General features: G+C 41.6%; 3 protein-coding genes across 9 annotated transcripts; 1 reads left to right on the top strand and 2 right to left on the bottom strand.

The window, feature by feature from the left end:
- Nucleotides 1-71,435: 71,435 nt before the first annotated feature.
- TFB1M (transcription factor B1, mitochondrial) lies at nucleotides 71,436-137,251 on the top strand. Of its 3 annotated transcripts, none has more exons than XM_054556915.2 (7): nucleotides 71,436-71,666; nucleotides 74,623-74,774; nucleotides 87,188-87,296; nucleotides 88,671-88,822; nucleotides 100,329-100,448; nucleotides 131,539-131,678; nucleotides 131,978-137,251. In XM_054556915.2, the coding sequence occupies exons 1-7, from the start codon at nucleotides 71,534-71,536 to the stop codon at nucleotides 132,003-132,005; spliced, it is 834 nt and encodes a 277-aa protein (XP_054412890.2). In that variant the 5' UTR covers nucleotides 71,436-71,533; the 3' UTR covers nucleotides 132,006-137,251.
- CLDN20 (claudin 20) lies at nucleotides 109,070-110,003 on the bottom strand. The gene has a single exon (XM_024248034.3). The coding sequence runs from the start codon at nucleotides 109,897-109,899 to the stop codon at nucleotides 109,240-109,242; it is 660 nt and encodes a 219-aa protein (XP_024103802.1). The 5' UTR covers nucleotides 109,900-110,003; the 3' UTR covers nucleotides 109,070-109,239.
- TIAM2 (TIAM Rac1 associated GEF 2) lies at nucleotides 127,473-258,795 on the bottom strand. Of its 5 annotated transcripts, XM_054558358.2 has the most exons (26): nucleotides 258,697-258,795; nucleotides 255,877-257,076; nucleotides 248,709-249,144; nucleotides 241,046-241,218; nucleotides 237,484-237,708; nucleotides 220,433-220,618; nucleotides 219,606-219,752; nucleotides 216,125-216,196; nucleotides 208,218-208,379; nucleotides 206,019-206,123; nucleotides 205,706-205,784; nucleotides 202,751-202,843; nucleotides 201,577-201,840; nucleotides 173,773-173,876; nucleotides 144,549-144,728; nucleotides 141,189-141,257; nucleotides 140,473-140,598; nucleotides 139,536-139,644; nucleotides 137,113-137,292; nucleotides 135,340-135,458; nucleotides 134,293-134,401; nucleotides 133,307-133,365; nucleotides 132,252-132,357; nucleotides 131,243-131,330; nucleotides 130,724-130,878; nucleotides 127,473-128,706 (listed from the first exon to the last, which is right to left on the bottom strand). In XM_054558358.2, exons 2-26 carry the CDS (start codon nucleotides 257,068-257,070, stop codon nucleotides 128,069-128,071), a joined length of 5,178 nt encoding a protein of 1,725 aa, XP_054414333.2. In that variant the 5' UTR covers nucleotides 257,071-257,076; nucleotides 258,697-258,795; the 3' UTR covers nucleotides 127,473-128,068. The 5 variants fall into 5 exon arrangements, with proteins under 5 accessions (XP_054414333.2, XP_054414327.2, XP_054414330.2 ...); XM_054558352.2 differs by lacking the exon at nucleotides 208,218-208,379; XM_054558355.2 differs by lacking the exons at nucleotides 208,218-208,379; nucleotides 216,125-216,196.
- Between the last annotated feature and the right edge of the window lie 29,563 nt (nucleotides 258,796-288,358).

Raw genomic sequence — 288,358 nt, 5'->3', positions numbered from 1 at the left:
TTGTATTACATAAGATGTAATTCTGTATACACCTGATATATCTCATAATAATTAAAATATTCTTGGTAGATTTTTGCTCTGTTAGGCAAGGGATGATTCCCCAAATTATTGGGACATGGGTTTTCTTCAGTAGATGGTGTTTCCCAAGCTCATCCTTGCTAAGGCTCTGTACTCCTGTTTTACAAATTAAAGGTGAAAGTTTGGACATTTGGTTTTCAAGAACCAAGGAGAGCATGTCCAATTCATCATTTTATCTGTGACAAGGAAACCTGGCTTTTCTCTCAACAGCAGATGTCTAGAAACTTCCTAGAAACCTGTAGGGAAAGAGACCTGGGCTCTCTTAGCCTCTCCCACAGCACACACACACACTTGTCTCAATCGTTTGAGGATTCAGATTTTTAGGACTTTGCACCAAGATACTCCAATCCACTAAAATGTCCTTCGAGTGCCAGTTGTCTTTGCCACAGTCCCACTGTCTTGAGTTCCTGGAACCTCCACTCCACTTCTCCTCATTTATTTCCTTCCAACTTGAGAGTGAAGGTCAGAGGACGACAGAAACAGAGTCAGAAAACACGGGAAGCAGTCTGCCACAAATCTCCCAAACTATAGCAGAATGGGGCAGGGAGGCAGGCCCATTCTGGGGTGCAAAAGCAGCTGGGCGTGCAGCAAGAGTGTCGTGCCCAAGGAAGAGTCATGGGCCAGGCCACAGTGGACACTAAGACTTCCTGGAGGAGCTAGGCCCTTCCCAGGAAAGGGAAGGGCAGGATAGTGGATACCCCATGCGGACAGCACGTTGGAAAATGGCTAGTGTCATTATCAGGAAGATGAAACACAGGAGACAGGGCGCTAGTCACAGGCCTGGGTGTCAGGAGTAGAGATTCCTAAACTCACAGGAGAACAACAAGGTAGTCAGAACCAAAGCAGGGCTCAGTTCTCAGAAGCAGAAGCCCAGGGACATCACCCAGGTCATCAAAGGTGACCCAGGATCTGGGGAAGATGACAAGAGGAGAAAGGAGAAGGCAGCCATGGCCCCTCTTCTGCCCACACTTGTCTGTTTCCTCATGCTTCTCCCTCCCGTCCCCCACCCGGGCATTAATTATTTGTACTAACATCTGCAGCACATTTTACAGATTCACTGCTGGTACAAAGAAAGAATCACAAAATAAAGTTATGTTATTGTATTTGTAAAATGGTGCATCTTTGTTTTAAAATTGCTTAAGTTTTTGAAACGTCTGCCCATCCAGCATGATTAATGCGATACATACAGTGGAGCAGCAGAGTGAGTGGAGAATTAGAGTCGGTGCCAGTTCACCTAGAGGCATTTATCTTTTCTTTTTTCCCTGGTGCCTGCGCTGAGCCTGAGGGTAAGCTGACACTTTTTTTTTTTTAATAAATTAAGCTTCATTTTCTGTTTTGTGCTGTGTGCTAAGAACCTTGAAGGGAATGAGCAATGTCTGCAGCCTCCAATACCAGCTGCCATGGCAGGAAAGAAAGAGGTGACAATTTCCCGCAGATTCAGAATGATTGTTTTAATGCGGCTGTGGCAGAGGCAACGAGCACAAAGATATTGTGCTGCCAGGAAAAAGCAGGCTCTCTCTTCCCCAGCCTCGCACTACATGATGTAACATTTAGCTTCTGGGTTAACGTGGCATCTCTTCCCTGCATTGATTTATTCCCACTTTTGCAAATCACAGAGGTATGTTACAGGAGATGCATTTACAGCCGTTGTTATAGTTCATTGAGGAGCAAGGCTGTTATCCCCACTAGAGGACAATCTCATGCGTATCAGGGTGAGTGACCTAGAATAAAAGGAAAGAATTTTTTTGAAAAAAAGAGAGAGAGAGCAGGAATATAGATGTTATGCTAGGACGAAATTGTATTTACCTTGATTGAAAACTCTTTTATTATGAACATAATTTAGATCAGAATGGAAAAGAGAACTATTGGGCTCCCTGCCTGGCTGTAAGTGTTGCTGAGCACACAGCCGCTACAATAATGTAAGTGCATATGTAATGACTGTGTTATTGTGTTTATATACGAAAGCATTATGCTCCATCAAACGAAATGAAAAATATCTTCATGAGTTTGCTCAGTCAGCTTCTTTAGCAGAAAATGCTTGGAGGTGTAGAATAGTAACGGGTGACCAAAATACAGAGTAATGAAAGAACTACGCAGGCTTAATCTTATGTGGAAGTCAGATACCATCTGAAACAGTAAAATGCTGACCAGACTCTGGCATCCTCAGAATAGTTAATGTGGGGCCTTTGTTGTGATTCTGGCCTAAGTGTTCCTTGAGCACAGATTATGCCCGCAGTATTGTGTTGAGTAAAATGTATAAAACAACAGGGCCGTCTGCAAGGAGCTTACAGTCCAAACTGGACAGACAAAACAAATACACATAGAGAGATCATTAGAAATACAAAGAGGAAATTTCAAATGAGTTGATGTAATTAATCAAATTCTAATGATAATATTCTGAAAATTTAGTTACTCTCTCAAGAATGTGTGTGTCTGTGTGTTTACAAATACATTATATATATACATATATATATATTTTTTTTTTTCTGAGAGACAGGTCTCACTCTATCACTCAGGCTGGAGTACAGTGGCAGGATCACAGCCCACTGCAGCCTCCAACTCCTGGGCTCAAGCAGTCCTCCTGCATCTGCCTCCCAAAGCACTGGGATTACAGGCGGGAGCCATAGCACCCAGCCTATACACACACACTTAGATATAAGAATTTTTATTTTTATACATGTTTTTACATTTCTAACATGTTTAATTAAGAAGTTCCTCTTTCCAGCTGGGCACAGTGGCTCATGCCTGTAATCCCAGCACTTTGGGAGGCTGAGGCGGGCGGATCATGAGGTCAGGAGATCGAGACCATCCTGGCTAACACGGTGAAACCCTGTCTCTACTAAAAATACAAAAATTAGCCAGGCATGGTGGTGGGTGTCTATAGTCCCAGCTACTCGGGAGGCTGAGGCAGGAGAACGGAGTGAACCCGGGAGGCGGAGCTTGCAGTGAGCTGAGATCGTGCCACTGCACTCCAGCCTGGGCAACAGAGCGAGACTTTATCTCAAAAAAAAAAAAAAAAAAAAGTTCCTGTGTCCTTGTTTCTAAGACTTTCTCCATGTCAAATCTACTCTAAGAACCAAGAACCAAGACAGAGCAAAAGTATTTGTTTTGTGTTCTACTCATAGCCCATGTATATGAGCCTGCAGGCATTTTTGCTGTCAGTTCAAGTTGTTACTGACTTTCCACCACACAGTGCAGACCAGTGCTGAACACTAACTGAGGAGCAAAGAGCTCAAAGATTGACTCCTTGGCTCATGGTCACGTGACAAATATAATCAATTTCCCCTAAGTAGTCTTCAATAGGGGTAATTGTATATATTTATCTTCCCACATAAACATTGTTTCTAAAAGACAAAAACCAAGCCCGCCTTCATAGGGTTTACAGTCATGTAGGGAAATAACACTGGGTATACCAAAAAAAAACAAAAAACAAAACAAAACAAAACAAAAAAACAAGAACGAATGGTCCAAGGCAGTATATATATGATTAAGAGAAAAAAGAATGTGCACAGTGGGTGTGTTGACATCTGGTTTTTCTGACCCACCTGACACTTTCCAAGTCTTTCACCGGCAGCAGCTACTCACTCCCACATCTACCTCACTAGGGTAGGAACGTGGCTACTAACCTGCTTGGTTTTGTGTAACCATATTTTTGCAGGCCAAAATAGCCCAAGAGTGAAAATGTAAACAGAGAACATTTTTACTTATAATACCAGTTTACCAAAAAAATAAAAAAATCTGACTCTGTCCTCATAAATTTGTAGCTAGTGATTCTGAGAATACCCAGAACAGTTCTCTGTCATTCTCCTCTTTTCTTGTACCGGCTCATGGTGGTGAAATGTATCACTCATCAAAGGTCAGCCATGGTTCTGACATGGATTGAGGACACGGCTAACAGGGGTCAGGAGAAGGAAGTGTCTAAGAATCTGGGGTCAGATGCTGCAGTTCTAATCCCAGTCAAATGTGATGATAGCCACAGCACTGAGGCTTGGATGATCTAATGCCACAGTGGGGGGTCAGGCTGTCACCACCTTAAGATCATGATCAATTTCAGTGTCATTAATGGTGAGACAACCAGAAAATAGATACTTCTCCCAACGTGATGCTACTTAACACATACAGCAACATGTATGAAAGATTCTTGCTAAAATGTTTTACTTGAATCTAATTGAGCCTTTAAATACAAGAGATAGAGGAATGGGTTAAATGACACCACAAGGAAACAATGAGACCAATACAGAAGGAGGAACATTACAAAGGACAACAGTTCTGGTCCCTTCAAAGGCCAATGTGATGATTCTTTCTTTGAAAAAAAAATAGGCTATATTGTACTATTTTAAAAAGAAAGGAAGGAGGACTTTTCTATATTAAAAGATAGTTAAGAGACATCATAATCAAATGCGACATTTAATTTGATTCTGGTTAAAGCAAATGAGCTATAAAAGACATTCGTGGTGGGGAATTGGGGAGATTTGAATACAGCTGAATATTAGATGATATTGGAGAGCTGTTGTTAATTTTGACAAGGGTGATAATGATGGTATGATTATGTAGTAAGTGTCCTTATTTTTCAGAGATGTATATTGAAATATTTAGGAGTGAACTGTCATCCTATCTGTAACTTAGTTTAAAATACTTCCACCAAAAACCTCCTCAAATACAGCAAAATGTATATAATTATTGGATGTGGATGATGAACCCATCGGTAATTCTTATTCAGACACTTCACTTTTCAATATGTAAATTTTCATAATAAGAAAATTTAAAGGGATGATGTAATGCATGTGAATTGTTTAACAGAATTCCTGGCACACAATAAATGCTTATTAATATTGGCTTTTATCATTATTGTTGTTTTTGTTATTTCCAAGCTGTCAGTGCTGCTGCTGATGCCTGCTGACGTTACCATGAAGGCTGCTGCCACCCAAAGGTGAGAGCATAGATGTAGATTCGGAGCATCATCTCCAGTTCCTGCCTAAGCTGCAAAAGCCAATGCTGGTGAGGCCTTGTGCTCTCAATAACCCAGCATTTTTCTTTTTCCTCTTTTAGCTTTTCATCACTCTTAATGTAGTCTGTTCCACAGAAACTGGACAGAATGGTAGCACTGGGCTCCACTCAGGAACACATCTCCTAAGATATTGACGAGCAAGCTGTGCCGCAGTGGGGTGAGGGTTGGAAGAGGGAAGGCTCCAGAGCCTGGGCTTCATCCTCTCACGCGAAGAAACAACAGGGAGAGGACACTCTTGGAAACTCTCCACCTCCCTCACTCTTCTCTAAGAAAGAGAGTTGCTTTATCTCGTTGACAAATTTGGAAACAAATACTGGGCATAAGCAGCTCAGCTCCTGCCCATACAGGACTCAAACTCTGGTGTATTCTCCACATGCCAAAGCTCAATGGCACAGACTCTGTCCTTGCAGCAGGAGCCTATGGCACTGCCTGTGATTGGGGGTGAGGTTGTCTATTCTGAGATTCAAGATGGAAGCCTCCACTGCCCCTCCTAAGCCATGCTTTCCAGCATTGTAATAAAACTGGATTTTTTTCCCTCTATCTCCTTTATTCCACCTTATCATTTGGGTTAGCATTCAGATGGGGGGAAAGAGGCTATCATGTGTCAACCTTCTCAAACCCCAACATCCTGGACCAAACATGTGAGCCTGTAATTTTTCTACTGAGATAAATTCTTTTCCAGGTCCTTCATATAAATAGATACACATTCTGCTTTGTGAGTCCTGTAGAAATGCCCAAATATGCCTGCATTTTAGAAAAACACAGTTGACTTGCAATTTCTGTTCTGTGTGTGTGTGTTGTTGTTGTTTTCATAGAGATGGAGTCTCGCCGTGTTGCCCAGTTTGGTCTTGAAGTCCTGGGCTTAAGCAATTCTCCCGCCTTGGCCTCCTAAAGTGCTGGGATTATAGGCATGAGCCACCACGCCCAGCCTGTTCTCTGTGTTTTTAAAAAGCTCAATAAACTAGCTATCTACATACCAAACTCTTAGAACTGGGAAAATGGGTTGTATATCCATCTTATATTTAGGAAATGTTCAAGTTGAACATTCTGAGTGAAGCTGAGCGAAGTATGAAATTGCCACCATCTCTCCAGCTATTCTAATTTTTCAAATTAAAAATAGGAAAAGAACAAAGCTCTATGTGCTGCATGTATGGAATTAGTTAGTAATCAATTTTTGCTATGGCTTGGGGGAATGCTAAAGTAAATCTTGGAGCTGAAATGGATGCCCTCCCAGTAACCATCTTGACCTCTTCCTTCCCTAATAATTTCAACTATCGGAAGATATATTTCCTATGAGGGTATGTCACCAAATTAATAATGCAAATCAACTAATGCCTTGGATTTTGATGAGTGCAGAAAACACCAACACATGAACCAAATAAACTAAAGACAATTATTTTCACATATTTTTACATTGTGGTAAAATACACATAACATAAAATTTACCATCTTAATAATTTTAAAGGTACAATTGAGTGCCATTAAGCACATTCACATTATTGTACAATGATCACTACCATCCAAATCCAGAACTCTTTTCATCTTACAAAATGAAATTTCATACCCATTAAACAACAGCTCCTCATTCTCCTGCCCCTAGACCCTTGTGGGTACCACCCTTTCTGTCTTTATGAATCTGACTAATCTAGGTTCCTCATACAAATGGAATCATACAGTATTTAACTTTTGTTAACTAAAGACAATTATTTTTAGGTGGCTTCTCTATATCCTCTGCATGTCACTTATATATGCCTTGCCGTAGATTTATCTGCCTGATAATCCACCCAGGAATTGCACCAAAACATAAGCCAGGCTAGTTGACATTCAGAAGATCATCTTTCTACTTGATTTTTGTATCTAGAAGTCACCATGTCAACAAAAGCCACCAAGTCATAGACTGTTTTCTTTGTTTGAAGTTAAATTCACAAAGTCAGAACACTCCCAAATTTGCCTTGTGCAAAAAGCCCCTTCTACACCAATTTCTGGAAGCCTCCTACATGCAGTATTACCCTAGGCTACAGGCAGCAGACACCAAGAAGAGAGGCCAAAAGCTAGACTCAGAGAGCCAAAATAAGCAGCCAGAAGTCTAGAGGGAAGGCTACCAAAAGAAGGTGAATATCAACAGGCAACATCACAGACAAAGTAGTCAAAACTGAAGTAACGTTCACTGTGAATGTTCAATAGTGCCACTGGAGTACAACTTACCACGTGGGACAGATGCTGACCCCCACCAGCAAAATGTATCTAATATAGGAAAAACACAGGAGGAAAATACTCTGTTATCCATTTTTATTATTTAATATTGAAATGAATTACTTTAATTCTATCTCTCAATTTAGTCATCTCATTTCTACCTGCAGAGATACCAAATCCAAAATCTGAATGATGTCTCACCATTTAATTCAGTTCCTTCTACATAAATAGCTTGCTTTATTTAAAAATGAAAAAAAAAAAAAAAGGCTTGGTCTGAGGACCCAGAGGAAAGAGAGATCTTTTGCCTTGGATAGTCATTACTCTTACAAATAGTCCTTTTGAGAATAAAAAATCAAAACTAGTTTGAACTTTTGACCTGAAAGAGCATACACTAAATATCATGAAACTATGATTAGAAATAGTTTTGAGGAACCAGTGATAATGTTTTGCTCTAACTGAAACTGCTACAGGTTGAGTATCACTTATCCAAAATGCTTGGGACCAAAAGTGTTTGGATTTCAGGTTTTTTTTTAATATTTTCATTTTACTTACTGGTTTAGCATCCCGAATCAAAAAATTTGAAATTCTAAATGCTCCAATGAACCTTTCCTTTGATCATCATTTCTGTTCTCAAAAAGCTTCAGATTTTGGAGCATTTCAGATTTTCAGATTAGGGACACTCAACCGGTATTTATAAAACTTGGTAACTAATTCTGAGACCTGGTACTTTTTTCTCATTTTGAGCAAATTCTACCTCTCTGTGTGCCTTCAATTCTTCATATGCATAGTCAAGATAGTAATTTTCAAAGTTCTTTGAGGTCCTGACAAACAGGTATTTTTGTCATCACTGAAACATATTAAAGAAATAAGCAATTAAAACTTAAGACTTGCCTTAGTCCATTTTGAGCTACTATAACAAAATACCACAGATTGGATAATTTATAATAAAGAGACATTTATTGGCTCATAGCTCTGGAGTCTGGGAAGTCTGAGATCAAGGGGCTGGCCTCTGGCAAGGGCCGTCTTGCTGTGTCAGAGGCAGAGAGCAAAAGGAAAAGAGAACAAGAGCAGGATGAATTTGCCCTTTTGTAATGGCACCAATCCCACACATTTGGGTGATGTCCTCCTGGGCCTAATCACCTCTTAAACTTTCTGCCTCTTAATACTGTTACAATGGCAATTAAATTTCAAAATGGGTCTTGGAGGAGACAAGCATTCAAACTATAGCAAGACTTTAATTCACATGAAAGTGTCATGGTCCTAGAAATGACATCTCCATATGCCAAATATCAGACCACTTGGGCATATCATTGCTCCTAACATACAATCTACTATATAGTCTTAGACTGTTAGAGGTAGAGTCTGGGAAGCCAACTACAGAAAATTTCTTTGTTTTTCAGTAGAGGAAAGTTAGGTCTAGACTGGTTTAACTTATTTGGTTAAATCTTGTAACCAGAATAAAAATTCAAACCTCTTGAATCTAATTTCAATGCTATCTTCATTACACCAAAGAAAAATACCTAAATAGTGAATAAAGTAATGAATCTTAGTTTGGAATCCACCTCCTAGGAGATTCTCTGAGTCATCTCATCCTAACCAAATATCTCCAAGACAAGGGATGCTACTGAACAGAAAAAAGCTGGGTCCATGAGGTTAGATAAACTGGCTCATAAATAGACTGTGTTGGCCATGATCCGTGTGTGTAATGGCCTGCAGTAACACCCACAGCAACCTTCATAAAACAGGCTGCTAATGTTGGGGAAAACAAATGGTTAACAATTGTAGGGGCTCAGTTTGAATCACTCCTGGGCCAAATTTAAGTTATAAGTGACTTCAGTCCAAGCTCCAAGTAAAGTATATTCTATGAAGAATTTTAAAGATAAGCAGATTTCCAGTGTCTGAATATGTAGACGAGATAATGATATAAGGAAGAGAATTGTAGAACCAGCATATCTTTTGGGATAAGTGGAACCTATATAGAAAAAGTAGGCTGCCATCTGAGGTAAAATAGCACAAGGCTGTTAAGGTATTTTGCAAGTTTCAGAAAGTTTAAAAGTAAGGAATGGGGAGGAAAATGGATGGAAACATAATATCTGAGTCATCTAAGATTCAAATACAGCAATCAAGGAGAAGGTTGAGGGTATATCTGAAAAAAAAAAAATAAGGATAATAAAATAAAGATGCCCTAATCTAAGAACTAATGGATGAAAGAGGTAGTGAAAGACCAATTCAGTATGCAAAACTGCTTCAAATAAACATTAAAGACTTACCAGACCAAATGGCCATATGGGAACACTTGGCAACAAATGAGGACTATGATATAATTAGCAGGTATGGAACCAGCTAGTCTCTTGCTGCCAAACAAAAACTCTGTATAGGAAGGATATGGTGTAGGCACAAAGGAGAAGATGTGACTTTGTATTTTAAGACACTGTAAACCAGGGATGTCCAAACTTTTGGCTTCCCTGGGCCACATTGAAAGAAGAATAATTGTCTTTGGCCACACATAAAATACACTAACACCAATGATTGATGAGCTAAAAAAAAAAATCACAAAAATATCTCACAGTGTTTTAAGAAAGTTTACGAATTTGTATTGGGCTGCATTCAAAGCCATCCTGGGCCACAGGCAGACCACAGGCTGCGAGTTGGACAAACTTGTCTTCAACAAAAACAAGTTGCAAAACTGTATAAGAAAAGGAAATATGATAGAATCACTGTGGATAGAAATGCTATACTTAAATATCTAGATTAGGGGTTGGCAAACTACAGCCTACAGGTCAAATCTGGCCCCACTGCTTATTTCTCTATAATTTTCAAGTTCTCATTTTTAAATTGTTGAAACAATCAAAAGAAGAATAACACTTCATGACACCTCGAAATGGTGGGAAATTCTAATTTCAGTCCATAAACAAAGTTTTATTGGAACACAGCCATGCTCATTTGTTTACATAGTGTCTATGGGGGTGTCTACACTACATCTGCAGATCTGAGTTGCTGCGACAGAGACCATATGGCCCACAGAGCCTAAAATTTTATGATCTGGCCTTGTATAGAAAAGTTTGCCAGGCCCAATCTAAATAATACAACAGAGCCTGAAATACTAGAGGGTAGTAAAGTTGCAAAATTATCTCTAGTAGTCATAAGTGAGGAACTTCAGTTACCTACACATTAATTTGTGGAAATGTAAAGTTAAGGTTTTGATTAAGACAACTACTTCCTATGACAGGCCATTTTAAAACTTACAGGGAAAGGACCCTCTATCCAAGGCTCCATGTAATGGATATGAGCTGGATAGAAAGTCCCTGTCGGAAACATCCATATAAGCATGATTCCAGACTGACTGAGTCTGCCTAAAAAAAAATCAATGACATGGAGCCCTAGTTTGAGAAGGAAATTATTTTTTAAAAGTGATGTTAGTAAGAAAAGTTTAAAAGGTGAGATAACAACCTAAAGAAAATTTGAAAATTACTTTAAAATCTATTTTGAAAGGCCATGAAAAATGTAAGCCATAGAGCAAAAGATGAGAATTTCAACAGTAAAAACAATAATAACAGAACTCCATATACTTTATCAGTGAAGTTTAGGAAGAAAAGATACTGTTGAAAAATTCATCATATTAAAAATTAATGTGCCCAAGTGGAAAAAAACATAAGGAATATCAAATATAGAAGAATATATACAAAAAAATTTTAAAAGCTAAAAAATAATTAGCCAACATTTCTGAGGGACCAACCTCAGTAATAAAATCTTTGTTAGAAACATGGGTGGCAGAAATCGATGAAACCAATTGATTGATGACCACGATATGAAAAGTCCATTCAGGTCTGAAAAGGAGATAGCAGAATGAATAAGTGTATAAAGGAAGGCATTAGTGACATTCTCGCTCCTAAATTAACTTTTGAAGCAGATCAGTCACAGGTACAAAAATCAAACAGCAATAAATAAACTAGATGTTCTTGGCTGAATCAATAATGCATTTGGTCACAATTTTCTCTCCTGAAATTGAGTAATCACTGGAACTAAACGGGCTCCACCCAAGAGTTTAGAAGAAACTCAAGGGTGAAATTTTGGATCCATTGAAACTTGTGTAGACAAATCAATTTAATGGAGGACTGGCAAACTAGTAATGTGACAGGTATTCATGAGTAAAGACCAAAGAATATGGCTCCCTGTACACTTAAGTGTGACATAATCTACAGCTAGAAAGGCAAAAGGTTTCTGAAGGGGAGGTTATACCTCCTCAATATTTCTTTTTTTTTTTTTTTATGAAGTATTTATTGATCATTCTTGGGTATTTCTCAGAGAGGGGGATGTGGCAGGGTCATAGGATAATAGTGGAGAGAAGGTCAGCAGATAAACACATGAACAAAGGTCTCTGGTTTTCCTAGGCAGAGGTCCCTGCGGCCTTCTGCAGTGTTTGTGCCCCTGGGTACTTGAGATTAGGGAGTGGTGATGACTCTTAAAGAGCATGCTGCCTTCAAGCATCTGTTTAACAAAGCACATCTTGCACCGCCCTTAATCCATTTAACCCTGAGTTGACCCAGCACATGTTTCAGAGAGCACGGGGCTGGGGGAAAGGCCATAGATCAACAGCATCCCAAGGCAGAAGAATTTCTCCTAGTCAGAACAAAATGGAGTCTCCTATGCCCACCTCTATCTACACAGACACAGCAACAATCTGATCTCTCCTTCCTTTCCTCACACTTCCCCCCCTTCTTTTCAACAAAACCGCCATCGTCCTCATGGCCCGCTCCCGATGGTCGCTGTCTCTTTGGAGCTGTTGGGTACACCTCCCAGACAGGGCGGCCGGGCAGAGGCGCTCCTCACCTCCCAGACGAGGCGGCCGGGCAGAGGCGCTCCTCACCTCCCAGACGGGGCGGCCGGGCAGAGGCGCTCCTCACTTCCCAGACGGGGCCGCGGGGCAGAGGCGCTCCTCACTTCCTCCCAGACGGGGTGGCGGCCAGGCAGAGGCGCTCCTCACCTCCTAGACAGGGCGGCCGGGCAGAGGTGCTCCTCACCTCCCAGACGGGGCGGCCGGGCATTGGTGCTCCTCACCTCCCAGACGGGGCGGCCGGGCATTGGTGCTCCTCATCTCCCAGAGGGGGCGGCCGGGCAGAGGCGCTCCTCACTTCCTCCCAGACAGGGTGGCGGCCGGGCAGAGGCGCTCCTCACTTCCCCCCAGACGGGGTGGCGGCCGGGCAGAGGTGCTCCTCACTTCCCAGATGGGGCGGCCGGGCAGAGGCGCTCCTCACTTCCCATAGGGGGTGGCAGCCGGGCAGAGGCGCTCCTCACTTCCTCCCAGATGGGGTTGCGGCCGGGCAGAGGCACTCCTCACCTCCCAGACGGGGCGGCCGGGCAGAGGGGCTCCTCACATCCCAGACGATGGGCGGCCAGGCAGAGACGCTCCTCACTTCCTAGACGGGGTGGCGGCGGGGCAGAGGCTGTAATCTTAGCACTTTAAGAGGCCAAGGCAGGAGGCTGGTAGGTGGAGGTTGTAGCCAGCCGAGATCACGCCACTGCATTCCAGCCTGAGCACCATTGAGCATTGAGTTAGCGAGACTCCGTCTGCAATCCCAGCACCTCGGGAGGCCGAGGCAGGCAGATCACTGGAGGCCAGGAGCTGGAGACCAGCCCAGTCAACACGGCGAAACCCCGTCTCCACCAAAAATACAAAAACCATTCAGGCGCGGCGGCGCGGGCCTGCAATCCCAGGCACCCGGCAGGCCGAGGCAGGAGAGTCACAGGAGCCTGAGGCAGGGAGGTTGCAGCAAGCCAAGATCACGGCAGTACAGTCCAGCTTCGGCAACAGAGGGAGACCGAAAAAAGGAGAGGGAGACCGAAGAAAGGGGAGGGGGGAGGGGAGGGGGAGGGGGAGAGGGAGACGGAGAGGGAGCTATTTCTAAGGAAGCATATGAAAAAAAGAATCCAGTAGGTGTCTTCTATTTAAATACTTAGTAAAACTTCGATAAAAGTCCATGAAAAATCATATGGATTTAATAATATGCCTTATTACAAAAGTAATATATGTTCTTTGTAAATGTAGAAAGTACAGAGATGCAAAGAGAATAAAATTAAAATCATTCATAATCTGGCTAACCAGAGACGTCCACTGCTAATGCTTTGCCATACATTATTTGGGAGCAAACGTGGAATTTCATTAACTGTTTTATCTTGGAAGATAGCTGACGATGGCTCCAAAAAATGAGAGAAGGGCAAGAAAAAATATTTTTTTAAATTGTTCCAATTCACAAATGGATGATATGACATAACAAGAGATTATTTCCAATGAAATTCTCATATTTGCACATGACTCTAAGTTATTTTTAATAGTGAAATATTATGCCGTTTATACAGAGGAAACTGAAAACTTCACAATACTGCATATGGGCGCAGAAAACTGGCAGATGAAATTCCTTATAGGCAAGGGTAAGAGAATACGTTCAGGGGAGTATAATGCCAATTATCCTGGAAAATGATAGATTCCCATCTACAATACTATGCAGCATGCCATCATTACAAACTATACCCTAAAGGTAATATACCGATTTCACTAAAAGATCAAAACTGATGCAGAAACCAATATTCTACTCTCAAAAATAATGGTATATCCACAGCTAGAATACTCTGTGCATTTAAAGTTCTTCTACCTTAACAAGGGCCAAGATGTTTCAAAGAAATGATCAAAGAGATCAAAGAAGTGAAAACGCTTGCCTATGAGAATCAGTGTTAATAATTGGCATTCTCCAATCTATAAAATATAAATGTGATAGCTGAAATATAAATGAAGTAAAGGATATAAAACAGTGATATTTCTAGAGTAGGTGATGCCCCTTAACCCAGGGCCCGTGGACTTTAGGTTTACAAACTTATTTAAAGGGCATGCACTTTTTTTTCATATTTATATGTGAGTGTGTATACATAAATATATACTTATATTACCTATATATATTTCTCCTGTTCAGTGGATGTATAGTGATCATCAGATTCTTAATGAGGTTCATTAAAAAATCTCAAGAACTAGTGGTCTAGATGGTAGGTGTGTGGCTTCGGAGAATAATTCCTGGCAGCACATCTTGAGGCTTGAATGAGAAAGCTTTAGTACCAATTTATTCCATGAAAAATAAACATATGGAACTCATTTCCCTGACGATTGCTATAGACTAAGAAGGCAAGAGTGTCTCGGAATGTTTGAGGGAGGTGTTTGAGGTGGATCTCTAAGCTTCTGATGTTGGAGCTCCATGAGGACAGAGACTGAGGTCTGCTTTGTTCACCACTCTATCCCTAGTGCTTAGAACAGGGCCTGGCACATAATAGACACTCAATAAATAAATACTTGTTGAATGGATTAATTTATGTGCTGACGATAGCCGTACCCCCACTTCCAAAAGAGAGAGAGAAAGAGAGAGAAGAAAGACAGAGAGAGTGGGGGAGAAAAGGAGGAAGGATGGATACACTGGAGTGGAAGGGGAAGCATGGCTGTTCTTCAGCACATTAATTTATCAATTTAACAAGTATTTACTAAGTGCCTGATATGCACCAGGCACTGTGTTCTAAGGTTCTGCTTTTAAACACTCAATCTTGGTGGCATGTCAGAGGCAGTTCCTGCATGAGCTCCAGGTCTGCCTCTGTGTGGCATTTCTGATACAAGGATGAGGCTGTTTCCTTCCTGCCCTCCTTCCCGTGTCCTCATCTCATTTTTTTGTTTGAGCATCTACCACATTGAAGACACCTAGATTGTGGAGGCAGGAGTGGCATCACGTCAGCAAAGAATTATGTGAATTTGGCCTACAGGGAAGAAATCAGAAATGAAATATCAAAGCAATAAAGAGTTTATAATAGTTTATGAACATAAAACGTGCACAACTGTTAAATGGAACACTGTCAAGCAGATTAATTAGTTAACATTTGGAAAGTGCATTAAAGATGAAAATTGCCAAATAAGGGCTTCATCTTGACCTAATTTCTCATCCATTATAACTTGGTGGCATAAGAAACAAACCTACTAACAGGTGAGACAATTATTGTGCCCAAGATGGGAAATAGAGGGTCTGTTGCCCTCAGGAGGCTGAGCCCAGCATAGCCCTCCTCTAGGATTTGGGGTGAAGCATGTTTTCCCAGGCATCCGTATTTACAGTGGTGGAGTTCCACTTCCTCAAGGTTCTCCACTTTTGTCGGCCAGTTCCCCCACACTCTAGGTCCTGAAGATGGCTAGAGAGCCCTTGTGGGATACCTCTTAGTTCCAAGTGAAGACATTATAAACAAGCCTTGTTAGAATCTTCCAACCCTAATTTAGACTTTGTTAAAATGGGTATTTTAGCTAACATTCCCTGGATAGAATGGTATTCCATTCCTTAACAGCATTGAAATATTAGGCTATCCAGACATTCTTGAAATACAGCATGACAAGACCCACAGCTACCTCCAGCGCAGCCAGAACAGAGATGCTCTCCCTGGAAGCAGCAGTCAACGATGAGAGAATTCTGAATCAGAAACCATCCAAACACCCAAAATGCAAAGCCAGCATTTTTATTTTAACCAATATTTGTTTTGATTTCCAAGTTTTATGATCTCTTCTACCTCCGAAAGAAACTGAAGCAACTTATAGATTAAAACAAAGTATAAAGAACTGAAGCATTTAGAGATAAAATAGGACAAATAATGTATCCCTGTGTTGGAATTTATAAGACACAGTATGCTTTAGTAGAAAAAGTGTTAGAATTGAAGCACAAAAAATCCTGGGTTCTAGCCTTAAGTCTCTCTAACTATGTGGTCTTGTGTAATCTTTATTCCATTGGCAAAACGAAGTCTCTAAAACTTTTTCAATGTGATTTTTTAATATATTTAAAAATAATATGCTAGCATTAGTATGTCAGGCAAAATGCAGTGGTTGAGGTTGTAGAGGAACCAGTAAAGACATTAAAGAGCGATTAGGTACAGAGGATTAACAGTAGGAATAGAAAGAAAAGGAGGGGGGAATCTTTTAAGGAAATGTTTGACAGAACTTGGAAGTTGATTGGAAATGAGAATGAGCAAGATGAGTCTGAGATGACTTTGAGTCTGTGTGGTGGGGAGCATGTTATCACTACAAACAGAAACAGGGAAATGTTTCTAGGAGAGGACACTAAGCTAGGACGGAGCAGAGTGAGCTCAGCCTTGCCAGGTGGAGTTTGTCCTGATGGGAAAACATCCAAGTGAAAATATGGCACAGGTTTCTCTGCTATGAGCTGAACCTGAGGCAAGAAAATAAAGCGGGAGATAAAAGCACAGAAGTCATTGGTATTTCAGTAAATGAGCAGAGGTGGACACATAGAAACACAGGAAGGGTAAGGAGGAAGGGAACTGAGGGCTCAGTCTTGAGTTAACCAGGACCAGGTGGCCAAAAATAGCCCCTGAGACCAGGTTGTTCAGTACCAAGCATTTGTTTCTGTAATTACATAGTCTTCACTTCTGCTCTTCTCAGTTGTCTCTAGTCCCATTCAAGCATCTCAAAGAGAATGCCTGCTGGAGAAGACCAGCACGCGGGTGAGAGGCAGAGTTTTTGATGGGGGTACAGCTGAGCCTGTGGACTCCATTGCGTCTTTCTACTATTCATTCTCTTCATTGGATGGTCCCACTTAGTTGCATATCCTCTGCTGAATGTATGTTGATCACAGAGAACCTGGGATTTCCAGAACAAATTCGTTTGACTCAGTGTGTCTCATCCAACTGAGTTTTATTTATATTTCCCCAAACCTGTCCCTGTTCCTTCTAAGTTTCCCACTTCTAAAGATCATCTTCCTCGCCATGCTCACTGCAAACCTTCTCCAGAAACCTTGAACAAGTTAGTCATGAGTTTGCTAAGGTCTCTTTCCTACTCTTCACCAAGAACAGTGGCACAGATCCTGTGTTCAACTCCATGAATCCTCCTGATCCCTTTCCCTAGAATTGAACCCAACTTTGTTAACCCTCAGATGCAGGTAAATAGACCTAGGGTTTCCCACTGTGTCATAATTGCTACTTGCCACATAATTAATTATGGACTGATATACTAAACTACCAAAATACTTATTTAAAAAGAAAAGCATTTTTCTTCTTGTTTTTGTCTTTCCCCTTCTAATCTCAGAAACAAAGATTCATTAGTTGGTAAAATAGAGGTTAATGTGACTTAAGGAGAGAATTAGCTTCTATGAAATATGAATTTGGATATCTTTTAGTATGACACATACATATATATTACATTACACAGCATAATATATTATAACTAAGAACATCCTATGATTGAGTACTTTCTAGTGGGGTGTGTTGCAACACATAAGTCTTAGCAATTATAAGACTGTATGTCACTCAAACCTAAAACATCTTTTCCATAACAGAGTTATAAATGATATTAGCAATGTAGTTTATGGCAAATCAGCTTTTCTAATGATATTCATTTATGGCACAAATACAGCAATAATAAGACCAGGTGCAGGAAGAAATGAGATATGAAAGATAAAGGACAGGGGAAACAAAAGCTGTAAATTTTGATTCTGGCTTCCTTGGAGAACTATTGATGGAGAACATCACTCCCTGGTAGCCCTGGTGCTCTGTGAGAAGAAGATTCTCTCTTCCCTTCCCCTCTATGGCTCCTGGCTACACTGAACTTAAGTCAGTCTCAGATTGAACCAAGGAAGCCCTCAGGCACAAATGAAGTACAGAACAGCAAAATAGTTCTTCCCTCTGCACACAAAGAGGCCAAAATCAGATGTATGAGTCTAGGGACAGAAGGGGATGGTTGGAACGCCACTGGCAAGGTAAAAGTAAAAGATAGAAAGTATGTGTTTGAGAAGAGAAAAGAACAGTTGTAGAGGTGTCCCAGAGGCGAAGTGCTAATCTGAGGAAGAATGAGATGCCTGTATTCCCCACTGCTAGAAATTATTTACACCACCTCTGCCCTGAGATATCACTAAATATGTATTTGGAAGGTAAGTGGAGAGGTCTGAAGGCATAATAGGAAAACTCCCAGAATTATAACCAAAGGGTTGTATTATCACTATGCCACTTCTTAGCTGTGTGGCATTAAACAAGTAATTTGACCTCTCTGAGCTTTTTTTTTAATCATTAAAATGGGAATGGTAATAATAATGTATTCCTCATAAAGCTGTTGTAGGGATTAATAAGAAAATGTAGCTAAAAAGAGTTTTGTGAAATTTTAGTGCTGTTCAAATGACAGTTATTAGCAATTCTCTAGGACCAATGTCATATATTTAACTATCTATTTTTTATGATTGAAATTGAGTTCAGTTCACTTAGAGGTGAGCAAGCTCAGAGGGCACTCTGGCAGATGTGGAGGTGATTTAAAAAGAGCTGTCCCAGAGTTTGAGAAGACAGAGTGTATGGAAAGTAGCAACGTACTTGCAGGGGCCACCATGAGGGGGTCTCCTCCACAGAGACCAGCAGACCCTGGGCGCCACTGGCCTTCCTTCTCAGGGCCTTTTTGCCCTTCTGTGTTTCTACTTACTACAAGCTCTCTTCTTGCCTTTCTACTTCCCTCCTTCTTTCACCCTTTTATATCATCCTTTTCATTTTCCCTTTAAATGGTCATAATATCATTTAAGTGAAAAAAATAACATTTTGGATTTTCTACTCCTAAAAACACATATACTAAAATAATTTACAAGTCTTATCTTAGAAAAACAACAACGAAAATAAAATTAGGTTAGTTTATTTAATGTAATGGTAAATTTTATGCTTTTCTTTCTCAGAGACCTTTGATAGAAATTTGAATTTGAAGTAGTCTTAAGTGTAGGTTTCGATAGAAATTTGAATTTGAAGTAGTCTTAAGTGTAGGTAGTCCACAATTGTTGCAACAATGAGTTCTTGAGAAACTCCATCATAAAATATATCATTGTAAAGCAGATTGTATTTTCCCATAAGAACCAGTTCATAGTTAGGGGTTGTGTTCTTGATCAAGGACTCAGAATCCAATAAATCATACTTATCACCAACAATATGTCACAAAGGAAAAGAAACAACTATAAAATTTTATAGTCATTTAAAACGGTAAAATTAGGCCCCAGGTCTTAAAAAATGAGCAAAAACAGAACATGTACAGTAATTATGTAAGGGCCCTAACCTACTGTTAAATACATTGATCATATAAAAATACAACTCTACCTTATTGTAAGTTTGACTAAAAATTAATATATTATCTATAATGAATATTAAAAATTTAATTAACATAACTTTATTTGCTGTCCTTGACTTTAGAAAAACTTTCTAGGGAGGCTTTGGGTGAGTTTAGCCTCCTTACAAATTCATCTGCTGAGCAGGGACCATAGCAGAGAGCCATGGTTAGCACTGGACTGAGTTCTATTCAACATTTTTTATTAGCTACTTAGATACATGAACTGGAAACATGCTAAATAAACAGTGGTCCACAACTTTAAGTTCTTGGTTAAAATCAATAAGGATCACAAGTTGGAAAAGTGGGCAGACCTAAACACAGCAAAACTTGATAGGGATTTATGATAAGAACACACAGCACCTGGATGGAAAAACTGTATATCATTCTCATCAAGGCACACTCACACACACACACACACACACACACACTCACACACACACACACACACACATTTACTGAGTACCTGCCCAGCTAGGGGAGGTGTAACTGTGGTTTAAGAGGTCTAAAAGTGGAAGAAGGGCTGATCATCATAGAGAAATACAAGCTAAATTTAATACCTTAGGTTAAAAGCAAACAAGATACCCATAAATAGACATAAAATAGGCACATTTTGTAAATATAGCAGATAGACGTAAAACAAAGAGTCAATAAAAGCAGAAACTGTAAAGTTTATGGGTTCCCATAACCCCTCTGCCCACTGTAGCAGGATGCATGGCACCCGTTATGGCACTCTCTGTCAAGTGATTTTGCCATCTTCCTACTTGGCTGTGCGTTTCTTGTATCATCATCCCGTTTTCCATCTATCTGACCCATAATAGGCAACCGATAAATGTTTGTTGAATGAAAGAATAAATTAATATTCTGTTTTCTAATGGGAAGCACTCAAGTAGGAGTCAAAAGTCCTGAGTTCTGGTCCCACATCAACCACTCCCTGCATTTGGATCTGGAGTGTGTCCTGATGAGGAGTCCCTTACCTTTTGAACATAAAGGGCAACATTTATTACTTCTCCCCCATGTTGAGCCCATCTCATCTTGGGAAAATTTTGGACTGCCAAATCACCTTCATTAGGCAATAATTTTTTTAAATTTTTCCCTTAAGACAACACCACTGCTAATGTATAACTACGTTGATATAATTATTGCTAGGAGCTGGAAAGTTACATTTTTATAATCTGTCACTTGTAAGCATTCTCCTTTTTAAAATGAAAATAGACCATTGCTACCCTTATATTTCTACTTTCAGAGTCTGGCCTTCAACTTGAAAGCAAGTCTTGATAGCATCTATGAGGGCTTTTTGTTCTAACACCCTTGAAATCTACATTATTTCAGGTTAAGACCTAGCAAAGAAAAGGCTGACACTTCCTAACAGCCTATATTCAAATATGTGTGATTATGGATAGTTATTTGTGAAGTACAGGAAAAGTAAAAACAGGGCCAGAAAATATGAAATGAATTATCTATTAAAAAAATTTTTTTTAGAGATAGTGTCTTGCTCTGTCACTCAGGCTGGAGTGCAGTAGCTTGATCTTAGTTCACTGCAGCCTCCAACTCTTGGCCTCAAATGATCCTCCTGCCTCAGTCTCCCAAAGCGCTGGAATTACAGGCATGAGTCACCATGCCCAACCTGGAATTATCTATTTAAATAGAAGCAGGAGGAATGGAAGTTTTTCTTTTTGAAAACAACAAGCATTTCCATGTGCACCACAGATTTACCAGAGAGATATTGGTAATTCACATGGTGCTCTAGAAAAGGCTTCAAAAAGGAATGGTCCTTCCTCACTAGCCTGAGCCAGGAATCCATTTCTCAGCATGCCTAACTGGGGAGTTAAGCAGGTGAGTGAGAAAAACCTAGTACAATGCCTCTCAAACCAAACACTGTACAGATGGCAAAGCTAGAGGACTTCTTAACCATGTTGCCAGAGAATGAAGGGCAAAGGGGATGAGGAGGGGAAGAGGAGGGGAGAAGAGCTGAGAGGAGCAGAGTGGAAACACTGCCTCCCTGGGAGAGAGAAAAGAGCCATCCTGAGAATGCCCCTCTGACTCTGGAGGGAAAGGCCCAGGACAATGGTTTAAAAAAGAAAAAAAAAAAAAGAGTTTCCAAATCCTTCCTCCACGTAAAGAGAATAAGAAGAGAATAAGAAGGAGAGAAAGGAAAAGATTAAGAGAAAGAAAAGATTTATTGAGAAGAAGAAAAAAGAGAGAAACCAAGTGCTGATACAGGCCAACTTGAAAAGAAATGGTGGAATGTGTAAAAAAAGAAAAACTGACTTCAATGAGCATAAGAATAAAAAAGAATGCCAAATAAAAGGCAAAAGAAAAAAGCACTAAAGTGAAAGCACTTCCAGAAAAGACAGAATGTCATGTAGAGATAAACAAGATTTTTTTAAATGGGGGAAAATGTCCTCCAAGCATTTTTATTTAGTTAGCCAAGGAACAATATGAATTCAAGAGGAAAGAGGTGATTAAAAAACGAAAGACACTCTGTTTTTTATTTATTTATAAAAATTAAATGTTACTAAAGAAAATAACAAAGAACAAAGGAGAAAAATGATTTTGGAAAAGGAAAAATACTCTTATATAGGAAATTTTCAGCAGCTAAATTAGGTTAAAAGTCTTGTTATAAACATCATTCTCAATAAAAAACATGCATTGAACTTACCCTGAGCCTGGAAAAACACAGGTAAGGGAGAACACAGAGCCGCTAGAAAGAGGAACCGAGACACACCAGAAAGCAGAGCTAGTTAACCTGGAGTAAAAGCTCCAGGGCACACGAATGTCTTTCATCCTGCCACCCGACACAGAGGAGGCATTCTGAAAATACAAATATTCTGAAAAATATTTGTGGAATGAATGAACGAATGAATGAATGAACAATTAAGTCCATGGAGTTTCAGTGGCCTCCGATATACCTTCAGCTCCTAATGACACATAAATCTTCTCTATTCCCCAACACCTGCTCCTACCCCATTGTGGAGCTGCCTCTTCCTTCTCCTGTTCTGCCAGCAGAAATGACAAAATCCCTGTGGTCCTCGGTCTACTCACTAGGGAGTCATCCCAGCCCTATTTCTCATTAGCAAGAAAGAAGGAGAATGGTGAAAATTTTCAATTTTTCAAAGCATTTATTTAAAAAAAATGAACACTTGTTTTACCCCTGGCAAGTTAAATAAGAGCATAATTATCTTCAAGTAAAATCAACATTGAGAAGTTCAGTGGTCATCTGAAGGACCCCAAAAAAGGTGAACAATACAGGTCATGAGGAAGGATAACACAATACTAAGATCCCTGACACCTGATTAACAGAGATTATGGAACTACTGTGGATGGAGACAATTTAGCTTCCTTCATCCAGGATTTCTTTGAAGAAGTGAGACATTAGCTAGGTTTTAAAATTCGAAAATATAAGACTTGAGGAAATTAAACTAGGAAATGGGACACACAAACACACACACACACACGTACGCACTACACTTAAAGCAGTCAAAATCAACATTGAGAATTCTAAGGGTCACTTAAGTGGCCCTGAAGGAGGAACCAAAAACTCTTATTTCTTTCAATTATTTTTACAATAAAACCTACTTCTTATCTACCAAAGCCTATTGCTAAATTTAAGACATTTTTCCCTAAAGGGGTACCCCTTTTTTAAGGTAAATATTGTGACAAACCTAAGGAGACACTGGGCAATAATTTTAAAAGATTAAATGTGTATTAGTCTCAGGCTTGAAAGTATGCAACTACAAAGGATGGCCTCAGAATACAGTTTGAATTACAGAAAGTGATCTTAAGACCTCAGAAATTTTTCAGCAGTTCCCTGAGAGCCAGAGAATCAAGACTAAGAAGTATGGCCAGGCTTCAGAAGAGCAAATCAGAGATAGACAAATATGTTTTCATGTCAGTCCCAAAATTTCAAGTATCTTATTAATTATGGCACATTTAAGTAAATACATTTTAAATCATGGCATAGTAAGCCGTGCTTAATATCAAGTTGTCAAGAAACCCAGTATATAAATAACATACATTTGTCCTTTAAAAACATATAGTTAGCTGGAAAACATATTTGAGCTAGGATTTTGAAGAGTCACTCAAATTAATGGAATTCTTAAAAGTCGCCATGTGTAGTATCAAGTTTCATCTCTATTTGATAATAACCAGATTTTCTTTCATGTCTTCTGTCTTTAGCTCTGAGGTAAGTAATTCAAGTGTTAAAAGAGCTAGTGAGATATTATTACTACCTTTAACTTTAAAAAATCAAAATATTAATCTGTTTCTAAAGTGAATACAATTATTTAATTTACTTAATATGATTCATTGTTTTCTTAGCTTGTGCTACCAGAAATGGATATTACTATTCTCTTCAATTGAGCAGAGTTTAAACTCAGACTCAAATATAAATCGGGGTCACAGAATCAGAAATTAAGATGGTTTATATATGAAGAGAATAATGAAATTTTCTCAAAATTAGAGGGAACCTTGGCAATCATTATAGTCATTTAATAAATATGTGTCAATTTGAAAATCTTACCAATAATGAAATAACTGGATCTTGAAAAGCAGTGTCAGTTATATATGAATCCTAATAAGTGACTATTTTCAGCAATTTCTATTTAAATAGGAACATCTTTGTTTGCAGTAGAAGATAAAGAGGAATTGAATGATAACAATCATGAGCCAGAATTAATTTTTGCTGTTGAATTCATTGCCAGAAATCACTCTTTTGTTATTATATATTGACAAATTATAGTTGTATATATTTATGGGATACAGAGTGGATTGTGGTTTTTTAATACAACGTGGAATAATTAAATTAAGCTAATTAACATATATATCACCTTAAATATTTAACATTTTTGTGATGAGAACAGTAGAAATTTACTCTCAGTGATACTGAAATGTACAGTGCTCGATTATTATCTATATTCAGCATGCTGTGCTATTGATCTCAAGAAAAAAAGCTATCAAACTTATTTCTCCTATGTGAGGCTTTTTACCCACCATCTCCCCATGCTCCTAACCCTCCAGTCTCTGGTAATCACCAATCAGTCTACTTTGCTTCTGAGTTCAATTGCTTTAGATTCCACATAAAAGTGAGAACATATAGTATTTGCCTTTCAGTATTTGGCTTATTTCACTTAGCATAAGGTTGTCCAATTTTATCCATGTTGTCACAAACATGTTGTCCATGGTGTCACAAATGAAAAAATTTCATCTTTTTAAGGCTGAATAGTATTCCATCATATACATATATCACATTTTCTTTATCCATTTATCCCTTGATAGAGATTTAGGTTGATTCCACAACTTGGATATTGTGAATAGTATACTTCATTGAACAAGGGAGTACAGACATCTCTTTCATATACTGATTTCATATCATTCAGGTACTATCCAGAAGTGGAATTGCTAGATCTTATGTTAATTCTACTTCTAATTTTTCGAGGAACTTCCATACTTTTTTTCCATAGTGGTTGTACTAATTTACATTCCCATCAACAGCATAAAGAGTTCTCTTTTCTCTATATCCTTGCCAACACTTCTCTTTTGTCTTTTTTATAATAGCCATTCTAACAGGTATGCGGTGATATTGCATAGTAGTTTTAATTTATATCACTTAAATGATTACCAATGTTGGACATTGTTTTCATTTATCTGTTAGCCATTTGTATGTCTTCAGTTGAGGAATATCTATTCAGGTCCCTTTCCCATTTCTTAACCAGATTATTTGTTTTGTTTCTATAGAGAGGAGTTCCTTATGTATTTTGCATATTAATCCCTGATCAGATATATGGCTTGCAAATATTTTCTTCTAATCCATAGGTTGTCTCTTCACCCTATTGTTTCCTTTGATATGCAGAAGATTTTTATTTTGAGGTAATCCCACTTGTCTGTCTTTGCTTTTGTTGACTGCACTTTCAAGGTCAAATCTAAAAAATTATTGCCCAGACCAATGTTGTATAGTTTTTCCTTTATGTTTTTTTCTAGTAGTTTTAAAGTTTTAAGTCCTTATGTTTAAGTCTTTAACCCGTTTTGAGTTGATTTTTTGTATATGGTGTGAGATAAGGGTCCAATTTCAGTCTTTTGCATATAGATATCCAATTTTCCCAACACCGTTTATTGAAAAGACTGTGCTTTTCACATTGTACATTGTGAATTGGAAGATCAATGAACAAGAGATTTGTGGATTCTTTTCTGAGTTCTTTATTCTATTCTATTGGTTGTTGTGTCTATTTTTATGCCAGTGACATGCTGTTTTCATTACTATCACTTCATAGTATAGTTTGAAATCTGGTAGTGTGCTGCCTCTTGCTTTGTTCTTTTTGTTCATGATTGCCTTGGCTATTCAGAGATTTTTGTGGTTCCATATGAATGTTAGGATTTTCTTATATCTGTAAGAAATGACATTGGAATTTTTATAGGTATTGCATTGAATCTTGAGATACCTTTGGATAGTACAGAATTTTTAATAATATTAATTTTTCCAATCCATGAGCATGAAATACCTTTCCATTTATTTGTGTCTTCTTCAATTTATTACTGTTCTATAGCTTTTAGTGTATAAATCTTTTATTAGTGTTCTATAGCTTTTAGTGTATAGATCTTTTGCCTCCTTGGTTAAATGTAGCTGTAAGAGTTTTTTTTATTTGTTTTTGTTTTTTTTGTTTTTTTTGTTTGTTTGTTTGTTGTTTTAGCTATTGTAAATGGGATGGTACTCAATTTCTTTTTTGGAAAGTTTATTGTTAGTGTACAGAAACAATACTAATTTTTGCATGTTGATTTTGTACCCTGCAAATTTACCAAATTTATCAATTCTAACAGGTTTTTCTTGGAAATTTTAGGGTTATCTGTATATAAGATCATGTTGTCTGCATAGAGAGACAATTTAAATTCTTCCTTCCCAATTTGGATTCCCTGTATTTATTTTTCCTGCCTAATTGCTCTGGCTAAGATCTCCAGTACTATATTGAACAGAAGTGGCAAGAGTAAACATCTTTGTCTTGTCCCAGATCTTGGAGAAAAAGCTTTCAACTTTTCCCCATTCAGTATGATATTAGCTGTGGGTTTGTCATATATAGCCTTTATTGTGTTGAGGTACATTCCTTCTACACAGAATTTATTTAGAGTTTTTATCACAAGGGGATATTGGATTTTGTCAAGTGTATTTTCTGCAACTATCAAGATGATCATATGAACCTTATTCTTCATTCTGTTAATGTGGTGTATTACATTTATTGATTTCCTTGTGTTAAACTATCTTTGGATCCCAGGTATAAATCCCACTCGACTGTGGTAAATGATACTTTTAACGTGTTGTTGAATTCAGTTTGTTAGTATTTTGTTGAGGATTTTTGCATCCATGTTCATCAAGGATATTGGTCTGTAGTTTGTTTTTTTCTTGTGATGTTCTTGTCGGGCTTTGGTATTAGGGTAATGCTAGCTTTGTAAAAAGAGGTTGGAAGTATTCCTTCCTGTTTGATTTTTTTGAATAGTTTGTAAAGAATTGGTATTCGTGTTTCTTTAAATGTTTGGAAGAATTCAGCAGTGAATTCTTCAGGTCCTGGGATTTTCTTTGATGGTAGATATTTTATTATTCTTTTGATCTCCTCTCCCCTTATTGGTCTGTTCAGATTTTCTATTTCTTCCACGTTTAGTCTTGGTAGGTTGTATATGTCTAGGATTTTGTTAATTTCTTCTAGAGTATCCAATTTGTTGATATATAATTATTCATAATGTTCTCTTATGATCCTTTGTATTTCTCTGATGTCATTGTGATGTCTTCTCTTTCATTTCTGATTTTATTTATTGGAATCTTTTCTCTTTTCTTAGTCTAGCTAAAGGTCTATCAATGTTGTTTATCACTTTAAAAAACCAACTTTTAATTTTCTTGATCTTTTATATTTCATTTATTTCTACTCTGATCTTTGTTATTTATTTCCTTTTGCTAACATTGGGCTTAGTTTCTTCTTTTTCTATTTTCTTAAGGTGCAACATTAAGTTGTTTATTTGTGACTTTTCTTCTTTTTTGATTTGGCATTTATTGCTATAAACTTTCCTCTTAGAACTGTTTTTTCAGCATCCTATACATTTTGATTTATGTTTCCAATTGCATTTGTCTCGAGATATTTTTAAATTTCCTTCTTTATTGATGCATAATAGATGTACATATTTTTAGGGTCTCTGTGCCCATGTAATACATTCATATAACTTGTAAAGATCAAATCAGTGTACTTGGGATATACGTCACCTTAAATGTTTGTCCTTTCTTTATGCTAGGAACATTGAATTATCCTCTTGGTACTATTTTGAAATATATAATAAATTACTGTAAACTATAGTCACCCTGTTGATCTATCTAACACTAGGTCTTATTAACTCTCACTACATAGATGTATGAGACAGGGTATCACTCTGTTGCATAGGCTGGAGAGCAGTAGCATAATCATAGCTCACTGCATCCTCAATCTCCCAGGCTCAAGCAATTCTCCTACCTAAGCCTCCCAAGTAGCTAGGACTATAGGCACCTCCCACCATGCCTGGCTAATTTTTTTTTTTCAGAGACAAAGTCTTAATGTATTGCCCAGGCTTGTCTTCAACTCCAGAGCTCAAGGAATCCTCCTGCCTTGGCCTTTCAAAGTGCTAGAATTACAGGTTGCCCACACCTGGCCCAAGCCACATATTTGTATCCAATAATGAACTTCTCTTCATGCCTCTTCCCCACTTACCTTCCTGGCCTCTGGTAACCAGTAATCTACTCTATCTTCATGACATCCACAATTCACTTTTTTAGCTCTCACATGAATGAGAACATGCAATATTTGTCTTTCTGTGCTTGAATTCTTTTACTTAACCTCCAGCTCCATCTGTGTTGCTGCAAATGATACAATTTCATTCTTTTTTATGGCTGAATAATATTCCATTGTGTGTATTTGCCACATTTTCTTTATCCATTTATCTGTTGATGAGAAATTAGGTTGATTCCATATTTCGACTATTGTGAATGGTGCTGCAGTAAACATGATGTACACATGTCTTTTCAATATATTGATATCCTTTCTTGTAGATATATATATAAGAGTGGAATTGTTGGATCATATTGTGGTTCTATTCTTAGTTTTGTGAGGAGCCTCTATACTACTTTCCATAGTAGCTGTACTTATAGTCTCATCAATGGTATACAAGGCTTTCCCTTTTTCCACATCCTTGCCAGCATCCATTATTGCCTATCCTTTAGATGAAAGCCATTTTAACTGGGGTGAGATTATATTTCATTGTAGTTTTGACTTGCATTTCTCTAATGATTAGTGACGTTGGTCATTTTTTCATATACCTGTTTGCCCTTTGTTTATGTTCTTTTGAGAAATGTCTATTCAGGTCTTTTGCCCATTATTAATCATATTATTTAGTGTTTTGCTATTGAGTTGAGCATTATATATAGACTAGTTATTAATCCCTTGTCACATGTGTAGTTTTCAAATATTTTCTCCCATTCTGTGGGTTGTCTTTTCACTTTGTTGATTGTTTCCTTTGCTGTGCAGAAGCTTTTTAACTTGATGTAATCGTGCAGAAGCTTTTTAACTTGATGTAATCCCATTTGCCCATTTTTGCTATGATTACCTGTGCTTTTGAGGTCTTACACAAAATATCTTTGCCATACCAGTGTCCTGGAGAATTTCCCCCAGGTTTTCTTTCTGTAGTTTCAAGTATTAAAGTCTTTAATCCATTTTTATTTGATTTTTGTGTATTGTGAGAGAGAGAGTTCTAGTTTCACTCTCTATATAGTTATCAAGTTTCCCAGCACCATTTATTGAAGAGACTGTTCTTTCCCCTGTTGTATGTTCTTGGCACCTTTGTCCAAGATGAGTTGGCTGTAAATATGTGAATTTATGTTTGGGTTCTCTATTTTGTTTTCATTGGTCTGTGTGCCTGTTTTTCTGCCAGTACAATGCTGATTTGGTTACTCTAGCTTTGTAGTAAACTTTGAAGTCAGGTAGTGTGAAGTCTTCAGCTTTGTTCTTTATCCTTGGCATTGCTTTGGCTCTTTGGGGTCTTTTGTGGTTCCATATAAATTTTAGGATTGTTTTTCCTCTTTCTGTGAAGAGCGTCATTTGTATTTTGATAGGGATTGAAGTGAACCTCTAAATAACAGGTTGGGGTAATACTGTCATTTTAACAATATTAATTCTTCTAATCCATGAACATAAAATATCCATCTTTGTTTCCTATTCAATTTCTTTCATAAGTCTTTTACCATTTTCCTTATATAAATCTTTCATTTCTTTGATTAAATTGATTCCTAGGTATTTTATTTTTTTTTAATTATACTTTAAGTTTTAGGGTACATGTGCACAACATGCAGGTTTGTTACATATGTATACATGTGCCATGTTGGTGTGCTGCACCCATTAACTCGTCATTTAGCATTAGGTATATCTCCTAAAGCTATCCCTCCCCCCTACCCCCACCCCACAACAGGCCCCATTGTGTGATGTTCCCATTCCTGTGTCCATGTGTTCTCGTTGTTCAATTCCCACCTATGAGTGAAACATGCGGTGTTTGGCTTTTTGTCCTTGAGATAGTTTGCTAAGAATGACGGTTTCCATCTTCATCCATGTCCCTACAAAGGACATGAACTCATCATTTTTTTATGGCTGCATAGTATTCCATGGTGTATATGTGCCATATTTTCTTAATCCAGTCTATCGTTGCTGGACATTTGGGTTGGTTCCAAGTCTTTGCTATTGTGAATAGTGCCGCAATAAACATACGTGTGCATGTGTCTTTATAGCAGCATGATTTATAATCCTTTGGATATATACCCAGTAATGAGATGGCTGGGTCAAATGGTATTTCTAGTTCTAGATCTCTGAGGATCGCCACACTGTCTTCCACAATGGTTGAACTAGTTTACAGTCCTACCAACAGTGTAAAAGTGTTCCTATTTCTCCACATCCTCTCCATCACCTGTTGTTTCCTGACTTTTTAATGATCGCCATTCTAACTGGTGTGAGATGGTATCTCATTGTGGTTTCGATTTGCATTTATCTGATGGTCAGTGATGATGAGCATTTTTTCATGTGCCTTTTGGCTGCATAAATGTCTTCTTTTGAGAAGTGTCTGTTCATGTCTTTCGCCCACTTTTTGATGGGGTTGTTTGTTTTCTTCTTGTAAATTTTTTTTGAGTTCCTTGTAGATTCTAGATATTAGCCCTTTGTCAGATGACTAGATTGCAAAAATTTTCTCCCATTCTGTAGGTTGCCTGTTCACTCTGATGGTAGTTCCTTTTGCTGTGCAGAAGCTCTTTAGTTTAGGATTGACTTGGCAATGCAGGCTTTTTTTTTTTTGGTTCATATGGACTTTAGTTTTTTCCAATTCTGTGAAGAAAGTCATTGGTAGCTTGATGGGGATGACATTGAATCTATAAATTACCTTGGGCAGTATGGCCATTTTCACAATATTGATTCTTCCTATCCACGAGCATGGAATGTTCTTCCATTTGTTTGTGTCCTCTTTTATTTCGTTGAGCAGTGGTTTTCTAACTATTGAGGGAATTATCTCTGGTTATATGATTAGTGTTTGTACCAATCATATAACCATCATTTCCTCAATCAAAGAAAGCTTTTGAATGAAAGGAAATGAAACTTCTAACATGCATTGGTCAACTTTTGTTCATTGTTATGCAAGACTTCCAATGATAGAATGATTCCAAATTAATATCTGATAACAACTTAACTTTAATTGCATACAACTGTATAAACTTACTCCCCCTACCCCCACACATTTTATATTTTTGATGTCTGAATCTATATCATTTTGTAATATGTATCCCTTGACAGTTTACTTTAGCTATAGTTGTTGTTAATAATTTTGTCCTTTAACCCTAGTACTAGGAATAAAATTACTTTACACATTACCATTACAGTCCTAGAGTATTTTAAACATAACTCAATATTATTTATACCATTGGGTTTTGTGCTTTTATAAGTTTTATGTTATTAACAGCCTTTTGTTTCAATTTAAAGAAATCTCTTTAGCAATTCCTGTAAGGCCAGCCTAACGGTGAGGAAATTCCTCAGCTTTTGTTCATCTGGGAAAGTTTTTATTTATTCCTCATTTCTGAAAGACAGCTTTGCTAGGTAAAGTGTTCTTGGTTGCAATTTTTTTCTTTAACACTTTGAATATATTATCCCACTTCCTCCTGGCCTACAAGATTTATTCTGAGAAGTATGCTGATCATTGCATTTGGACTCCTTCATATGTCACGTATTTCTTATCTCATGCTGCTCCCAGAATTTTTCTTTGTCTTTGATTTTTGATAGTTTAATTGCTATGTGTCATAGTGACCTCTTCTTTGGGTTGAATATGTTTCAAGATCTCTTTTTTCCTGTACCTGGATGTTGGCCTCTTTCTTCAAATAAGGGGGGTTTTCATCAATTATTTCTTTAAATACATTTTCTGGCCCTTTTTTTCCTTCTTCTCCTTTAATTCCTATATGCATAGCTTAGGTCTCTCAACAGCATCACATAATCTCCATAGGCTTTCTTAGTTCTTTTTTTTCTTTTTGCTCCTCTGATTCAATAATTTCAAATATTCTGCCTTGAGCTCACTAATTCTTTTTTTCAGCTTGATCCAGTGGGCTGCTGAAGCTTTCTATTACATTTTTCAGTTCAGTCATTGTGTTGTTCATTTCTAGGATTTCTATTTGGGATTTCAAAAACTATTTGTATTTCTTTGTCAAACTTCTTAATTTGTTCATGTATTGTTTTTCAATTTTTTAAAATTTTTATCCATATATTCTTAGAATTTATGAACTTTTTAACATAATTACTCTGAATTCTTTTTCTGTCATTTCATGGATCTCCGTTTCTTTAGGGTCCATTGTTGGAGCTCTGTTTCTTTTGGAGACATGATGATTTTCTGAGTCTTTGTAATATTTGTATCCTTGCATTGGTGTTTATGTATTTGTGGAGACTGCCACCTTTTCCAGCTTTCACAAGTGTTCTTTGGCAGGAATAGACCTTCACTGTTTATTCTAGCCTATATTTCTAAATTGGCCAGCTGGTAATGACTCTGGGCAGGCAGAGCTTGCTCTCAGGTTCTCTAGATGACTGGGCTGCTACCTTTGCTCTGAATTTGTGTGGGGCAACTGGCTTGGTTCTCCTATCCAAAAAGACCACTGGCTTAATTCTGAAGTCAGGCTGAGCTGTGGAATCAGAATTGCAATTGCCTGTGATCTGGTTGAAACAGGAGTATTCTCTGATCAGGTGGTATCACTCTTTGAATTCAGCAGTTGAACAGGGCTGCAGGAGGAGTCTTGAGGTAATGTGGATTGGGACAGATGAACCAACTGCTGTACTCAGTACAAACGTACAGTTGAGATTTGCCTCTCTCTCTGAGAAGGGTGTGAGGTGGGCTTTAAACTCCCTGATGTAGCAGAACTAGTGACTGCTTGTTGTCAAAATTCACTCAGGATCTGCTGTGGAACAGAGGCTGGTAAGACTGTCCTGGTGGTTCAGACTGGCTAGTAGTTCTGTGTAGACAGAATTACTCCCAGGCTGTGGCAGAGAGGGGCTGGAGCCAAGACAGGGTCCCTTCAGGAGGTGTTGTGCAACAGAGGCTGGCAAGCCTGTCCAAGTGGCTCAGATAGGTGTGTCTCCCAGCAGTTCCATGCAAAGGCAGGATCATTTCCCTACTGCAGTGAGAGGAACTGGAACTGAGACTGAGCCCCTTCATGATTTTCTGTGGGACAGAGACTTAAAAACCTATCACAAAGGCCTGGACAGGTAAATCTCCCAACAGTTCCCTGTGTGGAAAGAATATCTCCCAGGCTGGGGCAGAGAAGTACTAGCACCAAGACTGGGCCCCTTCAAAATCTGTGAAGACAGAAGCCAGTAAGTCTGTCTCCGTAACTCAGATGGGTGAGTCTCCCTCTGCATCCTGTGTGAGCGGCACTAAGCTGGGAACACAGCTGAAAGGAACTAAAGCCAAGTTGCAGGATAACTTTCAAGTCTACTACTGAAACTGATGTCAGCAAGCAGATGAGCCTTTCTGCTGAGGCAATAGTGTGCATGATTCCTCCTGGACCCCTTGGAAAATTGTTTTGTTTGTAGGTTCAAGGCCAAATGGAACTGTAGGCAAGCCTTTAGGGAATGGGGCTGGTTTGAGGTTTGAACTCAGAAGCACAGTCAGCCAGTCTGACACCTAGCTGCAGGTCTGCACTCTCAAAACCACTATCCTAGGTCTTGGGCTCCACCAGGTTTCACAGCCTCCTACCTGAATCTCAGGGTCCCAGAAGGAGACTTTTTTCTGTGGATGGGATTCTAACTGGGGGAAGATAAGAGCAAGTGACCCCCAATCCTCCAACTGGCTAACATCACTCCATCCAGAAATAACTTTTTAGTGATCAGGGTCCCTTTGAGGTGAAGGCCTTTAAGCTTAATGAGACCTAAAAGAAAAAGTGATCAGGAGATGACCATTTAAAAAACTACTTCAAATAGAATGCAGTTAGGCTGAAATGAACGAGAAACACTGATTCACTGACCTTCCTGAAATGTAAAACACCTTCTGGAACCAAGTGGATCTTTCTCATTGATTTTTTTAAAGCTCCTTAGGGCATCTTTAGTGCCACATAAAAAATATTTGCCAAAGGAACCATGTAGTTTGTACTAGAAGCTCTTAAGTGAAGAGTTAATTCTCAAAATAGATTTTGGTTGTATCAGATCGCCACAGGATAAAGTGAAGAATCGCACAGATCTGGCTGGATGCGGTGGCTCATGCCTATAATACCAGCACTCTGGGAGGCCGAGGCAGGCGGATAACCTGAGGTCGGGAGTTCAAGACCAGCCTGACCAACATGGAGAAACCCCATCTCTATTAAAAATACAAAATTAGCCGGGCGTGGTGGTGCATGACTGTAATCCCAGCTACTCAGGAGGCTGAGGCAGAAGAATGACTTGAGCCCAGGAGGTGGAGGTTGTGGTGAGCCAAGATCACACCATTGCACTCCAGCCTGGGCAACAAGAGTGAAACTCCATCTCAAAAGAAAAAAAAAAAAAGAAAAGAAAAAGAAAAGGAAAGGAAAGGAAAGGATCCCACAGATCTCACAATCTTTTTTCTGTCAAATTTTAGTCATTCACTCATTCATTCAGCTAATGTAGCACATATTAATTGAGGCTCCAATTAACTTGTGAGGCAATACTTATGCCTTCATGAGTGTTCTATCACTTTTTTAAATTGAAACAGAAATAAGTAGATATAAGTAGATTAGAACATGTATCCATTCATCCACATTATCCATGCTGAGATACTTTAAAGCCAAAATTGGGGTTTTTTAATTTTATTATTTATTTATTTATTTTGCCTACGTGGTCATGTCTGATACCTGTTCGGGTAATGATTGGAACATAGTGACAGATGTAGAAATATGACTCAAAACTAAACTGGGGCAGCTTTCCCAAAAAAGTAACTGAAGACTGTGTTCAAGCCTTGCATATACATAGACACCTGCTATATTTGCATAGCCCAGGCTTGCAGGAAACTCTAATCAATCATTTTCTGTGTGTAGAATTATTCAACCAGAAAACCATTACTTATTTCACCAGAAAAATTTTGTTTTTCATTGCTGCTAGATTAGTTACATCCCATCTCCCCACTTCCCTCTCTTCATCAGCAAACAAAGTTTATACCAAATTATATGGATCAATGTCTCAGCCTATAAGCAATTTGGGTTTATTTTTAAATCTTCAAAAAGGTGGATTCTTTCATTTCTTTCGTTAATGTGCAATAAAAATTCTATCTTCTCTTACATATTTCTTTAATTATATTTATTGAGTGTTCTTCACTGGGCCAGGTGCTAGGAAATTTGTAAACAAAAGGAGAGAAATATTGATTAAATAATCATTAAAAAGTAAGCAATTACAAATCATGATGACTGATAAGAAGAAAAAGTAGAAGTTGCTACCTGGAAAGATAAAAAGGGGGAACCTGATAGAGTTGTGGGATTGGGGGGGGTGTGGGTCAATAAAGAAGCAATGATTGAGCTGAGATTTTAATAAATAGACATTAACTTAGAGGAAGTTCAGAGAGGGGGATCAAGAGAGAGATGAGAACGTTACAGGCAAGGAAAAATAAAGCATGTGCCAAAGCCCTGAGGCAGGAGGGAGACTGCGCGTTGAAGGACTGAAAGGTTTAAGAGAATATAGGAAATACCTGAGAAAATGGCCAACTAGAAGTAGCTAGTGTGCACTGCTCTCACAGAAAGGAATGGAAGGGGTGCATAAATACAGCATTTTCAACTGATACATCCAGGTAAATGCATTGGGTCTAATCAAAGAAACAATTCAACCCACAGAGAATCAAGAAAAGCAAGGCAGGTTGATAGCCCACCCAGGAGTAACACAGAGCCAGGGGCACCTCCCCTACCCAGGGAGGTGGTGAGTGAATGTGTGACCCCAGGAACCCATGCTTCCCTCATGGATCTTTGCAACTCTTAGGTCAGGAGATCCCCTTGTGAACCCATGCCACCAGGCCTTCAGTCTGACACAGAGCTATGCAGTCTTGGCAGAGCAGCCACTCAGGCACATGCAGAGACCTGGGAGCCTTAGATACCCAGGCTTTCTGGGCTTCCCAAAAAAAGCAGCTGCAACTCCAATGAAGTGGGAGGTTAGACCCCTGAATATATCCCTAGGAAGGGGACTGAATCAAGAGGGCTGAGCAGCAACAGCCTGCAGACCCCACTTCTATGGCACCTCACGGGATAAGACCCACTGGCTTGGAACTGCAGCCGGCCACCGGTAACAGTGTTACGCCTCCCTGAGATGGAGCTCCCAGGAGGGGCATGCCACCACCTTTGCTGTTCGGCCAACTGAGACATTCCAGGTTTCTAGCTTTGGAGAGTCTGAGGTAACCAGGGGCTGAAGTGGGTCCTCAGCACAGCACAGCAGCTCTATGAAAACATGGCCAGACTGTTTTTTTAAAGTGGGTCCCCGATCTCATTCCTCCTCACTGGGCAGGACCTCCCAACCACCGTCCCTAGCTATCCCCACCAGTGTTCTCCAGCTGACAAGAGGTTTCAAACCTCCCTGGGACAGAACTCCTAGAGGGAGGAGCAGGCCACCATCTTTGCTGTTTGGCCAACTTAGCCGTTCTGGCCTTTGGGCTTTGGAGAGTTTGAGGCAACTAGGGGCTGAAGCAGACCCCCAGCATAGCACAGCTGCTCTGGAAAAATGTGGCCAGACTGCTTCTTAAAGTGGGCCCCCGATCTTATTCCTCCTCACTGGGCAGGACCTTCCAACCAGGGCCTTCGGCTACCCCTACCAGTGTTCCCCAGCCAACTGAGGTTTTAAACTTCCCTGGAATGGAGCACTCAGAGGGAGGCACAAGCTGCCATCGTTGCTATTTGGATGACTTAACCATTCTGACCTTTGAGCTCTGAAAGTCCAAGGTGACCAGGGGCTAAAGCAGACCCCCAGCACATCACAGCTGCTCTACAATTGTGTAGCCAGACTGCTTTAAGCAGGTCCCCAATCCCATTCTTTCTCACTGGGCAGGACTTCCCAACTGGGGTCTTCAGCTATGCCAAGCACTGTTCTCCAGCTGACAGCGGTTTCAAACCTCCCTAGCACAGAGCTCCCAGCGGGAGGAGCAGGTGACCATCTCTGCCATTCGGGTGACTCAGCCATTCCAGGCTTCGGGCTTTAGAGAATCCAAGGCAATAAGTAGCTGGAGCAGATTCCCAGCACAGCACAGCTGCTCTATGAAAATGCGACCAGACTGTCTTTTAAAGGATATCCCCAATCCCATTTCTCCTCACTGGGCAGAACCTCCCAACTGGGGTCTCCAGGTACCTCCTACAGGTGCATTCAGGCTGGCAACAGATCTCTCCCTGGGACACAGCTCCCAGAGGGAGAGGCAGGCCACCACCTTTGCTGTTTCACAGCCTTTACTGTTTATACCTCCAAATTTGAGAAAATTTGAGGTGTCTAGAAAGTGGAGCAGAGCCCCAGCATACCACAGCAGCCCTATGCAAAAGTGGCCAGACTGTCACATGAGTGCCTGTTCCCATATCTCCTTACTAGGCAGGTCCTCCAGGCCTGGGCCTCCAGCCACCCCCTTCTAAGGCTACTGAGCCAGTAGCAGCTCTGCAACTCAACTCCCTGAACAGATCCCCCAGTAACAACTAAAAGCCTCTCTGCCACTGCCACTGCAGTGGGACTGCCTTTGCTACCCTCAGACTAACGAAGGAGCAAAGACCCTAAGGTCTTTGTAGGTAAGGATAAAGACCCTTATCCACACCTCCAACAAGCTATGTCAACCCAAGGAGAAGAGGCCAATCTCCTGTGGGTCTCGTGCCTCCTGCTCATCATCAGACAGGAAACCCTGGGCTTGGGTCCGTAGCACAGACCCTCCATCCTGGGCTGATTGCATTGAGCAATTGCTGACCTTCATCTGAGGTGGAGCCCCCAAGAAACAAGCAGAAGACCCTTGGCCACAACCACTACTAAGTTCCCTTCCTCTGCTGCCTCCAGGTTGGAGAAGGAACATAAACCCTGAGATCATCCCGGAGCTGCAGTGGGCATCCCAGGAGTGCCAAGCTGTGATCTGTAGCCAGCACTCAAGGGGAAGAGGAGCCCACACTTTCAGGGCATTGAGAGGGAACATGGCTGCAACTGTGAGGAAATATAGGGAGGCCACACAACCTACCAACTGACCAATACATCTAAGCACCACCTACTGGATCCCACCCCAAAGCTTCAACACCAAAATTACCTTGCTAACATACCCTCCTATGAAACCAAAGACAGGAAGTCAGCTTCAAATAAAAACTCTGTACTCTGCACTCTGTACAAATCCTTGGCTCTGTGAAAACATCCAGAAACGAAATCTATTCACTGTACTCAATTGACACTGCAGTTAAAGGAACACCCACACACAGAGATGAGAAAGAATCAACACAAAAACTTTGGTGACTCAAATGGCCAGGGTATCTCCTGTCCTCCAAATGACACAACAGTTCTCCAACAGTTCTTAACCAGGCTGAGATGCTTGAAATGATAGAAATAGAATTTAAGAATAAGAATAGGAATGAAGACTGTTGAAATTCAGGAGAATGGAAAAACCCAATCCAAGGGAACTAAGAATCACAATAAAATGAGGTAGGAGCTGAAGGACACAATAGCCGGTACAAAAAGGAACATAACAGATCTGACAGAATTAAAAAACACAATATAAGAATTTCACAATGCAAACACAAGAATTGACAGCAGAATAGACCAAGCTAAGGAAAGAATTTCAGAACTTGAAGAATGGCTCCTTCAACTAAGACAGTCAGAAAAAAAAGTCATGAACAAACCTTCTGTGAAGTATGGGATTATGTAAAGAGGCCAGATCTACAAATTCCTGGCATCCTGAATGGGAGGGGAAGAAAGAAAACAACTTGGAAAACATATTTCAGGATATCATTCATGAAAACTTCCCCAACCTTGCTAGAGAGGCCAACAGTCAAATTCAGGAAATACAGGGAATCCCTGCAAGAGTCTACACAAGAAGATCACCCCCAAGACACACAATCATCAGATTTTCCAAGGTTGAAATGAAAGAAAGAATGTTAAGGGCAGCTAAAGAGAAAGGGCAGGTAACTTACCAAGGGAATCCCATCAGGCTAACAGTGGATCTCTCAGCTAAAACCCTACAAGCCAGAAGAGAGTATGAGGCATATATTCAACAATCTTAAAGAAAAAAACTTCAACGAAGAATTTCATATCCAGCCAAACTAAGCTTCTTAAGCAAAGGAGAAAAAAGATCCTTTTCAGATAAGCAAATGTTGACAGAGTTTGTTACCACTAGACCTGCCTTACAAGAGATCTTGAAAGGAGCACTAAATAAAGGAAAGACTGCTACCAGCTAATAGAAAAACACATTTAAATATACAGACCAGTGACACTACAAAGCAACCACAAAAACAAGCCGGCACAATAACCAGCTAACAACACAATGACAAGATGAAATCCACACATATCAACGCTAACATTAAATGTAAATGGGCTAAATGCCCCCACTTAAAAGGCACAGAGTGGCAAGCTGGGAAAAAAAAAAAAAAGCAAGACCCACTCAATCATGCTGTCTTCAAGAGACTCGTCTCATATGTGATGACACCTATAGGCTCAAAATAAAGGATGGAGAAAAAATCTACCAAACAAATGAAAAACAGAAAAAGCAGGAGTTGCAAGCTTAATTTCAGACAAAAGAGACTTTAAGCCAACAAAGATCAAAAAAGACAGGCCAGTCGTGGTGGCTCATGCCTGTAATCCTAACACTTTGGGAGGCTGAGGCAGGCAGATCACTTGAGGTCAGGAGTTTGAGACCAGCCTGGCCAACATGATGAAACCCCATCTCTACTAAAAATGCAAAAATTAGCCAGGCATGGTGATGCACACCTGTAATCCCAGCTACTCAGGAGGCTGAGGCAGGAAAATCGCTTCGACCCAGGAGGCAGAGGTTGCAATGAGCCAAAATCACACCACTGCATTCCAGCCTAGGGGACAAGAGCAAAACTCCATCTCAAAAAAAAAAAAGAAAAGATGACATGATTCTATATCTAGAAAACCCCACAGTCTCTAGGCGCAAAAGTTCCTTCAGCTGATAAACAACTTCAGCAAAGTTTCAGGATACAAAATCAATGTACAAAAATCACTAGCATTCCTATACACCAGCAACAGCCAAGCTAAGCGACAAATCAGGGAGGCAATCCCATTCACAACTGCCACAAAAATAAGAAAATACCTAAGAATACAGCTAACCAGAGAGGTTAACGATCTCTACAATGAGAATTACAAAACACTGCTCAAGGAAATCAGAGGAAACACAAACAAATAGAAAAACATCCCATGCTCATGGATAGGAAGAATCAATATCATTAAAATGGCCACACTGCCCAAAGCAATTTACAGATTCAATGCTATTCCTATCAAACTACCAATGACATTTTCCACAGAACTTGAAAAAAACTATTTTAAAATTTATATGGCACCAAAAAAGAGCATGAATAACCAAGGCAATCTTAAGCAAAAAGAACAAAGCTGGAGGCATAACATTACCTGACTTCAAACTATACTACAAAGCTGCAGTAACCAAAATAGCATGATACTGGTACAAAAACAGACACATAGGCCAATGGAACAGAAGAGAGAGCCCAGAAACAGACCAACACACTATGACCATCTGATCTTTGACAAAGTTGACAAAAAACAAGAAATGGGGAGAAGACTCCCTATTCAATAAATGGTGCTGGGATACCTGGCTAGTTATATGCAGAAGATTGATGCTGGACCCACTCCTTACACCATATATAAAAATTAACTCAATATGGATTAAAGATTTAAATGTAAAACCCAAAACTACAAAAACCCTCAAAGACAACCTATGCAATACCATCCTGGACACAGGAACAGGTAAAGATTTCATGACAAAGACACCAAAAGCAATCACGACAAAAGCAAAAATTGACAAATGGGATCTAATTAAACTTAAAAGCTTCTGCACCACAAAAGAAACTATCAACAGAGTAAACAGACAACCTACAGAATGAGAGAAAATATTTGCAAACTATGCATATGACAAAGGTCTAATATCCAACATCTATAAGAAACTTAAACAAAGTTACAAGAGAAAAACAAACAACCCCATTAAAAAGTGGTCAAAAGACACGAACAGACACTTTTCAAAAGAAAACGTACTTGTAGCCAACAAGCACATTGAAAAAAAAGCTTAATATCATGGATCATTAGAGAAATGCAAATCAAAACCACAGTGAGATACCATTTCACAGCAGTCAGAATGTCTATTATAAAAAGTCAAAAAATAACAGATGCTGGTGAGGCTGCAGAGAAAAGGGAAAACTTACATACTGTTGGTGGGAATGTAAATCAGTTCAACCATTGTGGAAAGCAGTATGGCGATTCTTCAAAGATCTAAAGATCTACCATTCAACCCAGCAGTCCCATTGCTGTGTATATACCCAGAGGAATATAAATTATTCGACCATAAAGACACATGCATGAGAATGTTCACTGCAGCACTATTCACAATAGCAAAGACATAGAATCAACCTAAATGTCCATCAATGACAGATTGGATAAAGAAAATGTGGTACATATATACCGAGGAGTACTATGTAGCCATAAAAAGAATGAGATCATGTCTTTTGTGGGAATATGGATGGAGCTGGAGGCAAACTAACACAGAAACTAACATAGATTCTTATCAAACTTACACAGAAATCCAAATACTGCATGTTCTCACTTAAGTGGGAGCTAAATGATGAGAACTCATGAACAAAAAGAAGGGAACAACAGACACTGAGGTCTACTTGAGAGTGGAGGAAATAACTATTGGGTGCTAGGTTTAATACCTGGGTGATGAAATAATCTGAACAACAAACAGCTGCGACAGAAGTTTACTTATATAACAAATCTTCACATGAACCCTGAACCTAAAATAACAGTTTTTTTTTTAATTAGATGAGGCTGGAGACAGAGCTGGCCCAGATCACATGAGGCTTTGCAGATATCATAAGGAGTTTGGTCTTTAAGAGCAATTGGAAGCCATTCCAAGCTTTCAAGAAACATGATCAGATTTTCGTTTTTTAAAGTTCATCTGGATACAGTGTAAGAAATGTATTACAGTTGGGAGGTGCTTCAGTCAACCTGAGATAGATGACAGTAGTGCCACTATAGGGAGCCAGTGAGTTAGAGAGGAGGGTATGCATACTAGGGATATTTACAAGGTAAAATCCACAGGACTTGGCCGTGTTAAAGAAATACACGAATATATTAGTGAATCAGTCTTCAAAACAGTCCATATTTACTTAATCTTCCCACTTGCCATAATGACTAAATTTTAGAAAATTTCTTTATGCAAATGGTAATTTTTTAAAAACAGAAAATATAAAGCTCCATCTAATATTAGTCTTTTACAGAAAAAGGCATATGAGCTTTTATACCTTATGGGCCTTATTCCAGATAGAAGATGAAGAGTCTTGAATTCAGTTATTTTTTCCCTGTGAATATATTTGTATGAGACTCTTCTAGGTCTCTGATTCATTTCCTATATTTATTAATATGTAAATGTTAATAGCCTCCTTTAATTTACAGCCAAGCTAAAGATCACCATTTCTCAAAGTGTGTTCCCCAGAACCAGCCCTTTTTTTCTTCAATAATGGTTAAATATATAACAATTTCATTACTGGAGGCTTTCAAAGCCTTTAATATGCTAACATGCATTGTGAATTTCCAAAGCAGAAATCTGGAGCACATCTCAACTCGTGTGTCACGGAATGCATTCCACTGAACATATCAGTGGTCTGGTATTCCATAAGATCCCTTAAGTAACAGGCCATGCGCATCTTGGCTTAGCTCCATGAGCAAAGTTTTGCATATAACATGTCTGTATAATTTGTTAAATGAATGACAATATGGATTAAGAGTTGCAAACTTTAAGACCAAGTCTGTTAGCTAAGTGACATGACAAAGGACTGACAAATGCCCTATGCCTCTAATGAGGGCATCAACAGAAGGACAGCCAGCTAACTTGTTGATATGTAAAAAATTTTTAAAGGGAAGTCAAAAATCCATATTTCTATATGAAATTTCATACTATTTCTTAGTGCCTCAGGCCAAACAGAACATATAGGCTACAAGTTTGAACTTCTAAGACATTCTAACACACATTACATTTCACTACCTAAAAAAAAAAAAAATGAACAGTCAGGCCAAGTTGCTTAGTGGAGTAACCAAGAATCCTCCTGTGGGATCCGTAAAAGCTTTTCTTCCTTTTAAGGAACTCACACTTTTAATTTTCCATTATGAAAATTTCCATTTCTACTTTTTAATTTTCTTCTTGAGGAAAAGTAACTCCTTCATTGCCTGGAGGCATCATTAGAGACCCTAAAAGAGATAACTTAGCAAATAATAGTGTTAAATCTTGAAAGAAATCATTATTTCATTATAAAGCACATTTTCTCCCTGGTTCAGGAAAGACCAGGTCATTCAGGAATAAAGAGCAATAGAAAAGCAATCCTATTTGAGAAAGCACATTATTACACCAGAGGAAAACACTTAGATATAGCAATGCAATCAGACCAGAGTTTAATTACAGATGTGATCATTTATCTGTTTTGCTAAAAAGAAGTAATGTGACTGCTTAAACTACAGTAAACTCTCAGTTATTTAGGACCTTATTTATCAACTTATTGGTTACCCACCCCAATTTCTTTCCTTTCTTGCTAAGCATATTTGTCTATTTCAATACTAACAGGTACAGGAAAATGCACACTTAGTAAGTTTGCATTTCTTAAATTTCATTAAAACTACCCACAAACATACACACACCATACATACAGGGTTAGGTAGTCTATGTTTTGTTTCTTATTTATGCTGTTTCTATAATGGGTGCTTTATTGTTTACCATGTGATTAAAATTCTATTTATATATCTTTTTCCTTTTTTATCATTTAGAAGTCCAGCATGAATAGTGGGGAAAAAAAATATAGTAGTAGTATGGTTCTATTTCGTAAAAATCAATTGTATTTTTAAATGAAGTGTTTACTTGAAAAAATGAGATTTTTTACTGCTGATGAAACTGTATATGTAATAACACCTCTCGAATCTGAAGATAACTTGTTTCCTGACCTCAACAGTCTAAAAAATATCCAATAACCAAGAAAATGGAATTTGAACTAATACGTCTGCATGAGCCAAAATAGATAATAACAACAACAAATAATGCCATCACCTCATGCAGCCAGGGCAGGCTGTCTTCCAATCCCTTTAAAAGACTTTCATAAACATAATCTCATTTGATCTGCTAAATAGCATTATAGTAGTTTCCCCTTATCCATGGGGGACATGTTCCAGAGCCCCAGTGTGTGTCTGAAACCATAAATAGTATAAAATCCTATATATATTACTTTTTCCATACATACATATGATAAAGTTTAATTTATATATTAGGCACAGTAAGGGATTAACATTATCAAATAATAAAATAGAACAATTACAAAAATATACTATTAAAAGTTATGTGGATGTGCTTGCTCTCTTTATCTCTCTCTCTCAAAATATCTTATTGCACTGTACTCATTGTTCTTCTGATAATTTGAGATGATACATGCCTACATGATACATGAAATGAGGTGAATGAAGTAGGCATTGTGATGCAGCATTAGGCTACTATTTGATTTTCTGATGACACTTCAGAAGGAAGAGTGTCTGCTTTGGGTGATCCTAGATCATCAAGCCATGACTATGTCAATGGTTGGATGTCAGGAACACATGATGTCAGTGGCTAACCAGGTAGGTAGTGTAATGGGCAGGTGGATACACAGGACAAAGGGATGATTAAGGACCTGGGTGGGACAGAGCAGGATGGCATGACAGTTCATTGTGCTTCTCAAAATGGCATTTGATTTAAAATTTATGACTCATTTATTTCTGAAATTTTCCATTTACTGTTTTTGGACCGCAGTTGACCATGAGTTAACTGAAATCACAGAAAGCAAAACCACAGATAAGGAGGAACTACTGTGTAATTTTTAAAAGGGTTGGCAATCTTATTCCCATTATTCAGATGAAAATTGTAGGGTTACCGTATTTCATCCAAATGAGGACAATGACTGGAGCACTATTAATAATTATGCCTGGACAACAAACATAAACTTGAGATGGTCACAGGCAAACCAGAACATACAGTCACCCTAGAAATACTATGTCATAAAGTCATGCTTTTGCTTAGGCAAGCTCCTCAGGCCATCTCTAAGAGCTTATTTGCTCCTGCTAATAGGTGATGTACCTCCCCTATGAGGCAAGATGTTATTTGTGTCTGAGGGGAGCAAAGTCAATCTAGAAGGGTAGGGTTGACCTGGGAGTCTAAAACGGATGAATTAGGCTAATGGTACAAATCACAATGACCAGAGCACTTAGTGAACTTGTGGCTAACAACAGATCCCAAAGGGACCCAGCCTCAGCTCCAGCCCATACTGTTGTAACAAGGAAGAACGTTGCTTTTTAAAGACCTGCTGTGTGATGCATGCCTGAGTCAATGAGACAGGCCCGCCAGTCTCCTTCTCACAGCAGATCCCAAGGGGACCCAGTCTCAAATCCAGCCCCTTTAGCTGCAGTCAGGGACCTGTGCAGAGACCTGCTGGGAGGCGTACCCATCTAAGCCATCAGGATAGTCTTCTGGACTTGCTGGCCAGTATTCCCACTCAGCCCCAGTACCCTCCTTGGGTCTTCACCAGGCTCATCTGAGCCAGAAGGCCACACGAACTTTGGAATCCTCACAAGACCTGGAGTAAGCCTGTTATAGTGTCCTCTAGTGCTGAGACAGCTACAGTGGTCACAGGCTCAGGAAAACCAAGACAGTCTGCTTAAAATCCCTAGAAGGCCCTCTGACAGGGACAGGCACAGACAAGGCCAATTTGTGAAGGCTAAAATGAATACCTAATCCCTCAATGCTCAGACGTGGTCACATATCACAAGTGTCAAGAACATTCAAGGAAATATGACCTCACCAAACAGACAAAATAAGGTGCCAGAAGCTGACACTAAAAGTGATGGAAATGTGTAATCTCTTGGACAAAGAATTTTAAATAGCTATTTTAAGGAAGCTCAAAAGCTTCAAGAAAACAGAGAGAATCAATTCAGAAATTTATCAGAGAAATTTAAGGGAGAGATTGAAATAACTTTTTTTTAATTATTATTATACTTTAAGTTTTAAGGTACATGTGCACAATGTGCAGGTTAGTTACATATGTATACATGTGCCATGGTGGTGTGCTGCACCCATTAACTTGTCATTTAGCATTAGCTATATCTCCTAATGCTATCCCTCCCCCCTCCCCCCACCACACAACAGTCCCCAGAGTGTGATGTTCACCTTCCTGTGTCCATGTGTTCTCATTGTTCAATTCCCATCTATGAGTGAGACCATGCAGTGTTTGGTTTTTTGTCTTTGCGATAGTTTACTGAGAATGATGATTTCCAATTTCATCCATGTCCCTACAAAGGACATGAACTCATCATTTTTTATGGCTGCATAGTATTCCATGGTGTATATGTGCCACATTTTCTTAATCAAGTCTATCATTGTTGGACATTTGGGTTGGTTCCAAGTCTTTGCTATTGTGAATAGTGCCGCAATAAACATATGTGTGCATGTGTCTTTATAGCAGCATGATTTACAGTCCTTTGGGTATATACCCAGTAATGAGATGGCTGGGTCAAATGGAAATAACTTTTTAAAAATCAAACAGAAATCCTGGAGGTAAAAAATACAATTAATGAGATTTAAAAATGCAATGGAGAGCATCAACAGCAGAATTGGTCAATTGGAAGAAAGAAATAGTAAGCTCAAGGACAGACTATTTGAAAGTACAGTCAGAGGGCTCACGCTTGTAATCCCAGCACTTTGGGAGGCCGAGGTGGGTGGATCACCTGAGATTGGGAGTTTGAGACCAGCCTGACCAACATGGAGAAACCCCATCTCTATTAAAAATACAAAATTAGCTGGGTGTGGTGGCACATGCCTGTAATCCCAACCACTTGGGAGGCTGAGGCAGAAGAATCGCTTGAACCCAGGAGGCAGAGGTTGCGGTGAGCCAAGATCGCACCATTGCACTCCAGCCTGGGCAACAAAAGGGAAACTCTGTTTAAAAAAAAAAAAAATCTTTGCCTAGACATATTGTCATTAGGTTATCCGAAATTAAGACAAAGGAAAGAATTTTAAGAGCTGTGAGACAGAAGCACCAAGTAGCCTATAAAGGAAAACCTATCAGATTAATAGATTTCTCAGCAGATACCCTATAAGCTAGAAGGGACTATCTTCAGCCTCCTCAAACAAAACAATTATCAGCCAAGAATTTTGTATCCAAGCAAAACTAAGCATCATATCTGAAGGAAAGATAAAGTCATTTTCAGACAAACAAATGCTGAGAGAATTTGCCATTACCAAGCCAACCACTATAAGAACTGCCAAAAGGAGCTCTAAATCTTGAAACAAATCCTGGAAACACACCAAAACAGAATCTCTTTAAACCATAAATCACACAGGACCTATAAAACAAAAATACAAGTTAAAAAGCAAAAACAAAAACCAAAAAACCCAAGTACACAAGCAACAAAGAGCATGATGAATGCAACGGTACCTTCAATACTAATATTAAATGTAAATGGCCTAAATGCTCCACTTAAAAGGTACAGAACTGCAGAAGGGATAAGAACTCACCAACCAACTATCTGCTGCCTTCAGGAGACTCACCTAAGTATTCACATAAACTTAAAGGGGTGGAAAAAGGCATTTCATGCAAATGGAAACCAAAAGCAAGCAGGTGTAGCTATTCTTATATCACAGAAAACAAACTTTAAAGCAACAGTGGTTAAAACAGACAAAGAGGGACATTATGTAATGGTAAAAGGCCTTGTTCAACAGGAAAATATCACAATCCTAAACATATATGCACCTAACACTGGAGCTCCCAAATTTAGAAAACAATTACTAACAGACCTAACAAACGAGAGAGACAGCAACACAATAACAGTGGGGACTCCAATACTCCACTGACAGCACTAGACAAGTCATCAAGACAGAAAGTCAACAAAGAAACAATAGACTTAAACTATACCTTAAAACAAATGGACTTCACAGACTTCCATCCAACAACCACAAAAGACACATTCTATTCAACAGCACATAGAACTTTCTCCAAGATAGACCGTATGATAGGCAATAAAACAAAGCTTAATAAATTTAAGAAAATTGAAATTATATCAAGCACTGTCTCAGACTACAGTGGAATAAAACTGGAAATCAACTCCAAAAGGAACCTTCAAAACAATGCAAATACATGGATATTAAATAATCTGTTCCTGAATGAGCACTGGGTCAAAAGCGAAATCAAGATGGAAATTTAAAAATTATTTGAACTTAATGATAATAATGACATCACCTATCAAAACCTCTGGGATATAGCTAAGGTGATGCTAAGACGAAAGATCATAGCCCTAAATGCCTAAATCAAGAAGTCTGAAAGAGGACAAACAGATAATCTAAGGTCACACCTCAAGGAACTAGAACTAGAGAAACAAGATCAAACCAAACCCAAACCCAGCAGAAGAAAGGAAGTAACCAAGATCAGAGCAGAACTAAATGAAATTGAAACAAAAAAAAAACACAAAAGATAAATGAAACAAAAAGCTGGTTCTTTGAAAAGACAAATAAAATTGATAGACCATTAGCAAGATTAACCAAGAAGAGAGAAGATCTAAATAACCTCACATTATTACAACTGATACCACCGAAAAGAAAAAGATCATTCAAGGCTACTATGAACACCCTTACACACATAAACTAGAAAAGCTAGAAGAGATGGATAAATTCCTGGAAAAATACAACCCTCCTAGCTTAAATTGGAAGAATTAGACACCCTGAACAGACTGAAATGGTAATTTAAAAGTTAGCAACAAAAAAATGTCCAGGATCAGATGGAGTCACAGCAGAATTCTACCAGACATTCAAAGAAAAATTGGTACTAATCTTTTTTTTTTTTTTTTTTTTTTTTTGGTTTGAGATGGAGTCTCACTGTGTCACCCAGGCTGGAGTGTACTGGCGCAATCTTGGCTCACTGCAAGCTCCGCCTTCCAGGTTCATGCCATTCTGCTGCCTCAGCCTCCCAAGTAGCTGGGACTACATGCGCCCACCACCATGCCCAGCTAATTTTTTGTATTTTTAGTAGAGACGGGGTTTCACCATGTTAGCCAGGATGGTCTCGATCTCCTGACCTTGTGATCTGCCTGCCTCGGACTCCCAAAGTGCTGGGATTACAGGCGTGAGCAACCACACCCGGCCGGTACCAATCCTTTTGACAGAGATCCTTTTCACAAGATAGAGAAAGAAGCAACCCTCCCTAATTCGTTCTATGAAGCCAGCATCACCCTAATACCAAAATCAGGAAAGGACATAACCAAAAAAGAAAACTACAGACCTGTATCCTTGATGAACATGGATGCTAAAATCCTTAAAATACTAGCTAACTGAATCCAACAACATATCAAAAAGATAGTCCATCATGATCAACTGGGTTTCATACCAGGGATGCAGGGATAGTTTAACACACACAAGTCAATAAATGTGATACACCACATAAACAGAATTAAAAACAAAAATCACATGATCATCTCAATAGATGCAGAAAAGGCATTTGAAAAAATCCAGCATCGCTTTATGATTAAAACTCTCAGCAAAATCAGTATATAAGAGACATACTTTAATGCAATAAAAGCCATCTATGACAAACCCACAGCCAACATAATACTGAATGGGGAAAAGTTGAAAGCATTCCCTCTGAGAGCTGGAACAAGACAAGGATGCCCACTCTTACCACTTCTCTTCAACATAGTACTGGAAATCCTAGCTAGAGCAATCAGACAAGAGAAAGAAATAAAGAGCATCCAAATTGGTAAAGAGGAAGTCAAACTGTCACTGTTTGCTGATGATATGATCGTTTACCTTGAAAACCCTAAGGATTCCTCCAGAAAGCTCCTAGAACTGATAAGAGAATTCAGCAAAGTTTTCAGATACAAGATTAACGTACACAAATCAGTAGCTCTTCCGTACATCAGCAGCAACCAAGTGGAGAATCAAATCAAAACCTCAACCCCTTTTACAACAGCTGCAAAAAAATAAAATAAAATACTTTGGAATATATCTAACAAAAGAGTCGAACTACCTCTACAAGGAAAACTACAAAACACTGCTGAAAGAAATCACAGACAACACAAACAAATGGAAACACATCCCATGTTCATGGATGGGTAGAATCGATATTGTAAAAATGACCATACTGCCAAAAGCAATCTACAAATTCAATGCAATCCCCATCAAAATACCACCATCATTCTTCACAGAATTAGAAAAAACAATTCTAAAATCCATATGGAAGCAAAAAAAAGCCCACATAGTCAAAGCAAGACTAAGCAAAAAGAACAAATCTGAAGGCATCACACTATCTGATTTCAAACTATACTATAAGGCCATAGTCATCACCAAAACAGCATGGTACTGGTATAAAAATAGGCACATAGACCAATGGAACAGAATAGAGAACCCAGAAATAAACCCAAATACTTACAGCTAACTGATCTTTGGCAAAGCAAACAAAAACACAGAGTGGGGAAAGGATACCCTTTTCAACAAATGGTGTTGGGATAATTGGCTACCCATCTGCAGGAGAATGAAACTGGATCCTCATCTCTCACCTTATATAAAAATCAACTCAAGATGGATTAAGGACTTAAACCTAAGACATGAAACTATAAAAATTCTAGAAGATAACATTGGAAAAACCCTTCTTAGGCAACGATTTCATGACCAAGAACCCAAAAGCAAATGCAATAAAAACAAAGATAAATAGCTGGGACCTAATTAAAGAGCATTTGCATGGCAAAAGGCACAGTCAGCAGAGTAAACAGACAACCCACAGAGTGGGAGAAAATCTTCACAATCTATACATCTGACGAAGGACTAATATCCAGAATCTACAACGAACTCAAACACATCAGTAAGAAAAAAACAAACAATCCCATCAAAAAGTGGGCTATGAATAGACAATTCTCAAAAGAAGATATACAAAGGGCCAACAAACATATGAAAAAATGCTCAACATCACTAATGATTGGGGAAATGCAAATCAAAACCACAATGCAATACCACCTTACTCCTGCAAGAATGGCCATAATCAAAAAATCAAAAAACAGTAGATGCTGGCATGGATGCGGCGAACAGGGAACACTTCTACACTGCTGATGGGAATGTAAACTAGTACAGTCACTATGGAAAACAGTGTGAAGATTCCTTAAAGAACTAAAAGTAGAACTACTATTTGATCCAGCAATCTCACTACTGGGTATCTACCCAGAGGAAGAGAAGTCATTATTCGAAAGAGATACTTGCACATGCATGTTTATAGCAGCACAATTGCAAAATCATGGAACCAATCCAAAAGTCCATCAATCAATGAGCAAATAAAGAAACTGTGGTATATATATACAATGCAATACTATACAGCCATAAAAAGGAATGAACTAACAGCATTTGCAGTGATCTGGATGAGATTGGAGACTATTATTCTAAGTCAAGTAACTCAGAAATGGAAAAACAAACATCACATGTTCTCATTGATATGTGAGAGCTAAGCTATGAGGATGCAAAGGCATAAGAATGATACGATGGACTCTGGGGACCTGGGGGGAGTGTGGGAGGGGGGCGAGGCATAAAAGACTACAAATAGGGTGCAGTGTGTACTGCTTAGGTTTGGGTGCACCAAAATCTTACAAATCACCACTAAAGAACTTACTCATGTAACCAAATACCACCTGTACCCCAATAACTTATGGAAAAATAAAATAAATGTTATTAAATAAATGCCAAAAAAAAATAAAAGGCATGACCATATGTAATAGATCTTAGAAAGATGACCCATCCAAAATAATTGACGTGGATGGCTTGGTTGCTTCATGAATAAGCCCCCTAAGCTACTCAGAAGCCTTGATTATCTAGAGTGAAGCATTCAGAAGGTGTCTGAGAGCACAAATTACAGTTGATGTTATTTTGCTTAAAAAGATCTGTATCTCTCCAAGTGCAGAATGTATAACTAAACACATCTTATTCTCCAACTTTTGCTTCCCACTACTGAGTTGTGAGGCTCTGGATAGCTTAATGAAATACTCTGGAACTCATATTTTCATCTGGAAATGAGAAGATTAAATGCCTTAGATCAGGGGTCAGCAAACTTTTAACCCACAGGCCTGCATCTGTTTTTGTAAATAAAGTTTGATTGAAGCACAGCTACCCTAATTCCTTTATACATTGTCCATGGCTGCTCTCACTGAACAATGGAAGAACTGAATCCTTGTGTCAAAGATAATCTAGACTTCAGGGCCTAAAATATTTACTACTTTTCAGGACAAGTTTGCTGATATGTGACTTAGATTATTTTTTATTTTTTAAGTGGAGAGAGATATAAAAGAATGGAAATCCATATATATTGGCCGGGCACAGTGACTCACGCCTGTAATCTCAGCACTTTAGGAGGCCGAGGCAGGCAAATCACCTGAGGTCAGAAGTTTGAGACCAGCTTGGCCAGCATGGTGAAACCCCATCCTTACTAAAAATACAAAAATTAGCCAGGTGTCATGACACGCCCCTGTAATCCCAGCTACTAGGGAGGCTGAGGCAGGCTGAACCCTTGAGGTGAAGGTTGCAGTGAGGTGAGATCCAGCCACAGCACTCCGGCCTGGGCGACAGAGCAAGACTCCGTAAATCCATATATATATATATGGATTATATGTATATGTAATGGGAAAACATTCTGATCAGTGATTTCCCTTCCTCAGAGCTTAGACATCTTTTTTTTGCCCTGTCTCCGCTTCTCACTGGTAGTTTTCTTACTCATCACAGAACCACCCTTCTCCTTCCTTTCAAGGTTTTCCCTATTGCTTTGTTTTGTGTCTATACTCTCTCTGTGTGTCTATTTCCTTATGTTCATCTTTCTTAGAAACATTTGTCCAGAATTAACCCCAGATAACTAACAATACTTTGAATGCATATGGTATTTTTCTTTACGAAGGCCTTTGAAAATATTGTGGCATGATCTTAAAAACAAAATGACTTTCTAAAAATAAAACAACAAATACGAAATTAAGGAACTTGGTCTCCCCTCAGCTAGGTATCTTTTGTTTTGACTTTTTCTGCAGAAAATTGCTAGTGGGCTCCTAGAGCTGTGCCGTACTCACCTCGGGGTATGGAAACGTCAGGCTTGGCTTCAGTGACTGAGCTGTTTCTCTGCTTTTGATCTCATTCTAATGCCTTCAACCTTAAATTTCAACTTTCAGTTTTCACCTTTCTCTGCATGCTGCTTACCAACCTTCCCCTGACCTTTTCCACATGGCTTCCCACTGCTTCCTTTTGCTCATGTTTTCTTAGTCTTCTGATCATTCTGCAAGCATTTTCACTAAATACTATCTTCTCATCTCTGAAAACCTCTCTCATCCTCTCTGACTCTTTTTCCTTCTAAATAACTTTTAACAGCACACAAACTTCTATTTTTACTTTTTCTTTAAATATGCTTACCTCTGAGCATTAAATTATTCTCATTTCTTTCCCATGAATATCCCACTACAGAATACACACTGGGCTACATTATTTGTATTTTAGCAAGCAGCCTTGGGGCTCCTTGCCCAGGCTGTTGTCATTAAAAGGACTAAAGCAAAACATTGAAACAAATGATGACACGGACTGTTCTCTATAGTGAATCTGAGAACAAGCAATCAATTTCAACTAGAAATGAGGTACTATACGTCCCATTATTACCTGCTGTAGTTTGGTTCTGGTGAAGAGAAGAGATGGAGTTAATTGAGAAAGTTTCTTTGCCATTTAGTGTAGAGCATCTCTATTTATTTATTTATTTATTTATTTATTTATTTATTTAGAGATGGGGTCTCACTCTGCCACCCAGGGTGGAGTGCAGTGGCATGATCTCAGCTCATTGCAACCTCTGCCTTCCAAGTTCAAGTGATCCTCCTGCCTCAGCCTCCTGAGTAGCTGAAATTACAGGTGCCTGCCATCACACCAGGCTAATTTTTGTGTTTTCAGTAGAGATGGGGTTTCACCATGTTGGCCAAGCTGGTCTCGAACTCCTGACCTCAAGTGACCCACCTGCCTCAGCCTCCCAAAGTGCTAGGATTACAGGCATGAGCCACTGCGCCCAGCCAAGCATCTCTCTTTAAACTACTTTATCCACACTGACAATTTACATTCAGTACTAATCAAAAAGGAAACTAGAGGCCAGACACAGTGGCTCACGCCTGTAAATCCAGCACTTTGGGAGGCCGAGGCGGGTAGATCACCTGAGGTCAGGAGTTTGAGACCAGCCTGGCCAACACGGTGAAACCCCATCTCTACCAAAAATACAAAAAATTAGCTGGTGTGGTGGCAGGCGACTGTAATCCCAGCTACTCAAGAGGCTGAGGTAGGAGAATCACTTGAACCCAGGAGGCAGAGGTTGCAGTGAGCTGAGATCGTGCCATTGCACTCCAGTTGGGGCAAGAAGAGCTAAATTTTGTCTCCAAAAAAAAAAGGAAACTAGGACTTGAGCTAGGGCATTTTAAAACACCACAATTACAACATAGGTTTAATAATAAAAAATAAAGCACTAACATCCAGTGATCACTCAGTGTATAATAGTCCTTACGCATATAAAGTACTTTATAGAATTATCTCTTGTAATCCTTCCCAGCACCAATGCATACAATGGTTTAGGTTGGACATTGCATGAGAGTAGCACAACTAAAAAGACTGTCACATCATAGCCCTCTTTATCATTTTGAAGATTGTTCATATTTTTATCATAACTTGGCTAACTTTAAAGATGACGGAGCTATATATTTATCAAGATAGTTTGCTGAGAGGTGGCAGTAAAATATCTTACTTAATAGGATTGATATATATTACATTTTGCTTGGACTTACAAAGGAAGAATATATTTGATTATTAAAAGATCTTGATGATCTAACAACATTCAAAATAACCTACATTTCTAAATAAGATTTTTTTCTCACTGAAGTACTAACTGATTAATATCTTAAATTTTTTTCAAATCTCTATAGTTCATATATTCTGGCACTTGTCTTCTGTACTCAAGTAAGATAGCAGAGCTCTATTTTAAGTATACAGGCATTTTTATTATGATACAAATAACTAGATAATAGCTAATATAATTTAGCATCAATAATATACAAAGTATGCATTAAATTGACATAAATTAGGGATTACTATGTAACAATCTGCTGATTATATTAGAGCACTTGTTTATTTGATGCTATGGAAATTTTATAATTAACTGCTGTTAAAATTTTTGACTTGTTATCTATAAATTTGATTTTCTAATTATTGTAATTAAAAATTCAAATTGAATATTATATTGTTTAATCATTTGATGGGTAATATTTATTCAGAATGATTTTATGTTTGTATAATTGTAATTAATGATAATATATAACATACTAACTTCAAAAGTTCTTTTTTCACTTGAGGAATGAGAACCTTTCTCTAATTCACACAAAAGTGTCCTGTGGGCTAGCAGCAGCCTTGATCTTTCAGCCAATTTCATGATGGAGAAGATACTGTTATTATCTCCTTTTTACAGAAAGGGAGGCTTAGAAATGTTAAACAATATGCCCGCATCACAGAGATAGCAAGTCTTGGGGCAAGATTCAAGCCCTAGCAGTTTGAGCCAGAGCTCAACGTAGGCAGCATAACTCTCACTGCTGAATAGCAAGGTTTGAGGAATTATAGGTATCACCTTCCAAAAAGGACCTCCCATACCTTCCTGTCTGGATGGACATTTCTCCCACTGATGTCACTCATTGATTATGCAACAAAAGTGAATGCATTTCTTCCAGAAGATCACAGTGGTGACAATAGAAGCTGATTAGAACTAGCAAGATGGAAGAGTCATTCAGTGTGGATTTCCAAAAATATGTGTATGTTTCAGGAATTGATGAGAAGCACATTTTGATGAAAAACAGACCTAGATCCAAATTATTCCTCTGCCACCTACTCAAGAACCCTTCCTCTCAAACTGCTGGTCCCCCTCCAGCATACAAAAGGACATCCTATATATATCTCCAACCATTCACCTGTCCAAGCCAGGAACCTGGGAATCAGCCTTGACAGCTTCCTTTCCCTCCCCACTCCACCTCTTCCCACCCATCGCCGAGAGCTGTCCATTTGACTTTGCAAATATCTCACACACACGTTTCTCACCATGTGTACCATTGCCACCCTGGCCTTACCATTATTTCACCCCAGAATTACTATAATACCCTCTTAATCACTTTCCCTTCTCACACTCTGACTCCTCTCCCATTTGCTCTCCCCACTGCACCCAGATTGACTATTCATCTCATCAAGGAATGCATTCCCTTAAAACCTGCAAATACAATGCCTATCATTTTTAAACATCAAGCTCTATCCTAGCCTACACAATCTTACAAGATGTGCCACCTCTCCTTCTCCACTCATCTCCTGTGTACAGCAGACCTGCTCGCTGATTCTCAGATACTCCCAGCTCCCTCCTACACCAGGGCCTTTGCACATGCTTTCTCTTTGGACTACCTAACACCCATGTATCTTTCATTACTCAGCCTCACCATCAGAACCTCCAGGTATGTGCTCCCTGACCTTGGCCTTTCCCTCACATCTCTCCTCACATCTACTAGTCCATGGTCAGATCTGGTCATCCTATGCTAGCTTCTCCTATACAGCATGTTTTGCTTTTTCCTTCAGAGACTTTATTACAGGTTGTAATTATACATTGATATATGGTTATTATTGGTTAATGTCTGTCTTCTGCCGTGGGGAGCGTCCACATTTGCTGTGCTCACCATTTGGATCTCAGTGCTTAGCACAAAGCACAGGTCACCAAATTCTTGTTCAATAGCACACAGAACTATGTAGCTGTGAGCAAATTGCTTAAACTTTCCCAAAAAACACACGGTGTGGGGGGAACAATACTGCCTCAAAGGTTTTTGGCGGGCTTAACTAGAATCAGCTATGTAAAGCACTAAACAGAATAGGCTCATTTACTCGATACATGGTAGCTATGCCTGCTATTATTCCCTGCAATATGCTGTGGGCCATCAGAATTTGTCCTCATTTTAAAATTGTTTCTAGTCCCGTAAAAAGGGAAAACATTCACACAAATAATTTAAACACTATAGGATAAGAGTCTCTCACATTAGCCAACAGGAGGCCTGACCTAACAGGCTTTGGCCTTCACAAATGTGAAGTCACCGACATTCAGGATACTTTCTATCATCTCTCCTTTAGGGACCGTCAGGATCCTGCTGCTCGGATCACAAGCATGGCATTATCAAGAGATTGGCTCAAACACCATCTCCTCAATGTAGACCTTCGTGATGCTGCCAAGAAGAATTAACACCTTTTTCATCCCATGTCCTCCAGCAGTGTGTGTCTCTGTGTGTGTGTGTGTGTGTGTGTGTGTGTGTATCCCTATTAAGAAATTAAAGTTCCTCAAAGGCAAGAATCATGTTTTTCATTTCTATATTCCTAACCAAATCAACTACAATAAATGCCCAAATAAGTTTCATTGAATGAATGAATGAATGAATGAATGAATGAAAAGGAAATTAGAATTACACACACAACAGTGGATATGTAGAAAAGACAAGCACAGCAAGAGCAACTAGGCTGCCCAGGGAAGCAGTATGCAAGTCCAGAACCTAGCTTATGTTCAGAGGGCTTTCAAAAGACAGATCAAAGGAAGTGGAGCCTGGGCAAGAGGCAGCCCTGGTCTGTTTACTTTTCAGTCACTTTGTAACTTACCTGCTGCCCCCACCCCAGGTCTGCTTTGACATGAGATCTTTAAATGTTGAGGTGGGAAGGGGGAAATCGCTTAACTGCTATCTGATTCTTTATCTGTAAAATAGAGCTACTGACACTGACCTTCCTCATAGAGCTATTGTGTGGGATAATTAATTAATAATTGCAGAATCCTTTGAGAGTATAAAGTGCAATATAAATGCTAAGCATAATTTCCACACAGTCTCTGCTGGCTCTTCTCAAGCACATTCCAGCTGGCCTTGGTGCCTTTGATCTGCTGTTATCACCTGCAATAGAGCAAACAATGCCTTTGTATCATTAAGCAAATGCATAATGAATGGTATTCATTGTTAAAGGTTACTTAGCAATATAATTTTTTTTTTTTTTTTTTTGCCTTTTGAATGGGAACATCCACTGGTGAGAGGACTATGTAAGCTAATAGCTAATGTATCAAAGGAAAGGAGAGAAAAGAAACAGCCATGGCAACCAGAGCAATAGGGCCCAGGCTTTGGCCTTCAGAAGAAACCTGTACCCACCTAGCAAAAGGAGGATAAGGACTAACTGGGAGAAAACCAGAGGAGATGGTGAACAGAAAAGTCAACAATGGGAAATGGCAGACCGTGGCCTAGACATCCTCTGGCTGTCAGATATCGGCTTATTGCACGAGACATAATCTGCCATCTTCGGGAGTGTGAACCTGGTCTGTCGTTGTCCTCTTCAAGACTCTGGGTTCTTCCCTGCATGCCCACTGGTGCTTTGGTGGGAAGATTGTGTTTTTCTTTGAATATAACCTTTTCTAGAGATAGAGGTGGGTGGCACTATGATCAGAGAAACTTTATCCTCCTCTGCATTCCTCCCGATCCTCGGTTCTTCCCAGAGAAATGGCCCTCAATCCAATGCAGGGGCAATCGCTAGCCCCAGGAACAATCATCCCAAGATTCTCAAGGTAAGTGAGACAGCCTGAGAAAGACCACCTCCTCCCATAAAATGCGAAAAAGCTCACAACTTGTTCATTGGCTCACTTGATTTAATATCAAAAGATTGGAACAGTGTTACAATTCCTTTAAGTGTTCCTTTGAGATTTAAACAAAAGAAATAACAAATGTTTACTGATTTGGTTTAGATTTTTCAAGTTTAGACTTCAGTACTCTAGCACAGTCTTGAGGTATTTGGTAATTCTACAAGTTTAATTTTTAAATGTTAGAGTTAACTTTTATGTCATGTTTTTCAAAAACTATATGAATTTACAATGTACTCCTCTCCCTATATTCCTTTAAATAATACCCAAAACACAACTCTCATATACCCCTCTATGTTTTACTGCCTTAGCTACAGGGATTTTATGTCTCTTATTTGGCATTGCTGTTTATTGTCACTTTCCCCATAATTCTGGTTTTTGCTGGCCTGTTTTTTTTATTTTATCCTTTTGAAAGTCTTTCTTCACTATGCTTAGTTAAGTCAAACTTTGAAACTCTTGGTAAATGCCATAAAATTTTTCTTAACATGGAACAAGATCACCACCCAGTGGCCATGCTGAGCTTCACTCTATGCATTTTTCCGGATTTTTCCCCTCACATTTTTATTTATCTGGACTGCAGAACAGAGGTGTCCTTAAAGAATAGCCCAGCCCCTTCATTTTTCTGAGGAGAAAACTGAAGGTCAGAAAGGTTAACATTTGGTCAAGTCCACAATATCACAATAAGACCCATGCCTTAGGCCAGGCTTCGGTCCTCATGTTTTCAACGACTACCTCAGAACTGGAGGTGACCTTCGGGATCAGCCAATCCAAGCCCTCTAACATACAAATGAGGACACTGAGGCACAGAGAAGAAAAATGGCTTCTCAAGATTTATGGAGCTGACTAAATGGGACAAAACCCAGCTTCATTAACACTTAGCCTGATGTTCATTCTCCTACTTAGACCAATTTCATTTTAAATATTTTATTTTCCCCCTTGGATTATCATAATTCCATTCTTTAATAGGTGACCATAGTAGATGAGCATAAAATGGTCAGCCCTTGCTTTCCTCAAAATGAATAAAGTTATGCAATGGGAACCCTCAGAAAGGTAAAATTCATTCTCGTTAATGAACTGTTCATTGTTGGTATATCCAAAAATATTTCACCACTTTTGTTTATACTTAGGAAGTGATAGATTTAATTAAAGGCAATTAGAAATTCTAACTATGCCTTCTTTCAGTTTAAAGAGAATACTCGGCCGGGCGTGGTGGCTCACGCCTCTAATCCCAGCACTTTGGGAGGCCGAGGCAGGCAGATCACGAGGTCAGGAGATCGAGACCATCCTGGATAACACGGTGAAACCCCGTCTCTACTGAAAATACAAAAAATTAGCCAGGCACGGTGGCGGGCGCCTGTAGTCCCAGCTACTCAGGAGGCTGAGGCAGGAGAATGGTGTGAACACGGGAGGCGGAGCTTGCAGTGAGCCGAGATTGGGCCACTGCACTCCAGCCTGGGCGACAGAGGGAGACTCCATCTCAAAAAAAAAAAAAGAGAATACTTATCTCTGGTTCAAAATGTCTTGATTCTAGAATTTCAATACTTGGATTTGAACACTTCCTCTGGCAAGTTAGGGATGACCACATTGTCCACTAACTTCAAAGTCCTCTTAATGACATGAGAAAGATCCACAACATTGAAGATTCCTTATCACTCTAAATAATTTTGAGTTACTAAACTCAGGTGAATAAGATTCACAGAGGATAGCGGATGCCGCCTGGCTTTGCCCCACCCCAGATCCGTATGGTCCTCCTGAGTTCATCTGCAGCTGTGATCCAGGCAAACTGACAGCTCCCTACCTCCCCTGCTGTCTTCCATGCCTGGGGGCTTTGGAGCCTCCCCAGCTTCTGGTGGGACAATGCTGAGTTGGGCTGCACACGGTTTTTCAAAAGATCCCCTGGGATTGAGCCCCAGTTGCCTGGAGCCCTAACATGAAACTACTCCCTAACCCCTGGAATTGGCCTTTCTCCTTTTCCCATGGCATTTTCTCCACTTCCTCACTTGTGCTTCCTGGGATTACCTCTCCAGGAGGGGCAATTAAACAAACAACCTGCATCCACACCCTTGCCTCAGGGCCTGATTTTCAGGGAATACAAACAACTGACTCTGCGTTGTAGAGAAGCCCTGTTTTGCCTTGATGACACAACTAGTCTCTAATAATGGTGTCCCAAGAGGTTGTTCAGTCTGGCCTTTCTCCCTGTATACAAGCAGATTAACTAGGAAGCATGAGAAGTTGAAATGTCAGGGCCTTTCATTTGAACAAGCCATTTTCAAGCCTTGGGAAGGGCTCTAGAAATCTACTAACATGGTATATGTTTCTGTAAAATTTACAAAAGCAAGACATTTTAACCCTAGTCAGTCAAGACCACTGTCTCTTTTCAGGTTGTATTCTGGTGATGGAGAGTACTTTGGGAATCTAGCTAAAGGGGAAATTGAGTTAGAAATACACATTTTAACCGAAATTTGGCAAGATGTTTCAGAACATTTCAGTAAAATAAATGTAAAATTACAGACTCCTGTTGGGAGAATATGGAGTTTTCTTTCTGCTATCTTTAAATCAAGTATTTAAAGAACTGAGAGAAAATGTCAATAAAAAAGTAATAGAGTAAGACACAAAAGCAACAGAGTGAGCAATAAAATCAATAGAAATTATTTCAATATCAAGAAGTAAATTGCAACAAAAACATTCAGCATATCAAATGCAGTCAGAAGAATAGAGTAAAAATAATGATAGGCTTATGGATTATTTGATAACCCAATTAATAAACACAAGTGAATAATATGAATACACTGGAAAAAATTAAATACCTCAACTTTTTGACACCAAATATTGATATCAATGAATAAAATATAAACTCACAATACATCACCACAATGAGTACACCTATGACAAATTGGTTAATGAGTGTCATTAATTCAAAGTACTCAACATAGGATAGTGCACTAGAAAGCTTGAAATGCCTTGAAAACAAACAGATCATATGTGCAAAAAACTTAATAGAGGTTTCCAAATTTGAGAACAATCCTAACAATTTATATGACATTGCCAACTATGAGTTGTGAAAGCTATAAGAAATGTTTCTAAATTATCAAAAATAAAAAACAAACTGTAATCAATCATGGTAGAAGAAAAACTAAATTATCTTTCTATTCTCTCTATGGAATGTATTCCTAAAACATTATCATATGAAGATGAAACTGAAGAGTTTGCTTTCAAAAATGGAAGGGAAAAATTATCAAAGAAGTCTGAAAGTAGGAAATTTGATTAAATATTAGGCTAAATAACATAAAATGTATTCGTTTACTTTTAAAATAAAAAATATTCTATTACTTTTCAGGATGTTGTTGTTTGTGCTCTTTGTCATTAAGTATCTGTCATTTCTTGTCAGTCCTTTTCTTAGTCCAAATAAATGGTTTTGATACTTAATTTTATATTTATAATGTGGTGTTCTTTTCTTAAAGAAAGCCTCCTAAATTATATAAGTTTCCCGGACCATTTCTTCCCAAAGCTTCCTCTAACAGTGAAGGGCCTTTTTCCTGTTACAAAAAAAATGCAAAATGCTCTATGTTCCACTTAATACACAAGAAAAGGACATATACCACAAGACTCCCAAAAAGCCAATGCATATAAGAGAGCGGGAAAATAGTATACAACCTTTCTCACAGGACACGTATCATTATATTTTACAATAAATAAAGTTGAGAGTATATACATTTAAATTACATGCCTACCACATTTGTTAGTGACCTGCACTGCTAGTGGTTCCCAAACTTAAAAAGCAAACAAAAAAAGTCTGTCATCTGAGTTACAAAGATAGTCATGGCAAGTGAATGAAGGAAAACTGACAGAGATCAGTATCTAACAATCAGAGATTGTTAGATCAGTATACCATGTTACACTTTTTTGGCTTAGGGACTAATAAGAAAGTAAGACAGTGTTTTACAAACGGCAGGTCATAACGTATTATTGGGCAGTAATAATTATTATAATAAATTTTGTAACAATCACTTTTTTAAAGGCAAATAGTTTAGAAAATAGTTTGTAAAAGATTGCATCACACATATAGAATGTTTTATCAAACTTTTAAGTGTGTGGGTGGGTGCGTGTATATATAGGGTTACAATGTAAAAGACATTTCTTACTGTGGGTCATGGTCCAAAAAGTTTGAATAATACATATGAGAAATAAAGGGTTGGGGCCGGGTATGGTGGCTCACGCCTGTAATCCCAGCACTTTGGGAGGCCGAGATGGGTGGATCACTTGAGGTCAGGAGTTTTCAAGACCAGCCTGGCCAACAGGGTGAAACCCTATCTCTACTAAAAACACAAAAATTAGCTGGGCGTGGTGGCACATGCCTGTAATCTCAGCTACTGGGGAGGCTGAGGCAGGAGAATTGCTTGAACCTGGGAGGCAGAGATTGCACCATTGCACTCCAGACTGGGTGAAGAAGCGAGACTCTGTCTCAAAAACAAAAAACCAAAAAAACGGTTGGCTGCAGATTGAAGCACAAGAGAATAAGAATAACAGGGACAGTTACAAAAACTTGGTTTGGCAATCTGCAACAAATCATTCCTAAATTCATTGGAATTTGGTAGGCATTTTTCCTATAGAAATAGGAAGACATTAAAACATGCTTTTGTAGTTTCACCTAGGAATCCATCATGACTTAAACACAGTTTAAACTAAAAATAAACTAAACTTTAAACTAAAAACAGTTTAAGCCATAATTGGATTCCTAGGTGAAACTACAAAAGCCTATTTAACTCGTAAGTAATATATAAATTATAATACGATATGCTATGATAGGGTGTGATGTTAATATATTATGACATGATATAATAAAACATAATGCAAGATAAATGAACTATTGTAGCTATTATAGTCCTAAGCCAGCACTCTTCTTTCCTTCCCCATAGTCCCTACCATTTATAAGACTCTTAAGCAAACGGTTTTGAAGATAATCTAAAATTACAGAATTTCCATCACAACATAATGTATATAATTTCACAATACAATTTAACATTTTATTATGATAATTCAAGATTTTATATTTTGCACCTCCACTTGATTTGGTATAATTGTTACCTAAACCTTTCTGCTGAATTAGAACCACTGACCCTTCCTCACTCCCATCCCCAAAAAGAACAAGAAAGGTGCCGAATAGGCCTAAAATGAATAGTTTCAAAGTGGACAATGGTAAGATCAAATGATGCACTAGTGTTAAGGTATAACATTTGTAATTCTGTCCTGAAGGTAACCCTCCAGTGTTAAAATTGTCAACGCCTCTAAATAATGAAGCAAAAGAATAAAGAGTTAATATGCAACAGCCAAGCTCAATAAAAATCTGCAAAAGGAAAAATCATCTTTCATGAAAGCTACAGAATAATAAACGAGCAGTAATCTTCCGAGCTTACTTTGTCTTATGTTACAACAACAATAAGGGAACTATATCTTGACGGTTATTTCATTTCAATACCATAAGAACATTTATTTTAATACCATACAATTTGTATGTTGATTATATATAGCTAGATCTATGTCTACTAGATGAGCATGTTCACACAGGAAGAGGGAAGGAGAAGAGAATTAATGAATTTATGAAACAACTTCAGTGTTGTTCATAATTTCATAGGCACTATATTTGGTCCATTACATGCATTGTCTTATGAAGTATAATGAGACATAATACATATTTTGTAATGCTATAAGGCATCTGTTACTATTTTCATGTTACAGTCAAAGCAGCTACATTGGTTTTCTGTCGCTGACGTAACAAATTACCATAGACTTAGTGGCTCAAAACAACTTAAGTGTATTATCCTACAGTTCAGTCATTTAGAAGTCTGAAATGGCTCTCACTGAGCTCAAATCAAGATGTCAGCAGGGCTGCCTTCCTTTCTGGAGGCTCTAGGGGAGAATCAATTTCCTTGTATTTTCCAGCTTCCAGAGGATGCTCAACCTTCTTGCCTCTTGAACCTCCTCCACCTTCTTCCTCCATCTGCAAAGCCAGCAACATCAGGCCAAGTCCTTTTCACACTGTCATCTCTCTGGCTCTCTCTTCCAGTTCTCTTTTCCACTTTTAAGGACTCGTGATTGCAATGGGCTCACCTGCATAATCCAGGATCATTTCCCTGTCTTAAAGTTAGCTGACTGGCAACGTACACTCCATCTGCAACCTAAATTGCCCTTTGCCATGTAACCTCACATATTCACATTTTCCAGAGATTAGAATGTGAACATCTTTGGGGGCCATTTTTCTGCTTACCACAAAAACTAAGTTCCAAAAAGATTAGGTAGCTTGCCCAAGGTCACGTAAGTAAAACGAGGATGGAGCCTGGATTTTTACCCAAGTTTTCTTAACTCCAGCACCCCTGCTCTATTCAATACAGTTTGTTGTACAGTTTGTGTCTAAAACTGGCAACAATCTCCATGGTTTGGGTCTCATCAGGAAACATATCTTGGTGCCCCTTGTGTGCCAGGCACCCTGCTAATGCTGCATACACAAAGATGAATAAAATACACTGTTTTCTTTGAAGAGCTGAGAGTCTGACAAAGGAGGCCCTGAAATTATATTATATTACAGTGCAGTATATGATGATGCAAGTTACTATATTGCAAAATGCAACATGGATTCTGCTGGGTTTATAAATGTAGCACAGCAGGACCTCAGAGCGGAAGGGATCAGGACCAGACTGGAGAGCATGATAAGAAGGTGATCAATAAATATCAAAAAGTTTCTCACAAAGAGTCACACTTGTGTTGGGCCCAGAAAAATGAATAGGATTTTGCCCCACAAAGCGGATAAAGTTGCAGAGGCATTCTTGTGGTTCTTCTCTTGTTAGAATGTGTCAAGAAAAGCTCTAGCTGAAGAGGTCACCTTGAAGTTGAGACAGAAAAAGAAAAGGCGATAGCCAGCTGAAGAGTGGGAGGTGATCATCCCAGGCAGAGAAAACTGCATATGCAAGAAAGGAGAGGAAGCAAGCACTTGGCATGTTTGAGGAACTGAAAGAGGACCAACATGGCCACAGCTTATCTTCAGGAAGGTGGATCTAAATGAGGTTGGACATAGGTTTTTTAGCCCATAGCGAGCGATTAGATTTTTATTTTAAATGCAATGGGAGGCCCCTGAAGGGCTGTATGCAGATAAGTGAAGTGATCCAATTTCCACTTTTAAAGATCGTTTTGCTGCTGAATAGAAATGTATTGTAGAACAAGACTGAAAGCTGTTGCGGGAATGAACGTGAAAGATGCTGGCAGCAGAACTGGAGAGAAGCCAAGTGTGAGATCTGTTGTGGAGATAGGATTTTGGGAATCAATGATGGTATGGGATACAGGTGTTGAGGGGATGAAGAGATCATTGATGAATGTGGTGATATCAAATAATAGGTTTTCAATGTAGACAAAACAGCCTTATACTGGAAGAACATGCCATTTAGGACTTTCATAGCTAGAGAAGACAATTCGATGCCTGACTTTAAAGCTGCAAACAACAGGCTAACACTTATTAGGGGCTAATGAAGCTGGTGACTTTAAGTTGAAACCAATGCTTATTTATCATATTAAAAATTCTAGGGCAAGTAAGAATTATGCTAAATCTACTCTACTTGTGCTCTAGAAATGAAACAACAAAACCTGGATGACTGTACATCTGTTTACAGCACGGTCACTGAATATTTTAAGTCATTGTTGAGACCTACTGCTCAGGGAAAAAATAAAAAGATTCTTTAGATTCTTTAAAATATTACTGTTCGCTGATAACTCACCTGGCCATCCAAGAGCTCTGATGGAGAGATACAAGGAGATTCATATTGTTTTCATGCTTGCTAACATAACATCCATTCTGCAGCCCATGAATCAAAGAGTAATTTTTACTTTCAAGTCTTATTATGTAAGAAACACATTTTGTAATGGTATAGCTGCCCTAGATTGTAATTCCTTTGGTGGATCTGGGCAAAGTAAATTGAAAACCTTCTACAAAGGAGTCACCATTCTAGATGACATTAAGAACATTCATGATTCATGGAGGAGGCCAAAATATCAACATTAACAGAAGTTTGAAAGACGTGGTTTCTAACCCTCACGGATGACCTTGGGGGGGGTTCAAGACTTCAGTAGAAGAAGTAATGGCAGATGTGGTAGAAGTAGCAGGAGAAATGGAATTAGAAGTGAAGCCTAAAGATAAGACTGAATTTCTGCAATCTCATGTTAAAACTTGAACGAATGAGGAGTTGCTTCTTAGGAATTAACAAAGAAAATGGTTTCTTGAGATGGAATCTGCTCCTAGTGAAGATACTGTGAACACTGTTGAAATTCCAACAAAAGATTTAGAATATTACATAAACTTAGTCGATAAAGCAGTGGCAGAATTTGAAAGGACTCATTCCAATTTTGAAAGAAGTCCTACCATGGGTAAAATGCATTCTCTGCTACAGAGAAATCTTTCACAAAAAGAGTTAAAAGATGCAGCAAACTTCACTGTCTAATTTTAAGAAACCACCACCCTGATCAGTTAGCAACCATCAAGTCACGGCAAGACCCTCTACCAGCAAAAAGGTTAACATTCACTAAAGACTCAGATGACCGTTAGCATTTTTTAGCTATAAGGTATTTTAAATTAAGGTCTGTACATATTTTTTGTAGCCATAATGCTATTGCACACTGAATAGACAACAATAGAATGTAAATATCCCTTTCATATGCACTGGGAAACCAAAAACTTCATCTGTCTCACTTTATGGAGATATTCACTTTATTTTGGTGGTCTGGTACTGAATCCATAGTATCTCAAAGGTTTGCCTATATAATAAAGGCTAATTATTTTTTAATGCTGTTAGCATATTTTCTTCATTCACAAAAAGGTTTGCTTACTGTATAGGAAAAAGCCCTACCCATAGCTCCCTGAGTCGAACGAGTTGCCCATCCTCAACATCTCATTAGGATACTTGACAATAATTCACAGACCTTTGGGGACAATGAGCAGGCTTTCAACACTGCTTGAAATAGGGATAAACGCTGTATTTTCAAAAATAGTGTAAGTGTTCCATGGTTCCCTCAGGCAATTAGCTCGTGTTGTTGCCATAAGTTGCCCTACTTCTATCCCCACAGAATAAGCATTTGGTCCGTCTGCTCAGAGTTATCACGTTTTTCCTTCTTCCCTCTAGGTAGGTCACTAGATTCCTTTGTGAATGAACAGTGGGCATCAAAGAGCCATTAAGACAAAAAAAACCCTAAATATGTGTGAAATGCAGCTCTTAGTATTTCTCTGGAGCATTGAATCATATTAGATGTAATTATAAAATACTATCAGAAAAGGGCACTTTACATACCATAATAGTCATTTTATAAAGTTCAATTTGGCAATTCCAAGCCACATTTAATTTTCTCTGAAAATTCCCACATGGCAGGAAGATATTGCTCTCTGCAGCTTTCAAGTCTCTTTCAGGGAACAGTAAAATGACAACCTTTTAGAATTAGCACTTTTTCTATAAATAGACACTAAATCACTTATACCAAATAAAGTCACATATGCATTTTTATTAAAATAAATACTAAAATAATAAGTAATTTTCCTACATAATCATTTTGGGATTTTACGCAAATTAGAATACTGCAATATAGTTTAGCATGAATCATTTGTAGTTCTTCATCTTCACTGACAGGTGGGGCTAGTGATTTCTGTATTAATTATAATATTTTAGCATATTAAAATCTGTATCTAGATGAAGCAGACACTTCAAAGCTTCAAAACTGATGAAACTGCATACCTCTCTTTTAAGGGATAAAACCATTTGCATTAATATGTGAAATACACTACTAAAACACCCCCTCCTGATTTCTTAGGCTTTTGCAGGGAGTTATGCATAATTTTCTGAAAATTAAAGACCGAGGATTAGATATTTATGACAAAAATTGGATCTCAAGAACTACTAAAAACTTGGAAGATTCTCCTAAGCTAGAATTTTTAACTCAGTTAAAAAATTATTTAACACATATCAGAGGCTAATAAAAAGCACAGTGCTGCCAGAAGATCTAAACTCAGTTCCACCACCTACTAGCAAAGCACTGTGCTATGGTCTGAATGTCCCCCAAAATTCACGTGCTGAAACTAAATCACCAATGTGATAGCATATTGACAGGGAGGCCCTAAATGGGTGATTAATTGATTGAGTTAGAGCTCTCATAAATGGGATTGGCAACCTTATGAAGAGCTGGAGGGAATTAGCTAATCCCTTTTTGCCCTTCTGCCTTTGGACATGTGAGGACACGACATTCCTCTTTTCTGGGGGATGCAGTGACAAGATGCTATCTTGAGTTAGAGAGAGCAGCCTTCACAAGGCACCAAACTTGCCAGCTCCCTGATCTTGGACTTTCAGCCTCCAGAACTGTGAGAAATACATTTCTGTTCTTTATAAATTTCCCAGTCTCAGATATTTTGTTATAGCAGCAGGAATGAACTAAGACACATCTTTGTGAACCTACATCACAGAACTGAAATGAGAATTAAGTAACAAAGGAAGCTGCTTTATAAATAGGTCATAATCTAACAAATGTCAGTTATTGAAGATGGCATGGTATAAACCATCCATAAATTCATATTTAGATCTGGGGACAAATTATCAGGAATCTACAAATTCTCCATGCAAAGGTGTTTTACTCATTTAGATTTTAGTTTGTTTCTATGTTGATGTTAATCTTTTAAAAAGCTCATGTGATTATATTTGGGGTCATCTGAATATCCTCTTTATACCTGTTACACAACGTGTGTGTTCATGGTAGCATTAGTGCCAAATAATTCAAATTCACTTGTTTCCAAGCTACTGAAAACAGATGCAGGCGGACTTAATATGTAGCTTCCATGTTCTTCCAAAAGAAAGACACGCGACAATGGAAAAAAATTTGAACAAAGATTTGGTAACAGTTTGACTCCAGAAAACTAATGAGAACATTTAGTCATTACGTGGCACACTGTATCACTGGTAGGCTGAAACTTAAAAAAAAAAAAAAAAAAGGAATCCTGCCAGTTAGCACTAAGTGTAGTGATTTAACAGTGTTCATCATTGTCAATTAATAAGACCATTTGTATTGGTTTTGTATATATTTATTGCAATTGTTTTAAATAATCATATGAAAACTGTAAGCTTATGTTTACACCTAGATTCGTATTTCTATATATGTAAATGTTACAAAATTAACATATATTAACTTAAAAATAATAAGCTGATTCTTGAATGTGGCCAGTGAGATCAGGAAAAACACAACTCAGGTTGTCTTCTCTCTGTCCTTTGCTGTCTGACTCTGGGCATTGTCAAATGACCTCACCTCCCCTATTTCTTCACAGCAAACTAAGAATAATAACCTCATTCACATGGGACCATTGTGAGGAGTACGGGAAATAATGAATATAACCGTGAAATAATGCTTTATCAGGTATAGTGTGTTTTGGACAATAAGATATCTGAATCAAGAGTTTGTACTTTCAGTCTACATTTTGATGCCACGTTGGGCAAATCTCCTTACCTCTATGGCAGTCATCACTATTTTTTAAAGCTAGGAGATTATCTCAGTTCCTTTTAAAATAGCTTTTATAGAAGGTGGTTGAGTTTTCCACTAGAATTTCAAAGTACTCCTCAATTCTATATCCATACCCATAGTTATTTCGTTTTCCATTAGCTTTTTTAAAAACTTACTAATTGAGGACCAAAAACTTTAAGATTCATTTGTGATCAATGCAGCAATGTCCAAATATAAGCAGGGTTAAAACAGCAAAATTCTCCCACCTATCAGAGAAACTTTTTTTTTTTTTTTGCTTCGTTGTTTTATCTGGTATAACGGAAAGACAGAACTCATATTTCAGTCTTCTCTCTGTTCTTAGCTGTAATCCTAGCAAATCGAATGACCTCTTTACACTGGCCAATTATTCATCTGCCATATAATTATAACAGCCACCACTGATCACGTGTGGGCTTACCCAATGCCATGCGAGCACTATGTTTTGAATGTGCACACCAGGCGATCTCTCTCATTTAGTGCTCACAATTTTGAGGTGGACATTAGGTCCATTTAACTGATGAAAAAACTGAGGCTGAAAGAAGTTAAAAACCCGTCATGCAGCATCTGCAGAGCGGCGGTTCTAAAAACACCTGACTGTAAAAAAGAATTGCTAACAAACAATAGCTTTGCCTCTAAGCACCCGCTTTTCCTCTAATATTCACAGACGGGTATTTAGAACGTCAAAGGGCTGGAAGCCCTTGGGAACTTCAGGGTGGGAGTAAATCGGCTGCATCATAGCTCAGAGCAACTCCTCCGAAAAACCCCACCCTATCCAGGCCCCGCCTCGTCCCGCCCTCCTGGGCGCTCTCCCCACAGCCCGCCCCGGAGAAGCCTCGCCCACCCGGCTCCTCCCCCGCTGTCACAAGCGGAAGCCGCTGGGCACCCAGCCTGCCCTTCTCTCGGCGGGACGTAGCGCATGCGCTCTCAGCACGCCGGGATTTCCTGTCCGCGGTCATCGCTTCCGGTGAGGTAGGTCTGACCAATGGGGCTGGCTCTGAGGCGGGCCTTAGGTCTCGCAGGTTCCTCCCCTGCGCGTTTCTTTCGGAGCGGCGGTGAAGGGCCCGGGTGAAGCAGGGGTGGCTGGTGCTTGCCGCGTCTCATGGCTGCGTCCGGAAAACTCAGCACTTGCCGTCTCCCGCCGTTGCCCACGATTCGAGAAATCATTAAGTTGTTAAGACTGCAAGCAGCGAAGCAGCTATCACAGAATTTCCTCCTGGACTTGAGGCTGACAGGTGGATGGCTTAGCAGTGCTCCCCGGATGTCTCCCCAGTGTCCGTGGGGGCGTGGGCCGGGGGGTCTTGCACGTCCCCGCGGGCGGGTGTCCAGGCACTGGCGTGCGACGGGCTTTTGGTCAGGTCCTTCGACCTCTTTGTATCAGAAGAACTCCGGTCCCACCGCCCAGGAGACACGTGAAGTGCGTTGATTGCTCACAAAACTCCGCGTTCGGGGGGGTGTAGCCTGCCGGCAGGCTGCATAAATACCAAGCTCACTGGGGGAGGAAGGGTTCATGGGTCGTGAAAGGCGCTAGTGAATATTGGAATCTGGGTCACTGTGAAATCAATCACTCTGAAGTGGTACAGCACATGCTGAGTGCGCTTGCTTTACATGCAGTTTAAAGTTACCAGAATTTAAATTGATGCGAGGATTTTATCAATAACTTGGTGAAAAGAGTATCCCTCGTATGATTCGTTATTTAAACGTTTACCTGTTCAGTCTAAGAAAGCCTCGGGGGCACTAATATTCATTCATAAGTACATGTTACACAAGCAATATTGTGCTAGTGCCGGGGGTAGGATATGGGCGTGAACAAGACGGTGTTTCCTCGAGGAGCTTACTTTTAGCAAGTTTACATTCCCACACCTAATTGTTTAAAGTCACTTTTTATGAGATATAATTTATATGCAATAAAATTAATCAGTTTGAAGTGCTCAATTTGATGAGTTTTGACGAATGTATTAATATATATTCGTTTAACCACCATCACCATTGCTTAGTGGTGTTCTGTAAGATGAGGTTGCAAAAATATATTACAAATATGTCTACTAAGTCACGGCTGGAGTACTTAGGTTTTGAGATTTTCATATTTCATTCTATTTAGTCCCACTTCAGAAGTTGTAAAGAGCAGTAAATCACACCCAAAAAGTTCATTTTCACTTAAATGAAGCACACTCCAGAAAACATAAAATGTTTTATTTCTTGGACATGCAGTCTTTATTCTGCCTGTAGCAATATGACTTTGGATAAAATAACTCTTAAGTTTTCTCTTTTTTTTTTTTTTAAGATGGAGTTTCGCTCTTGTTGCCCAAGCTGGAGTGCAATAGCATGATCTCGGCTCACTGCAACCTCCGCCTCCCCAGTTCAAGTGATTCTCGTGTCTTAGCCTCCTAGGTAGCTAGGATTACAGGCGTGAGCCACCATGCCCAGCTAATTTTGTGTTTTTAGTAAAGACGGGGTTTCACTATGTTGGTCAGGCTGGTCTCGAACTCCTGATCTCAAGTGATCCACTCGCCTCGGCCTTCCAAAGTGTTGGGATTACAGGTGTGAGCCACCACGTCTAGTAGTTTCCTCATCTTTTAATTGGAAGAAGGGCCTACTACTTTAAAAGATTACCCACTCTAAAATTCTTTGGTTCTAGTAATAGCTAGTACCAGCCTTTTCTGCTTGTTATTAGCCACATTCTAAATATAAATCACCATTCTCAGGGCAGAAGTTATAGGTCTGTCTATATTTTTTAAAATCCTTCAAATACATTTTCTCATGAGCCTTTATCTTCAGGAGTAAGTTTCAAATTCTAGATATTAGCCACTCTTTCTATGGGAACCAGAGTTAAAGGAGATGAGGGTACTTACCTGAGGTTAGAAGCTCAGGCAGAAGAGAGCAAGATTGAAATCCAAGCTCATTGATTTGATAGTGCTTCTTTAATATTCATTTGTATTTCAATGTGCCTGAAAAGTTTGAGAGCAGAGACCTGCCTACTGTTGTAGCTCTCCATTTTAAAGAAGGAGAGTATTAAATTTATTCCATAATGTATCATTCCTGTTCCCTCTGAGAGGCATTGGCTTTAGGATTTACACCTATGTTGAAGTCCATGACCTTGTACAAATAAAACAATAGACAAGGAAACTGAAAAGTTAAGAGAAATGAAATTGGGATAGGAGTCCTTGGTTAACATGTAAGGATTAGGTGAGAATGTGTGTAAATCGATCATAATAGGTAAGATGGTCAGTGGATGCTAATTCCCTCCCTGTTAAAAGACTAAACCATTTTTGGATGGTTGAGAAACTAGTTTCCACATTTTAGCTGACAAAGGTAAGTTGTTGAAAACAAGCAAAAACAGGACTGTGAACACTTACAAGAAGTACTGGTGTGTTTTTAGTGACTAAATTTCCACTATCCTAGGAAGACCAGTTCCTTGGATTTCCATATCTCAAAGTCACTAAGACCAGCCCATTGCATGTTTTTCCAGATGTGATGACTGGTTGCACAGAGTCAATACTCTACTTTTTTATGATGTCTTAAGGGCTGTTAACTTGAATTTGATTAATTAAAAAATTAATTTTTCTGTATTGACATGCATGTGTGCAAAGCTTTAAAAACCCTCAACTGCTCAATTTAACTTTTTCCTGAAAATGACTAAGAATTCAAATTTCTGAAAATCTTATGATCTAAGAACTTATTGCCATTGCCATATTGACCACCACCAAGATGTCTCTAGATAAAAATGAGACTTCAGTACTTTTTGCTTTTGGATTTCACTAGCAGTACTGAAGATTCTGAATGTGAAACTAGTATTGCTTATTCAGATATTCAATGTTCAATAACTATAGAAAAGTGCTGCATTCTTATCCAGTCTGTTCTTAGGAGTCGGTTGGTTTCAAATCAGTTTGAAAGGAATTTGCATGGGACAGATAGAAACTACAATATTAGCTAAATTTAAGCTAAGAAACTTTGTCATGATAATCCTGTGTTTGTTAAGGGACTGGTACAGTTCAACGGTGATGTGGTAGCATATTCAGTTGCCACTTCATGTTAATTTAGGTAGAGAGTTAAATAGTCAAATAAATATTATACATAAAGGATCAATTGATTGGGTAATGACTGAATTTTTACAGAAGATTTTTCTCTCTAAATTTCATATGTTGAAATTTGCCAAGTTAATTGAGATAACTAAAACTCTTTTTCCTCTAGATAAAATTGTAAGGAAAGCTGGCAATCTGACAAATGCTTATGTTTACGAAGTGGGCCCTGGGCCAGGGGGAATCACAAGATCTATTCTTAATGCCGATGTCGCTGAACTTCTGGTGGTTGAAAAGGACACTCGATTTATTCCTGGATTACAGGTGAGATGCTTAAAGTGTCTTCTTTAGGAGGCAAAAGCTGAATTTAAATCTTTATGCCATGATGCTTAAACCCCAAGGTATCCAAAGATTATGTAGGTTTTTCCTCAACTATAGATCCCCAAGGCCCCATTCCAGAGATTTTGATTCCATAGTCTGGAGAAATCTGGAAATCTCCATTTTTAAAAAGCACTCTCAGATGGTCTGTTGACTACACCTTGAAAAACCCTGCTTTAAGCATTTATGCTAAACAAATTAATTGTTTTGTGTGTTTTTTTTTTAAGTCTGCTAATAGTTGTGCGTGTCGTGACCCATTCCTTCAAAAATAAATAAAAATAAATAATGGCCAGTAATGACTCATTGGTACGACTTTTGAGAACTTCATTTAGGTTCAAAAAGCATTTCCACAAACAAAAGATGAGTAAGACATATGCACGTTTTTCATCATGAGAGACTAATTATGAAGCTTAAGCATTCTTTTATAAGATAAATTTTTTAAGTGAAGGAAGGAAGTTGTACTTTTATAGATTTAGGATGAGGTTTAAATGAAATGATACATGCATCTTTAAAATACAGGCACTGTTATTGTATGAGAAATAAGAGTTGAAGGAACTGGGCACGTTTCAACTGGAGAAAAGAGGCCCTGGGTAAGAGTGTATATAGCTGCACATCCAAGGTTGGGGGTAGATAGGATAAGCTTGTTTTGATCTTTTCTAAGAAAGAACTAAAACAAATAGATGGAAATTGAGGGAGGCAGGATTGAGGATTCGAAATAAGTAGGAACTTACTTTTTTTAAAATGCTGGCAAACAGTGAAGTAGATTGTATCAGGGATCTTGTAAAGGGATTTCCTCATAGGGGAACACTTAATGTCTTAAAGGCCTTTGATTCCTCCATAATTCTAAAACTTTTAAAAGAGCCCTGAACCTTTGGCTCAGATGAGAAGCAATTTATCATGTGACTATAATAGAATAATGTAGTTATCTACATAATTACTTCCATACAAAAGGACAAATTGATTTTAAATGAGTACATTCTAATACTAACTTGTGTGTATATTAATGGAAAAATGTTAGTTTCTGTCAGAAGAGTTTGAGAAATTGTTTTCGAAAACCTAGAACTTTGTGTGCATGTATCTGATTTTTTTAAGAAAGCTAGCAGTTTTTCCCTAATTTTGCTTTATCTAGTTTTTATGCTTAAAAAAAATTACATAATATTTCCTTTTATCTAGTTTTACCAGTCTATACTAACAGAATTGGTTTCAGATACTAAACTTTATGTTGAGATAGTCACATGGCACATATTCCTTGATCAAATGTGGAATTTAATAGTAATTTTTGTTTTGAACTGTGTTCTTAAGAATTATGTATCAGTTGGAGGTGGACATGAGAATATTATTATTTTTGGTGAGATCATAAGATTATAAAAAGAAACTAAATAACTGTATAATCCCCTTCGGGCTTATTCGTGTAGCCCTTTTTGGACATAGGGAATACTCACCTGACTTTTTTGCTCTTAAAAAGACTTCTTGTCCCTCGTATCTCACCATTCATTGGGTTTATTCTTTCTTATTAGGCCAGGGGTTGAACCAGATTTTCGTTCATTCCCACATATTCTCCTCTTTGATATGAACAAAAGATCTTTGAAGGCAGACTGTTGAAAAGAGCGACTGCCACCCTTGTCTTCTCAGTTTCCCCCAAACCCATAAGTCACTGTGTTCCTAACTCCAGCCTTGTTTTATCTCATTCGATTTATCATCATCTGACATACTGTATATATGTTCTTCCCATTTGTTTGTTAACTGACTCACCTGTCTGGAATGTAAGTACCGTGAGGGTAGAAATGTGTGTCTGTTTTGTTCCCTGCTGTACGTCTATCTCACGTAACAGTGCCTGGCACATAGCAGGTGTTCAGTAAATGTCTCACATGAGAAACAAAAAGGTTGACCACTATTTCTGCATCTGTGTATATATATACACACATGTATATGTATCTCTCATATTAGATAATTAAATGTGTCATTAAATAGTGAAAGTAAATATTTGTGTAGCATTGATAATGAAAAAGTTTTATGCTCTTTTTTCTAAATGAAGGCTGATTTCAAGTTAAATTACTCTACAGGAAATGTATATTTGACTTCTCATTTGTTTTTAGTAGAAACAAAATTAATTCTTAGTATCTTATATGCAGGAAAGGAATTTGCCTTAAAAAGAAATGTTGGGTACTAAAATATCAAATAGGCCTTTTTTTTCCAGTAAGGAATGTTTCAATATGTAAAACTACTTTCTTTTAGAGGTACTAAATTAATCATAAAACTGAGTAAAAGTAGAAAGAAAGTGATCTATTTTAAGGATTCCTTTTTAGTGATTTCTAAGCTAATAGAATTACTTTTTGAAGAAATTGTAATAATTTATAAAATACCTTCTAGCTGAAAGCCTGTCATTTGTAGCTTAATTCAATTCTTACAGTATTTTCATGAGGCAGTTTAGGGGAAAGAAAAGCTGGTGCTAACATACAGGATTCATGCTCAGATTTATAAAGGTAAGAAAAACATGTCTAGTATGTTTAGTATAGTATAGTTTTGTGGTAAAGACACAGACTTCAGCATCAGACTGCCTGGGTTTAACTTCAGATTCTACTACCAGTTGGGTGACTTTGGGTAGGTAATTTTGTCCTCTGTGCCTCAGTTTGCTCGTAGGACTCGTATGAGGATTCAGTGTATGCCTGATACTTAGAAAGCACTGAATAATATCTTAGTTATAAGTAATCAATTAAATTATTATCCCTATGCCTTGATTACCTCTGGTGATTAGTAACTGATCAGGAGACTGCTAATCTGGAAAGAGGTATAGGAGGAAGTCGTGTTATTCCATTGGAGCACTGGAAAATTCTCCAGTGCTATGGAAACATTGGGGCGTTTTCCAACTCATCAAACTTGCATTGGACACCTAGGGTTTCTTTTCTTGATGTTGTCACATCCTGATTGTGCATTTCTAGGTTTTTAAGTTTTCGTTGTTTCTTGTTACGTTTTTATGACTGACTGGATTCTCTGTGCTGTGGAGAGGAGTGAGGAGATTTCCTGAATCTCAAGGAGCTTGAGGCCTTGATAGGTTTTTCCTCTTTCTGAACTGGAAATAACTTAGATTTCCTGACATCTCAGGGAATTTGAAGCTTTGATAGATTCTTCTCCATTTGTGAACTGGAGATAAATTCGTAAATCACTTGTATCCCTTCAGAGAAGTAGTACAGATTTCCCCTCATTTTTTTTTTTTCTGTTTATTTTAAAGCAAACCTGTGCAACACACGGCCCATGGGCTGCCTGCAGCCCAACACAAATTCTTAAACTTTCTTAAAACATTATGAGATTTGTTTTGCATTTTCTTTTTAAACTCATCTGCTATCATTAGTATATTTTATGTGTGGCCCAGGACAGTTCTTCTTTCAGTGTGGCTGAGGGAAGCCAAAAGATTGCACAGCAATCTTTTCATATATTAAAAATAATAATTAAATTTCAATAATTAAAAATAGTAATAGCTAATATTTATGGAGAGTTTATCACAGTAAATACTTTGTGATATGATTTGGCTCTGTGTCCTCACCCAAATCTCCTCTTGTAGCTCCCATAATTCCCATGTGTTGCGGGAGGGACTCAGTGGGAGATGATTGAATCATGGGGCTGGGTCTTTCCTGTGCTGTTCTCATGATAGTGGATGGGTCTCACAAGATCTGATGGTTTTATAAATGGGAGTTTACCTGCACAAGCTCTCTCTTTGCCTGTTGCCATCCACGTAGGGTGTGACTTGCTCCTCCTTGCCTTCCGTCATTGTGAGGCCCCCCCAGCCATGTGGAACTGTGAGTCTAAACCTGTTTTGTAAATTGCCTAGTCTTGGGAATGTCTTTATGAGCAGCATGAAAATGAACTAATACACTTTGTTTTACAGCTTTGTTGAGATACAATTGATGCTCAGTAAACTGCACATTTAAAGTGTACAAATTACTGAGGATTTGTGTGTGTGTGTGTGTGTGTGTGTGTGTTTGAGACATGGTCTCACTCTGTCACCCAGGCTGGAGTGCAGTGACACGAGCACAACTCAACAGCTCACTGCAGCCTTGACCTCCTGGGCTCAAGCAGTCCTCCCACCTCAGCCTCTTGAGTAGGTGGAACTACAGGTGCACACCACCGTGCCTGGCTGATTTTTGTATTTTTTTGTAGAAATGGGATTTCACCATTTCTACATGGTGGTCTCAAACTCCTGGGCTCAAGCAGTCTGCCCACCTCGGTCTCCCAAGATGCTGGGATTACAGGCAAGAGCCACTACACCCAGTTAACTGAGTTTTGACATATGTGTGATTGCATGAAACCATCATCACAATTAAGAAAATAAACACTCATCATCCTCAGGATTCCTCATGTTTCTTTGTAATCTGTCCCTTCCTTCCCCCTTTACCTATCTCAGACAACCACTAATCTGCTGTCACTATAGATTATTTTTTATTTTTCAGAATTTTATGTAAATGGAATCATACAATATGTACTTTTTTTTTTGGTCTGATGTCTTTTACTTAGCATAATTATTTTGCAATTCATCCATGTTGAGGTGTTTATCAGTAGTTTGCTCCTTTTTATTGCTGAATAGCATTCCATTTTATGAATATACCAAATTTGTGAATCTGTTCACCTGTTGATAGACTTTGGGTTTTTCCATTTTTTGGCTCTTATATTGTAATAAAGCTTTTATGAACATTCATATGCAAGTGTTTGTGTGGATACACACTTCCATTTCTCTTGAGTAAAGACTTAGGAGTAGAATATCCGGGTCCTGTGTAGAATATCCGGGTCCTGTGGTAGACGTATATTATACTTTTTACAGAAATACCAAATTGTTTTATAAGATGACTGTGCCATATTACATTCCCACCAGTTGTACATCAGAGTTCCCGTTGCTCCACATGCTTGCTCAGACTTGTCATGGTCAGTCTTTTTAATTTTAGCCATCCTTGTGAATATGTAATGGTATCCTCTTGTGGTTTTTATTTGCATATCCCTAATAGATAATAATACTGGACATATGATGTGCTTATTTGCCATCTTTGTATCTTCTTTGGGGAATTATTTGTTCAAATATTTTTAGTACTTTTACTTTTTTTGTCTTATTGAATTTTAAGAGATATTTATATAGTTCAGATGTGAGGCTTTGTCAGATACAGATTTTACAAATGTTTTCTCAGCTGTGGCTTACCTTTTTATTTTCTTAACAATGTCTTTGAAGAACAGAAATTTCATGTTTATGAAGTGTAATTTATCAGTTTTTTCTTCTAGACTTTATGCTTTTTATGTCTTATTTTTAAAATATTTGCCAAACCAAGATCACTAAAAATTTCTGTTTTATTTATATATAACTAAATATATAAATATATATTATATATAAATAATATAAAATTATTTTATAATTTTAGCTTTTATATTTAGGTCTTTGATACGTTTTGAGCTAATTCTTGCATATAGTGTGAGGTAAGGTTTAGGTTCTTTTTTAACACCATTTTTTGAAAATACTGTCTTTTCCTCATTGAATTGCCTCAGTACTATTGTCAAAAATCAGTTGATTTTATGTGTGTCAGTTTATTTCTGAACTTCCAATTCTGTTCTATTTATCTATAGGTCTATTGTTTCACCAACAGCCACCTGTATTTATTACTATGGACTGAAGATTGAAAAAGCCTTCATTTTGCCTTCATTTTTGGAAAATATTTTGGCAGTATTTTGTTTTATTACTCTAAAAAAGTTGCTCTGCCATTTTCTCACTTGCATTGTTTCTGACAAATCTTTTTTCATTCTTTGTTCTTTTTTCTCTGGCTGTTTTTGATACTTTCTACTGTTTTTGAGCAATTTCATCATGATGTGCTTACATTGGCTGTCTTCGTGTTCCTTGTGTGTAGAATTCATTGAGCTTCTTGGATCTGTAGGTTTTCCTGTGCTTTTTGTTGTCTAATGTCTGAAAATTGTTTCATCTGTTTTCTCTGTTTTTTAAATTGATTTAAGGCAGGAGAACATGCCTGCTCCCTTAGACTCCATCTTTGCTGGAGTAGGAAGTTTCAGGATTCTTCTTAACCATTAAATTATGTGGTTATTTTGAGGAATTTTTGGAGAGAGAAAGTAAGTCATTGTAGTGTTAGTATTGCCTTTGGTTTTTTGTTTGTTTGTTTTTTGAGACAGAGTTTCGCTCCTGTTGTCCAGGCTGGAGTGCAGTGGCGTGATCTCGGCTCACTGCAAGCTCCACCTCCAGGCTCAAGCGATTCTTCTTCCTCAGCCTCACGAGTAGCTGGAATTACAGGTGCCCACTACCACGCCCAGCTAATTTTTTGTATTTTTAATAGAAACTGGGTTTCATCATGTTGGCCAGGCTGATCTCGAACTCCTGAACTCAGGTGATTCACCTGCCTCGGCCTCCTAACCTTTGGATTTTCTTATAGGTAAACGCTGATTATTTCCACTTCATTGGCCTAGTGGAAAGTTCATGGGATTGAGCATCAAATAGTCTAGTGACCAAATCTCAGATATGCCACCTACTAGCTTTGTGACCTTAAGCTTGCTGTTAAACCTTTTTTAGCTTCAACTTTCTCATCTGCAGCATGGGAATAATAGTTCTCTTCTGTGGGTATTGCAAGGATGGATAGAAATGGATGTAAAGAGCCTGGCATAATCCCAGTAGCCAGTAATAGTTGCTATTTTAATTATTCCCCTTCCAGTCATCTTATTAACAGACATATGAGATAATTTCAGCATCCAGGCAGAAAGAGCTATTTTTAATTCGAGATAATGAAGTTTTGAAGTTCTTTAATCTCTAACAATTTTTTTAAAAAGGAAGATTGCCTTCCTTGCTATTGTGACATAACTATTTATTTTACACATGTAACTTACTTGATGTTACCATAGTTAATCGTAACATAGACAAAACTCAACAAATAAGCAAAAAGTGGCTTACAGCCAAAGTGACTTTTTAGTCCATACAAAGTAGAAGTACAGAGATCAGTGGTAGAAGCAGGCCCACTGACAACTGTAAGAAGTAACAGTTGTTACAGTGACAGAAAGCTATAAAAGACAAATATAAACAAAGAAGAAACAATAATAACAGTAGGGTAGCAAAAACACCTTCATAACTATTGAGGCCATTATTCTAAAGACAACAGTAACCCTAGGTCATCAAGAAAAGGGTGAAATTTGCTTCAGTGTTCTTGGCCTAAGGAAGAGGATTCTGCAATATAGTTTAGAAAGATTTTCTTCTATATGTTTCTTATTTAAAAATATTAACACTTAGGAATAAACATTTATTGAATAGAAAATTTACTAAATCAAACATCTAATTCCTTGAGGAGGCTGAGTAAATGAGTCTGTACTATACCTAGGTGTTCAAGTCCTGCTTAAAAAGCAAGCAAGGGAGGTGGGGATAGAGAGGTTGGTCAACAAGTACAAAGTTACCATCAGATGGGAGGATTAAGTTCCGCTGTGCAATACCATTCCATTGCATAGTAGGGTGACTAAGTTAATGACTATATTGTGTATTTCAAAATAGCTAGAAGAGAGAATTTTAAATGTTCTCACCACAAAGAAATGATAAAAGTTTGAAGTGGACATGGTAATTATCCTAATTTTATCATATCATTGTACACATGTGTACAAGCATATCATAGTTAGCATCTGTCATTATTCTAAAGGCAACAACGACCCCAGGTCGTTAAGAAAAGGGTGAAATTTGGTTTAGTGTTCTTGGCCTAAGGAAGAGGATTGTGCCACATAGCGTCCCTATACATTGGCCTAAGGAAGAAGGTTGTATATTTAGCATACCTGTACGTTGTGTACAATGTATAATGATAAAATTAGGATAATTAGCTTATCCACCTCAAACATTTATCATTTATTTGTGGTGAGAACACACAATTATTATGTGTCAATTAAAAATAAAACAAACAAATAGGATAAAATCCGATATGGTTTGGCTATGTCCCTACTCAAATCTCATCAGTGAGCTCTCACGAGATCTGATGGTTTTATAAGGGGCATTTCTCCCTTTTGCTCGGCACTTCTCCTTGCTGCCGCCATATGAAGAAGGACGTGTTTACTTCCCCTTCCACCATGATTGTAAGTTTCCTGAGGCCTCCCCAGCTATGCTGAACTGTGAGTCAATTAAACGTCTCTCCTTTATAAATTACCCAGTCTCAGGTATGTCTTTATTAGCAGCATGAGAACGGACTAATACAAATCTAATGTCAAATTTAAAAAAGAGAGTGAAAGATTTGATAATGACATTGAAATGTCCAACAGACTTAAAATTCCTATAAAAATAATTTTAGATATTTGTAGTATCATTTAAGATATCAGTGGTTATGTGATTTGTTTGTTTTTGCTCTGTTCATAAATTTAGAATACTGAGAAAGTCTGAAAATGTACATTTTTAATACAATTCAAGTTATTTTACATACTAAAAAAAATAAAGCAAGCTAATTGACATTTTGACATCATGCTGTAACCTTCCCTCTAAAAGTCTGAAAAGTCTGTTGTAACATCTTAATTTTTTAATGAATAAATAGCAGTAGTCTTATATGTGTTATATATGAGAATACAAATTTTATCTTTCACCTACTATATTTTATACTATAGATTCTTTCCTTCTCATACAGTTTGCTTAACAGTTTTGCCCAGCCCTGTTACAAATATTTATTTCAACAGCATTTGGGCCCTACTATGTGGCAAATCAGGAAGAAGATAATTAACGTAACTACAGTGTTGGCCGCCGTGAACCCCTTACATGAGAAGGTGACATAAAATATACAAAATAGCTATTCAATGTAGTATTTCTTCTTTCTTAAGGTATTGATAATTTTGTGTAAGTTCTAAGAATTGCATGAATTCTTTCCTCATCCAGTAAAATCAACAAAAGGCTGCCTAGCCAAACCACAATTACTTGCCCCCTGCAGAGGAGCTTTCACTAAGACTGGTTAGAGGAGAGATTTTTTTAAATGGCCACAGAAAGAATGCTTCTACGTTTGTGTTTTAACTTTTATTAAAGGCATTGTTTATTACATTGTTTCATGTACCCTTTACAAAGCATAATACCAGGAAAAAAAAAATTATCTCTTGGAGTCTTGGTACAACTACTATTGAAAAGCAAAAATTATATATTTCATTCTGTAAATCACGAGAGCTAGCTCTCATGATTGTTAGCTCTTGTGTTTTACATATATGCTTCCCCTCTTCACGGTTTGGTTTTCGGTTTTCTTTTATAGCCTTATGTAATGATGCCTTTTACTCTAAACTGGCATACCTCTCATTTTGGAAGAATATAGAATTGAACACTAAAATAAAAATGAAAGAACAGTTTGAGAGTGTCTGTAAAAATACTCATTTGGCTGTAATCTGGTTCCTGCATTTGATTGGCTGTGCCTTTAAGCACATTCTGTGATAACACCTCCAGGGTTTTGAAGTGTAATGCTCCATTGTTATTCTTGAATGCATATAATAGTGATTTTTCCCACCCCCTCGTCATAAGCCATGTATCATTATGGTAGTGAAAACATTTCTGCTACTGGTTGGCTAGAAGGTCTTCGTGTGTTATTGCCTAATATCATTTGAAGTGTTTAAAAGGGTACTGTCTGTAATCATAATATCAATTTAGTCTGTCTAGCACTTTTTCCCCATAATTGCTTTAAGGACTTCACATAAATCTGTTAACATCAGCATTCATTCTTTCTGCAGTGGGGAGTTGCAAAGTAGATCAGGCTACAAATTGTCAAGAAGGAAGTGCACCTTTTAAAGTGTGGGGAGGATTTGGTTTGTCATTGACTAAGATTGAAAAGTGAATGGGAATCCAAAAGAAATGTAGTTTTAAACCTAGGAAAGGAGCCGGGTATGGTGGCTAACAGCTGTAATCCCAGCACTTTGGGAGGCCAAGGCGGGCAGATCACTTGAGGTCAGGTGTTAGAGACCAGCCTGGCCAACATGGTGAAACCTCGTCTCTACTAAAAACACAAAAATTAGTCAGGCGTGGTAGCGCACACCTGTAATCCCAGCTCTTAGGGAGGCTGAGGCAAGAGAATTGCCTGAATCCCAGGAGGAGAGGTTGCAGTGAGCCAAGATTGTGCCACTGCACTCCAGCCTGGGCAACAGAGCGAGACTCCATCTCAAAAAACAAACAAAAAACAAAAAGGAAAACCTAGGAAAGGAAAGTAAATTTATTTATATTATATTAGCTTTTAGATATTCAGTTGTACCTGTCAGTGTGGGAAAAGTTAGCATTTCAAATGTGGTTATCAGAGCTCGTAAGTTAATGTCAAAGAGCCAAATTTATATTGTTTTGTTGTGTTTTAGTCCTAACTACTAATTATTAAATACTTTCTATATATTGACATCATGAGACATAAGCTTTTAGTCCTGCCTCTTTGTTTTTGGCGTGCTAATTTGCTTTGTTTTAACTTTGTGAAACATAATTATAGAAAAAGATTTAGCATTTTCCGTTGACGATAAGTGCTATGATTAAATATGTGGTTTTATACATTAAGAGCATGCCGCATAGAGAGCTGTCTCTTTTTAAATTTTTAGTATATTGAAATTGTTATATTTTCCAAGATTTATTGCCTGAAACTCACCAGATCAAGTTTTAGTAACTAGTGGTAATTTAAAATAATCCATAAGTACATTAATATCAGAGGTATGCGATTATTTTTGCTAAACTGCCATGGCTAAATATATCAAACCAGATGATTTCCAGACTTAAAGTATGTTTAGCCTCTTACCAATAGAGGCATTTTAGCTATTTATTTCTGAAAGACTATTTATATAAATCTGCCTGATTGGCTTGTGAAGTAAATCTTTGCAAGTTTTTAGACCCTACACATTTGGGAAACCAACATCTCCCAGGCTAAAAGAGAAAGTTTCCAGCTTTACAGAGACCTGAATGCCATTTGGTCATTCACTTATTCGTGCACTTCTTAAATATGTATTAAACACTCACCATGCATGGCTGTAGCTACAGGGGCTATAAAGGTAGATAGGAAATGGGTCCTGCCCTTAAGGAGCATATGTCGTTGCAGGGGAAATTGAGATACAGTTTGTAAGTGCTGTAAAGAGGCAGATGCACAGCACAGTGTTGACACAAAGGTGGACTAATCCACAAGCCATGTTTCTTGGCCCAGTGTCTCGTCTCTGGCTTCTGTGATCATCTTGTTTATCCTCCCTTTTGGTTGTATGAGTTGGGCAAGGAGAGGTGTTAGGAGAAAAAAAATCAGCTTTAATGGACCCAGAGAATTAGGACCAAGGTAGTCTCAGGGCAAATGTTCCCTTTGAGCCTGTTCACCGTCCCTATAAAGTGCTGGGCACATTCTAGAATCTTGGCAACTGAGTTGAAGCCAAGGTTCTCCGAGCTCTGACTTAATGTGGGAAGAGAGTCACTTCTTCCCTTGAAATCTACCTTAGCAGTGATGTTTCTTCTCATTGATACATTCACTCCTGCCTTTTAAGTAAATTTATAAGCTCAGAGACTTTTTAAATATTTAACTAAGGACTTCAAGAATCAGTTTTGTGTTGGGCATGGGGCACTTAACACAATATGAATTTATAGATGACTTAGCTATAAAGTTTTTTGAATTAAGTGCCAACTCTTCGGTACTGTGAGAGTGTGGTGGTAGAGTAGGTGGAATGAAGAAGAAAAAGGTTACAAAAGTGCTTTTTTTCCCCTTTTTGCTCACAAAGACAGAAGGAAAAGGAAAGAAAGCAAACGGTTAGTACGTGGAAATAGGTTGGGAAGTAGCTATTGTTAAACATCCAGGGTAATTCATTAGGTCGATAAGGGCTATGGATCAACAAATATTAAGATTAGGGATGCTCTGGTCAGGAGTATCTCGGAGTGCAAAGTGGAGACTGGCATCGACAGGTGACTTTCTACTTGGCTAAATCTACCCATATATTAAGTTAAAGATCTTGATGATATATAGAATCCTTTGTATATGTATTTAGGCTATAAAGATTTAGCTAAATTAAGCTTATCTTTCATATGGTTGACTCCTGATTAATTCTCTGTATTTCATAATAATGTCCTTAGTCTCTAATTTAAAAACTTATTGATAGGAGTGAGTTTATGCTAAATCTATACAGAAATAGAAGTCATCCTGAAGGTCAAAATTACACTATATATTTGTAAAATTGTAAGCTAGTGTTGTACTGTCTGTTACTATCCCTAATCATTCATATGTGTTAAAATGAAACTCCACCATTGTCTGTTGCAATAGACATGATGTAGTATTTGTTCATTAATGATCACCCCTAGTCTCTGACTTTTTTAACTGATTTTTTAAATGCACAGGTTTAAAAAGTTTAGTTTTGTTACTCTCATATGAGCTCATTTTACTGATCTTTTTATAAACTAGATGCTTTCTGATGCAGCACCTGGGAAACTGAGAATTGTTCATGGAGATGTCTTGACATTTAAGGTAGAAAAGGCTTTTTCAGAAAGTCTTAAAAGACCCTGGGAAGATGGTAAGTGCTTTTGGGTAGTTATAAAACATTTCTTTTATGATTATTTATATCACAAATGTTCATTTTATGATACATTTATTACAAATGTCTTATATGTTTATATTTTAAATTATCTGAACAGAATTAAATAATGTATATTATAATTTTCTCTTGCTACTTGCTTCCAAATTATAAAATCTAGTTACTTTTTTTAGTTCTAATTCATTTGTCTCATTTCCAAATGTTTTGTATTCTGTGCAAATAAACTGATCGTTTTTTGTGATACCGTATAAGGATAGGGTAAACTATGAATTGTTATTTGTTCCAAACAGTGGAAAAAAAAGAAGTGCTTTAGTAAACTAAGCCATGCTCAAGCCATTGTTTTAACTTTTTCTATTATTCTTCACATTCAGTGACCAACCAAGGCAGTCTTCATTCACAGACAGTGTTTATTGGGTACCTGCTGTGTGCAGCCCTTCAGAATGCATAGATAAATAGGGTATGTTTCTTCCTATAACAGACTCTCAGAACAAACGGAGGAGGGCTTAGGTGCCTCCACATCTGGCTGCCCCCATGTCTCTGGCCTCCCCCATGACCAGACTCCTTCAGATGGGCCGCACTTGCAGACTCCGCCAGCTGACAGGCCCTCCTGTTCTTAGCATGCAGCGTTCAGGTTTCTGCCCCAGCCCAGCCACACTGGAACCACAATGCCTTCCTCATTACCTGTTTCAAACCTTATCTGACTGAGTTCTCCCACATTCATTTGACTGTAATCCATAGTCTTCCGGAGGATTTCTCTTGCTCTTTTTCTCCCTGATACCAGCCCCTCCTGTTTTTCCTTTTACATTTGTGAACTTTTTCTAACTATTCTTAGCTGGTGGTTGTTTTTCTATCCACTTTGTACATACTGTTGTTTCTGGGGTTTTTCTTTTTGGGCAAATTTGCCAGATTACTCCATTCCTATGGTTTCACTTACCACGTAGGTATTGCAGACATTCACATCTTTATATGCTGCCTGTACCCCCTTCCTGGGCATCTGACCTCTGACAGCTTCATCTAGGTGTTCCATAGGCACTTTAACCTCATCATGTCCAAAATAAATTCTCTCTTTCCTCAAGCCAATTCTTTTTCCTGTATTTCCTAGGCCAGAAATTCAAGGACTTTCTCTGAGTAACTGAGCAGTAATTAAGTATAATTTTTTCCTCAATAATCCAAAGCAGATTGTGAGAAAACATTGCTTTTGAATAATAAGTGAAATGAAAAATATTTAGCCATATCTATTTATATGTTTTTCTTTGATGCTATTAATATCCAGTCTGATTTTACTCGTCACTGAAATTGTATTCAGACTATATTGATGGAATCATTTCAGATTGTTTTTTCCTCTGCCACCAGATCCTCCAGATGTACATATTATTGGAAATTTGCCTTTTAGTGTTTCAACTCCACTGATTATCAAGTGGCTTGAAAATATTTCCTGTAGAGATGGACCTTTTGTTTATGGCAGAACTCAGATGACTTTGACTTTTCAAAAGGAAGTGGCAGAGGTAAGTTTTAACATTTTGTGACTATTTTATCACGTGTTCAAATTCCAAAGCAAAATAATAATACTGCATTTTTACCACAGTCTTTGTTTTCTAAGTTAATATCTCATTACACACACAAAAACCCAGCAGCAGCTGAGCCAAAAGTTAAAACTTTGATGATGATGACAGATGTAACTGCTGGGAGCTTCTGGGAAAACATGAAGGATGTGTGTTAGCCCAGGAGGTAGTGTGGTAAACACAGGGATGCAACAGCCATCAGTGCCACTGGAGAAAGACAAAAGCGATGCCCTGTTGGCCATACCCAGGATTGGCACGTGATACCTTAAAATTGATCCTTTAGGCTTCATGGCATGGCAGTTAAAGAATATGATAATTGGCCGGGCATGGTGACTCATGCCTATAATTCCAGCACTTTGGGAGGCCGAGGCGGGCGGATCACGAGGTCAAGAGTTTGAAACCAGCCTGGCCAACATGGTGAAACCCCGTCTCTACTAAAACTACAAAAAAAAAAAAAAAAATTAGCTGGGCGTGGTGGGGGACGCCTGTAATCCCAGCTACTCAGGAGGCTGAGCCAGAAGAATTGCTTGAACCTGGGAGGCAGAGGTTGCAGTTAGCGAAGATCGTGCCACTGCACTCCAGCTTGGGTGACAGAGCAAGACTCTGTCTCGGCAGGTGGTGCGGGAAGAATGTGATAATCAATTTGGAGCTGAGAAAGAAAAGGGGATTGAAGATCTCATTATTCAGTATATAAATTGCACTTACTCCCTCACCTCAGCGAAGTCTGCTATGCCTGCATTCCCATGGCAGAAGTGTTCTGGGTTCATTCTAGAAAATAAACCCTCCAGGGTAAGCAGGGGTGGTGTTTGAGCTGCAAAGTTATCAGGAGGGATGTGCAGACTCTTAATTAGTTTTTTTTAAAAATTTTATTATGACATATAAGTACAAGAGTATACAGCCATCCCTTGGTATCCATAGGGGATTGATTCCAGAACCCCTGCAAATACCAAAATCTACAGGTGCTCAAGTCCCTGATGTCAAACAGTGTAGTATTTGCATATAACCTATGCATATCATCCCATATACTTTAAATCATCTCTACATTATTTGTAATACCTAAGACAGTATAAATGTTTTATAAATAGTTGTTACACTGTATTCTTTGAGGAATAATGATAAGGGAAAAATCTGTACATGTTCAGTACAGATGCAACCATCCTTTTTTTATTCCCTGAATATTTTTGATCTGGGATTGGTTGGATCCATGGATATGTAACCCACAGATACTGAGGGATGACTGTATAATGTACATGGATGACTTAATAAAGGGCACTCCTGAATCCCCATGTACATGGATGACTTAATAAAGGGAACTCCTGAATCCCCACCCCCCACATGGGTAATTGAATCACTGGTACTTTTGAGACCCCGTTGTATCCCTTACTCTGATTGCATCTCCTTTCCATCCCATGCTACTAAGGTGATCACTACTGTGAATTTTGGATTTATTCCCTTGCATAGTCTTATCACACAGATTTATATTCCTATGATGAATACACTTTAGTTTTGTCCTTTTTTTTTTTTTTGGACAGAGTCTCACTCTGTCACCCAGGCTGGAGTGCAGTGGCGCAATCTTGGCTCACTGCAAGCTCCGTCTCCCGGGTTCACGCCATTCTCCTGCCTCAGCCTCCCGAGTAGCTGGGACTACAGGCGCCCGCCACCATGCCCGGCTAATTTTTTGTATTTTTGGTAGAGACGGGGTTTCACCGTGTTAGCCAGGATGGTCTCGATCTCCCGACCTCATCATCCACCCACCTCAGCCTCCCAAAGTGCTGGGATTACAGGCATGAGCCACCGCGCCCAGCCCAGTTTTGTCCACTTTTGACAACTGGGTTCATATAATATGTATTCTGTATGTATTCATATAGTATGTATTGTTTTTATCCTGAACATTATTTGTAGGATTCACTGACATTGCTTATGACTGTAGTTTATTTAGGTAGCTATATATACTACCCACTGTTTGACTGTGTAAGATCCTTATCTATTCATTCTCATGTTCATGGACCATGAATTAGTTTCATTGTTCTGTTTTTACAAACAAAACTGTCGTAAACATTCCATACTATGTCAGTTGGGGCACATGGGCAACATTTCTGTGGGTATTTACCTGGGAGTGGAACTGCAAATCTTCACCCCTGCATAGATAATGCTAAGTTGATCTCTGAAATCATCACGCCTGTTTATATTCCCACCAGCAGTGTGTGTGAGTTCATTTTGCTCCATATTCTTGCCAGTACTCACTATTGCCAGACTTGTACATTTTTATTAATCTCAGGGTAATGGAATGTCATCGTGTTTTATTTTGTCCTTGCTGGTTTGTAGCAAAATTGGGCACTATTGTGTGTTTACTGGCCTTTTTGGGTTCCTTGTTTTTAGTGCTTGCTTTTTGCTCACCTTTCTTTTGGGTTGCTTATCTTTTTCTTACTGATTTGGAGGAGTTCTCACATACTCTTTAATACTCTTCATACTAGTCCTTAGTTAAATGTGTTGAGCATTTCTTCTACTCTATGGCATGTTATTTTCTTTTTATGGTGTCTTTTGAAGAGCAAGCATTCTTAATTTTAAATTTATGTCTAGTGCTTTTTGTGTTTTGTTAAGGAAACCCTTTTATATCTTGAGTTCATGAAGATATTCTTCTGTTATCTTCTAGAAGCTTTACGTTTACCTTTCACATTTATATCTATAGTCCACTCGGGGTTGATCTCTCTGTATAGTGAAGTAGAAGCCAATTTTACTATTTTTAATGTATGGGTCCCAATTAACCTAGCTCCATTTACTCACAAGTTAGCCCTCGTTGATCCCTGTCAGCACTTCTGTCAGCATTGGTCTGGTTAGAGACATCATATAAGCATTGGTCTGATTAGAGACATCAAGAAAAAAATGACATGAAATACAGGAAGCAGAGGGCCCCCTACAGGACAGGGAGAAAGGAGTCTTCAGGAAGAACAGCCAGTCCAGATTGGAGCCAATTAAAAGGCGAATTTGATAAAACTACTGTCGAGTTTGCAAAGTCAAAAAAAAGTTACAAAAACTCAGGAGAGTTTAAGATTGAATTCATGATAAATAAATAGAAAACTAAATATAACAGGGAGTGAATCAAGGGAAATATACCATTATTGGAATGAGAAGTACAAAAATATTATTTGGAGATAAATAATTATTTTGAAAACCTAAGAAAAAATGAGAGACGTATATAAAAATAACTACAAAACCTAACTGAGAATCTCAAGGTCACTGAGATAAATCCAGAGAAATATCATAGCCCCAGAAGGAAAAATGATTATTTTAAAGATGCTAATTTTTCCAAGAATTCTGTATATCTAATTATAATCCTCAAAGAATTTATATTGAAATACGCAGTTCTAAGGATCATCTGGAGGAATAGAACTGCAAGAATACATAAGAAGTGTTGAAAAGGGAGAGTGATGAGAGAAGACTTCCTTGTCATACGCTAAAATGTATGGTGAAGCTTTAATAATTAAAGCAGTATGAGAAGCAGCACGTGACAGAGCAATTACTAAACTAGAAAGCCCGATGCAGACACCTTAGCAGTATCTGATAATGGTCAGATCAAAAATCAGCAGAGAAGGAAAGAACTAAGTAAATGCATGGATATTTGGTTAACTATTATGAAAAAAATTGTCTCTGTAAGTTCTATTTGGGTCTTTGGATCTTCTCTTTCTGTTCTCGTTATGTTCATGCCTTCCTTGGCATTTTTGTATGTATGTATGATATTTAAAGTAGATGTTTTGGCCAGGCGTGCTGGCTCACACCTGTAATCTCAACACTTTGGGAGGCTAAGGTGGGAGGATTGCTTGAGCCCAGAGTTCGAGACCAGCCTGGGTAACATAGCTCCCTATGTTACCTTGTTTCTACAAAAAATAAATAAAAAATTAGCCAGGTCCAGTGCTGCATGCCTGTGGTCTCGGCTACTCAGGAGGCTGAGGTGGGAGGATCACCTGAGCCCAGGAGATCAAATTGCAGTGAGCCGTGATCATGTCACTGCACTCTAGCCTGGGTGACAGAGTAAGACCCTGTCTCAAAAAATTGAACAAATAAATAAAGTAGCTGTTTTAAGATCCTTGCCTGCTAATTTCATTACCTCTATCATTTCTGTACTCTTTTAGTGATTGATTTCCCCTTCCTTGCTATAGGTTGCATTTTTCTGTTTCTTTGAAAGCCTGGTAATTTCTGACAAAACATCAGGTATTGTGAGAGTTTTGTTTTTTTTAATGCTGATGAGGGCTGGATTTTGTGGTATTGGGTTGAGTGCTGGGTTTGTTGTGACACACAGATAAGATTGCTTGAGGCTTTTATTGTTCTGGTGGATCCAGGGTAGCTTTTAATTTGGGGCTAGTTGAGCCCCAGTACTATGTCATGACTTTTCTGAGGAAGGCACCTAACTAGGCCCTGCATGTTTCAGGGCCTCTTGAGCCATGTGAGCCCCAGTTGCTCCTGCCTTCCCCTGGTTCTAGTTGAGGCTTCCAAGCCTCAGGCAACTGCAGATCAGTGCTCAGCAGGGGACTTGGGGGGCCCTTTTGCTACCTCAGGAGCTCTGCCTCACATTCTGTCTCCCTCTCCTGTTCCTGTCTCCCCCACCCCCTGCTCCTGCACACGTGTGAGCACCGCGTGTGTGTGTTTTCCGTATTTCTGGTAGTCTGCCCCACAAATTCTGCCTGCTGAGGCCTCCCAGATCTCAAGCTCTGGCTCCCTGAGCCCAGGAGACCTCTAGGCTCAGTTTGAGCTGCCCCCTGCCTCTGCTGCAGCCTGAGAAGGGCCTCCAGTCCTCTGCAGGCCGGGCATCTAAGGCTCGTCTCCTTTCCATTTCAGTGATGACAGTCCTGCTCTGCCTGTTGTCCTGTTTATGCTAACTCTTGTTTCCTATGACTTATTCAGCTTTATAGTTGTTTCAGAACAAAACTTTTTAATGCCAGAATTTGTTTGAAATCGATAGACTCTACTACTACATAAGCTTAATTCTTTAAATGCCTTCCTCTCAGATAATTTGAGTGTATCATAAGAATTTCATTTCTTAGATCTATCCCTCTGTTTTTATCCTTGATTCTGTTTAGGGGAATCATTTCCAACAAGGGCGCTTTTGCCTTATCTGCTCCTCAGGGGCATTTGGCAATGTCTGACGTATGTTTGATTGTCACACCTGGGAGGGGGCTCTGGTCTCTAGTGGATAGAAGGTTAGGGATGCTGAGAAGCATTCTTCAGTGCACAGCAGAGCCTCCCACAGCGAAGAACCACCCAACATTAATTAGCCCAAGATGTCAGTCATGCCAAGGTTGAAAAATTTTCCTTTAGATGATTTGGCCATAAAATCTTTCTCTCAGGAGTCTTGGAACTTCCCATCATAAAAATGTAGGACCCTTTCGTGTTTGTTAGGAACCCTGAGATGATATCACCACTTTTCTTAAGGTCTTTGCCATTTCCTCTTCATGAACCTGCTAATTCTCTTGGGTTGGTTTGAATTGGGCCCATGCTGAGTTTTCTTTGTCGTTTTTCTCAACCTTTGGATATGTTGGTTCTGACAGAAACCATTCTTGTTTCCTCTGCACTTATACAGATTCTGACACCAGATGTGTGGGTTTTTTCCACACCAAGCAATCTCCAATTATCCAAACACCAGCTGAGTATCCTGCAGTTTCATTCAATTCCGACACTGTCCACATGTTTTTAGTGTTAGATCCCACAAGTTAAGGGCCAAGTCCCACAAGACTGCGCCTCACTTCAGATGACAGTCACAAATCTGGGCCTCTAGGAGTTCTGAGCGACCAGCTATAAAATAAATCAGAGGTTGTTTCCATGTCCCCCTCCTCAGATTGAATCATTTGTCAGAATGGCTCAAAAACTCAGGGAAACACTTTACCTGCGCTTGAGTAATGGGTAATCAATTGGTCTCAGTGACCAGCCCCATCTTGAGCTACCTAGAGGCTTCATCCTAAGTTATCTCATTACTGTAAACTCTGGGGGACTTGTGAATTTAAAGCAAGACATGCCTATCACTCAGGAAATTTCAAGGGCTTTAGGAACCAGGGACAAAGTCCAAATGTATTTCTTATTATACCACATCTGTGGATTTATTTTTCTCAGCCAACATGATTATTTTGGTATTTCTGCTCTTGAATAACACAATAGAGATACAAAATACTATGTACTCTATCTGTGTGGGGGGAAACACAAAGAAACAGAGGCTTGAGGTAGAGTAATATTTTCAGTGACTCAGCATGTCAGTTGTGGTTATTAATAATAGTGTTGCTTCGACTTCCCCATATGCAATTCTTTTTCTTTAACAAAAAAAAGTTGATTTTAGTTCAATTTTAGCCTGAATATTGAGAAGAGTTTATATGGAGTCTATAATTTATGGAATGCCTTAGAAGTCTAGGTAACACTGGTCCTCTGATTTTCACATTTTGCAAGTGAAAGTTTCAGTGGGAGAATATATACTATATTAGTCCATTCTTTTTTTTTTTTTTTTTTTGAGACCAAGTCTTGCCCTGTCACCCAGGCTGGAGTGCAGTGGCCCGATCTTGCTCACTGCAAGCCGCGCCTCCCGGGGTTCATGCCATTCAACTGCCTCAGCCTCCCGAGTAGCTGGGACTACAGGCGCCCGCCACCACGCCTGGCTAATTTTTTGTATTTTTTTAGTAGAGACGTGGTTTCACTGTGTTAGCCAGGATGGTCTAGATCTCCTGACCTCATGATCCACCCGCCTTGACCTCCCAAAGTGCTGGGATTATAGGCGTGAGCCACCACACCCGGCCCCTATATTAGTCCATTCTATGCACTGCTATAAAGAGATACCTGAGACTGGGAAATTTATTTTAAAAAAAAAGGTTTAATTGGCTCACGTTTCTACAGCTCTACAGGAAGCATGGCTGGGGAAGCCTCAGGAAACTTATAATCATGGCAGAAGGCGAAGGGGAAGCAGGCACGGTTTATGTGTCTGGAGCAGTAGGAAGAGAGAGAGAGGGGAGGTGCTACACACTTTACAACAACCAGTTCTCATGAGAACTCACTCACTGTCGTGCAAGAGGGAAATCTGCCCCCTTGATCCAATCACCTTTCACCAGGCCCCTCCTCCAACGTTGGGGATTACAATTTGACGAGATTTGGGCGGGGACACTAATTCGCACCATTTCATGTAGCAGCATTTTCTTCTATGCCATTTGCTCTTGACATGGCTGTCTATGTAATTTTGTATTTTAGCCACAGAAAGCTCTTTTTAACATTTACTTTGATTGGCTTTGTGAATTACGAAACAGAAATAAATGAGCACCGTCGTCTTATTCCTGTCTCTAGCACTATAGGATCTAAATGTAAGAATTCAGCTCATATGCATTAAGGGACATATAGACTATATAAAGTTCCAGCTCATAAAATATAATCAGACTGTTAAGCAGTAAGTGAGAACTAATCCCATCTAACCTCATTTTATTAATATAAATGATGAACTGAGGCTCAAAAGGGTTTAATGCCTTCCAGAAGGTCATGGAGTAGTTACAGGGAAGGCTGAACTTGAGTACAGGTAGTGTGTTTTCTGCTAAAGTCATGATGTGCAAGTTCTCTGTTGCTGGCCCTGTGTTCTTTTCTTTCTGGGTCCAGCATCAGCCTCTTTTTCTCCTACCATCTCCAGAAGACCCTGGCTGTTTATGGGCGCATCCCAAGCAGGGAGGGAGTCACCCTCTCCATTAATTACATTACATAGTCCTCATTGTCCCTGATATATGGCTGTGTAGCTTCTCAAGTGTAAGCCTAATTTTTCTCCTTGTACTTAAAATTATTTTAGATTAATAAGAAAAAAAAACCCCACTGTCCTTGTAAATTCTTTGACCCCTCGTTTTTCTCATACTCTATCAAAATGCTTTTTAAAAGCTCAAGGGCTAGAGGTTTCCTTTTAAAGAAAAATTAACTAGTTTGGTTTCCTGACCTTTTGTTGCTAAAATCATCTATCTTGTAATGGATGTTGAATTTTTATAGCTTTCCCAATAGTATATCTATCACAGAAACAGTAATGTATATTTGAAGTTGATAGACCATTTCAGTTTTATGCTAGCTTTGAATGAAATCTTTTGTAGAGCTTTCTGGTCTGTGATTTGAATTTTTCCTTAATGAGGTAGGGGCAGCTATGTGTGCTGCTTTTTCCTAAATTGAAATATATGATTCGCATGTTTTCTTCTCTACAGCCTGGGGATATATGCTACAAAGACTGAATTGAATGGGTCAGGTTAATGGATTGGGACACATATTCCCCTGACGTTTCTGGATGTGTTTTAAGTGAAATATACTTAAATATTTAAATAAGATCTTTTTTGAATTGTGCCAGTTGGATATTAAAATTTGCAATGCATTTTGAATTTTTGAATTTTCTGCCAGTAGTAAGATTAAGCTCCTTTTTTACTTTATGAAGAACTAGAAATATTTTTGACCACTTGATCCATAAGCTTATTCTTTAACTTAAATCTCTACTTCTGTCATTTTTTGTAGCTGTATGAGAGTATATGTGTCTTGGTTTTACATTTTAGTAAGAAAGATTATATTTTGTCTTACATGCTATAGTAACTCATCACTTATCTTGAGTACGGCATCCCAATAATTTCAACTCTCCAAACAGACAAGAGCCAGACAGTTTAAAATAAAAAGGTCAGCGGGAAGGGGTATGAGATGAAAGGTTGGCTTTGTGTACAATCTATAACTTTTTTGCCCATAGGAAGTTTCTTCCATATCTCACACAGAACCTATTTTTTTAATCTTCCTTAAGGCAAAGCTCTAATAAGGTAAATTATATGGTTTTCATGTCCACAGCAGGCTACAAGCAGCAAAGGAAAAGAAGTGATTAGACTATGTGTGTGCATTGCAGTGAAGCGGGAAAGAGCAAACCCAACAGCTGCAAACCAGCTCAGAAAGCACTGTGTCTTTTACTGTTGAGCAGTGGGGCCCCCTGCCTGCCTACCTAGCCCCAGGATCCAGTAATCATTGGTGTTTGTAATGTTGCCCCTGAATCATTCAGAAGAGGGTTAGAATGTCGTTTGAGGTCTTAAGAACACAGAGAAGCAAGACACATTTTAGAAACATAAGCATCCCTAAATTTTTTCGCCCGCCACTCAGCCCTGTTCAATTTTAATATATTGCCATATTTTTTATATCTTATTTAAAGAAATAAAATATTGTTGATATGTTTGGAGCCCTCTTCTATCCCCTTTGTTTCCCTCCTATGAGTTGTACTATCTTAAACTTCATCGTTATTTCCATACATATTTTATCCTTGCACTGCAGATAAATACACCACACACACACACACACACACACACTCACACTCAGAGAGAGAGAGAGTAAATGATAGGAGTAATCTTTTCAAGATTTTATACAAATAGCATTCTACTGTACAAATTTTCTGTGACTTGATTATTTTTTATTCCATTTTGGGATTCAATCTCATATTCCATTATCAAAATTATCACAGTTTATTTTTTCTTTCACCTGTTGATTTTTATTATTTTTTTCATTTCTTGACATTACACATAATACCATAATGAACATTTTTATACCTGTCGCCTGTGTAAGTATGTATGCTGTGCTCTAGGATATGTTCTTAGAGACCTAGAGGGTCATGAGGTTTTACACAGCTTCAGCTCTACTGTATATTGCCAAATTATGCTACAAATGCTTGTACAGATTTCCTCTCTCACTAGCAGTATCTGAAAGTTCCTGTAGCTGCAGATATTCTCCAATATCAGGTTCTGTTAGGTTTTTTTAAAAAATTGTTCATTTCATGTGTATGAAATTATATCTAAGGTTCTAATTTGCATATTCCTACTTTGTACTGTGGTGGAGCATAGTTTATATTATGGTTTATTTGGATTTCTCTTATGTGAGTTGCCTTATATATTCTATTAGCTATTTATCTTATGATTATTGATGTATAGGAATTTCATCTGTATTCTGAACACTATAAGTTTCAAATACTTTCTCTTAGTCTGTGACTTATAAACATTTATAATGTTTTATTATACAGAAATTAAAAATTTTAATAAAGTACAGTAGTTTTTGTTGTTGTTGTTGTTATTGAGGAGGGCGTCTTGCTGTGTTTCCCAGGCTGGTCTTGAACTTCTGGCCTCTGGCAGTCCTTGTGTTTTGGCTTCTCAAAGCGCTGGAATTACAGGCATGAGCCACTCTTCCAGCCAAGAGCAAAAAAAAAAAAAACACACACACACATATATATATATTTTGTCCCCAAAGCAGAGCTATATAAGAAAAGATATACATACATACACATACATATATTTTAGAAAGATGTATATACATATATATATGTCTGTGTGTGTGTGTGTGTGTGTGTGTGTGTGTGTGTGTGTCTGTCTTTTCTTATATAGCCCTGCTTTTGCATCTTTAGGAAATTCTTCCCTACCATGGAAGTCATAGATATTTACTTATAAAAATTTTAAAGTTTTGCTTTTCACTTATTGTTAATTTACTTAGAGTTTATTTTTGGTTATGGCATGAGATAAGGACCTACTGTTTTCTCCTATGGATATCTAATTATACCGGTGTCACTTATTGAATGATTCTTCCTTTTCTATTAGCAGTTGCTACATCGCATCTATCATGTGTTAAATATCTGCATGTGCTTGGGTCTGTTTCTAAGGCATTTGTTTTATTGATCTGTCTGGGCTTGCATCAATTTTGATGTCTGGTAGGGTGAGCTCCCCTATCATTGTTGGTATTCTTCAGGAGCGTCCTAGCCATTCTTGGCCTTATATAAATTTTACATGGAATTTAATTTTAAATATATATATAATACATATGGACATTAATTTTTAAAATCCTGTTGGACTTTTAATTGAAATTGCATTGCATTTATGAATTAATTTAAATATACCTAATTAATTTTAAAACAAAAATGTTTGAGTGCTTAAAAGAATAAATTACTAGGTTTTTACAAAAATTATTTGTCAAGAACAGCCAATTCCCCAAGGGTTCTGAATACTCAAGGTTTTATTAAGTGAATTTGAAAAGCATTTCACCATTTAAAATGTTCATTCATATATTGGGGTGATTCAGAAAATTAAGTGTTTAAGCATCTTTCATTTTTCATTATGCTTGCTAATTTCTTCATCAAGTATTTATCAATTGCTTGTTTTGTGTAGGATCTTCTGCTATAGAATATAACAGTGGTTCGAAAATCCCAACAGCCATTGGTGGAGCAAATGTTCTTATTTTTGTGGTGCATTATATATGACATAATTCACACTTCTTAGGTGTACCTCAGTTGATGTTGGAGGAAAATATTCCCCATGTTTGCTGTGTGTCATGTGTCAGCCCACCCTTTTCAAATTTGCCTCAAAAAGTCCACCTAGTGTTCAGAAATAATGGAATGTTGACTCTTTTTCATCTAATCAGGCTGGACTAATTATTTGCTAAAATTCATTTTTGTCTCTAGAGACTTGCAGCCAATACAGGAAGCAAACAGCGTAGTCGCCTCTCTGTTATGGCTCAGTACCTCTGCAATGTTCGACACATCTTTACAATTCCAGGACGAGCTTTTGTCCCCAAACCAGAGGTAAGTTTCGGCTTATTTGTTGTAGTATATCAGAATTAGGACGTTTGTTCCCCTGAGGATGTGTCATAGGAAATAACCTCTAGGATCTAACCTTTGTTTATGTGCAAACTGACACTGTACTTCTCCTGAATAAGAACCACAAAAATCATAATATGAATAGCTAGTTCTTACTATAATTGTTCTCCTTAGATAGGGTGACTAAATGTTTAGGTTCATGCATGTTACCCTGGTGGCAGTATCATTCATCATCTATGTCTTCATGATGTTACTCTTAAAGTATCCCTGTATGGAAGATAAGTTACACGGTCACCCAATATTTAAAAGAAATAAAATACTTTAGTGATTTCTGTTAGAGACCTCTAACTAAAGCTACATCAAACATTATTTACTTAACACTTTTTTGGGAGACCTTATTATGGTAGTGTTATTTGTGGTAAATCATCTGTGGAAAAAACAGTTGGATATTAAACTAGACTTTGACTATCATATGCTAGTTATGTGAGTAAGTGCTAGTTACAGAAACAGTTTCTCTGCCAAAAATTAAAATTAAAAAAACTGGTGTCTATTTTAGCAAAACCACTGCTTGGTGAGTTACTACAAGATGTGTACTATTAAAAACTCGTCTTTTTCTTCAGTGAATGTACATTGAGCATTTACTGCTTGAAAATGGGTTGGGTAGCAAGGGGAGTCAACAGGGATATGAACCTAATCTGATACAGAGTCTGCCTTCAGGGAGTTCACAGCCTCATGAGGAATAGAAATTTCTCACTGGTCCCTAAAACTCTCAAATATGAGGTCTTGCAGAGTTTCCCTTGCATCATGTATCCTTCATAAATAACAAGAGATAGCATGGAAAACAATGCATTATGTGACTATAGATTTAGATTTAGATTCTAGATTTAGAATGGAGACCCTAACCAAAAGTGTTAGATCTACTTGTCTGTCTTGAAGACGCCTAAGCGATCTCCATGCTCTTTGCTGCCACCTTCATACTTCTTTGCCATTTGGCCAGTTAGCTGAGCGTTCAGGTGACTAGGAAGTCAGGCCATCTTCCACTTATGTAACAGACATAATTGTCAGCTTTTTCAAAATCGAGCTCAGGGAGCTTGCTCTCGGTGCCACCTCCCTTCAGCATCTCAGACTTCAGAGACATTGCGAATGACTTCTCCCAGAATAATTAGATCCAAGACAGAATTTGATGACTGGAGATATCTTATAGGTTATCTTTAAATTTAAAACATTTGTGCTTTCAGGGACTTTCTCTCCTAGTACAGGTGGCCATTATAATGAAAAAAACAAAAAACAAAAAATAAAAAACCAGTGACCATGTAGCTTGCTTTCTTCTTGTCATGCACATGTGTGTTCATAGAACATTTTAAATAGCATAAGACTCATTATATCAGAAACCAAGATTCTTACTCATAGGCCTCTACAGTTACGGTTATGACCATTATCCAGAATCTCCAGGCTATTTAAGTTTTACTAACGGGTTCTTAGGGTAGATATTAGAATATTTTTAGTGGAAGCTTTCTAACTCTGTTTTAGTTACCTCGTTGAGATTATTTGATGGTGTTTCGAAGTTATTATCCACTTTATCTTTGATTTAGGGGTAAGGTACATATGTAGTTTATCAATTAAAATTTACCTTCTCTGGGATTAAGGCCACAAGAAAATATTTATTATTTGGAAAAAAGCTAGCTATGTCTTTGATTCCTTTTTTTATTGAGGGGTGTTTACATTTTGGCAAATTAAACATTTTCATAGCAATTTACTTCACATTTTTTATTATGTTGTAACTATTACATACAGGGGATTTATTTGTAATCCAGAAAAGCACTTATCAAGGACTTATAGGTGTGTACCACCGCACCGGCTAGTTTTTGTATTTTTTCGTAGAGACAGGATTTCGCCATATTGGCCAGGCCGGTCTTGAACTCATGGCCTCAAGTGACCTACCCGCTTCAGCCTCCCAAAGTGCCAGGATTACAGGCTAAATTTTAGTTGTAAAAGAATTCTCTGCTGCTCTGAAGTAGTTTTACCATATTAAGGCAAAGCAGAAATGTTCTGAAGAAAGCCAGAAAATATTTTGCTGATAGTTACATTGAGCAAATGTTTTAAAAATTCATTTTCTTGGGCCAGGCGTGGTGGCTCATGCCTGTAATCCCAGCACTTTGGGAGGCCGAGGCGGGTGGATCATGAGGTCAGGAGATCGAGACCATCCTGGCTAACATGGTGAAACCCCGTCTCTACTAAAAATACAAAAAATTAGCCGGGCATGGTGGCGGGCGCCTGTAGTCCCAGCTGCTCAGGAGGGTGAGGCAGGAGAATGTCATGAACCCGGGAGGCAGAGCTTGCAGTGAGCCGAGATCGCGCCACTGCACTCCAGCCTGGGTGACAGAGTGAGACTCCATCTCAAAAAAAAAAAAAAATTCATTTTCTCAAATAAGAAAGAGGAAGAGTTTTTACAGAGATGATAAACTAATTCAAGGCTAGTACTCTAACTAAACCTTCTGCATGCAAGAAGAGAAAGTCCTGGATGCACATAATTGCAACACAAGGTAAGATAAACTAAGTGCTAAAAGCAGAGATTGGGCAGATTCCTGGGTGGTTCAGAGAGGGAGATGAATGCTCAGAAGAAATTTACTAACATTCATTACTTATTCTCAATCAAAACTCCAAGAATCAGATATAGAGAATTTCTTTTGTGATACAGTGAGGGGCTTACTTACAACCACTTTTGGGATTTTTTCCTGTGAGAATCTGCTATCCCTTCTGTTTCTCCATCTTTTAACTAACTCAGTCAAGCTTTAATGGCAGAACTTTCACTACCATTGAACTATTACAGTCCTGTTCTGACTAGTTGAACTGAATTACTACTGAACTTTACTCTTACTAAGCTCTGTAGTGTAGTTCCCAAAATTTGAACCCAAAATACTTTGTCTGCAAAACAGACAACCTCTGAGGTTCTTAAAATTAGACTAATTAATTGGTCTACTTTAGTGTCTCTTAAACTATTAGAGTCTGTAGGATGTAGCTTTTAAGTTAGAATTTTTTTAATTTTGTGTTTTCATTTCACTGTTAATGAAATTATTTACATTTACAAGACAATGTCTTTTGCAATGCAAATTCAGAACTAAAATTGTTTTCATGACAGAATACAACCTGTTTCTTAAGTTTCTCAAGCTAGCTTTTCTCTATTAGCCTCTGTAGATCCCTGAGAATCCACATATTTCTGGGGTTCTGCGCTTAATCTTTTTTTCAGCTACTCTGCACATTTCTCAAGTTTGGGAAATACTGAGCTATTAGCTAGATCCTCAAAATTCTGTCTTTTTTTTTTTATGAATTATGGTGATAGGCTTCATAATCTAACATAGTTCGTAAGGAGTGGACAGGCTTTTTAGTTCTCAACACTTTTTTTTTTTTTTTTTTTTTTTTGAGACAGAGTCTCACTCTGTCACCCAGGGTGGAGTGCAATGGCACAATCTCGGCTCACTGCAACCTCCACCTTCTGGGTTCAAATGATTCTCCTGCCTCAGCCTTCCGAGTAGCTGGGATTACAGGCACCTGCCATCATGCCCGGCTAATTTTTGTATTTTTAGTAGAGACGAGGTTTCACCATGTTGGCCAAGCTGGTCTCGAACTCCTGACCTCAGGTGATCCATCCGCCTCGGCCTCCCAAAGTGCTGGGATTACAGGCGTCAGCCACCACGCCCAGCCAGTTCTCAACACTATTCTCTACACTGACTTAGTAGAAAAATCATTTAGTTATATTATGAGAGTTGTAACGGGTTCTTTTTTATTGACACTGGTAGAGGCAGTAGACTTCCAAGTAAGCTAGACCTACTGGAATTCCAGTACTGCTAGTTTTGAGAACTTGGTCAGGTTAATAGGCTGAGTTTACTACATCCAGATTTGGCCAATAATAACGCCCTTGAAAGACATTTGTGAGGAATAGAAATAATCAATGCAGAGTGCCTAATATGAGTATCTGGCAGTGAATGCTGCCAGTCAAAGTAGTTGTTGTTGTTATGATATAAACAAATATTTATGGACTAAGTTGTAGTATTCTGATATAAAAGTAAGGATTATAATTTTTAAGCTATATATAGAATTTATATTTAATTTTACCTATTTGGAAGTGTGGTATATAGAACAAGTTACCCTCAAACATGGTACAAATTTAAAGCATAAATAGTGTCCATTACATTGTAGATGAATTAATGATATATCCATGACATATAAAGAAAAGATTGGGACTTGAGGCACCCACTCTTGATCTTTGAAGAGCATTTTAGAGGCTTCCAACCCTGCTTGTTCACAGCTGTTGAGGCCTTGACCTCTGTGGGAGATAGTCTTGAGTTTGGTGGGTGGATGGGTCCACAGAAGAGACAACTGTTTTTCATGCTTTTGTGTTTTTTGAAATCTGACATCGAGGATGTTATTTCTGCTGTATATATTTACCTTGTATTCAAGAATCATTTTGATATAAGGTCAGAGCACTAGTATTTTCCTGCTTAACTAAGATTCTTCTGTCTTTGGTTTGTATTGTCCTCCTAGAATCAGATTGAGATGGGATTTTCATAAAGGCGATGTATTGACAAGGGCCCTCAGGAGAAGGGGCATGAGGTAGCGGGAAAGGGCAGGGGAAGAGCTAAGTAAGCATATTGTTCCTCCTGGAGGAGCTTCAGCCTAGAACCACGGCAGGAGGAGAAGCTGTGTAGCACAAATTGCCCCACGCGTCTGTGTTCCCTTGAGGCAAGGCACAGGCTTATTGGAACCTGTGCCAGCCAGTCTTTGCAGGGAGCAGTGGGGCAGTCACTTCCCAGTAGATGCAGCTCCATCTCTGGGAGCCATTAGCACCCATCAGTGCCAGCAGCTGGGGGATGGCTGCCCTGGCCCAGTGGAAGGAGCTTGGCCAAGACACAGCATCCTGTCTAGCTTCCTACCAGTAGACAAAGCTGTAAGATTACTTACATGGCCACCTCTCTGCCGCGGTTGCTTGGAAGTTCTAAACTAAGTTTCATGTTTAATTGCTTTAGCATGCTTCAACCAGGAACATTTAATAGCATTTTTTCTCTCTTCTTTTGGTTTGTAACTTTAGTCTTTCATCTTTATCAGTTGTTTTTATACTTATTATACCTGCAATTTTATAAGTTGCCTCAAATTCTTTTTTAAAGCCCTTGAGTCCAAAATAAAAATAAATATAAACCAAAAGCCATTTTTATAATTAAAGTAGTACCAGAGTCATCCTCCTTAAAAATCAGGTAAAATACGTGTTGAATAGCGATAAGAGTATTTGCTATTACAATTTTAATTCAGTACTAGGCATGCTTCCATAAACTGCTCAAGAATAAATGGTAAGTATTCTAAATCCAAGGAGGGAAAAAACAAAATTGCATTTTTGCAGACAATACTTTTATGTATGTGTAAAATGCAATGAAATTAATACAAAAGTAACTGGAGATAATGATAATAATGTGATAGTGTTCTGCAGAATTATAGGCTAGGCTAAAAATCCTCAAAAGTCAAGTAAGTTAGTATTTGCTAAAGTCATGTAGCTGACAATATAGTGGTGAAAGACATATGAGAAAACATTGTCCACGTTCAAAACTGAACTTCTGTCTAACTACCCTAGGCCTGCCCTCCCCGTACCTCTTATTCACTATGCTGACTAATGACATCATCCTCCCAGGTCATCCAAGCCTAAACCTTGGAGGTCATCTTAAGCACCACCTCCCCAGACCTTTACAACTGCTGACCCTCAGAACTAGTCAGTCGTTAACCAGCTTCTGACATTACCTAAATTTCTCCCAAACCCATCCCAATTTTGTACCCAATTCTTCTGACTTAATTTAAGTCTATCATTTTTGTCAGAATTACTAGATGAATTCTTCAGTCATATGTATAGATATACACATGCTCCATAGGTTAAAAAAAATAAGTATGATATTTTTGGTCTTTTGGGTTTTGTTTTGGTAACTTTTTATCAAACAAAAATGAATAAGTATATTTGATAAATTAGACTATGATTTCTCAAACTCAGAACTGTTGACATTTGGGGCCAGATAATTCTTTGTTGCCAGAGTCTGTCCTGTGCAATGTAAGATACATAAAGGCATCCCTGGCCTCCTCCTACTAGATTCCAGTAGCACTACCTCAGTTGAGATAACCAAAAAAGTATCCCAGCATTGCCAAATGTTCCCTGCAGGCTAAACTCACCCCACTGGAAAGCCACTGGATTAGACTAAGAACCACTGAGTAGCACTAGTCATATGCTTTCTGTGCACCAGCTGCTTTCTATGTATCATCTCATTTAATCCCCACAAGAACTCTGTGGGTAGATGCCATTCTTATCCTCATTTCATATGAGCAAACCAAGACCTTAGTTAAGTAATGCATACTGTGTAACCATGCACCCACACCAAGACTTGCACCCAGGTGGTTTGACTCCAGAACCTGGTTCCTTCAGGTTGGAACCATCTCCCCACTTACTAGTTGTGTGACCTTGGGCAAGTTAGGGAACTTATGTCACCTCTGTCTCCCTCAGTGTCCTGTAAGATTCTAAGAATAGTGCCTACCTGGTAGAGTTGTTAGGTTTAAGCCAGTAGGCAAAGGATTTAGACCAGGACTGGCATGTGTTAGGAAGCACTTGCCATGACATGTCACTGAGAATGCAGAGGTAAAAGTGACACCACACCTCCCAGTCTAGTTGGAGATGCAATCATGTAAACTCATAATTTCATGACTTCTTAAATAGAGCGTTTTTACACAGTACACATTACTTAAGTCTTGGTGTGCTCATGTGAGCTATTGTGAGGATTAAATGAGAGCATTTATTAAATTCATAGTTCGTTAAATAGAGCATTTTCTGCGAGCACAGATGTGGGCTTGAACTTCTAGGCTGTCAGGATTGAGTTTACAGGAGAGATCCATGTGAATCCTGAAGGGTGAGCAGGAGCTTTGGTAGTGAGGGAGTGAGGCTGGGAGGAGTGCAGGTGGAGGAATGAATGCAGCGGGATAGGAATTCCTGTAGGAATAGAGAGACTCCACATCATTTATTGCAGGATTGCCACTTCCAAACAATACATTGGGCCATTATTTCATATAAAATGGCTGGTTTTCTGAGAGTTTGAAACATTCCTGTTTCTACTTAGGAAGAAAATACTCCAGAGCTAAATAAAAATTATTTTTGAAGTATATATAGAATGATATAGCAGATATAAAGAGAACTTTTACTGTAGGACTAAAGGCTACATAGACTATAAACCCAGCCACATTCAGCAAAGTGAGAGAACTATTAACGGGGTCAAAGCAGTTCTAGCACATTAATTTGCATGAAATCATTCTTTGTGTCAGAATTCTTTTTAATGTGACACTTGTGTATAAAATAACATTTTGACCACTCAAAAGGAATACATACTTTAAACAATCATTTAACCTGCAAAATGATCCCCTTCCTAATTCCCGTATGTGATAATACCTTTTCGTTTTAGCTATTCCATTAATAGCTAATGACATTGTTGCAGAAGAGACTGTCTACCTAGTCAAATAGGTATAAGATATGTTAGTCTATTTCTGTATGCACAAATTAAAGTCATTTACTTACATAAAAGATATTCTTCCCATTTCCTGAGTTATTAATGTACAAAGAAATAGTCTTTTTTCCCCTTTACCATTGAATCATTGACAATGACTAAGCTTCAATTAACAAACAAATTGTTAGAAACAATAGTGGGCAATGTTTCCTACATTTTTATTTACTTGCTAAAATATTTGAATCACATACCATAATTTATATTTTAAAAGCATTCTTTAAAATATATTTTGACATTCATTAATTGAAACAGCTTATTTGTAAGAATGTTTTTGTTAACATGAATGAAATTTGAGAGAAGAAGTGACAACTTAAAGGTAACTTTTATCATCCAAATATGAATAAATGAGAGAGTAAGTGGGATGATAGTAAATCCAGAATGTTATAGGATAAATGAACTTAATCTGTGGAGAATCCTCTTGCTAGAAGCAGAAGAAGGGAGTTCTTAAACATTTTAAAACAAACTTTTGTTCTTATCACTTAGCTTGTACTTAATGCTTTAAGAGTCCTAGAGATTTTAGTTTGGTTTGGCTTTGCTTTACTGTGGTAGCATTTACCAATTTCTTCAGTTCTGCCTAATCTTAGTTTGCATATAATATTGTCAGCTCTTACAAATATATGTAGATAGTTTTCTAAAATGAAAAAGAAATGGGCTGGTCACAGGAGGTGGGGACTTGGGATGGATGGTTTTAGCAGCATCTGAATGGAGTAGGCAGCTCTTGTATTCCTAATGTACTTTCACACACTGTAGCTTTAAAACAGAAGCAAGTTGCTGTGTTGTTGCCAACCAGATAGCAAAGTGGATAATATTCTTGGTTAACACCAGGGCAAGGTACTTTTTATACTTGGCATTTTAGTTCTTTTATAAAATCCAGTTTGAAAGGTGTATCAGCAAATTATCTTAAAAAAGAAAAAGAGCTATCAATTAATTGCCTTATGAATGTAATCAGAACCTCTTTCAATTATAAATCTTTAAGTAAAACATGGAAACAATAATGGAAATAATAAAGAACTCTTCAGACAGATGTAATTGTATATGATAGTTTTATTGGCATTTTAAACTACCTTGTTGTTGTTAAAGTATTTTACATTCTACTTTCTTTGTAGGGAAAGTTAAGCATAATTCTGATTTTTTTTTTAATCTAAAAGTCCCATTTGGCACCCAAAAGTTCCATTTCATATGCATTACTCAGTTATTTACACATAATCCTTCAGATTGTGTGTGGAATTGTTCTCGAGCTGTGTGTTAGAGATAGGCTGCTGCGTGGGTGGGTCGAGCCTAGCTTCTGGATTCCTTTTTATACAGGAGGTGCAGAAAATCATGCCAGAGATAAACAACAGCATTGCGGAAATGAATCCGATATAGATAGCTCCTCCAGGTTCATGTTTGTTGCTTTCTGGAACTGTCAGATCCAGAAAGTTTGCTATGATCTCCTTTGTGTACCATACTGTCGGGATTAAACTAGAGATTCCTGCAGACATGAAACAGACTCCTCCAGCAAAGGAAGCATGGCTCTTGGTTTCTCTGTCCCCTCCTAAGCGAGTACATTTCATTCCTACCGTGGAAGTGCAGATCCCCAAAGCAGACAGAACACACGCCAGGACCATGGTGGCTCTCGCAGCCTGCACGTGGATGGGGAGGGACAGAATGGAGTGTTTCAGGGCACAGCTGAACATCCCGGTGCTGTACCATGTGCAGTCCATCCAGAGCCCGTGCAGCTGCACAATGGCTGTTATGATGTTGGAGTCCACATCCACATTCACCTTCCAGTTGGGTAGCAGAGTGGCTGTGAGCACTCCAGAGACCCCAGATAAGGCCAGGATGAAAGCAAGGAGCTGGAGTCCTGCTGAGGCCATGATGTTACTGTTAAGTCTGTCCTCTTAGAAAATCCTGATGCTTAACAATGATGGCTGTCAGAATTCTATCTATTTCTGTGCAGTAGAGAACCAAATAACAAAGCCTAAGGAAAGAAGGCAAAACCAGGATTGAGGGAAAGAAAATAAGTAAACAAAAGGCTTCCCTTTAGAGTAGGAGCCAAGAACACACCTGAGTACCCCCCTTCTCCAGCCCCCAAGCAGATGAGGATGCTGTAGGCCGGAGGAGAAAAGCTCCCACCAGGCCTTGAAGACTGGTCTGAGTGATATGCATGGGTGGTGTTGATACAGGGCATAAAGAAAGCAGTTGCCCGCTTAATTCTTTTTAAAACTCAACATATGCTGAAACTGTAGCGTGGACAGGTACCTTGTTAGGAGATTTAGACATTTGAAATTCCAGCTATAGTATCTGATAAAGAATTTTAATAGCATTATAGGTTTTTCAAATGATTTTATTTTTTATTTTTATTTTTTTTTTTGAGACGGAGTCTCACTCTGTCACCCAGGCTGGAGTGCAGTGGCGCGATCTCGGCTCACTGCAAGCTCCGCCTCCCGGGTTCACGCCATTCTCCTGCCTCAGCCTCCCGAGTAGCTGGGACTACAGGCACCCGACACCATGCCCGGCTAATTTTCTTTTTTTTCTATTTTTAGTAGAGACGGGGTTTCACCATGTTAGCCAGGATGGTCTTGATCTGACCTCGTGATCCTCCCGCCTCGGCCTCCCGAAGTGCTGGGATTACAGGCGTGAGCCACCGTGCCCGGCCCAAATGATTTTATTTTTAATGAAAATACTCAGTAGGTAATAAGGAAGAAAATAAATTAAGGCCACCTTTTAAAGATGGTTTATAAATACATTTTAGAAAAGTATTTAAGAAGTGGCTTTCATAAACAGATCTTTATGACACACCCACAGTGCTAGGCACATAGCCCAAGTGAACCATTTGAGGAGGAAGGACAGCAGTGGAAAGAAATCTGAGTCACTGGCATGGTTATCCCTAAGTTCTAGTTAATACCTGTTTGCAAAATCCTGACTGAGGTTAGTACTTGTTTTACTTTATCCCTAAGTTCTAGTTAATACCTGTTTGCAAAATCCTGACTGAGGTTAGTACTTGTTTTACTTCAGGTGCCTGGTACTCAAAACAATTAAGCCACTGTTTTTTGTATATAAGAACGTGAGGTCCTTTCTAACTGGGACCAGAATCATTTCCTGGCCCAAATGAAGCCGGCTATTCTGAACAATTCAGAAGTAGTGATGGCAGATCTCAAAAATACATACCAGAAATAACCACATCATTAGTTGTATGTGAAAGGATACCAGAAATAAATTAACCCTTTATTTTCTTTGTTTGTTTTTAAGAGGAAGGAAAAGACTACACCTACTTTGTGGCTTGGCTGTGTTTTAAGAAACGAAAAGGTTTTCAATTCCATCTTTCTATGCCTGTTCCCCCATCTAGCCCATCTGGCACTGCTTACTGCATTATTTGAGAAAAATATAATGGTTTCTGAAATACTGCAGTACTGACTTTCTTTGTCATTCTGAATTAATTTTGAATGGTATGCTAAAGTGGCTCTATCGTGATTCATATGTATTTTACAAAAGGTGATACAGGCTCTTGAGTCAAAAACACCTGGGCCAGTTCTTCGCTTTATACCTCTCTGTGCCTCAGTATCCTCTTCTGGAAAATGGGGAGGATTGGAATACTTCTTTCATAGGGTTAAATACGTTAATACATTTTAAGGGCTTAGAACAATATTTAAGCCACAGAAAGTCCTCAGTAATTTAAAATTGACATTAGTATTTTTATTTCTTGTGTATTGTGACAATTGATGTTTAAAATTATTTGGATCTTTTCCCTTTTTCTCTTCCTTCCTTGGGCTGATTTATTTTCATAGAATCTTGGAGCTGAAAGAAACCTCAGACAGACAATCTCAAGCATCCTTGTTTTTTCAGATCAGGATGTTCAGATAGGATACCACCCCATGCCATACAGTCTTCAGCAGCCAACCTGCAGCATCCAGATCTCTCTCCACCCCTCCTACCTCACGGGGTCATCCCGCATCCTTTCCCCTTTTACCACAACACTTCCTGCTGAAATTCTTTCTCCCCCTGTGTGTTTCCCATGGGAACCAGGGAAAACACTACATCTGGAGGCAAAAAGCACCATTAACTGTCTACTTCACCCACTCCCCTCCCCACCAGGGGAAAAAAGGACTGTAGAGGATGTTAATAGGGCACATGGCTCAGCTTCTGATGACTCAGCAAGGAGATTGACGCCTGGCTTTGGTTAAATATTTGAAATAGTATTACTCCATTGCCTATATTTAAAGTACAAACTTTGCATAGCTACACACATTGATTCTCTAAGACGTTAGATCCTAGACTATCTGGATTGTGCTATTCTGTTTTTGTTCATAATCTGAAGATGTAAATCTTACCATTTTAGAAAAGGATTTCCCTAGGATTTTAAGTTCTTAAGAGTCAGACTTATCTGTAAACATCAGTGTGCCTAGGACTCGCCTGCTATCATACAGTTTGTTTCTTTTCTGTTTTCCAACCTTAGACCAAAATAGAACAAAAGTTAAAGTTTCTAGAAAAAAAAATCAAGCACATGTTTACAGTTTTATAATAGCTGTTTTCAAGTTTAGGTTTTAGCATTTCGGACTCCAGCCAGCTTGCTAAATTACTGCCTCTGGACCATTTTCAGCTTAAGGATTCTTCAAGTGTGGGGTTGCTGGAACATTTTCTAACAGCATCTGCTTGCTCACTTTTCTTTCTCTCTTTCTTTCTACTTTGACTGAATAACCTTTGTTGTCAATCTATGTTCAGCTTACCAATTATAATCCTTTTCTTCCCATTAACTGATACATTTTATAACTTTCAGTATATTTCAGACATGAAGACAGTTTGTTCATCATGATTAACAAGTACTGGCAGTGATCAATTACAGACAGCCAAAATCAGTGTAAACAATATGACATTGCATTTAATTAGCATAGTGCTTGCTTACTGTTGAATATTGGATTCAAATGCTTTTTTTTCTGCATAGAGAACTTATGTAGAAAGAATTTGTTCTCCAAATGAAGGTCACTTTCTGCTCATACAAATATATTGGTATTTTAGCTGCATTGCACTTTACCCTCCAGCCACAAGCATAATACCATGTGTGGCCTGTTCTTTCAAAATTTCTGTCTCGTAGAGAATAAAGACACACTTTGTTCCAGCGGCTGTGGTGGTGGTAGAGAAATACTGTGAAGGCAAGCAGAATCAGAGGGTAGGGGTTGCATATAAACACTTACATGGTCTACAGTGAAAACTCTCTCATGGTCGCAAAACACAGTGCACACGGAACAGAACCCAAGCACCTTCAGTTTGTGAACTATTCCCCAACAGAAAGTCTGTTGTAGATTTCACTAAAATGTAAAGTCAGCTTTCCAGACAAGATTTATTTATATCAAAAATAATATTTAAAAGCAGATTTACTACTTATAATTCAAACTAAATAATACCGAAAGACCTATTCTTAGATCTCTAAGCATTAAGACACGTTTTATTTACCATACCTTTTGTCAGTAGCCTTCACTGTCTTAACTCCTTCAGTCAGTTGTCTTCAAATTAACCTCAGTTAGTTATGGTGAAGAAAAACTATATACGTGAGGCTTATTTCAGAAATTCTGGATATGTTTATAAAGCTCCAATAAGTTAACTTGAAAAAAGCAAATAAAGGACAACGTAGAAATCTGAGAGGTAAAAACTGCTGATGGTGTTAGAAGATAAATACCAGGTTCTCCATCTCATTTTTTGAGACGTGGGAGAATTAAGAAAGGAGAGGCGGGGAAGGGAGGGAATTGTTGTTACAACAGGATTTGTTGAAACCTGAAAGCTAAAAATGCTTTTGTGTCACTGTGTACAGAGGAGGAATTATTTGGGTGCTCACAAGAAGGCCTTCTTTTCTTTTAATATAATGTTTTAGTCACATAGTTATAATTTATTTTTGAAATTTTCTCTATGTTGAAAGATATAATGTATTATTTTATGTCCTCAGTTCAAGAATGTGGTCTGAAATATTTTTAACTATGTCGTGCTTTGCAAATGAGAGTTGAGACTCCCTCTTTTCCCTGGTATTCTTGACTTATCTGGAACCTGAATTCATAAAATTGTTAACTTTCAAAATAATCATTCAGAAGAAAATTTTTTAACATATGTATTTTTTTCAATAAAAGAAAAAAGAAAACCCAGCAACAACTTTTGACTAGAATCTGATCACTAAACCTACAGGTATTTTTTTGTGTGTGGTGCCCTGAGTTTTCTTGTTATTGCTTCCACTTAGATTTGTGGAGTATAACTATAGAGATTCAGGAAGTGTTATGAATAAATTACCCAAAATGACGTGATGAGACACATCAGATAAGACTGTGATCAGATACTGAGGTTGTAGCCCATGAATAATGGTACAGATGGATTTCACTGCCATCCTTTTGGGTTCTCATTTTTTTCTTCCTCAATAAGTTTTATTCTACAAGCTATAAATTCATAGCCATTATACAGAAAGAAGATAATTTTATTATTGGATTTTTAAATTTAACAACTGTTAATAACCATGTTAGACTTTAATCATCTCTTTAAAAGTAGTAAATAAACAAACACATGTTTCAGTTATCTGGATTTTTTGGTTTTGTTTGTTTTAATCCTAAGTTTCGCATTTAGCCAGATACTCTTTCCTCTTTTCTAAATTTAACATCTGTGGGTTTGCTTTTCAGCCATAGTATTGATTACATGTTAAGTCTTACCTCTCTAAGTCATTGTAAGCTTTATGTGTACTGGCTTTGTTCTTTTATTTTATTTCATGGAAAATATAAACAATTCAATGCATAAATAAATACTGGAAGAAGTTGAGTTGAATTGCAGACCTTAATAGTCACAGCAGTGTCATTAGTGCTGCATCAGAAGACACCTCACCACAGCCCTCCAGCATCCTGGCTTGTTTTGCTGGTCGCCGTGGTTGTTAGTGCAGACATAAGCTTTGTGAGGCTGACTGATGGCAGGTGGAGTGACCCGGCTGCTCCCCACTCTAACCTCTAGCATAAGGAAGCTCGCTGAAGGATAAATGGGTTAAACATGCTTTAATGTACATTTCTATTCTCAAAACATTTTGATTATTTTTTTGCCTTGATGAAAACAATAATCCTATGAAATATCAATTGCCTGCTTTAGAAGGAAAACTTCTGAAATGGAAGCAACTTTCATTAGCTGTAGACCTTTAATGAAGGCAGAATTTCTTATATAAAAAAAGGAGCTAGGAAAGTAGAAGTGTAAATAGAAATATAGTTAATCAACATTATTATCTACTTCTGATGTGGACATTAAAGGGATATTAATCTTTTAAGTCCAGAGACTCTCCTAGGTAAGTCTTACGACCCGTCAGCTTAAATCTCTTGCCCGGCCCTCTCCCCTGAACTCCCAAGTTGTGTTTCTGTTTGCTGACTTGGCGTCACTGATGGATAGCTCAGACCTGTCATAGAACAAAACTGAATTCCTGACCATTCCCAAACTGTTCTCTCCACGGTTTTCCCAGGTTCATTAGTGGCAAATCCTTCCTTCCATTTGGCCGCCTGAGATCTTAAAAGTAATTCCTGATTCCATACCCAACATCCCTTGAGTCAACAAGTTGTTTTGTTTCTGACTTCAGACTAGAACAAGAACCTTCCACCTCTGAGCCCCTCTTCTGCTTCCACTGTAGCGCAAGACCTCTGAGATAGAAGTTCAGCCCCACAGGGCAAGCACTTCTCTCGGTTTTGTTCATCACTGATTCTCTTGTGCCGGGATCAGTGCCTGGCACATAGTAGGGATACAGTAAATATTTGCTCAATGAACGAATTCAGAAACTGACTTTAAGTATATAATGTTCAACTATAAATTGCACTTGAATGATTAAAAATATAATTTTATTTCTAAGCAGGACTAGAATTTTAAGTAATTTTGGAACTCTAGTTTGTCATCTTGCTAATAACATTATCTACCATTTATAACCTGCTTTCCATATGCCAGGTACTGTTTAAGGTGCTATAATACTTAATTCTCCAGACAAACCTACCAGATAAGAAGAATTTTATAGACAAGAAAACTGGCCGGGCATGGTGGCTCACACCTGTAATCCCAACACTTTGGGAGGCTGAGGCAGGCGGATCACCTGAGGTCAGGAATTCAAGAGCAGCCTGGCCAACATGGTGAAACCTTGTCTCTACTAAAAATACAAAAATTAGCCAGGCGTGGTGGCACACGCCATTAGCCCCAGCTACTCGGGAGGCTGAGGCAAGAGAATCGCTTGAACCCAGCAGACGGAAGTTGCATTGAGCCAAGATCATGTCATAGGACTCCAGCCTGGGTGACAGAGTGAGACTCCATCTCAAAAAAAAAAAAAAGAAAAGAAAACTAAGCTACAGAGAAGTAACTTTTGACTAAGGCCATAAAATGAGTAAATTGCAGGAATGGGGTTGAGTACCAAAACAGTGATTTTTGAAACCCTGACATACTACATAGCATTGCTCCACCTCTAATTAGAAAAGAGCATATTTGTAAGTCCTACCTCTCTTGGTAGTTTATAAGCTATGGAAACAAATTAACCCAGAAATCTCTGTAGCTTTACATATCAGCATTTACTTCTCAGTCCTGCAAAGTCCACTGTGGGTTGAGTGATTGCAGTCCATCTTTCTTCTTTAGAATGTTTTCATTTATCTTTAAGCAGAAATTACTTTAGCTTCCCTTAGTGTGTGGTGTTGCTTAGTGATGTTAATCTGGATGTTCAGGCAGGCTTTTATTGTCTTTCTGAAAGAATCAGTAATTTAACTGAGTATTTTGGAAATAACAATACCACACCTTTTCATAGAGCTTAACAGTTTATAAAGCATTGCACTCCATCTTCTCATCACTGGATCCCAGTAACAGACTTATGAGAGAGACCTCTACCCTAATCAAAGAAGCCTGGGGATCAGGGTTGAGGGGAAACACTTTGGTGGCCGACATTTTCTTCAAGAAAGAGTTTGAAGGCCACCACTAGAGGCAGTGTGAACCATCAGGGTGTTTTTTTGTGGTGGAATTTGTGGTTTAAGAGCACTTGGCTATGGTGTGGAGGATTTAAAGAGATCAGAATTGGAGACAGACAGACTCTGGGAGGCTGTGGTAATGGGAGAGATTAAATGGAAGTAACTAGGTGAGTAGCGATATTGCATAGGAAATGGATTCAAGATAAAGGGTGTTCATAAATTCTGGAAATATAATTAAATATATATAATGTAGTCAAAGGCATCTTCAGTCTGTAAAAAGAACCCAGAATTTCCTGTCTACATTTTGAAAACAAATTTATAGAAGGGGCTTTGGGCTTGTATTGGTTTCAGATGTTTCAGTGGACAAATTACAGAAAAATCTAACAGTAGACTAAACTATAAGGACTTATTGTTTGAAAGTCAATACTGTTAAAGGTTAGTTCTGCAATTTAAAACTCTTCTTAAGGATTCCAGCTCATTCTGTTTTTCTGTTCCTTCAAACTGAACTTTTCTTGGCTGTGTGAAAGTTGATTATACAAATTAAGTCATTCTTGTCTTACCCAACTAAATCAGAGTCAAGGGGCCAGGAGGAAAAAGCACTCAGGGCACATAGCACTGTCGCACCTGCTCCAAAATTTACACTTTCTGTAAGCCTAGCTGCTGAAATGGCCTGCTGTAACACCAAGACCAGTTTTACCTAGTAGCTGCTGGGACCACCTGCTGTGACTCTAAGACTGGTTTTACCTGCTGTCGTCACTCACCAATCAGAGCTTGCCCACACCCAAAAGCTTCTCTAGTGCCAATGAGCTTTCTTTCAAAACAACACATAACATTTCTCTAATAAAACTCCCAACCTTCCCTTTGTTCTTTGGACATACTGAAGACCACCTGGTCTGTGTGTAGGCCCTAATTTACAATTCTTGCTTCCCAAATAAAACATTGAATTTGGAGATTTGTCTCTATATTTTATTTTTACTTCAACAGCTATGAGATGGCTGCCTCAGCTGACCCTTTCATCAAGAAGCACCGTATTCTACGGCCAGGTGTGGTGGCTCACGCCCATAATCCCAACACTTTGGGAGGCCAAGGCAGGTGGATCGCTTGAGGCCAGAAGTTTGAGACCAGCCTGGCCAACATGGTGAAACCCCGTCTCTATTAAAAATACAAAAATTGGCCGGGTGTGGTGCCACCCACCTGTAGTCCCAGCTACTCAGCAGGCTAAGACACGAGAATTGCTTGAACCCAGGAGGTGGAGGTTGCAGTGAGCCAAGATCATGCCACTGCACTCCAGCCTGGGCGATAGAGTGAGACTCTGTCTCGAAAAAAAAAAAAAAAAGGCAGCAAAGTATTCTAGAGTTCTCTTCCCCTCTCCCACCACCACCCCAGACTTTGCTTTAATGTCTCATTTTCCAGAGCTGGCTCATTTGGTCATTCCTTTTTTTTTTTTTTTTGAGACGGAGTCTCACTCTGTCGCCCAGGCTGGAGTGCAGTGGCACGATCTCGGCTCACTGTAAGCTCCGCCTCCCGGGCTCACGCCATTCTCCTGCCTCAGCCTCCCAAGTAGCTGGGACTACAGGCGGCTGCCACCACGCCCGGCTAATTTTTTGTATTTTTTAGTAGAGACGGGGTTTCACCGTGTTAGCCAGGATGGTCTCGATCTCCTGACCTCGTGATTCGCCCGCTTCGGCCTCCCAAAGTGCTGGGATTACAGGTGTGAGCCACAGCGCCCAGCCTCATTTGGTCATTCTTAATTGTGAGCGAGACTGGGGAAGTTTGTGTCTGGCTTTTCATCCCCCCTGGTGAGCTGTATCCAGCAGGGACTCAGGCTGGCTTTGGGGGTGTCACAGGGCTCTAGCTGCACTTCTAGTGAATTTAATCTCCAGGATTTGAGTTGACTGTGTGATACTATCCCAAGCAACTGGGATTGTTCCCCAAACCTGTGATTCTCATTTCTGCCCACACGAGGGCTTTGGAAAAGCCCCGAGAGGCTCAGGCCCAACCCAGTGGCTCTTATTTAATTTTCTGGGATGGAGCCCCATCCTTGTATTTTTCAAATGCTGTCCATTTCATTCTAATGAAAAGTTGGGGTTCTGAATTAAAAAAAAAATGTTGTGATGGTTAACACTGAGTGTCAACTTGATTGGATTGAAGGATACAAAGTATTGATCCTGGGTGTATCTGTGAGGGTGTTGCCAAAGGAGATTAACATTTGAGTCAGTGAGCTGGGGAAGGCAGACCCGCCCTCAATCTGGGTGGGCACCGTCTAATCAGCTGCCAGCTCGGCTAGAATATAAGTGGGCAGAAAAATGTGAAAAGAGAGACTGGCTTAGCCTCCCAGCCCACATCTTTCTCCCGTGCTGGAGGCTTCCTGCCCTCAAACATCAGACTCCAAGTTCTTCAGTTTTGGAACTTGGACTGGCTCTCCTTGCTTCTCAGCCTGCAGATGGCCTATTGTGGGACCTTGTAATCATGTGAGTTAATACTTAATAAACTCCCCTTTATATACATATTTATATATTTAATATTTACATATTTTATGTAAAAATATATATTATATATTATATACAAATATATTTAATATTTATATTTAATAAACTCATATATATATTCCATTAGTTCTGTCCCTCTAGAGAACCCTAATACAAATGTTTTTTCTTCTTTGCTTTCCATTCAATCTTGAAAAATTGACAGTTCAGAGTAAGATAAAATAGTTACCTGTTACAGCCCCACCCACACATTTAAAGTGATTTGACCTAATCCTAAAATAATGTTTTCTTCTGTCCCAGCCTTAGGAAATTAACAGTATCAGCTATGAATATACGAATGTACTGACCAAGCATCTTCAGTGTGATGTCTAGTCCGTTTGACAATTATGGTTTATTATGAATTACTATATTTGTATGCATGTTTTATTTCTCAGTCTTTTAATAATATTACTAGCAGCATTTATCAAGTGCCTTCTGAGTCTGTTTAGATTGTGAGCCTCTCTGAGGTCCTGGCTTCGCTCTGAGGGACGGGAGTTGCTCAGGACCTGCAGCGCTGGGGTCCAGACCCTGGCAGTTGCCAATGTGTTGCCACACCCATGGCCAGGCTGGGCAGCCTCGAAGCTGCCTCAGGCAACTCCTGCCATATCCACAAACCCAAGCGGGAGCACAGCCCGAGACAGGAAACACAGGGCACCTCCAGATGCTGCTGCTTCACAGACACCAAGGGCTTGGTTTGTGGAAAAGGCCTGGTTTTAGAAAGGTCTTTTCCCTCTGATCATCCAGGAACTCCAGATTAAATATAACAGAAAATCTTTATACAACAATTGTCAGTTCTTGTTCCATTTGTGCTTTCTTGAGGATTACACTTGCATCTCCCTGAAATTGTTTAATCTCTTGGGACCAAGAGACACTCATCTTGTTGTTGCTATTACTAATAGGTGTAATTTACATACATACATATGTACATTTACATAATTTACACAGTGAAAAAACTCTTCATCCCCCTCACCACATTTCTTAGTCTTATTTCTCTTGTGATCTGAGTTCGCTGTCATTCTCTTGGCCTCAGTTCTTCCTACCACATCTGCTCTGCGAGGAAACACTATGTGACTGTTTAAAATCTGTTCTTTTTTTATGATCCCAAGAAGAAAGAGAAAAAAACAAAGATCTGTAGGAAGAAAAAAGGGTGAGGACAGAACTTCTGCAGAAATAAATATTGTTACAATAACACAAATTGTAAACTTTAGGATAGGTACTGACCGTGTAGTTGATCTCTACTGAACCAGTTGGTTTAAAATACTTAGAATGCTGTCAGCTTTAAGGTTTTACATTGGAAATTCTTTCCTTAAATTGGCTTTGGGACATGGATCACAGGTAGAGTGAACCAATTCCAGGAAATTTGATCTACATTCACATTTGTCAGTATTTTCTTTTTCTATGACATGCATAATTACCATATCATAGGCATCAGTGACTTGCTGCCTCTACCTGGGATTCTCCTTACCTGGGACAGTTGTAACCTCGAGGCCTGTGATGTCCTAAAGTGGACTGTCATTAGCTTGGTGGAGGTACTTGAAGAGCAAGCAGACACTGGAGGGTGGGGAAACCAAGCGTCCGGAGGCACTCATCTCGCTCTGTTGTTTTACCCGACACTGAAGTGGCTCTCCCAAGCCCCTGTCCTCCTGTGTTCATCTTGTGGTGCCTATAGCCTGCAAGTTGCCATATGCTTCCTGTTCCCAACTACCCAGGTCTGCCCGTGATCATCCCGCTTTGAACTTTGAATCCTTCTTATATGTTGTTCTTTAAAGTCTTATGGATTATTCCCTGTGGTCTTTTTTTTTTTTTTCATTAGCCCTTCTGTTGTCTTAAGTTATGGCTGTGTCTTGGCTAATTACATAGTAACTTCCTCATTATTTTTCATCTCCACTGTCTTGTCCTCTAATGGTCTTGAACACCATGAGAGTGTTGAATGAAGACCCTTTCGTAGACAGTGGCCAGCATTGTTTCTGTGTCTGTGCGTGTGGTCGTGACTTAGCTTTTGGGCATATGACAATCATCAGGAACTGAGTTGTACATTCTTCAGTGTCCTCCATATATCATGTTGATTACAGTTCTCAGTTGAAATATCTAATATCTAAGATTTAAGGTTTAATATCTCCTTAGCCCAGGTCCCTTGTGAGTCCCAAGTGCTGCTCTGAGCTGATAACCAGTCACGTCCTAGACACCCTGGCCTGGAAACTAGGACATCTGCCTCGGGCCTGTTATGGCCAAGGCTGCTAACACTGAGAAACAGTCTTAGCTTGTTACAGCGTGACATATAGGGTTAGAAAGGCAAATATTTAAATTCATTTTAAATCCTTTCATTTGAAATTTTAGTAGGTCATTTTGGTATACTGATAGACTGAGTTTGGAAAAGGGCTGGCAGCATTAAACTAGAATATTTTAAGTACTTCTAATGCCTTTGTACTGATTTCTTTTTTGTAATCAAACCCATTAATAGACTTAAAACTCAAGGAAGAAAAAATAATAGTTGTAATTTTAAATAAGCATTCAATTATAAGTAAAAAGCATTTTTGTATTCATTACCATAGTTACCAAGCAGCTTTCCTATAGTTCTAGAAAAAATGGGCTCCAGAATTCAGAGTAATTCTGAAAGGTGCCTTTGGGGGAAAGGGAGAGGAAGGGGTGGTACAGGAGAGGTCCTCGCCGTCCCAGAAGCAGGAGACATAACTGGAAGAGCTTTGTTGACACTGAGTTTTACAGAATCTCCCACTAAATAGTAACTGCATTTCTGAGGGGAATTCTCTTTTAGGTGTGAAATAATGTAAGACAGCTTAACAGGGTATTGGAATTGTATTCAAACTTTAGAAGTCAACGCTATAGTTTACATGGGGTACTGCTATATTTGTTCAGGGTTTTAAAACTTTATTTAAATCAAGCAAAAGTTAGACACTTCCTGTATTTGCAAATACCAACTATATCTCAAAGGAATGAAATCAGGCAAATAAAGATGAGGCCAAAATTCAAAATCTAAGGAAGCTGGAAGAGGCAGTTTCTGTACTGGAAGAGAGTGCATCTATCTCTGTATTTGTGCTTTTGGTCTTAATAGTTTTTAAGCCTTATGTAGAGTTTTGATAATATTTCATGGCTTTAGGCCTAGGCAGGGATTAGATTTTATCTCAGATTTTGCTAAGAGTATTTTTTCTGGAGACTAGCAGACTGCTAGTAAGAATCGATAGAATTGGCTCTGTGTCACTGGGAGAACTGGAGTTGAAGGGTTACAGGAGATGAGTCCTGGAGAATGGGAGGCAGGGACGAGGGTGCCAGGAAGCTCGAGATGAAAGGGGAATGGAGAGTCCAGTGAGAGAAGGCTGGCGAGGTGTAGAGAGTGGTCAGACACATGCCTGACAGTTGGGACCACTTCTCTATACAAATCAGGAGGAGGCAAGGTAGGCAGGATAGTTCAGAATTTGTGGGAAGGAACCTGACATCTGAAGTCAGTGGAGTGTGTCTTGGGCTGCTGCCTGCACTCCGCCATTCATAGATCAGTTCTTTTTCCTTCCCCAGAACTGCCCTGAGCTGAAACCACCTTTCTTCTCTCCCTGTAGCAGTACATCCACCGCACCTAAACCCTGCATCCACTCCACAGCTCCTCGCCTTCTTCAGTCCCTCTTTCCCCAATGACCACAGACCTCTCCAAGCTGGACACTGTTCCATGGTGCATTTTGTTAAGGTCTAAGGGAAGTCCTGTAGGAAGAGGTAGTTGTTACTAAACTTGAGGAAACAGATAAAACAACATATAGCACACAATTCAAAAAACTTACTAAAATTTATTAAGAGCATTTGACATCTTAGTTAAGTCACTGTTCATAACTACTGTTCCACCATAGAATCTTCACAAGAACAGCCTGCTGGACTTCACAAGGCTGATGGACGTTGGGGGTGGGCATTTGGGGTGTGGAAAGGCCGCTTGGCACATTCTCAGCATGCGCCAGCCCACACCGCCCCTTACCACCAAAGCCTTCTATTTCCCATTCCATCCAGTAGGAGCAGCTGTAGCTGACCTGAAACCTTCTGGGACAGGCTCATTGATTGTTTAAATAGGGAGGTGCAAGGTCTCGGGGGTCCGGGGCCTTGATGACACAGCTCAGGCACCACAGGCTCCTCCCACAGCGCATCAGGCTGTGTGAGGCTGAGCACAGCTTATTTTCACTTTCTTGTCCATAAAGTTTCACATCATATTCAGTTGTTTTCCTTCTACCCTAAAAGAAACACAACCAGAAAAGCCAGTCTCCCATTTTCATCTGTTTAAGGAATTATGTAGCCGCAAGGATCTTTAGAAGCAAGTCCTCTTAGGAGAAAATGACAACCTCTATGGGATTTCAACAATGGAGTTCCTTTTGAAAAGCAGTGGTGCAACCCACACCTCCTAAATTGCCGTACTTTCTTCGCCTTTTGTTGAGTCTGTATGAGATCCTCATTAACAAGTTTAACAATTCCTGGAGACTGAGGCTTTTGTCAATTATGACGAGACTTCCCATTTCCTAGACCATGGTCTCCGTCAGCATTTTTGTGCATGTAGTTACTGTTTTGAATCCATTTCCCTCCGTCTTTAAATGTTTTTCCTTTCGTATTTGAATTTGTCCTTGTGAATCACCATGAGTCCATTTTTGGAACAAATCAGGGTATAAATCTCTTATCAGATATGCCTAAAAGGTTTTATCTTCTGACAATTAAAGAATCTCCACAGCTGGCAGTAGCTTAAACACTGTCAAACAGTGACATTTTTTGATGGTTTCCATTTTCAGTTTCAGTCCTGCCTGTGCCTTTCAGGGCATTTAAAATTGCTGCTAGAAAGTTCTGTGGCTTTTCAGACTACACTCATGAATTCAGTCCAGCTGATTAATCAGTGTCTACCGAAAATAAGTGGTGTCTCTATCTGTGAAGTTTAGCACTGAGTGGTCCCTGGAGGCCTGTCTGCCATCTCTCTGTGTCTTGAAGCTGCTGCTGCAGCTTATTTTTTTACTCATTCAAAAACTAAAATATTCTAATGCTATCTATCTATTATCTGCTGACTGACTTTAATGATTTGGATTGATTTTTAAGCCATTGTGAAACTGTGTTTTAAAATTAAGTGACCATCAAGCACAGGTCTGGTGGATGTCATTAGAGAACAGGTGCAGCCAGCTGATTTCTCCATGTCATTTGCAAATCCAGAATGTACCACCTTCCATGCCTAGAGATGAAACTGAAGTACATGGAAAGGTCTGTTTATGAAAACAGGCTGTCGACAGCCCATCCTGCAGTTTTACAAGGATGAGTTGATTGATCACGCTGTGCCACATATCATGCCACAGAATGATAATATGTTTCCTTACAACGAAGGTGGACGTGGGCGTGGTGCACTTCACTCCCTTGATACAGCCCAAGATAGAGCAGCCGTTCAAGCTGGTGGAAAAAGTGGTTCAGAATGTATTTCAGTTCCGAAGGAAATACTGCCATCGAGGGCTCAGGTAAGAATGCCTTTTCTTCTCTTCAGTTGGCAGTCTTTATAAAATCCTCAGGCACTTTTTAAGAGTTAGAACCTTGTTTGCTCTGTTCTTAAAGCTCTGAGTATTACACTTAGTTCAGTCCTGTGACGGACAAGACTCCACTGCCAATGAGGAGACAGCAAAGACTTGCTAGACCTCAGGTGGCCTCTCTCAGGGTGGCTTTACCATAAGCACAGCCTGGAATTGGTGACTGCACAGCTCACAGTGGCTCTGTACCAGGGAGCTCGTGGTTCCCCAGTGAGGACTCAAGACAGATAATAATGGGGTTTTTTAAATGCTTGCTTTCTACCGAGTTGCCCTATCTCTTCTTTAAGGACACACTTGAGAACTAGGAAGCAAATATGACTTCTGAGCAGCCAAAAATCATATCACGAAGTCCTCACGCAAGCACGTTTCCATCTCACAGAAAGCTGCTGCTGCCAAGAGGCTCTCAGGAACCACTGGGAAAACCTGACAGGGCGTGGTGGTCTAGAGGCTGCCCACCTCGATGGGCTCTGAAGGACCACAGCCTTGTTGCAGATCCAGAAAGAGCCAAGAAGCTGTTTAGTTAGGCCCAGTGACAGTCTGCTTAAGAAGGCAGGAAAGTGTATTTGTAAAAGATTTCCATCTACGATAATCTATCCGTAGTCCGCTGTTTAAAGGGGCTCGGCGTGAGAGGCACACATTTCTCATTTTCTAAAACCTCCTCATGTGGCTTCATTGTAATTCTCTCTTTCACAAGGTCCGAAGTGTCCCTTTAGCATATGAAATGACAGCAGATTCTTTTAGGGGCCAGCTGGGCATCAGCTCCTAAGAGTGCTGCAGTCCACAAAGCCCATTGCTGAGGATGCTAGATGGCAGAAGCTAGAGCCTCAGCCTGCCACTTGTTGCCTCTAATTAAGCCAGAATTCCCACCTTACCAGATAGTTCCTGCTTCTCTAGCAGAGACTTAAGGTGCAGAGCTGGTGACAGAGATGCCACTGGCCAGCCATTTTGGCTGCAGCCCCCAGCTACCATGCACTGCTGGTGAGTGAAACAGAAGCTGGATTTCGGCTCACTTACCCCTCACGCAGAGCAGGACCCACACAGCTGTACCTGATAGCCCTGATTCATGGGGGAGAAGGGAGCACAAAACTATGTCCTTTTATGTGCTTTTGGAAATCCTGGAACTGGGCTGAGCCTAGAGCTGGCACTAGCGTTTCCAAGGCAACCCCCCAGCTAAGTGAAGGCCCCTACTCATTTCAGATACACCATCCTCAGGACAGACATGGACCAGATACTGTGCCACCTGGGGTAACAGGTCAAAGGACTTTGACCTGTTGGTGTTCTTTAGATATTAGAAACCGTCATCAGGCCCTCTTTGCCATGAAACTGAACTCAAAGATCTGTCACCTCACCCTGAAAGTGTGGGGGACATGCAATTCCTTGTTGAAAGGACCATCAGCCTATAAGCAACATGCTATCTCCCCTGGCGCTGACACCCTCCAAGCCCTTTGGGATGAGCTGAGCTCTGTAAGAGCCCTGAGACTTGAAGACAAATGCAATCCAGGTGTAACTCCGCAGCATTTCAAGCAGTTCTGCTATTCATTTTAAAACAATAGTTCAATTTGGATAGATGAAATTTAAAATATATCCTCTACTTCAAATCAGTTTTAAAGATGCTTGAAAAATAACAAGAGGAATAATTATTTATATTTTCCTATCAGCTATTTTCAAACAACTTTTAGCAAAAAAAAGTAAGTCTTTTAGCATGAAGAGTTCTAAAGGCTGATAAATTCAAATTCTAGAGAATCAAAACTGATGATTTGTTACACAAGAAATAATACAACTTTCACATCAAAACATGAGGCACATCAAGCTTATGTTTCTACAAGAACGCAACTGAACAGGTGTTACTTTAAACTTACCTTAAAAAAGTACATGTACTGATTTAGCTTTGGAGAATGCTTTCCCATTGTGGGCTTGCCTCGAGCATCAGGTTAGAGCTGCCTCAATCTGGTGCTATATAATCCAAGAGGCTCTTGCCACTCTCTCCAGCTGTCAGTAGTCAGCAACTGTGTTGTTTTCAGATGAGGGTTAAAAAGTGTCATGATTTGCAGAATTTAAGTAAAATTCTGATTTTTCTCTCTTCCCCTCAGAATGTTATTCCCTGAAGCGCAGCGCTTGGAAAGCACGGGCAGGCTGTTAGAGTTGGCAGACATAGACCCTACTCTTCGGCCCTGCCAGCTCTCCATCTCACACTTTAAGAGCCTCTGTGATGTATACAGAAAAATGTGTGATGAAGACCCACAACTCTTTGCATATAATTTCAGAGAAGAACTCAAGCAAAGAAAAAGCAAAAATGAAGAAAAAGAAGAGGATGATGCAGAGAATTAGACTCTAGCTGCTGCCTGGGGGCGAGCAGCCTACCAGATGTTGATTTGCACTACGTGGAGCTTCTTATATAGGTACTCTTTTGTCTTTACAGAATGACAATAAAAATGCCAATGACCAGATGTGACTTATTTTCCTTTTACTATACAGCTTGGCAGAGAAAATAAATATCATCAAATAAGATACAGTACAAGCTTTCTTTTAATATATACTGTATAGATACGACATGTTTAGTATAAACAGCATCTATTACAATCTTACAAAAATGAAGTATCTGCACATTTTGCCCCTAAACCACATTAAAATAACTTAAATATGCTTTAAATAAAGCAAAAACTAACAGCTGAAAGAAAATGCCCAGAGGATTTAAAAAAATGGCCCTTTGAAAGCTATTAATCACAACTTCCCCAGCCTTACTTTTTCCACATAACTTAAAATAATTAATTAGAATGTAATTTTAAGGATTCTAAATAATTTGATACCTGCTCAAAGTGGATATAAACTAAGTAATTTACAGATTCTGACCAGTTTCATCTAGGTTTCTGATCCACAATAAATTAAACAAAATAACTTAAATCTTTACAACCATTTTGTGGGAAAAAAATGTATACTGCACAAAACTCAGGAATGAATAGTTTTTTTTTTTTTTTTGCACTTTCCACTTTACCACCAGTTTAAAAGTAAAATGAAGAATTTAACCCATATCTGGATTGAATTGTACTATGATTTTCCATGGCTCTCTGTTTCATAAAAACACTCCTCATTGACAACAGATGTTAAACTCTGGACACTGAATTCTCGCTCTAGAACAGAATTTAGGTCGATGGTGGCATTTTCAGATTGACTGTCAAGGGACTGGTGACGGATCTGCGCCTTGAGCAAAGTTCCTCTGTCCCTCTTGGTGCTGTTGGCTTTTCGTTTGATGGGGCAGAAGTGCCCCCGGACCAGTTTGGGCTGCTGTCCTCCTTTCTGACCCTTACCCAACTCCGGGCCAGGCTGCTGCTCAGCCTCGGGGTGAAGGTCTGGGTCCTCGGAAATCCTCAGTCTCTGGAACTGAATTTCGATGTCTTTAGTAGGGCTGCCCCGCTTCACAGTCTGATGGTGGTCATCATCTTCATCGCTCAGGATGTCACTCTCTTTGATGAGATTGTCAGTAAAATCTGCCAAGCCGGGGTGTGGGTATTTCTCAGGAGAAGCGCTCTTGGAGTCCTGCCTGCCCTCGGCCGTGGGGCAGCCGCTGCTCTGGGTGCCGCTGCTCAAGCTGCCCTCGTCAGAGTCCAGCAAGGTTCCCTTGCCAGTCTCACCAGTCCACTCGTTGCTGGAGGAATTCTTCAGGACTTTTAAAGACCTGGATGAAGCTGCAGTGAGAAAAACACATTTTGCTGTGATACAGAAACAGGTTACACAATGTGTAATGTTTGCCTCAAAGCTTGTGTAAGATTTAACATTAAGATTTTATTTTATGATATGACTTCAGTTAGCAACTATCCTGGTAATTAGGCAAAAATGTAGCTACTGAAAACATGGAAATTTTTGACTTAGGTTTACAGTTGTAAGTTGGGCAATTCAGCATTTTTAGATTACCAGGGCTCAATTATGTAGATAGAACTAGACACTAGAAACTACTATATGGGCTAAGATTCTTATTTTGCCAATGAGTAAATTGAAAAGTTAATTGCTAATAAATCTAGGCTCCTTTCTTTCACTAAGGTGCTTTGTCATTCAATCATGAAGATCACACCATATTCCTATGCATCTTCTCACCTTGCTGCTCAATTAAAAGTAGAAAATGCCCCTCCCCGCCCCCTTTTTTTTTTTTAAAGACAGTGTCTTGCTCTGCCACCCAAACTGGAGTGCAGTGGTGTGATCTCCACTCACTGCAACCTCTGCCTCCTGGGCTCAAGTGATCTTCCCACCTCAGCCTTCTGAGTAGCCGGGACTATCGTTGCGCATGACCACGCCCGGCTGATTTTTATGTTTTTTTGTAGAGGTAGGGTTTTGCCATGTTGCCCAGGTTGGTCTCAAACTCCTGTTCTCAAGGGCTCGAGGGATCCACCTGCCTTGGCCTCCCAAAGTGCTGAGATTACAGGCATGAGCCACCATGCCCGGCCTAAAAATGCTCTTTATGTCTCATATGAGAACTGTCTCTGCTGGTATTTCAAACCAGCTTTCTGAATACGGGGTGTGTGTGTGTGTGTGTATGCGCAGTTCTCTTCTCTTGGATTGAGTGTGTGTGTGTGTGTATGCGCAGTTCTCTTCTCTTGGATTGAGTGTGTGTGTGTGTGTATGTGCAGTTCTCTTCTCTTGGATTGAGTGTGTGTGTGTGTGTGTGTATGCGCAGTTCTCTTCTCTTGGATTGAAAGAAGGGAGTTCTCAGTTTGGGTGTTTCTACAAATAACAGCATGTTATTTTGATGGCCAGTTTATTTTGACAATGGAGAAAATAGTAAATATGTGGTAAGTCTGAAGAGGTCACACTGATTTGACATGAAAAAGAGAAATTTTACATTTTCTAAGACTAAAAACAACAAAGATAATAACAAAATAGTTAATGTAGAAATAAGGTTCTGAAAACTTAAGCTGAAATTTTAGAAACAAGCAGAAAGAACAATGTGATTTGAAATGCTTACTTGGTGCCTTATCAATTTAAGAACGAGTATAAGAGGTCCCTTAACTCAGATGGCATTACATCCCAATCAACCCATTGTTAAGTTGATAATATTGAAAGTTGAGAATGCATTTAATATACCTACTAACCATTGCAGCTTAGCCTAGCCTGCCTTCAGTGTGCTCAGAACACTTACATTAGCCTATGGTTGGGCAGAACACAAGGCCTGTTTTATAATTAAGTGGTGAATATCTCATGAAATGTATTGAATGCTGCACTAGAAGCGAAAAACAGAATGGTTGTCTGGGTACTCGAAGTACAGTTTCTACTGAATGTGTGTCACTTTCACACCATGGTAAAGTCGAAACACTGTAGGCTGAACCATGAGAAGGCGGAGACCCTCTGTGTAAGGTTCTTGATCTTCATTCAGCATTGACCTTCAGGATGCCTGGCAATGTTCTGAGCACCGGGAATACAGCAGTGAGGAAAACAAAGTCCCTGGACCCATGCACATCTTAGTGCAAGAAACAAAATCATACATTTGGACTATGTCAGTGGGTAGAAAGACAAGGGACTGGGGGTTGGGGTGGCTGTATTTTACAGTAGAATGTCTGGGAGCAAGAGGCATGTTTAGGTTTCTTAAAAGGAAATAAAGGTACCTCAATGACTTACAAAGTGAAAACTCACAGCTATATTACAAGAGCATATATCCTTTTCAGAAGCTCATAATATTTTCTTGAATAAACACAAGGCTAGCAAAATTCTCACCTAATTTGGCTGAAACAGGAACTCGGTTCTTAAGAGGTACCAGGCGATCCTTACACGTTTTCTCCAGTGGTAATTCACACTTTATGTGACGCCTGAAGTTTTCCCTCAGAATAGAACGAATCACCTTAACAATGTTGGTTTTGCTTTCACTGTCACTGGGTGGGGGGGGGGAGAGAAAACAGCAGAAGTGTCCACAGTGTTCATCGTGCTTCCATTCCACGCCTGCCTGTGTTCCTGTGCCTTGCACCTGCTGGACCAGGCTGCCAGCCAGCCACCCAACAGCAGTGCCATGTGCCCTCCCGTACAAAAGGAGGTGAGAATTGATCACTCTTAAGATTTTGATATTTATTTAATCAACGTATTCTCCTACTAGCGGCCTCAGTTGCCTTTTTCGGAGAGTGGGGAGGGTGACCCTGACGTCATCAAAATTCAGGAGGGCACTAAATATAAACTCCCTTCCTTAAGAGACATAATTCTATGTTATTTCTGTCGGTTTTAATCTTTGGAAGTCAGTCATACCTGCAACACAACTGAAAGATGGTTTCTGGCCGTCCTTCTATTTCTGACTTTGTATGGATCAGTTCCCATATGGAATTATTTTCTGTCCCTGTGTAAAAGGAAATGGAAACAAGAGTCTACAACTTTGCCCAAAATGCTGTGGTTAAGAACACTTGTAAAGTTTAAATCTCATGAGTTAAGAAAGTCTAATATTCCCAGTCCTGGCTCATTTTCTTCTGTGGCTTGTTCTATGTATGATTTTCACAGTTACAAGAACTGAAATGCCTTTTGGTTACTTTTTACATTTCCTGCTGCAGATTTTCCTCCATCTGAACGGCCTTCACCCTGTCTCTGGAGCCCCTCTCTGGGGAAGAGGAGATTCAGTGGATCCTGTTCTTCAACCCTCCTTTGCAGTTTTGCCCTTTCCTTGGAAGGAACAGGAGCTGGGGTACTTGAGGTAAAAGAGGCCAGCCCCAAATGCAGTCATGTTCCAGAAAACATAAGCACTTCTGACAAAAGTTAAACAGAAGCCCAGCAGGTCACTGCATTGACTCAGCCTGCTGGCCTCTTCTGTCACCAGAGGCCTGTCACCAAAACAAGGTTACTCTGGAAGGATCTCTGAACATTTTCCAGAGTCAAAGATTTTTTTCTTTTTATATCACCCACAGTACTACCTAACCTTAAGGAATTTTCTGCTATATTCTATATTTGTAAAAACATAAATTTGTGGATCTTTGTTTTTCTAACACATTTTAGGGTATCAAGGCAGAAAGGAAAATGTTGAAAACTATTAATAGGGAAAATAAGGAAACAATGAAAGGCATTTGGCAAAGAAAAAGCTATCCACCAGCATTTAATCTCTCCCAGAAGTCTGCTAAGGAACATCAAAACAACCTCTCTTGTCCTCATTTTCCTTGTCTATAAAATAAAAGGCACCAAAAATTATCCCCAAGGTCCTTTCTTAATTTACATTCCACAGTTAAGTCTACTAAAATGCTTTTTCTGGCATCGTACTGCACGAAACAGTTACCTGCTGGATTCCCCAGTCTGACTTGAAGCGCGGAGATGGGGATCAACCAGCGGAATTTAAATGGGTCCAAGTCAGCAGAGTTGTGTGCAGGCCGGGAATTCGAGGGCTGTAACATGAAGGCCCACCAAGAAAAGTTAGGGAAGCTGTCACTGGGGGAGGATGTGTGCACGGTGAATAGGAGTTTACGTTCTCCCTGTGGGCGAGTCTCCGAGCAGCTGTGTGGGTGTTCAGGGCACAGAAGTCAATCAGCTACGCACCCAGTTCTCAAAGACCTCACATGCTGGGGAAGGTGGGGAGGCAGAGCTGTGGTTCAGAAGCAGTTACAGGTCTCAAAGCAGGAACAGCAGCCAAGGCTTCCACGCCCTGACGCTACCTCTGAATGGTACACTGATGGCATATGGTATCCACATCTAGGCTTTGTTTTTGTTTTTCTGAGTCAAGGTAAAAGGCATGTGAAAATAAACCAAAGTTTCACAGACTATGTTTATGGAACAAATATGGGCCATTTGCAGGGATATAAAAGTTGATGTTCTATGTAGGCCCCCATATGAGTATTTATCTACTTTATTTACCTATTTATGTATTTATTGACAGGGTCTCACTCTGTCACACAGGCTGGAATGCAGTGGCATGATCAAGGCTCACTGCAGCTTCCACCTCCTAGGCTCAATTGATCCTCCTGCCTCAGGCTCCCGAGTAGCTGGGACTACAGGCACGTGCTACCACACCCAGCTACTTCTTGTATTTTTGGTAGAGGCAGGGTTTCACCATGTTGGCCAGGCTGGTCTCAAATTCCTGGGCTCAAGCCTCAGCCTCCTAAAGTGCTGGGATTACAGGCATGCGCCACCGTGCCCAGCTGTACATCTTCTTTTAAAACAGACATCTTTCACGGGGAGACTCAGAAACGCTCTCAGTATGTGATGGGGTTAGTTACCCTCAGAGTAAGCAGTATCAGTCAGCACAGCCTTGGTGCTCAGTGGGCTTTTCAGTTCAACGTTAATAGGAAGATACAGCTATGAAAAGGTAGCTTAAATTAAAATGAATTTTTGCCTTACCAATTTCTTTTTCAGTTTGCAGTTTTCTTTATAAACCAGTATGACGGCTCTCTTAAAAACTAAAGAAAGGAAAAGAGAAAGAAAGTCTTTATTTTATGCAAACTCTTCCAAGGTTAAACTAGAGCTGAATGTCTTAACAGAGTAGCGCTCTTCAAACGTATGAGTCTCTAAGACCTCACTCTGCCAACATGAGTGAATAAATGGTACTTCCCTTTCGCTCATATTTGAACTATGTAGAAGCACCTGCTTATTTAAAAGCTACTATTAGAAGTTGATCTTGGCTTTTTTAAACTCTTTGTTTTATTGAAAGCTGAGGACACTGTGTTCATCTCAGTGACAATATACTGTCACTTGCTCTCCCAACTCTCAGAGAGAATTAAAACATCTTGAAATACAGTGGACTATTAAGATAGCAGGTTTCTGGCCAGACACGGTGGCTAATGCCTGTAATCCCAGCACTCTGGGAGGCTGAGGCAGGTGGATCACCTGAGGTCAGGAGTTCGAGACCAGCCTGGCCAGCATGGTGAAACCCCATCTCTACTAAAAATACAAAAATCAGCCGGGCGTGGTGGCAAGCACCTGTAATCCCAGCTACTCAGGAGGCTTAGGCAGGAGAATTGCTTGAACCCGGGAGGTGGAGGTTGCAGTGAGCAGAGATCACACCATTGCACTCCAGCCTGGGTAACAAGAGCAAAACCTCATCTCAAAAAAAGAAAAAGAAAAGATAGCAGGTTTCAAAATAGCCTCAGGGATCTGTTCCTGTAACACTTGGCCTGAGCCAAGCAGCAGAAGGGAGAACAAGATAATGAGGATGCAGAGCGATGCCGGAGTTTCAAATAGTTGGGGGCTGGCCCTGTTAAGTCCCCAACCATTATAGCAATTCTGACTCCTGGAGCTTAGGAGTGAGCTGGACTGGTGCAGCTAGTGAAGTTCTTCCGTAATCCCAGCCTCCGTTCAGTCTGCATTCTTCTGAATGGAATACTAACCAAATACTGTGAGCTCAAGGTCCTTTCTAGCTTTTCCTAGAGACAGAAATGGATTCAACCAGGAAACCGTAGAGTGCATCAGAAGCTCTCCCATCGAAAGTTCTGTTACCTAGATTGTAAAAACAGGAGGTAAGGAAGATACGGAAATCCCAGGCTAGATCATCTCTTGTTAGATAGTGATGTACACACAGTCATTGCTAAAATGCAAGCACAGCTGGTTTAAATTTTTATGATACTTGTAAACATGGGGCCTTAAACAGTGGAGGTTTTGAAAATATGAGCTAAGCACCCAAGTGTCTGATCAATAACATAAAGGTGAAGGCATTTTGCTCCAATGCACACATGTAGGTGAGACATGCCTTGTGACCAACTCAGTTTCCATAAGATGAACTCTACCAGTGTCCGTGGTTCTTCCAGAGTGACTTTTGTAAGCTTTCCCCTGGGATCTAGTACATCCATCACCTCTGAGCTCCATTCGGGCTGCTGATAAAAGAGCACCAGCATTGAAACTGGCCAGAGTGAAGGACTGATCTCCACCTCTTTCCTGTTCCTGCCATTTTCCACCTAAACTATGCTACTTCCTGCACGCTGGCTTTAGAAGCACAAGATTCTAAATTAAGCAATCAGATAAAAAGGAAAAATACAGAAAATGTCAAATCCTGCCTGGACTAGTTTTATAAGTAAGCAGGTAACCATCAATATTTGATGTTAAAAAAAAAAAAAAAAAAAGGCAAAATCAAAAAGGAAAAGCCCCAGACTCCACATGCCAGTTCCCACGTCCTTTCTCCACCCCACCCTCTGCCAGCTCACCCTCCATGGATGTTCCAGACAATGTGAACGTGACATAAGGTTATATTTTAAACCAGTGTAATGAATTTTATGATATGTCCATATGTAAATTGTGTAGTTCATTAGACATTGTTATCAAGAAAAATCTTAGGCATTTTCTCCTCCAGGAAAGTCCTAACAGGGCAGCCTATCTAGAAGGTCACCTACAGACCCCACACCACATGCAGTAGGCTCCCAGAGTGCAGATGCCTCACGGACCTCCTTCTCTGTTCCGCTCTGCTCAGCTACTAGCTGGTCAAACACGGTCCCGTAATCCTCATAGATCTTCTGCATCTCATTGATGTGGCTCGCTACTTTCTCCATTGCCTTTAGTGCTTCTGCAAGATATGAAATCATATTTATTTCATAACTGTTACTTGTTTTAGATTCTATCCAACAGTAATAATGAATGGAGTCAAGATTCAACTCAGGATTCCAGACCAGTACCCACTAGCAGGAGCATTACATTCAGAATAAGTCACAACAGCCCACTGTAGCCCAGCCCTTAGAATGAAGAACAGCAAAATTATCTCCTACTTCAAATTCTTTTTGAAATGAGGCAGAGTATCAGTGAAAAGTATCATTAATAACAACAACTGACATTTCTGGAGCACACGAGAGGTGATTTCTGTGAATCATCTCATTTAGTGCCCACAATAACTCAAAGACTAAACAATCCCATTTTACAGATGAGAAAAGTGAGTGCAGGATATTCTGCCAGAGTTCCAGAGAGGAAAACACAAGAATGGAGCCAGGCTTCAAACCCAAGATTGACTGGGCTTCGGGCACCAGCTCTCGAGTTTGGCTTCCCCTTCTGGGAACCGGGATCTAGGTTTAAATGGGACTTAAAAACACCCCAGCACATGACTCACTGACAGAACAATTGTTTGCATTTATATATGGTATATGTTCATAACTTTCCATGAGGGAATATGAGAGATGCATTATTTTATAAAAGCCAAAAAGCAAAATTTTAGGTCACTTCTAAATTCAGTATTCTTTATACTTTTTTTCCTCCCAATTCAGCATTTTAATTCTATCTAGAGGGAAGTTTGGAAGGAAGTTTTTTAAATCAAACCCTTCTAAAGATCATCTTAATACAAAATGAAGTTTTTACACAGTATGAATGCTGAACATAATTTGTATTATTTACTTATAGAATTTAACTGTCATGCAAAAATGCTTTCCTCTTGTTGATTTTGATACCAAAGTATGCTTGTCATGGAAAAAGAGCCAGTTTAATTTACGCTCTTCTCAGTATTTATTATTCAGTAATACTAAAGTGTTAATAAGTCTCTTTCTCTCCCCATAAATTTTATCACCTATGGTTTAACTGGACCTCCTAGTTTCAACATATGAACAAATCACTATCTCCAACCCAAATAAAGCCCCTCTTTAAGGATCCTCTATTTACTATCAAACTGCAAGGCTTTGTGTTTTTGACAAATTGTGTCTCAGACCAGTAATTTCAGAGGTTCAAACAGTAACACACCAGCAGCGACTTGAAAGCATAACCCGTCATTGGGAGTTTGGTTTTGAAGCCAAGCTCTGCTCAGAGATCTCCACAAGGTGGAGCCTCACCCAACAAATCCGACCGGCAGCTGGGGCGGCGAACCCCACAAAACTTAACCAAGTGGTAGGAAAACAGGCCTGATTTTCAGTTCCAGCGGCACTGTTTCACAGCCACGTGACCTGAGGTAATTTACTTATTTTGAGAGTGAAGACAGAATCATCCCTGCATAGGAGGAGTATGGGGCTACCCGGATGAGATCATTTTTACCCAGGTATTTTGTAAGCTCTAAAGGAGTGACCAGACACCTAGCTAGTTTCACATATTCACATGAAACCTAAGATTAACCATCACAGAACTGAAAAATGACTTAGGACGTGCCACTAGGCGGGGAAGAGGTGAGCTGTCAGGCCCAGGGCACGGCTGGCAGCCCCTCGCCGCGCTGTGCAGGCCCTCGTCCGGAGGTGCCACCGCCTCCTCACCCGTCAGGTGGTAGTGCTCCTCGCTCTCCTGGTCCGTCAGGGACACCAGCTCCTTGAGCAGCAGCGGGTACTTGAGCACTCTCTGAACCGGCTTGATGAGGTAGGACTCCAGCGTAGAGGAATGCTGCTTGGTGGGGTTCCGGGCGTCCAGAAAAGCTTTGAAGGCTTTGTCAGTTTTAGCTACAAGCAGATGGATAAAAGACCTCAGAAGAGCACAGTGGGGTGAATTAAATTCTTCATTTCTCTTTTAACATTTATAGATCATCCATTTCTATAGTCCTCCTAATGCCATTCTTTAATAAAAACCCCAACACATCAGCGGGTCAGGCACCCAGCTGTCAGCATGGGATTCCACCTCACAGCCCTGACAGAGCCCTGGAGTGCTGGGAGCTTCCGAGGATGGAATGCAGGCTGCGCGCCAAAGAGTAACACCGACTCAAAATGCAGGAATGTCTGACTTTAAAGACACATTTCATGCATACCCATGAGAAATATTGGCCTGAAAAGTGAGTTTCAAACAATTCATTAAAAGCCATGAAGTGTGGCCAGGTGCGGTGGCTCACGCCCGTAATCCCAGCACTTTGGGAGGCTGAGGCGGGCAGATCACCTGAGGTCAGGAGTTCGAGATCAGCCTGGCCAACATGGTGAAACCCGTCTCTACTAAAAATACAAAAATTAGCCGGGCGTGGTGGTGGGCGCCTGTAATCCCAGCTACTCAGGAAACTGAGGCAGGAGAATCACCTGAACTCCTGAGGTGGAGGTTGCAGTGAGCCAAGATCGCGCCACTGCACTCCAGCCTAGGCAACAAAGTGAGACTCCATCTCAAAACAAACAACATCAAAAATGCCATTAAGCAATGTTACCCAGACCCTACGCCATACCCACAAAAATTTCATAAAGGAAAATAAACCAGTATTTTTCCCACTGGTCTCACTCTAGTTGTTGCTTATTCGTATTCTGTACACTTAAGGGCTATCTGGAAAGCAGTATCTTTTCTCCTGTAAAGTAAGGTGACAGGCACCGCAGCCTACAGCCTTCACTCCACAGCTCCAAGCAGATTCACCTTTCACATACCTAGAGCCACAGCTCCCTTCCACCAGGCATGGCAGTAGGACCCTCTCTTTGTCTGAGTGCCATGAAGGGTGTGTGTAGGAATCCAGGTGCATTTGTTTTGAGTATCAGCGGATACACCAGTGCTACTTGGATTCCACCAGTTGGCATTGGATGCCCAGTTGCTTGGAATGCAGCTACTCTGAAGGAAGATACACCCTTATTTGGGATTGTATTGTAAGATCAAAATCTACAACATTCTAGGAGATGCAATACCATTTTGAATGTGATTACCAGGCCAAGTAGGTGGTGAGAGGACCCCTCTTCTTTATGACAAAGGAGGAACAGAGCAAGCCATTGGTATGCTTTCATTGTACTGCACTGACTGTCAATATGTATTGACAAGTACATTGGTATACTTTCATTGTACTACAGACTGTCAATACAAAGGTGCTGGTGGGCCAGGCGTGGTGGCTCATGCCTATAATCCCAGCACTTTGGGAGGCCTAGATAGGAGGATCACTTGAGGCCAGGAGTTTGAGACCAGCCTGGGCAACATAGTGAGACCCATTTCTACAAACATTTTTACATTTTTAAAATTAATTAAATTTAATTAAAAAGAGGGTGTTTGTGGGAGGAAATGGCAACAGAGTTCAGCAACTGTCTAAAGCAACTGGAGAAGATGGATTTGGGCTGGGTCTTGCTCATTTGAAGCACTCTAAGACCCCACTTTTTAAATGTGGGGCTTTTCTTCTGGGATACCATGACGTTCTGGATTAAAGTCCAATGGCAGAGCTGCATCCATGGACATGAATGAGCACTAAGGGTGTCAGGATAAACCTCCAGGTAACCTCCACGCCCGCGCAGAGAGAAACACCGAAGAGCAACCTTTGGGAAATGTGAGCTCTTTCCAGTTGCACCAGAGAGACTTGACTTTCAGCTGACACACTTCTTGTGAGTTTGGTGGTGGTGGTTTGGTGGTAGGTTGTTGTGGCTCCTCAGGCTTAAGAAAGTTAACAAGGAAAAAAAAATAGCATGCATTTCTTTCTACTCCCATCTAGGGTTTGGGGTTGCAAGTTTTTAGAGAAAGGAATTTGGCAAGAAAAGAATCCAGATATAACTGACAGCAAAGTGACACATGGCAAAGCAACATCTCTGCTCTTAGGCACACTTGTTCCCGGCTACCAATAAACTGACAGAAACAGAAACCTTTCCCTTTAACATTTGTCACTGTCAAGGTCAAGGATGGACCTTAATACATCAAAATTGCACTTACTCTGTACTTATTAAATACAGATTTACCCTTTACTAACAGTTAAAAATGCAAAAAAAAAAAAAAAAAAAAAAACCTATAAAAGGCATAAGCAACTTACCTCGCTCCAGAACCTTCTGTACTTTGATATGGTTAGCACAGAATCCACTGTACAGTTTAAAGTGGTCCGCGTAATAAAGGAAAGAGCCTCCAAGGGAAAACAGTAATTTCTAGAAGGGCAGAGGGGAAAGTCAAATCAGACATGGTATAATCAATGCATGCTGGCTTATGGCATTTGACGGCCCCGTGGCTTCTGTCAGATTCCATAGCACTAATGCCTTAGAGAAGTTCAGACCTGCTCCATCCACACAGGAGGTGGGGAACAGCCCAGGCGCTCCCCTGGCAGGTCTCTAGCTTGACTGCAAAGTTTCCAGCAGCAGAGCCTACTGACAGTGTGCAATCCAAGGACAAGAAACAAAGAAAGTTCTATAAAAATACAGCTGACAAGGTGGGATGTAAACAATCTAGAGGTTCATTAATGAAGCCGACTCTGCATTGCTTGGGGAGAGTGATGCTCTCTGTATGGTTCCAGGTCCCCTCGGAGGGGCTTCCTGCCACACTGCGGCTTACACGGATGCTATGGAGCACTGGTGCTTCATAGAAGAGAGGGCTTGAGCCCAGCAATTAGAAACCTCTTCTCTTAATCCCAGATCCACATGACCACAGGGAAGCAGGATTGGGCGCAGGGTAGGAGCTCTGGTTTCAGAAGCAACCACCCTGCATCTCCTTCACAGCAGCTGAGAAAAGAGCACGTGCGTGGTCAACAACCAGGTGGGAGGTGCTGCCGGACTTCTGACTACGAAAAGCACGTGCGCCAGGGGAAAAAAAAAAAAAAAAATACAGCCTTCCTTTACCACCTGCCAGAGGAAAACAGTGCAAGGAAATAGTCACAGGACAATAAACAGTCAATAGTCACAGGACAAGAAATTCTTTCTCCTGAGAGAACTGTGCACCACAGCCACGTATTTTTACTTTAAGCCTAAATCTGAGATACTTACTCTAAACTGTGAGGGGGTTTCTAGGGTGTTAAAGTCAGATGATGCTGAAATCCCATCCTCCAAGGTCTCCAGAAACACCTTCTGAAACTCAAGCATCTCTGGCAAACTTCCAAAAAGTGACTCCATCTATGTGAAGATCAGGATTTGAAATGAGGGGATTAGCCATGAACTTGGGACACACACCACGCTAACTAACTCTTAGGCCCACAAATAAATCGCAAGGAAATTCTTCACGGAAAAGCAGACAGAAAGTAAATCCTTTAAGAAGACAGCACGTTCATTATGGGACATGGCTTATACATAGAAAGTTTCACAGCTCCATCCCCCATAATTCTCTGTTTCTACAGTAAATTTTTAAGTGGATGTAAAATTCTCAGAATTCGAATCAAGAAAAATGTAAGTCAGTAGCAAAGAACTAATTGTGTGGTTTCACATTACAAAGGTATGTATTGAAAAGGAATTTCTGATCACACTCTCTTCTGCCTCAAAAAGACCATAACTGTCCCTCTGCCTTTGTAAACACTCTGCCACTGGGTCATGCAGCCGAGGCCACAGCAGTGGTTTAGGAGGAGGCTATGCCTGGGACTCTCAGAAGACCGTTAAGTCTTGGGATGTTCTTTTGGGATCAGCAGAGGTACTCTCATAGGAGTTCTGCTAAAAGGCAAACAGAGACTAACCTGTGGATCACTGGACAGAAGGAAGGTGATTTTATTTACCTCATCTTGGGTAAGAAAGGTCTCATTCTGAAGTGGCTCCAAGTATAATTCAAAGAGGCAGCTCAGATCCTGAAAGAAAAATAGAAGAAGGTGTCTTCAACGCTTTAGTCTCTAAAATACCCATGAGATTTGGGTAGCAGCGACCTGGCAGCAGCTCCCAAGGCTCCCATCAGGATAAAGAAGTTTATGCCTTGTTGAAATTCTTTTTTTTTTTTTTTTTGAGACGGAGTCTTGCTCTGTCACCCAGGCTGGAATGCAGTGGCACGATCTCAGCTCACTGTAACCTCTGCCTCCTGGGTTCAAGAGATTCTCCTGCCTCAGCCACCCACGTAGCTGGGACTACAGGTGTGCTCCACGACACTCGGCTAATTTTTGTATTTTTAGTAAGGGCAGGATTTCACTGTGTTGGTCAGGCTGGTCTCGAACTCCTGACCTCAGGTGATCCTCCTGCCTTGGCTTCCCAAAGTGCTAGCATTACAGGCGTGAGCCACCACACCCAGCCTTTGTTGAAATTCCTGACCTCAGAAGTAGTGATTATTGCTCACCTAATTCAAAGAGGTTAATATCACAATACAGGCAACAGCTGGATTCCACACCTTTACAGCTCGATCATTCCCTCTGCTTAGGTAAGTGTCCTGGTGACAGAAACACCCTTTCTTCGGGCCATTGCAGCAGGGGCACTCACTTCCCTGCAGAGGAAGGGGGTCTGGGTGGCACTGGTGTCAGGTGCACCCCAGCTCCTGGCTTCTTCTGCCTCAGGGAGCACAGTGAGAGGTCCAGCGTGGAGCTGGGAGGGTCAAGATCCGGGGAGCCCTTCAACTTTAGGGTTGACTGATTCACAGAATCTCAAACTCACGTATTCAAAGGCAATAAAAAAATTCCCACATTGCTGCAGCTCTAATGGCTAAACTCTAAGCCATATTTGGGTCTCTTGCAAATGAGGTTCCAGCAGGACAGTATAGTGGGAGTAGACTGCAGTTACAAAACCCATGAGTGAAAGATTTCGTTTAATAATTTGAAGCCAAAGCCGGGCATGGTGGCTCATGCCTGCAATCCCAACACTTTGGGAGGCAGAGGCGGGTGGATCACCTGAGGTCAGGAGTTCAAGACCACCCAAGCCAACATGGTGAAACCCTGTTTCTACTAAAAAAAAAAAAAAAAATAGCTGGGTGTGGTGGCCTGTGCCTGTAGTCCCAGCTACTCAGGAGATTGAGGCAGGAGAATCACTTGAACTCAGGAGGTGGAGGCTGCAGTGAGCCAAGATCGTGCCACTGCACTCCAGCCTGGGTGACAGAGCGAGACTCCATCTCCAAAATAATAATAATAATAATTTGAAGGCAAGACTAGGATATAGTTTAGTGATAGAAAAGATTTCTCTTTTATTCTGAAGAATTTTGAGTCCTAAAATACTAGAGGCAGTTGACTGCAAAGTCAGCTATAATAACTCCCTCACTTCCCAAGAGGGGAATCTAAGACCCAGAGCTTTATAAAGCCCAAAGCGCCCCCAGAACTTTCTGGCCTTAGTTCGGACAGCAAAAGGCAAGGCCTGTGACACGGATGCTTTCAGCATAAAAACCTCCCTGGCCTTCCCTCACCATATTCCATGCCAGACCGCTCAGAGAAGGGAGATGACAGAAGTTACTGAATCATATCTCAGGGAACACACAGATGTCAAAAATTTCAAGGAGCATGCAGGGGATCCAGGTTACAAAATGACAAGATTCTGTGTTAAACGTCAGCAACAAAAAAGAAATGAAGAAACGGTGGTGTGTGTGTGAATCACAACAGGTGTCAAGTGTGGGTTATTTTGTCCGAGGGTGGTGGGGCCTGGCAGTCATGCCTCACAGGCTGGTGCTGCCCGGGAGGACTTACTGGGCAGCAACGTCAGGTCCGCGCAGAGCTGTGGGGGGCAAAGGGCTGCAACCCAGGGGGCCCTAAGAAAACAAAGTGCAGGTTTCTTGCAGAGAGAAAGGAGAGTCGGTCCTTGTCTACTTCACCCATGACACCATCTGAGTACTCTGCCAGCCTGTCACTGAAATGACCCTCCTGGTGCAGCGTGGCCTAACAGGAAACTCTAAAAACACTATTAACAAAAAGGGACATCAATTCTCCTCTCAACTCTGCCCTTGACTCTGGGGGCAAGAGCTCCATGACTATTCTCAAGATGTCAGAAGGGCTCGGAAGCTTCCAAAATATCTACAGCTCCACACAGCAACTTGGGAAAAGTGACTGTGGAGATGGGATTATTCAAAACTCGAGTCTGAACAGCCTGGCTGTTCACTTCATCTCCACACCCTGGATGCAGGACAAGACACAATGGAAAATGAAACTAAACTATCATCTCTCCTAACTTTTCTTTCTCCCCTCTGAGACCAAAAGAAGGGGCTTTGGGAAGCTACCTGTGAATAAGGCCTTAGGTGAAGTCCAGGTAAAACAGTGACATCAACAAAAGGAGAAGCTCAGATCTGTCTTGCAGAGAAAGGTAATAGCCGCCTGTGTGTGCCAAGCCTTAATTCAAGGACTCAGCATGTGAGAGTTGGAAGACATTTAGAGAAGAAGGGGGACCAAGTGTCTCAGACCCCAAATAAGGGAGTTGAAGGGGGCCGTCCACCATGCAGCCAGACAAAGGCAAAGCCGGGCCTGGACCCTCAGCCCACCGCACCGTGCCACGCTGCTTCAGTAACTGACAAATGAAGTGAGCTTCAAATGGTCCCAAAGCTCCAGGAAACAAAGCAAAATAACTCTGCTCCCCAGGCTCCTGTATTCTTCATAAAATCTTTCTCAAACCACTGACTGGGGACTTATGAGATGGATAAATGAATTCTTCGGGTACTCAAGATACTCAGCAACCGCCCCTTCATAATGGTGCAAGGATATTCCCACATGCTGATCACTCCCCAGTGCGTGCGTCCCAGTTCTACACGATGACAACCACCAGGCAGGGCTGGCCCGGGCCACCACCGGGACTGTGGGGCATGGATCAGCCGTCACATATGTACAGATTGTTCCCAAGTTCCTCATCACCTAAAATGGTCTCTCTCCCCTTATACTAAACCAGTACAGACTCCCTTCCCACAGATTGCAAATGATAAACCAGAACATCTGTTTCCATAGTGAAAGCTACCTTGGTAACAAAATAAGCCAAGAATCTAATTTTTTTCTGAGTCTCCTCAGCTCTTCCATCCTCTCACTCCTCCCCTCCCTTCCTTGAGCAATTCACTGATTCAAGGAGCAGGTGTCCCCCACCGGGGAGTGGAGTGGCAGGTGTCCTGGGCAGAGGTGATCTGGGGACCTCTGCCAGCATACCACTCACCATCAGCAAAGAGGCACGAATGCACAAATGCCCAGCTCTTCCCTTACCTTCACGTAGGACTTCTCTGTGTCCACAAGCTCCTGGATGACTTTGCGGAGGCGGTCTGCATCAGAGAGGTGGCGGGCCAGAGGCCTCGGAGGAGGATCCTGACTTTCCCGCTGTCCTTCCATGCTGTTGGCCTGACTGTCGTTAAAACTCCTGCACAGTGCAGTGATCTGCTCAGCACTCTGAGAGAGGACAAGAGGTGGAAAATAATGCACGGGCCCCTCCCTGTTAGTATGTGCTGCCCCCAAGGGCACCAAGTGTCTCCGTCTGTGCTCAGCAGGAATCTCAGAGGGGCCTCTGTGTAGGGCAGAGGGTTTCATTCACCTCAAACCCCTCTGGCTATCATTTCAGATGTGAGTGGGGAAGATGTGCGCCCACACTCATGTTCAGTGTTTACACACGAGGCTCTCCATTGTCACATCAGCTGTTAGATGGGTCTTTGGACCTGAAATTACAGAGTCATTGCCTAGGGCTAACCCTCTGCAGTCAAGGTGAGGTAGCTCTGAAATCAAGAAGTTATGGCTTTCTAGGGAGCAACAAGAGCAGATGGCCTCAACAGACCCACCCGGTCCCCTCAATGGTTGGCCTAATCCAGTTTTCCATCTCCACACAGAACAGCCCGGAGAGACTCAGGAGAGGCACAGCCCAAGAGCAATTTCAGGATGACCTGGCCACAGTGAGCCTGGAGTTCTGCCCTCCAATCTAACTGCCCAGCTCGACAGTCTTGTGGCAAGTAGAATTATGAGTGAGAAAGTCTTGAGCTGGTGCACATGCTAGTAATGGAGTAGAAGCAGAAGAAGATGGTAACACCCTCGCCCTAAAGGGGTGCAGAGCCCTGCAGAGCGCACAGGCAGGGAGCAGAGGACACATAAGGCCTGGCGAGGATGAGAGGCCAGGGATCAACAAGCCCCAGAGGAAACCTCTGTGAGGAGGGAGCTAAGCTGGTCTTAGCAGGGAGCCAGGGCCAGGCCTAGGGAGTGTGGGCTCAGAGGAAATACTCGCTCCCAGTCACAGGAAAGGAATCACATAGATGAAGAGACAAGAAGGAACATGACTGGAGTCTGGGGGGACCGCTGGCCTTTGGCGCAAGCTCCTATTCAGACAGAAGCACCATGTGCTGCCGCCTTCTCAAGGACAGCCTATCTGTATCCACCTGCCTTTGGCTGGAAAGCCTCACAGGTGTCTACCCCGAAATGCTTCCACAGTTGCTGGAGCAGAGTCAGATTACAAAGTGTCCTTTTACTTCTCATTCTTTCCATTCCACCCTCACATCTCCACCCCACCTCACCACCTCCCCATCTGGAAGCCCGGTGAGGGCAGGGTGGCTTCTTTCTTTCACGTCTCCACCAGCAGCCAGCTCGCTGGCTGGCACAGGAAGTACTCGGCGCACCTCTGCTGCACTGAAATTCTTACTGAACAACGCAGCTGAGTCCCAACACAAATGACTGGCATCCATTAACAGCCAGCAACTTTCCGACTGTCAACTAAAAAACTCTCCTTTTCTCAGCTTAAATGCCTTCATGCCTGACCTCTATCCATCTCTGTCTTGGGTAAGAAGCTGAACTTCTCAGGAGCATCACTTAATATTCATGTAATTCATTTTCTTTCCTTGGGTATTGCAGAACACAGCTTACACAAGCACGTTGGTCAAACTTGGTAACCTGATGCATGCTTTTTATACAGTCTATCTCTTGACAAACTGAAGCACCCCAAAATAAAAAGAGGCCACTCTCAACTGCCCTCTCTGTTCTATGCCCCAACCCCCACCAACACAGTGTTGTCATATGATGGAAATATACAATCCACGTTAAAACTCAACATTGATCTCTGGGCTAGTCTTTCAGTTCAATTCAGTGGTCATCAATTGAGGGCCTGCTCATCTCCAAAGAAGTAGAAGACAGTTCCTACACAAAGAGGTAAGATTCACCAAGCCTGGAAACCCCAAAGCACAGCCTAAGGCAGTCTGGAATCAACACAGACTTCTGTGGAACAAATGAAGAGTTATAATAAACATTAAATGAATAGAGGCATCATTCTGGAATCAGTTGTCCAGGAAGGCTTTGGTGAAAGGGTTATAACATGTCCTGGAGGTAGCATGCTCCAAGAGAGAACCAGAGAATGTGCCAAAGGTGCAGTGGGAAAAGGAGCCCAGTAATGTTTCAGGCCTACCTCAAGGGGCAGGTAAGGGTGAGACTCTAACAGATGTCTGCCATGGGAACTCCCAGATGGCTGAGCTCCTTCAGTAGAATCCCTTCTCTTTTGAGTGGGGCACTGCTGAAAAGATAACTGAAAATGTGGAGGCAACTTCAGAGCTGGGTAACAGGCAGAGGTTGGAACAGTTTGGAGGGCTCAGAAGAGACAGGAAAATGTGGAAAAGTTTGGAACTTCCTAGAGACTTGTTGAATGGGTTTGACAAAGATGCTGATAGTGAAATGAATAATAAGGTCCAGGCTGAGGTGGTCTCAGATGGAGATGAGGAACTTGTTGGGAACTGGAGCAAAGGTGACTCTTGTTATGTTTTAGCCAACAGAATGGCGGCATTTTGCCCCTGCCCTAGAGATTTGTGGAACTTTGAACCTGAGAGATGATTTAAGGTATCTGGAAGAAGAAATTTCTAAGCAGCAAAGCATTCAAGATGTGACTTGAGTGCTGGTAAAGGCGTTCAGCCTTATAGAGGAGGCAGAGCATAAAACTTTGGAAAATTTGTAGCCTGACAATGCAATAGAAAAGAAAATCCCATTTTCTGAGAAGAAATCTAAGCTGGCTGCAGAAATTTACATAAGTAAAGAGGAACTGAATGTTAATCCCCAAGACAATGATGAAAATGTCTCCAGGGCATGTCAGAGGTCTTGGCAGCTCTTCCCATCACAGGCCTGGAGGCCTAGGAGGAAAAAGTGGTTTCCTGGGCCAAGCCCAGGGTCCCCATGCTGTGTGCAGCCTAGGGAATTGGTGCCCTGAGTCCCAGCCACTCCAACCATGGCTGAAAGGAGCCAACACAGAGCTTGGGCCATGGCTTCAGAGGGTGCAAGTCTCAAGCCTTGACAGCTTCCATGTGGTGTTGAGCCTGCCAGTGCACACAAGTCAAGAATTGGGGTTTCAGAACCTCCACCTAGATTTCAGAGAATGTATGGAAATGCCTGGATGTCCAGGCAGAAGTTTGCTGCAGGGGCAGGGGTCTCATGGAGAACCTCCACTATGGCAGTGCAGAAGGGAAATGTGGGGTTGGAGTCCCACACAGAGTCCCTACTGGGACACCGCCTAGTGGAGCTGTGAGAAGAGGGCCACCATCCTCCAGAGCCCTGATCCACTGACATCTTGCACCCTGTGCCTGGCAAAGCTGTAGATACTCAACACCAGCCTGTGAAGGCAGCCAGGAGGGAGGCTGTATCCTTTAAAGCCACAGGGACGGAGCTACCCAAGACCATGAGAACCCACCTCTTGCATCTGCGTGACCTGGATGTGAGACATGGAGTCAAAGGAGATCATTTTGGAGCTTTAAGATTTCACTGTCCTGCTGGATTTAGCAATTGCATGGGGCCTGTAGCCCCTTTGTTTTGGCCAATTTCTCCCATTTAGAATGGCTGTATTTACCCAATGCCTGTACCCCCATTGTATCTAGGAAGTAACTAACTTGCTTTTGATTTTACAGGCTCATATGTGGAAGGGACTTGCCTTCTCTGGGATGAGATTTTAGACTGTAGACTGTTGGGTTAATGCTGAAATGAGTTGAGACTTTGGGGGACTGTTGGGAAGGCATGATTGGTTTTCAAATGTGAAGATATGAGATTTGGGAGGGGCCAGGGCAAAATGATATGGTTTGGTTCTGTGTCCCCACCCAAATCTCATCTTGTAGCTCCCATAATTCTCATGTATTGTGGGAGGGGCCCAGTGGGAGATGACTGAATCATGGGGGTGGGCCTTTCCCATGCTGTTCTTGTAATAGTGAATAGATCTCACAAGATCTGATGATTTTAAAAACAGGAGTTTCTCTGCACAAGCTCTCTCTTTGCCTGCTGCCATCCACGTAAGATGTGACTTGCTCTTTTATTTTTTTGAGACAGAGTCTTGCTCTGTCACCCAGGCTGGAGTGCAGTGGCACAATCTCAGCTCACTGCAACCTCCGCCTCCTGGGTGCAAGCAATTCTCCTGCCTCAGTCTCCCAAGTAGCTGGGATTACAAGTGCCCACCACCACACCTGGCTAATTTTTGTATTTTTAGTAGAGACAGGGTTTTGCCATGTTGGCCAGGCTGGTCTCAAACTCCTGACCTCAGGTGATCTGCCCACCTCAGCCTCCCAAAGTGCTGGGATTACAGGCGTGAGCCACCGTGCCTGGCTGTCATGGGTGTTTCTTTAAAAAATTCCCCCAAGTGTTGTTAATGTGTGGCCTGCATGAGAACTGCTGGTCTACTCTTCATACAGCTCATATTCTGCTTGGATTTCTGAGAGTGGTGCTGGCTCCAGTGGGATCACCTGTCCCAGGGTCCCCACTGAGGTATGTGGACTGAGCTCACAGGCTAGAGGAAATCGATGGAATCACAGCCATGACTCTGGTGTTCTGGGCGTGGCCTCCTATGAACTGAGCTAAAACGTTCATGATGATAATACTCGGACTCCAAGACTCACTGATTTGAAATCTCTATACTGGGATTTGCACCACAAGCTCAGACAATATAATTCTGCAGTCCTGAAAACTAACAGTTCCAAGGGCTATAGAATCTATATTAAGCTTGAATATACTGTATAAAATAAGATCTGATAAAATGCATCATAAGTTATATGGCATCTGGTGAGATTATGGCTTTGCTTTACTGGGATGTCAAAAATCACACCTAACAATGCAGTGTTAAAGTAACGAGATCTTACAAATAAAGTATCTTGCCATTTTAGAAAACCAGAATTCATTTTATGAACTTTTCTGGTAAGATTAACTCCCAGAAAGTGAAGGTTAGCTGAGATTTTTCATAGCAGATTTACTTCTTAAAGTACCACAATTAAGTGTTCAAGTTCTAGAAAGCCACCTTTTGTACACTTAACATTTTAGCTGTTGTCTAAAGGAGTTGGTGAGGATTACTTGGGACCAAAAGGAGGCAGGGCCTCCAAAAGGAGAAGAGTAATTATAAGTGTGTCTTTTCAGATTGTATCTGAAGGAGTCACTTGGGTGATTACATTTCAGTTCATCCATTGTTCGTGATGTTTGTAAACATTAGAGGGACATTCTGGGTGGACCTGATCAGCACTTTATAGGAATAGTGATTATCTGGGCTGGGATGTCTTCACATGCATATGTGGTGATAGGTCTGAAAAGCACAGATGAGAGTCAGAAGGCCCGGGCTGCAGTCCAGGCTCAACCCCCAGCCTTCCGTGCACTCCTGGGCAAGTCTCGATTCTAAGTCTTCAGTGTCCTTCCTGATGAAAAGGCAGCAGGAATGCCTATTCCATCAAGTAACTGCTAAAATTGCCTTTCGGGTCAAGAAGAAAAGGAAACTCGTGTTTTGCTGAGCAACTGCTGTGCACCAGGCACAGTCGGGAGGTTTCTCACAGAACATGCCAGCATTGCAGCTTTAGCATGACTCTCCAGGGCTTTCCAGCTGACGGGCAAGGAGGCTTCAGCAAGACCTTAAATGGCACAGGGCCCATTCCCCTCTCTAGCTCTGCTCCTCTCTCTAGCTCCAGTCCCCTCTCTAGCTCTGCCCCATCTCTAGTTCTGTTCCCCTCTTTAGCTCTGCTCTGTCTCTAGCTGTGCTCCATCTCTAGCTGTGTTCCCCTCTCTAGCTGTGCTCCGTCTCTAGCTCTGTTCCCCCTCTAGCTCTGCTCTGTCTCTAGCTCTGCTCCATCTCTAGCTGTGCTCCATCTCTAGCTGTGCTCCATCTCTAGCTCTGTTCCCCTCTCTGGCTGTACGCACAGCCCCTGCCACTCCCAGGTATTTAGCAGACCACAGGCAAAGCAATCTAGTTCCTCACGCCTCCTGCTGCCTCTGCCTCCCGTGTGGTCAGGGCTCTCCTGGCCCCAGGTGTTCTAGGGATGCAGCCACCTGCCTCTGGAGACCACCTCTGCTTAGAGAGGCAAACACAGCTCATATGCAGACAACTGGGACATCTATTGAGCCTATTCCACCCCCACCCCAGGAATGCTGCTTTAAAAGCAAAAGACTGGCCTGGCACAGTGGCTCATGCCTGTAATCCCAACACTTTAGGAGAATGAGGCAGGTGGATCACTTGAGCCCAGGAGTTCAAGACCAGCCTGAACAACATAAGGGAAACCCATCGCTACAAAAGATAAAAAAAAAATTAGCCGCCCATGGTGGCACATGCCTATGGTCCCAGCTACTCAAAAGGCTAAGTCAGGAGGATGGCTTGAGCCCAGGAGGTCAAGACCATCCTGGACAACAGAGGGAAACCCATCTTTACAAAAGATAAAAAGATTGGCTGTGGTGGCACATGCCTGTGGTCCCAGCCACTCAGGATGCTGAGGCAGGAGTTCAAGGTTACAGTGAGTTATGATGACACCACTTAGTGACAGAGTGAGGCCCTATCTCTAAAAGTAAATAAATAAAAGCAAAACACAGATGATCACAAGTTAGGGCTGGGAGTGTGTGAAGATTCAGTGGCCTAACAGGATGTGCGTATGCAGAACAAAAAACACGGGCACTTGAAATGGGGGCCTCAGATTGTTTTTTTCCAGTTTGTAGCAATCAATTCTACAAACTTGGGTCCATCACGGGCCTCAGCTTTCATAAAAGAGCATGAAACCAATATTTTAAGAAGTCATAAAAAGATTAAATGAAAACATTTTTTCCAAAAATTATGCTATCTGGAAAAGCAATGATATTGAACCCCACCCCCCCCAAAAAAATTTTCTCTCAAATTGTTTTTGTTTTTTTTTTTGAGACAGGGTCTCACTCTGCCACCCAGGCTGGAGTGCTGTGGTACAATCATAGCTCACTGCAGCCTCAAACTCCTGAAATTAAGCGACCCTCCCACCTCAGCCTCCCAAGCAGCTGGAACTCCAGGTGCATGCCACCACACCCAGCTATTTTTATTTTTAGTAGAGAAGGGGGGTCTCACTATGTTGCCCAGGCTGGTCTCAAACTCCTGAACTCAAGCGATCCTCCCACCAAACTGCTGGGATTATAGGTGTGAGCCATCATGCCGGGCCTTTAGTTCAGGTTTTTAAGGTTATACTAAGGTTGATCCCTGCTTGAAAATGATGTTGTCTTATTTATAGATGAGGAGCATCCCGCTCAAGAGCTCTGAATTCAGGCAGACGTCTAAGCGGTTATTTTTGTTTTAATGTATGGACAAGGACATCTTCTTGTCTATTTTCAAGGAGCCCATAAACCCATTTCTTAGGAGTAGCAAGAAAACTGCTTAGGACGATCAAGCAGCTCGCCCAGACCCTCTTTGAAGGGATGCAGGGACAGAGTCTTTGTCAAACCAAGCTCTGAGTCACTCAGATGAACCTTCTAACCTGGGCTCAGCGCAATACTTTTCATTAGAAAAATACCATGACAGCCTCCTCTTGATGAAAGTTTGTGAAATCTGTTCCCTTGATCACAACAACTCTGATATTCTCTTTTGTCTTATTCAGAGACATCACAGCCTGAGGCCTTTCAACTTTCCTGTGAGTTTTGGAATCTTTAAACTACCACGGGATAGGTACCTCACATTACCCAGAACTATTTCAAGACTATGCCTGAAATTTCATAGGTACTGTGTGAAACACGTGGCAGGAGTCCACTGCATCAGAAGCTGAGCTACGTGCCCGCCTTTCCTGGCTCAGGGTGCAGCTGTGGCCTCATTTAGGGATTCTGGGTACTGCAAACTCTTGTCAAAGGCACCTGTTTGTATTGCTTGGGCTCAGAAAACACTTTCAGTCTAAGAAAAAAGGTTTAAAAGTGCTGCGTAATTTGGGGTAATGTGGCATACAGAAACAAGGATGAAGGACAGCATTTGCAGCGTGTACTACATTTCAATTCCTGCTTTAGAGGAAAAGCATGTTAGGGGGGGATCCGTAACAGACGTAACCAACATAGAAAGCTACTAGGAAAGAGACTGCCACGCTGTTCGGTGAGCTGGTCCCGTCACTTTGCAGTATGATCTTTCGGCAGATCCCTGGCTGCCCCCCACGGTCCCCTCTCCCTCCGCATGCTGACCCACTCTGTGTTGAGCCATCAGCCTGGACTGAATCCAAGTCTAATGTCCTCAGAGTTTCCCCAAACCGGGACATCAGTCAGAAGAACTAGGGTTCTGCTGCTGCTCCTGCACCAAAATAGAATGCTAGAAAAAATACAAAATACATTTAGGCCTGGGAGAAACGGTCAATTATCCTCAAGGAAAAGTTAAGCCCCAGAAAGGGTGTGGTTTATAGGGTTTGTGTTCTCATACACTGAGCACTTACAATATTCCTAGTTCACTGTCTGGAAGGCATGAGGAGGCTGCACTACTAAATAATCTCAGAGTGCAACGACACTGTCAGCTGTCACATTCAAGCAAATTCATTAAGTCAGAAAAGTTCCCATTAGGAAAACGGGAAAAAAAAAGACTAAAAATTGCACAAAGGACTTTTTCTCAACTCACTCTGAACTTCGTAAAAGTCGCTGTCTAACTTACAGAAAGATCTAGTATTATCCCCAAATATCACTGGCAGGGATGGAATCTGGAAGGACCACAGAGGGCTGAATGATGACTTCCCCAGTTTTTTTTGTTTTTGTTTTTTGAGATGGAGTCTCACACTGTCACCCAGGCGGGAGTGCAGTGGCACAATCTCAGCTCAGTGCAACGTCTGCCTCCCAGGTTCAAGCAATTCTCCCGCCTCAGCCTCCCATGTAGCTGGGATTACAGGTGCGTGCCACCAAGCCTGGCTAATCTTTGTATTTTTAGTAGAGACGGGGTTTCAGTTTCATCATGTTGGTCAGGCTGATCTCAAACTCCTGACCTCAGGTGATCCACCTGCCATGTCCTCCCAAAGTGCTGGGATTACAGGCGCAAGCCACCGTGCCCAACACAGATGATGCTCTTGAGTGGAGGTGGATCCTGCACATCTGGACTGCACAGTGGGAACAAGGGGCCCCTGGCCTGCACATCCAGCTGCAGCTACCCTGGGCCACCCCCACTGCAGCCAGGTCAGGATTTCAGGGCTGAACTCTGTTTAGTGCTTGGGGGGAAGCTGGCAGGGCCCACAGACCGACAGAGGGCAACACCACATCGTTTCTCCTGGACTGGCATGCTCAGTGGAGCGGAGGAGGAAAAGGGCAGCATGTCAGCCCCTTGGCAGGGTGCGGTGGGAGTTAAAAAACAGGTTCAAGATGACTAGTGACATTTAAAGTTGAGGACAAACCATTCATTTTATAGTGATACACTGAATACTCCAGGGAAATTGTATGAAATTTTTATATTTATCAAAATGGTACAAAAAGGATGAAGAAATGCTGCTCCAAAGAGCCCCATATTATTTGTCTTCTAGACTAGACAGTTCCATTTCCAAAGGTTCTATTTCCTGGGCAGAATGAGAACATAAACTGTGAAAGTAAACAGTCACCTAAAGAAATTGCGGTATGAAGAGGAGCCATATGCAGCAGCTGCCAGTGATGCCAGAGACCAACATCTGCTGACCAGAAGAGAAGGACGTGATTTACTGGTAAGGGAAGAAAGTAGGGCCGGGTGCAGTGGCTCACACCTATAATCCCAGCACTCTGGGAGGCCAAGGTGGGCGGATCACTTGATGTCAGGAGTTTGAGACCAGCCTGGCCAACATGGTGAAACCCCATCTCTACTAAAAATACAAAAAAAAAAATTAGCCAGGCTTGGTGGCACACACCTGTAATCCCAGCTACTCAGGAGGCTGAGTTGGGAGGATTGCTTGAACCCGGGAGGCAGAGGTTGCAGTGAGCCAAGATCGTGCCACTGTACTCCAGCCTGGGTGACAGAGCGAGACTCCATCTCAAAAAAAAAAAAAGTAGGTCTGCCATTTTAAAAGTAATTTTATGTATATTTACTATATATAAATATGTATGCATAGATTTTTATAAAATTGAACTACATGTATAATAAATGCAGTGGTTAACACTGCCTTTCAAGTTTTTAATCTTTTGGCTTATCTGAGTTTTCTCATTTTTTATAGCAGTTGAATTTTTACAATTTTTAATGGAATCTTTTCCTACCACTAAAAAAAAATTATTTGAGGCAGAAAAGGCCTGAAAAGACATTCTGCTTCCATAAAGACACTGTGATGAACGAGACTGGCATAATCGCTCCTTGAGTCTGGCTGGGAAGACAAGCTTGGAGCAAGTCATTCAAAGGTGACCAGTGCCGAAAGTGAGGGGTCCTACAGAAACACAACAGAGAGAGCTACTCTGGTTGGATCAAGGACAGGAATAGCTAACACTGGAGCCAGGGTTAAAGTCAGCTAAACTATGCACAGCTTGGTGGTGGGGGAAGCACAGAGTGTGTCAGGAACTGAAAGCTAGTGTAACTGTGGCCCAAGGCAGGAGAGACAGGCAGGGTCTGGCAGGTGAGAGTTAGGAACTGTGGACACCGCAAAGACAAGAAAGGCATGAGGTGGTGAACTTTCTGTGAAGGAGACGAGCTCAGGGGAGAGCAGGGGTGGGTGGAGGAGACCCACCTGGAGATGAGTTCAGCAGCCCCTGCTGCCTACTGGACACACAGCTTACAGGTGACAGCATGATGGGCTATGTGGTGGATTTGCACCCTCAGTGGTATAGGTGTCACCTGGTGATATGGTTTGGCTCTGTCCCCACCCAAATCTCACCTTGAATTGTAATGATTCCCATGTGTCATGGGAGGGACCCAATGGGAGGTAATTTGGATCATGGGGGCGGGTTTCTCTAGTGCTGTACTAGTGATAGTAGATAAGTCTCACGAGATTTGATGGTTTTATAAAGGGCAGTTCCCCTGCACATGCTCTCTTGCCTGCCGCCATGTAAGATGTGACTTTGCTCCTCCTTCACCTTCCCCCATGATTGTGAGGCCTCCCCAGCCATGTGGAACTGTGAGTCCATTAAACTTCTTTTTCTTTATAAATTACCCGGTCTCGGGTATTTCTTCACAGTGGTATGAAAATGAACTAATACACCTGGGCTCTGCCCCCTTTCATGATCCCACTGTAAGTGTGAAACTCACACCAAGGGCCTCAGAATGTGCTTGAGACTAAGCTTTTCTTCAACAATTACTTCTTTCAAGACAGGAGACTTAGGCACACAGGCTCTGGAGTTATAACAAACCTTGGCCATGGCCATGACCAGCTGCGTAATCATGGCTAACTGCTTCATGACTCAGTTTACTTGCCTATAAAAGCAGGGATCACATTTAAAGGGTGGTCAAGAGCATTCAGTGAGATAAAATATGTAAAAATACTTAGCATAGTACAAGGATTCCACAAAGGCTAGGGCTCAGTGAAAGTTATAATTTGCACAGGGCATTCAATGTCTCAGGTTCTTCTATTTGTACAAGTATGGAAGAATAAATTTTCCGAGTGCCCCAAAGGAAGCGCAAGAACAGTCAAATTCATCTCATCAGCAGTTTCTTACTGGGCACCTCCTGTCTGCCAGGCTCTGTTCTGGGTGTGGGGAGAAAAGGCAGAAAGAGGCAACAGGTACACTGACAACAAAACTCAGTATCTCAATAAAGTGGCGAGGGCTATGGGAAGAGTAACAACGAGCGGAGGCGTGCAGAAGGCCAGGGCTGGAATGAGCAGCTCCAGTCATAGTCAGAGAGGGAGGAGGTGGGGAGTGGCCACCCGCTGTCTGGAGGAAATGCGGACATACTTCCCTGAGAAGGCAGAGGACATGTGCATGTCCCAAGTGGCAAATCCTCAGTGCCTAGGGGGCATGCCCAGGAAGGCAGGTCAGAGCTGCATGCTGGAGAGAGGAAGCGCCGTGGTCACTGCTGTGGGGCTTCCGAGACCAGAGTCACAGGCAGGGCCTCTGCTCCCCAGGAGGGAGCAACTGAGCAGCTGGTGCCAGAGCGGTGGGAACAGGAGGAGCGTCGGGCTTGTGTGTCCTCGCTGCCTGCCTTCTGCTCGGTTTCCTTATTTAACAGGAGTTTGGTCGGAATTCAGGAATGAATAAGATGTTCTCTCTGCCAAGGAAGTTTCAAGGGCCGGGGCAGCATTTCTACACAACCAGCCACCTCTTTCACATAAACTTCTGGGAGTTTCAATGCTACCCTTAAGGCTAATCTGTCTAATGTATGCCTCCTCTGCCAGGAACTGCATTTTCTCTAACCCATTTTTCACCCGGAAAGAAAGATAGGGCTTTGCTTCTGATTAACAGCCTCCCCAAGTTTTGGGATAACAGACATGAGCCATCATGCCCAGCCAGGAAAGGTCTTTAGTGTTACATACTCTGAGACTGTATTGAGTTGAGACTTTTTTCTTTTTATATATTCATGATTGGACAATAAAGCGCCAAAAAGATTATCTTTATCACTTTATTTGAAGACAAAATGTGTCAATAACAGCAACTATAACCAAATTCTTGACAGACTAGAGCTCTGACAAATCTCCATTAGCCACCAATTTCCTGGGCAGGTAAAGTCTATCCTACAGAAGACTGAGGACAAAATTCAGTTGCATACTCGAAGGGGGAGATCCCACATACTTAGGCTTAACAGTTCAGGCTGTGTCCACCCAGCTTTGCTTAGGACAGCTCTACCCAACTACCTGAGCCCAGACTGTCCCTTAACTAAGCCCTTCCTCCCTTTCTCGGCTCCCTAGAAATTGACTTTCTTTCTAGTTGTAATCCATGTGGGTTCCCGGCTGCCTTAACCTAGAAAACAAAACAAAAAATAGAGCAGCACCTGGCTCCCAGGTACAGACCAAGCACTCTGCTCTGATAATAGTTCTAAGATGCTCAGAAAATAATTCGGTTGCGCCTATTCCAGTTCCTTGCTGACACTCCTTGGGCATCTTAGATGCGCTTCTAGACTGCTGAGGAGGTTGCATCCTCTGCTGGGTCTCTCCAGCTGTCACAGTCTACCTGCTTTTGGAACATAAGCCTTGGATCTCTATATCCTCACAGATTCCTCTTGTCGACGGGGGTGTAACCAACTTTGTAAATTAAGCTAAAGAACCAAAAAGTCGTGTCCAGATTTCTAACATCGTACCTTGCAATTTCACGAATACGGTCGCTCTACCTTTAAATCAATTCAAGAATAAATACTCCCATATGCCATGAGTCTGATATTTAAACACAGTTTTCTCCCCTTTCTTCTACATGCAGTGCCATATTCTCCTTACTAGGCAGTGTGGTGTCATGGGAAGAAGTGCTTTAGAAGCTGGCAGGGCTGGGTGCGATCCGTGGAACAGTCACTGCCTAGGACACACTGGCCTGCTAGTCGACATCTCTGGATTTGAGTTTTCTCATGCTAAATGGGGCTGGTAATATCTGTTCAATAGAGTTGTGAGGAAAACGGTTTAAACGAAGTGATGTATTTAAAACACATTGTATTCGCCATGGGCTAAGTCTCCGCAGACTGGCTCAGCACCCCTGCAGTTTACAAAGCCATTCCGCGCACCTAGTCTTTATTTCACCTCACAGCCATGAAACAGTTGTGGAAATGGAATCCCACTTTCTTAACAAATAAGGATTCAAGGGAGTGAATGATTTTTCCAAAGCCCACTGTGAGTGCATGGAAAGCTCCAGCAATTCTGGTCCAAGTATCTTTTCACTTTGTGCAACAGCAAATTAAGAGACAAACATCTACTTTCCTTTCCAACTTAGTAGAGCAGCAGGGAAAATCCTTCTAGTTAACTCTCCTATTTCTTATGTATCCCACTCTCCGAGCACATACTGCAAATGTGCTATTTGGGTTGGCCTTTGCCACGGGACAATCAGAGCCAACTCAAGGTGACAGCAACTCAGCAACAGAGACAGGGGCGCAAAACAAACAGCTTGACTTGCCCTAGATTATTCTTCTCCAGAAGAAACCAAGCCACAGTTTCACTGATGGGGACAAATACACAGGGGCACGGGCTCTGACTTGGGGGAATGAAAGGGACTATGTCACCATCTGAATTTGTTGCAGGCAAATTATGAATTCTTAAAGATTTTTTTAAGCATTTGAATTTCACCATCTGCAATCTTTTTTCTTCCCTGCCCCCTGCCCCCACCGGAGATGCAGTTTCGCTCTTGTTGCTCAGGCTGGAGGGCAGTGGCGCAATCTCTGCTCACTGCAACCTCCGCCTCCTGGGTTCAAGTGATTCTTCTGCCTCAGCCTCCCAAGTAGCTGGGATTACAGGCGTGCACCACCACACCCAGCTATTTTTTTTTAGTAGAGACGGGGTTTCACCATGTTGGTCAGGCTGGTCTCAAACTCCTGACCTCAAGTGATCCACCTGCCTCGGCCTCCCAAAGTGCTGGGATTACAGGCGTGAGCCACCACACCCAACCTACCATCAGCAATCTTTTGTTTCCACTTAAAAGCGGAGCCCACAAAGATGCTCAGCCAGCCAAGGGAGCTACTGAGGCTGAGCAGCCTTGCATCCCATTCCCCATTGGTACATTAGTATCTTATGACACCTTCAGCAGTCACACTTATTTCTACTGATGGCTGCTTTTTCAGGTTTCATGGATCAAAGATGCTTTTCATCGCTTATGAAGAATGGGATGGGGGCAGGGAGACAGGGTCCAGGCGCTATGATTTTGTCTGAAATCACATCCTCTTCATGCTTAGAAAGCCCTACACTTTCTCTTCTAATATTGGCTTAAAACAATGCTTGGAATCTGGTTTCAAAAAAATTGTAGCTTCTGGGAGGAAAGTCATAAGCATATAAAACATCAATTACATGTTAATATCCTGGCAACCTTAATTAAGCAGGGGTACTGCCAAGGGCTACTTGCCTTAAAGTGAGCACAGATACCCTGTGTGCCCCTTTAATTATGGTTTTTGTTCAATGTTTTTTGCTAGATTTGAGTAATGCAATAGTCACATCTGGCACCCTCATCAACAGGTTCTCAAAATAATGATAATCTTATATGGAACAATACCTATCTTTATTTATAGAAGTATTTATCTGAGACTTTACCACTCTATAATCTACACTGAGTTCTAACAGAAATGGAATAAGATCTAAACTAAGACAACTATCATTTTCAATAAATAGCTTGACAGTTTTGATCAAACTTCTTAAAAATAGAAATCAATCAATACACGGGAACCAAAGCCAGGTATCCCTGGTGGTGAGAAGAAGAGCTGGGGATCTAGGGAAGGCAGCAGAACCACGACACTCAGACAAGAAAAAGATGGGAGAGACAGAGTGAGGGTGACAGAATGTGAACGGAGACTTTCTTTAAAGCCCCACACTTAGAAGTTATCTGTAAGCCTCACGTTGTATTTCTGCTTGATCGTCCACCTTTCCCCATCTTGGTAACTCATCTGTAAAAGCCCCAAATTCAAGACCTCGGTGCTCAAATGAGAGGAAGGCAGAGCATCCACCTGTCCTGATGTGTGTGTCACCCGGGCCCTCACACTGCCCTTTATCTATGCCTGAATGAACCAAGATGGGAATAAATTCTTAAAAATCCCAGCTGAGTACATTGGCTCATGCCTTTAATCCCAGCACTTTGGGAGGCCGAGGTGGGTGGATCACCTGAGGTCAGGAGTTCAAGACCAGCCTGGACAATATGGCAAAACCCCATCTCTACCAAAAATACAAAAATTAGCTGGGTGTGGTGGTGCACGCCTGTAATCCCAGCTATGCGGGAGGCTGAGGTGGGAGAATTGCTTGAACCTGGGAGGCAGAGGTTGCAGTGAGCCAAGATCACACCATTGCACTCCAGCCTGGGTGACAGAGCGAAACCCATCTCAAACAAACAAACAAACAAATAAATAAATAAATAGAAAATCCCAAAACCAGCTGAGAGCAGCATACAAGGTAGGAAGATGGCAGGACTCCTCCAGGCACGCAGCATTTGTGGTTTCTGAGCAGTTGGTGATGAAATCTCCGCTGTGCAGATGCCAGGCCAGAACCTTCTAAGCAACTGCACATCTCAGAGCCTCCTCCTCTGCCAGCTGTTTTCTGAAAACACCAGAGGACTCAGGTGGCAGCAAAGAATGAGAAAGCGCAAAGGCAGGTGGAATAGCAGAGGCGGCAGCATGCGCTGGAGGCTGAACACAGTTGGAGTGTGGAATGGGCAAGAACCAACAAAAGGATGAGAGGGGGAATGAGAATTGGGGGCGCCTTTAAAACAAACCTCCATTCTCCTCCTTCCTTCCATACTAATGACACATCCATGTTTTTCTTGCCCTTTTCTTCGTGTTATTATCAAGATAGCAGGAGACGGATTTACAAAACGAATGATCCCATCTTAACCTTCAGCAGTTAGAAGCTGGTGTTTGAGATGGTGAAAATACCATCATGTCTACCTGGATGAAGCACTTCCAGGCAGAGTTTTTCCAGGACCCCTCCTCCCTCAACTCCAGAGCATGACACACACATCTACTCTTAGCTGAGTCTATAGAGGAAATTGCAAAATGACTCAGAACAATTTCTCACAACTTACTTTTGCAAAAGCAAAAGCAGCCACCACTGTGGAGCCGGGACTTTAACACAAGGTGAGAATCTGCTATGAGTCATGAAAGGCATAGAAAATGCCTTGAAACTCAAACACATCTTCTTTTATTCAGTACAAGGTTTTCATTGGACTACAATCTCTACGCAAGAATATTTACAGAAGGCATCCGGGTGACGGTTTCAGAACTTTGAACAACAGCAAGCATCTGAGAAGGCCTCGGTGAAGGGGATTTAATGAGTGAATGAACAATGCGACACTGCACCCACCCCCGTGGTAAATATTAAAGATCGGATGAGACTCCAGGCACCCACACAGTGGCAAGCCAAAATTAGATAGTAATTGTGCCTATTACTTCTTTAAAAGAAAAAGGGCAAATGGCAACAAGGGCTTAGCTAATTTGCTGACATGAAAAGGGGCAAGGGTGAAATTCACTGGTAACACCCTTGCTGGGGAACACAGGAGCCATGGCTACCTGAGCTTCCCTTAAGCTGAGCATATAAAACACCCCTCCTAGTCCATCAGACAGCTATTTATTTTATTAAAGAGATCCATAAAAGTTTGGTTTGGGATCAAAATGTTAAAATTCCTACTCCAAAAAAAACTCATGTTGTTCACTAATGATAGAAAATAAAACTTTCAAAATGCCAGAACACCCCGGCACATAATGCTGCAATTGGTATTTAACAACCTGGGTTTGCATCCATTGAAGTGCAGAGTGAAAAAAAAGAAAAAAAAAAAAACACAATCTGGTGATGTCTAGCCACCATCATCAATATAATCTATTCTGGTCTCAGCCTAATAATTTATTGGCCATCTAGGGGTTATTTATTCAACATTCCTCAACGTCTCTTAGCACATTAAAAAAATAAAGCATTAATAGCTAATCTCACCCAAGCAATTAGACTAAGATAAAAACAAAGTTCAAAATATCACTTGACTATATAAACACAGTGCTGTTCATATTGTGAGTACTTGATAACTGATTCTGCAATATCAGTAAGATTAAGTCAAGACAGAGGCTAGGCTATTCAGATGTTTACTCAAAGTAAGGATCACGAACTGATGGTTCACAAATTCCTAAAGGGGAAAGCCGTGAATAAACATCGTAAGACTGGGGAGCTCCCTGGAATTGTCTGCAATTTCTAACGTATGTGCATAAGCAATTTTCTGGGGACCCATAGCTTTCCTCAGATTCTCAAATGGTCTGCTTGAAATAAGTTCCTAAATAACGTAAGTGCATAAAAGAGTGGAGAGCATCTGGAAACACGGTATCTAACCATCCTGACCTTCGCATACCATTACCTGAGAAGCCTCCAAAAATCTTAGAGGTTTTAGCTTCAGTGAAATGCATGAAGGACAATAAATGACCGAAGCAAATTCTAATAGGGTTCTGCTAAGATTCTTCTTCTAAGCAGCTCTCCATATTCATAGGGATAAAAAGGGATATCCAGCAGAAAGCTGCTTTGGATCAGGCATTCAGGCAGAAAGACAGACAGGGAGAGACATCAGGGCAAGACAGCTGGTCAGACGGACCCTTGAGTTTCACAGACAGGGAAGTTTGACAACTTACCCAAGGATGATGAAACGGCTCCTCAGTGTAAGACTTCGGGCAAAAAACCCATGGTTTTTTTGTTTGTTTTTTGTTTTTGAAATAAAGTCTTGCTCTGTCATCCAGGTTGGAGTGCAGTGGCGCAATCTTGGCTCACTGCAACCTCTGCCTCCTGGGCTTAAGCAGTTCTCGTGCCTCAGCCTCCCAAGTAGCTGGGATTACAGGAACGAGCCACCATGCCTACCTAATTTTTGTATTTTTAGTAGAGATAGGGTTACACCATGTTGGCCAGGCTGGTCTCGAGCTCCTGGCCTCAAGTGATCCACCCGCCTCAACCTCCCAAAGTGCTGGGACTACCGGCGTGAGCCACCACGCCCAGCCACCCACGTGTTCTTACTCCGAGTGTACCCCATGTCGAGGTGGCTTCCCCAAAGAATAGGCAAGAACAGGCCGAGTGTGGTGGCTCATGCCTGTAATCCCAACACTTTGGGAGGCTGAAGAGTGTGGATCACTTGAGGTTAGGAGTTTGAGACCAGCCTGGCTAACAGAGTGAAACCCCATCTCTAATAAAAATACAAAAATTAGCTGGGCATGGTGGTGTGCATCTGTGGTCCCAGGTACTGAGGAGGCTGAGCCATAAGAATTGCTTGAACCCGGGAGGCAGAGGCTACAGTGAACCAAGATCGCGCCACTGCACTCCAGCCTGGGCAACAAAGTGAGACTCCCTCTCAAAAAAACAAAAATAAATAAATAAAAAATAATAAGAATAGGCAAGAACCTGCAAATGGTATTTACACTGAGGCTAGTTTGGCCTGAGAAATCAAACTTCCTGCTTTCTTCTCCCACAGAAAGCAAAATTATATCAAGGTCTCCATAGCTCCATCTCTAATTCAGAAGCCCAGAAAGGACATAAAGATCTAGAAATAGAGGGCTGAGGGGCATGGAGATGGAAGACGGAAGAAAGAGGACGGACATGGGACACTTGCCATTCAACCCCATCTTCACTGTTATCCAGGTGGACAAAATTAAAGGGGAGACCTCAAGCAGCTCTGGCAAGAGGTCCCTTGCGACCACCTAAGTTGCAGGGAGCTGGCTGATGACTCCTTGAACTTGGCTTTCTGTTTGCCTTGAAAAGGTCAAACATATCCCACTTCAAGGGTCACCTCAGATAGGAGGAGAGCAAAACCATGGCACCCGCTGTTTCAATGGAGAGAAAAAGTAAGGAGAAGCCTGTATCAGAAATAAACGTGGCAAATAAATCATTAGGTGAAGATCAGCATCTCTGCTCAGTCAAGGTGAAATCTTCGTGTGGCCTCAGCTCTGAGTGGTCTTCAAGTCACTTTCCTGTGCATCACCGACCCAGCAGGATGAGGAACGGGAGTGTACTGATCTCTTCAGCAAGTTAATTTCAGAGCCAGCATTCCACCTGACAGGCCTTGATCCTCCAGCCCACCCCAGCGCAGTGATTCACACTGCAGCTCTCACAGCGCGGCTCTCTAAAACTTCTCTTTTTTACTTCTTTATTTTGTGATTCTGAAGATGACTCTTAATAATAACTTGTTTTTGGTTTTTTTTCCCAAAAAAAACAAGATGAAAGAGAAAAGCCTGGAAAAGAAGAAAGCAGGGACAGAGGAAGGCAGGTAGGAAAGTACTGTGGCACAGAAAACAGGAGGGGAAAGAACCAAACACCACAGGTTCTCGTAAGTGGAAGCTGAACAATAAGAACCATGGACGCAGGGAGGGAACATCACACACCGGGGCCTGTGGTAGAGGTGGGGAGCTGGGGGACGGATAGCATCAGGAGAAATACCTAAGGTAGATGATGGGTTGATGGGTGCAGCAAACCAACGTGGCACATGTATACCTATGTAACAAACCTGCACATTCTGCACATGTATCCCAGAACTTAAAGTATAATAATAATTTTAAAAAGAGGTAAGACACGCTTAATTATTATTTATAACTTCAAGTTTAAAACGATGTCTTCTTTTTGTCCCTAGTTTGTAATGCAAATCCCTATTTTTTCATTAAACTCTTCTCTGCAAAAAAAAAAAAAAAAAGAGGCTGGGAAGCCAGTTGTGCTGACAGAAGTGCCACACTGATCCAAAGACAGAAAGGAAAGGGGAAGAAGGGCAATCGGTGACCTTCCTGCATCCTTCCAACCTCACTGTGTGCCAGGTGCCATCATCCTTACTTTCCACATCAGGAGACACAAGCACTGGTGAGACCAGGCTGGCCTAGGGCTCCTGGGGTTCTTACTGTGCAGCCCTCCAGGCCTCCAGACCAGTCTCACCAGGCTCAAGTCCCCCTGCCTTGCATGATACTCTGCTCCTAGACATACGTGTATTCCATGTTTAATAGAGAAAACACAGGCCCTCTGCCACAGCTGCAGGCAGACTCAGAGCCCCAGCCAAAGTCTCGTTCAATAACTCAACACCCCATGTCTGAGTTTTAAAAGCCTCCCTGGCAAAGGCACAGCCAGCTGAGGACTCATCAGGCAACTTCCTGTTGCTGGCAATTTCTCTTTGGCCCCAGTTAGCCCACAGCACAGACCATGCCAACAGCCCCACTGCCCACTTTTTAGTTTGCCTCTGTCCAAGGACCCACTTGGCAGGAGGAATCAGCCCAGCTGACGGGAAGGGCCAGTTGCAAGAAATGGCGAGAACGGTCACCAGCAAGTTTCTTCCCACTGCCTTCCTGCCATGCTCTGTTGTTCATCCCTCTCTACAGGACAAGCTCTCCATTGCCAAATGGCCTTCCAGGCAGCCGCTTGCTTGGAACGCTGTCTTTTGGATTCTCAATACCACTCTTTTTTTTTTTTTCCTGTTTTTCCTGTTGACACGTAAGTGACATTGCCAACCCTGTTGAACAGAGCGTGTAAGTTATCCCTGGCAAAGAAAAGGACAGGTCTCTGTGTGCTTTATGCCACAGTAATGTCTTCTATAGCCACTGTCTTCTTGCCACACCCAGCAAGGGGTTGGCATCTGCCTGACACATCCACCCTAATGACCAAGGATACACCAAGAAGAGCAGGGCACAAATACTCTGGAGCATGGAAAATAGGAAATTTAAAAAAAAAAAAAAATCCAACTCACTACAAAGAGATCAAATGGCCTTTGAGACTCCAACAAAAACTAAGCACAGTCATTGCAAACAAGTCCACAAACTTGCCTCCAAGTCTCTGCCAAGGAAGTGCGGCGTGACAGAGGCAGAATAAGGCATATGCGCTGGCGCCACACTCCACCCAACTCTGACCCCTGGTGATCTGTGTCCTTGCCACCTCTCTTCCAGGAGGGGTAAAGTCTGCAAGCCCTCCTCGGCTGGCAGAGCCGCTCAGGCTTCACTAAGCATCTCGGTGTTCACAGCCTGCTCCTGCTAAAGAGAAAGGCAGATCTAACATACACTATTTTTATTTGGTCACTTGAAGCAACCCTTTGGAAAAGCTCATCCATTTATGACACTATACATTAAAAAAAAGCAGCTACATGGTGAGCAGACTTTGTCTCCATGCAGACAACAAAGAGGACCCAATTCTTACAGCTTTTGGTTTCTAGTTCACTTTCATCTCATGGGACAGTTCAGGAGAAGTTGACCACTGACACTAACTTCAAGAACACGGGGTGGGCGGCTGAGATAGTCAAGAACACGGGGTGGGTGGCTAAGATGGTCAAGAACACTGGGTGGGCGGCTGAGATGATCAAAGCATGCACATGTCTTACTTCTAACAACATTTTATTGAGGTGCTCATCTATTTGTTCAGTTTCCTACCTGACATCGAATCTCAGATCAAGAGGCCATTAGGTGAGCAACAGGGAAAACCTTCACACACACGTATACATGGGAGACACACCAGGAAGGGGCAGCTTACAGCCTAATCCTCTCTCCCCTGCTTCCAGTGCTCCTAGTTGGACATAATCTCACGTGATCCCTTTGACAACACTGGGTTGGTGGTGGTGTTATGTTTATTTATAGAGGAGGATACACAGGCTTAGAAAGGTTGGGTAACTTGCCCCAGGTCACATAATGATAAAGCGTGGTGGATGGGAATACAAATTCAGGTTTAAGCATCAGGTCGAGTTCTTTCCAACACACCACTGCCTCCAAGAAAGGGCTACCTGGAATTAGGTCTTTGTGACAGATTATCGTCTTCCTGCTGGAGAGTGCCACACCCCAAACCATTTTTCAGGGACAAAGCGTTTGCCTTGAGGATGCCATCTCTCCGTGCATTAAAATAGGAATTTAGTCACGTAACTTGCATTTAGAAATAGGCATGTTTGGTTTTAAGAAAAGGATCATGATTCTATTCATCTATTGAATAGCAACCACGGAGAAAGACTACGATTTATAAATAAGTTATCTTTTAGCTTGACTGCCTAACAAAAACAGAACCAAAAAGATCTTGCAATAGTGCAGGCAAGTATACACCAAAGGAAGACGAACACTCCAAGAATGCTGGAAAGCAAATCATGTGGTCCAATAATTTTTTCTTTTCCTTCAGCTTCTTAGATAGGCAAGCTCTTAAAAGCAATTCATGTGAAAAAAAACTCAAAAGGTTAAGCTAAGTGGGTGAGCAGAAATTAAATATTAAATGCAAGTTTTGTTCACGCTGTACACTAAAAACCATAGCCACTAGTGCACATTCTTTTCTTTCTGCCTAGAAAAAATAAACAGGACAAAATATATCAATTATATCTTAAACATGATTAAATTGCAAAGAGCACAACACACAGTTGTCACGCTGTGTATCTCCAGATTCTCAATGCTCTCTGTTCTATCAACACAACGCCTACAAACGGCAAAAATAATCCCTGCCAAAGCGACACTAGGTGATTACATAAAATTCTTCCACAAAGCCGAAAAATTATTTCATCAAGAATAACTAAATTAAAAACTCTGCTTACCTTGTAGAAAACGGGTTTCATGTTTGTGAATTTTCTTTTACAGCATTAAACCCAATATAAGTATTAATATGTGCTATACTCCAAGGAAATTTTACAAGCATACAATTAATTGCTATATTCAAATTACTCCTCCCTGTCTTTTCAAGCATATTTTACAGAGTAAATATTTCCCTAGGCCTTTCTGATATCTTTATATTTCAAAAAGATAGAACTATTTCGGAGATGAAGTTAAAGATTTTGGAATGAGAAAGGAACAGTGACGGCGCCACAGAACGGGTATCCAAAAGAAGTTCTCTTATCCTTAGCTGTAAAAAGCATGTAAAGATCACTGTCAGAATCCCTTCTGGGGAGAAAGGCATCTCTTCTCATCTGCATATCAGTCTTTAGACATTTTTAGAGCAAAATCAACTTTCAATCAAGAAAAGGAAACCGTGCAAGCATGCCTACGTTTGGATCAAAATCTTTACCCGTGAAAATCAAAGCCCTTGTTTACTTACATGCTGTACATAAAAAGGAAAAGTTCAAAGAAACCTGCTCCCTCTGGGAGAACGGATCACATCTAAGTCGGCTGTTGGGAGATGTGTAAGACACGCGTTGTCTCTCCCTCTCATCCCCAGGCAATGAAAAAATCCCAAACTGCTCTTCCAAGTCACATTCACAAGGACGTCCTAGCGCCACCAAGCTCTGCCTCCACAGCAGCACGGGTGATTGGGGGAAGCTGGCCCCCTGCTCTGTTTCCACCCATGCCGGGAGCCTGCCTGCTCTAGAAAGGCACCGGGTTACCACAGACGTGGAGACAACGGGACCACAGAGGGCCACGTCTCCTGAGCCTCAAAGCCAGTTCAGCAGGTGGAGTGCAGGCAGCATGTCTGTGGGGACTGCTTAATATACCTCCAGTTCCCAGAACAAACTGAAAACTCTTTCAACCTCCTCACCCAAAGGGACATTGTATATTCCTTTCAAACTCCAAACTATTACAATAGCACATGCTAATTGCTAACAATACTGGGGAAAAAAATCCCCCCCCTACAGGAGAGGCTGACAGGGTCACACAAAGAGCTATGACAGTAATAGGCACCCTTACAGAGAAGAAGCCAATCAATTAGGAACCATTTGCAGAAATTGTGGGGCTGTCAAAAGCCCTGGGTACAGCTGTGCTTCATCAAACCAGGCTTCATTTGATTTTCAAGGGAAATTATTCTTTATTCTAATGTCTAGAATAGTTGTTAGTAAAATATCCCAAACAGCCCAGGTTCAACCAGGGTCTAATCTGAAAAGAAGTTAATGACCCCTGAGAAGACCAGTTGGGCTAGGGCAGGAAGCCCAGAAAACAGAGGCAGATCTTCTCCCTGAGGAGAGACCACCTTCTGAGGACATGGCACGGGGGTGGGGCGGGGGGGAGTCCCGAAAAATCCACTCCCAGCACACACTAGGCATTCACCAGACACCTCCCACATCACCACTTCAAAAATAGAAGAGGACTGGGTGCGGCGACTCACACCTGTAATCCCAGCACACTGGGAGGCTGAGGCATGAGTATTGCTCCAGCCCAGGAGTTTGAGACTAGACTGGGCAACACAGTGAGACCTAGTCTCTACAAAAAATAAACAAAATTATCCGGGCATGGTGGCAGGCACCTGTGGTCCCAGCTACTTAGGAGGCTGAGGTGGGAGGATCACTTGAGCCCAGGAGGTCAAGGCAGCAGTGAGTCGAGATCACACCACTGCACTCCAGGCTGCACAACAGGGTGAGACCTTGTCTCAAAAAAATAAAATAAAATAAAATTTAAAACAATAAAAAAAATCCAGAAAAGGACTGCTTTAGATATAACATGATGTTTCCAAAAAAAAAAAAAAATTAAAATGTTTTTTTAAAAAAAACCACAGAACAGAAAAAAAAAATGTGATCCTTAAATTTGAAATTTTCTTTTTCTTTTCACTAATGTCCACCACAGTTTTTACTTTTGGTGGCCACTGATTCTTCTTTCCCAAGAAACAAAGAACAGGGAAACTGAGTAACTGCTGGTATTTACCGAAGATTTTTAAAAATGTACTGAAATCTATCATTATACATGGAAATTTTCATATGTTAAAAAGGTAAGGTGATAACTACATTAGACTTGAGAGGGATTTTACAGCAAATGCTTAACATGCTCATATTCTTTCAATAAATTTTTTTCTTCTGTGTTCTTTGATGTTATTATTTTGCTTTCTCCTTTCTCCACTTTTTAACAATGAAAACTGAAGCTCAGATGGCCCTAATTTCAACCTGATTGCAGCTTTCTCTCCTCTTCTAAATTTCTGATGCTCCAATGTTCACTTTGTAAATGTTTTGCTTAGTTACTATAGGCACTGTTAAATAACAGAGTTGGCAATGGCCTTAACGTGCTAACTTTTTGCATATCTATTTTGCTGAATCTTAAGATAAACTTTGGGAAAAAGTTCAATTTCCTTCTTAAGAGCTCTGATGTGTAACTCAAGCAGATCATAAGAGAGGAGAAGTCATTAGCCCTCACGGTGTTAAGTGAGACTCCCCCAAGCTGCCACCCTGTGCCAGTGCCCCACAGGCACACTTAACTTCTAAAGACATGGCCTGGCTCCATCAGTGTTTCAGGAGGATTTGATTTTCTAAAAAATTTTAAGTCGGGCCAGGCACAGTCTCACACCTGTAATCTCAGTACCTCAGGAGGCCAGGGCGGGAGGATCTCTTGAGCCCAGGAGTTTGAGACCAGCCTCAGCAACATAGTGAGACCCCATATCTATTTTATTATTAAAATAAGATTTAAAATAATTTAAGACAAAGCTATCAAAACACATCTATTTGATGCTCTAGGATCCACTGCTTCATTAAAAAGCTAATGAATATTAGATATGATATTGAGTTCCCAGAATTAAATAACCCACTAGAAATAGAACAAAGTAGAAGGACTAAAAATGCTGATGAATTTCAGTTTCGTAAAATAACTTGCATCCTGGGACATAACCAGGCCAGCGAAGACAGCTGAGCATTTGCTCTGCATGAGGAATGAGGAGGAGAAGGAGAGGGAGAAATTTGGAAGAAGGTGCATGGAAAACGGGAGAAGAGAGCAGGGAGTGAGGAAGGGAAAGGGAGAAGAGAGGGGAGGCTGAGAACCCATAGCTGCTTCATCAAACCAGCTACTTCAGAACCAGAAGTATCCGTTCTGAAGCTGGCAGGCTCTAAGCTGGTCCCCTCACACACAGGGGATGTCACCAACCCCCAAAAGGTATGCCACATGGCTCCTCCCATGGGTGTGCCATGCGCCTGGCTCCTGGTGGTCTTGATGGCAGTGGTGGCCCATCTGGAGCAGTCACTGCAATGATGCTGGCTGCAGTGGGGGAGGCACGGCCAGGGCTGTGCGTTCCATGAAGCCAGCAGGAGCTGAGAATGTGGAAGCCCCACCCAGTCCTGAAGTGGCAGGGCGGGAGCCTCATGCTCCTTGGGCACAGCTGTGACTGCCCAGCCGTGGCTCTGGACCCAGACATCCCTGTGCTCTTGGGGGCCAGGAGCAGGAAGAAGCCCCGCCCTCCCAGGCACTGCTGCAGCCACCTAGCTGCGACTGTGGACCCAGGCATCTCTGTATTCTCAGGGGCCTGGGAAGGACCCCTTGCCCCCACAGGCTTGAAAGTAGCCTGCTCCCACCGCCTGGCTTCTCCCTACTGGCGCCCGCTCTGGTCTTGGAGCAAAATTGAGTCCGAGCCCAGGCACTGCTGCAACCCAGCCATGTGTGGACACGCTCAGGGCAGCACTGACATGCCAGCCCCCAGCTGTACTTTGGGCACCAACGAGTATGGGAGGCAGGCCAAGGAGGGGACTGAGGGCAGCTCGGCCCTGGCCTGCAGGCACCTTTTGGCACAAACAGCTTGGGCACCATGAAGAGTGGCAGGACGCAGACAGGCTCCTGGGTGGAAAGGGGTGGGTCCCCAGAAAAGCCCCACCTTCAAGCCAGGGAAGGCCTGAAGTCTGGGGCCTGGGCTGCCAGTCCCACAGACCAGAGTGGGAACTTATGGAGCTTTTTCTGGGCCTGCACATGGCCACTATGGACCAATCAGTACACACTTCCTCCCCTTTGAGCCCTGGACTCAGCCAGACTCAAAGAGACAATGAGACAACCAGCTGAGGAGAGGAGCTACTCCAGGGTCTCCTCTCTGCTTAAAGCTAAGCAGACATTAGTACCACCAGCTGTGGAGAGGAGCTACCCACTCCAGGGTCTGCTCTCTGCTGAGAGGTGAACACTCTATGGGACAACCAGCCTGCAGAGAGAAGCTACCCACTGTGGGTTTCCTCTGAGCTGCTCTATAGCTCAATAAAACTCCTCTTCACCTTGCTCACCCTCCCATTGTCCGCATACCTCATTCTTCCTGGTCATGGGACAAGAATTCGGGAACTGCGTAATGGCAGGGCTGAAAAAGCTACAACACAAACAGGACCAAAACACGCCCCTTGCTCGCGGCATTACAGGTGACAAGGAGAGAAGAGCTGCAGCACTTCAGGGAGCCCAGACCTAGGAGTTCCCAGAACCAGGGCTATGCCACCCTCTTTGGGGCTCAGCGGTTCCTGGCATCTCCAAGCTTCCAGGTACTGGTGCAGGCCATGGAAGCTGCTTGTAATATGTGTGATCCAGCCGTAGCTTCACAGGGAACTGGCGCCCATGCTAGAGCCTGCAGCTGCTGCCTGCCCCACCACAGCCAGCATGCCAGCCTGTGTGTGGTGGCCAGACCCCACACGTGCTCACTGACACACCCTTCACCACTGCGCTCACTGAGACACCCCTCACCACTCTGCTCACTCTTGGCAGGCATGGGATGCAGGCCAGTAGTGCAAGTCGAGCACAACCTGCCAGGTCGAGTGGGCCTAGTGGGCCCGAGCAAAACTTGGGCAAAGGCACCCTTGGCCACAGAGGTTTCCGGCTGGTGAAGTGATACCCCAAGAATCTTGTGATAGTGTTAGTCTAAACCCAACCGAGGCATCGTTCCACTTTATAACTTTCATTTAAATGCCTATCATTGCTTCTATTTCTTCCATTCTTATTTTGCATTTAAGACAAAAACAAATACAGAAGACTTATAATTTCAAAATCGATTAAAACTGGACTGTATATTAACACGGTTATGTCAATCAGACCATTTCTGAAAGGCTAGCTGACGACGAACAGTTAAAAACACAGGAAAGGAGTGGAACGTAACAAATGCTGCCAAGGATGTGGATGAAGTAGAAGCCTCCTGCATTGCTGCTGGGAATGTCAAATAGTGCAGCATTGTGGGAGACCACGGGCTGTTCCTCAAAAAGCTAAACAGAGAATCACCACGTGACCTGGCAATTCCACTCCTTGGCCCGAAAACAAGGATTCACACAGATAACTCTTATGCCAACATTCACTCCAGCATTACCCACAACAGCAGCAATAATCCCGGTGTCTATCAACAGATGAATGAATAAACAAAATGTGGTGTATCCATATAATGGAATATTACTCAGCCATAAAAAAGAATGAAAGTCTGACACATGCCACAACCTGGATAAACCCAGAAGACATATGTTAAGTGAAATAAGCCAGAAACAAAAGGACAAACATTGTGATTCCACCAATATATGAGGTACCTAGAAATTGGCAAATAAGACAGAAAGTAGAATAGAAATTATGAGGGAGTTGAAAGCGGGGGAAATGGAGAGTTATTGTTTAAGGGGTACAGAGTTTCTGTCTGGAATAATGAAAAAGTTCTAGATGGTTGTGGTGGTTGCAAACCAATGTGAATATACTTAATGCCACAGAAGCATACACTTGAAAATAGTAAAAAAGGCATATTTTATGTTATATATGTTTTATCACACAAAATGACAACTTTCCAAAAATAATTTATCTTCAGCCAAAAAAAAAAAATGTAAGAAAGAGAATAGTAATTAACACCTTTTGACAAGGTTTTCCTTGTCAAAATCGCTAAGCAAAGCCAGCACAATATATGAACAGCAGAGTGTGCACTGCTCTCTGATGGCATACCAGAAGTCATGGAGGAGTTCTGGCTAAAGTAAATGGTTCCAATTCGTACTTCACTTCAAAAAAAATACATAAATAAGGAAGCTGTAACCTTAACATATATATGTGTGTTTGTATCAACTGCTGGACCTAGAGACAGGTAACTCCATCTCCTTTCCCCACCTTGGGTAAAGGTGGGAACTAACACTTGCCTGCCTGGTTCTTGGTTTGCGATTTGGGCCAGTATCTTACCCTGAATGTGTGCTCCATTTTCTCCCTGTGGGAAACCTGATCCAGAGTGCCATCTGTCTGACTCCTTTTCAGACCTGTTGTGATATCAGGGACGTTGCTGAAATCTGCATGAAAAATGACAAAAACATACATGAGTTTGGCCATTTGCAGAGAATAATAACACCTGGTTTAAAGGCTCACATGGAGAAAGGAAAGAAGAAAACAACCTAGGAGGCAGTACAGAGCAGTCGTGAATGACACTGAGGTTACAATTATGCACACAGATGGTCTTCTGAAACAGATCTAGGATCTTGCTAATTGATAAGGCAACATCTGCCTGTTTTGGTCAAAAGAGACCAATCAAAATAATGACTTAAATACCTTGTCACTCTTCTCATTGTTGTGTAAACTATACTTCCCTAAGCCCTGGTCTTAAGTAATTTATTTGGACCTACAATCAAACAGCAACAACTTTGTTGGTATTTCCCTATTTTTGGCTAAGTGAAGGCAAAATTACCAGAGAATCTTGGAAACCAGTGATGGAATATTATACTTATTGCAATCTACAACTTGCTCATTTACAAGCATGTTTCTTTTGCTGGCATCAACCACAATTTCATCCTAACTTGAAAGTCCCAAGAGGATCAGTAAACCCTTATTAACTTCCAGAGTAAAGGCTAAGAAATAATATGGGCCAGGTGTGGTGGCTCATGCCTGTAATCTCAGGCCTGTGGGAGGCCAAGGCGAGAGAATCACTTAAGACCAGGAGTTCGAGACCACCCTGGGCAACACAGTGAGACTACATAGTGTCTCTACAAGAAATTAAAAAAAAAAAAACAATCGGGCATGGAGGTATGCGGCTATAATCCCAGCTACTTGGATGGCTGAAGCAGGAGGATTGCTTGAGCCCAGGAGTTCGAGGCTGCAGTGAGCAGTAATCGTGCCACTGCACTCCAGCTTGGATGACAGAATGAGACCCTATCAAGAAAGGAAAGAAAAGGAAAGAGAAGGGGAAGGAATGGCAGGGGAAGGGAGGGGAGAGGAGGGGACGGGGTAATAATTAAAATATAAAAATAATAAAAATTAAAATTTTAAATTTAAGTAAATTAAAAATTAAAACATTAAAAAATTTAAATAAATAATAATAATATGAAATAAGTAGAACACATAGCTTTCCAGCCTATAGCTGGAAGCACACATCCCATCCTCAGCACTCTTCTCCAATAGAGACAGAAAGACCAGCCTCTATCAAAACACAACACAAGTTTTCATTGTAATTCTTGTATTTGATAGAACGTCCCCTCAACTAGGTGAAACCAGATGGTTTCTGATCCAAGTTAGGTACAACAAGAAATCAATCTGAGCTGATCTAAGCCCAGGAGGCTTGGATAGACTTGCAAACAAAGAAACTGCCCAGCATGATGGGGGCAGGGAAGATGGTTTCTGGAGAACCTTTAGAAGCTAGGGGAACCCCTGGAGGTTGGCACAGCTGAGAGACAAGAATGCCAGTAGCTGGTTCATGCTGATATTACCAACCACTACACAGGCACTCACTTCTAAGATAGGAGAAGGCCTCTGGAAAACATACAATGATCTACAGAATTCTGCAGCTCCAATTTTTTTCTTCCATTACCTCTTCCGACACCCTAATCTCATCCAGATAAGGACCAGACAGATAATCTCGGTCATACCTTACTGTTGTTGGTTGCAGAGTTAAGTTAGCCTAGGGAAGGCAGTGCTGACCCGAAAGGCATGAGGGGTCCCTGGGGAAATTTTGAGTAGCAATGACAAGCAAGCAGACTTGGGCCTGCCTCCTCTAGTCCCCTAATGCCACAACACAGAGGCAGTCCCCTCACCAACAAGCTGACTGCACGGGAAGTAAGATGAGACCCTCAACCACAAGTGACCCACCGCTGTCCTTTAAGACTGCCTCCTTTCTCTGATGTGTATACCTTGGCTTCAGGGAGACCAATCTAGGTAAGTCACAAAAGAACAGCAGCCCTACTGTATCCAGCCTAAGTGTATCTCCCTGTTCATGCACTCAACACATACTTCTTGAATAGCAGCTGTTTTCCAGGCACTGTGCTAGGAGCTGGGGATGCAAAAATGAGTGAAATGCTCTCATGGGCTGCTTCTAGTCTGGGGAGAGGCAGTTGGTGAGGGAGGGGGAGGCAGAGAGATGAGTGCAACCAAGTATCACAGATGATATGAGGAAAGCCCACAGGCTGCTGAGTGGGGACACTCAGGAAGCAAGTTAATTCTCCCTGGGCCCTTAAAACACTTCAAAGGAGAGCAGACACTTGAGCAAAGCCTTTATGTCGAAGGAATATTGATTTGACTTCCAAGCTGAAGACAAGGCAGGGTGGGCAGCGGGGAGAGGGGATTCTGGGACTGGAAGTGGCCTGAGTAAAGGCCAGTGCTAGGAGGAGCCGGGCACCATCAGGGAACTTGTCGAGTGTGGCTGCACAGAGTGGGGCAGAGATGGAAGAGTGTCCTCGATGGACGGATGGATGGAGGACAAGAAAGTCACAGTGACATCACAGGTACAAGGCGTAAGGACCAGAAGATCACAGAAGAGAGCAACAGAAAAAAGTAAGGGATGGTTGAGTATTTGAGGAGGTAGATTCCATGGGTCCCCTCTTTGTCACTTATTAAATATAAAAAGATACAGAAAAGAGAGGCATTGAGGGAGACGCCTGGTTTCTACGTCCTAGGTGACCAGGTAGATGGGGAATGCGGCAAGGGGAGAAGTGGGGATAACAAGCTTAGCTTCCACAATGCTGAGTCTGAGACACGTGTGGGCCATGCAGTGGGAGATTTTCAGTGATCACGGAGTCCAGAGTCCAAAGCCCAGAAAGGCCTTCACAGAGACATGGATTTGGAAGTCATCAGACTATCACTCCATAGCAGTGAAGCCAAGGGGGTGGATGACATCAAGAGGACCAAGGAGAGAACCATGGAAACATCAGTGCATAAGGGTGTAGGAGAGGGTGACTCTCAAGAGAGGTACCTTTCTTTTTATAGAGAATTTAAAAAGAAGTATAAGGCCATCAAAAAAGAGCCATGTCACAGAAGCCATACAATGTAAAAGTGCATTACCTAGGTTACAGAATCAAATTTGCATTAGTGCTGCCTTTACCTTGTAAATAAGAAGCCTTGGTATTTCCAAAGAGTTACATCAAGTACAGGAAATAGGACACAGGATCCACATGCACATTCATTGATGATGGGGATTTCACAGCCCCTGCTGTACATCAGGCATGTTCTAAGTACTAGGGATACAAAGATGAACAAGACCTTGAGTCCCACCAAGAACTCAGCTGTGGCAAGGGCATAAGGAGCTTTGGTGCCCAAGATGCCAGATGGATGCTAGTGAAAATAGCATGGCTGATGTCAAAAGCGGGTGCCAAGTGAATCCTGAGTCATCCGAGTCAATCTCTTCACAAGATTTTGGAACTTAAACACTGAAAACTCCCCGAACCAATGTTCGCCTCTTATAAAAGAGACAAAGAAGTATTATTCACTTAGGGAGGAAGAGGTTCGTTTCAGGTAAGCATGAGAAAGGGGGCAACGTGTACCTGGTAAGAGAATATTGACCCCTTCCTGTCAGAACCCTGCTCACTCCAGGATAAAGGCTTAGCTTTGAATCAGTGAGGCTCCTTTAGGCCCCCTAGAACCCCTTAACTTCAAGGAAACTTTGGGTGCCACCGGATTCTCTCTGAGGCACAGGCTTGGACAGGATGGCCCAAAGGAACTAGCTCCCACTGAGGCTGGCCCTGGGAATCTGAGAAGAGAAGGCAGCTGTGGACAGTTCCTGAGATCCGCCAAGACAGGAAATCTCAGCGGTGTTCTACCGCCCAAGTTTCCCCCAGGTAGAATGCATCTGCGCATACACAGAGTCCCTGCAGCCACCAGCAATGCGCCAGCACTGTCCTGGACATGACAGAGCACAGGAGAATCCGAGCTGGACAGTGTCCACAGCTGTCATCCCCGGCTCTGGGAGCCTCCAATTTTACCAGGACCTGTATCCCCGTAAAAGGAGGGTGCCCTTAGTGTTCTTTATAGAAGAGACATGAGATAAAAGTACATTCTGGAAGAATAGAAGACTGGCTTTAAAAAGAGTGGAGGCTGGTAAAATCCGAATGCTTATTTACAAAGCTGTTTGAAAGAGGCATCCTGTCCTGGGTGCCAAATGCCTATACATAGCCCCCTTATATTCTGCCCACATCCTGAGCACCAGCTGCTAAAGGGAGTAAATATATCCTGCCCCTCCCAGGCGAAAATCTGGCTTCCCACCTGGGAGAGCCTCATCAGGACATATATAGTGCAACATGTTTCAGGGGTTCTTTGTCCTTATCAGAGAGTAATAAGCACTTGCTTCCTGCCCGCCCTGCACTCAGCATTGTACAGTACAGATGTTCAGACTCACTCCAGAAAAAGCCTCTGGCCAATATGACTGCAATCATGGAAAAAAACAAATTATAAATTCAAGTCAAGAGTTATCTATTTGTATCTGGTTAATATATCCTTTTGTCTTTCTCATCACATTTCTCATGGAAATTAACAGTTTGGGGCAGAGGTCTCGCAATTTGGAAAAATCTAACATTTAGCACAGCCAACAAGAGCTTCTACTTAGCGGAAGAGCTTCTACTTAGCAGTTGAGCCAGCAGAGCTGCAATGTCCCAAGTTACAGTCTGGTCCCCTCAATTTGGATCTGTCATTTAATTTACTTATCCCCTAGTTCCCATGGGTGCCAGACATTGTGCATCCACCAAGTACAAGGTGCCATGGCCAGAGCAGTCACGAGACCAGGCTCGGCCATCTTTCTCCTTTAATCAACATGCTGTGGGCTGGGCGCAGTGGTTCACTTTAGGAGGCTGAGGGGGGCGGATCACGAGGTCAGGAGATCGAGACCATCCTGGCTAACATGGTGAAACCCTATCTCTACTAAAAATACAAAAAATTAGCCGGGCATGGTGGTGGGCGCCTGTACCCCAGCTACTCAGGAGGCTGAGGCAGGAGAATCACTTGAACCCGGGAAGTGGAGGTTGCAGTGAGCTGAGATCGTACCACTGCACTCCAGCCTGGGCAACACAGAGTGAGATTCCGTCTCAAAACAAACAAACAAAAAAACGATGCTGTGGACAAGGATGACACTCCAGGCAGGCTACCACAGAAAATGCCTGCCTCCCTGATCTTCCGCACAGCCTATAGCTCCTTACAGACAACTGGGGAACAGATGTGGCTTTATGTTTGAACACCTGGTCATTCAGCTTCCTCCTGAACTGTGCGTCAGTACCTGGCCCATTAGCACCACTGTCAGCCAAGTCACTGGCAACCCCAGATCCTTTAAAACGAAAGGGCAAAACATTTGTTAAAGGAACATCCTGGGTACCAACTTAAAAACAGAAATATCAGGAAATGTTGAAGTTAAGGTTGTCTCACCCACACAACTCGTAATCTGAATTCAAAATATACAGTTACATCATTTCCAAATCCAACCTAGCACAGTTAATATGCAAACGTGTGGGTTTTGCCATTTCTTTTTCCTGTTGCCCAGAAAGCACCAATAGATCTAGGTGCTCACTGTGATAGGCTCAAGGGGGAATTCTTTGGAAATGGGCAGCAATGGGAAGCTTGGGAGAAGGCCTGGCGTGCGTGGTGGTGTCCCTGCCAGCATCTCACCTGCGGCTTAATCCTAAGGAAGCCTGACTCTCCATGCCTGGAGGAGCCTGACAGCTCCTCAGGCAGCTACATATGGTTCATCTGGCTGATGCCATCCCATAATCCCAGTCTTGCTGGCAGCCTCCTCCCTACTCAACCAGGCAGCAAGAGACTAGGCAACAAAGTTCTTTGTAGTCCCTGGACACCCACCAGGTGGCCGCCAGCAGACCCTGGAGACACCAGGCAGCTCCTGATAGTAAGGACAGGTAGGGAAGATTTCCCCTGCCTTTCCAGCAGCCAGGACGGGGCCTCCTGAGGACAAACAACCGGTTCCTAGAAAAAGTGATCTAAGAACCACTCCACCCCAAAGTCTGAGAGTGCCTTCCCCAGTTCTCAGGAACAGCAGTTAAAGAGAAATTAAATTAAAAATCTCAACATGATATTAATCTGTAGCCAAAAACAAGAAATGCAAAGTGACAGGAGAACATTTGTTTTCTCTTCTTAGGTACAAGATGACTTTTTTTTTTTTTTTTTTAGAAATAATGGTAGTTGCTATGGGTTGAATGTGTCCCCCAGAATTCATGTGTTGGAAACTTAATCCTCAATGCAACGGTGTTGGGAGGTAGACTTAGTGGGAGGTGTTTAGGTCATGAGGGCTCTACCCATGACTCATGAATATTAATGCTATGATAAAAAGGGCTCTTAGGAGTGGCTCTGTTCTCTTCCACTGTTTACCCTTCCACCTTCAGCCGTGTGAAGACGCAGCGTTCAAGGTGCCATCTTGGAATCCGAATCACCAAACCTAATGGAACCTTGATACTGGACTTCCCAGCCTCTAGGACTGTGAGCCTGTAAATTTGTTTTAAAATTACCCAGTGTGTGCTATTCTTTACAGTAGCACAAAGGAACTAAGACAGCAGTCACGGCATCAGAAAAAGTCGTGCTTCAAATTGCAGACTGAGGATTCATTTGAAATAGACTAAAAGTATCGGGCATGAGAATGAAAACTGTTTTTAAAATATGTTTTTCATGCTTCAAAGCATATATTATAGTATATTGATTTTTAATACTCTCATATCCAAAGGGTCCTTTTTGATAATATATACTTTTACTATCCTGAAATAAAAATCATTCTTAATATAATCTACCTCCATACGTAGTTTCTTCAAAAGCAATATACTACCCTAAAAATAAGACAAAAAGAAAAATAAATGGAAAGTAATTTATAATTAAAAACTATGTGTTTGAATACTTTGTTTGAATTATACTCCATATGTAAATGGCAGCAGAACCTCTCCAGAAGCTGTGAGGAAGCTGTCAGCCACTGGCTCTACAGGCCTTGTCCCAAGCTTCACCAGAGACCAATGCCAGTGTGTCTTGGTGGTATGACCATCAGTGACATGACTTTCCAAAATGGCAAAACTCTTGGCAAAGTTCTGAGCAAAACAAAGGATGTACTTCCTTTATTTATTGGGTTGCCATCTTCCCAGAAATTCCAAGTACCCTATAGCTGTGGGGAAAAAATAATTTGCATTTCTTTGTAAAATGGAGGTAATTTCTAGCTCAGATAATTATATGCATGTTTTTTCACCTCCATTAAGGTCCAGTCGAACAATGTACAATGTATGGGATTAACTTGATCACTGCAGGATGTCCAGCAACCATGTCCCCAACTACCAAATGTCACCATCCCTGGAATCATCATGATAACCAAAAACAGAAACACAAACTTCCAAAATGTCACCTGGTGGTCAACGCCACCACCTCTGAGAATTGCCTCTGCCCCTCCCCGTGGCCAGGACCTCAACTTTACCTCTAGGAGAATCAAGTGGCATCAGAGGATGCAAAATGCATCCAACCCATAGCATTTTGCACCCTCTGAGTATTAGCCTCCCTCACTTCCCAAAGAAAGATAAAATATACTCACTAAAGCAATTAAAAATATAGCAGCCAGATAACGATGAAGTGTATTTCAGTGGGACTCTCATCTCAGGCTCAAAAAATGTTTTTAGTTGATTAAATCATTAATCCTTAGAAACCTCTTCTGATGTGAAAACTATAGAAGAATAATTTTCTAAGAAGACTGAAAAAAATCTAAAAAATAATGTCAAAGTAGTTACAAGTGAATAATAAATGGTTTAATTAAGTTTTCAACTACATAATCCACTTCAGCATTAGAGTTACACGTCTCTGACATTTAATACTTACATTCTACTATCTACTCACATTCAGATAAAATAACGTACTTTATTTGAATTATGTTATTAATCTATTTGATTTACTCAGTTTCTCTATTCAGTTTCCCAGAATTTATCCTATGCAATTCCATAAATGAAAAACTCATAGAGAATCAAAGAATTTTAATCAGAAAAGAAACTCAGAAATTACCCCCATTCAATTCCTTCATTTTATGTATCTTTTGTTTTTTAAAAAAAGTACAAATGTAATTTTAAGAAAAGATTAAAATTTGGGTAAATCAAAGCTGCCAGCTGAGGCATAATAGCATTATGTAAATAGAAAATTAAGACTTTTTTTCAGTTCTCCAAGCTTCACCCACTATTACAAAACTCTGCATTAATGCTCACAGCCAGTTATCACAGTACAAAGAGCACGTTGAACATTTGCAAAGAAATCTTTGAAAATCTTTTTTCTTTTTTTTTTTTTTTTTTTGAGACAGAGTTTTGCTCTGTCACCCAGGCTGAAGTGCAGTGGCATGAACTCAGCTCACTGCAACCTCCGCCTCCCCAGGTGTGATTCTCGTGCCTCAGCCTCCTGAGTAGCTGCAACTATGGGTGCATGCCACCACATCCGGCTAATTTTTTTTTTTTTGGTATTTTTAGTAGAGACGGAGTTTTGCCATGTTGGCCAGGATGGTCTCGAACTCCTAACCTCGAGTGATCCACCCATCTCAGCCTCCCAAAGTGCTGGATTACAGGCATGAGCTATGGCACCCAGCCAGAATCTCTCCTTTTAAATTTAACTTTGTGGCCAGTGGGGTGACTCATGCCTATAATCCGAGAACTTTGGGAGGCCAAGGCAGGAGGATTGCTTGTGGTCAGGAGTTCACAAGACCAGCCTGGGCAACATGGAAAGACTCCATCTCTATTAAAAAAAGGTTATCCAGGTATGGTGATGCACACCTGTAGTCCCAGCCACTCAGGAGGCTGAGGCAGGAGGATCACTTGAGCCCAGGAGGTAGAGGCTGCAGTGGCTTGTGATTGTGCCATTGCACTCCAGCCTAGGCGACAGAGCAAGACCTTGCTTTTAAAACAATTTCTTCTAAATAAATTTGTAAACTTTGTATAGCAATGCATATTTTTAAGTAACACAGATTGTCCAAAATTTTACTCATACTTTTACTTTAAAATGCGGTGGTTTGTGCCACCTTTCATTAATGACATTAGCTGTACTGTGCCATCCAGGCAAATATTTCTGATCATCAGTCAGTGAAAGAGAACGAAAACAAAGCATTTAAATGAAATAATAGAAATAACTGAGAGGGAAAAAAAAAAGTAACTCTTGAGTTGACCACATTCAAAGGTGAGTCAAGTCCCAAACTGCACCATTAACAAAGAGATCACCATTTATTATTACCTACTCTTAATATAGATAAAAATCAGTCTTCTTTTCTGACCATATCTGGGACTTTGCATTTTTTTATTGTTATGACTCGTGTCAGGGAAATTCAAAGCAGCAGTCTGAATATTACTGTTAAGGTTGCAAAGAAATAAATTCTATTATAGCACAAATACTGTGCTAGAAAGATTCATAAATCTTCCAAGTCCATTTAACCTGAGGTCACATTCCAATTGGTGATGTTTTTGACAATGCAAGCTAACACCGGCAATAAACAGAGAGCAGTAAAGTAAATGCTGGTAGTAAATGTTTCTTAATAGCAGGCTGCCAGGATCTGATTCAATTGTCTTGTGATAAATGTCCTTAGAGTGGGAAAGAATACTTAAAGGAACATGGCAGATGTTCTCACAGTAGAAAGGTGCTGCCAGCCACCTCCACACTGACTGCAACACTCCTTCTTAGAACAACGAAAAAGAGTGTTTAGATGTACCCACATCTTCCTTCACCAGGCAGGCTATGGCAGTGACTGAGGCAGCATGCTTAACCCAAAGAAAGAAGGTGCAGAGCCTCCTATGGGGTTTTATGAGCCCCAGTGAAAAATACACAGTCAATGACGAGAGAGATCTTCAACCAAGGTCTTGGCACTGCAAGGAAACGGACACCCACTAGCACTGGGAGGACACGCCAATGCCACACTTACTTACCTTCGGAGGCATGTAACAGACAATACTGTATTTCAAACACTCAAAGAATTTTAATAAAGTTGAATTTAAGTTCAAAGCCCTTAGGACTACTTAGCTGGAGTTCTATTTAAAGACTTTGAGAAGAAACCTAGACAAAAGTACACACGAGATTCTATTGGAGGAAGTTGCTACAGAAAAAAGAAAATTTGAGGACACTTTTCAGTAAGTGCTACGGTTCTCTTGGATTAAAGGAAGGTGAATTGAATATTATTCAGCCATAAAAAGGAAGGAAGGATTGATTCATACTACAATATGGATGAACCTTGAAAACATTATGCTAAGTGAAAGGAGCCAGACACAACAGGTTACACATTGTATTTTTATTTTTATATGAAATGCCCAGAATAGGCAAATCCATAGAAACAGAAAGTAGATTCATAGTTGCCAGGAGCGAGGGTTGGAGGATGGAGGATGAGGAGTGACTTCTTTATTTTTATTTTATTTATTTTATTATTTATTTTTGAGATGGAGTCTTGCTCTGCCACCAGGCTGGCATGCAGTGGCACGATCTTGGCTCACTGCAACCTCTGCCTCCTGGGTTCAAGTGATTCTCCTGCCTCAACCTCCCAAGTAGCTGAGACAGGTGTGCGCCACCATGCCCAGCTAATTTTTGTATTTTTAGTAGAGACAGGGTTTCACCACATTGGCCAGGATGGTCTCGATCTCTTGACCTTGTGATCCGCCCACCTCAGCCTCCCAAAGTGCTGGGATTACAGGCGTAAGGCACTGCGCCCGGCCTTGAAGAGTGACTTCTGATGGGTGTGAGGTTTCTTTTTTGAGGGAATAAAAATGTTGTGGAATTAGACAGTAGTGATGGTTGCACAATTTTGTGAATATACTGAAAACCACAGAATGGTACAGTGTAAAAGGTAAATTGTATAGTATGTTAATTCTATTCAATTTTTAAAAAAGAAGATAAGGAAGTCAGGGTAGATATTACAGGAAAGAAATTAGAATTAACAGCAAAACACCACCATAAGTGGGTTCCAAAGAAACAAATCACAGGAAATATATGGCCACATGATTGCAAGATTAAGGAAAATCTGTACGAACCATCAAAAGAGGAACAAGAATAGATAGTGAAGCTATGACCGTAAACAACTGACCTTTCCCTGAACTGAGAAGGCCCCAGATGATCACAAGACCTTTCTGATCAACAGTCCCAACCCTCAGATAAGAATCCAGATGAGAAGACAAGGACTATCAGCAATCCGGTCACATCTAAATTTGCTTTACTGCAAGGCAAATTATAACTGGGTTTTACTCTATGTATATTAATAGATAAATCTTTAAAAGGAAAAAAAAAGCAGTTAAAATCCAGACATTTTTCCCTACATGGAAGGAAAAACAGGAAGACACAGTTCTATCCATATGTGCCACTGACTATGACCTCGTCCAAGGTACCAGAGGCTTGATGTGTCTCTATACCTTGATTTACCCAGCTGTGAAGTAAAATGATAATAACACATCTCTGCTCCATCAGGGTGATGTGAGGGATAATTAATGTTTTTAAGGTTCTTTGTGAACTTCATATTGAGACAGCCTGCTATTATTAGGAAGCCTTAACAAACACGTTCTCTACCGCAGTCAAGACCTGACTCCATTTAAGGAGGGAATGAGACTGGCTGCAAAACCAAAATGGAATGTTTGGTCCATTACTTTGCTTTTTTCACTTCATAAAATTTTGGAGGAAATGTACACTCCTGAAGTCCTTATATTGTCACTTCAATCACGTTAAATACAAGACTTTCAGAGAGAGAAGGAAAAAATTTTAAACTATTTTGCCTGATCCCTTGTTTTAAGAGTCAAGAAAATAGTTATAGTAACTTGCCCACGGTCACAGATGAAAAAGTCAGGAACTAGAATCCATTTGAGACCTTATTTGAGACCCATAGTCTTACAAATGTTACCATCCCCAAATTAAAACACAACTCACTGTCACTATTGGCCTCTACTGGTAATATAAAAGTTACTGTTCTCAGGCTGGGCACGGTGGCTCACACCTGTAATCCCAGCACTTTGGGAGGCCGAGGTAGGCAGATCACCTGAGGTCAGGAGTTCGAGACCAGCCTGGCCAACATGGTGAAACCCTGTCTCTATTTTAAAAAATACAAAAATTATCTGGGTGTGGTGGTGCGTGCCTGTAGTCCCAGCTACTCAGGAGGCTGAGGCAGGAGAATCGCTTGAACTTGGGAGGCAGAGGTTGCAGTGAACTGAGATCGCACCATTTGCCTGGGTGACAAAGCGAGACTCCGTCTTAAAAACTTTTTTTGTAATTAAAAAAAAATAAAGAAGTTGCTGTTCTTTTTTAGCTGTGGTTTTGGTTTAGCTGGCAAATTAACTGTCATGGGCACCAATTAGCCTATTAAAATTGCAGAGCAGCACAGACGTGGGCCAGCAGCTAGGCTCCTTGGACTCCTGGGATATGCAGTAGGACTCCAGAGCTGGGGCATGTGGTTCTCCACCACCACAGCCATGGGCCATCCCAGGGTGCCCTCCACACATGTGCCAGTGATGGAGACCTCCGCTCAAGAAAGTCTCGGCACCATTCCCTTGCATCAGATTTATAAAGAAGAAATCATGGAAGCCTCAAGATGTGTTCCAAGGATTCCTTTTATCTCCCATAATCCATTCTTAAGAACGTTGCCTTAACTTTCATTGAGAGATTTTTTTTTTTTTTTTTTTTTTTTTGAGATGGAGTTTTGCTGTTGTTGTCTAGGCTGGAGTGCAGTGGCACGATCTCGGCTCACCGCAACCTCCACCTCCCGGGTTCAAGTGATTCCCCTGCCTCAGCCTTCCAAGTAGATGGGATTACAGGCATGCACCACCATGCCTGGCTAATTCTGTATTTTTAGTAAAGATGGGGTTTCTCCATGTTGGTCAGGCTGGTCTCAAACTCCCGACCTCAGGTGATCCACCCGCCTCGGCTTCCCAAAGTGCTGGGATTACAGGCGTGAGCCACCAAGCCCGGCCTCATTAAGAGATTTCTAACAACCTTCCTTTCACTCAATAGCTATTTACTCAATGCCTGCTATTTTTATCAAGAATTGTGCTGGCTGCTGTGTCTGAAACATCCTTTATACTCTTCAAAGTCCCTGTTTTCAAGGGATTGTCAGTAGCAGGTTAATTAGGACAGGCACACAGTGAGCAATATTGCAAGGCAACTTTCATATCAGGCATACAGACAAAATGCTTTCAGAGTTCAAAAGAGGAAGAGCCCATGATTCCGCCAGTGTGACATGCAAGCAGCCCCATACTTCTCACAGACTACAATTGTAAATAAGAAGCATGAAAGGTGAGTATTCAGGTTCTGTGAACTTCTACTCCCAGAGATCTCAAAAAATGATAAAACTTCTATTTGTGCCACATCTTTTAAGTAGACCTAGCACATGTATTAATTTTCTCCTCTTTCCCCAGTGAACACATACTGACTTGCTCAGTGATATGGTTTGGCTGTGTTCCCACCCAAAGCTCATCTTGAATTGTAGTTCCCATAATCCCCACCTGCCCTGGGAGGGACCCGGTGGGAGGTGATTTAATCTCGGGCATGGTTATTCCATGCTGTTCTGGTGACAGCGAGTTCAAACGAGATCTGATGGTTTCACGAGGGGCTTTCCCCCTTTTGGTCGGGACTTCTCCGTCCTGCCGCCATGTGAAGAAGGACATGTTTGTTTCTCCTTCCACCATGATTGTAAGTTTCCTGAGGCCTCCCCAGCCCTGCGGAACTGTGAGTCAATTAAACCTCTTTCTTTTATAAATTACTCAGTCTCGGGTATGTCTGTATTAGCAGCATGAGAACAGACTAATACATTCAAGGTCAAAGAGCATCCATATGGAGCTAACGTCTTGCTGGCTGGACACACCCGGTGACTGGCATTTTGGGGTCATGGGTATTAAGCTTAGGAAAGCTAGGCTTCTTGTCAACATTTTCAGCCCCCATTTTTCCTCAATCATTTGTATAAAATAATAATGACAAAATTCAATAAATGTTCAAATAATGTTGCTAATACTGCTATGCAAAGATGCCTAAACTTCACAAAAGAATGGCATGGCCATTCATCAACTGAAACATGAAAGACAGAATTAGATTCACAAATGGCAATTTAGGAGAAAATAACTAGTGTTTGGAAAGAAAAATGTTAAAATGTGGAGGATCACATGTCCTTTCATTCAGCAGTTTCCAAGTGCTTCACTGGGAAGTCCAGATTTGGCAGCAAGCCCACTGGGAGACTTCTGGAAGGAGGGGGCATCCTGCCGCTCTAGAAACTGTGGAATAGCACCTGCTCACTCCCCAGGGCAGCTGGCCAGAGCTCCTAACAGAAGATACACAATAACTTTGTTAACAATTTCATGTGCTTTTTTCCAAATAACCTTTTCCAGAGCTACCAACAAGTAACAAAATGGGATAACTTGAACTTTGTCACATTTTCCCATGACATGTTAAAGATGTTAACAGCCAAATGCAAGAAAGGATAAAAGATAAATGGATTTATATGAGATTGGATAATTTATAAATAATCATAGCTGAGTATGGTAGGGCAGAAATAAATTTATAAGATACAACAGATCAGAACTAAATTGTCTGAAATGAAAGGAATTGATGTGCTACAATATGTATTTCAAAGCCTATTGATTTATTCTCCTATAAACAAATATGTGTTTGCCTTACACTATGAGTGGGCATCTTTAAAGGGGTAACGTGTCACTCAAATTTCCTCCCTTTCTCTTTATGTTGCTAATTTTGATGAATTTAATGGAATTTTATAGATACATTTTCATTGTAAATTCATTTACCATTTAGAGCATCTTCTAGATAAGATTATTAAAATTCCCAATAATAGAGTAACTCCCGCTTCCCAACACCATCCAATCTAGAGAAAAGACCAATGTGCCTTTTAAAATTTCCCCACTTTCTCTTCCTGTTGCTAATTTTGATGCCTCTTATGGAATTTTATAGATGGGTTTTCATTTCAAAATGGTTTTGGAAGCAGGTGAAATATTCAACATGAACAGAGGTTAAACACAAGGAGTTCCCAAACCAATTCCTCATCGTTTCCCAAAGCTGCTCCACACCCATCTTCCTATTTTAACTGATGGAAACTCCAACCTTCTGGATGCTCAGGCCAAAACCTGGGGGTCACCCCTGACCCGTCTCCTTCCAGTCTCTGGGCGAGCTCTGTTGGCTCTACTGCCACTGCCACCACCCCAAGCAGACAGCACCCCCTCACCTCTTGCCTGGGTGACAGCAAAGCCTCTGTTCCGCCACTGCCTCCTTCAGTCTATTTTCAACAACACTCAATGATCCTTACCAATCACTCATCAGATCATGTCACTACTTCTCTGCTCCTCCTTCTCTGCAATGGCTCCTCCCTTCCCTCCAATAAATGGACCTCACAATGGTCTTTGAGGTCAGCCTGATCTGGCCTGATCTGGCCTCACACTTCCTCTGGGCCTCACCTCTCACTGCTCTGCTCTTCCCTTGCCCTTCCAGACACACCTGCCGAAAAACAGGCCACTTCGGGGCACATGTGATTGTTCCCTCAGCCTGGAAGGCTTTGCCCCCTGACGGCCATGTGGCCCCATCCCTGACCTCCCACAAGCCTGTGCTCCTAGGCGTCCATTGTTCCCTGAGCACTACCGGCCTGCCCTGTGAACAACTGCAACCAGCCTGGTCCCTACTCCCCATCCCTCCCACCCTGATCAATTTTCGTTCCATCACACTTATCATCTGTGAGTACATTATATAACTTCTTAATTGTGAGGTTCCTGCTTACTCTGTATGTCTACACACTAAAATACAAGTAAGCTCCACGTGGGCAAGCATGCTTTTTTCACCTGCTGTGTTCACTGTTTATCTCTAGCACTCCTAGATCAACGCCCGACACAACAGGCAGTGACTAAACACTTGTTAAACCAGAGAAAAGTAAAATGAGAGAAAAATATTTTTCTCCAGAAATCACTGGTTTCTCAGCTTGGCCTCAGTGTGTTCTTCACAGGTGATGGGTACCCACCATGGGGTAAAAAATTGCAAATCTCATGTCATGGACCTAATTTATGTGCTTGAATTCAGGATTAGGTATGGAAGTTCATTTCCCACCTTGAAGGCAAAAAATTCTCAAATTATTTGCACCCAGATTGAATCTCAAGGTATAAACAAAGCCACAGCTCCCTTCTTAGCTGCGAGTTTTATTTTGCACACCTTAAATAAGCCACATTTTATATATAACATAAGCCTTAGAATCTTGTTGAAAAATAAAGTTAATGTTTGTATTAATCCATTCTCGCGCTGCTAATAAAGACAAACCTGAGAGTGGTTAATATATAAAAGAAAGAGGTTTAATCGACTCACAGTTCCGCAGGGCTGGGGAGGCCTCAGGAAACTTACAATCATGGTGGAAGGAGACGCAAACATGTCTCCCTTCACATGGCGGCAGCAAGGAGAATCAGTGCCCAGCAAAGGGGGAAGCCCCTTTTAAATGATCAGATCTAATGAGAACTCACTCACTATCACGAGAACAGCATGGGGGAAACCACCCCCATAATTCAATTACTTCTACCTGGTTCCTCCCATGACACATGGAGATTAAGGGAACTACAATTCAAGATGAGATTTGGGTGGGGACACAGCCAAATCACGCCAATGTTGAAATGTTTAAAGTGGAAGACCTGGGGTTTTCTTCTTTCTCATATTCTGAGTCCTGTTGTTCCTATACCCTCTACTCATTTGTTCAAATGTTCAAGCAAATATTTGTTGAATGACTCTACTTATGTGCCCAGTGATTTACTGGTGACAAATACAAGACAGAGTCCCTGTAAAAAAGGAGGACAGAGTATCTCCTCCTACCTATGTGCTCTGAGGGAGGGAAGGGCAGGGACTGCCTGCCACGCTGTGCCACCCACCTCTCAGCCCATTGCTGCCTGGCCACCCTTCATCATCTCTTAGGAGACTAGCAGCAGCTGCAATGCCCTTCCCTGGCTGGCACTGGGGCTGCCGGTCTTTCTAACCTACAAACCTGACCCACCATGCCCTGATCATCTTTTCCCTGTGGATCTTTACATCCAGGCTTCTCGCAGCTCCCTGGACCCTTTGTCACCTGGCCCTGCTCACCTGTCTCACCCTACCTTCTCCTCTTCCCCATTTGCACCTGAGTCTCCAACCGTCTGAGTTACTCACATACCTCCCCACAGCTAGACAGCCCCGGCCTCCTCCCAGCTTCTCTGCGCCTGGAACGCTTTATGCCCCCTCATCTACCTTCTCACTCCGTAGGGGTTAACACAGGTGAGACCCTCCCTGGAGAGTGGCCCTGATTAACCTGGAACATGAATTTTCTGCTCCTCTGTGTTGCTGCTCCATATGTATCGGAAGAGCCCTTCTCCAGGTGTGGTCTGTAGACTCCTGGGGTCACAGAGACCCTTCCAAGGAGTCCGCAGGTTGAAAATTATTTTCAGAAAAATGTCAAATGTCATTTGCCTTTTGCTCTCTGAGGACATGTGCACTGATGGTGCAAAACATCTGCTGCTGTCTCAGCACAAATAAGGCAGGAACACCAAACTGCGCTCAGCACCATTGCGCTCTTCATTGCCACACTCTTACATTTAAAAACGTGCCAGTTTCACTTAAGAATGTCCTCAGTGGAGCAGCAAAAATTGGTAATTTTCCTAAATCTCCACCCTTGGAACATGTTCAGGAAGCACACATACAACTCGTCAGCGGCATACCCAAGCACAATCGTAGCATTGAGGAAAAACATATGTACAACTGTGTTGGGAGCGGAACTAACTGCTTTTTTTCAAGAACCACAATTTTTACTTGGAAAATAAAGGTGAGAAAAAAACATTTTCTTTAAAATGAACAAAATGAGCCTGACAGTATTGGTAGATATAATTCAAATTGTCCAACAAAAATCAGAATCTTCGAAAATTTGTATGTGCCACTGTGAGCTTCCCAATACTTTTCCAATGAGATCTGAGCGTGACTTTTTTTTTGACACAAGGTCTCGCTCTGTCACCCAGGCTGAGTGCAGTGGCACAATCACAGCTCACTGAAGCCTCAACCTCCCAGACACAAGCAATCCTCCCACCTCAGCCTCCTGAGTAGCTTGGACTACAGGCACAAGCCACCATGCCCAGCTAATTTTTTATTTTTTGTAGAGATAGGATCTCACTACATTGCCCAGGCTGGTCTCAATCTCCTGGCCTCAAGCCATCCTCCTGCCTCGGCCTCCCAAAATCCTGGGATTACAGGTGTGAGCCACTGTGACTGGCCTGAAAGTGATTTTTAATACTGTGAAATGAAATGTCCACATTTGGAAGATCTACATGACTTAGTGATTCCATATTTCCAAATAAACAATGCATGTTATGAAATCATGCATGAGCAAAAGATCTATTTCAAGTGCAAGATAAGCCAATGAATTTTAATGTTACCAAATAAGAAAAGTCCACCAATAATGACTCAGGTTCCGCATTGCAACCAACCTTGAAGAAATGGCCACTTGCTGAGTTTGGGAGCACATGAAAGAATATCCACAGTTGTCTGAAAGGAGTATCAAAATACTCCTCCCTTTTCCAACTACATTTATCTGTATAAGAATGAACTTTCTTTAAATAACTTCCACCAAAGTAATACACTGCAACAGACTGAATGTAGACGCTGATATGAGAATCTAGCTTTCTTCTATTAAGATGCACATTAAAGAAATTTGCAAAAATGTGAAATAAGGCGACTCTTCTAAGTTTTTTTTTTTTTTTGGTTTGAGGAGACATTTCATTAAAAGAATGTTTATTGCATTTACATAAAAATGGATCCACTACTGTTATGTTAAAATAAACAAACATTTCGGACACTTCTCAGTTTAAATTTCTAATACAGTCAATATCAATAGATATAGATGTGGCCCGCATAACTAAAGCTCTTTGGGGCCCTCAATAATTTTTAACAGTAAAGCATCCAGAAAGAGACCAACAAGTCCAAGAACTGTAAAACTAGAGTAATGACAATGGTGGATTATGATTGCTGTCTATACACACGTCTGCCTCCAGACCATAGCACCCCGAATACCAGAACGGTGCTGTTTTTTTTTTTCATGTTTGTATCTCTGCCAACAAACACGGTGCTTGACATGTAAACTCAGTTTATTACCTTACAGTTCTGAAAATCAGAAGACTAAGGCCACAGGGCTGTGTTCTATCTGGAGGCTCTAAGGGAGGACTCTTTCCATCCCTTTTCCAAATTCTAGAGGCTGCCTGAATTCCTTGGCTTGTGGCTGTCACCTCTCTCCCTCCCTCATCACATTTACTTCTCTGATTCTGACCCTCCTCCCTCCAATAAGGACCCCTGTGATTACACTGGGCCCCCCACGTAATCCATGAAAATCCATCCCCTATCTCAAGATAATTAACTTAATCACATCTTCAAAGTCTTTTGAAATTTAAAATCCCTTTTGCCATATTCACAGGTTCTGGGGATTCGAATGTGGACATGTTTGGGGTGGGCCATTATTCTGTCCACCATAGCCATGTACTAAGACAATGGAGTAAAAACAAGGCAGAAAAACACCCCCACTGTTTTCCCCAATTTTTTTGTTGTTGTTGTTGTTGTTTATGAGACAGAGTCTCACTCTGTCATCCAGGCTGGGATGCAGTGGCGCAATGTTGGCTCACTACAACCTCCACCTTCTGGGTTCAAGCGACTCTCCTGCCTCAGCCTCCCGAGTGATAGCTTGAACTACAGGTGTGCGCCACAACACCTGGCTAATTTTTGTATTTTTAGTAAAGACAGGGTTTCACCATGTTGCGCAGGCTGGTCTTGAACTGCTGAGCTCAAAAGATCGGCCTGCCTCAGCCTCCCAAAGTCCTGGGATTACAGGCATGAGCCACCGTGCCCAGCCAATTTTCCCCAATATTTAGAATTCTCCAGGCCAGGATGAGAAAGAAACCAAGAACAATGATGACCTCTGGAAGAGACACTACATGGCTAAGAACAGGGTAGGAGGAATGTATCTACATATTCAACAAACACTTACATGGCCTTTACTATGTGCCAGGCAGTATCCAGTGCTTTCCAAATACTAGGCCGCTGCTCCCACAAAAATCCTAGACCATTTTACAGTTGCAAAAACTAAGCTTTCAGGTTAAGTGACTTGCCCAAGGTCACACAGCTAGTGAGTAGGAGGGGCTGGAGCTAGGACCCGAACCAGGTCATCAGATGGTGTCCATGCTCTTCACCACTGCCCAATGTAGCTTAGGGGGACTTAGCTGTCACCGTTTACCCTTCTACATTGCTGGCATTTCGTACCATGCACATGTATTACCAATCTGAAAAAGTGAAGACAGTATCACAATACAGTTATCTCTAAACATGAGAGCTAAAAAGAAGATTATCATACTTGGTCCTTCCCAATGATCTCACTTCCTTCATAGGCAGGAATAAAGTGAGAAATATAATTCATTTTCAAGCCCCTTACAAAAGAAGGGGGAAAAAAATAGAAACACAAACAAGCAGGATTTGGCAGCCAGTACTCATAACACCGACAGGAAAGTGAGATCTTTTTTTTTTTCCTTTTCCTTATGTAACAGGCTGTAAAGTTTCCTCTTCTCAGCAGCCAATAGTTTCATAGAACTACTGCTTCATAGAGAGCTGGCTCACTCTACCTTCACAGGAGACCTGCCTGGCATCCCAAACTCTCAAATGTCTATCAAAAGTGGCAGAGCCAACAGATATTTCACACAGTGTGCTTCAGAGAACTTCTGTAGATTTTTATCTGAAAGTTGTATTTATAGTTAATGTTCAGAGAGAAAAGCCAAGACTGATTTTTACTCAAAATGCTGGGAACATTTATTTAACATCTCTCCTCCTGACCCTCATACTGCCTGGTCCTCTTTGCCATGCGGTGTCCCCTCCCCACCAGCCATCCCTGTCACAGGCCAGCAGGATGTTAATCCATCTACCTTACCCCTAAAGGGGACCGGTGAGGACCACACTTTAGTGGAGACGGCTTCCCAGTGCTGAGGAAGACACAGGTTTTACAGAGAACATATAGGGGTTCCTTTAGTCACTCTTTCCTCTAAAACATTTGAGTATTTATTTTATAAGGGACTTCTGATCATTCAACACAAAACTTTAAGATCCAAAGGAATGAAGCTAGAGTGGTGGGATGAGAGAGGTGACAGACAGGGGCAAGCTTTTCAAGTCACACACACGTTCCAGTGGCCATCAAATGAGCAGACAAGTTCTCTATATTTTATAGAAGGCAGGGGGAAGTAGTAATACAATATTCATTAGTTAGTTAATTAGCTAGTTGGTTTTTCAGATACATGCAATGATATGTTATAAATTCCTGGAATTCAGGGTTTTCTACAATCTGGCCCCAATGGACTTTCCAACCTTTCTTCCCGTGACCTCTACATGCAGCCTCTGTCTTCCAGCTTGCTTGCTCTATGTGAAATGCCCTTCCCTCCACCAAGTCCCCCCACCACACACCTCCAGGTCCACAGCCTGTCCATCTGCAGTGCTGAGATCAAACACAAACCCTTTCAGAAACTGTCCTCTGACGCTGATGCTGAGAGCCCTGTGCCTTGCTTCTGGGTGCCTTTGCTCTTGTAAAACAGAAAAATTAGTGGGAATCCCACCTCTGACCTCTCATTCTCTTCACTGCAAATGTTTTTTTTTTCCTCTGGAGCCAGGAATTATTTACAAGTGTTTTCCAATTCAACTATGAGCTTCTTGAGAGTATGAAATAATGTGTAATTCACCTTTATGTACCTTCGACATTTAACAAAAGGTTATCTGTTAAATATACAAGTGAATAAATAAATGACTGAGAATAAGAAAAAGAGAATCAAACAAAACTAAGTTTTATAAGGAAATTAGTATCCAAGGATCTTAATTTTTTCCACCACTAACAGAAAGCCACACGCTCACTTCCACACTGATGGAAATGAAACCGATTTTCAGCACAGACAAAACAAACTCGTAATTCTGAGACCGAAGTTCTGTGTCCTGGTAAAACCAGTATTTCCCAATCAGATTGTTTTCTGATTTAAAAAAAAAAAAAAAAAAGTACCACTCATCTTTAGGAACACTAATATGTTCTTACATCTGGAAATCTGGGGTGTCAGCCAGCCAGACTCAGTAATAGCAGTTTTACACACAAACAGAGCATTCTCTGAGCTAAATGCTGTTAGTCATCCTAAACAGGCTATGGAAGCCAAAATGCCCTCACTCTCATAAACAGGAAATAAGTGGGTTTGCCACATCAGAGCTGGCTCTATAATTCTTTTCCCTGGTGAGAAGCTATATAATGGACACAAACATTCCCAAGAGCAATTCATTCCAAAGAGCAAATTTACATCGAAGTGGCTTCTGGTAGCTTGAGACTCAACACTACTCACAGCAATTTAAAAAAAGAATGATTCAAAGGGGGTGTGGAGGCTAAAAAAGAACCTCAGGCTGCAATTACCTTCATCATCTGGTAAGCATGTGTTGGATTTATATCGTCTAAATGGAAGGAGGAACATAGGTCTTTTCTATTTTGTCCCCTATTAAATATACCTCCAATCCTAACAAGGTAGGATTAATGGCTGTTTATAGATGGAGAATTCATTAATGCAACAAGTTCAGTGTTTACATAAAGACTTTGTTCAGAAACTCTATGCCCAATGAGACTTTCTTAAAAGCTGCTGGAATGTTTCAAAAGATGGCAAACACTAGAAAAGGGATTTTCATACATAAATCACAAATACGGCATTAACAGGATCCCAGTATAAACAGGTCTGGCCCGTCCAATCCCTTCAATGGTCACCTTGTTGGCTCTAAAATAACACTGGCCTCTTTGGGGAATTCCAGTGGTAAAATTAATTCTCTCTATAAAAAGTTTTTACAGATGATATTTCCGCTCAAGTCAAATACAGCCTGTGGACATTTCCTCTCTCCACTGTGAATAACTAGAACAGAAATTTAAGCCCTTCAAGGCAAAATCAAACGGTCATTCATTTCTTAGGCAACAGAGGAACTTCATACTGAACCCTCATCAATTCTCCATATATTTCTGTCTCTTCCGCTCCTCACAGAGCATCACAAGCATAGTGGAGTGAAGCTGGTGAATGCTGGAAGTTCTTTGCTTCCCAGTGTAAGCGATTTGCCAAATGGAACATGGTGTCTTCCAAGCATGGGCTGAGCAACAAATGAGGTGAGCTAAGAGTCGACTGCCTGCATTCTGAGCGCACAAAGCAATGGTGGAGGTTTGGGACACACAATTCCTAAGAACACACATGCGCAACAGCGATCATGTGCTGGGAACTTTACTCATATTATCTCATTCCACCCTCAAAACCTTGGAATAGAAGGCCTCAGGAAACAGTAAGTCCTACTGCCTCAGTTCAGGCCACCTCTTTTAGACTAATGGCCAAGGGGCAGCGGGAGTGCTCACGCCAGCCCCGGGGCTGCTCTCCAGCCAATGCAGGCTAGAGAGGCTGGCTCTCCAAGGCTGCTTTCCACACCTGCACAAGTTAAAAATGGGGCTTGCAGCCGGGCACGGTGACTCACACATGTAATCCCAGCACTTTGGGAGGTCGAGGCGGGCAGATCACCTGAAGTTGGGAGTTTGAGACCAGCCTGACCAACATGGAGAAACCTCGTCTCTACTGAAAAAACAAAATTAGCCAGGCGTGGTGGTGCATGCCTGTAATCCCAGCTACTCGGGAGGCTGAGGCAGGAGAATCGCTTGAACCAGGAGGTGGAGGTTGCGGTGAGCTGAGATTGCACCATTGCACTCCAGCCTGGGCAACAAGAGCAAAACTCCACGTCACAAAAAAAAAAAAAAAAAGGTGGGCGGGGTGGGGGAGGGGGGAGTTGCACTGCCCCAAGCCTCCTGCAGGAAGGAGGTGCACCCTGGAGTCTGCATTTTCATTAAGCTCAGCAGGTGAGTCTTGGGCACTAGGAAGTTTGAGACCCATTTTCCTAAGCATTATTCGTATCAATGAATGTTAAATACTGCAAGGATGCTTCCTTTCTAGAAAAGCAGAACTTTAATAGCAACCCACAAGCAACCCCCTAGCTTACTGGGACCTGCCACTGTGACTAACACTTCTTTCAGTCAAAGATTCATTAGATATAGAGATATAGACAGAGACAGATTTTTTTTTCCCACTTGAAACTGATCAAGAGACAAAAGTTAAGCAACATAAACTTCAGGATATGACTGAAAGCCCTGAACTCTGTGTAGCTTGTTCCCAGGGCCCCCCACACATTTTAAGTACTCGACAGGGGGCTATAAATATTCTGCTTGGATGGGCAACATAAGCCCAAACAAGTGCTTAAGGCTTTCCTTTTCGTCTACTTTCTGATATTCTTATAATTTCTATTTTTAAAAAACAGGTCTTGTTTCCCAGAGAGCCAGCCATTTGGTTTTTATAGCAAGCAAAGGATTGGCTTCTCTGGAAAAGCAAACAGAACTTTCCTTCTTTTCAAGTACATGGTTGCCTTCTAGCAATGCCAAGGGAAAGTGAAATTTAGGGAAAGGCAGGCTCTCAAATGGCCGGCCACTGTTAAGTTATAATTCAAAGTATTAAAAACTGTTTTTCAAAGTCATTTAAATTTTTGATTTCCGTAAATTTTAACTTTTTTAGTTAAAAAATGGGATTACTGTTTTCTAATTCATTGCAAAAGTAAATCAAGGTAATTTTTAATAAAACATGAAGTTGCAAAGGAGAGGGAGGAAGAGGAGAAGCATGTTTTCAGAATTCCTGCCAAGTAAAACACTGGGCTGAACATGCCACAGACAGGAACTCCCCCAAACTCACAGGGTCCACAGGGGCAGGGGAGAAACATTATCCTCTGGATGAGAAAAGTGAGGCTCAGCATCTTCATTCAGGCTACCCTAAAAGCAGAGTCTGAGTCGAGGACTTGGGTACAGAAGCTTATTTGGAAGGTGACCCCGAGATTCCCAAAGGAGGGGGTATGGCAGGAAGGGCAGGAAGCCCATGGGAGGTGTGAAAGCAAGGCTGCTGTGTACAGCTGGGGCTCATTCCAGGGCCCATCTGCAGGGCTGTGTGGACTGCACCTCAGAACCGTTTCCACCAGGGTAAAGAGGCTGGGGTAGCATCCACCAAAGCCCAGAACTCCCTCAGTGAGTCAAAAAACCCGTACAGGGCAGCCCAGGACCTGAACCCACGTCTGACTCAAAACCTGTATGCCTGTTCCCATGCCACCTCTCAGAGTTTCCACAAACACAGGCTTCTCTTGTCATTCGGATGTTGCATATGAATGAGAGACCTGGGCTTTTTTCACTTGTATCTTTTAATCCACCCACCTACCCTTATTTTCTTTTCCCCTCAACCTTCAAAATGGAAGACTTCTTTCTGAGATGTTTGCCCACCGGCATGGAACTTCCTTCACAAGCAACGCAACTACCTCAAAAAGAAAAAGAAAAGCCTATGTTTGTGGTGTCTGGGGAAGGAGTCTGCTGGGGCTGTTTTTTCCAGCATAAGCAACATCACTATGGAACAGCCACCCGGAGCTTAGGAGAGGGGAGGAATGGTAAAGCTCAGGGCAGAGGCGGGCGGGGCGCTGCCTGGGAGACTGTCACGCCCACAGAGCACAGTCTTGCCAGGACACCAGGAAAGGGTTAGTGGCTCCCACTAGGCTGGTAGTGGAAGAACCTGCAAGGTCCCATCAGGAGGACGTGATGTGGACAAGCACCGTGCCTGCCTGGCTAACTAAGCTCTCTGTCCACAGACATAGGTTGTAAAGGATTAGACAGTCCGAATGGCTGCTATTTAACAGATCCAGGACTGCCTCTTAGTCTGTTTCCTTGCAAATAAATAAATAAATAAATAAATAAATAAATAAATTGGCTTAACTCACCTGCTTGATCCTTACTATTTTAAAAAAAATTAAAAAGAAAAGAAAAACGACTGGGCGCGGTTACTTACACCTGTAATCCCAGCACTTTGGGAGGCTGCGGGGGGGGGGGGGGTGTGGATCGCTTGAGGTCAGGAGTTCAAGACCAGCCTGGCCAACATGGTGAAGGCCCGTCTCTATTAAAAATGCAAAAACTAGCTAGGCGTGGTGGCACGTTCCTGTAGTCCCAGCTACTTCAGAGGCTGAGGCAAGGGAATCACTTGAAACCGGGAGGTGGAGGTTGCACTAAGCCAAGATCGCGCCACTGCACTCCAGCCTGGGCGACAGAGCAAGACTGTCTCAAAAAAAAAAAAAAAAGGTAAATTTGCCCCTTTCTCTGCTTTCTATAGGAATTCATTCCCGCAAGTACTAAAAGTATTATAGCCTCTGTGGTAATTTCTTATTATGATAAAATACATAGAGACATAACACAGGTAGTGAATGTATCCCTCAAGAGTAATGAATCCAACAAATGGACACACGTATGTATTATATGGAATACTCAGGCCCATAACAGCAGCCCAGGGTAGCTGAATGATGGCCCTAATATACCTAAGTAATTAATAAGTTCCATCATAATTTTTGTTTTATGACATTCACTTTTATATGCCAATAGTCCATTTAATGGCATTTTAAATTAGAGGAAAGCCCCAAGAGAGGAGGGGAAAGCACGAGATACCTTATTGAATCACAAATCTTACCATCTGATTTTTTAATTCCAAAAATGACCTAATAAACTTCCTTTATAATTAAATCAATCCTCACAACTTCTCTTTGGTGTTTTTCATTCATTTTTGGTAATCATGCAGAGATTTCAATTGGAAATCCATTATCATCGTAATTAAGTATAAAAATTGCTCTGTGCTCTCCCAGGAAAAAGACCCCACACTTGGTCTCCTGTGGAGCTTGACCCGGGCTCTCCAGAGGTATAAAGCGAAACTACTGGTTTTCAGTACTGGCCAGAGCCCCTAATTTACTTGACTGCAGTACGTGAAATACACATGAATGATAAACTCAAAACTTCAGATCTTCAAATGATTTCCTCATATGGAAGTCTTACCGTGAGAAAAATATACTGGCACATAGTTTTTCATTTTTAGGCCTTCACAAAGTTTTAAAATTCATGACCTACATTAAAAGTTTGCTGTTTACTGGCCAGGCACGGTGGCTCATGCTTGTAATCCCAGAACTCTGGGAGACCGAGGCGGGTAGATCACCTGAGGTCAGGAGTTGGAGACCAATCTGGGCAACATGGTGAAACCCCTCCTCTACTAAAAATACAAAAATTAGTGAGGCATGGTGGTATATGTCTGTAGTCTCAGCTACTCAGGAGGCTGAGGCAAGAGAATCTCTTGAGCCCGGGAGACAGAGGTTGCAGTGAGCCGAGATTGTGCCACTGCACTCCAGCCTGGGTGACAGAGTGAGACTCTGTCTCAAAAAAAAAATAAAAATAAAAATAAATTTTGAAAAAGAAAGTTTGCTGTTTATTAAGAAAGTAGTACTTAACAAAAGATATAACTGAACTGAAGTGCATGGGCTGTTCTAAGAGCCCAACAGAAGACTGCAAAATGTTTGTGCCTTAGATTCAACTAAATAAGAAAAATCTTTCCACTTTGGCATTTATGCAGGCTTTCATCTGCCTTCAATCACAGAGGAACTACAAGACTAAACATTATGGGTGATTTTTAAAGAGTCCGTGATTTTTTTTAAATGTTATTTTGTGCAAAAATAATTATTTTCTATTTTCATGAAAGCGCTATAATTACTAAAATGCATGAAATTTTGATAAAATCTACTCCAGTTGGCATCTGTGTTCTTCTAATAAATTAGAAAACATTCTTTGAACAGCTTAAATAATCTGAGTTTGCAAGCAAAATTACAGTCTAAAAATATTGGCTGTTGATACCAGCAGTTAAGAAGGAAGACAGAACAAAGCCTTACCATTGGCTGTATTCTTTTTAAAGTTATCCAGGAATTCCTCCAGCAGTTGGGACTGGTTAGGAGGGGGCAACAGACTCTTCTGGTCCCTGGAGAACAGGTCACTGTCTGACCAGGATGTACACAGGGTTGCTTTTGTGTCCAGAGGCCGGGCAATCAGAGTGAGTTCGACGCTCTTCTCAGAAAACAGGGCCTCCATCTGCTTAAGGTCAAGATCAGACACAGCTTCCCCATTTAGCATCATGATCTCATTGCCCTTTCTCAGCCCTGAGAAAAAGGAAGGAGAAACAGAAAAAAGAGAGAGGGATTACTGTGAGAAATATTTTAAGATGAAAGAAGGCTGCACACTCAAACCATGTACTCGTAGGGACTGTTTTGTTTGTTGCTTTCTTCAAAGAAAGTGTCAGCCAGGCACAGTGGCAGGCGCCTGTAGTCCCAGCTAATCAGGAGGCAGAGATGGGAAGATCACTTGAGCCCAGGAGTTTGAGGCCAGCCTGGGGCTATATAGCAAGACTCCGTCTTTTAAATAAGAAAAACAAAAAAGAATTAAAGGGCCAAAATGTATAGTATTTAGATGCCACTAAGAGCAAAACAAATGTTAGCTCTCTCACAGCTACTATTAGAAGAAACAGTTTGAAAGATCTCAGCTCACTGCAACCTCTGTCTCCCAGGTTCAAGAGATTCTTGTGCCTCAGCCTCCTGAGAACCACTCATTCGTTGTTTTTTCTAGTGTTCCCATGTTAACTTTGTTCCATCCGTGTCTGCCTGTCTGTCTCACACTCTCTTCCTCCTTCCCTCTATCTGTCTATATATGTATACACTTTCTTTTAAACACACACGCACATGCTCTCTCTATATATAGGCATATGCATTTTCTTTCTTTTCTCTCTCTCTGTCCTTTAAGGCAGGAGTCTCACTCTATCTCCCAGGCTGGTCTTGGGCTCCTGGGCTCAAGCAATCCTCCCATCCTCCCACCTCAGCCTCCTGAGCAGCTGGGTTTATGGGAGCGAGCCGCTGTGTCTGGTCACCTTTCCAATTAAACTCTTACGTTTATTTTCTTTAAAATTCCAGGAGAAACCTTTTTCTGACAAAACTGTAAGAAGAAACATTCACTAGCCAGACTGTATTCCACAGTTTCAAATTAAGAGGCAACAGAGGCACGGTGTGCCACACAGACCTTCCCCATACGCCAGGCCATCGGGAAGAACGTCACTTATAAATATCCGGCTGAGATGCTGATGCTCGTCCACCTGCGCTGTAACTGCAAAGCCTAGGAATGAAAATAAAAGGAAAAAGCAAGTCTCAACCCACCACACTCAATTTCTCCAACCACATCGGCAGTATCTCCTTGAACATCTTTTCTCATAAGTACAGTATGTTGAGAAAGTCTAAATTACAACTATTTTGAAAGTACAAATATCTTGCAGGGGCAGAAAAAGAAAAATGTCAGACGAGAGGCTTAAGAAATATAAAAACATAACTTTCATTCAAAAGGTGAGACCATGCACCCACATGCATAACAGCATAATTCACAATAGCCAAGAGGTGGAAATAACCCAACTGTCTGTCAATAGACAGATGGATAAGCAAAATGTGATCTATGTATACAGTGGAGTATCATTCAGTCTTAAAAAGGAAAAATATCTTGGCATATGCTACAATTTGGGTGAACTTTGAGGAGAATATGCCAAGTAAAATATGTCAGTCACAAATAGACAACACAGTATGATACTATTTACATGAGTAGCTAGAGCAGTCAACTTCAGAGAGGTAGAAAGTATTAATAGAATGGTGGTTGCTAGGGGAATTCCGAGAGATACAAAGCATTAACAAACTGGTGGTTGCCAGGGGCTGGGGGAAGGATAGTATGAGGAGTTGGTGTTGAATGGGTACAGAGTTCAGTTTTACAAGACGAAAAGATCTCTAGAGATAGATGATGGTAGCACAACATTGTGAATGTACTTAACATCACAAAACTGTACACCTAAAAGTGGTCAAGACGATAAACTTTATGTTATATGTCTATTACCACAATTAAAAATTTAGGAACAAATTTAACAGCAAAAAATACTCTTACTGAAATACATGAAATTCAGTTCAATACAACAAATAATTGTTGAGAAACAACTATGTTTGGGGTTGAGCATTTTAAGAAGGTGAAAAAATGCTTGGATGAATACAGTGCTTGCCCTAAATACATAAGAGTACATGCAAATCCTAGGCAGACCTTCCCTCTTCTGAATGCATGGCTCCTGACTTAGTGTCCCCCTCTGTGATGCCACAGTGAGGAGCACAGGTTTCCATGTCTTGGTCCCCTAATACGGAAGGTTCTTTGAGGACAGCAAGAATGTCCTGTTCCCCAGGTCTCTGCTGTGACCCCAGCAGAGCCTGGCAGATTATGGTCTCATCAGAGAGTATCTTCTGCTGGCAGATTATGGTCTCATCAGAGAGTATCTTCTGCTGGCAGATTATGGTCTCATCAGAGAGTATCTTCTGCTGGCAGATTATGGTCTCATCAGAGAGTATCTTCTGCGGGCAGATTATGGTCTCGCCAGAGAGTATCTTTGCAATGTCTTCATTCATCCATTCCAATACAAAGATGAACACAAATGGCAACCACAAAAAGCATAGCGAAGGCCAAGAAGAGGAGAAAAAAGGCCAAGAGGGCTTCAAAGGAAAAACCAACATAACATGGGGTCTGGGCACAGTGGCCCACGCCTGTAATCCCAGCACTTTGGGAGGCTGAGGTGGGCAGATCACTTGAGTCCAGGAGTTCAAGAGCAGCCTGGCCAACATGGTGAAACCCCATCTCTACTAAAAATACAAAAATTAGCCGGGTGTGGTGGCAGGCAAGGCGCCTGTAATCCCAGCTACTTGGGAGGCTGAGGCAGGGAGAATTGCTTGAACCCAGGAGGCAGAGGTTGCAGTGAGCTGAGATCATGCCACTGCACTCCAGCCTGGGCAACAGAGCAAGACTATGTCTCAAAAAAAATAAAAAATAAATAACATGGGGGTCAGAAAAGATTATACAAATTTTTAAAAAACGAAAGCATCCTAAAAAGGACATTTTAACATATTATAAACTTTATTATTAGTTTGAATCATTTTAAGGAAAATAATCATGTATCAATATATTTAACAAGGTAAGAAATAGTGTTTCTATGGAGGTATTTACCAATCATTATCTAATCATTCAGTGTTTCTATGGAGGTATTTACCAATCATTATCTAATCAAGGAGAAATGTAGGAAATGATGCTATGAAGTGACTTCAGAAGTACTGACCCTTAACTGTTTTTTTGTTTTGTTTTGTTTTGAGACGGAGTTTTGCTCGTCGCCCAGTCTAGAGTACAGTGGCGCAATCTTGGCTTACGGCTCACTGCAACCTCTGCCTCCCAGGTTCAAGCGATTCTCCTGCCTCAGCCTCCTGAGTAGCTGGGATTACAGGCATGTGCCACCATGCTTGGCTAATTTTGTATTTTTAGTAGAGATGGGGTTTCTCCATGTTGGTCAGGCTGGTCTTGAACTCCCGACCTCAGGTGATCTGCCCACCTTGGCCTCCCAAAGTGCTGGGATTACAGGCATGAGCCACGGCGCCCAGCTGACCCTTAACTGTTAAACTCTGGGAAGAAAGAAGGAAGTAAGCTAAAGCAATCAGATACAGCTTCTTCAAGAAAGACCTTGAGTTAGTTCTTGAAGGACGGCAGGATTCATGTCATTAGAGAGGAGGGATGGGGGAAGAAAGAGGAAAAAAGGGGAGCATTCCAGGTGGGAAGAGAAAACTAAGAGCAAAGACACTAGAGATGAAAGCAACTGTCATATGAATCATGAGTTGATCTGCTCAGAGCAGCACCAGCACACAGTACATTCATTATTAATCTATATTTTCAAATTCCCATCAATTTTATATTTATTCCATTTAATTACTTTGGCATTTCCCTCTAATACCTATCTGTGTCACCTGCTAATATCAATAAATAGAAATGAAGGAAGAGAAAGAAAGTTCAGAAACTATTGTCATATATTCTGAAAATGTGAATGTAAGGGGAAAAAAATTAAGTCCAAAGATACTGGGGCAAAGTAGGCAAAGACGAACAACACAATTCCCTGAAAGGGGCATTCCTTACACTCACCAAAGTCACACACACTCCCAGTCTTCGTGAGCTGCACATCATAAACATTTAGTGGAAAGACTTCTATTTCATCATAAACCTGCAAAAGATGAAAACAACAAAATCAGAGGATTTCATGTTATGATACCTCAAAAAATTACTTTGACACTATTTTTCATAAAACAAGAAAGCTATTAAGATACCGTTTATATAGAGATTGTTTCCAAACTAGATGCCAAATTTAAACAGAATTTTCCCCAAAAATGACATTTTTCAAAATCAAAGGGCCATAGATGTGGTTCAGTTTCCCTTCCTAAAGCTAGTGCACACTCACCTGTTCTTGCATATATTCATATGGGGCAGGGAAGCAATACTCAACATTGTCATCTACTAATTTTCGAAGCTGTAGGCCATAATGGCTAGGTTCCAACTGCCTCATCTATAAAGAAAAAGACAGTTATTCAGATTTTAAATGCTCTTTCTAAATCCATCATTGGTTAGCAGGCTCATTAAAAATCAAGGTAGAAATCTCTAAAAGAATACTGCATATAATTTGCTGAATTTAAACCTATATAAGAGCTCTAATTTAAATACTTGTATGCAGGCCAGGCGCAGCGGCTCACACCTGTAATCCCAGCACTTTGGGAGGCCAAGGCAGGTGGATCACTTGAGGTCAGGAGTTGGAGACCAGCCTAGCCAATACAGCAAAACGTCGACCATAGTAAAAATACAAAAATTAGCCAGGTGTAGTGGCACACACCTATAATACCAGCTACTCGGGAGGCTGAGGCAGGAGAATCGATTGAACCCAAGGAGGTGGAGGTTGCAGTGAGCTGAGATAGCACCACTGCACTCCAGCAGCCTGGGTGACACAGCAAGACTCCGTCTCAAATAAATAAATAAATAAATAAATAAATAAATAAATAAATACTTGTATGCAAAAAAGTAAAGGGGGACAATTATTTTTAAGAAGGTTTTCTCTGAACAATATTGCTTATGATTAAAGGCAAGAGATGCATTTTTAAGAGATTACGGTAGAACATCTGATAGTAGAATAAATCTTACTAGCTCAGCAAACGCCATCTCTTTAGTTAGGTTGAGCCTAACCTTGTTTCTCATTACTAAAGTACAGAAATTTGTAAAATGTTAACAAATCTACAGTCTTCAGAATTAAGAATGTCCTACTCCAAAAACTTTCAAAAGGAAAATGTGTACACACACACACTCATATTTTCTCTCGCATGCATATTTTCAACAGTGAGAAATTTATCTCAGGCCTATGCTCTAACTGGGTCAAATTGACCCACCACTTCTTCTTTTTTTTTTTTTTTAAATTTGAGACGGAGTCTTGCTCAGTCACCCAGGCTGGAGTGCGGTGGAGCGATCTCGGCTTAAGGCAAGCTCCGCCTCCCAGGTTCACGCCATTCTCCTGCCTCCGCCTCCCGAGTAGCTGGGACTACAGGTGCCCGCTACCACACCCGGCTAATTTTTTGTATTTTTAGTAGAGACGGGGTTTCACCGTGTTAGCCAGGATGGTCTCGATCTCCAGACCTTGTGATCTGCTCGCCTCGGTCTCCCAAAGTGCTGGGATTACAGGCATAAGCCACTGCGCCTGGCCGACCCACTACTTCTGATACCCTTTATTACTCAGAAAATTATCAGTTTAATAGAGGATATCATTGGTATAGAGCATTGTTGGTTTTCTGAATAAAAACGTTACATATGGGAGCAAAAGGAAATTAAGTTCATAAGGATATAAACTACATATAAATGTAGAGAATCCTAATGTTTCAAGTCAAAGTGAAAAAGGGGGACTAAAATTAGACATTTTTCACATTTATTAAGTGCACATGATTAAGCGTTACCAAACTCTATATGCCTTTTTCACCATTTCAACATATTTGACTGTTTTTTCTCTGGAAACTTAAAACTATTTAAGCTCTACTACACCACCTGGTGGTCTAAAAGCTTCTGATCTGATGTTGCCGAATATATTCTCTCTCAGAGGGCTCTCTTTAAGACTTACCATAAACTCTCTTTTCAGATCAGGAATGAAACCCAGCTTGAAAAATGAATAAAACATCATCTTATATTAATCTCCATAAAGCAACTGTGAATATATCAAGTTTCGTGTTTAATCTGGAGAAATCCGATAAAACTATTTAGGATTAAATTAAATTACCTCAAAGTTTATGCCGCCTTCTTATAACACACCATCTCTAAGTAACTTAAATAGCAACGGATTTCATAATTATTCTAGATATCAAAGTATACATAGAATTTCAGTAGATTAGCTCAGGTTCTTCATGGAAGTGTGGGATCATGACCTAATAACTCATTCTTCTAAAGAGATCAAGGAATAGAATGCAAATTAATCAATATGCTAATAAATATATTAACTAATAAATATGCTAATATGTTCCCTGGCGTGGAAACTGGGCCCTTGAATACCACATGAATTTAGAAGGCATAAGATTGCAACATTAATGATTATTTCTATTCAGAAGTGTATTTCTGCAGCAAAATCCATTGCCTTGTATGCCAAAGTGAAAATATCTTCTACTCTATGCTCTGGCTTGATCCCTACAGTAACTCCGTGATTGTCCTGAAAGTGGACATAAGTCTGGATTTCCCATGCATTGTCTCGGGGAACACTGTCTACTATTGAGCCATATATATGCAGAAGTTCGTCGACCTGTTTGTAGATGCCAAAAGAAAATGCAGACAAATTTGATTAACAAATGAAGGAAACCACCGGCCAAATGTCCTGTTCATTTATGGAGTATTTAGAGTAAACGCTCACACGCTTCACATCACCGGCTTCTCACAGCCCTCTGAGGCCGACAATGTTTCCTCACTCATTTTATCAGATGAAACTGCAGCCATGGGAAGCGGAGTCAAAGTCAGTGACTGCCTGTCCTGTGTTCTTTCCACTGTGTCGATTGGCTGCTTATGCCAAGTTAGAACACCACAATCCGGCTGGGAACAGTGGCTCATGCCTGTAATCCCAACACTTTGGGAGGCCAAGGCAGGCGGATCACCTGAGGTCAGGAGTTTGAGACCAGCCTGGCCAACGTGGTGAAACAGCATCTCTACTAAAATACAAAAATTAGCCAGGGGTGGTGACGTGCACCTGTAGTCCCAGCTACTTGGGAAGCTGAGGCAGGAGAATCACTTGAACCTGGGAGGCAGAGTTTGTGAGCCAAGATCACACCACTGCACTCTAGCCTGGGCAACAGAGTAAGAGTCTGTCTCAAAAAATAAAAAAAGAACACCGCAATCCATACAAGGGCTGCTGAGTATCCACGCTTACTGCTCTGGGATCATGGTTGAGAACGGCCGCGTGAAGCCTGCACCTAAGCCATAATCCCTCTCCAACCTCCCACTGAATTCCAGACACACCTTGTCCATGGCCACTGACATCTGCCTGCCATCCTAACCCTGAACTGCACTTAATCCAAGCACAAGCTTTCTCTTCTAAGTCTATCTGTGTTTTTGTCTTTGTTTCTTCTTTTTAATTTTAGCCTGACTCATCACCGACAGAAATCTATTTGTTCCTTAAAATTAACCCATAGTCCTGGGAAATCTTTTCTCTATCCTTCAGCTATCTCACACATAGATGCTGTTGGAAAATCATCTCAAAGAATACCACCTTCAGGAAGCCTTTCCCAAAAAAGTTTAGTGTGCCAAACTACATCATCACAACAATTGCTGACTTCATGCTAATATGTCCTTTTGTAATTCATAACAAAAATAGCATACATTTCTTAAGCAATGTAGACATGTTTCTCTCTGGCTAGGTTCTTATATTCACATAGCAGTAAAGAAAAGATTGGGGCTTTGAAATCAAAAGTTACAGACTCTACCAGCAAAGTGTGGCCTAGGACAAGATTTACCTTGCTACGTACGATTCAGCTCCTGTTTTGTAAAAGAGGATATTATTAATATAATTCATATTGAAAAAATCACTTCTTACTTAAGTTTTGTGAGCAAAAGAGGTCACTTATGTGAAACACCTTACATACCAGAAAATGTCACCTGTAGATTCAACACTATCACATTATTATATATCATTCATCATACTTTAAAGTTAGCATTAATGGGTGATTTTACTTTGAATTCCATGCATTTTTAAATACAAAGTAAAAGATCCTCCTATGTAGGATTTAAAAACTAGAAGAGACATTGTAAAGAAATTTAAAAGAACAAAGCAAAGGAAAAATCCGTCTCTCTGTGTCATCTTTTTGAAAACATGGTGCTCAATTTTGAAGTGACATTTCTGGATTTGTCATGGATCTGTCGTTTTTAGTACATTTTTCTGGAAGGATGATCACAGCCAGAATGCACATCCCCACACGTGCCAATGCCAAAGGAAAAGACAGGACCAGATGCAAGGAGCCAGGGATGCCAGGAACCAGCCCGGACACTCTCTCCTAAAGGCTCTTGTCTTACACAGGCACATTTTTTTCTCTGGTTCATTCTCTCAGGTACTTTTCATCTAGGCAGTGATTTCAACCCAGTGCTTAGCAACAAACAGATGCTGCCTTAAAGGTGCAGGCCCCACCTCTGAAACCAGGCTTGTTGAGAAGCAAACTAAAACCCAGCAGAGGTCACTGTGGAGTAAGAAACTTCACAAAGAACAAGGTCCGGAGAAGTCACAGGCTCCCACTGAGGGTGGCAGAGCAATTTACTGCTGCACTTTTGGAGATCAGGAAGAACATAATTATGGATAAACAGGTGTGGGAGGAACATGAGCAGTACAAATTAACACTGTGCCTTCACACCCTCTTGTTCTCACCGTTACTCACAATCAGAGAAAGACTGTATCACTGGCAGGGCACCGTGGCTCACGTCTGTAATTCCAGCACTTTGGGAGGCCGAGGCCAGTGGATCACCTAAGATCATGAGTTCAAGACCAGCCTGGCCAACATGGTAAAACCCTATCTATCTCTACTAAAAATAAAAATTATCCGGGCATGGTGGCACCTGTCTGTAGCCCCAGCTACTCAGGAGGCTGAGGCAGGAGAATAGCTTGAACCTGGGAGGCAGAGGTTGCGGTGAGCCAAGATCGTGCCACTGCAATCCAGCCTGGGTGACAGAAGGAGTCTCCATCTCAAAAACAAAAAAAAAAAAGACTGCATCTCATGAGGCCAAATGAAACAAGCTAATTTAGGGTGCTAAATTTAGGGTGCAACCTAAATTTCCTGATTACTTTCCATTATTCTATGCCACACACCATGTTCCCATTGAACAGAATGGCTCAGGGAACATTCCCCAAAAGGGAGTGGCATGCTCCTGCTCCACACCAGTGCTCACTTCCATCTCCTCTCTCTGCTGTACCGTCCTTACAGAGTCAGTGCTGAAACTATATATACCCTCCAACCTGGTTTAAAATGCCCCTCTCTTATGAAGTCTCTCCTATCTCTCCTTTCTCTGCCCTCAAGTCCTCTCACTTAGATGAGTTTACTCTCCTATGTCCCTGGTACAGCATTTGGCAAAGCCCAGCTCACAGGGGGGTCACTTCTAAGTCCCGCACCAGGAGAAGATGAATACCAGCAGAGGCTTTGTCTTCTGCATCCTCATTCTCCCTCAGCCATTAACACAGTGCGTCCCACACCCAGGACACACCCAAAACTTGAGTGCTGAGCTGGATACAACTAGAAATTCACAGTCATATTACAGGCAGAAAGGTAAACGCTGTCCGTTTTCAGTATCTTACTCAAATCTGTTGACATAGTGTCAAGTTCTTAATGATCTCTGGAAGCTTCGAGAAGAGAAATTAACAGATTATTGAAGGAGAATAAGTTCTGGACAAGAGAAAAGTGTGCAGATAGATGGAAGGATGGAAGGACAAAAGAAATAATCCTATTAAAACCCATTAAACAAGGTGCTGTGCTACAACTGCTCTGAGCAATGGTTTTCTGAGTCTACACTGTTGACCCAAGATCTAGTGAACCATAGAAGAGAAGACGCCTATCAAAGCCAAGGCCATCAAAGAGTAAGACCCTCTCAAGAGATCCCCTCAATGAAAAGTTAAATGTAATTTTTGGTGTGTGTTAGGCAGACAGACAGAGACACACACACACACAAACATAACCCTCACATATGTATACAGTTCAAGAAAAGTAAAACCTGGTTATTCAAAGGAAGCACCAAGAATTTAAAAATAATTTATTAGAACTAGAAAAAGAAAAAGCTACTTGGTGCTTACAGATCTCTTAGGTCATTGTAAGCTTTGCCCATTTGGAGGGAAAGTTGGATTAATTCTCTGAAGGAAGGTCAATGCTATCCAAGTTGAAAATACACATGCTTTAGTTTCAGGAAGCCAGATGAAATATTCTCCAATATTCTTTTCATAAAAAGAGCAGAGAATCCTAAAAATAAGCATTAAAAATGGAGCCATCTGGAAAACTCTTTTTCCAGGTTACCCATTTCAAAGATGCTACTATGTTAAATTAATCTTTTTAACCACCCAGAATTCCATGGTTGGCTACCTTTGTCAGAACCGTTACACACCTACCACGCCTCCTACTCTACTTCCTCCCCTCAAAGAAAAAGAAAAAAAAAAAAATATATATATATATATATATATATATATTTCCAACTAGCCTCTTCAAGGTTTCCTGGTCCTGAGAATGCAAATGGAGACAGAAAAAATACAATAATAGAAAGGCAATCCAGGTCAAATCTCAGCCTTGTTAGGGGCTGTTATCTAGTGCCTCTGCACTTCTGTTCCTTCACCTTCAAAAAAGGTTAAAAACGCCAGCCTCGTGGGGTGGTTAGGAGACTGATGGGAGGAATTGCACTTGAAAGACATAAATTGTAAAGATTTTTTTGGAAGCTGAGCCTGGATCAGGGCATTATACTGTACTGGGCGTAACTACTGCATTTCACTGATGGCCACTATAAAGAACTTCCTGAGAATCACCCTTTGTTCCAAAGCCCTGGGCCACTGTTCCGGCCACGGCTGCTCAGATCACCTTGCAGTCAGCTCCAACTGGCCATCACGACACAGGAACATCACTAGGCTGCAGCCACAGTCACTCCAGACCGACTAGTGAACGTCTGCAAATCACTTTAGCTCTCCTGGGAGGGCATTCCACAGAAGTATTTTTTATTATTATTATTACATCAATGGTCCTGAAACCACATGTCAAATTACTTATGCTCAGTATGCAGCAAGGAGAAAAAATTGAAACTCCGTGTGTTCTCACAGCAGATGCTTTTGGATCAAATGGCTCGTAATTACTACTTGGATCACTGAAGGGAAGTGAGTAGCAAAATCACAATCTGGCTGTCACAAATGGGCCCACACCAGCACAGTGGCTGATAAAAGGAAAGTCTATTTGCAAGGGAGATGAGGAGAAAACACAAAAGGGAGTTGCACGCTCCCAGTTTTCTTAACAACAGTAAAATGTCATAGAAGAGAAAGTGTTTATTTCCTTCTTGGACTGAGGCCCACACATCGGTTGATATGAAAGAAAAACAAAGATGGATCTAGCTAGCTCGCTAGCTGTATGCATATATGTATACATATATATGCTATGTAGGGTTGCGTATTAATATTCTGTCTAAACAGATTACCGTACTGTGGTGAAGAGTAAGCTGTTTCATTTATATTTTCCATTTAAGAAAACAATATTAGGTGGTTTGTTTTGGTTTTGGGGTTTTTTGGGGTTGAGTTTTTTTTTCAGTTTACAGCTCATGACTAACATGATAATACTGCATTCACTCACTGCCACAGAAAGTTGGAACACCCCAAGCCAATTTTCCAGGAGAAGGGGCCAAGGCCCAGGGGCTGTCACAATTTCTGCAATGAAGCTTCCGGGGTTGCCGCCATCCGAGCCTTAGTGGGGACTTTGTTGTCACAATCTCCATGACAAACACCTCCCTTCAAAGGCCGTGTAAGACTCACTATTACTCATCCAGACGTTCACTATGAAAAGCTTTCATTTTTGGCAAGCCAAAGTGTCCTCTAAAAAAATGTTCAAGTAAGACTGGCTTTATTCCAGCCTTAACAGATTTTGAATTAGGGTGACTCACTGTTGGGCTGTTATATGATGCATCAATTAGAGTGAAATAGTTTAAAATGCACATGGCCTCTCCCTCACAACAGCCTTTCTGTGTTATAGAAATGGGCGTAATGTACTTATTGTATAAAAATAGGTTTGTGCAGGTTACAAGTATTCTCCAAGAATGATGAGCAGATGAAAAGTAGCAAAATGAAATATTAATTATTTAGCCAGCTCAGGCAGAATTTTAAGTCCCAGAGATATAAAAAAACAAATTACACCCTTAGTTCTATCTGCCATTCTATCTGAATCTAGATATCTGGGTACGATAGCACAGAAATTATAGAGACTGCATTAAAATAGTCCTATAAATGAAAGGAATTTCTTCAGTATCCCTACATCACAAGTAATGCTTAGCTAAAATAAATAGGAGTAACTGTTTAGATACACATGCTTAAAAAAACAAATGCAGAACTCATAGTTTCTTCTCACTCCTTAGAGCATCGATGGGACCTGTTTATTTGAGCCCATCTTAAGCACTAAGCTTAATTCTCACTGTAAGTGGCTACATGAGCAAAATTTATTTTCAAAGTCCAACATAAGCTCTGTTAATAGGAAGCGTACTGATGCTATAGTTTCATAACTTTCTTTTTTCGGGGATGGAGTCTTACTCTGTCACCCAGGTCAGAGTGCAGTGGCGCGATCTTGGCTCACTGCAATCTCTGCCTCCCAGGCTCAAGCAATCCTCCCACCTCAGCCTCCCAGGAGCAAGCCACTACACTCGGATAATTTTTGTATTTTTGGTAGAGACAGGGTTTCACCATGTTGCCCAGGCTAGTCTCAAATGATCCACCTGACTCAGCCTCCCAAAATTCTGGGATTACAGGCACGAGCCACCATGCCAGGCCTCTTAACTTTCAAAGTAAGAATTTTACATTGTTATATAATGCTGGAAGAGATATGACCCTAAAATTATGGGCCTTTATTACAAATCAGTCATCCTCAGCCATTAAATGACTACATCTAATGGAAATAATTAATCATCAAACTTATTAAGCAGGTACTATATCTTTCGCAGTGTGCTATAGATTGAGAATATACAGATAATCATAGGGCATATATAAACTATACCGATTACAAGCTTTCCTGGGAGCCATGACATACGCACTTGACAGAGTGGCTAACAGTAAGAGACGGTAAGTGCAGAGTGAGAACTGGCTGGGTGCAGTGGCTCACACCTGTAATCTCGGCACTTTGGGAGACTGAGGTGGGTGGATTGTGACATCAGGAGTTCAAGACCAGCCTGGCCAACATAGTGAAACCCCATCTCTACTAAAAATAAAAAAATTAGCCAGCCTTGGGGGCAGATGCCTGTAATCCCAGCTACTCGGGAGGCTGAGGCAGGAGAACTGCTTCAACCTGGGAGGCGGAGGTTGCAGTGAGCCGAGATCACGCCACTGCACTCCAGCCTGGGCAACAGAGTGAGACTCCATCTGAAAAAAAAAAAAATCATTTGGTGGAGGAGAAATTAGAGAAATAACACAGCTTCATGGGGATGTTGTGGGTTTGAAAAAGGCACTAGGAAAAGGCATAGGCACATCCAGGATTTCATACTCTAGGATTTCATTCAGAAATCATTCTGAGGATTTGTTTGGTCAGAAGCAATTCTAGGGATGAGGAGACATTACTCAGGCTCCCCTTGATGGCACCTGGAGAGACACAGCATAGAATGTAAATGAGACACAGCATAGAATGTACTATCTATGTGAAGATCCCTGACAACCCTGAGAGGAAAATGCAATTTTGTATTCACTGAACTCTCAAATGAAGATAAGTACTGCTGAGGAATAGAGATGTATAAATCAAAGATATTATTATGACTTCAGTCTAGTCATGTCACTAATTTTAAAATGGAGTTACCATGAGGTTAGATACCTCCAAAATGCTTGGCATTCAAGACTATCTCTTTAGAGAATACCTACTGGGACCATTTTAATTATAAATCTATTTTCAAGGAGTTCATGTAAAGATTCTGAACCAGCATTCCTAGCTTAAGTTAGCATTTGTGGCCAGGTGCCGTGGCTCACCCTGTAATACCAGCACTTTGGGAGGCCGAGGTGGGTGGATCACGAGGTCAGGAGATCGAGACCATCCTGGCTAACATGGTGAAACCCCATCTCTACTAAAAACACAAAAAATTAGCTGGGTGTGGTGGCGGGCACCTGTAGTCCCAGCTACTCAGGAGGCTGAGGCAGGAGAATGGCGTGAACCCGAGAGGCGGAGCTTGCAGTGAGCCAAGATCACACCACTGCACCCCAGCCTGGGCAACAGAGCAAGACTCTGTCTCAAAAAAAAAAAAAAAAAAAAAAAGTCAGCATTTGTGTCATTCATGTAAAACAAGATGGCGGCCATCTATAGCAAAGTTTACCTCACTGGAGTTACTGGAGTTTTGAGGTAGCTGAGTTCCAGAAAATCCATGGCTGCCACTTGAATCAAATATCTGACAGATGGGGGAGGAAAAAGACTAATGAAATGGCCCTGTAATATTCATTTGCCAGCTACCCTTTTTCATTACTTAAAAACTAAAGTTCTATAACATTTTAGAAGAGCTTCATATCACAATTTGTACTATTATTCTAATACACTTAAAGTTTTAATTTCCCACATAGTTACGTTTTACTTTTCTATGTCATCTATTATTTAAGTCGGCCTGTAATCCCAGCACTTTGGGAGGCTGAGGTGGGCAGGTCACCTGAGGTCAGGAGTTCAAGACCAGCCTGGCCAAAATAGTGAAACCCCATCTGCATTAAAAATACAAAAATTAGCCTGGCATGATGGCACCCACCTGTGGTCCCAGCTACTCAGAAGGCTGAGGCAGAGAATCGCTTGAACCCGGGAGGCGGAGGTTGCAGTGAGCTGAGATCATGCCACTGCACTGCAGCCTGGGCAACAGCGCGAGACTGTCTCAAATAAATAAATAAATAAAATTCTTGATATTGCTTTTAATCAAAAAGTACATGTTTCTGAAGGTGTGAAACAGAACCACCAAAATGAAGCTCATACCTACTTTTTTTTAATGTGCATAGAATAAATCTTGGAAAAAAATATAGCTAAATGTTAAAAGTGGTTTGTTTGGGTAGAAGAACTAAAAACAATTGCCTTTTCCAAATTTCACCTTCTAAATTTTGGAGTGGCATAATAACATTAAAAACAATATAAACATTTAGAAATACCTACTAAATCAACTTCATTCAGTTATATAAATACCGACACTGTAATTAGTTTCATATCTTTTTAAAACAAAAAATGTTCGACCAAATGCTTTTGTTTATCAAAAAATCTATGTTGAGAATAAATTACCACACATGCTGGGTAAAAACCATATTAGGCTCATATCTAATTAGCAGAATGTCTACATCTAAGAAAAATAAGCAAGTTATTTATCAAGTTATTATTTAATTATATAGAATATACTATCTTGATTAAAATACCTTAAGGACATTAGTTAACCATCAAAGAAGTTCAGTTCACAAAGCATAAGCGTTCGGCGTTATGGCTCAGACCTGTAATCCCAGCACTGTGGGAGGTTGAGGTGGGAAGATGGATTGAGGCCAGAAGTTTGAGACTAGCCTGGGCAACATAGGGAGACAGCTCCCACCCCCTTTTCTACAAAAACAATTTTTTTAAAATAAAGAAAGCATAGGCCCACCATTAGCAAATGGTTTGCAGTTGACTACAGTCAATAATGAGGAAATACATTTCCATTACAACCAACAAATAAAGATTACTCTTTACAATTAAATTAAATTAAATTACAGGCTCGTCACAGTGGCTCACACCTGTAATCCCAGTACTTTGGGAGGTAGAGGCAGGCGGATCACATGAGGCCAGAAGTTTGAGACCAGCCTGGCCAACAAGGTGAAACCCTGTCTCTACTAAAAATATAAAAATTAGCTGAGTGTGGTCGCTCAAGCCTGTAGTCCCAGCTACTTGGGAGGCTGAGGCACGAGAATTGCTTGAACCCAGGATGTGGAGGTTGCAGTGAGCCAAGATCATGCCACCGCACTCCAGCCTGAGTGACAGAGAGACTCTCTGTCTCAAAAAAGAAAAAAAAATTAATTACAAGTAGAACCACAATTTTAAAATCTGATATTATTTTTGTATATGAGTATACAAATATGGTGGCCACATAAAAGAAGTTTCCTGTGATTCTGCTGTCTGTTAATCAACCAACCCACTCTCCACCACCTCTAACTTTATTGTTTCAAGGTTTTAAACAAGTCAAAGGAACTGATACTGGCCCTTTTACTTACCTAATTCACAAAAGCGTTATCAAATAAATAGCCATATACAAATTAGAAAACAAAGATCCAATAAAAAGTGACTCTCTTTCCAATGATATTGAAAACATAATCAGAAAAACAGCAGCTCATTGAAAATAAAAGCAAAGACTTCTTCAGATTTAATTGCAAACAATATCCCTATTCACCTGAATGATCAGGTCATCACATAACTAATTTTTTCAACAGCTTTGAAACAGAATAATCCTAAAACATATCAATCAGCAAGATAAAATCCATTATCACGCACCTGCATCATGAAATACAGGGGCACCATGAAATACACATATTCAAAATGTTTTGAAAACAATTTACAATACTTGGGCCACATTTCACCAACATGTGCTTAGGCTATTTTTCCTTAATAAAAATGTTAGAAGAGGACAGGCACAGTGGCTCAGTCCTGTAATCAGCACTCTGGGAGGCCCAGATGGGTGGATCACCTGAGGTCAGGAGTTCAAGACCAGCCTGGCCAAGATGGTGAAACCCTGTCTCTACTAAAAATACAAAAATTAGCCAGGCATGGTGGTACGCACCTGTAGTCTTAGCTACTAAGGAGGCTGAGGCAGGAGAATCACTTGAACCCAGGAGGTGGAGGCTGCAGTGAGCCAAGATCATACCACTACACTCCAGCCTGGGTGACAGAGCAAGACTCCATCTCAAAAATAAAAAGAAAATGTTACAAGAGCCACCCCTCCCCAAGGGAAAATAAGAACCAGCAATTCTCCAGTGTTTCAAGACCATGGACCTAGGCAGAAACTAGTCCCGGCCTGCCCTTTGGTGCTGGTGAACAGGGTAAGGTAAGTGACGTAACTAACCTCTTCAAGTGTCAGTCTCCTCATCTCTCAAATGGGATGACAAAACCCCAAGGCCATGCTCTAAGGATTTAGTGAGCAAAATCCACAGCCCTATCAACAGAACTGAGCTGCCACTCCTCTGATTATTAATTTTCCATTTATTTTAATATAAAACCTATGAGAAAATAAATATTAGTACTAGAGGGAAGGAAAAGTGTGGATTATTTTCTGATTATTCTTATTTTTTCTGTTCTTAAGCACTGCACGCAGTGTGACTACCTCTTCAGGAGTGCCAGGATAGATACGGCAACTTGTGCAGTTTCACTGGGCAAAAAAAAAGTGCATGCTAAGAGCTGATTCCTTTGAATCAACTTTTATTTTCATTTTTATTTTTGAGACAGGGTCTATCTCTGTCACTCAGGCTGGAGTGCAGTGGCAAAATCATGGCTCATTGCAGCCTCAACCTCCCAGGCTCAAGCAATCTTCCCAATTCAGCCTCCCGAGTAGCTGGGACTATAGGCACACACCACCACACTCGGCTGTTTGTAGAGATGGGGTCTCACTCTGTTGCCCAGGCTAGTCTTGAACTCCTGGGCTCAGGTGATCCTCCTGCCTTGCCCTCCCAGTGTGCTAGAATTACAGGCGTGAGCCACCCCACCTGGCCTGATTTCATTCTTAACAGAGAATGAACATTGATGATTTATAGCAGGCTGAAAATTAGGGGTTTCAGGAATTTCACTCTAGTCTGCTGTTCCCATGCTGAAGAGCTCACCTGAGTTATAGAAGGTCTCTTCTCCTTCCCTTTTCTGGCCAGTGTGTCCAGCCCTTTTAACGAAGAAAATATTCCCTTCTTGTTTCTCCCTCGCTGGGTCAGTGACAGTGTCCTTTTCCGGAGAGCAGAGTCATCTCTAGAACATACCTAATGTAAAACACAGTTTAAAAAAAATCTAAAGGCTTAGTATTTGAGTGGCAGAAAAAATGAATAGTTGCCCTAAGCAAGTGAGCTCTGCTTGCTATAAATGCATTCTGACTGTCGCCAAAACTCCTGCATGTCTGAAATACCAGGAAGGCATCCACCATATAGACCGCTCTCATCTGGATAACACAAGTCATGACATTCAGGTCTCTCCATGGTGGGCAGCAGTGTCAGCAAAACCACTACAGACCCCTAGGCTAAGCCAACACAACACACAGAAGCCACCAACACGAGAGCAACTTCAAAAAACCCGACGGGGCGCTCTGCAGGGCCGAGAAAACAACCTTTAATCCATCCTTTAATCTTCACGCCACTGTTGCCCCTTCTCCAGGATCCCACTTTCCTGATGGTAGGTGATGGAACACACAGAAAGGCAGAGATGAACATGCAGTAGCCGTCCACTAGCTTCTGGACTCTAGAATAAGCAGTAGAGAAACTGGGGGCTCTACAGCACGACATCTGGTCTCCTTCATCTCCAGGCCCGTGGCCTCTAGGTGACCTGGACTCTAGGTGTCAGTTGTTGGGTCAAGCCCCAAAAGTGCCGATGGCAACAAGCCGAAAAAAGGGGGAGCATCCGCAGCCCTCCCCGAATGCTGCAGAAACAGCCTTCCTCAGGAACTTACCAGAGCATGGAAAGAGGAAACAGACAAGATGCCCAGCCTGCCGAGGGCCAGCTTGGAGGGGCGGCTGGCGGCTGCAAGGAGACTCTTGGGGTTCGGTAACTCTCCACCTTGTAGGCTGGCCAGATAGCAGCGCATCCTGAACAGATCCATGTGAAATTTCTCAAGATTCTGCTCCCATTGCTGGATCTTAAGGCAAAAACAGAGGTGATTTAAATAAAAATTAAAAGTTTTCATGGGTTAAAATGAAAATGTGATCCCTTTCACAAACTTGAAGAAAAAATTAGTTTCAGCTGGTCTGCATGGTTTAAATTAGCCTTTCCTGCTCACCCTATCTCAATCCCTCTCATCAAAATGCAATGGGTCCTTTGGGAGGCGAGGCAGGCAGATCACTGAAGGTCAGGCATTCGAGACCAGCCTGACCAACACAGTGAAACTCCATCTCTACTAAAAAAAAAAAAAAAAATACAAAAATTAGCTGGGTGTGGTGGCAGGCACCTGTAATCTCAGCTACTCTGGAGGCTGAGGCAGGAGAATGGATTGAACCTAGGAGGCGGAGGTTGCAGTGAGCCAAGATCATGCCACTGCACTCCAGCCTGGGCAACCAAGCAAGCAAGACTTTGTCTCAAAAAAAAAAAAAAAAAAAAAAATGCATTGGGTCATCCGGCACTTCATTTCATCAGGATAGCCAAACAAAAACAAAAACAAAAAGCTGGTGGTCCCAATACAGTGACATGCCAAAAAGGCATGATGTTTGGAGAATGCCAACACTCTAAACCAGCCTGACTTAAAACAGGATGCAATTTGCAAGTCAGCTTTTTCACTTTGCTTCATTTCCCTTCACATTTACAGTCCCTGATCCTAAACTGGATTAACTGAACTGCACACAAACAGATGCCAAATAAATAAAAGCAGTGACTTTATGTTTCTGTTCATTCTGAGTAAATGACTCAAAACAATAAGAAGCAAATGGACTTCAGGGATAAGGACAAATAGAATTTTACTAAGAATACTCCTAAGTAAGTATCTTGGAGAATAACTGCCATCTGTACATCTAAATAAAACTAAAGTATATGCAGCTGTTTACACCACAGAAGTTACAATGAACTTCTTCAAAACTTAAGTCATGAGTTGGTAAAGAAATGCAGCCAAACTCTGGGAGCCACTCTCCTTTCTCCCAAAGATGTCAAAATGCATTACCTACAAGTATTACCTTCATGCAAAGATAAGTTATTAATAATAGGTGAAGAGAGGCTCTTGTGACTTGCCAACACAGGGACTCAGCAGAAGAATGAGAAGAACAGAAAGCTGTGATTCAAAAAGTGTTGAGAGCAATCTCAACACTCAAGAGAAGGTCTGTAAGTGAACGCTTGTAATAAAGGATGCAGTGTGAAGAGTTAGGTCATTTCAGGTGCACCAGTTGCATCTCTAGTTCTGCCACGTTGCTGAGCACCCAGACGGATCCCAGCCTTTCACACTAAGCTTTCTAGGTGAATCCTTCATTCTGGATAAATGATACTTTGAAGGATTTCCAACACTGGACACTCTGCCCCCTCCAGTCTCTCCCCATAGAAAAGTATTACAAATTCTGGGCATTCCCCAGACCTTCTCCAAGTTCTCTGTATCTATTTCTTAGGTTGGTCGCTGCACAACTTTTCTGCATGAAAGAAAAACAGTCACAAGATCTAAACAAAGAATTTCTTCACAAATCACCAATGAGTGAGATGACATCACTTCTGATTCTACAGATGTTAAAAGGATAACAATGAAATACTATAAACAACTTTATACAACAAATTTGGCAACTTATATGAAATAAACTCCTTGAAAGAAACAAACTACTAAATCTTACACAAGAAGAAACAGACAACCCGAATATCCTTATATCAAAGAAATTAAATTTGTCGTTTAAAACTCTCCTCCCAAAGATACCTCCAGGCCTAAATGGCTTCCATGGTGAATTTTACCCAAATATTTGAAGGGGAAATAATAAAAGTTCTACAGAAACTCTTCCAGAAAGTTGAAAAGGGTACAATACTTCCCAACTCATGAGGCAACTTGGTACCAAAACCTGACAAAGACGTTATAAGAAGAAAGCGAAAAAGAAAGAGGGAGGGAGGGAGGGAGGGAGGGAGGGAGGGAAGGAAGGAAGGAAGGAAGGAAGGAAGGAAGGAAGGAAGGAAGGGAGAAAGAAAGAAAGAAAGAAAGAAAGAAAGAAAGAAAGAAAGGAAAAGAAAACAAATTATCAATTAATATCCCTCATAAGCATAAATGCAAAATATCTTAACAAAATTTTGTAAATAAAATCCAGCAATATATAAGAAGAGTAATATATCATGATCAAATAGGGTTTACCCCAGATATACAAGGTTGGTTTAATATTTGAAAATCAATGTAATTTATTATATTAATAAAGTGAAAAACTATGTGAAAAAAAAAAAGAATTTCTTAATCAACATCATTTGTCAGCAAAACAGTGACGTCCCCAGGTGCACTGAAACAATGTCAACATCTATAAAGAATTTAACCTCACTTAAGATCCTGTATACACCTATTAACAACGTGGTGGCCTACTGGTATCAGCCTTGAATGGACAGAATGACCTGTTGGCTTTTAAAAATGCAGATGCCCAGGTCCTACGCCTGAAGATTCTATCCATTAGGTCTGAGGCCTAGGAAAGTTTACATTTCATGAGCACCTTCTGGGATTCTGGTGCGTGGCCTTACTGATGACTTCTGTTCTACGCTAACAAGACAGTTCAAATTGAAACTGCAAGTCTCTTCCTGGTCCTGCCATATTAGAGAATTCCAGATTCCAGAGTGATGGATGAGTACAAACTGACACCTTACTTAAAGTTCAGTAAAAACTATAATCTCAGTTCTGTTTCCCAAACATCTTCTCTCCAGATGATTCCTGAAAATCCACAATTATAGATGGATTCCTTTGTCTTCTAATAATATGTAGATATTTCTAGATTGGATAATGCATTAAAGTTTATCACACTCATTTATGCCTCACTGTAAAACAGTTTATCAGATATTTTCTGAAGGTTGTATGGAGGGTGAAGATATAAGAGGAAAGAAAATGAATGAGCCAGCCAGGCACGGTGGCTCACGCCTGTCATCCCAGCACTTGGAGAGGCCGAGGTGGGTAGACTGCTTGAGCCCAGGAGTTTGAGACCAGCCTGGGCAACGTGGCGAAATCCTGTCTCTACAAAAAATACAGAAATTAGCCAGGCATGGTGGTGCATGCCTGTAGTCCCAGCTACTTGAGAGGCTGAGGTGGGAGGATCTCTTGAACCCAAGAGGTGGAGGATGCAGTGAATTGAGATCACGCCATTGCAGTCCAGCCTGGGTGACAGAGCGAGACTGTCTCCAAAAAGAAAAAAAGGAAAGAAAAAGAAAATGAATGAGTCACTGGATATCAGAAGATAAAGATGCCCATGCAATCCATGGTGGATTAAAAAGACAAAAAAGGCCAGGAGCGGTGGCTCACGTCTGTAATCCCAGCACTTCGGGAGGCCGAGGCGGGCAGATCATTTGAGGTCAGGAGTTCAAGACCAGCCTGACCAACATGGTGAAACCCCATCTCTACTAAAAATACAAAAAAAAAATTAACCAGGTGTGGTGGCGCACGCCTGTAATCCCAGCTACTCAGGAAGCTGAGGCAGGAGAATCGCTTGAACCCAGGAGGTGGAGGCTGCAGTGAGCTGAGATCGCACCACTGCACTCCAGCCTGGGCAACAGAGTGAGACTCCATCTCAGAAAAAAAAAAAAAAAAAAAGACAAAATAAAATAAAATCCAGGTCTATGCCAATCACCATAGATTGGGGAAGAAGACAATCTCTTGTATTTGCACTGAGTCCTGTAGTTTTAAAAGTATTTTTAACAGCACTATTTAATGTACTTATGTGACTACACATCAAAGCAGCACTGAGAGGTAAAGACAGTTCTGTCCCAAATGATACACAGGGAATCGTAAAGTTTTATCAGAAACACTTTAATAATCTTCAGCACTCATAGACCTCTCCACCCAAATCTTGGGACAAAATACAGGTGAATTCAGAGGAAGAACATGGACCCAGATGCTTAAGTTTGTTGGAAAGTCAACAGGGCTGGGACACCCCAATAGCCCAAAGGAGACCTTATAAAAAGCAAGACGTTTGTTGTCTTGATTATATTTTATTAAGTTTCAAGACAATCAGTATCTCAATAAACTGTACACTGTCGAGTTCATTTAAAATTTAATTTAGTAGAAAATGCAAAGGAAAAGTAATCTTATGACTTCTCTATTTCAACAGTGTTCCTTATCCTTATCCTGACTGGAGCATTTGTTGTTTGTTTGTTTGTTTGTTTGTTTGTTTTTGTTTTGAGACACGGTCTCACTCTGATACCCTGGCTGGGGATGCAGTGGCACATTGTTGGCTCACTGCAACCTCTGCTTCCTGCGCTCAAGTGATCCTCCCAACTCAGCCTCTCAAGACCACAAGTGTATGCCACCATGCTTGGCTAATTTTTGCATTTTTTTGTAGAGACAGGGTTTCGCCATGTTGCCCAGGCTGGTCTCAAACTCCTGGGCTCAAAGCAATCCACCCGTGTAATGGTTAATATTACGTACCAACTTGATTGGGCCATGGGGTGCCCAGATATTTAGTCAAACATTATTCTGGGTGTGTCTCCAAGGATGTTTTGGGAGATATTAACATTTAAATGGGTAGACTGAGTAATGTGGATTGCCTTCCCTAATGTGGGTTGGCCTCATCCTCTGTTGACCACCTGGAGAGGACAAAAAGGCTGACACCCCCTCAAGTAACAGAGAACTCCTCCTGCCTGACAGCCTTCAAACTGGGACACTGGCTTTTTCTCCCCCTTGGCTTTGGACTTGAACAAAACATAGGCTCTTCCTCAATCTTGAGCCTGCCAGTCTTCAGCCTAGAACTACATCATCAGCTGTCTTCATTCTCAGGCCTTAGACTCAGACTGGAACTATACCTTTGGCTCTCCCAGGGTAGACTCAGACTGGAACTATACCTTTGGCTCTCCCAGGTCTCCAGCTTACTGACTTACCCTGCAGATCTTGGGACTTGCTCTTCTCCATAACTGCATGAGCCTATATCTTATAATAAATTTCTCTCATTCTCTCCCTACACAAACACATACACACACCTCTTCAGGTATACACACATCCTACTGTTTCTGTTTCTCTGGAGACCCCTGACTTACACAGCCTTCATCCCTGTAGATCTCTGTGGCAGAGTAAGCCATCTTTACTCACATATCTATTCCATATTGAAAGATCATAGTCATCTTATTTTTAAGGTCATGGTTCTTTATAGAAAGAATCAGTTACAGAGCTTAAATGAAGATTTGTGGTTAAATAAGAATCAATATGAAATATTTGACTTTTCTTTCCACAGACTGACCAAAGTTGTAGAGAGGAACTTGAAAGAGTATTCAAGTAAAAGTATGGTGAGGCCCCCGATTCAGATGCTCAGGTTCCTTAGAGGGAAGGAAGAGGTACAAGTGCTGGACCCAAAGGCTCACAACAGACCTTATAGTATTTAGAGAGGCTGTTAACATTTGCAATGAAATTGCAAAGGAGTTGATATTACCATAACTTCATTTCTCAGCAGTTGAGACTTAAGTCCAGAAGAGAAGCAATTTGACCGGTCATGTAAAAAGCTCGCCCTACCAGACTAGCAGACCCAAAGCCGATTCTGATGTGAACAACATGTTGGGGACAGGGACACTCTCAAGTAGCTATAACGGGGCCCCTGATTCCCAGGTCTTCTGACTCATAGGAAGATACCTGTGCACTATCCTAATAGTGACCTTAGCAACTTTCATTTACATTTTTACCTGTCAACTTTATTTCTGTCCATATACCCCCAGTTATTCTACAGAGAAGGAGGTAAGACTGCCACACTCTCACTTAGTGGCCCTATTCATATTGAACACTTTACATTTCAATATCCTACCAGACTTGACATTCAAAGCCAGCCCAAATTTAAAGTAATGTTAACTTGAAAGAAAAACATTTTATAACAATTCCTCAGAAGGTGACATAAAAGAAAGACAAAGATACATATTTTAAAGGGTAAAGGAAGAAATAAAAGACAATCTTTTAGCTATTATATATGTTAGTTTGGAGATTCAGTACAGTTCAATGATAATAATAATAATCACCAAAATAGTAATGTATTACCTGACCACATTTATCAAGGTGTTTCTGGAGATATTTTTTTCTAACATCAAAAACTAAAATGCCTAAAATCAGTTCCTTTTAATCCAAGACACCCCACCCCCTTTTCCTAAATTCTTTAAATACTGATAAGTTTCTAGATGTTTCCTTATTATTTAAAGATAAGCATCAACATATGAAATAAAAAGAAAAAAAAAAACACTTCCAGCCTGGTCAACGTGGTGAAACCCCGTCTCTATAAAAAAAACACAAAACTCAGCCAGGTGTGGTTGGCGCACACCTGTAGCCCCATCTGTGTGGGAGGCAGAGGTGGGAAGATAGCTTAAGCCCAGGAGGTCGAGGCTGCAGTGAGCTGAGACAGGGCCACTGCACACTCCAGCCTGGGCAACAGAGTGAAACCCTGTCAAAAAAAAAAAAAAGTAAAAAACGTAATTTCTATATAGATTGAGCTTTTGTTTCTTTTAATGCCCATGCTCAAAACATAAAAATGACAAGACTGAAAAAAACTCACTCTGAGGAGGTTTTCATTATCTTTCATTGTGAAAAGAAGTTACTAATAACAAAATTACAGGGGAACACTCCCATTTTTAAACATTGGCACAAATTCAATGCAAAATTTTCCTCTTTATTGCTAACACAGCTTTATTGATTTAATGAACTCAGAAAGGTTATGGTCTCCTGTAGTAAAGTGGGAGGGAGAGGGATGAAGCCTAATGCTAAAAATAACAAATGAATAATGATTTTTTTTAAAAGATGACAAGTACATTCCTGCCACACCCAGCAGTCCTAGAAAAATATTTTCTGCCATTTAGTCATTTAATCGCAGTAGTCATTTGCCTATTACTAGGTTTGTCCTATAAGATAATTCATGTTTCTTTCTTGGTGTAAGAAGCTGAAAAACTCCCGTTCCATGCTTTCCAAATACTAAAACCTATCTTCACAGAAGAACCAGCTAGTGACATAGATGACACTCAAGTTTAACAGTAGTTAGAACAACCAGCTAAAGTTGAGAGATTCGGTTTTGTTCTGTTTTCCTTTGAGATATAATTCCCATACCCAAAAATTCACTCAGTTTTATAATCAATGTAATTCCCATCAAATCAACCTGAAAAATCCAAGTTACAAAAACAAGTAAATCAAGGATTCTATTCCATACAAAACAATTCATCACCTGGTTTAGTTAGCAAGCAAAGCATCATCTGATTTTCCCAAGTCTTACGGAGCAGTAGCGCCTATGAATTAAGAGCAAAGATTTGTGTCCAAATCCCAGCTCTACCACTTACCAGCTGTGTGACATTAGCAAATGTACTTCTTGGTGCTCCAGTGGCACAATCAGTTAGTGCACGGTACTTATACAGAAAATGTACTTCTCATCTGGGTGCAGTGGCTCAATCCTATAATCCCAGCACTTTGAGAGGCGTAGACAGGAGGATCGCTTGCACCCAGGAGTTCGAGACCAACCTGGGCAACATAGCGAGACCTTGTCTCTATTTTTAAAAAATTTTTTTAATTCTAAAAAAAAAAAAAGAAAAAGATAGAAAAAGAAAAGAAATATACTTCTCCTAAGGGTCTATTTACTCATCCATCAAATGGGTGCTATATCTACATCTTTACCTTGCAGAGTTATTGTGAAATCACATATGATAGTGGACGAAGGCAGAGGCTCTGACAAAACAGGGAAGGGGAGCATGAGAACAAGGCAGGGCAAAAGGAGGGGTTCTGTTAGACGGGGAGGGCGGTGAAGCAGGAAGGCCTAGAACACTGGGGAGTGGGGTGGTGGCTGACTCAGAGAACTCTGTTTCCTGCAGTACAGAGGACAGCATCCCTGGACAGACGGGACGGAGGTGCTTCCACACATTCACTAACTCAAGAAAGGCATCGAGGGTTCAGAGATTAAAAAAAAAGTCACAGTTCCTCCAGGAGCACGTATTTTATGGCAGGAGCAACCTTACACACGAAGAAATCATGACAAAGCCACAGACGACAGCAGTGGCACAGACATGGAGAACTGTGGGAGGAGAATGGGGCTCCCTGATGGAGTGGGCGAGAGGGTGATCAAGGACAGCGCCTTGGAGGAAGCGACCCCTAAACCCTTCATGACAGTTGAGAAGGGGTGAGCCAGATGAAGAGGGCGGAGGGGAGCAGGGCACATTTGTGCACAGCACAGGAGTCCTCTCTGCCTGAGGAAAAACCCAAAGAAAGGAACAGAAGGGTGGGCTCAGGGAGTTGCAGATAAAGGTCAAGGTGGGGAGAGTTTATCAGGGACTTTATCTGGCAATCACAAGATCCTTTTATTTTTTTACTTTTATTTTATTTGTTTGTTTGTTTATTTATTTATTTATTTTGAGACATATCACTCTGTTGCCCAGGCTGGAGTGCAATGGTGTGATCTCAGCTCACGGAAACCTCTGCTTCCTGGGTTCAAGCGATTCTCCTGCCTCAGCCTCCCGAGTAGCTGGGATTACAGGTGTATGCCACGACACCTGGCTAATTCTTTTTGTATTTTTAGTAGAGACGGGGTTTCACCACATTGGCCAGGCTAGTCTTGAACTCCTGACTTCAAGTGATCCGCCCACCTCGGCCTCCCAAAGTGCTGGGATTACAGGCATGAACCACTGCGCCTCACCCAGATGTGCTTTTCCGATGCAATCCAGTCTGGCTGTTGTATGGAAGATGCATCAGACAAAGGGCGAAACTGGAGGCTTCTGCAGTGGTACCTGGAGGAGAGAGTGACAGACAGTCCTACTTCCCCTGTCTACCTCTCACCACCTACCTACAACCACACTGCATTTGCTCCCACTGTGCCTTGGCCGGGAAGACCCCTCTCTATTCTCCTGGTAAACTCCTCATTTTTCAAGAAGCAACTTGGCATCCCTCCTTCAGGGTCTTCCATGACTGCACATGAGGCTATATTTCCCATTTCTGTCTTCCACAGCACTGGAATGCCACGTGCACTGAATCACTGTGTTATGTTGAAATTGTATGCTCAACTGTCTGTCACCTGCTAGACTGAGAGCACCCTGAGGGCAGAGACAGTGACTTCTTTGAGTCTCCAGTCTGTGCACATTTGCCTGACCCACAGTATGCACTGAACAAAATGCTCATCGAACTAAACCAAACATTCTTATTCTGACAAAAACATTTCCAGGCTGGGCGCGGTGGCTTATGCCTGTAACCCCAACACTTTGGGAGGCCAAGGCGGTCAGATTGCCTGAAGTCAGGAGTTCGAGACCAGCCTGGCCAACATGGCAAAACCCCATCTCTACAAAAAATACAAAAATTAGCCGGGTGTGGTGGCGTACGCCTGTAATCCCAGCTACCCAGGAGGCTAAGGCAGGACAATCGCTGGAACCCAGGAGGCAGAGGCTGCAGTGAGCCGAGATCACACCACTGCATTCCAGCCTGGGCGACAGAGAAAGACTCCATCTCAAAAAAATAGAAAATAAAAACACTTCCAGCTGGGCGTGTTGGCTCACACCTGTAATCCCAGCACTTTGGGAAGCTGAGGCAGGCGGATCACTTGAGGTCAGGAGTTTGAGACCAGCATGGCCAACATGGCGAAACCCCATCTCTACTAAAATACAAAAATTAGCAGGACGTAGTGGCACATGCCTGTAATCGCAGCTGCCCGGGAGGCTGAGGGATGAGAATCACTTGAGCCCAGGAGGCAGAGGTTGCCGTGAGCCAAGACCATGCCACTGCACTCCAGCCTGGGCAACAGAGCAAGACTCTGCCTTAAAAAATAAAAAATAACACTTTCACCATCTCCCTATTGCCTATTGAATAAAGTTCACATCTTCACCCACCACCTCCACAATCTGGCTTGATCTCCCTCAAATCCCCTCACAAATATGCTACTCTCCAGTGGTTTGCTCCCCAAACTGCTTCCCCCTGTACACATCCAGAAATATACCATAGTATCCTCGTATTTTCCTCAAAGCTTTGTTCTCATTCTTCTCTTCACCAGTTTCCAATTGTCTAAGCGCGATCCATCCTTTTTATGATTTTAAAACTGTATTTAAGTAAATATTTAAACTGAAGCCCACTTTTCACAAAACCCAGAGCAGTCTCAACCCTACCAGCAAGCGCTTCCTCCTTCCCCACAGCACCCCCTGTTAGTCCAACCACCTCCTCCCTCTCCAACCTAATTAACCACAGAAGCAGGCCTGTCTCCCCTGGAAATCGCACATAATGAGGCAGGATGGGGGATGCCATCTGGGAGAATGCCAAGACTGCCTAAGGGTGGTGAGGTTTTGTCCTTGTTTACTTGTTTGAAATAATAAGCGGAAAGGCAAATAAAGTACTAACTGGACTTAATTTACAACTCTTCCTCCCTGGGAACTTCAAAGGCGATCTGGCGTGTGGATGGCAGTGTGATCTGGTCCACATTGGACATGCTCAAATGAAAGCTGCATCATCCTGCCCCAGAAACACCCAGGAGGCCCAGGACACGGCCAGAGCATGTGACCACTGACCGTATGCAGCTCAGCCGGTACGTTACAACTGTGATAGTGCCTTTTTATTTCAAAAAGGATCTTCTCCACCCACGTACTTCAAAGAAAACCTGTTCCAGAGAATTTCTCTTGCATGATGTCATCTACTTTGTACATTCTATTATTAGGCTAGAAATGACTACATCTGAGATTCTCAGGGAAAACCGCTGGGGAGGAAGCTACAAAAATAAATGTATATTTATTGAGGTTTTAAAATGCTAAGTGGATAAAGCACTGCTCTTTTACAGCCTTTTTTTTTTTTTTTTTTCCCTGTTAGGAGGAATTTTATTTTATTTTATTTTATTTTATTTTCCTTTATTATTATACTTTAGACTCTATGGTACATGTGCGCAACGTGCAAGTAAGTTACATATGTATACATGTGCCATGCTGGTGCGCTGCACCCACCAACTCGTCATCTAGCATTAGGTATATCTCCCAATGCTATCCCTCCCCCCTCCCCCCACCCCACAACAGTCCCCGAAGTGTGATGTTCCCCTTCCTGTGTCCATGTGTTCTCATCGTTCAATTCCCACCTATGAGTGAGAATATGCGGTGTTTGGTTTTTTGTTCTTGCGATAGTTTACTGAGAATGATGATTTCCAAGACATTTTTAAAAGGAAGTTTAGAGAAAGCTAAACGCTTAGGGAATATTTTGGAGACCCTGTCCTGATTGGTCTTGATCTGTAAATACCTTTGCCTTTGTAGCTTCACATTACATTTTTTTGTCAAATACCTCATAAAAGCAATTTTAAGCAAGTACTTGTTCCCACTTAATGTTTCCCAGTCTTTGTGTCTGAAGGTAAAAAGTAAACAGCTCTTGGCCGGGCACGGTGGCTTCACTCCTGTAATCCCACCACTTTGGGAGGTCGAGGCAGGCAGATCACCTGAGGTCAGGAGTTTGAGAACAGCCTGGTCAACATGGTGAAATCCCATCTCTCCTAATGGGCGTGGTGGTGGGTGCCTGTAATCCCAGCTACTCAGGAGGTTGAGGCAGGAGAATTGCTTGAACCCAGCGGGTGGAGGTTGCAGTGAGCTGAGATTGCGCCACTACCCTCCAGCCTGGGCGACAGAGCGAGACTCTGTCCAAAAAAAAAAAAAAAAAGAGAGTAAACAGCTCTCTTTACAACCTGCTGACAAAGGACACAAGGACAACAGGCACAGCAAACATAACTCAGGCTACGCACTGCAAAGCCCTTCAGGAACATGTGACTAAATCATAACCTCAAAGAGTGCAATACGGTGAGGAGAATACTTTCAGGTAGAATTTCTTTTTTTTTTTTCTTTTTCAGAAATAGGGTCTTGCTATGTTGCCCCGCCTGATCTTGAGCTCCTGGCCTCAAATGAACCCCCAGCCTCAGCCTCCCAAAGTACTGGGATTACAGGCGTGAGTCACCTGCGCCTGGCCAAGAATTTCTAAAATCAATCCCAATTGTCTGTTACCTGAAACTCACAAGAATAACACGAGAAGGGCAGTGCATGTACGGCAGGGGTGGGGAGAAGGGAGTGTGGGGAGGACACAGGAAGGGGTCAGGGCCTGGGCTATGGGGAGGGGAGAACCAAAAATGAAAAATTAGTAGTATTAGAAAGGTGTGCTTAAAATAACTAAAGTGATGATTCTGTCAAAGAATGGATAATGGGCCACAAGTGATAATTACCCTCATTCTTTAAAACAGTTCCTCTTCAGGCCACCTGACCATCCAGACCCCTGGATTTATGTAAGGGTTTATGTTAAAGTAACCTCCCCTCTTAATCAGAGAATAGCACCAACTATGATGTCATCAATTAAACATTTACAAACTATGAACAAGGGAATACAATTACATTTAATGCAAATTAAAATTTTTTTTTAAATGTTTGCTTAGACTCCTTGTGGCCACAAAGAAACCTCCACCCGCCACCACCACACACACACAACAGGCCAGGAGCCTCTCAGTGTTGCCAAATGTCCCTTTTCTCTCCCTAGCCCTAAACATCTGACCCTACCCAAAGACCTGAAAACTCCAAGCTGGGCATCCCTTTGACGGGACTTCGATTATGGTCAGGATGAGATTTTTGACTGCAGTGCTCTGAACACTCTGAGACACTCGAATCCACAAGTCTCATCTCAGGATAGATAGGCTGTGGCTGCTGGATCCTGGAAAATCAGCACCATGGGTGAGACATGGTACAAAGAAAACTCTGGGATAACCGTGTCTCCTTCAGGCTCTTTGATCTGTCCCATCACCTCCACATGGCCTCCCAACCTACATTCCACACAGAGAGCCGGGAGGTGCGGCTGCACTGCCTCGGGAGCTGAACGTCCCCTAGCTGTGAGCAGGGTGAGGCCCCTTAAGAGGGGCAGGCAGGCCCTGAGAGGATGCAAGGTGGGCTCATGGGGGCAGCTCTCCCTCAGCAATGTCAGCAGCTGTGTTCTTGTCGGATCCCAAAGCCTTCCACCTCCTGCATTCTTCTCGGCAGTTTTGGCTTCCTCGTTAAAACTATTTTGTACTTTGGAGTTTAAATGGCATATCCTGGTTGAGCAACAGTTCCACTCAGGGGTGTAAGTTACTGTCTTTAAGATTCTATAAAATTGAGGCTGGGCATGGTGGCTCACCCTTGTAATCCCAGCACTTTGGGAGGCTGAGGCAAGCGGATCATCTAAGGTCAGGAGTTCGAGACCAGCCTGACCAACATGGTGAAACCCCGTCTCTACTAAAAATACAAAATTAGCCAGGCGTGGTGGCGGGCGCCTGTAATCCCAGCTACTCGGGAGGCTGAGGCATGGGAATCGCTTGAACCTGGGAGGTGGAGGTTGCGATGAGCCAAGATCACACCATTGCAATCCAGCCTGGGCAACAAGAACAAAACTCTGTCTCAAAAAAAAAAAAAGATTCTATAGAATTACAGAAAATTATGCACCCTGTTATATATTTTCCATGTAAACTGTTGAACTTGTGTCACTTGGGACCAGGCCCTTGTATCTACACACCCAGCACAGTGCCACTCCACTGCCTGACACCTTTTGCCCCTCTCTGTCCTCCAAGCTGCTGCCTGATTAATCTTCCAAAGACACTACAGTCATCATGCTTTGTCCTCAGCTTAAAAACCTGTATCCCCCCACTTGAAAGCAGAGTATAAAATAAACCTTACCATCTGAGACTTGCATACAAGACCACTATGGGCTGAATGTGTCCCTCCGAAATACATACATTGAAATCTTAATGCTTTAGGTGATGGTATTAGGAAGTAGGGCCTTTTTAAAAGGGGCAATGATTAGGTCATTGTTTGGAGTGCAATTTATGGGTGTAGTATGAATATGTTATCACAGTTAGTTTGTAAGTGCAGATGTCTGCCAGAATGCCCAGAATGCCCAAATCTGTTTAGACCAACTGCATTGGGATATTCCAATTTGGGATGACATCACATGCTAGGGCGCACCAACCTTCAAGATAACCAGACACAGGTGGATCCCCAAACAGGGACTATAAAAAGAGAAGCCCTCAGGCAGCTCGACCTGCTCTACTGAGGCACACACTTGTGAGGACAAGACGCTGCCACTCAGAAAGGGACCCGGAGTCAGGCTTGCCATCTCCTCGACTGAATGCTTCAGCCTCAACATTCCAGCCTTGATACCAGAGGAAGCTATTCCCAGATGCCTGAGGACTTCTGTGACCAATCCTGTGCCTATTCATGTAAGATCTCTGACCTGTCCTAACAGGGTGAAAAACAAGAGTTGTGTGTAGAGCGTGAATGGGGAAAAAATACCAATATTTGTTAAGAATGGTTTGCGTGCCAACAAACTATGTGATTCAAGCATTAAGTTACGGTGTCTTTCATCCTTCACTGCTTAATCCACTGCGCACAACAGTCATAATGGCGAGCCCTCGTGAATAGGATGAGTGGCCTTATAAAAGGCGGCCCGGAAGGATCCCTTGCCCCTCATGTCATGCTAGAATACAGTAAGAAGATGCTTCTAGAAACCAGAAAGCAGGGCCTCACCAGACACTGAATCAGCCGGCATCTTGATCTTGGACTTCTCAGCCTTCAGAACTCTGAGAAATAAATTGCTCTTGTTTATAAGCCGCCCGGTTTATAGCATTTTGTTCCAGACTAAGACACAGACTGAAAAAGCTGCATTGCCTGTCCAACCTAACTGCCAACTCTCGTCACTTCCCAAACCTTTGACTCCAGTGTGCTCCAGAGCCCCAGGCCACCACTCAGTCACTTCCAACTGTCTCTCCATGCTCGCCCAACCCCCTCCCAGCCTGGAAATCCTTCACGCCTCTTAACAACTTTTTAACACCATATTCTTCCAGGAAGTCTTCATTTCCTCAAGATCACAGTACAACCTCAACCCTCTGATTTCCCATACTATTTGATGACTATACCAGCTGTCACCTAACTTCGATCATTTTAGAATGTTCTTTAGTTTCATGTTCATAAGGCTTGCTCTCTAATAAATTATAATTTCTTAGAAACGGGGTCCCTATTTTATAATTATTTTTATTTCTTTAAGCCAGATGCATCTAGTAGGTACACCAGTATTTGCAGATGGGAAAATAAGCAAGAGAGAAAGAACTGAGATGGGAGAAAGGCAACACGAAATATGAGAAAAGGAGAAGCAAAGGTAGAGTCAGATTAATGAGGGGCAGAGGTCGAAATTATTTGGTTATTTTGCTATTGCCAATTGATACATTATTCCAAATTCTCAGTGTATCAATGAATGCAAGCCTTTAATCAGTTTCCTATTTTTAGACAGAAATTTTTTCCTACTCATGCTGAATTCTCACTTGCAGAGTCTCACTCTATCCCCCAGGCTACAGTACAGTGCACAACCTCAGCTCACTGCAACCTCCACCTCCCAGGTTCAAGCGATTCTCCTGCCTCAGCTTCCAGACTAGCTGGAATTACAGGCGCCCACCACCACACCCAGATAATTTTTGTATTTTTAGTAGAGATGGGGTTTCACCATGTTGGCCAGGCTGGTCTCAAACTCCTGACCTCAGCTGATCTGCCCACCTCAGCCTCCCAAAGTGCCGGGATTATAGGCGTCAGCCACCATGCCCAGCCTCATGCTGAATTCTTCATATATACACAGATGAAAAAACTTCCAAACAATGTTAAACATTCAGACATAAACAGAGGTATGATTTAATTTGCAATTTAAATAAAACACCATATGTAAGATTCCTTTCTAATAAGTCACAGTATGTCTAAATTGTTGTGCTACCATGAAATTTTTTTTTCTAAAGAAACTGGTTTCTCTGTAATAACTTAACAAGTAACTAAAGGAAGAAAAATGCAAGAACCTGCTCACTATCTATCTTCATCCCATTCCTCATTCAAGTTCCCAGGTCATTTGACAACTGGTTTTGGAGGGGGCTGTAGTGGATTCTATAGTGAATCACCCGGATTCCCCCTTCAAGACAGAGGCATTGTTTTCCTTCTCCCAGCTCACATACAGATCCCCTCATGGTAACTGACCTCTATTGAAGGGAGCTGCCTTGCCTTGCTGGCCTGAGGGGACAAAGGCCGGCCACCCTGCCTCCATGCAGAACTCTAAATGGCCCTCCCTGCTCCACAGCTCGCTGTGGGACAAGCTGCATCACAATGCAACTTGTCCCTCCCACATCCTGCTCCCTCAATCCAGGTTGGCGTTGTCCCTGACAGCATTCCCAGTAAAACTTTTTACATCTAAATCTCTATCAAAGTCTGTCTCCTAGGAAACCTGACTTAAGATAGGGATGCTCGAAATTCCACTAACACTTGTCTAAGTGTTTAGGTTGTCTGAGCAAAGGGAAATAAAAATTTTCAAACTGTTTCCCCTTCTCTAAAATGCAAATGCCATAGGAACCAGCCATTTATTATATGAATATGGAACTGCGGCAAAGAAAAGAAAGCATTTCATTAGCTGCTTCTCTGTTATAATCAGAAAAATTACTGTTTTTTTGCAATCCACAGACACAGAAACAGCTGTTATACCAAACCACGTTTTCCAAAGCCATCGTACTAGAATCTTTCCTGTCTAATCTTCTACTGGTTTTATTGTATGGGTTTTGTTCAGAAAATGACAATATATGAGTGAATCATCAGGGCCAGAAGGCACTATTCAAATTAGGAATTAAGTTTGGGTCACAAAATATTTCAGTATATACATAGAGCCGCCAAAGGTCGTAAAGCATATCATATCACCCATGTCACAAAAACAGCAAACATTAGGTACCTAAATTGAAAAACCACAGAAACTATTTCCCCCAGGGTGTAAGAAATACCACCAAGATGTGAGCCAAGAAATACCACCAAGATGAGAGCGTGCGTTCAGTCACTGCACAAGTGATGTGAGCAATGGAAGAACACTCAGGTGTAGACAAACAGTACCTGGTTCTCTATGGCCTTCCTGTTCTTTGGGTCGCTCACCACGGACAGCTGCAGCTCTGCCATCTTCTTCATCTTGCTGTCCATGTCTATCTTCTGAAGCAGGTTTTTGGTCTGGTTCTTCAGCAGCCGCAGTGTGTCCTCTTTCCCATGCTTCTTTGCAAAAAGGGATGCACAAGCAGAGTGTATGGCGGTGACCCAGTTTTCTAGATCTGGCTGGCTGGTGGCCTACACACAGGGAGGGAGAAAGCCTGTTTCAAATCATTTTACCACTAAAGTGCTCTCCAAAATGGCAGGCTGGGCTTAGATGTGCAAAACCCAAGAAGTACTTGCACTGCATACAAGCTGCTTAATTCCAAAAACACATTCAACCATTCAACTCAGGTTCAGAGGGACTCAGAGAACATTAGGAGCAGAGCAGAAAGCATCATGGAGCTCTGACTAGGACAGGAACTAAAACCAGAAATGAGTGCTAGCCAACAACACAGGAGTGATGAGAACAACAGGGGAGACACACTCATGATACATTATGCCAGTCTCTAAAAGGATGCTTGGCTGGGCGCAGTGGCTCACGCCTGTAATCCCAGCACTTTGGGAGGCCGAGGCAGGTGGATCACCTGAGGTCAGGAGTTCGAGACTAGCCTGGCCAACATGGTGAAACCACATCTCTACTAAAATACAAAAATTAGCTGGGCGTGGTGGTGCATGACTGTAAGCCCAGCTACTTGGGAGGCTGAGACATGAGAATCACTTTGACCTGGGAGGCGGAGGTTGCAGTGAGCCGAGATCACGCTACTGTACCCCAGCCTGGGTAACAGAGTGAGACTCTGTCTCAAAAATAAATAAATAAATAAAATACAAAAATTAGCCGGGTGTGGTGGTGCATGCCTGAAATCTCAGCTACTCGGGAAGCTGAGACAGGAGAATCACTTGAGCCCAGAGGGCGGAGGTTGCAGTGAGCCGAGATTGTGCCACTGCACGCCAGCCTGGGCAACAGAGCAAGACTCCATCTCAAAAATAAATAAATAAATAAAAGGATGCTTGTCTTCGGAATTTTAACAGAATGAGTAAACATTAGGACTAGAATATGAAATTTTGAAACCTGGATATAAAATTACATCTACAGTATGGCCTCAATACAAAAAAAAAAAGAACAATGTAAACAGAAGTATATTGGGGGAAACAAAATAATGCCATTGTCTTTGAATATATGGTTTTTCCTTTCTCTACTTTTCAGTGACTTCTAACACAAAGACCATATACTATTTGTATAAAAGAAAAATAGTTTATTTTTGGCTGGGCACAGTGGCTCATGCCTGTAATCCCAGGACTTTTGAGTCCAGGAGTTCAAGACCAGCCTGGGGAACACAGTAAGTCCCCATGTCAATTAAAAAATAATAATAGGACAGGCATGGTGGCTCACGCCTATAATCCTAGCACTATTTGGAAGGCCAAGGTGAGCAGGTCACTTGAGGTCAGGAGTTCGAAACCAGCCTGGCCAACATGGTGAAACACCGTCTCTACTAAAAATACAAAAAAAAAAAAAAAAATTAGCCAGGCATGGTGGTGGGCACCTGTAATCCCAGCTACTTGGGAAGCTGAGGGAGGAATTCAAGAATTGCTTGAACCTGGGAGGCAGAGGTTGCGGTGAGCTGAGATCGCACCACTGTACTCCAGCCTGGGCAACAGAGCAAGACTCCATCTCAAATAATAATAATAATAATAATACATTTTTTTAAAAGAAAAATATTTTTAAAACAATAAGCAAAGTTTGAATAAAGTGGGCAAATGGGTATGATTCTAAGCAGGCTGAAAAGTACTTTCATTTCTCTTGATGTCTAGAAATAACCACACACATTTGAGTCACCGGGTCAAACCTCAAGTGGCCTCTGGGATCACAAAACAGAATACCTGGGAAAACTTTGTTGTTGTTGTTGTTGCTAAGACAGGGTCTCACTCTGTCGCCTGGGATGGAGTGCAGTGGCACAATCATAGCTCATTGCAACCTTGACCTCCTGAGCTCAAATGATCCTCAAGCCTCAGCCTGCCAAGTAGCTGGGACCACAGGTGCGCACCACCATGCCTGGCTAATTTTTTTATTGTTCTTTCGTAGAGATGGGGCCTCACTATGTTGACCAAGCTGATTTCAAACTCCTGGCCTCAAGCCATCCTCCTGCCTCAGCCTCCAAAGTGCTGGGATCACAGGTGGGAAAACTCTCAAAACTAAGGATGTTTTACCTGAATCACAAAATAAAACATTCATTTCACACTTACCCCTAAGAAGTCCATGCAGATTTAACCTAAGGTTTTTTTTGTTGTTGTTTGTTTTTTTACCTTCCTTACAATTCAGACTAACATAAATTCACTACTTTCCTTTAAAGCATCGTAGAAGGTTGTAAGCAACCTTTCTGTTAAGAAAAGGAAAATCAAATCTCAGGCCCTGGCTCTAGTAAGTTAAGTCAGGTTGGGAATAGCAGAACAACTAAAAGCCCTGGGAGCTTACCCAGCCCTGGGTAAGCTCCCAGGAGGGAGCACTTCAGAGCATTCTAGACTCCCAAAGTCAGCCTAGAGAACACTGTTACTCTGCAGGGCTTCTGAGGGCACCCGGGACCATCTTTATGAGAGATCTAAACCCAGACTTTAGGAGGCTTTCCATGAAACTTCCAGTCAGATGTAACCTACAGCCAACACTGTGTGTATGTCAAGTGCTGGGTTTAGACGGGCGGAGGGGGGTGGGGGGGCGTGCATTTAAGAAGCACACTTCACTTCCCAGCTCTCACTCTCACCTGTTCTGAGTAATTATTAATCACCAAGTTAAAATTTATTTAGCATTTAACACATACACATTATTTACTCTTATGGCAATCGTGTAAGCCACTATTATCCACTGGTTGAAGGGCCCAAAGTTCAGAGAAGTCTGGTACGCGCTCCAAGATCACTTACAAATTCAACACTAACAAAGGCGCCAGGATTCAAACCTAAGCCCGACCCCAATACCAATGGCTCAGTACCGCCATGTTCTACAACATCTCATTGGCTAGAAAGTCACTGAAAATTCTAACAGTAGATAACCTGAATCTTAAGATCCTAAGACCACTTCCACAGGGAAATGAGACCTCATAGCATTTGTCTATGAGGGTTTTCCTGAAAACTTTTGACATCCACTGAGATTCGTGGCAAGAACCCAAGCCTCTCCCGTCAATATTCTCCAAGCTTCATTTTAAAAGCCCCAAATCTGGGAATCTTGACTATTGCACTCACTAGATTGCCAGCTACTCCAGAACAGGGATCATGATTTTTTTCTCTGTGTGTTCCAATGAGCATCTCATGGGCCACAGCCTGGGACTTCAGAGGCACCTGAAAAGTGCCCTCTGGATGAATGACTGGACTGGTGACAGCCCAGTGCCCTTGGCAGTCAGCGGAAGCCAACATCTGTTGCTTAAGGCCAAATCCAAAGCCTAACTAAGTATTTATTCAATTTCATTTCCAAGTTTTGCCTTTTCTGTTCCTTCTTATTCTAGCAGTACATAAACTATTACCTCCACTTACAAAGTACCAGCAGTACCTGGAAAAGGTAGACATCTCCAAAGGAGTTGCTGAGGCAGAACACATTTTCTTTCTTGGGATGTTCTGGAACAGACTGCACTACGCTGTCTTCTGCAAACAGAGCACACCGAGGGGCACTGCTCTGATCCATGGAATTCTTCCCATAGGTCTCATAAAACAGCAGCGTGCATCCTGTGAAACAGAGAAACAAAATAACATCCCGGTCAGACCTGGAGATGTAGGAAAGGACTGGGAGGGTAAGTGACACACTTTTTTAAAAACACCTGAGTGAGACAATCATGTGACAGATACATGGTAAACAAGGAAAAGTGGCATCTGAAGTATACCTAGTTGTATCAGAATGAACTTGAATGAAAATGAGATGTCTTTGTAAATGTAATATCAGTAATAACAATACCAAATAATAAGTTGTTGCTTAACTCTTCTAAAGTACTCCACATGCACTGGCTTATTTAATCCCTATAGAGGCCCTAAGGTGGGCAGCGTTATTTAGCCCATTCCACTGTAACCCAAAAAGTATCTAGAACAGGTGTCGATCCATTGAGAAGTTTATTTTGCCAAAGTTATGGACATGCCCAGAGGAGGAGAACACAGAATCACAGAAACAGTCTGTGGTCTGCGCTTTTCTCCAAAGACGATGTTGAGGGCTTCAATGTTTAAAAATTAAAAGTGGGCTGGAGAGGAAAGAGGGAGAGCGTGGTAATCTACCTGCTGCAAGGGAAAAGGAGCAGGCAGGGGAACTGTCCATCACGTAATCATCCAGCACTTGGTGAATCAGCACTTTACATAAGATAAGGTGAACACAGAGTAGCTAGCACCTGTGGGGATATTTAACCTTTTATCTGTAGCTCCTGCTTAGAAAGAAAAGGAAAGGCAGCTTCTTGCATGACTCAGCTTTCAGCTTAATTGTTTTGTTTTCCTTCTGGCATCAGGAATTGAGGTCCCCAGGTTTTATTTTCCTTTCACACTAAAAATGAGAAAACTGACAGATCGAATTCCTCGCAGGGGTCCCACCGCTGCACCGTGGAGCAGCAGGGATGTGAACTCAGGCCCTCTGGCCCCAAAGCCCTCATCCTTAAGCACAACACCACATTATTTAGGGAATCTCAATGTGAGAGGCCAAAGAAAATCCCACACTCACTTACTCCATTGACCATCAATGGGAACAAGAAATTGAACATACCTAGGGGACTCTGCCATTTATGAGGAAGTACCCAGTTTGTTCTCCAAATGCCATGTAAAATAGCTTAATTTTTACTATTTCCTTTTATCTCATAGTAATGGAAAACAATACTTAGGCTAAGGGAGAAAAGTGAAACTAATAGAAAACATTACTTAGACTAAGGGAGAAAAGTGAAACTAAATGTGCCTGAATTTTCAAACATTACTCTAAAAATACTGCAACATATGCTTTTAAGTACTTATTTTTCCCCTCATAAGCAAATAAAGTATTGCATGGAGAAGTTATTAAGAGTTTGCTTCATTAATTAGAAATTGCATTATAATTATTAGACACAACTTTTAAGCAAATTAATGCTTCTAAAATGCTCCCAAATGTGTCCTCTTGTATAGGTTAACTATCCCCTCAAATCTGTATCCAATAAACTTTTTGACCGCTTCTCATGTGGTAACCTCCAGCATACAAATACCAATGACATGACCGCCATCTGGGTGCTTCGCAAGTGCCTTTCACATTGACAGGAAAGAAACACCAGCCTGCCTTCACTGTAAACAAATGCCTGGGGCCCACTTCATGGTACTTTATCCCACTGTGTTTGCACCCTCATTCATAAAAGTTCAGACGTTTTGAAAACTATTTCAGTCTTTCCAATTTCATTACTTCCTTTAAAAATAAGTCTTGATATGAACAAACAAGTTTATACCATAGAACTGATAACAGCACACACGAGCCAAGAGAGAAAGACGCCTGCTCCAAGCTCGGACTTCGGAAACAGTACTTTCTCCCTCCGTGGTACTTTATGATCTCAAGAAACTGCACATTTGCTCCTCCCCGCAAATAAAACTCATCTAAACTAACACGCTGACAGAACTCAAGTATTACAAACAAGGGAAAGTAGCAAGAGGTTTACAGCCAGAGCTCCTTCTTGCAGGCCTGGCCAGTTATCTTTTTCCAGCCACTGATGCAGCAGTTAAACAATAAACCAAGTCTTCCCATCGAGTAAGGCCCATCTGATGCTACTGTTGCACATGCTACAAGCCATGACCCAGGGCCGGGGACCAGGGCAAAGGGGCAGAGCAGCTCCAGCTGCACACACGTCCAAATTCTTTCCGATGGGTTCACGTTCACTTCCCAGCTTCCCTAACACTGGAATCCCAACAGCCACAGTTTAAATCGTGGCATCTAGAGGAAATGAATGCAAACCTTGGGCCAATGCCAAAATGTCACCAAACCTAACAACCCATGGACAACAGACTACCGCTCTAACTTGGAGGCACGAAATCAAAACAGGACATTTCACATTAGAGCCAGGCCAGGAAGTAAAACAATAGGCAGAATTTTGTGGCTATCGAATTTAAAAATCAGGAAATCAATCTTAACTCTATGACATCAAGTTCAACTTCACGGGACTCTGCATCTCTACGGGGCACTGGGGCCAGTGGAAACGGGCTGCACCCGGGTCAGTGAAGCCTCTGCCATTCACCCGGGTGCTGGAGGCCCCCAGCCCTGCCTCTGCCGTTCACCCCGGTGCTGGGGGCCCCCAGCCCTGCCTCTGCCGTTCACCCCAGTGCTGGGGGCCCCCAGTCCTGCCTCTGCCGTTCACCCCGGTGCTGGGGGCCCCCAGCCCTGCCTTTGCCGTTCACCCCGATGCTGGGGGCCCCCAGCCCTGCCTCTGCCGTTCACCCCGGTGCTGGGGGTCCCCAGCCCTGCCTCTGCCATTCACCCTGGTGCTGGGGGCCCCCAGCCCTGCCTCTGCCGTTCACCCCGATGCTGGGGGCCACCAGCCGTGCCCAGTCCCTACCAAGCACTGGTGCCGTTCACCCCGGTGCTGGGGGCCCCTAGCCCTGCCCAGTCCCTACCAAGCGCTGGTGCCGTTCACCCCAGTGCTGGGGGCCACCAGCCCTGCCCTGTCCCTACCAAGCGCTGGTGCCGTTCACCCCGGTGCTGGGGGCCACCAGCCCTGCCCTGTCCCTACCAAGCGCTGGTGCCGTTCACCCCGGTGCTGGAGGCCACCAGCCCTGCCCAGTCCCTACCAAGCGCTGGTGCCGTTCACCCCGGTGCTGGAGGCCACCAGCCCTGCCCTGTCCCTACCAAGCGCTGGTGCCGTTCACCCCGGTGCTGGGGGCCACCAGCCCTGTCCCGGCCCTACCAAGCGCTGGTCTTGGCTTGAGGGGTCGTTGACACTGGACGTTCTTGCTATGGTAGCAGAAAGAGAAAACAGATTGGCATAGCAATGGCAGTACAGGAATAGAGATGTAATATTAGTAGAAGTCTCACCCAGGGGAAAGAGGGCAATTAGTCTTGGTTTTCCCGCAAATCCACCTTTTCTATGACACCCTTTTGACCTCGCCTCCCTGCTGCTGGCCTATCTCGGGGCAGAATCACCAGTATCCTAAAATTAGTTTATGAACTCCTCCCCCGACACTGACTATCACTCAGTCTGTTGCACATTTTGAGGGAAGTCCCCAGTGAACTGCATGAAAATCCACTCACTGGAAAAGACAAATGGAAAGCAGAATTACCCTTGTTAAAAATTTATTACATCCTCCAAAGCCTTGAAAAACATGTATGTCCCTCGCATACCAGGTAGGCAGATAATCAGATGGCTTGTTAATAACGGCTCTCTCCAGAAAACTCCATTTATTTACATGGATACTTTAAGGATAATTTAAAAATTAGGCTTAAGAGTGTGTGTGTGTTACACATATATGTGTTTTTAACTAAGATTAAATCAAACAGTTAAGTCCAAGCATTACAACTTGGATTCTAAGCCAAGAAATTAGAACTCAACATACTGAATTCCCAGAGGAAAGAGGTGTAGAAAGCCACGTGGAAAAGGTTATGCTGGGGAAAAAAAACATCTTTATCACAAGTCTTGCCTTGGCTGCAAAGGAAAGGAAGAAATGTGTGCTTGATAACATTTATACTACAAAGCACCCTTTATCCATGGATCTTGAAGTGTTTTACAAGCAAACACCAGGAAAGCAGGACCTAGCCAAGACTACAAATCTAGCAATGCTCATTGACAACTCAGGTCCATCACTACCCCCTGAAGTTGGTAGCCAGAAGTTCCTGGTCTACCTTTTGGGATAAAATACAGGAAGCTGCCAATCAGCTCTTCCAGCCCTTAAGTGATATCTTCCTGAGTTTCCCTCAAGAAGCCTGCGACAATTTGGCTCTGGACAAATGTGGTCAGCAGCAGAGAAATAAAAAAGGGAGCATCTTTCCACGTGCCCACAGCTGTCACTGTTGTTTTTTACATTAATTTAGAATCAGCCTGTCTCCCATCTATCAGTCCCATCCTAACCTCTGCAGGCCCAGAATAAATCCAGTGTCTCTTCTACACACTGCTGTTCACTCCCACCCAGTTCTTATTTTCTCCATGCTAAATATCCCTAGATCTTTATGCCCTCCTCCATGTAGCACGGCTCTAAATCTCCTTGTCGTCACCTATGGCCCTGCTTCTCAAAGAAGTATATTTTCTCTCTCTCTTTTTCCCCCTCTCACACACACACACACACACACACACACACAGTCACCCTGCCTCCCAGTCTAGCCCCCACCACTAGGGTGATGTATACTGGGGGTTTTCAAATCCATAGACAGGCAGGGAAGAAATTCTCAAAGAATTAATTTTAAGAAACAAATTTTACGCTTAAAAAGTAGATACATGACACATGATGGGGTAACGTGCATCCATTCTAAGTATTCATATCATGTGACTAGGCGGCAGCTTCAGACTATGATTCACAAACAGTCCCAGATGTTCACCCCTTAAGGGAACATGTTCACTCTTTTCCTATTTAGGGATCCTCCAGGAGAACCTTTCAAGGATCAATTTCTCATTTCCTAACAAATCTCCTGCAATATTGTGCCCACAAGGAGGGAAACGACCAGCTCTGACCAGGGCAAAGAAAGGAGAGACTGTCATCTCCTTTGCAAGAGATATAGCATCTCTAAGGAGGTAGCTGATGATCACATGACATCTCTAATGAGGTAGCTGATGATCACAGTGCATCTCTAATGAGGTAGCTAAAGACCACATTTGCTCTTTGAAATCACATTTACTTTTTCAGCCACATCACCTTGGAAACACATGGCCTGCAAATTAAACCCTGACATCTTTTTCACTCATAATACTTGTTTTGGTTTCTTTGTTTGTTTGTTTTTGAGAGGGAGTTTCACTCTTTTCACCTAGGCTGGAGTGCAGTGGCATGATCTCGGCTCTCTGCAACCTCCGCCTCCTAGATTCAAGCGATTCTGCAGCCTCAGCCTCCTGAGTAGCTGGGATTACAGGCACCTGCCATCATGCCAGGCTAATTATTGCATTTTTAGTAGAGATGGGGTTTCACCATGTTGGCCAGGCTGGTCTCAAACTCCCAACCTCAGGTGATCCACCCGCCTCGGCCTCCCAAAGTGCCAGGATTACAGGCGTGAGCCGCCACGCCTGGCCTCACTCATAATAGTATGCAGCCACATTTCCCTATCCTGTCCTTGGGTAGCTATCTGACTTCTAAACCTTAAAGCAGAACTTTCTTATCTCTTTAAATTTTAATCCTGCCAGATTCAACCCATTATTCCATCTTTCCAAATCATTTCTGTCATTCAATACAGAAAACTGCCTCTCCAGTATGGAAAAACTGGGGACGTTCTTTACCTTCCTCAGCCAGCCACAATGTCTACAAGCATCCAAACCTAGGGATGGAAAAGAGGACGGCAGCATGTGAGGAATGCTGGGCCCCTGGGCTCTGTAAACCCGCCGGCCTGCTAGGAAAAGGTATCACTTGGATATGAAACGCCTTTGCAAGTGCCCCTTTACCAGAGGACCAGAGGGGCTTGTGGTAACCAAGGCATGATGCCTGCCCTCCACGGTTGGGGGAACAGGGCTCCAACTGTTCAATAAGGGGCAAAGAAAAGCTAGAAAGGGGTAATTGAGAGGGCACCAGACATTGCATACGTAGTATTTGCAGATGTTTCTGCTCTCTCCTGTGACAGGGAAGGGCATCACTTGACGATGAGATTTGGCTTTCGAACAACACACTCAGCTCCTCTGACAAAGAGTCCCAGGGGGCTGTGCAGAATGCCAGAGGCTGTGAGGCAGCTCTGTGTGCATCTGCATAAATCAACACTGTACAGATTTGGAGCTTCTTTCTTCCTCAAGGCAATTATAGTTTTTAAATGGCAATGCTTATAAAAAACTTTTCTCATGTCAACAAAACAAATTCTTACTTCTATTGCCTTTATGTTAAAAAAAAAAAGACAGCTGGTCCATCAATGATAGACTGGATTAAGAAAATGTGGCACATATACACCATGGAATACTATGCAGCCATAAAAAAGGATGAGTTCCTGTCCTTTACAGGAACATGGATGAAGCTGGAAACCATCATTCTCAGCAAACTATCACAAGGACAGAAAACCAAACACCGCATGTTCTCACTCATAGGTGGGAATTGAACAATGAGAACACTTGGACACAGGGCAGGGAACATCACAAACTGGGGCCTGTTAGGGGATGGGGGAATGGGGGAGGGATAGCATTAGGAGATATATCTAATGTAAATGACGAGTTGATGGGTGCAGCAAACCAAAATGGCACACGTATACCTATGTAACAAACCTGCATGCACATTGTGCACATGTACCCTAGAACTTAAAGTATATTAAAAAAAAAGACAGCTGCACTTGTTAGTGATGACAATAAATAGACTTTGTTCATAAAGCTGGAATGACAAATCAATAATCCAGATGATATTCTTAGTTGCACAAACTGGAAATAAAACCTCTTTGGAGTTCTGAACATGTATAGAATGTGAAATTCAGAAGCTGCCTTCCAAACAACTAAACTACCTTTGGTTACTGACTTTTTTTTCTCCAAATCCAGCGAAAGTATCAAAAACGGTACAGGCATACCTATAAAATAAGCAATGAGTATTAAATCCAACCATTATAATAGGCCGGGCGCAGTGGCTCATGCCTGTAATCCCAGCACTTTGGGAGGCCACGGTGGACAACCTGCTTGAGGTCAGGAGTTAGGAGAGCAGCCTGGTCAACATGATGAATCTCCATCCCTACTAAAAATTAGACAAAACTTAGCCAGGTATGGTGGCCCACACCCGTAATTCCAGCTACTCAGAAGGCTGAGGCATGAGAATTGCTTGAGCCTGGGAGGCAGAGGTTGCAGTGAGCTGAGATCGTGCCATTGCACTCCAGCCTGGGCAACAAAGCAAGACTCTGTCTCAAAAAAATAAAAATAAGTAAAAAATCCAATAATTACTTATTGAACCACATAATACATGTGAATAGTATGTAAAGCCTATTTCACGGGTGTGAGAAAGTATCTGCATTAAGGCAGCCCATGGATCCTGTGTCAAACCCCTCATGTGAACTCAAATCAATGCTAGACTCTTGGCACTTCCTGGGAAGAGCACAGCTGGAGGAAACAATCCCCAGGGGCCTCAGCAGGTGACACTGCACTCACCTTTCAGCGTTACCCAGTACTGTTTCCATTTCCTTCGTGCCACCAGCTCAAGCTTCCTTTCCTTCTGCACAGTGACCAGGGGCTTGAAGAAGAGCCACCCGGCTTTCCGGACCACCCCCTGTTCCTTCTCAAAGAGCAGATCCAGCTGTTCCAGAGAGCTGAGTGACTCGCTGCTGGACTCGGCAGTTTCTGTAGATGTTTCTATGTTCTCAGTGTTGGTTCTGCTCATTTCCAACTCTCGCATGAAATTCTCATAAATGTTCTGCCGGAGGGGATCGCTGCCAATCGCATGTGTGGATTCACTTCTCTGAGACAGGATCTGAGCAGAGCCCCCTGACCACAGAAAAGCAGACGCCTGGGAGGATCCCTGCACATCTGTATTCAGTCCATCAGAGCGACTGTCAAAGTAGTCACTGCCCTCCTTGGACCTCGGCTCCTGTGAGAAACACACATGATCACCCATCAGAGCTTACAGCTATCCAAAGCATCCCTTCTTGAACACAGCATAAGTGTAATGCTGGTGGCTGCTAATAATGTAATGCAAAGCAAGATTCTTGTAACAAAAATACATCTTTAACCATCAAGTCTTCATATCAGAAAGAATTTTAAAAATAGTGTTGCCCAAGCCAATTTATATCCAGTAGAATTAGCGCTTAAAGAGGTAAATAAAATACCAATGGCTCTCCTAAATCTAACCTATGCTTAGCATCAAGAAATTAACTAGTATGTTTACAACACACTAGTGAAGATTACTAGAATGATCTTTCTTTCTTCATTGCTAACCATGAATCAGTATCTTTCCAGGAAAGAATTCATATTCTTGCAATTTATTTTTTCCCTGGATCATCTGAAAGGTAAATTAGAAAATTACTAGTACCAGGGTAGGGTGGGGAAGATAGGGACTCAGTATTGTTATGCAAAACCCAAAAACTTCTCTTCCTCTCCCTATAGTCCCCAGCTTCTGGCCAAGTGCCCAGGTCTAGACTTCTAGATTTTGAGATCTCTAGTAGCTTATTTTCGCAGTTCATATAGTAAAAATAATAGGTGGCGAGGGGGCTCATGCTTGTAATTCTAACACTTTGGGAGGCCGAGGCAGGTGGATTACCTGAGGCCAGGAGTTTGAAACCAGCCTGGCCAACGTGGTGAAACCTGTCTCTACTAAAAATACAAAAATTAGCCAGGCATGGCAGTGAGCACCTGTAATCCCAGCTACTCGGGAGGCTAAGGCAGGAGAATCACCTGAACCTGGGAGGCAGAGGTTGCTGTGAACCGAGATCGCACCATTGCACTCTAGCCTGGGCAACAAGAGCGAAACTCCATCTCAAAAAAAAAAATAATAATAATAATATACTTAGGATTCCTTATCTATGAAAGGTACTGGCTAGTAACTATAGCTTTTTTGTTTTTTGTTTTTTTTTTTTTTGAGATGCAGTTTCACTCTCATTGCCCAGGCTGGAGTGCAATGGCGCAATCTCGGCTCACTGCAACCTCCGCCTCCTAGGTTCAAGTGACTCTCCTGCCTTGGCCTCCCAAATAGCTGGGATTACACGCATGCGTCACTACACCCGGCTAATTTTGTATTTTTAGTAGAGATAGGGTTTCTTCATGTTAGTCAGGCTGGTCTCAAACTCCCAACCTCAGGTGATCCGCCCACCTCGGCCTCCCAAAGTGCTGGGATTACAGGCATGAGCCACCGCGCCCAGCCAGTTTTTTTCATAATTAATATTTCTTACTTAGAGAATTACTTTCATGAAAAAATATACTCATTTATTCATTCACATCCTTTCATTTGAGTACCTATTTTATTCTAGGTACTGGAGATATCAAAGACATGATTCTTAACTGCAGTATTTATTCCAACACAAAAATCAAACACAGGCAGCTCCAAATACAATTCATACTTATATAATAATGTTGCTCCCTGTGAGGACCAGGTGCATTGAACATCAAGTTGGCCATGCACAGAGCTGAAAACATAAAGACATTTCTCTAATATCTGGATTAGAAGTCTAGTTACTGAAGAAAAATAATTTGCATACAGGCTTTTCACTGGTAAATGGCAGTAATTAAAATTTTCAGGATAAAGTGAGCTTAACTTCTGACTCAAAAGGCACTGACATTCAACATTTATGGCTTAAATGAAGATAACTCTGCAGAGACACCAAGCACACTCAAGACTACTGAGCTGCTAGTGGGCTTTAGATTATATTTTCTTATGCATTAAAATAAAAATGATGGAAAACTGGGTCAAGGACCATTGATTAAAGGCCTTATTTTGAATATTACATTGTGTAGAGAGGTTTCCTTTTCAGAAATTTCACCCAAAAATCAAGTTGCAATTACTTGCTGTTTTGTAGGAGAATAATCACACAATTGGAGAGTACTTCCAAATACCCAGGAGCCATGAACAACTGCGCCCCAAGCAGATATTACAAATAGAAATATGATTTGCCACTGTTTACACTGCATCTCTAGTCATATTTATTTATACACTGATGCTTATGCATAACAGAGCAAATAAACCAGTTGCTGTGAGTCACTTGGACAGGAAACTTTCGAAATACTTAGAGTCTTTTTTTAAATTGTCACTTTGTTGCTTTTCAAAAACTCCTGGCTGGGCACAGTGGCTCACGCCTGTAATCCCAGCACTTTGGGAGGCCGAGGTGGGTGGATCACGAGGTCAGGAGATCGAGTCCAACCTGGCTAACACGGTGAAACCCTGCCTCTACTAAAAATATGAAAAATTAGCCAGGTGCGGCGGCACATGCCTGTAGTCTCAGCTACTTGGGATGCTGAGGCAGGAGAATCGCTTGAACCCAGGAGGCGGAGGTTGCAATGAGTAGAGATCATGCCACTGCACTCCAGCCTGGGCGACAGAGCAAGACTCTGTCTCAAAAGAAACACAAAACAAAACAAAAAACTCCTAAAAGGTGAAGAAACACTTCTCATCTAGCTAGTATTAACATTATCTCAGTTATAAATATGTCCCTCTGACTCATCACCCAAAAACACTGGAATTACCTCTGATACCCTGCGAGGGCCATGATGGAACGCTTCAAAACAAGCCCAACTCTGCCAGAGAAAGGCACAGAAGTCCCAAAGTTAAGCGTGACCTACACGCACTCTTGACACTGCTTCTCAAGTTACAGTGCCAACTTTTAAATGTTCAACCATAGCAAAGCAAGGATTTTCCTTTTTCAGAAATGGGGGGTGGGGTGGGGGGAATGCATTTTAGCATTTATAACTTATTCTTATACATAGGTATGAACTCTCCCAGTCTCTAATAAATTTCTAAATCTTTTTATCTAGAATCCTAATAGCCAGTCACTAATTTTCAGGCTAATAAAAAAGAGCCTTTAAAAAATATAGAATGTCTTTAAATAGGTTCGGCTAGAATTCTTAATCATCTGTTATGCGGATGAAACTAAGGTGCCTGCTATATGTATATATACACAAATCATATGATTTCCATTTCCATACAAATGACTTCACTTCCACCAAATTGAATAATCAGAAACAAGGGCTAATGTAACTTGATGACTAGGGCAGTACAGTAGAGTGGAGATAAGTAAAGACTCAAGAGTAAAAACTCAAGTCAGGTGGCTCATGCCTGTTATCCCAGCACTTTGGGAGGCCGAGGAGGGTGGATCACCTGAGGTGGGGAGTTCGAGACCAGCCTGACCAACATGGAGAAACCCCATCTCTACCAAAAATACAAAATCAGCTGGGCGTGGTGGCACACGCCCATAATCCGGATCAGCTACTCAGGACACTGAGGCAGGAGAATTGCTTGAGTGAGCCGACATGGCGCCATTGCACTACAGCCTGGGCAAAAAGAGCGAGACTCCATCTCAAAAAAAAAAAAAGAGTAAAAACTCAAAAGATGTCACTCTACAGAAAGACATGCACTGCAAGATTCCACTTATACGTGGAATCTGAAATAGTCCAACTCATTGAAGCAGAGAGTACAATGGTGGTTGCCAGGGACAAGAGAGGGAAATGGGAAGATGTTGCTCAAAGGGTACAAAGCTTCAGTTTTGCAGGAGGAATGAGTTCTGGAGCTCTAAGGTAAATAATGGTGACTACAGTTAATAATACTATATTCTATGCTTACAATTTGCTAAGATACTTTTTTTCAACAGAGCAAGACTCCGTCTCAAAAAATAAACAAAATAAATAAAATAAATGATAAAATTCTAATTCTTTGATTCTAACCAGTTTTTGTTGTTATTGTTGTTGTTGTTGTTGAGATGGAGTCTCACTCTGTTGTCCAGGCTGGAGTGCACTGGCGTGATCTCAGCTCACTGCAACCTCCACCTCCCAGGTTCAAGCGACTCTCCTGCCTCTGCCTCCCAAGTAGTGGCACTAACAGGCACATGCCAGCATGCCCAGCTGATTTTCATTAAAGATGGGATTTCGCCAAGTTGGCCAGGTTGGTCTCAAACTCCTGACCTCCAGTGATCCGCCTGCCTCAGCCTCCCAAAATGCTGGGATGACAGGCGTGAGCCACCACACCCGGCCCTAACCGGTTTGTTTTTAACTCTACAGGCACACAATTCAGAGTTAAGTTTTTGGACAATGCAGAATTGAAGGAGACCCAGTTCCCGTGGGTCGGAGAGGCAAGGAGGGTCACTTGACAGGAGAGGCAAGGAGGGATACTTGCCCGTGATAGAATGATTCACACACAGCAGCCACTGGTCTACATCTGAACCGAGTGGGAACTGACACTGAATGCAGCTCACTAGAGCCGCGTGTCAGCCAGGCCACATACACAGATGAGCAACACACTCAGTGCACATAAGAGATGCAGAATCATTGGCTCGATGCCACCACCAATTAGGGGATACAGTGGATGACAGCTGAACACAGGTGGGCACCATAACACTTGAATCAAAAAGGCGTGGACGTTGTCCAGCTGGGACTGCAGCCCTCGAGTAAGCAGAAGCTGCGTCTCCCATTCTGCTCAGCGGGGATCAGTTGTTTAGGAAATGGGAGCTGAGAGAAAAAAGTCAAGGAAATCTCTACTATTACGTGGTTTAGTCTGAAAAAGTGATAATCCAGGAGTAAAATCACTATATAAATTACTACAATATATTCAGGGATATGAAGAGGTCCTGAAAACAGGATGCTGATCGTCTGTTCTTCATCTCTGTGTGAAGGAAGAGGAGGGAGAACCGAAGCCCAGCACAGGAGGGGGTGGTGGAGGCAGACATGCTATACATCACAAGGAAGTAACGAAAGTCAAACTTCATAAATCTGAAGCAATCTACTCAAAAAAGTTATATTATTTTCCACCGCTAAATCTCTATATAATTTTATAATTTTATGTCTATCTAGGATGCAATTCTGCTAGAGACTAACTGCCCACACAAATTCCCTTCAACTCCATGACTTATGCAGAGTAATTTAAAAAGAAGCTTCTCCCTTATATAAATAATCCAAAATAAAAACAAATAACAAAACAACAACAAACTGAAAATCTAGCAATTGCCACTAGTTACCTAAAAAGGCAAACTATCACTTTTCTTCCTGGTGGAAAAGCCACTTTGCTCCCCCAGTAAAACTTTACATGCCATGATATAGAAGTATATTCATCATTCTTATTTTATCAGTTTTATCAGTATATATATTTTTCTATTACATGCACTTAGGTACAAGATATTTTCAGGATGCCATTAGCTATCTCCATGAGGAGGTTAAGATTACACATATAGGCCGGATGTGGTGGCTCACGCTTGTAATCCCAGCACATTGGGAGGCCGAGGCAGGTGGATCACCTGAGGTCAGGAGTTCCAGACCAGCTTGGCCAACATGGTGAAACCCCATCTCTACCAAAACACAAAAATTAGCCAGGCATGGTGGTGCACACCTGTAATACCAGCTCCTCCGGAGGCTGAGGCAGCAGAATCGCTTGGACACAGGAGGCAGAGGTTGCAGTGAGCCAAGATCGCACCACTGCACTCCAGCCTGGGCAACAGAGCGATACTCTGTTTCAAAAAAAAAAAAAAAAAAAAAAAAAAGATTACACATGTAGATATATCATCAACTTTTTTTTTTGGATGTACCAACTTAAGCATAGAAATTTTAATTTCATCAGAGTAATACCAAGTTCAACAAGCCTATTCAACCAAAAATTATGATAATCTCATCTGTTTTGTTTGGACTGTAAGAATGAGGTCTAGTAAAATTCTCAGATAACCAATTCTTTCAGGAATTCTCTCCAACTCTGTACTTAAAAAAAAAAAAAAAAAATTAAGACAGTCTCTCTTTGTTGCGCAGGTGTGATCTCAGCTCCCTGCGACCTCCGCTCCCAGGTTGAAGCAGTTCTCCTGCCTCAGCCTCCTGAGTAGCTGGGATTACAGGCACCCACCACCATGCCAGGCTAATTTTTGTATTTTGGGTAGAGACAGGGTTTTGCCATGTTGGCCAGGCTGGTCTCAAACTCCTGGCCTCAAGTGATCTGTCCGCTTTGGCATCCCCAAGTGCTGGGATGACAGGCATGAGCTGCCGCACTGGCTATGGCCAAGTCTTAAGATTAGGCCTGTGGAGTGCATGGAAGAGTGCAGGGACATGCACAGAACCAGAATGCTATTGACTGAATATTTGTTTCCCTCTTTCCCAAAACCCATGTTGAGGCCTTAACAACCAGTGGATGGTATTTAACTGACATTGTTGAGAGGTAATTGGTTTAGAGGGGGTCATGAGGGCAGAGTCCCCATGATGGGATTAGGGTCCTTATAAGAAGAGGAAAAGAGCCTAGACCTCCTGCTCTCTCTGCCATGTGAGGACACAGCAAGAAGGCGGCCGTCTGCAGCCAGGAAGAGAGCCCTCCCATCACACTGGCACTCTGACCTCTGACTTCCAGCCTCCAGAATTATAAGAAATAGATGTCTGTTGATTAAACCAAGTCCGTGGTATTTTGTTTGCAGCCCAAGCTGACTAAGACACGGGAAGATTAAAGTTGTGGGCTAAAAGTGAAAATATCTGAAACAAAAGAGAAAACAAACCCACACCTGAAAATGAGATGAGCCAGGCTTCCCACTGAACTCTTCACTTTTGCCAGATCATTTAAGCACCCCAACAACACTCTATGGGCTTCTACTAACCTTCCCCTTCTCCAGGTGGGGAAACTGTGGGGACCCTTCCCTCTGCTCTAAGATACGCTCACCTGGAGTTTCCTTTTCTTCCTCGAGAGGCTTCCCGTCCAGTCACTGATCCGTCGCATCCTGGCTTTGAGGGAGTCCTTCTTCGCGGTGTCCTCAACTAAGGCTTTGGGCTTCCGACAGGGGAGAGTGAAGGAACTGTACTGGACGGGGTCCCTGTGTGCCACCCTGGAGGGCACATCAATGTCGGAGGCAAAAGAGACGCGGTTGCTCAGGCTGGCGTGCGTGCCTATGTATTCATCAGAAAGGCGGATACCTGAGGGGGAGAGGCTCCCCAGGTTGGCATCTTTGTACAGTTCCCGGAGCGAGGAGAGGGAAGAGCTTTGGTTGAAAGGCTTTTCGGCATCACCAGGTGGCAAGCTGGTATGGAGGCTGGGGTCAGGCATGCCAGGGGCCAGGAAGGAGCCCTCAGCCTCGCTCAGCTCTCCAGCATTGCCCCAAGGGGAGTCATACCAGGATGACTCAGAACTCAGGGAGCTGCCTTTGCTGGACCGCAGGCGAGAGTCCGTGGGAGAGGGGCGATGGCTGGGCAGGGAATCAGCGCTGGAACCCCTCCTGGCTTCAGGCACAGGGGAGGTTTCCGATGCTAAGGTAGGTGAGTACCTCAGCAGCTGCACCGGCTCACTGGAGTCCTCTGCAGGCACTTTGCTGGGGTTGCCACCATTGTGGAACTCGACCCTTAAACACCCATCCAGCTTCCCCAGCGTTTTGATGAGCACTCTGGGGCTCTTGCGGTCTTCGCCCGGTGGGGTGGAGGCAATGCTCTCATTCCTCCCGTAGCAGTTGAGAAGGTGTCCGTTGCAGTCTCTGGAGGTGATGTGGTTATCTGCCAGCTCGTGGCCAACAGAGAGGAAGCCGTTCTCAGTTGAGAAAGCAGCACTGATGCCCTGGAAATCCTTCCCTGGGGCATTTTTCCTGTGCGTGGAGTAGGCAACACCTCTGGAGACCTTGCATGTGGGGCCACCGAGTCTCGATGCGTAAGGCTGGTTACTCTTAAAGTGAGAAAGGCAGCTTCGGGCCAGGGACCTGGACTTGTAACCTGCTCCGCTGCTTCCGTGACCCCATCCACGCAACGACTTTTCCTCTTTTGCATGAATGCCACGTATTTTCAGGGAGCAAGGAATTTGCTTAGCACCAGTAATAGTATTGCTATGATTTTTAGATCCTTGAAGGGTGTATTGACTCTCGGAGTTGCCCATTTTAACCTAAATTAAGAACAGTTGCATCAGTAAGACCGTGGCCTAAATTACATTCCATTATGACAGAACTTTCTAAAAAGAATGCCCTGCATATTACACAGCAACTTCAGTGCCTGGAAGGACTCAGAGGAGTAGGGACAAGAGTCAGTCAGTAGAACAGGCTCTCCTTATTTTGCAAGGCTACTCGTTAGCTAGACAGACAGCACTGCACACCTGTCTGCCAGTTATTTTAAAGACATTATTCATTATACAATATTAATTTAGAAGCTGAACAGGCATAAAAATCAGCTTATGAGAAAGATCTGCTTCAGGCTTGGTGTTGGGAGACTTTGAATGACTTTTTTTTTTGCTTTTTTTTTTCAGACAGGGTCTCACTGTTACCATCCAGGCTGGAGTGCAGTGCTGCAGTCACAGCTCACTGCAGCCTCGACTTCCTAGGCTCAAGTGATCCTCCTGCCTGAGCTTCCCAAGTAGCTGGGACTATAGGCACGTCCTACCACTCTCAAGCTTGGGCTTTTTTTTTTTCTTTTTTTAAAGATATGGTGTCTCGCTCTGTTGCTCCAGGCTGGTCTTAAACTCCTGGGCTCAAGAGATCCTCTTGCCTCGGCCTCCCAAAGTGCTAGCATCACAGGTGTGAGCCACCACACCTGACCAAACTAATGATTCTTGAAGAGAAAAATTAGGGCAAGTATCTTTATTCTGTCAGTCTAAACACATAGATCTCAGTGAGCAGAGAGATACATTTTCATTATACATAAACTACTGGTAGAGCTAACATCTCTCCATAGTATTTTGAGAGATTTTTGCTCAAAAACTACCACATTTTTATAACACCAGATACCAGGCTCTGTTGGGGCTCTAGGAATATCACAAAAGAAAAAGGCCTGGAAGTCCTCAAAAATGAGGCTGAGATGAAAAATGGGGGAAAAAATAAGAGCTCTCATTTGGGAAAGAAAAACATTTTAATAAAACTAATCTCTAGAGTTTTTCTAAAGACTTCAGTTGTCTTCACTTTAGAATACAATGAGAGAAATAAGTATGAAGCTGACTTAGAATAAGGGCATCAGAAAAATTTAATGTTAGACTCTTACTTCCTTGTAAAAACCCCAGTTTGCTCAAGGATTCTATTAGTTAAGCCAAATTCAAAGTGAAAAGGGGGAGAGGGAGGGAGGGAGGAAGGGAGGAAAGAAGAAACCATCTCTTTTGATTCTGAAATAATTTTTTTGAGGTGGGATCTTGCTATGTTGCCCAGGCTGGTTTCAAACCCCTGGGCTCAAGGGATTCTCCTGCCTCAGCCTCCCAAGTAGCTGGAACTACAGGCACATGCCACCATGCCCAGCTAGTTTCTCACTTAAACCAGTATATCACTATTTTAGGTCAGTTGGAGGTGATGCTCTTCTGGTGAGGTCTCCAGATATATTTAGTAGGCTTTTTATTTTTAATTCTTTTATATCTAAGAATGTGTTGCCACAAAACAGAAGTTAAATGGATTGACTTTTCTTTGGTGGTAATTATCAAATATTTTAAAACTAAAATTACTAGCCCAAATAATTAAACCTTTACTTATTACCTTAATCACAGTCATGCAACTTGACGTGACCCCCGAGGCACAAGGGTTGGGTTTACCTGAAGTCTAGTTTCTGCTCTGAGGGAGGTTAGTGGTCAGTAGGCTTTACATGGTCGTGGAAGCAACACAGCACATTTAACAAGCATGCAAAGTGAGTCCATGAAGTGAGCCTGAAAAACAGAAACGCAAGAAAACTCTGTGAAGCGTTTTGCTCCAAGCTCCCACAAAGTCAAAAGGAAGCTTTAACGCAAATTATATGAAGAAACAACTGGTGTCCAGGGTCACCGTTAAGGTAATAAATGAAATGTCTGTGAACCGTGTGATTCATCAGAGTCATCTGAAGCCAGAACTGCCCACCCAGTCTTGCAAAGGCCACCAACTCGACACCCAGTCTGCAGTCAAATGCATGCCTTTGTTTCAGGGGAGACCGCTCCAGTGAGTCATGCGTGGCTCATCTGTCACCACGACCAGGAAAACAACTCTCAGTCTCACAGGGCTGCAGGAGCATCGGGCTGGCGTGACGAGAGGTGGCCCTTGTTCTCTATTTGACCAAGCAGTAAAAACAAAGCCCAAAATGTAACATCACAGTGAATAGTCCTTGGTTAAAATAACTTAGCTTGTAGAGGTTGACCCCATAAACGAGATTAAAAGCTTTCTCAAGCACATGTTAGCAGGGGCAAGAGGTCTCCCTCTGAGGGATAAGGCAGGGCTTCTGAAAGGGAGGAGGGCTGGCTAAGATGGGGAGGCTCCCCTCTGGCCGTGCTCACTGCTGGACACAAAGCCACAGACACGGGAAGCAGAGGGGTGAGGGCTTAATAGTGACTTTTTGTTCTTTTTTTTTTTAAAAAAAATGTTTATTTGTAATTGTGGTCAAACATGGATAACATAACATTTTCCATCTTACTCTTTATTTATTTATTTATTTATTTGAGACAAGAGTTTCATTCTTCTTGCCCAGGCGGGAGTGCAGTGGCACAATCTCGGCTCATCACAACCTCCACCTCCTGGGTTCAAGCGATTCTCCTGCCTCAGCCTCCCAAGTAGCTGGGATTACAGGCATGAGCCACCACGCCCAGCTAATTTTGTATTTTTAGTAGAGACAGAGTTTCTCCATGTTGGTCAAACTAGTCTCGAAGTCCCGACCTCAGGTGATCTGCCCACCTCAGCCTCCCAAAGTGCTGGGATTACAGGCATGAGCCACCGCGCCTGGCCCATCTTACCCATTTTTAAATGTACAGGGCAGCAGTAAGTACACTGTTGTACAACCGTCACTGACATCCATCTTCAGAACTCTTTCCATCTTGCAGAACAGAAACTCTGCACCCATTAAACAGCAACTCCCCAGTCCCACAGCCCCTGGCAACCGTCATTCTACTTTCTCTCTCTATGAATTTGAGGACTCTAGATACCGCATATAAGTGAAAGTATTTGTCTTTTTGCAACTGGTTTATTTCACTTAGTATAATGCCCTCAAGTTTCATCCACGTGGTAGCAGGTGTCAGAATTTCCTTCCTTGTTAAGGCTGAATAGCATTCTATTACATGTGCATGCCACATTTTGTTTATTCATTCATCCCATAGAGAGACACTTGGGTTGCTTCCACCTCTTGGCTATTATGAATAATGCTGCTATGACCATGGGTGTTTAACTAGCTCTTCCAGACCCTGCTTTCAATTCTTTAGGCTATATACCCAGAAGTGGAAATGCAATAGCATTAGGTTATTCTATTTTTATTTTATTTTTAGAAAATAAACTATTTATTGTCATAAGCACACCATTTAGTTTATTCTATTTTTAATTCTTTTTTCTTTTTTTTGGAGACAGTCTTGCTCTGTCATCCAGGCTGGAGTGCAGTGGCACAATCTCGGCTCACTGCAACCTCCGCCTCCCAGGTCCAAGTGATTCCCCTGCCTCAGCCTCTCGAGTAGCTGTAGTTACAGGCGCGCACCATTACACCAGATAATTTTTCTATTTTTAGTAGACAGGGCTTCACCGTGTTGGCCAGGCTGGTCTCGAACTTCCGGCCTCAAGTGATCCACCCACCTCGGTCTCCCAAAGTGCTGGGATAACAGGCGTGAGCCACCGCGCCCAGCCCTATTTTTAATTCTTTACGGAACCGCCATACTGTTTTCCACAACAGCTGCAGCATTTTACGTGCTCACCAACAGTGCAGCAGAGCTCCAATTCCTCCACATCCTCAACCACGCTTGTTATTTTCTGTTTTTTGACAGTAGTCATCCTAATGGACATAGGCGGTATCTCATTATGGGTTTCATTTGCATTTCTCTAATGATAAGTGATATTGAGCCATCTTTTTCATGTGTTTATTGGCTATTGTATATCTTCTTAGGAGGGTTCAATGGCAACTTTTTTTTTTTTTTTTTTTTTTTTTTTTTGAGACAGAGTCTCACTCTGTTACCCAGGCTGGAGTGCAGCGGTACAATCTCGACTCACTGCAACCTGTGCCTCCCGGGTTCAAGTGATTCCCCTGCCTCAGCCTCCTGAGCATCTGGGATTACAGGTGCCTGCCACCACACCCAGCTAATTTTTGTATTTTTAGTAGAGATGGGGTTTCACCATGTTAGCCAGGCTGGTCTCGAACTCTCAGGTGATCCACCCGCCTCGGCCTCCCAAAGTGCTGGGATTACAGGCATCAGGCACTGCACCCGGCCTCAGTGGTGACTTTTACAGTTAGTGGGAGGAGAAGCAAGACCCTGGAGCTAGGTTCCTCTAACAAAGACAAAGACAAATCTCCTGCCTGAGTCTATCCACGCAGATACATTTTAAATTAAAAAAAAAAAAAAATCAAATAGATTTTCCACTTGGCCATTGGCAGGAAATCCAATAGCTCAGCCTCTAATTACTGACGACTGAGAAGGTGCCTGCTATGCTGCCAGTACCCTACATTTTAGTAGGCAGCTGTGCCACACATCTAAAAAGGGGATAGCAACTGCTAGACATGCCACTAGAACCTGGCCCCATCTCACACATGGGGCTGGACCACAAGAACCCCACCTTTTAAAAGTCCAAAACCAGCTGGGTGTGGTGGCTCACGCCTGTAATCCCAGCACTTTGGGAGGCCGAGGCAGGGTGGATCACCTGAGGTCAGGAGTTCGAGACCAGCCTGATCAACATGGAGAAACCCTGTCTCTACTAAAAAATATAAAATTAGCCAGGCATAGTGGCGTATTCCTGTAATCCCAGCTACTCAGGAGGCTGAGGCAAGAGAATCGCTTAAACGCCAGAGGCAGAGGTTGTGGTGAGCCAAGATTGCACCATTGCACTCCAGCCTGGGCAACAAGAGCAAAACTCAGTCTCAAAAGAAAAAAAAAAAGTTCAAAACCTGGCTGGGCATGGTGGCTCAAGCCTGTAATCCCAGCACTTTGGGAAGCCGAGGCAGATGGAGCACTTGAGCCCAGGAGTTCGAGACCAGCCTGGCCAAAATGGTGAAACTCCATCTCTACTAAAACTACAAAAAAATTAGCCAAGTGTGGTAGCACACACCTGTAATCCCAGCTACCTGGGAGGCTGAGGTGGGAGAATTGTTTCAATCGGGAGGCAGAGGTTGCAGTGAGCTGAGATCAAGCCACTGGACTCCAGCCTGGGCGACAGACACAGCAAGACTGTCAACTCTGTCTCAAAAATGATGATGATAATAATAAATAAATAAAGTTCAAAGCCTGAGCTGTTGCTCTGTCTTAGCTACCCTTTTATTTTTTAACTGAGAGAACTACAAATCGCCAGAGAAGCTCCTGGCTGCTGCCACTCAGACTGTCACAGTGAGTGGATCAGAGTGAGCCTTCATTTGTTTCCTTTCGTAAAGACCAAGGTCCAGGAATGACACTGGAGGCGAAAGGCTCCCGGCCGCTCACTCCTCAACCACCTCTCTTTGTCAGCCTTCCCGAGCTACAGCACACACTGCACAGGCCCTGAGCTCACCAAAACCAGTGGACAAAACTGCAATTGAGTGGCCGACTGTGTCAGCTGCTCACGGACACACAAAGAGGCCAGAATTCAAAGCCGCAGAATCGCTCCCAGGTGGAAGTTTCTGCCCCAGCGGCAGGTTAGAACCTAAGCTCATCTTACTACTTTTGCAATTAAATAGCTACATTTTTTTATTTCATGGGATATTTCTAAAAACATAGGAGACCCCCATCCTCTACTGGATGCTGTGCACTCAAGGCCTAGCACCTGGAGGCTCACATAAGCACTCAATGACACCTGTGGGACCAAATGACAGCAATTCATGTGCTACACAGTTGATGCGGACCCCAGACCAAGGGCGGGAATCCTTACCAGGTATGACAGAAAGACTGGTGTATCAACTCACGAGGATACATTTCCATAATTAAGACAGAGAAAAGCAAAAAGGGAGTGACAGAAATATAGAACAATGTGCATTTTCCCATATGCATAATGCTGACCAAATGTGCAATGTTGGGTCAATCCTGGAAGAAGAAAAAAAAAAAAACAGCCTTAAACAGTAGGAGGAAGAATGTATCCAATATTTATGAGAAATTTATTGACAGGAAGGATACTCCCTGAGGGAAGCTAAGTAATTATTGTCCCTGAGGAGTTTGACAAATTGAACAGATATTTATCTGTCATGCTTCAGCTATGATTTTTGTCTGGAAGCAAGGGAATATTTAAGGCAAATGTTCAGTAACCTCTGGCCCCCTGACTCCTTTACTAAAGGAATTTTATGATATTCAAGTTTAAAAAGTATTTTAGTTAATAGAAAGGGGGCTGAAAAAAATTTAAAAAACAACAGATTTCATTCATGTAAACTCTTCAAAAAAAAAAAAAAAAAGAGTACTTTAAAGGGCCTGGTGTTTACAAATAGCAAAAGGATGTATAGGTACAGTCACCCGCAGCAACCCCTGTGAAGGTATCCTAACCTGTGGGAAGAGGTATGAAGTATAACAATGTGTGGCGAGGCCCAGGGCTGGTAGAGACATAATTTAAGTGAAGTCACTCTGGAATAATGTGGCACCAAGAGTGTGTATACTTAGCAAACATTTATGCTGTGTACAAACTTTTTTATAATTATTTTTTATTTTCGGGACAATTAAATATTGGAATTTTAAAAAATTTATCACAATGACGTGGACCTAAAACAAAAAAAAAATCCTACCTTCCATTCTCCATTCCCTCCCAATCCCCAAAATCCTACCTCCCATTCTGCATTCCCTCCCAGTCCCCAAAATCCTACCTCCCATTCCGTATTCCCTCCCCAATCCCCATTCACATGAGTATGCTCTGTAGCTTTTCAAGCTAAAATGACAAAGAGTGGAAGTTTTTCTTTTTTAAAAGTGTGATCAATAACCACACCAGAAGTGTGCAGCAATGTGGAGGAATGTCCTAAGTATGCCATCACAATCCCAACAGCCACTGTCATCTACTGAGTCCCAGGGAAAAATAGCTTTCAGGAGGAAATTCGAGATTTACCTTTTCTTCATTTGCCTTTAGCCTGGGCTTGATTGGATGAGTCAGATTCCCAAATTCTCTAGTTCCATGTAGTGTGGCATTTATAGCAAAGAAAACTAGAATCGTCCGCCTCTGCTTTGTCTCTGGACTGAGGCCCTGAGCTGGCTGCCCAGATGGAGCAACTGAAGGGGAATAGGAGGAAACCCTCCGGGTGGGCAGATGGTGCTGAGCCTCTGAGGCCTGATAGGAGGGTGGGGGCTGGATCGGGGAGAGCGAACAGAATGGAGCCACTGCAAAAAAGCAGATCTACAGCTGGCCGAGACTGTGAGAGGAAGCACAAGTGCTACTACCAGGAGATACCAACAGGCTTCACGTCGCTCCAGAGAGATTTTTATACTAAACTAGGACCCTCATCCTAGTCCCAGGCAAATACTTCAGATAGGGACAAGAGCCAGATAACAAAAGGGCTAACCATCACTAACCATAACAATATCTACTTGGTTTTCTTTATTTGGGGAGGGTCGGGGACAGCTTTAACCACTAACGAGAGGAGTCTCCGTAAATTCTAGTCTGGTTTGTGTCAGCGAACTCGGGTTAAGCCCTGCTTCTGTCTCTCAAACAGCATGTGAGACTTTGGGCAAACTGCTCAAGCTTTCTGAATTTCTTTTTCCTCATTTGCAACTTGAGGATAAAAATATCTGCCCTACTACCTCACAGACTGAGAATCAAGTGTAGAAATATATGTGAAACCACCTAAAATACTGTGAAATGCAACAGAGTACTATTATTAATTTGTAGTTATAAGTCTAATTTTGTATGTTATGATATCAGATCTCATTATAACTGCTGTTTCAGGTCTGTCATTACCTACTCATTATTCAATAATGCAACACAAAGTATTATTAAATTTTAGTTTTAAGTCTGATTTTGTATATTATGATATTAGATCTTATTAAAACTGTCATTTCAGATCTTTCATTACCTATTATTAAATTAAATATTATATATAGATATAGATAAATTTAGAATCTTCTAGGTTTTAGCATTTCATTTTAATCAATTCCCCCAAATTATTACAGCATATAATACTACCTAATTTGCAAGCAGTCTATCAAATGTAAAGAAAACCAGTGACACAAGCCATACACTCTCATTAGTAGATACTCACGTTAGAAAATGTAAGAAAATAACCTGAATGCGCATTGAACTGGTACAACCTTAAAGCAGTCATTCTCAACTACGGCGATTTTGCCCCCAAGGGACATTTGGCATGTCTGGGAATATTTTTGGTTGTCACAACTGGGGTCTGCTACTGTCACCTAGTGGGTTAAGGCTAGGGGGATACTACTGAACCCCATACAACATACAGGACAGTTCACCACAACAAATAATTAATTATCTGGCCTAATATGTCAATAGTTCCAAAGCTGAGAAATCCTGCCCTGAAGTTTTATTATTGTCTCTATCACTGAAAATATTAAAACTCAGGACAAATGTGCCTAAAAATCTAAAACAAAAGCATTCAACTCTACCAGGGATCCAAACTTACTAATAAACTCTGTAAATACTGCCAGAATCTGTTTCTCTCATCCTGAGTCAATGAACTACACTCAGAATGCATGAATTGAATACCAAGACTTGAAGGAGCTCATTTCTAATCACAAGAAGACTTGAACCCAATTTATATAAAGAGGCAGGCAAAAGGAACATCTGGTCTCCATAGGAATAATGCTTAGGAAGAGTAATCCTTACAAATAAAGTGAGCAGAAAGCAAGCTGCTGTGAAGGGCCTCAGAAGCTAAGCTTCCATTGTTGGGCCTCACTGGTCGTCTTTGAATTCAGCAGGACTCCTTCCAAATGCATATTAACAGATGAATGGATAGACCCATTTGCAGCAAGGAATGCCCTCCGAGCAGGATCTCGGCTGACAAGCATGGCTGGTATTCAACAAGGGGGAAAGTCATAAATTCCACAGAGACAATAGCTCAGCTTTTTGTCCAGTTCATCACCTTAGTAAGTCAATTTATCACAAGGAGGATCGCGGCACTCACACCTGTTTTAGAAAACATCCCAACATCTGCAGCATGGCTTACAGAAGGCTGATCAAGCCGTGGGTCGTGGCCCATTGTTGGGTCATGAAATCCATTCGATGAATTGATACCAGTATTTTTAAATGAATAGAAGAGAACAAAATAGAGCAGAAAAGAGAATAGCAGAACGGAAAAATAGACGAGTGAATCCCAGTAAGAGTAAAATTTGTTTCATGAAACTAAATTCTTGTGTGTGCTTGTGTGTTTGTCCATATACTGGGTTGTGAAGTAAAATTATATCTTCTTGAGTCATGATTAAAAAAGAAATGTTTTAAAAACTGACTTATAAAACCACAAGAGGTAGTTTTGCCAGAATGGTACATCCACTCTAAGAAAATCCAAGGAGAGCCAAGCTCTGACGAGTCCCAAAACATTCGAAAAGTCATTGTTGGCTGGACGCGGTGGCTCACGCCTGTAATCCCAACATTTTGGAAGGCCAAGGCAGGCAGATCACTGGAGGACAGGAGTTTGAGACCAGCCTGGCCAAGATGGTAATACCCACCTCTACCAAAAATACAAAAATTAGCTGGTCATGGTGGCTTACACCTGTAATCCCAGCTATTCAGGAGGCTGAGGCATGAGAATCACTTGAACCCCGGAGGCGGAGGTTACAGTGAGTGGAGATTGCGCCACTGCACTCCAGCCTGAGTGACGAAGAGACTCTCGCTCAAAAAAAAAAAAAAAAAGAAAAGAAAAGCAAAATCAGGGCCAGGTGCAGTGGCTCATGCCTGTAATCCCAGCACTTTGGGAGGCCGAGGCCGGTGAATCACATGCGGTCAGGAATCTGAGACCAGCCTGGCCAACACGGCAAAACCCTGTCTCTACTAAAAATACAAAAATTAGCCGGGCGTGGTGGCAGGCACCTGTAATCCCAGCTACTCGGGAGGCTGGGGCAGGAAGAATCTCTTAAACCCAGGAGGTGGAGGTTGTAGTGAGCCGAGATCGCGCCACTGCACTCCAGCCTGAGCAACAGAGCGAGACTCCGTAAAAAAAAAAAAAAAAAGGGAAAGGGAAAGGGAAAGGAATGGAAGGGAAGGGAAGGGAAGTCATTGTCCAAGGCAAACACTTCAGATAGAGACAGTAAGTACCAGATTTTTTTTTTTTTTAAAGATGGCCCATCATTAATGTGCAATCTGGACACCACAGATTAGGCCCATGGGCTTCATCCTTTTGCACTGCACAAATTTAAAAAAAAAAACCACATTCACTGGACATTCAACTTCTTCGTAGGAAAGTTAGGAACAACCCAATAAGGAAGATAACCCAACAAGTGGGTCTTGAAGGATGAGTAGGGTTCCATTAGATGAAGAAAGGAAAGAGAAGCCGCACGCGGTAGCTCATGCCTGTAATCGCAACACACTGAGAGGCCAAGGCAGGGGGATCACCTGCGGTCAGGAGTTTGAGACCAGCCTGGCCAACATGGTGAAACCCCTTCCCCATTAAAAAAAATACAAAAATTAGCTGGGTGTGGTGCCGGGCGCCTGTAATTCCAGCTACTCGGGAGGCTGAGACAGGAGAATCACTTGAATCCAGGAGGCAAGGTTGTGAGTCGAGATCACGCCACTGCACTCCATCCCGGGCAACAGAGCAAGACTCCGTCTCAAAAAAAGAAAAGAAAAAGAAAAAAGAAAAATAAAGGAAAGGAAAGAAAGGAACTCCAGGGAACAGAAAATGGCTTGTGCAAAGACACGGTGCTCCATAACCACTTGCTGGATCCCTGAAGGACCGAATCCACAACAGAATACATGGAGAAAGACCCCAGCTCCTTCAGGGAAAGGTGTGAAGCGGGTGCAGGTCCCAAGCACCAGGGTCAGGGACAAAGTTTGGAGAGAGGAGAAGGTAAGAGGGAAAAGGCAGGCTGAGGGAGGGGAAGCTAAGGGAACCTTGGACAGGCCCCTGCCCATCCCCTTACACCCTCCCCCACCCACTGTTCCCAGAAACACCGCGGCACGACCATCAACCTCAGGACACTTTGGAACACCCTTTGGGAAAGGAGTCCACAGTAGCCAACAGCTCAACGTCAGTGTGGAAGGCAGTGTTGGCCCAGGAAGAAAATGTTCAAAGTATTGGCAGAAACTTGGGGAAATGAAGTGAAATTTTAAAGTTCCACTCAACAATTCGACATGAATGTTTGGAGACTCTCCTATATACGGAGCACTGTGCTGGACACCATGAGGGACAGAAGTGTGAGAGATGACACCATCCCTTCCCAAAGGAGCTCATCAGCGAGTGCCTGGAGGGAGAGAGATTATAAACCCTGAAACATTTGGAGAATCAGTAAGAGAGAATATGAAAGGCCAGGCACGAGTAATCCCAGCACTTTGGAAGGCTGAGGTGGGTGGATCACCTGAGGTCAGGAGTTCGACACCAGCCCGATCAACATGGTGAAACCCCATCTTTACTACAAATACAAAAATTAGCCAGGCATGGTGGCAAATGACTGTAGTTCCAGCTACTCAGGAGGCTGAGACAGGAGAATTGCTTGAGCCCAGGAGGCGGAGGTTGCAGCAAGCAAGCCGAGATAGCGCCACTGCATTCCAGCCTGGGCGACAAAGTATGACTCCGACTGCAGGGGGAAGAGAGAGAATATGACAACTTTAACAGCATTAAGTTTATGAGAGAGATGGTGAAACCAGCAATCCCACAAATATTACTGGTATGTTTTTGGAATGTCAAGTAAATTCAGTGGCCCGGCTATACGTGAGCCATTGCAGAAACTGAAAATATTTCAGGGAATTTAAACACACACACACTTTCAAGCAAAATTACAAAATCAAGAAGCTTCTCTGAACCTATTCTAGCTCAGGGTCTGCCCAATAAAAATCTTGTTTTTTAATTTTTTAAATTACAGAATCAATATTGTCTAAAATAAAATAATCCTGGATATGACAAAATATTTTCCTTATTTTTCTTTTAGAAATTATTCAAATGCATTTTTCACATTCTCACCACGGCTCTTTGAAGCATGTATTTTTTTTTTTTAATATACCAAATGTTCAGTCCCACTCTGCCCTTTCTCCCCCGTCTACTTCAAGTCTCAGCTAAAACTTGTCCAACATCCTGGCCTCTGTAAACTTCGTGGTCCTGTTCTGGTGACTATCAGACCAAAGATTCAAAAGACCTAAAGCTGTTAGCATGTCTTTTAAATGGCCCTCTTTTATAACTTTTATAAACATGAGATTGAAACTTGCGGGTGTGACTTTTAAATAACCTCTCGTTTTTAACCTTTCTGAGCTTGAGCCACTCCACAAAGAGCAAGCTTAGGCCTGGGTAAGCACTCCCCAAGGTTTACAGCAAAACTTAAACAGAATCATGCGCTGGAATCTCAGACTGCAACCACACAGCTTCTCGCTGACTATGGAAACCTGCGTGGATGTAAAAGGCCCGAGCTTCAGTAAATCAGAAGCAGATACCGTTCTCCTAAACCTCAATCACATTCTGTAACCAAAATCTACCACGGTCATTGTACCAAGTTATTCTTGGCAAAACATTTCTTCATTATGCACTGTTTCATTTAAGTTAAAAAATGAACGGGGCTTAAACCACACATTTTTTCCCCTCATCTAAATGGGTGCTTTCCCTACCTTCATAAAATGTGTAACTATTCTACTTGTTTGAGAGTCATTTTTAGAAATGTATGTCTTAATGCTACAATGTAGATTGTCCCTGAGGGTTGCAGGTAAATTAACCAATCATTGCTGAAATTTTCCTTAATCCATATGAGTATTCACAACAAACCTGGTAAGATTTTAGCTAACAACTTTATAGAAACTTTCAGGAAAAAAACAATATATATATACTAGTTGGTATGGTTTAAATTTGCTAATTTATAGAAATTTAACATTTTTTCATATCCAAAGTAGATGAAACATGGATGGAGGGGGAAGGGCCTAATCCATTCTTTTTTTCTGAGATGGCAGTCTCTCTCTGTCACCCAGGCTGGAGTGCACTGGTGCGATGTCAGCTCACTGCAACCTCTGCCTGCCAGGTTCAAGCAATTCTCAGGCCTCAGCCTCTGGGATTGCAGGCACACACCGCCACATCCAGCTAATTTTTGTATTTTTAGTAGAGATAGGGTTTCACCATGTTGGCCAGGCTGGTCTCAAACTCCTGATCTCAGGTGACCCGCCCACCTTGGCCTCCCATAGATAACAGGCGTGAGCCACCACGCCTGACCAATCCGTTCTTACTGCCGCTGTGTGCTGGGATACCCCAGGCACAAGAATCCTCATAGGTTGCATAATCATCCCTGTTTTACAGAAAATAACTTCAGCCTCCAGGGAATAAATAATTTGGCAAAGATCACTAAGAGGCAAAGGTAGGAATCAAACTGGATATTTTCGATCATTTTTAAAAATTGATTGATTGATCAACTGATTGCCAGGGTCTTGCTCTATCACGCAGGCTGGAGTACAGTGGTGTGATCACGGCTCACTGTAACCTCAAATGCCGGGGCTCAAGTGATCCTCCTGTCTCAGCCTCCCAAGTAGCTGGGACTATAGGCTTGCAGCACCATGCCTGCTAATTTTTTTATTTTATTGTTTGTAAAGACAGGGTCTCACTATGTTGCCCAGGCTGATTTTCAACTCCTGGGCTCAAGGAGTTGAAGCCTCCTGCCCTGGCCTCCCAAAGCGCTGGGATTATAAGTGCGAGCCACCACACCAGGCCATTTTAATGCAGTGGCTCATGCCTGTATTCGGAGGACTTTGGGAGGCCAAGACGGGAGGATCCCTTGAGCCCAGGAGTTTGAGACCAGCCTGGGCAATATAGTAAGATGTTGTCTCTTTAAAAAATAAAATAATAATTTTAAATTATTTTGTACTTCTTAATCTGAAATTATTCCTTTTTTTTTTTTTTTTTTTTTTTTAGTACAATTTAACTTTCAGGATTCCCTTTCAAAAGAGTGGTTTGGCCAGGCATGGTGGCTCGCGCCTGTAATCCCAGCAACTTGGGAGGCCGAGGCAGGTGGATTACCTGAGGTCAGGAGTTTGAGACCAGCCTGGCCAACATGGTGAAACCCTGTCTCTACTAAAAATACAAAAATTAGCCAGGCCTGGTGGCGGGCACCTATAGTCCCAGCTACTTGGGAGGCTGAGACAGGAGAATTGCGTGAACCTGGAAGGCGGAGGTTGTAGTGAGATGAGAACACGCCACTGCACTCCAGCCTGCGTGACAGAGCGAGACTCCATCTCAAAAAAATTAAAATTAAAATTAAATAAAGAGTGGTTGTGGTTCTGATCAATCTATGCCCCTTTCACAAATCAAACATCTTAAACATCCTTCCCTAAGGGTATTTTTTTTTCTCCAGGTAACAAAGGTTTCCGTGGCTGGGGATGAAGAGGTAAGAATAAAATGAAAAACTAAACTTTTAAGTTAACCAAGGAGCTTTACGGTTAAAATTTAGTTATCCCAGTCTACTGCCTTACAAAGAACATTACACAAATGAGAACTTTGTTTTCTTGATACTTTAAGCTTCATGGTAATTGTCTTCAATAATAATTATAACTTAGAGTATGCCTCCCAATGGCTATGGGGTGGGGCATGGCCACCAAGACAAAGGGAGAGCAGAGGAGACACTCAAGGCCACAGAATAACCAAGGGGCATCTTCCTGAAGCTCTGATTTCATTTAATGCTAAGTAATTTAAATATTATATCCATAATAAAGAAATATGTATCATGGCAGGGCACGGTGGCTCACGCCTGTAATCCCAACACTTTGGGAGGCTGAGGCAGGTGGATCACTTGAGATTAGGAGTTTGAGACCAGCCTGACCAACACAGTGAAACCCCATCTCTACAAAAAAATACAAATAATACCTGGGTGTGGTGGCACACACCTGTAATCCCAGCTACTCAGGAGCCTGAGGCACAAGAATCACTTGAACCTGGGAGGCAGAGGTTGCAGTGAGCCAAGAAGGTACCACTGCACTCCAGCCTGGGTGACACAGCAAGACTCCATTTCAAAAAAAAAAAAAAAAATATATATATATATATATATATATATATAGAAGTAAAATATATATATATAGAAGTAAAGTATAAAATTTACATTTTTAAGATAAAGTATAGGAGTTCAACGATATTTAGCATTTACATTAGGCTGCTTCTGCTACATCATCAGGCTTCCCAGGGAGGATACATTTTCACTGATTAAGGCAATAAATGTTTACTGAATAACAACTCTTTGCTAGACACTGTTCTAAGCCCTGGGGATACAGCAATAAACAGAACAGACCCCCGTCCAACGGGGTTTAGTAGCTCTCATGGAGCTTATACTAAACTTATACTTAAGCTTATACTTAAAGCTCTCATGGAGCTTATACTAAAGTAGAGAGAGATGAACAATAAACAATGAAATAAATTTTTTTAAGACAGAGCCTTACTTTGTTGCCCAGGCTGGAGTGCAGCGGTATGACCTCGGCTCACTACAACCTCCACCTCCTGGGTTCATGCGATTCTCCTGCCGCAGCCTCCCAAGTAGCTGGGACTACAGGAGTCCACCATAACGCCCAGCTAATTTTTGTATTTTTTTAAGTAGAGATGGGGTTTCGCGGTGTTGGCCAGGCTGGTCTCGAACTCCTGACCTCAAGTGATCTGCCGGCCTCGGCCTCCCAAAGTGCTAAGATTATAGGCGTGAGCCACCACGCCCGGCCGGAAAATAAATTTTCTTTTAGGAGGTGATAAGCACTTTGACAAAATAGTAAAGAAGGAAATGGGGGAGGATGCTGCGATTTTTAAAAGGCGAGGAAGCCTCTCTGAATGGTGACACTTCAGCGGAGACTTGCAAGGAGGAGACACCAAGTGAGTTCCGGGGAAAGGACACCGTGGGCAGGGGCAACAGAAAGTGCAAGTGCCGGAGAGGCAGGGGCCAGCATGGCCGCAGCAAAGCAAGCGAGGGGAAGAAGCGCAGGAGAGGTCGGAGAGGGGCCGCAGAGCCAGTGAAGGCAGCCTTGAGGGACAGTTTAAGGACTTTGGCTTTCACATTGAGAAAAAACGTCATAATTAGAGGGTGTGATAGAGAAGGCTCATCGTGGGACATTTTAAAAGGATCTGTGTGACCGTTGTGTGGATGTGGATTGTCAGCGACACAGTGGAAGCAGCAAGGGGACCTGCTAGGCTACCAGAACGATGCAGGGGAGAGGCGATGCGCCCCAGCTTGGGTGGGGGTGGTAAGGGAGGGGGGTGGTAGGGGAGGAGGCTGCCTCCGGACACAGCTGAAGTTCTGGAGGGCTGAAGGGAGAGCCAGCGGGACTCGAGGGCAGGTGGAAGTAAGCGTGACTGACACCAAGGACGACTCCACACTGTTCCATTAAAGCCAGGGAGAATGCAGATGGCAGAGCAGAGCAGGTTTCCGGGGGCAAGATAAGGAGTTCAGTTTTGGACAAGCTGGGTTTGAGGTGTCCACTGGATACTTAAGTGGTAATACCAGTCTGGAGTTCAGGAGACAAGTGGGCTGCTCACCCACACAAAGATGATATTTAAAACACAAACTGGGTGGGTTCTCCATAAGTAAACAAAGGAAAGACATGGGGTCCAAGGAGGTCCTGGGGCACCTTGACATTAAGAGGTCAAGGAAATGAGGAGAAGCCCATAGAGGAGACAGAAGGGGCAGTTGGTGAACTGCATTAAGAGGAACCAAGAGACCTGGCACGGTGGCTCATACCTGTAATCCCAGCACTTTTGGAGGCCGGGGCGGGCAGATCACCTGAGGTCAGGAGTTCGAGACCAGCCTGGCCAACATGGTGAAACCCCATCTCTACTGAAAATACAAAATTAGCCGGGCGTGGTGGCGGGCGCCTGTAATCCCAGCTACTCGGGAGGCTGAGGCAGGAGAATCGCTGGAACCTGGGAGGTGGAGGGTTGCGATGAGCCAAGATCACACCATTGCAATCCAGCCCGGGCATCAAGAGCAAAACTCCATCTCAAAAAAAAAAAAAAGAAACCAAGAGAGTATGTGGCATCTAAAGCCAATCGGGAAAAGGATTTCAGGGAGAAGATTGAGCAACCATGTCATATGTTTCTGGTTCAAATAACAAAAACCCAGAACAAGCACTGCATTTAGTAGATCTGGCATTATGCAGGTCCCTGTGAACAGAACAAGGGCAGAATGGGGTGGAGAAAGACGGACTGGACTGAGTTTGAGGATGAGGTCAATGAAACTGAAGGGAGTGAACAGAGACAGCTCATTCAAAGAGGTTTACTATAAAGGGGGAGCAGAGAGGAATCAGTTGCTAGCGGGAAGGACAGAGGGATCAAAAGAGCTTCATTTGTTGTCTATGTGTGTATCTTCAGGAAAAATTCCAGCACGCAATGAGAATTAAAGGGAAAATGTGATGTGGTGCAGAGAGAGGGGCCATTCCTAAAATGTCCTAGAATGGGTCAAAGGGAGAGGAATTGCACGCACAAGAGGAGGTGGCTCTAGAGCAACTGCCCCTCCTATCACAGAAACTTCAGAAACGTTTGAGAGGTACCAACATCACATGCATGCAGTAGGGCATCAGGATACAAAAGCTCCAGTGAGAAACTCCTTGATTACCTGCATGTCACTGTGTTGTCTTGTAATTTCTATTTTTTTCCCACTGTGACATTTTTTAAAAAGGTAAGTGATGGTTATTGTTAGTTTCCTGTTATTTCAGGGGTCTTGTTATTGTTGTTGTTTTATAGTTAGCTTGTCTGGCTGCTTGGATACATTTGTGATCATCCTATCAATTTTCAATGGAGTGTGTGTGTGTGTGTGTGTGTGTGTATTCGTATTCCAAGAATATATGGACACTTTCCATGAAGCACTTTACTCTCCAGTGCCTCCTAATGTCACGAGTTTCCTCGGTTCACTACTGTGTCTGTGTATAAAGCTTCCTTTCACTTGTCTTTAAGATGCCTTTTTCCACCTTCCAGGGGTGGTCAACGGCAACTTGAAAACAAGCCTATCTTTATTCTCTCCACTTGGTTTCTTCTCATTGCCTTTAATCATATGGATTCTAGCTTTTGTCGTTAAAAGCTTGCAAACTCTGTCTCTCCTTAGCCCTTCCTCACATCTCCATTTTAGAAATCCGACTCTAGCAATTCTGCGACTACAGAGATGGGTCAGGGTCAAGTACAAAGGCAGGATAAGGATTATTCTCACTTTCCAGTGCTTGAACAATACCCAGGATTTTTTAACCTTTATTCAAGTCCTAGGAACACCCTGAATCAACTTCATCCCGACATTATCTGTGGAGCCCACTGCATCCCTTTCCTTAAGTGTAAATGATAACTTGGCCTATCACTTTTTGTGTAAAGTTTACTTTTCCAAAAGTGCCTTACATCACCTTGGCACTAAAGCCAGGCCTCATCTGCTGTGTTTCTGTTCCCTTCCAGGGCTTCTTTTTTGTAAGGCACAGAAGTAACAAAACCTAACCAGTCTTCTATTGGAATGTGACTATAAACCAAAGAAAACCAATCTAAGACTGAAACAGGAAGAGACTGACAGATGAAGTCTAATCAAACCTGTCTTATCACATAGGTTAGGGTAACATGTGTGCACCTAAAATTCTCTCTGGCAACAGTCAGAGAGCTGATGGTCACAGATTGAATGTACAGCTTTGAATTTGACTAGGCTATGGGAAAAGCAAAAGCCCTTTTCTCTACTAGAGCTTTAAACAGACAGGTAAACCAAACCAACAGACAGGTTACCAAACACGTTTGGTAAACAAGTAAATAGATGAAAGAAAGAACCAAAAAAAAAAAAAAGAAAGAAAAGAAAGAGGAGAGGAAGAAGGATGGACAAAGGGAGGAAAGGAAATGTATGTGCATGTAGGCTGGGCGTGGTGGCTCATGCCTGTAATCCTAACACTTTGGGAGTTCAAGGCGGGTGGATCACTTGAGGTCAGGAGTTCAAGACCAGCCTGGCCAACATGGTGAAACCCCGTCTCTACTAAAAATACAAAAAAAATTAGCCGGGCGTAGTGGCAGGTGCCTGTAATCCCAGCTACTAGGGAGGCTGAGGCAGGAGAGTCCCTTGAACCCAGAGGTGGAGGTTGCAGTGAGCCGAGATTACACCACTGTACTCCAGCCTGGGTAACAGAGTGAGACTCTGTCTTAAAAAAAAAAAAAGTCTGTGCATTTGTCTGTATATATTTGCACACATGTGTATGCATACACAAGTCTCTATCAATTATCTAAGATACATCAGGATGTGCCAAAGTTTCCTCAATTCAGGAACAGGTAGAGTAAGAAAAAGACTAACAGGATACCTGGAATTTCCTTCCAGCTGGATAACTAACCATCTATGTGGCTTTGGACAAGTCACTTCAGTTCTGTGGTTCTTCAATTGTCTCCTTTGAAAAACTGCCTAAGGTCCATTTTCAGCTCTAATGTTCTATCTCTACAATACTATGGACTATAAAGACCTGAAAAATGAGTGTTCAATATGTTTCCTGAGACCTGATGTTGAAGCCTCCTGATATTTGTAAGCCTGTTTTAAGTAGAACTGAGTAATAAAAAGACATTCCACCCTGTTAATAGAATTCAACAGTCAGACATTCAGGTTTAGCTACTACCATTATTATTACTTTTTACTGTCTTTAATACTGCTGCTATTTCTTTCTATTCCATACCTTTATCTTTTTTCTAGCCCTTCTAGTAAAGCTGTTATTACCTTCATGTAGAAGGCACACTTAATTTCAAAAAAAAAAGATGTGAATTATTCCTTTAAAAAATGTCCAAATAGAACTTGTTCTTCACAGCCCATATTTTTTTAAATCTAAAAGCTTAAGGCCGGGCGCAGTGGCTCACACCTGTAATCCCAGCACTTTGGGAGGCCGAGGCGGGCGGATCACGAGGTCAGGAGATCGAGACCATCCTGGCTAACACGGTGAAACCCCATCTCTACTAAAAATACAAAAAAATTAGCCAGGCTTGGTGGCGGGTGCCTGTAGTCCCAGCTACTCGGGAGGCTGAGGCAGGAGAATGGCGTGAACCCGGGAGGCGGAGCTTGCAGTGAGTCGAGATTGCGCCACTGCACTCCAGCCTGGGCGACAGAGCGAGACTCTGTTTCAAAAAAAAAAAAAAAAAAAAAACCAGAAAAGAAAAAGTTGAACTAAGGGATCTCACTAACCTGATTTATTATAATCACATAAGTGAATCTTACAAAGTGAGTCAAACCTAGAGGCACATACACATATAGTAAAGTGCCCCATCAGATATTTAAGCTCTGTGGTTTTTTTATTCAATATTTCTGGTGGGAAGAAGCTGCAAAGACCCTTAACTAATTTTGCGAAAGAAAGCATGGCTCTGCTCAAACACAATCTCAGACCACCAAGACAGAATCATCTGTTTTACTTAGTGGGTAAGTGAAGGACCCACTTACCGACTGGAAAACTAATCACTTCACAAGGAGCCTAATGCTTATCTTGCACTTCCAGGCATCCTTCCTGTAGGCCTGATCTAACGAGAGGGCTTTGCAAAGTCACTCCCTCTGCACTAAAGTATTGAAAAAAGGTGTTATCTATTTGCATTCAAAATGCTATTTACAGTCTGGTCAGTATGAATTTGAGTCATTAAGTTCTTCAACAGACTTCACTTTCTGTCCACAAGCTCTGGCAAAAATCAAAGTAGGTGACAAGTGTTAATGTGACCGGAGAAGACGGCGGTCAGTGCACTGTTCCTGCTCTCAATGCTTGCTGGCTCTGTCAGAGCAGCATTTTTTTAGATGAAAAGGAAAAGTCATCAATAAAATGTGACCAATCTTTCTATGAACTGTAACCTGCCTGAAGCACACTCACATTCCTCCATCCCTAAAGACGTGTCTGTAAAGGAAGTGAACACATGGGGGATGCCCAATACACCGATGGAGATGACAGCCCTGACCTAACACAGCTGAAAACGAACCCACGTTTGAATAATGAAATTATTTGAATTTCACGTTTGAATTATGAAATTATGAATTATGAAAATAATTCATAACCTCATAATGCTGAAAGTATAAAATTTTAGAATCCCTAAGTGTGACAAAAGGCCACAACAAAATGTTTAAACCTGTTAGGAAAAACTCCAGCAGCTGTTCACCCGTACCCTTACTTTCCAGAAATTCTATAAATAATCCTGTAAGTTACAATGACTTCAATAAAGCTTCCTATTTCTGTCTCTCCACCTACCAATTTTCTGCGAATTACATGCTTGGCCAAATTAATGTAAAGCCAAGGAAGAACTACACCAAAGCCAGGGCTCCTCGGCCCCTGCTGATGAGCACACACCAGACGTTCAGCAGTACTTGTGCTTCTGGTGTTTCAAATACCCTAATGAATGAGCAGCCTCTAATGGACTACAATATGAATCAATCACTCCTCTTAAACAAGTACCCCTCTCCCAAGATTACAAGGGATTCCGTTTCTTTTTCATAAAGTTTAAGACAAAAAGACAAACAATACTAAACAGCGAAAGTCAAATTACAAGTTTGAAAAGAAACTCTTAAGCCAAATAGCCCACTCAGCTAAAAACTAAGCCCTGATGAGATTATATAATAACCCAAAAACTGCAAAATACAATCTCTGCCACATCTTAATTTCCCTTTCTACTCTGAAAAAATTAACTGGTAAAGTAATAGTCATCAATGCTTTAACATGATCACACTAAGAACTGGTACTTTTTTGAGACCATCAGGAAAAATAAATCCATACAATATGTACAAATTTTGGAGAGTTAATTAGTAAAACAGGGCAGGCAACTGCAATAAATCACCAATAGGTGTTTGAAAGCATATAGACACTCAGATTTAAAGCTAACAATTCCCTTATGCACAGCAACTTGTGCTGCCTAAGTACAAAATAATGTCAGACAAAAATAAGTCAGCACTTATATACTGCCGGTGGGAGCATTTTGAGAAACATTTTTATCTCACATATAAAATTACGTCTCAACTCCAGAAGAGGGGAAGTAAACATTTATAACCTTACCTTTGCCAGAACTTTGGATGTAGCCAGTATTTCTCAGACTCTCTTCGTTAATAAGAAAAGTTTCACAAAGCAAGAGTCTATATACACATCCACAAACTCACTCTTCCTCCTGCTCATGGTAAGCCAGGAAACAGTGTCTAACACTTCAAATGCTCAGCCGTTGAGAGCTAAAAACAGATCCTGTGCAATGCTGGATATATTTTTGTCTGCTAGCTACACACCCTCATCATGTTCAATTTTTTCCATTGGTGGAACAGTATGATGCAGACTTAACCAGAAAGTGGTTTTCCATGGGCTGCCTGAAGCCATTAGCCGGGACAGCCTGCCATCATGCCTCGGAGAGGCCAGGCTCGCCCATGACTGGGCTGTTGTTGGGCCTGCATTCCATAATTACCACCAAAGTTCCATAGGAACACGGCTCCCAAGTCAGCCGAATAAAGGTTTACTCACTTGAAGGGAGCCTCCGCTTCTTTTTTAAGCCCTTTAGCAGTAAGAATACACACCTACCATCCTTGCGTTTAGAGCAGTAGTAAACATTCTGCCTCCAAAACCACAGCTGGAATGTTATGATCATAAAAACCCTGCCTCAAGAGAGGCCCTTAAAAATAATATCATCATTTGCAAAATATCGGGTATAAACTTACTTGTGTTCCTTGCTAGAGTTCTTTCATTTTTAAGTTAGCTGAACTACAGTCTTGTACATTGGAAGTCCTTGTTACCCCAACGTGGTGCTTTTTTATTAAAAATGAACCATTAAATTATCTTAAATAAAAGTTATATACAGCAGAGGTTCAGAGTGTTTTGGGGTCTTGCTATATCCTTTGATGAAAGACCTTACATTTTAAAAATACCCCAAAAAGGCTGGGCATGGTGGCTTACGCCTGTAATCCCAGCACTTTGGGAGGCCAAGGAGGGTAGATCACCTGAGGTCAGGAGTTTGGGACCAGCCTGACCAATATGGTGAAACCCTGTCTCTACTAAAACTACAAAAATTAGCCAGGTGTGGTGACACATGCCTGTAATCCCAGCTACTCGGGGGGCTGAGACAGGAGAATTGCTTGAACCCAGGGGGCAGAGGTTGCAGTGAGCCGGTATCACGCCACTGCACTCCAGCCTGGGATACAGAGAGACTCTCTCTCAAAAAAATAAAATAAAATAAAATAAAATAAAATAAATAAAAATACCCAAAAGATAAAGCAGCATTTTCAGATCTTTTATGTTATTGTGGAGGCGGGATGATGAATAGGAGAACAGGATCACAAACTTTCATATTTTATAGAAGAAAACCACTTAATCAAAGGTTTTCAAAATGTACATATTCTAAGTATGTGAACACACAAATTATCCTGGACAAACATGTGGCAAGAGATTTTTAAGGTAATATCTTCATCATTTTAAAAATAACAGAGGCTGGGCACAGTGGCTCATGCCTGTGATTCCAACACTTCGGGAGGCTGAGGTGGGAGGATCACTTGAGCCTGGGAGACCAGCCTGGGCAACATAGGGAGACTGTCTCTACGAGAAAAAAAATTAAACAATTAGCTAACAGAAAAAAAAAAAAACAGCCAAGCCTTGGAGTGCACACCTGTGGTCCAAGCTACAAGGGAGGCTGATGTGGGCAGATCACTTGAGCCCAGGAGTTCAAGACCACCCTGGACAACATAGGGAGACCCTATCTCTACAAAAAATAAAAATAAAAAAATTAGCCAGGGCCAGAGGCGATGGCTCACGCCTGTAATTCCAGCCTTTGGGAGGCCAAGGCGGGCAGATCACTTGAGGCCAGGAGTTTGAGATCAGCCTGGCCAACATGGTGAAACCTAGTCTCTACTAAAAATACAAAAATTAGCCAGGCATGGTGGCATGCGCCTATAGTCTCAGCTACTCGTGAGGCTGAGGTGGGAGAACTTGGGAGACAGAGGCTGCAGTGAGCCAAGATTGTGCCACTGCACTACAGCCTGGGCAACAGAGCAAGATAGGAGATCGAGTCCATCCTGACTAACACAGTGAAACCCCATCTCTACTTAAAATACAAAAAATTAGCCGGGCGTGGTGGCGGGCGCCTGTAGTCCCAGCTACTCGGGAGGCTGGGGCAGGAGAATGGCGTGAACCCGGGAGAAGGAGCTTGCAGTGAACCGAGATTGCACCACTGCACTCCAGCCTGGGTGACAGAGCGAGAGTGTGTCTCAAAAAAAAAAAAAAAAAATTAGCCAGGCGTGGTAGCGCATGCCAGTAGTCCCAGTTACTTGGGAGCTGAGGTGGGAGGATCTATTGAGCCCTGGGTAAGTCAAGGCTGCAGTGAGCCATGACTGCACCACTGCGCTCCAGCCTGCATGACAGAGTGAGACCCTATCTCAAAAGAAAAAGGATCTACATATCCAACAGAAAGATTTTTACCTAATATTATAGACCAGATTCTACCATAGACAGATAAGTCTTCAATTCCTTATCTGGATGAAAACTGTATCTTTACATACACATACATCCATCTACCCATATAGGCACACACACAGTCTTTTTCCATATGAAGTTATTACACACTTGAAGGTATGCTTTCTAATTTTTTTTTTTTTTGAGACGGAGTCTCTCTTTGTCGCCCAGGCTGGAGTGCAGTGGCACGATCTCAGCTCACTCCAACCTCTGCCTCCCGGGTTCAAGCGATTCCCCTGCCTCAGCCTCCCTAGTAGCTGGGACTACAGGCGCCTGCCACCACGTCCGGCTAATTTTTTGTATTTTTAGTAGAGATGGGGTTTCACCGTATTAGCCAGGATGGTCTCAATCTCCTGACCTCATGATCTGCCCACCTTGGCCTCCCAAAGTGCTGGATTTACAGGTGTGAGCCACGGCGCCTGGCCATGCTTTCTAATCTTAATTGGCCAATAAAAAGCCATTATTTAAGACCATCAGTGTAATAGTTATAAAAATTAGCCTGACCACAAAACATTTAAGTCAGGGCGGGGGCAGAAGAGAAGTGCAGGGAGGAGGAAAAAAATGTTAACGTGAACACAGAACAAGGAATTTTTAGTGCTGGTGGGATAAACCTGCAAAATTCCCTATTCCAACCCTCTGGAATTACAGATAAAGAAACAGAGACCTTAAGTGACTTGCAAAAGGTCACAGAGCTGGCCAGCAACAGGCGGCAGCACAAGGACGTACCACCCAAGTAACCACAAGCCCAGGGACTGAAGTTAGAGGTTGCCACGGAAGCCAAGTCACATAACACAAAACATGGGAATTCCCAAAATGTTAATTTGGTGTGTGTGTGTGTGTGTGTGTGTGTGTGAGTGTGGGTGTGTGTGGGTGTGTGTGTGTTAGGTAAATACAGAAGAATGAATGCTATTAAATCATGAGCTCTGCTTCCTTCAGACCCAGCAGCCTCATTTCTGTTACTAAAATAGGTAAAATAAAATAACAGCCAATGTAAAAGAAAGCCTTCCACATTAAGACAGAAAAGGGACTCCGTGATACAAAGGGAAGACAAATTATGCAGAAGAAGGAAATTTAAAGAGATATGTATCAGAGAGCAAAAAAAATATCAGAAGAACAATTAATTGCATGGAAATACTTGCATGCCCCTACTCTAATTCCTTTTTTTTTTTTTTTTTTTGAGACCGAGTCTCACTCTGTTGCCCAGGCTGGAGTGCAATAGCGCGATCTCGGCTCACCGCAACCTCCGCCTCCTGGGTTCAAGTGATTCTCCTGCTTCAGCCTCCTGAGTAGCTGGGATCACAGGCATGCACATCCGGCTAATTTTTGTATTTTTAGAAGAGACAGGGTTTCACCATGTTGGCCAGGCTGGTCTTGAACTCCTGATCTCAGGTGATCCGCCCTCGTCAGCCTCCCAAAGTGCTGGGATTACAGGCAGAAGCCACCGCGCCTGGCCACTAATTCCTGCTTCTATTCTGATAACATTTTATATGTAGATCCCTCTCTGCCAGAACCTCCTGTACACATGAATTATCTCCAACATTCCTCAGATATTTCCAATGGGTTTGCATTGTCTGATTTCATTTTTTATTACTGAGGTCACCCAAATGACTTTAGTTCTATGAATTTATAAAGTCACTTGGGGTTTCAAACTATGTAAGGTTTCTCAAGTTCTTTAGACTGCCCAACTACAGTCGAATACTGTCAATTTAGTTCTCCATCCTAAAATTACAAAAACCAGAGTTCCAAATCATAAAACTAGACTTGATCTTTCTAATGCTTTATTCTGAGATAATAATATAACAGGACATATGTGTTAACAGGCATCTAAAATTAAATTCCTTGGCAAAGATCTCTGAGAAAAATGTAAATTACCACTTACGAAGTATTCTATTCTGAAGGATACAACGTAAAATGACCCATGTAAAAGCAAAAATGGCAAACTATTAACAATTATAGAATCAAGTGGTGGTTTATGGGTGTTCACTGTACAGTTCTTTTGATTTTTCTATATTCTTGCAAATTTTCTTAATAAAATGTTGGGAGGAAAATATATGTATCCACACACACACACACACACACACACACGCAATAAATCCATAAAAAACACCATGTTTTACTACATGCCTAGTCAAAAACTATGCAAAAATTGTTGCAAACCTGACTGTAATAAAAAACCTGAATATCCTAGACTGCATGTGTACACATACATGCAAAGATATGTTCTTGAGGGTTTCTGTTCCTATCCAGAGAAGAGCTGGAGAATATAAAATGATAAGATGGGGCATAGGAACACCTCCAGAATGAAGTTTGAGAACCACTATCACATGACAAATTATTATTAATAAAAATAAGGGAATAGTGGAAACATCTCAGGCTTCAAAACCAGTAGATCTGGGCTAGCAACTCATCTCTTCAAAACTTAGAGGCTTCCTGAATCCCATTTCCTTCATCATAAAGTGGGGTTGACAATCATAATGCCTATCACAAATAAGAAATGTAAATAACATGTTCCAATCTCTAAATAGTTATAAGAAAAACTGACATTAAAAATATAAGTTCTAGGCCAGATGCAGTGATTCACACCTGTAATCCCAGCACTTTGGGAGGCCAAGACAGGCAGACCACTTGAGGTCAGGAGTTCAAGACCAGCCTGGCCAACACAGTGATACCCCGTTTCTGCCCCAAAATTAGCCAGGCATGGTGGCACACACCTGTAGCCCTAGCTATTTGGGAGGCCGAGGTGGGAGAATCACTTGAACCCAGATGGCAGAGGTTGCAATGAGCTGAGATAGCACCATTGCACTTACTCCAGCCTGGGTGACAAAGTGAGACTGTGTCTCAAAAAAATAAAGGCCGGCACGGTTGCTCATGCCTGTAATCCCAGCAATTTGGGAGGCCAAGGCAGGCGGATCACGAGGTCAGGAGATCGAGATCATCCTAGCCAACACGGTGAAACCCCATCTCTACTAAAAAAATACAAAAAATAGCCAGGCGTGGCAGCATCCACCTGTAGTCTTAACTACTCGGGAGGCTGAGGCAGGAGAACTGCTTGAAGCTGAGAGGCATAGGCTGCAGTGAGCCGAGATTGCACCACTGTACTCCAGCCTGGGCAACAGAGCAAGACTCTGTCTCTAAATAAATAAATAAATGTTCTAAAGTAATGTGAACTATCAGAAATAACCTCTCTGCTTAGAATTCAAAGAAGAAAACAATAAAAACTCTTTCCATATTCTTTACTTTTCAGGTCAAACACAGAATGCTTCTGACAGAACATCTGACCAAGCACCACTCCTTACTGCTTATCTATAGTCAAGGAAGAAAAAAGTAAAAATAAAAGAATAACAATAGTAAGTAGAAATTAAAAATATAAATTACTTTTACCCAACCAGGATTACAAAAGATTAAATAATCGTGTCACAAATGTAAACGTGCACCTTGGATGTAATTACATTAATGGGCAAAAAACCTCGGCAATATTCGTGTGCTGAAGAGGGCTTCCCCACACTGTTTCTGATGAAAAAGCAATCCTTTGAATAATGTAGGCTGAAGGAACACAGACCTTGAGAAATGCGGTAGCAAAAATGTCCCAGATGAAGGCAATACTAGAAGAAAATGAGGCACACCAAGTATCTGCCTGAGAATCCTGAGATCCTCAGAAACATTACTGGGGGAGTTGATTTTTCTCGCCATTTGATCAAAAGGCCCAAATTTAGGAAGTCTGTTTCTAAAACCAAAGGTTTCCAAATTTGCCCAGAGAATACAGTGAGGGCGGGTATGACTGGCCCTCATATCTAAAACAGGGGTGGTGTGAAGGTTTACCTCCCACGTGTGATGCTGAAAACCCACGCCAATGTACAACTGACGTGCAATTCATTGGCCACTCAGACATTGTTCCTAAGAGGCTAGCAAAACAGCTCAGGGCCCACAATTCAGAGTGCCTCTGGCTTGACATCAGATCCTGCTGTATGACACTGGACACATCATTTAATTTCTCTGAGCCTCAGTTTCGTATGTGACACTGGACACATCATTTAATTTCTCTGAGCCTCAGTTTCTTAATGTGTAAAATGGGGATAATTTTGTCTGCCTCCCAGGCTTATTGTAAGGATCATGTAAAATAATAGATGTAAATTGTTTAAAATAAGGTCTGCCTCTTAGAATGTTAATTCCACAAGGCAGGAAGGCAGGGATTTTGTTTAAATTGTTTACTGTTGAAAGTCCAGGACTTTAAGAAGTGCCTGGCACATGGGGAATACCTAATAAATATATGTTAAGTAACTGCATGCATAAATGAACGAATTAATGAATGGGAGGTGACAGTGAAGGTGGCAATCTCTGGGTCAGAAGCCAAGCAATCCCTTTATTTAAAATAAGCCACTCCACATGCGATCACTGCCCATCAAGCAAAATTTTCACAGAGTTTCTGCTTAAAGATCCCCCGCCATTCTCCATTAGCATTTCATATTCCAAGCCGGCGTCTTCAACAAGGCAACACTGCAGTGCCACTGTGGTGGCAGCTGGCTACATGCTCCTGCCTCCTGCTCTATGCTCCACACTACAGGAGAAGCGCCAGCACCTGCTACTGTAAGTCAAGGTCCCACAGCCACAAAATCAGACGACCCAAACTTCTGCTCTGCCTGTCTCATAATGATCATACGCAGTCAAAAGACAGCACTTCTCACAAATGCTGATGAAGAGAACCCACCAGTCTCGGCTAAAAAACTTAATACAGTCATGTGCAGCATCACAATGTAACAGCCGACGACAGACTGCATATACGGTGGTTCCATATGATTACGATACCATATTTTTACTGTACCTTTTCTCTGTTTAGATATGTTTAGATACACAAATACTTCCCATTGTGTTACAACTGCCTACAGTATTCACTACAGTCACATGCCATACAGATTTGCAGCCTAGGAGCATAGGCTATGCCATATAGCCTAGGTGTGTAGTAGGCTGTCCCATCTAGGTTCATGTAAGTACACTCTATGATGTTCACACAATGAGGAAATCACCTGACACTTTTCTCAGAACTTTCCCCATTGTCAAGTCATACATGACTATACTGCATATTAACTGATTCAGATAAACCCAGACAAATCCTAAATATAACAAACAAATGAACAAAAAACACTGGTAGACATAGCGTTAATAACTTCCATGCTATCACCTCACAAGACTCTTATGAAGAAATGTTACTGGGCCTAAAAGTTCTGGTAATTTTCCTCTCCTACAATCATTATGCATCATGTTTGTGAGCCTTATACCACACCATCATTAATTACTCAATGGCTATGTATTAAATGAAAACAAAATGAAGAACAAGATAAATTGTTAACATTTTTAAAAGCAAACTAGAGATGTCTCCAAAATCAATAATCAATTTTGAGAAAATTCAAAACGCAATACTAGCATGGTATGTATTGCTTTAAAGCCATTGCAAATCTAAATTCCCTAATATAAACTTTTTCTAAGTGTTTCAAAGGCATTAAATGCACAAATAAATTTTAATGCAGTCAATTATCTTGGAAATGAGATATTTTATTATATATACATGTATATATACATATATACATATACATATATACGTGTGTATAGATAGATAGATAGATAGATAGATAGATAGATATAGATAGATATAGATATAGATAGATGAGAGAGAGAGAGACGTGGAGTTTCACTCTTGTTGCCCAGGCTGGAGTGCAGTGGCGCAATCCTGGCTCACCGCAACCTCCGACTCCCAGGTTCAAGCAATCCTGCTGCGTCAGCCTCCCAAGTAGCTGGGATTACAGGCATGTGCCACCATGCCCGACTAATTTTGTATTTTTAGTAGAGATGGAGTTTCTCCATGTTGGTCAGGCTGGTCTCAAACTCCTGACCTCAGGTGATCAGCCCGCCTCGGCCTCTCAAAGTGCTAGGATTACAGGCGTGAGCCACTGCACCCGGCCTTATGGTATATTTATAAACTCCAAGTGTTATTTACATAACAAGTAAGCCCCAATAATATCACCAAATGACCAATTAATTACTTTCGCAAGAGTGCAAATATTAAGTGACATAAAAATGAGGATTTAAAACTAATTCTTCATAAAAGTTGTTCTTTTCCATTTTCACCACTTTTATTCAACATAATACTGGAAATCCTGCCCAGGGCAATCAGGCAAGAGAAAGAAAGAAAAAGCATCCAAATTGGAAAGGAAGAAGTCAAATTACCCTTTTGTTCAAAGTAGCCTTTGTTCACATATGACATGGTTTTATATTTAGAAAAACCTAGACTCCACCAAAAACTGTTGGAACTGATAAATGAATCCAGCAAAATTGCAGGATACAAAATAAACATACAAAATCAGTAGCATTTACATACGCCAACAGCGAACAATATGAAAATGAAATCAAGTAGGCAATCCCATTTACAATAGCTACAACGAATGTAAAATATCTAGGAAGCAATTTAACCAAAGAAGTAAAAGATCCATGCAATAAAAACTATAACACACTGATAAAATAAACCAAAGAGGACACATTAGAAAATGGAAAGATATTCCATGCTCACGGCTTGGAAGAATTAATATTGTTAAAATGGCAATACTACCCAAAGCAATTTACAAATTCAATGCAATCCCTATCAAAATACCAATGACATTCCTCACAAAAATAGAAAAAAAAAATGTTCTAAACTTTATGTAAAACCACAAAAGACCCTGAATAGCCAAAGGTATAGACCAGTAAGAACAAAGTTGGCGGCATCAAACTATACCTGACTTCAAAATTTACTGCAAAGTTCTAATAACCAAATGAGCATGGTACTGGCTTAAGAAAGAAAGAAAAAAAAAACACATA

Source organism: Pongo abelii, chromosome 5, assembly GCF_028885655.2.
Source record: "Pongo abelii isolate AG06213 chromosome 5, NHGRI_mPonAbe1-v2.0_pri, whole genome shotgun sequence".
Lineage (NCBI taxonomy): Eukaryota > Metazoa > Chordata > Mammalia > Primates > Hominidae > Pongo > Pongo abelii.
The sequence above is the reverse complement of the archived record's forward strand: the minus strand, read 5'-3'. Positions and strand labels throughout refer to the sequence as shown.

Excerpts from the sequence above, each read along its gene's own strand:
- TFB1M (XM_054556913.2), top strand. The coding sequence starts at position 71,534 with ATGGCTGCGTCCGGAAAACTCAGCACTTGCCGTCTCCCGCCGTTGCCC. Across the intron at positions 88,823-100,328 it reads TTCAAAAGGAAGTGGCAGAG|AGACTTGCAGCCAATACAGG; the intron begins GTAAGTTTTAAC and ends TTTTGTCTCTAG. Across the intron at positions 100,449-124,829 it reads CTTTTGTCCCCAAACCAGAG|GTGGACGTGGGCGTGGTGCA; the intron begins GTAAGTTTCGGC and ends CTTACAACGAAG.
- CLDN20 (XM_024248034.3), bottom strand. The coding sequence starts at position 109,899 with ATGGCCTCAGCAGGACTCCAGCTCCTTGCTTTCATCCTGGCCTTATCT.
- TIAM2 (XM_054558358.2), bottom strand. The coding sequence starts at position 257,070 with ATGGGCAACTCCGAGAGTCAATACACCCTTCAAGGATCTAAAAATCAT. Across the intron at positions 201,841-202,750 it reads TGGCCTGGCGTATGGGGAAG|GGCTGAGAAAGGGCAATGAG; the intron begins GTCTGTGTGGCA and ends CCTTTTTCTCAG. Across the intron at positions 173,877-201,576 it reads TAAAAAGAATACAGCCAATG|ATTTCAGCAACGTCCCTGAT; the intron begins GTAAGGCTTTGT and ends TTTTTCATGCAG.